The sequence below is a fragment of the Schistocerca americana genome, chromosome 1, assembly GCF_021461395.2.
Source record: "Schistocerca americana isolate TAMUIC-IGC-003095 chromosome 1, iqSchAmer2.1, whole genome shotgun sequence".
NCBI classification, from domain to species: Eukaryota; Metazoa; Arthropoda; class Insecta; order Orthoptera; family Acrididae; genus Schistocerca; species Schistocerca americana.
In genome coordinates, this window is record NC_060119.1 from 592,409,364 (window position 1) to 592,674,140 (window position 264,777).

Below are 264,777 nucleotides of genomic sequence, written 5' to 3' on the forward strand. Positions count from 1 at the left end.
TTCCAACTGTGCCTCCTTGATATTATAGCCATAGGATACTACATTTTTTCATTTTGTGAAGTGCACTATTTTACAGTTCTGAACACTTTAAGCAAGATGCCAATCTTTGTACCACTTTGGAATCTTATCAAGATTGGACTGAATATTTATACAACTTCTTTCAGACAGTACTTCACTGTAGATAACTGCGTCATCTGCAAAAAGTTTGAGGTTACAATTACTTTTGGCCGCAAGGTCATTAATATGCAATACGAATAGCAAGGGTCCCAACGCCCTTCCCTGGGGCACGCCCAAAGTTACTTATACATCTGACTCACCATCCAAGATAACATGCTGCGCCCAACTAAGAAGTCCTCAATTCCATGACAAATTTCAATAGATTTGACATATGATTGCACTTTTGACAATAAGTGTAGGTGTGATACTGAGTCAAATGCTTTTCAGAAATCAAGAAATACTGCATCTACCTGACTACCACGATCCAGAGCTTTCAGTACGTCATGTGACAAATGTGCAATTTGAGTTTCACATGATCGATGTTTTCGGAATCCATGCTGGTTGGCATGGAGGTCATTCTGTTCAAGACACTTCATTATGGTTGAGCTCAGAATGTGTTCTAAGATTCTGCAACAAATTATTGTCCAGGATATTAGATGGTAGTTTTGTGGATCACTTCTATTACCCTTCTTGTAGACTGGTGTGATCTCTGCTTTCTTTCAATTACTAGGTATGGCTTTTTGTTCCAGGGATCTATAATAAATTATAGTTAGAAGGTGCAAATTCAGTAAAGAATCTGACAAGGCTTTCATGGGCCCTGCAGCTTTGTTTTTAACAATTTCAACTGTTTCTCAACACAACTCCCATATACTGATTTCAATCATCTTCTCAGTGGTACAAGGATTAAACTGGGGCAATTCTCCTGGGTTTTCCTTTGTAAAGGAACATTGGAAAACTGAGTTAAGCATTTCAGCTTTTGCTTTGCTACCCTCAATTTCAGTTCCTGTGTCACTTGCAAGGGACTGGACACTAACTTTGCTCTTTTACTCTTGTGCATTTACCTGTTTGTACTGTCAGTTTGTAAGTATGCAGCAAGTCCAGAAGTGTATTAAAGTTCTCTGTATTTTTCTTTGTGTCTATGTTCAAATCCATAACAATCGTCAACTTTAAGTTGAACTGAGTTTCTCTTGAGTATTTCCAATCCTTTTCCAGAAAAATTTGGATAATATTTTGTATGCTAATTGCCAGAAGTGACATTCATTTGTAATTCTTGCCTTTTGAGTGTAGCTACTTTCGAATGCACAAGGTGATGGCATCCTATAATGCATTCTTCCAGAATCTTTTGTGTCTTCAAAATGTGTAAAACTTTTGGATAACAGGCTACAATTGAGTCAACACAGATAAACTAACCAAGAAACTCAATCCAACATTTTTTGTGATTAAAAATATCTTGCAGTGTATTGACTTGATTTGTTCAATGTTCATTCACTTTCTCAGTGGTACCTGTGGAACACGACAAATAAATTAATGAATCTGAATGTTTACATCATTAAAATGTACATACATGTTTTCTACTTAATAGTTTTAGTGTTGTATACAAGCACAGTCAATCAAAGACAATTATAATGAAAATAACAGTTCCACAAAGACACACAAAGAGTCAGCTGTTATCTACAAAGTAACAAATCACTGAAAAGATTGTTTTATGCTCTTTGTGTTAGAAATTATGTTCCATTCCTGATATGAATATGTTATAGGTATAAAAAACTCACATTTACAACAGGGATCACAGTAAATAAGATGTACAAAACATAATTTAAACATTTCTGCATTTCATACTGAATGTTACACAGACCTACCATACTCTCAATAAGTGATACAACCAACAATACTGGAACACTTCACATATGATCTCCTCGTACACAGTCACGGCAGAAAAATCTCTTATAAATTACATCACAGACAAATACTGATTTTAAACTGCAATAAAAATAAATATTTTACATGTTTGTACACAATGTGTATGTTTTTGAACAATTCAATCATTTTAATCTACAAGTCATTTAGGAAGAGGTTTATGAAATTCAGGATTGTCAAAAATCAATGTCCTCTTCTGTGGTGTCGTATCATGATCAGCTGTACACTCTGTTAAGGAAATAAAAATGAACTATTTTCACTTACATTAAAGTTGTAAATGATATAACGTATGCAGATGTGTAAGCGTGCGTGTGTGTGTGTGTGTGCCCACCCCCTCCAGCCCCTCCCCGCCTCATACTCATACACACATGCGCATATATATATATATATATATATATATATATATATATATACAAAGATGAGGTGACTTACCGAACAAAAGCGCTGGCAGGTCGATAGACACACATTATATATATATATATATATATATATATATATATATATATATATATATATATATAATGGAAGGAAACATTCCACGTGGGAAAAATTATATATAAAAACAAAGATGAGGTGACTTACCGAACAAAAGCGCTGGCAGGTCGATAGACCTGTTTGTGTGTCTATCGACCTGCCAGCGCTTTTGTTCGGTAAGTCACCTCATCTTTGCTTTTTTTTATATATATATATATATATATATATATATATATATATATGATGTAACTTACCAAACGAAAGTGTTGGTATGTTGATAGAGACACTAACAAACACAAACACACACAAAATTCAAGCTTTCGCAACCCACGGATGCTTCATCAGGAAAGAGGGAAGGAGAGGGAAAGATGAAAGGATGTGGGTTTTAAGGGAGAGGGTAAGGAGTCATTCCAATCCCGGGATTGGAAAGGCTTACCTTAGGGGGGAAAAAGGGACAGGTATACACTCGCACGCTCACACACACACACACACACACACACACACACACACACACACACACACACACACATATGGTTCAAATGGCTCTGAGCACTATGGGACTCAACTGCTGTGGTCATAAGTCCCCTAGAACTTAGAACTACTTAAACCTAACTAACCTAAGGACAACACACACATCCATGCCAAAGGCAGGATTCGAACCTGCGACCGTAGCGGTCGTGCGGTTCCAGACTGTAGCGCCTTTAACCGCTCGGCCACTCCGGCCGACACACACACACACACACACACACACACACACACATCCATCCGCACGTATACAGACACAAGCAGACATATGTAAAGGCAAAGAGTTTGGGCCTGATAAGAAGAAGCAGCAGCAGCTCAGGTAAGGTAATGTAAGGTAATGGATACTGGTTGGTTTAAAAGATGGGGGGGGAAGGACCAAACTATGAGGTCATTGGTCCCGTGTTCTGAAGGAAATAATGCCACAAGGGTGAGAATAAGACAATGAGACAACAAAAAACAAAATGAAAGGAAGAAGCACTGAATGGCAAGAAACACTTGAATGGACAAAAGGGGACAAGAAAACCACAAAGACACAAGAAACATGTAGAAGAGGTTAAAACAAGAAAACAGTTTACATGGCTGGCCGACCATGAGCATAAAAAGGAAAAGCCAGCTACTCTGCAACACATTAAAACCCCCACCCTGAATGCACCAGGGTGGAGGACACACAGGGACAAAGGACATGTGCTAAAACTTAGAGCAAATAATAAAATTCACCCTCATGAATAAAACGTAAAATTGAAGCTGCTGTTGAGGCATTGTCGTCCAACACCAAAGATAGGGTGCTGAGAAGGTTGAAAGTACGCCGCAGAGCAGCTAAAAGTGGGCATCCAGCAAGAGACAGATGACCGTCATTCGTGAGCCACAGTGACACCGAGGTAGGTCCTCACGAGGGAGGAGGTAACCAAGAATCAGACACGGATGGCCAATGCGGAGCCGACAGAGAACCAGAGAGTCCCTGTGAGAGGCGCACATGGAGGTCATCCCCACATTTGTAGTTTCCTTTAATGGCACACAGCTTCTTGTGCGTACTGAGGTTATGCCATTCTGTCTCCCAAAGCCGCAAAACCTTCTGGCATAATACTGAATTCAGGTCAGTTTCAGAGATGCCGACCCCCACAAGTGTTTTCTGCGTAGCCTGTTTGGCCAGCCTGCTGGCAAGTTCGTTGCCTGGGATTCCAACATAACCTGGGGTCCAGACTAATACCACTGAACGACTGGACCATTCCAGAGCAGAAGATGGACTTCTGGATGGTAGCTACCAAAGGATGACAAGGGTAGCACTGGTCGATAGCTTGTAGGCTGCACAAGGAGTCAGTACACAGCAGAAATGACTCGCCTGGGCACGAGCAGATGTGCTCAAGAGCATGAGATATGGCCGTCAGCTCTGCAATGAAAACACTGCAGCCATCTGGCAAGGAGTGCTGTTCTATATGCCCTCCATAAACTTAGGCAAAGCTAAAGTGACCATCAGCCATCGAGCCATCGGTGTAAACCACTTCATGGGCCAGGTACATGTCGAGAATCAAGAGGAAGTGACAGCGGAGAGTCACAGGGTTAACTGAGTCCTTATGGCCATGTGAAATGTCCAGGCGAAGTCGCGGCCTAGGTGTACACCATGGAGGTGTATGTGAATGAACCTCAAGAATAGGTGGTAAAGACAAGGACTCCAGTTCGGAGAGAAGGGATCGCACACGAACTGCAATTGTAAGTCCTGACCTGGGCCGACGATGTGGGAGATGAACTGCCGTGGGAGGGAAAGGGAGATGGTAATTCGGATGCGCAGGAGAACTACAAACGCGTGCAATGTAACTGGAGAGCAATTGCGCACGCCTAACCTGCAATGGAGGGACTTCGACCTCCACCAGGATGCTGGTCACCAGACTTGTCCTAAAAGTTCCTGTTGCTAGGCAAATGCCACATTGGTGCACTGGGTTGACTAAATGCAACGCTGAGGGTGCCGCCGAACCATAAATCAGACTCCCATAGACAAGGTGGGATTGAACAAGGGCTCTGTAGAGCTGCAGCAGCATAGAGCGATCTGTACTCCAGTTGGTGTTGCTCAGGCAGCGGAGGGCATTGAGGTGCTGCCAGCACTTCCGCTTAAGCTGACAAAGGTGAGCAAGCCAAGTCAATTGGGCATCTAAATCCAGTCCCAAGAATCAGTATGTCTCCACTACAGTGAGTGGATCGTTACTACGGTAAAGTTCTGGTTCCGGATGAACAGTACAACACAGACAGAAGTGCACAACACACAGCTTTGCAGCTGAAAACTGGAAACCGTGGACTAGAGCCCACGACTGCAGCTTTTGGATGGCTCCCCGTAGGTGCCGCTCAGCAACACCTGTACTGGTGGAGCAGTACGAAATGCAGAAGTCATCTGCATCAGAGACGGAGAGACAGACGGCACTACAGCTGCTGCTAGATCACTAATGGCCACTAAAAATATAGATACACTCAATACGGAGTCCTGCAGGATCCCATTCTCCTGGATATGGGGCGAACTATGGGAGGCACTATCTTGGACAGGAAATTTTGGATAAAAATTCGGAGTGGCCCCAAACACCCCACTCGTATAATGGGACAAGGATATGATGTCGCCAGGTCGTGTCATATGCTTTTCGTACATCGAAAAAGACAGCAACAAGGTGTTAGCATCTGCAAAAGGCTGTTCGGATGGCAGACTCGAGGGATACAAGGTTATCAGTGGTAGAGCGATCCTGGTAGAAGCCGCCCTGACCTGGAGCCAGTAGGCCACATGACTCCAAAACCCAGCCCAACTGGTAACACACCATATATGCCAGCAGCTTACAAAGAATGCTGGTGAGGCTGACAGGCCAATAACTATCCACATCAAGCGGGGTTTTACTGGGTTTAAGCGCCGGAATGATGGTGCTCTCCTGCCACTGCATTGGAAATATGCCATCACACCAGATCTGGTTGAAGAAGACGAGGAGATGTCACTTGCAGTCAGATGAGAGATGTTTAATCATCTGACCATTGATGTTAATGCCAGGGACACCTGTTGGGGTTTGGTACCCAAAAACTCGTTTAATCTTTGCCCAGACTTGGGAAGGTGACGTATGGCACCCAACGGTCGACACGTACCTCTCCCAACACTGCTGTTTCCGCCTTTTGATAAGCTGGTGAATGCGGGCAAAGAGCCGTTTAAAGGCTATGAGGTGCTCCAGGGAAGGATGCCGCTTATGCCGTTGTAGAGCTCGCCTACGCTCCTTAGTTGCCTCAGCGATTTCCAGCGACCGCCAAGGGTCTGTCTTCACCGGGGGCACCCAAAAGAACGAGGGATCGTGTTTTCCACCACAGAAATGATCGTTGTAGTTACCTGCTCAACCACCACATCGATGTTACCATGTGGGGAAGATTCAATGGTGACAGCAGAGGTGAAGGCTTCCCAGTCCGCCTTGTTTAAAGCCCATTTGGTCAGGTGTCTGTGGGCCTGACACTGGGACCGTGATAGGAAGATGGGAAAGTGGTCACTATCAAACAGGTCATCATGTTCTCTCTAATGGGTAGTTAGGAGAAGGCCAGAACTGCAGACTGAGAGACCAATGGCCGAATACGTGCCATGTGCCACACTGAAATGTGTCGCGGCCCCAGTATTTAAGAATGGCTCAAATGGCTCCAAGCACTATGGGACTTAACTGCTGTGGTAATCAGTCCGCTAGAACTTAGAACTACTTAAACTTAAGTAACCTAAGGACATTACACACATCCAAGCCCAAAGCAGGATTCGAACCTGCGACCGCAGCAGTCGCGCGGTTCCAGACCATAGCGCCTAGAACCTCTCGGCCACTCCGGCCGGCCCAGTATTTAAGAGGCAGAGGTCGAGTTGTGACAGCAAATTTTCGACATCTCTGCCTTGGCCAGTAAGAACTGTGCCACCCCACAAGGGGTTATGAGCGTCAAAATTTCCCAAAAGTAGGAAAGGTTTAGGGAGTTGATGAATCAGTGCAGCCAATGCATTCAGGGGTACTGCACCATCTGGAGGAAGATATATGTTGCAGACAGTTATTTCCTGTGTCGTCCTTATCCTGACAGCCACAGATTCAAGAGAGGTTTGAAGGGGGCACAGGTTCACTGCATACCGAGTTCAGGATATAGACACAAACTCCAACTGACACTCTATTATATTTGCTTCAGTTCCTGTAATATCCCTTATAGCCATGGAGGGCACGGGTCCGCATTGCTGGGAACCAGGTTTCCTGGAAGGCAATGCAGAAAGCAGATGTAAAGTTTAACTGATGCCGTAGCTCAGACAGATGGTGGAAAATGGGAAGGCATGAAGCGCACAAGAAGGCAGGTAATGCCGCAGGGTCACCTGCTGCCTCCGACTGAGTATTTGGGGCCATTTCTATGGTGGATGAGGCATCAGTGAGATCCAGGTCTGCAGAGGATGCTAAGATCTCCACTGCATCCTCAGATGCAGAACTGATAGGGAGTGATGCTGTTGGGCCACCAGAGTGTCCCGTTTCTTCGCAGACTACTTCTTAGTTTGCTTGCTCTCTCGCTTCTCTTTAGGAGCTTGCTGGGAAGATTTCTCCAAAGCAGCTTCAGACATGGAGGAAAACCGTGAAGCTCTTCATCCAGCAGCTTTTGGCTCCTTGAGCCACTGGTGAGTGTCTGCCGTGGCATTAGTGCAGACCTTGGGAGAGAGGGCCCCTTCCACATGCTGAAAGGAGCCCGAGGAGGCTGTTGCTTCTCAGTCAGGGGAAAGGTGACCAATGTCCCCTGCATTTGGGGGAGGGGGGGGGGGGGGGGCTTGCTCCCGAAGTAGGTGCTTTGGCAGCAACGGAGGAAGATTCGCCCCCTACTACCAAGGGGGTGGATGTATTCTGATAGCCTGGAGGGCCCACTGTTTGTGGCACAGAGTGAGGAACCACTGGCACTTGGGACGGTGATGGTGATGTAGCTGAAGCATCTGTTGAGATCAACCGAATGGAGTGTAATCTTTCGAATTTACGTTTAGCCTCTTTGTAAGTCAACTGGTCCAGGGTCTTGTACTCCATGATTTTCCACTCCTTTTGGAGTACTGGGCAGTCTGATGAGCAGGGGGAGTGGTACTCTCCACAGCTGATGCAAGTGGGAGGGGACACACATGGGTTATCTGGGTGCAGTGGACGTCCGCAGTCTCAACATGTGGCACTGGAAGTGCAGCAGGAAGACATACCCGTATTTCCTACACTTGAAACCCCACATAGGGGGGAGGGACGTATGGTTTAATGCCACAGTGGTAAACCATCACCTTGATCTTTGCAGGCAATGAATCACCCTCAAAGGCCAAGATTAAGGCACCGATAGCAACCCTGTTGTCTTTGGGCCCCCTGTAAATGCACTGTATGAAATGAACACCCTGCCATTCTAAATTGGCGTGTACCTTGTTGTCAGACTGCAAGAGGTCACGAGGGAAAATAATCCCAGCTTGTCACAGGCGAGTAATGCTTGGGATTGGGCTGGGAATGCTGTCTGAATCAAGACTAAGCTGTTTCCCATGTTGGACAGTGCTGTCACTTCTCCAAACTTATCCTCAAGGTGTTCAATGAAAAATTGAGGCTTCGTAGGTAGAAAAGAGTCCCCATCGGTTCTCCTACAGACTAAAAACCAAGGCAAATATGGCTCTCTCTGTTCTGTAGCTCTACGTTCCTCCCATGGTGTAGCAAGGGAGGGAAACGATTTAGGGTTATACTTGTTGGCATTGTATTCTATCTTGCCCTTCTTAGAGACTGCTGGTGCCATATGGTTACCAGCAACAGATGACATAGTCTGCTTCATTGTGGGTTATCCGGACTGATGCCACCCACTCTAATCAGAGGCTCTCCCCGCGGGCGGCACCCAGCCACAGCAAAGACCAACTGGCATGACAGCCGTTGCTGGGAGTCCTGAAGCCCCATGAAGACGGGCATCTATTCCTTGGCATACGTGGGGAGTTTACAGCTCAGGCATCAACAGTGCAATCCCTGTGTTGTCAGGGGGCTAACACCAAATGGGTACATAATGGCTCCATTACAAAGGACTGGCTACCATGCTGGATATTGGGTACAGAGAAATCCAATATTGTCATGGGGGTGGAAGAGGACAGGAGACAATGGAAGAAGATGACATACCCCAGAAAGTGTCCTCGCCCAAATAGTTGAATCGCAGGTGGAGATGCAAAGCCATGACAAGAGATTCAGGAGATCGAATCTAAGGGCACTCATGCACCACGTAAGGCATCCTTCACCATATGGCCCGCACTTCTGTAGAATTTTGAAAGTGGCAGGTCAAACCATAGGTGGTACCTGTAATCATAGGGCCAAAAAGTATGAAACTCCTTTTAGTCGCCTCTTGCAACAGGCAGGAACACCTTGGGCCTATTCTAACTCCCGGACCCGCATGGGGGGAGGCATACTGCAGACATCTTTGAACAATAAATGTTTAACAATTTAACTGTCATAGCAATTCAATGTTAGCAAACATTATGTTCAGTGGCAGTCCCAATGTTTATTAATCCTTTTGCTTCTACATATGTGCGCTTTGTATTACATGCTGTGTGACTTTTGTTATAGCTGAACTGCTCATCAAATCCTGATGCCTGTGCTGACAGATGGCATTTTGGGTGATATGAAATATTTATTATCCAATTTCTTGAATACTATTACGTGAAAAGACTATTTTTACACATCTTACAGTTTGATATCTTCACCTGATAAAGAAATGAATTTCTTTTTGTTTTTAATCATACTTACTGCACTGCACCAAATTAAGTAAAACACTGCACAATATTTTAAACAGTTTGCAGAGGTAAAAACTCATTGCATAAACTTTTAGGTTTGATTTTAGCTCGTACATTGCAGTGAATGAAATGTAAATAAGGTATCGGAATTTTACTCAAAATTGAGGGCAGAACAGTATCTCATTTGATTTTCGAGATATTGGGTTTTATGTCCAACAGATGGTTGGGTGTGATGCGCTCAGTTTCGTTCACACAGACTTTCCAGCTGCTATGAAATACTTATCATCCATTTTGAGAAAACAATTAGGTGAAAAAATTTTATTTTTGCATATCTTACAGTCAGATATCTTCACCTGATAAAGGACTGAATTGTTTTTCATTATAATCCACAGTTACTGTGTTGCATCAAATTAAGTAAAACACTGTCCAAAATTTTAAAAATTTAGCAGAGGTAAAAACACATTGCATAAAATTTGTGTATGGTTGATTTTAGCTTGTACATTGTAGTGAATGAAATGTAGATAAGATAACAAAATTTTATTTAAAACTGAAAGCAGAAGGCTACCTCATTTTGTTCTCGCGGTATTGGGTTTTATATGCGAAGGATGGTTGCACACCATGTGCCCGTTTATGTCCTGGGGAATCGCAAATCATATGGTCATAACAATGGTCATATCTTATAAATGATTCAAGATATTGAAATGAGGTTTTCTACAAATGGTAGCATGCAATGAGGCGTATATTTTGTATTATCAATAGTCAAAACCTTTTTATTTGGTGGGTATGGAAATAACTCGTACACAGCAATGAGAAGTTGGCATGAGGAAGCATTCAGATGTTCACAGCACTGAAGGAAAATCCAAGCAGCAGGAGTATACATGACCACAAAATCCAGGGAATGGTGTAACAAGATGTTTATACATGCCCACAGCAGTGAAAGTGTTAAATGAATACACTCACTTAAAACACAAACACCATAATAATCTTACACCTATCGAATAGCTTTCACCCAAGTCTCCAAGCACGTAAATTCACTGGACAAAAGGTAATCATTTGGTACATTGAAGCCAATAGTATTTTTTCATGCTGATCGTGATGAAACAAGGAGGAATGTGTGGTACCAGTATGGAGAGGGAAAACTAGTGTACTGGGTGATCCTAAGGTTATAATGTGGATTAAAGACATCTTTCATGGTGTATTGTCACATACAGTATTTGTGGTAAAATATTGCAATCTGCATGAAATTCATGTCCAGTTGTGGCTGTACCTTGACCATGACAGACCTTGAATGCAAACAAGAGGATAAAAATTCCATTTCTATGAGAAATTGCTGTGAAACACCAACACTGGTTCTGTCTGACCCATTTCCAATTGCATACTCCAAAAAGAATTACATGACAAAGATATTTGGAGAAAAGATTCACACAACAGGTCCTTGCTGGCTCTTGCTTACAAATTTTCCCCTTTACAATGGTCAAAGAAAGACTAACGGTGGAGGTCTGGAAATATGAAGTCAAGTGAGTGTATTTCAGTCAGTATTGAGGTAATACTTGGCACTGTCTTCCCTATAAACCTCAGCAAACTTCTCAGGAGGACTTTACACAATGGAAGAGACAAGTTGATAAAACAAATCTGAGTGCTGATGGACTAGCTTTTGCTATTACTGCTAGAACCACCTGAAACAAAGCATCAAATGTCAGGAGCAGGAGCCACACAGCCTAGCCAACCTGAATGAATTGTTGCAAGAATCATTATAAACTATCTACTTTCCGAGTAGGGATTTGATTTTGTTTTAGGAGTGCTAGTTACTACATGTAATCCAACTTGACTTTGTTTCAGCTACCATTTTAAAACTTATTTATTCACTACACAGCCACACAAACCAGCAAACATGTATATTACCATCATGCCTAAAGTCTTGCTCAGAACTGACATCAACTTCAACTTGATCACGTCACCGTGATGGTCATGCATGCACTGTGTGCAGCACTTTTGAAATTATCCTTGTATATGCACAATGTAACCTTGCATTTTTTGCTGCAAATGTTGAATGTTTAAACACATGTTCACCATCAGGCACATGCTATAGATGGAGGAGGGCTGTGATGGAAACAAGCCCTGCCTCCTCACTGAAGGGGAAACAATATACTGGAAACAATTTTACATTCACAATACCCACTAGAATGCAACAATACAGCGTATCTTTTCCTAGCTAAGGTTGGCAACAGGCAGAAATAATCCACCCTGGTCCAAAAGCATCTGAAATTCACTGATTCTTCCACTCCCAAATCAATGGCAAGTTATATAGTGTGTATAATATAATTTCCTAGGCAAGAAAGCTTTGGATGTAAACAGTACTACTGCTCCCTTCTGTTGGTAATATTACAACTTTTATTTGTCAATCACAACTTAAATTTTGTTCTTGAATAATTGCATCCTTACAGGCAATATTGTGAAAAAGATAAATTCCTGCTCACCATATACATGAGAAGTTGATTCACAGGCAGACACAACAACAAGATTGCTACACATTAGAGACTTCGGCCAAAAGGCCTTTTCTACAGCAGAAAACACACACATTCACACAAGTGCAAAACAAAACGCGCGCGCGCGCACGCACGCATGCACACACGCACACACGCGCACACACACACACACACACACACACACACACACACACACACACACACACACACACACACACACACAACCACAACCACAACCAGTCTATGGCCACTAGGGCCAAAATAGTGGTCTCGTGTGTGTGTGTGTGTGTGTGTGTGTGTGTGTTTTCTACTTTAGAAGAAGACCTTTTGGCCAGAAGCTCAAATGTATGGCAGTCTTTTTGTTGTGCCTGTCTGTTAGTCATTATTCCATCTTGGTTATTCCATTGTTTGTATCCTTATTGGAGTAGTATGAAAGAAAGAGATGAAACTATAAAAAAAAAGGAAATAATTCTGTACATACATCTTCCCGATATCAAGGAAGCAGTTCTTAACTAGGGGATATGGGGCTATAAGAATTAAGAAATCATAATGCCAGGGAACACATTATGCCTGCGCCAAATGGGGAGTGTGTAAAAGTCATTTACACTGCCAGTGAAATGTTAATGCTACATTAAATTTAAGCAAGACTATTCTTTAATTGAGACCAACATGAACACCACACGTACGTCATGAGGCTCTTACTCAATACCTAGTGATGCACCAGAGGTTAAAATAGCACAAGAATTATAGCAAAAACCAAGTTTTTAATGAATGAACTCTATTCAGAAGAACTGTGGTAAAAATGACAAGAATAAATGCTGTAAAGGACTGAATCAGTTTTATATTCATTGACATAATAGTTTAGAAATTTGTAATCATACTACAAACCTAAATAAGTTTTTTTTTTTACAGCAGTTTCCACCAGTTTTTACCAGAACAAAGTGGTTAATGATAATAATGGCAACAGAGAAGGCTAATGTTTTGTTTGAACTTCAGTTGCATTGGCTTTTACAATGGTGAAATGCCACTTTAGAACAAGGCTTCAGAAAGATGTACTTGGTGCCAACTCCATTTGGCAAGGCATTCACAGTTGAAAACCACCGGATGCCTGAATGCCCCAGTAAATGGGCTGGCAGTGACTGAAGAAACAGTTGAGCATTTGCAAGTGAGGTGTCTAAGTAACCCACATGTCTATGCAGAAAGCATGTAGACAGCTAAACATTCCACAACTGGCTATTTATAAGAACTAATGGTAATGACTGATGCAGAAACCTTACTGGTAGAAAGTCCGACCAAGGATAATGAGTAAAATATTAACGGATGGGTCAAAAATAACTGATTACTCTCTGCTTCTTCAGTCCACCTGGACTGAATGATATCATGATCATATCGGCTTATTGGCTCTTAACACTTCAACAGTATGGAGAGACAACAATATTTATCTTATGAACATAACACAGAAGGTGGCAAGCAACAGGAGTATGAGGTTCAGTGAACTTTCTCTGCTTATCAATGGGCCAAGACATCCAGCAAAATAAGTACATTAACTTCCTTGCAAAGGATTCAGTGCACTATGAGCATTTCCTTATCCATGATTTTAATGCCTCTGACAACAGCCCTGGAATTAAAGTGAGAGCATACAACACTAAGAAGACTGGCAAGAAACACAATGGCACAGAGACTGCCAGTACATTAATCTGCATCCTATTTCCCACAGAGGAGCATGGTTTATGGTTTATATATTGGACACGCAGTAGAGGGCACTTCCGTCATATGGATGCTTTTCCTCATTCCAGTTCCCTTTGAAGACTAGGTGTTAGTATCCACTTGTTCATGCAACTCAAAATTAGAAAATCATTTATTTTTGGGCAGTACTACAACCAGGAAGTCACACTTTCCAAGAGGCCTATCAAACTGAAACACCAGTTCCTCATTACTATCGCCTCCATTCTTGCATCAGAAAATACAAGCGGCAGAAACTACATGGATTTTTTAAAATATTATAGGTGTACATATGATTTTAATCTGCACTAATTCCCACAGAGAGTTTCTGCACTATCCCATGGACCACCAGATGATTATGCTATACCTACATAACACTAAACTTCTACATATGTAAGCTATCATATAACCAGACAGTTATGTAGCAGATTCACTTCAGAACAAATTGAGTGTGTTTGTACTATTTGTTGGTGTTTTTCCTCTGGATAATCTAAAATAGTAATTGTATTTGTTGCCAGTGTTCATGAAACATGATTGTTATCTGTTATCAGCTACTGTATGCTCTGTAAGTCTTCACATAATTATTTTAATCATCCGATGCACCACTTCCTTAAAAAGCTACTGGCTGCATGATATGTGCCCCAAACACCAACAGAAAATAAGTTCAAAAAATCAAGGATCATTTGATGTGGGTATCATGTTTTCTAATGTAAAGTGTTTAAAAAAACTCAATAAAATCTTTAAAAGGATATTTATGTAGGAGTTTGAAGATTCCTGTTCCAATGGACATGGGTATTCCCATAATTATTGATTCGCTGACACCAGTAATAGCATCTTTCTGGCCGTAGTAAGCTGCATCAAATAGATGATCAGCAGTTTTTTCAAACTGTAACAAAAAATATAAAATAACATTTTAGTATTTAAATAATACAGTGTACAAAAACACAGATTGGCTAGCATTGAAAGTGTATCACTTAGTAGCTGCATTAAGATCTGAACTATGCATAACAAAGAAGTGAACTGTACAAAAAGAAAATAACTGTGCTATTAGCCCTTACAGCATACTAACAATGCTGGTTATTGTCTGATAATCATTATTGTCTGATAATAACTTCACTGATTATTTGCATAAACATAAGTAATACTTATTTACTATAGCAGAAGTTACAGATGGCACTGGTTAGCTAAGGGTAATACATAATCTTATAACAGTATTTAACATTTAAGTTCCTCAGGTCCTTGCACCACCTTTCCAGCTTTTCCTCTTACAAAAAAAGATTATTATGGAAATGCTACTGACTGAATACTGCTGAACAAGACTTTATCAGCCACATCATCATGTGCCAAGTTCTAACATTATTAAAGGTCACATCCTGCTGTCAGCTCATTCAGGAACAAATTTAAAAGGGATTCACCTCATATGTGAAAAAGAGGCATAGATACAGGAAAATGCGTGAACGGTTACTACACATCAATCAATGGGCATTCGACATTATTTAGATGATCAATTTTTTGTAAATTTCCTTTCCCCCCCTAAATAACAGGCTCTGTGGTGCAGATTCTTCTCCTCCAACCTGCATGCATCAAACACTCTACTGAAAAATCATAAGAGCTGCTCAAAATAATGATAAAACTATTTTTCATTCAGAAATTATGGGTGATTATTTACTAGATAAATTAATGTACAGGGTGATTATAATTAAAGTTAAACTTTCAAACCACTGTAGAAATAACACTACTCGTCAGAATGACGTCAAATTGCAATGGAATATTATCAGAGAAGAGGGAAAACGTATGACAGAAGAAAAAAAAATAGTGTGAAAATTGATCAGTAGATAGCGCTGTATGTGTCAGAATACGTATACGAAAACACATGTCATGCGCACGACCCATTGAAGTTGGTATAAACACGCCGGTTACACAGCGTTGGTGTTTAAGACTTACACTTAGTAAAAATGGTATCTGGCAAACATCTTTGTTGGCAAAACCACCAGAACAACTATTGCTTTGTGTGTGGGAAATTTACCCCAGAATTTCAGAGAAAGCCAATCAATGATTTAGTTCAGAAGGCATATAAACTGTATTTTGATCATACTGTTGGTAATCCAAGATAATGAGTTTTGCTCCTCATATTGCCTGCATAAGGTGTCCTTCAGTTTAACCAAACGGTTGGGAGGAAAATGTCGAGCCGTGTCATTCGCTGTTCCAGTGGTGTAGTATGAGACTAAAACCATTTTTCAGACTGCTTCACAATTATTGCAGGGCATTCAAGAAAAACTAGACATAAAACAAACTGTCCAAATGTATCTTCAATGCATTTGCCTGTGCCCCGAGATAAAGGGTTGCCTGTTCCTGTCATAATTTCCAAACCACATGTTTACACATTGGGTTCACGAAATGCTGTTGTTTTTTGTGCCTAAGGGATAGCCTTGACACCTAGAAGCACTACACAGTCAAGGAATGGCCTATGGCAAGTAAAATGTGGAAACACTCATTGGCTGAGTCCAACAAAATCATTTTGCCTCCTCCTCACCTCAAGTAGGGCCTTATGTAAAAGCTGTGGGTAAAGGAGGTTGGGGCATCATTCACTTTAAAGAAAAGTTTCGTAACCTGAGTGAAGCAAAGCGAAATAATTTATCTTTCTTGGAATACAAATAAAAAAGATTCATGAAAGATACCAAACTCAAAAATAATTAATTAGCTGCTTCGCCTTCTTTCAAAGCAAGGTGATGGGATTTTGGGGCAAACAGGAAAGATGATAATTATGTTTTAATTTTGAATGATACGCTAAACACTACAAGCACATGCAGTGTAACATGCCGCTAGAATTTACTTTTTATATTTGCATCTTAATTTCTTTCTGGGAAATTTGGGAGCTCTAAGTGATGAGGAGAGTGAATACATTCACTATGTCACCCATATGATTGAACACCATTATCAAAGTTACTGGAACCCTTTGGAGATGGGCAACCACTACTGGAGTCTTGCTAGGGAGCGTGGTGAAATGGCAAACAAAAGAAGAGCATTGTTGACACATTTTATGACTACTATAGAAGATTAAAGTTGAAAATACGTTCTGAACTAATTTTGACCTACTACTGGTGTCATGTCCATATATACACATTAAATAGTATTGGGTTCTCAATGTCTGAATACGAATTTCTTAGTGTTTTCATTCTGTCACTGTTTACCAGTACTGATTTTGCTGTCTATGAAATGTGACCTGACAGAGAAAAACTAATTCTAACAGCGAATTCAGTGTCCCATCAGTAACTAAATCCAGCCATTTACAAGGGATATTCAGAAAGTAGGGAACGTTTCGGCATTTAAAAAAAACTAAGTACAAGAAATAAATTTTATTATATACATCTGAAAGAGCGACTGACATACTACTTTTCCATACAGTCACCAAAAACATTAAGGCACTTATCATAGCAGTGGACAACCTTTGAAAGACCTTCGTCGTAAGATTCTGCCACCTGAGACTTGTGATAGCCTAGCTTTTGAGTGACAATTTCAAACAACAAATTCCATGAAACTTGGGGAAAAGAAAGTGAAAGCTCTGTTGTTAAGCAGTGATGGTTTTCACAAATCGTTTCATCAACTTTAATAAAAAAGGTCATCAGTCACAATGCTCACGCGTCCACTCTTCTCTTCATCATGAATGTTGGTTTGGCCATTTTTCAACTGAATGCGCCATTTCTGGACGGAACATTCACTCATTACGTTGTTACCGTACACTTCACACAGTTCATGATAAATTTCTATAGGTTTTAGGTTTTTTGCCAACAAAAACTGTACCACAGACCGCAGCTCACAACTGGCATGATTTTTGATTGCAGCACACATTTCAAATTCAAATATCGAAAAAACCAGATGCACAGAAACATTCCCGTTGTCACGGATGGATGCCGACCTAGCTGCTGAGCATACACATACCAAAATATACACGATTGGCGCGCGCCTTCTCAGAAGTTATCTTTTTCCTTACTGTAAATTTTCTTCAGTATTCAAAGAAGACTTGTTTCATGCAACAATAGGAAATATAAGGTGTCTTCCTCTTCTTTTTGGGTCACAGGTGAAGTGTGTTTGCATTTTGCCAATTGTTCTACAATGACTTTGGCTCTTGGTTTTGCTACACCCAAAACATGGTGAATGGAAGCACGAAGTTTACAGGTATGTGAGAGTTATACACTTGTTTTTCCGTCTGTGGTGTCACTAACGAGTTTGCACGCTTTTTCAAAAAATAAAACAGCTGACTTAAGCACTGCCTGTGCAGGAATTGTGAAGGATAAATACATTCATCCCACTTACGTCCAACATGCAGAAAAACAATGCCATTGTTAGATATTTTGTGCAGTTGAATACTAGACTCACTTCTCATATAGGGCATCAACAACACTTAAATTATAGTATGACATTATTTATGGTTTTCCTGTATAACCACCTCTACTTTCATCATGGTGCATTGAGAAAATTAGAATCACTACCCTTTTTTGGCACAAATGGAACCAAACTTAGATCATGCATGACTACATACATAGCAGAACCAACTTCCTTGCTTGTCCTTACAGTAAGAATTCTTGTAGAATTTCTCTTTTATTTTTTTCATTATTACCTCATACAGTAGTCCTCTTGCTTAATTAGTTAAGCTAAACCAGCTGTATGCAGTAATGTTGACGTTAGTCTGTTCAATCGGTTTAGCTAGCCTAGAGTTATTTCTTGGGACTACTTCTCTACTGAGTAAACAAATGCATTTAACAGATAACCTGTGCGAGTATCAGTAAGGCACACGACTTTTAAGCCATACTTGCATGTTTCATTCAGAACGTATATTATGAATCTGCATAACACGAAATCGTGCCAGCGTTTCATCTATACACGCACATTCTCCAATACTGTAAAACATTTGACATTTGTTAATAAATTTTGTAGAAATTTCTAATATTCAAGCTACAGGATTGTTTTGCTTGCTTTCAAAACAGGTTGCATGATCATCAAATTTCAAGCATGTTAAAAGTGTGTCAAACCAGCTTTTGGGTGTAACACACACAAATGTGTCTCATCCAGTACGATCTGGGGCATAAAATGATTTGTAAACTTATCTGCTGGATTTGAAAACAGCTGAATAAAATAGTAAATTGAAAAATGGTTCTAGTTCACATAAATCAGATTAACACAAGACATTTACATTAGTTTCAGGCTTTTCTTTGTTCATTTTTATATTAGTCCATTTCAATATCATACTCAAAAAATATCGTCTGTTAAAGCACATTCCAAATGGCAAGAGGATCTGGATTATTATCTACTTGATCAGGTCATCACACTGTTGGCAAATGAATGGTGTTATGCTGCCAAACACAGGATCACTCGAAAAAGAGGCTTTGATAACAAGCAATATTTGTTTTGAACAAATATATTTCTAGCAGGACCTTTAGCTAAAGATTCTGTCTCTACACTTCTGTCTTCATCACTTTATTCACTTCTTTCACTCAACAAATTCACAAGTGGCATAAAAAGTTTGCCTTCAGTTTCACAATGTTCTGACTCTCAATTAAGTTCACTTTCAATTTTCTTGACACTATCTGATCTGACTTCACTTTCTAAACTGTTCTCCAACCATTTTAAAAGAGTATTTTCAAAGTCAGGGTCGGTAACATGAACAGTAGACAAAGACCTGGCTGACGAATCTACAACACTAAGTCCCAGACATCATGTTCAAGTGAGGAAGTAAATTAGTTTCTAAGACTAATATTATTTTTATGCTTTTCAGTAGGGCAGAGACATGAATTTTACTTTAAGATTCTTCTGTGATGCAAGAGTGGAGCACTGAACACTAATGCTCATTGGCACGGCTCATCCATTAGGAATAGCCTGCAGTCATAAAGGTGTTGTACATCCCAATAATCAACACCTCTATTACACAGCCTGTAACAAAGGTCATCTTGAAACTTTGTCTACTGCACTCATCTAACATTATCAGCTCTCATATTTTAATGTACTCTGAGCTTATTGCTGGTTCTATAACAATACTGTTTTGTCTTTTCTAATTTACACAAAGCAACAGTATCAGTTCTATCATCTACAACTCACCACGTCACTACATTACATTGTCTGTGAACTTGGACATAATGAGTCTTCATCAGCTGCACCCAGTTTTAGACATCAATTCTCATTACATTGGCTTTAAAACTTATGCAAGTGCTTAGTCAGGTATAGGGTGTCACTGAATGTCTTTTTTTACTTCGTCTTTTAAATAAGACATTTTCTGTATCTTATTATCGCCAATACTGAGAACTTTATGTGCCTGTTTCTGAAAGACAGAAAAAATACAAAATAATTGAGAGTATGTTATAATCAGTTAATGTATACTTACAGAAGCCAGGTTCAGAATAGATTCCTTCATCTTGGCCAGCCCATATCGAGTGATTCCAAGGACTTCCCCTCTGCTAGTCATGAGATCTGCGACAAGCATTGGATGTCGCCTATCGATACTCATGCCATGATTTTCCATTACCAATTTTATCTCTGTCATTATTGTAGACCTAAAGGAAATAAAAAAAATTTCTCTAATATGCTTTTTCTTCAGTAATGGAAAATGGTGAGAAAGCAAAGAACCGTATGCAAACAATCTATATCTACATCCCTATTATGAATATCAGTGTAAAATGTACAGCAGAGAGTATACTTAATTGTTATTTAATACAGACACTGTAAATTGCACACTAAAAGGATAGCAATGCTCAATGAATTTAAAATGAATGATGACTTACTAAAATACAAATTGTGTCTGGATAGCAGCACTCCTATAGTGATGTGTTGTTTTTTTCCATTTTATGCACAATATTGTGACGACCAACCCAACCATCTTAAGGAAAAACTCGCAGCACCTTAGTAAGACTCCTATTTGTCCCAGTGGGCTCAAAAGCAGCCAGTTTAGGTGGGCGCTAAACTTTTCAGCACCGTTACCTCTGTATGTTCCAAACTTAGGCAGCATCAGGATTATTGTTTTTGTGAACTACTTCATAGTGCACATTTCACAACATGTGATTTGGAGAACACTACAACAATGGTACGAAATCAAGTGTTGTACTAAACTCAACTAAAGTATTGATGAAATCTACCAAATGATTCAGTAAGGCTATGAGGACAATGCTTCATCATATTGTCAACTCTAAAGGTCGGTGGAGTCTTTTAAGGAGGACCAGGAATGGTGGATGGGCGAACAGCAATTAGTAAGAGTGACGAAATGTGTCTTGTGTCTGCAATACTTAGAACACTGACTGCTGAATGAGCATATGGATGATTGCAAAGACTCTCAATATTCTAAAAGCGACCAACCACAACTGAACATATGGAAAATGTGCATCGAGCTGGCCCCCAAACTGATGAATGACAAACACAAGAACAACTGAGTGATGATCATCTTTAAGAAAATGTGCAAATCGAATCCTATTATTTGGAAAATGTTTGTACTGTCAAGAAAATAAGAATGTTTCAATAAGATCCTGAGATGGAATTCCAACATTCTGAATGAAATACCTTGGTGTCCCTTCACCCCAAGAGGGCAAGAGTGAGACAGCTGAAGTGAAAGACCATGCCAACTGTGAATCTTCCTGGCTGATTAAAACTATGTCCCAAAATAGGCTTCAAATCTGGGATCTTTGCCAATTGTGGACAAGTGCTCTACTGACTGGACTACCCAATCACGACTAACAATCTGCCCACACAGCCCCACTTCAGCCAGTAATACTTCTCCTACTTTCCAAACTTCGCTCAAGTTCTCCAGCATACTTCGTGGGACTAGCACTTCTGTATATTGTGTAGAAATGCAGCATAGGAGATTGTTTACAGAATGGATATTTTCACCCTGCAGCAGAATGTGCACTAAACTGAAACTTCCTGGCAGATTAAATCTACGTGCCTGACTGGAACTCAAACCTGGAACCTTTGCCTTTTGTGGAGAAGTGCTCATACTGATTCTTATTCAAAATTAAAGAGTTTAATTTAATTTTTCTATTCTTTTGTCCCAAAACTGGCAATGGCTTCTATTTACATCCCGGCACTTGGTGCTGAGTAAATGTTTCCATCGGTTCCAGTGACACACCTCCAAGTTTTGTCTCACATCAGTTGTCGACAAGAATTTTACTGGCCTCTGTGCCTCTTCTGGCTCCAGTGCTACCTCCAACTTTTGTCACAGAACATTTGATGACATGGTATTTTTTTCTGAACCGTTTCTGATCTATCTCACATAACAGTATTTTCTTTTAGCTCCAGGGCCCAACACTTCTGTCCCGCAACTAGTGACAGTGTCCACATTTTTGTCCAACTACTGGTGATGGCTTCGACATCTTCGTCCCACCACTGGTGACGGCTGTCACATTTCTGTCCCAACAATGGCGATGGCTTCCACATTCTCATTCCACCAATGGCGTCAGCTTCAACCTTTTGTCCCACTATTGATGATGAAACTATGCTTCATCCCACCATTTACAATACACATTTGCATTGCCTGCAGTGTCACTGTTGGCTCCAACACCACCATCCAAAGCTTCATCCCATCGATTGGTCACATGGAAGAAAATTTTTCAGAATCTCCAGCACTGCCATTGGCTTCTGCATCACCTCCCAATGATTTGTCTCATGAATTGGCAATGGGGCCACAGAAATTTTCATAGGTTCCAGCACCGCCTATGGTTCCAGCTCCCTCTCTCAATGTTTCATCCTAGCAGTTGGCAATGAGTATGTTCACCTTTGGCATATAAGTGACTTCCCAAGTCCTATCCATCTTGCATGACATGCAGCAGATGTAGCAAAGAATTTTGGAGAAGCTGGCCAACGTCAACAAGACACTGGAGGCTCCCAGCTGCCATCCCCAATGCGCCTTCTTGATCCACCACCTATGTGCATCACTGCCGCAACTTTCTCCTCCTCACACAGCACTAGAAACTTTGACCAACTCTTTCCTCATGTATCGACGTCACGGTAGCTTCCACCAGCAAACATCAATCCGCAGTCGTGCCTATTCCCTACCCCTGGCCACCCGTGCCTAATCCATGCACACAATTTCTGATCCTTTTTTCTGTGCATAATCTACAAACTGTTTTATGACTATCCTTTCCATGCCTAATGCATGTACTCATTTCCTTACACCCCAAGTGTCCTCACACCAGTCAATGCCCTCATAGTATAATTAGTTTACATCCTTAGTGCATGGGCACCCAACTATGCCCTCCAGGGATATTTTTACATCCCTAGTCGTCCTGCACTCTTGCATGCCCTCCAGGCACAGCCAGTTTACATACTAAGTGCTTCCGCATTCATCTATGCCCTCCAGGCACAATCATTTTATTTCCCTAGTGCTCCCATACCTACCTATCCCACCAACACAACACTTTTACTTCTCAGGTGCTCTTGCACTCCCATCCGCCATCCACGTGCACTTTGCCCATATCCTTCCCATAGTGTTCTTGTACCTGTATTAGCCATCTGCAAGCAGTCTACCTCTTACACAGGTGTTCTCAAAGATTTATGCAACAGGTGGAAGGTTCTAAAATTGTTGTTTTCGATACAAGAAAACTTGAGCAACTCCTGTTGATTATTAATGAAAATAACCAGCAAGATTCCCATTGATTCCTCAAAGTGAAGAAATAGAAAATAAACTTTAAAAATGATCATTGAACTTTAACACTGTTTGCTTACAAAACATTACATCTGATCATATTGGCAGATGTATTGGATTACTTTCATCCATTCTGTTTTTTAAAGCATAGTTAAAATTTAATAACTTGTGTTTTTAAAACTACATTTTTACACTGTTAGAGTAAAGTGTAACACAAGCCAGCATCCAAAGAAATAAATGTGGGAAACCTCCTGAAACAACTTTATTTCTTTGGATGCTGGCCTAGAATTGAACCTAGGTGACAGTATAGTGTGCTTGCTGTGTTCCATCTCACAGAGTTTGATAACATTCAGTTTCTAGAAGTGGAGGTTTTCTCCACATTAATTTTTCACACCTTTTTTCCTCACTTCCAGGACAGAAAAATGTGTTTTCTATTTTCAGTTAATGCATTTGTCCCATACATGAAGTGCAGATGTACACACCAATGGTATTGCAAGACTGCGTTCTTCATAGTCTACTATAAGCATTCTCTGATAGTAAAATTAAATGTTGTTTCAGCAAGCCATGACCAGTCTTCTTCAACTACATACAAATCGTAAACTACCATTATCATTAAGTTGTTCAGCATTAGGAGATGGGTGTGCTCTTGTGCGAACTGGTGACCAATGTTGGGCAGGTGTTCTGCAGCCATATTAATTTGTGCTGGAAATAGATGTCAGAATTTGCATGTGATAGTGTGTTTTATTTATTCATCCATAGATCATTTGGTACAATAGTATCAGACAAGCCAGAAATATACAGACATAATATATACATATAAAGTATTAACAAAATAGGATTGACACAATTAATAAAATGTTCCAAGCTATTGTGTCATGGCTGAATGACGTTCACATTTAAACCAAATGTTTCATTCCCATTCACATCCTTGCTCACAACTGACTCCAGCAAAATTCAGTTTCCACATGTTTCCACAGAGTGGCTCGATATCACATGTTTCGAATGCGTGAGCACGGTAGGCCATTGTCAACTGCCGTCTTCTGCTGTTGCTAACTGATGATGGTCAAAGTAGAGAGGATATAAAATGTAGACTGGCAATGGCAAGGAAAGCGTTTCTGAAGAAGAGAAATTTGTTAACATCGAGTATAGATTTAAGTGTCAGGAAGTCATTTCTGAAAGTATTTGTATGGAGTGTAGCCATGTATGGAAGTGAAACATGGACAATAAATAGTTTAGACAAGAAGAGAATAGAAGCTTTCGAAATGTGGTGCTACAGAAGAATGCTGAAGATTAGATGGGTAGATCACATAACTAATGAGGAGGTGTTGAATAAGATTAGATGGGTAGATCACATAACTAATGGGGAGGTGTTGAATAGGATTGGAGAGAAGAGAAGTTTGTGGCACAACTTGACTAGAAGAAGGGATCGGTTGGTAGGACATGTTCTGAGGCATCAAGGGATCACCAACTTAGTATTGGAGGGCAGCGTGGAGGGTAAAAATCGTTTAGGGAGACCAAGAGATGAATACACCAAGCAGATTCAGAAGGATGTAGGTTGCAGTAGGTACTGGGAGATGAAGAAGCTTGCACAGGATAGGGTAGCATGGAGAGCTGCATCAAACCAGTCTCAGGACTGAAGACCACAACAACAACCTCCTCCATGGTAAACTTAATTTTTGGATTAATCACACTGAGATGTATGTGAAAACTTAGTTGTTCTCTGCCAAGCCTCCACAAAATAAATGTATCATCCATATATTGGAACCTTATTCAGTTTCTTGTTGGCAGTTTCCAGTATGTGCTCCTCGAGTTTTTCTATAAAGAAATTTGCTGTAGCTGGGCTTACAGGCCTCTCCATGGCCACACCATCTGTCTGTTCACAGAACTCATCATTTCATTTGAAGTACGTGGCTCTGAGGGAATATTCAAAAAGTTCTGCAATACCAAGAGGAAAAAATTAGATTCAGCTGTTGGAACACTTCATCATAGTAAACAGTGGTGCCACATCAAAACTAACTACTATCTCCTCCGGCTGGACCACTATGCCGTTTAATTTACTGATAAAGTGAGCCAATTTCTTGATAAATGAATCCAATCAGCCCACAAACAGTAGTAATAATGTTCTCAAGAACGTTTCAACTGAATATGTGGGCAAACCAATATCACACACTTTAGTCCTTAAAGGAAGATGTTCTTCGTGCACCTTTGGCGACCCATAATCTCTTGGTGGTAGCGAGGCTGAGTCAAACACACTTTTTTGAACAGTTTGTTTGCTAGAGGACATTTTTATCAACCATGTAACAGTTCTAAGAATTTTGCCTGTAGGGTGTGACTCAGTTTCCTATAATTGCAGAACTAATACATCATTAATTAACTTTTCATAACTGGGATCCATAGTCTTTTAATTTTTTTTGAAAGACATCAGGTTTATGCCAGTGACTGTTAAATTTTTTATTTCCACTACTGCAATTTCGCTCTTATTCAGGTGCTTATATGGTATTCGAAACAGCTGCTGGACACCTCTAATGTCACTTTCTCAGGCTAGAATGGCTCCTTACCCTGTGTTTTGCGATGGTGTGATCATCTTTTCCCACTTTTTGGTGGAGAGGAAGGTGGCACAACCATCGCAGATGACTTCACCATCTCTCAGACTTTAAAACATGGATAACTTCCCAAGAACTGGAACTCTGTAATTGCCCAGTTATATTAAGGAAATAAAACGACTGAGATTACTTATCATAGTTTCTTTTTGAAAGTCAACACTGTGGTTCTGTAATTCTTCTACATAAAAAATTTCACACAGTGATTTGTATTTTTGACAGATAAATCTGAAGATGAGCCTATACTGATGCGAAACTGGTAGTTGCAAATAAAGCACCTTCAAAAGCTATGCAGCTTTTGGAAACACCTCACCATTCTTAATTGTTGTAATTTTTAATGATAATATGAACATGTGCAATAGTGTAAGAACTTCTGAATCAGACACTACCAACAGTGAAAAAGTATACAGTCTCAGCACATAAGCTCGAGCATTAAATAGCTCATCCTTTCCACTCACAAACCATACCACAAGGGAGGGTAAAGTGATGTTTCATAATACAAGTATGTATGAATGGGCAGGAGGAAACCCTCTCAGTATGAAGATACAAAGTACTCACCTAAGGTTGTTTGATTTATCGAAACGTTAATTCAACATCAAAACTTCTTTAACCACTTAAAATCATAAATGGGAAACAAGCTGGTGCAGAATATTACTCTTACTCTAAGCATGTGATACAAGAATAAAGAAAACTTAAAAGTCTCACAGGCACTGCTGTGTACACAGTGGATGTCATACACGAGGCCAGGCTCCAGTGAGCTGCCATATAGTTACAGTCAGTCATCGCAGAAGGTGCACCTAACAGGGATCATATTACACTTTCAACATAAGCCATACAGTTAGTCCAATTCATCTACTGTAGTTATGCTCTGAAGCCACAAAGGATGCTCAAGACGTGGATCTCATCTTGCTTCTGCCTGATGTCAGAGAAACAACTTGCAAACGAATGTTCATCCACCAACAACAGATAAGAGTGGACACACATATCCAATCAGCGAGTTGCCATTGGTCACCAGCCATTACCAGTCACCATCACTCAAAAGTAGTTGCCAGTTGCTGTCAGTTGTCAGCAGCAGTTATCGAGCAGGCATTGAACAGTGTCAAAGTATCTGCCAAGTGTCGATGTGTATGTGTATTAACAGAGCCAGAAATTTAGAGACTATCATGAATAGCACGTGCATATTGGAAATGCTATTAGATTAGACAGTCACTGTTCACTGGATTTAGGTTTAGACCAGTGATCAGAACTTTAATATCAGTGTCACACCTTCTAATCATCATCACACTGAAGTTAAGTGTTGGTATTAAGCTTTTAATAAATGATTGTTAACTGTCACTCATTGTGTTGTAAACATTATTCTTGCTGTAGTCTAATTTGCCCTGTGGTGAGAGAAGCTGCAGTGGGTAAGCACATCACCTGAATACAGCAACTACTTTCAGTGATAAGGTGTTCTTTGCATACATCTTTTATTTTGGGTGCCGAACTGATTTGGTGAACACAACACAAATAATAACGAATTGTCTAATGATGTTTAACAAGATTCATTTGCCAGTGATCTTAAGTTTTTCATCCATTCCATGATCCCACTGAATGGCTGCTGAAGATACATTTCTTATTGAAATGAAAACAGTTCAATTATTTCAAATGATGGTGCAAACATAATTAGCCACAACAAACTTACAAGAAAAATGATTTTCATCATGAACAAGTCTCAGGAATGATATTATTACAGTAAAACACTGAATATATACACTGAGGTAACAAAAGTCATAGAATAGTGATATGCACATATACAGATGACAGTAGCATCACATACACAGGGTATAAAAGGGTAGTGCATTGGCATAGCTGTCATTTGTACTCATGAGATGCATGTGAAAAGGTTTCTGGCACGATTATGGCTGCTGGGAATTAACAGATTCTCAGCACAGTACGGTAGTTGGAGCTACATGCTTGGGACTTCCATTTTCAGAAATCATTAGGGAATCCAATATTCTGAGCTCCACAGCATCAAGAATGTGCTCAGAATACCAAATTTCAGGCATTCCTCTCACCACAGACAATGCACTGGCAGAGCAGTGGAATTTGCATAGAGTGGTCAGTGCTGACAGACAAGTAACACTACACGAAACTACTGAAATCAATGTGGGACCTATGACAAACATAGCCGTTAGGACACAGTGTGGCAAAATTTTGTGTCAATGAGCCACGGCAGAAGATGACCAACACAAGTGCATTTGCTAACAGCACAACATTACTAGCAGCACCTATCCTGGGCTTATGAAGTACACAATTAGTATCACTTTTAGTGCACTTGTCTAGTGTATGTGCAGTGCAGCAAAAGAGTGACGTTGATTGAATATTACATTTTGTGATGCCTGTGTTGCTACAGAATGGAAAATTCTCTGACAATTCTAGAAGAATGCCTTCACCTCAGATGTAAATATCATCATCAACTTCCTCTCCTTCTTCCTCTTTACTCCTCTGAATTACTGATACCCACAATGCATGCATGTTTTCATGAAATTGCTTTCATTACCAGTTACAGATGCAACAGCTCTTTTCAGGTCTAAACTGAATTTTCTGCGACTTTCATCTGACATCCTGGGTACACTATCATTGGTACAAACTCCATAAAATCTCCGACATGCTAGTATTTTGAGTTGTCTGTTGAGGTTCTCATCAATCCAATGGATGCGACCCCAAAAGATACTCATCTTTGTTCATAAATCAACAATTGTACATACACTGAGATGACAAATGTCATGGGATACCTCCCAATATTGTGTTGGACCTCCTTTTGTCTGGCGTAGTGCAGCAACTCAACATTGCATGGACTCAACAAGTCATCAGAAGTCCCCCTCAGAAGTACTGAGCCATGCAGCCTCTATAGCCATCCATAATTGTGAGAGTGTTGAAGTGCAGGATTTTGTGCACAAACTGACCTCTCGATTATGTCCCATAAATGCTTGATGTTAAACATGTCATGTGATCTGGGTGGCCAAATTATTTGCTCACACTGTCCAGAATGTTCTTCAAATCACTCACGAACAGGTGTGGCCTGATGACATGATGCACTGTCATCCATAAAAATTCTATTGTTGTTTGGGAACATGAAGTCCGTGAATGGCCACAAATGGTCTCCAAGTAGCTGAACATAATCATTTCCTGTCAATGATTGGTTCAGGTCAATCAAAGGACACAGTGGAACCATTGCTGGATTCCACAGTGCGACAGCCAGGTGTAAAAGCAGGTATTATGAACTCTCCATTGCATGCTTGATTACTCTACTGAAAGGGTGCAGAAATTTTGAAACTGCAGAAATTTTAAAATATGTGCATACGTTACCATGCTAAAATTTCTTCTCCCTTGATGTTGAGTAAGAATGACTGAACTCACCAGGCTAAGGCAATGATCTTGTAGTGATTAATTCTACATAAGATGTTGTTTCATAAAGCAATGTTATTATAATAATTATTATTATTATTATTATCATTTATTACTGGACACATTTGTCTTGGCTTGGTTTTGTGCATCTTCTGTTTGAGTTATTCATTGGGCTATTGGGTGGCAGTGGGGTGCAGCAGCCGATGTTCCGGCTTCAGAGCAAGTGCAGAGAGACCCCATCACCACCTGCGGCTATGAAAACTACAGCCGACACAACATAGCAAGCTACTGCCAGTAACAATTGAACCCACACACAGTGATGGCAGCTATGAGAGCTATGGCTGACACAACACAGTGAGCCGCCGCTGGAAGTAGTTCAACCCTCACACAGCAACAAAAGCTATAATTGACAACACTAGTACACAGTGGATGCAAACAAAATTTAATTAACAGAGTGAAGTATTGTGGTTTTGTGGTCATAGGCCTATAGACATTTGTGTATGGTTGGTACACTGCCTACAGGGCAGGTTAAGAATGACATGCTGGTCTAAGCTCATAATTCTTATGATGAACCGAATACATTAACATTATATGCAATGAAGGAAGTACAACCTGTATTGAATGAGATAAAAGAAAAAAAATAAGAAATAGGAACATCAGTACTATTCAATACAGGAGCCCTAGTGTTGCTAAGAAGTCAAAAGCAAAGTTTAAAAAGTGATACACTATCAAAGAAGTTCTGTCCTCTATATGAGGGACCATTCGTTATCAAAAGTACACATCATCCTCAGGCAGCTGTGCTCACCAATAAAAGTTCGCAGGAGGAAAAGGGGTATATGCTAATCAGGATAAGAAGTTGTTCATACCTGAGTAATTCAAAGTTAAGGTTTATTTACAAACTTCAAAATTTGCGAAATAAGAATGTTAACTGAAACTTCTAAAGACATACTGGGTACTTGGAGGGATAATATTTAGGACTTTTGGTAGCTGTAAGATTAATGTATATCTGGCGTTTTTGTAGAGTATGAGACAGGCAGTAACATACACTCAGGCTTAGTGGGAGAGTATTGCACTCATGTTCTAACGATGTTGTGTATGTACCCTGGCTAAGCAGGAAGTAAGAATGACATCACAAGATGTATTTAGGTATTCAGGGTAAATCTTAACAAGCAATTTCAGGATGATCAAGGAATTAATCCATTCTGTTACTCATAAAAAGGTTCAGCAACGACGGACATGTTTTATGTTTTGTGTGTAGGAGATGTAAAGAAATGACAGCTCTAAGAGAGAAACTGTCAGTGTTCTGGGGACCAGTGTACTGGTTAGTACTTGCATAAGGAACTAGGAAGTTTTCCTTATGACAAGGAACTCTGTTTTCACAGATAATCACTTGGATAGCCGATGCTATCAGGTTGGCTATCATGGTTATTAGCAATAAGATTAAAAGGAGCAAAGATCCTTCTCGTCTCTCTCCTATGTAATCCATGGTCAGAGTTAACAATTTCTTTTCCTAAAATGATGTTCAGAATTTATGTCCCCCTTCTGAACTAAAATTTGTGTACAAATTTAAATTTTGTAATTGACAGTAATGGGGGAAAGAAATACAGTAGAAGAAGAATGGGTAGCTTTGAGGGATGAAGTAGTGAAGGCAGCAGAGGATCAAGTAGGTAAAAAGACGAGGGCTAGTAGAAATCCTTGGGTAACAGAAGAAATATTGAATTTAATTGATGAAGGGAGAAAATATAGAAATGCAGTAAATGAAGCAGGCAAAAAGGAATACAAACGTCTCACAAAAATGATATCGACAGGAAGTGCAAAATGGCTAAGCAGGGATGGCTAGAGGACAAATGTAAGGATGTAGAGGCTTATCTCACTAGGGGTAAGATAGATACTGCCTACAGGAAAATTAAAGAGACCTTTGGAGATAAGAGAACCACTTGTATGAATATCAAGAGCTCAGATGGAAACCCAGTTCTAAGCAAACAAGGGAAAGCAGAAAGGTGGAAGGAGTATACAGAGGATCTATACAAGGGCGATGTACTTGAGGACAATATTATGGAAATGGAAGAGGATGTAGATGAAGATGAAATGGGAGATATGATACTGCGTGAAGAGTTTGACAGAGCACAGAAAGACCTGAGTCGAAACAAGGCCCCGGGAGTACACAACATTCCATTCGAACTACTGACGGCCTTGGGAGAGCCAGTCCTGACAAAACTCTACCATCTGGTGAGCAAGATGTATGAAGCAGGAAATACCCTCAGACTTCAAGAAGAATATAATAATTCCAACCCCAAAGAAAGCAGGTGTTGACAGATGTGAGAATTACCGAACAATCAGTTTAATAAACCACAGCTACAAAATACTAACACGAATTCTTTACAGACGAATGGAAAAACTAGTAGAAGCCAACCTCGGGGAAGATCAGTTTGGATTCCGTAGAAACACTGGAACACGTGAGGCAATACTGACCTTACGACTTATCTTAGAAGAAAGATTAAGGAAAGGCAAACCTACGTTTCTAGCATTTGTAGACTTAGAGAAAGCTTTTGACAATGTTGACTGGAATACTCTCTTTCAAATTCTAAAGGTGGTAGGGGTAAAATACAGGGAGCGAAAGGCTATTTACAATTTGTACAGAAACCAGATGGCAGTTATAAGTGTCGAGGGGCATGAAAGGGAAGCAGTGGTTGGGAACGGAGTAAGACGTTATTCAATCTGTATATTGAGCAAGCAATAAAGGAAACAAAAGAAAAATTCGGAGTAGGTATTAAAATCCATGGAGAAGAAATAAAAACTTTGAGGTTCGCCGATGACATTGTAATTCTGTCAGAGACAGCAAAGGACTTGGAAGAGCAGTTGAATGGAATGGACAGTGTCTTGAAAGGAGGATATGAGATGAACATCAACAAAAGCAAAACGGGGATAATGGAATGTAGTCGAATTAAGTCGGATGATGCTGAGGGAATTAGATTAGGAAATGAGACACTTAAAGTAGTAAAGGAGTTTTGCTATTTGGGGAGCAAAATAACTGATGATGGTCGAAGTAGAGAGGATATAAAATGTAGACTGGCAATGGCAAGGAAAGCGTTTCTGAAGAAGAGAAATTTGTTAACATCGAGTATTGATTTAAGTGTCAGGAAGTCATTTCTGAAAGTATTTGTATGGAGTGTAGCCATGTATGGAAGTGAAACATGGACGATAAATAGTTTGGACAAGAAGAGAATAGAAGCTTTTGAAATGTGGTGCTACAGAAGAATGCTGAAGATTGGATGGGTAGATCACATAACTAATGAGGAAGTATTGAATAGGATTGGGGAGAAGAGAAGTTTGTGGCACAACTTGACCAGAAGAAGGGATCGGTTGATAGGACATGTTCTGAGGCATCAAGGGATCACCAATTTAGTACTGGAGGGCAGCGTGGAGGGTAAAAATCGTAGAGGGAGACCAAGAGATGAATACACTAAGCAGATTCAGAAGGATGTAGGTTGCAGTAGGTACTGGGAGATGAAGAGGCTTGCACAGGATAGAGTAGCATGGAGAGCTGCATCAAACCAGTCTCAGGACTGAAGATCACAACAACAACAATATTTTGGAGCCCATGGCTCCTTCTTCTGGCAGAAGAGTTGAAGGAGAAGGAAGCGGGATGAAGGAAAAGGACTGGGAAAGTTTAGAAAGAGTACAGTTCAGGAAAGTCACCCAGAATCCTATGTCAGGCGAGACTTACCTGATGGGATGAATCTTTCCTTCTCATTCCATCTGTCACCTGACCTGGGGTTGTGGGTGAGGTTTCTGAACTGTACCCCTTTTCCTAAACCTCTTCAGCCCTTTTCCTTCACCCCTCTTTCTTCCCCTTAAAATCGTCCGCCAGAAAGCTTGTAAACATTACATCTTTTTGTGTGTTCACCTGCGCCACTTTGAGAGTGGATATTTTTTAACAATGCATTTGCATTATATTGGCAATAATCGATTGTTTTCATTGTTACATGTTTTTTTATGTAATGTACATGACATTCGTTTCAGTTTTGTGCACTTTCTGTTTGAGATATATGTTGGGCTACAGGTGGCATTGCGGTGCAGCACCCAATGTTACAACATTGGAGGAAGTACACAGAAACCTCACTGCCAACGGCAGCTCCAAGGAAGAAGCCAGACAGAAGATTCCATGAACCCAAAATGAACTAAGCTCAAGAAAAAAATATTAAGTTTGGATGTATACTTGAGGCAGTCTCTGGTCTACAGTCCCTGGACAGACAGTGTGTAACTTATTCTGAGAACAAAGTAATTTTTCAGCAAGACCTTCAGTCTACTGATTTAAGCAGATTGGGGAAACACCCTATTTTGTGTAGTGCACTACGGTTCAAGAATTTTACAGGAGCACTGCGTGACCGTCATGGTCACAGTACAAAGCAGTAACATGAAAACAAATTTGTGCGGCATCCCCACACTATGTACAAGGATGCAAACACTGGTCGACAGTCCCGTTAAATATTGCTTCTGACTGAGAAAGTATCCACAGACAATTTTAAGAGTTTTTCCATCTTTCTACACCACAGAGAAAACATGAAAGTATTATTGCAGCACTGTTTTTTCCTGATTTAAAAGCATTGCAGTCCATGATCAAGGAAGGCTTATAAGAAATTTCAGGTACGTATTTGCTGAAGAAATCAGGTGGCGAGTCTGAAAATAATGTTCTAACAGAAGAAGGAAATTCATTTTTTGATTCTAAAATTCGCTTTTCAATTTCTAATCAGAAAATTCCAGTGATGAAACTATGTAGGAACCACAGTGAAATTATTATTCAAAATCTAGCACAAAATTGATGAATTCTCAATTTTTTGCTGAAGAAATTGTGATCTGAAGGTCTCTGATCATTAACCTCAACAAGGATGATTTTTCAGTGGATACAACATTCCACTACTCCCTTTGACATCTGGAAAACGTTTTTTCATATGCCAGAATGGTAAATCTTCAGAAGTCAATAAAATTGTCTGGTGAAATGTCTGAAAGGAGAATTGTTCTGAAAGCTAGTCTAATAGCAAGAAAAAATATATCTGTGTTACAAATGAAAAAGAACTGGATTTGAAAACTATTTTATTTGTATGCCCTTTTATTCACAAACAACAGATAAACCTTTTTATTTGTGTAAATGAGTAATTCTTCAAATAAATATTTTTATTTGTTGTTGTTCACAAATAACGAGTAATAATTTTTACCTGTACAATTACTCATCAATCAAATAATTTTTTTTCCAATTCTGATTTCTATGTGCATTCACACAGTCAAGTTAAGTGGAATGTTCAATATAAATTATATTTAAACTAGAGTTCAAATAAAACAACATTACTGAAAAATGTTACCTGGCTGCTTCAATACCAAGAGTTGTATACACTTCATAAATATTATTAGAAGTAGTACGTGTTCCCTTCACCCCATGTGTTGCCATCACTTCTCGTAGGTTATCACCTTCCACTAAGAGTTTGTATCTTGTTTGACCACCAGAATCATCATTGTGGATCACTGCTCTGCTCACTGATGGAAGACCCTACAAAATGGAGATGAAATAAACTTCAGGTAAGTTTTCAGTAATTTTTCTATACTGCAAAATACAAACATTTCCACTGTCTCTAAGCTCGGTAACAAACACTGAACATTTACAGTATAGGCTGCGATTTTTCTCCAGTTTTCTATACAGAGATAAAGACAAAGACACACATCTGATTTACAGTTTCGAAGTGGTATGAGTGGTGAAAGGTATAATTTATATTAGATGTTAGCAGCTTCCTCTTTTTGGGAAATGTTATCATTTCTCTTGATGGTCTTCTATACCTCAGGCATCATCAGTTATTTTGTTGCCCAAATAATAAAACTTATCTACTACTTTTACTGTCCTATTTCTTAATCTACACTGTGTGAAAGAATTAACGAAACACTCTTTTGAAACCTTGTTATTTTCCCCACTGTGAAGTAGAATTTAGAAACAGGGCTTACGGGTGCTTAAATCCTCCATCACTGAGGCTGCAAAAGTATAGCGCCCTGCGGACTCACCCTCTGGTTCGGGGATGCTTCGTACTAGAAGGTGTACACACAGAAGAAAGAAAAGTCAGAGCTCAGAAGTTCATGTGAGGTGTAAAGTAGTTTAATGATGTTACACTGAAACCAAATTCCACCATAATTCTGCTCAAAGACACTGTGGATGTGTCATACGTTGGGAAGGACATCAAACCACCCACACATCACCCGTCTATCACCCCTTCCTTAGACGCTTCTGCAGTGAAAGTCAGAAGTGCGATGCCCAGCACTGAAATCACCCGATTTTCTTATGATTGGTTGAGGAAAACATTTCATACAACTGCTGCTCAGAATTGACACTAAAATACAGGAGGTGGCACAAAAGGTGTCAATGAAACCACCCCTTTCCTTGAAGCATCCATTTACACATATTCTTGACAACCTTTGACACTGTTGGCACCCCCACATATAAGCCAACCCTTGTCTGAGGACATCGTGGGTCTGTTACACCTCTGTATTACATTTGGAGCGTGGCGCCACTGTAATTTCTGCGCTGTTATACAGTGTGGAACCACTAGGAATCATTCAAAAACACTTGATGAAATTTGAACGTGATCCAAAACAGCAAGGGTATTTACACTTTTTTCAGATCTATTTTGTGCAGTGTAATTTGCTGATCATCAACTGATTTAGTTCGGCTACATTCCATTACCCTCGTTTTGCTTTTGTTGGTGTTCATCTTATAGTCTGTTTCCAAGACACTGGCACTGAGATGGAGTTGACACCAAAGCTGGCCCCTCATATTTTCTACCACAGACAGACATGTAGATCTCACTGGTCATATGTTAAAAGGATCCTGTGTCCTCACACGTTTGAATATTTACTATTTTTTGACATTTTTGTACGATTACTGCTTAGCATTGCCACAAGATGAAAAATGTATTAATGCACTTACTGTTGACTAGGCTGTCTCCCGCAGTTAAAATTAATCTTTACCCCTGATAAGGCATCTTGAATTTTATTGCTGTGTTGTTTCATGCACACATTAGGCGTAATAATTCAGTTAGCAGCCAGAGTTGGGAGCTGTAGTTGGTCGACCGTTATTCACCGGATGCAGGTGCATGGGATGTGTGTGTTCATATGTGATTGACAACATATTCTATCTATTTGTGTCATGTTTTCATTGTCTAAAAAGTTTCAGTGTGAAGTAGATAATTTTGTGTTGTGGCATATGGGATGTTACTAAAGTGAAGTGTAGTTGGAACTGGTTTGGAAGGAGTAACAATTTTTCAATAATAAATAATACTATCAGCAATCAGTGAACCACCATTAACCATTACCAACTCAATCCTTCATAGTCTGCTTCCTCTAATGCGATCAAAGGGATAGGAATTAATTGGATAGTTGGAGGCGAAAAGGAGTAATGTAGCACTGTTGCTATTTATATCCTGCCTACATGTTATATATGGACACTGGTGACAAGGACATTGCATCCTGCAACAATTTTTTGATCTGGAGCCCAATCATCAGGATCCGTGTATGGTGAGTGCATTTGGAATTCTCAGTGGTGCCTCAATCTTTCAACCATTATTGCACAGAAAAAAGCTGTAGACTATTATCTAAATTCCATAAATTGAATGTGAAGTCCGCATATTTTGACTGGAAAAAGTGAGAATTGTTACGTAATTAATTATGAAGACAATTTCAGTCAAGATAGAATTAACATGAATGTTATTAACGAATACGGGCTAGTTGGCAGAAGTCAAACTATAGCAGCTGTAGCGGCAACTTCAAGTAAAAGTTCAAATTTAAACACACACAACGAACCATTAGATGCAGGAATAGACAATAATCATGTCAAAAATGTAGGAAGTAATGATGTGACAATGGAATGGGAGCAGATAATCAAAATTGGATCAAGAGTTGAAGGCAGATATTCAAAAGTTAATGATAAAAAAATCAGGGCAAAGATAATGGAGACCAAACATGAAATTCACAAAAACACTGGACCAAAAAGTGACCGATACCCATAATGACTCACAGGTTATTCACAGATCCAAAGAAAGAGCTTACAGGATCGACAAACACTGAATATTCTGACGATACTCAAGAAAGTAAACAACATGATGAAGAGAAATTCTGTCTCCATCTTACGGGAACAAGAAATCTATCTGACTACTGAACTCAATATAATAATTCATGATGCCACTTGAAATTAATGTTATGAGATAGATCAATTTGCCAAAGCCAAACATAATGGCAATTTTGAAATTAATTTAAGCTTGATAAAAGAGGGTATAGATTTGATAATACAAGAAAACTACAATGATAAATGCTACATCAATAAACGATTGACAATTTTACTACCAATGGATGATTTTAGTTTCATGTTGACAGATTCCTAATGCGGCAGATAAGATTAGGATGTATTTGTGGACAATGGAAAATTTCATATCTCCAGAGTTTGAAACAACATTCCCAACTGAAGAATGTTTGTCAAAGAATTGCTATTGGAACTACACAACACTTTTGGTGAGGAAATTTAGTTGGAACAGTAGACTGTAAAACAGCAGGAGAAGAAGAAGGAGACTGTGCGCTAATTTCTGAAAGAAGAAGAGTATGAAACTTCATGTTTATTGTCAGGCGATAACAACTCATTATAACTTTCAACACTTTGATTTATGTAGAAACTCATTCAATGACTTATTATGATTGACAATGTGTAGTAGACTGGTTGAGAATCCTCCCAGCGATAGTGTGTTATGAAATCGTATCTTTGAACTGCTTCAAGCTATTTTACATGTCACAAGTAGTTACATGTTCAACTGTGTAGGCAACTTGAGTATTGTTTCTATGTTGTGCTTCTTTCTGTTTTCTTTTTTGTTATTTATGAAGTACTGATGCACAACACTACATCACTGCTATGTCATCCAGTGCAAACAAGTGGCTCACAGCAGACACACTCTCCGCTATGTGGTGCTGTTAATCACAACTGTGCTGAATGTGCTGCTTCCTGATCCTTCCACAAGAGGCTCCAAGGGAGTCAGTGTGTTTGTACACACATCCACGTGGGCAATGAGGTGAGATTTCAGCTGCACTGATGAAGTAAGTGTCGGTTATGTTCTTTACAAAACACAGTATCCATGAGAGAACTGAATAATTTGGATTCAAAGTCAACATCAAACATCAACTGAATAATTTGGATTCAAAGTCAACATCAAACATCAATTTTCTAATGTCAAGTCCGACAAAGACACTGTCTTTTAGTTTGGCTTCTAAAAGGTGTGGAAACTTTTGGCAGAGATACTTAAAACATGGTCCATCTTTAGCGAAAGCTTTACAAACTGTCTCATTAGGCCTAACGTTATTTGTAGAGGTGATAGGAGAATGTTTTTTGGATCTACAAAGTTTTTGTGTAGAATGTTCTTCTCACCAGGTTTTAAAGACTCCCTCACATGCCACTTCTTCCTGCACCAGCGTTGATCCCTAGCCCTACAGTCCTATTCACACAAGAAACATGGAAATTTGGTAAAGCCACCTAGCTGACCACGGAGCATGCATGTTACTTTTAGATTGCCACATATCATCCAACCATGAGCAGAGCAGCCTATTTTATTTAGCACTATTTCTAGGTTTTCATAGCTTTGTTTCATATGTACAGAATGTCCAACAGGCATAGATCCATACATGTTACCATTGTGTAATAAAACAGCCTTTAAACTAGTTTTGGATGAATCAATGTACAGTCTCCAGTCTTCCTTTTTGCATTCAATATCAAACTCATTCATCAGACCGGGAATGTCTAAGTAGTACACTAAATCATCATCTTGTTGAAAAACTTGGAAAATTGCTGCTCTCTCTCTTTCTATACATGTATATGCTGGCTCCAAATGCCAATAAGTTCTTTTCTTTTAATCTAGAGCCAAGCAATTCAGCTTTTTGTTTCATTAAGTCCAGATCCCTAACCAAATCGTTAAGCTCGGTCTGATTAAACAATTTGGGCTCTAGACTTTCTGTATTACAATGGAATTCATCATCACCTGGTTCATCTAAATCACTTTGTGCATCAGAAAATACTTCTGTTTGAATAGAATTTAGATGATCTGGTGGTTCAGAAACCGGCAAAGCTACACCATGCCCTACTGGTCTGATGGCGGACTGAAGGTTAGGGTAGCTTATTACCTTCTTGTTTTCCGAATTATGACCAGTAATGTCAACACTGCAAAAGTAGCAATCATTGGAATGATTTCTTGGCTCCCTTCATATCATAGGAACAGCAAATCTAAAGGCTGGTTTCTCCTTTTTGGATCATTTTCTCAGATCTTCAACACACACATAACATACCTTATGCAGTGCCCAATATTTAACTTGATCACTGAGTTTAGATCCAAAGTATGATAGATAAACCTTTTTCACAAAGTCTGTAGTGTTTCTTTGGTGTTTTCTAATCACAAATTCGTCACAAATATAACAAAAACTGTCAGCAGAGTTTTTACAACCATGATTAGACATTGTACTGAGCACATGTACAGGAAACGGGAAAGTGAGGTTAGGTTGACAGTAAACAAAACAACATATGTTAACACAAAAATAGAATTGACATTTTTTGCCAGCAAATGTTTTTCAGCAGTGCTACCAATGTCATCTACATTCATTACACCTCCTCTTTATATTATTTTAACTACATAAAAGCAGTTAAATTCTTTAAGAAATTGCTTAATTTAATAAATTTAACTGTAAAATGTGAAGAAATGGTGGGTGATACAGTTTTTTTAAGTGTCATATTTGGATTCCCACGCTACAATACATAAGAAAACAATAGAAATATTCTGTCAGATCTTGATAAGATTTTAAAGTGGTGCAAATACTGGCATCTTGCAAGTCTCCCCCCACTTTAGCACATAGCAAAGAACATTCATATAACCATGTGATGGTATCAGAAAAGTCCTTCATCGTGATATTGTTCGGCTAGTGCATCACATCGGGTTGAATGTTGGTTATGGCATGAAATTGAATTTCTGCACTTTGTTGTTTTGTGACTGGCTCATATGAACAACTCCAAGTCTTATGACTCATGATGATTTTGTTCAAAAAGTAACTGTCCACATTCTGCATTTCAATGAAGTCATGGCAGGAATGCATGATCATCATTTTAGTTTGGGAGACAAGATATATGCAGACAAACTATGCAAACACTTTCCCTTTCTTCAAAACATTATGGACAATGTCCTGAACACTTTATTTTAGAGATGTTGCTCTTTTGCAATTTGTGACACAATCATGCTGACACCCTGCAGCCAGAAGTCCATTACTTAACACTGCCAGTTCACAACTTACTGGTTGTGAGTACATCAGTTGTTAGTTCAAGCTGCCACCATAGTTACTGCCCACAAGTCGCTTACACACCAGGAAGAAATCAGTCTCGGAACTTTATGGATGGGCAATGCTGAGACAAGTTTAGGTGCAGACAGAGTTGAATTTTGTATCACCATGCCATCTCCCAATTCTCTTGTGTCAACAAGAGAGTTTTCTTAATCTATTATAATACCAACTACCACAGTAAGAAATCCATGAGATTAAAAAGAAATTTGTAGTTCCGAGAGGGGGGAGGGGGTAGGTGGGTGGGGGGATTGGGAAACCCGCAACCCAGAGAAGTTGAAACCCCCCTCGCCTCCTGGTTCGCCAATGGGAACATAAGCAATAATTTCTTTTTGTTGCTTCTCCTAATCTATGATTAGTGAGAACATTACCTTTATGACAATTTTTGGAACATTCTCCTTCAGATGCTGAAGAGCATAATTTAAACTGGATCGTGATTTTCCAGGCTTCACAGTAATGATGGAATCACCGACAACTGTTACTAAACCTGGTTTAAGTTTTAATTTTGAAGTACAAATGCTGAAAGAGAGAAATATAGACAAGTAAGTCACATTCCTTTTACTTCTCTATGATCAGTAAACTAAACAAGAACAGTAAACTAAACAAGCTTCTCTGAAGTTGTCCTTGCAACACGGGATTTACCTGTATCTTATTGATTCTGCATCAACTTCTAATTTCAGAAGTCTTATGCGATCGATATCTAATTTCACAAGAAGGAAACAATCATCAGGAAGATACATTTCTTCTATGTACTCTGAAACTTCCCCCAACATTGTCTTTTCAATGCGACCCTTCACTCTTCGTGCAAATTCTGCATCATTATTTATTTCCAGGCATGCTGTGATGATTGGTGTGCTAATAGTTTTGCTGGCATTAATAATTTCTTTGATCCTAAAAATACATAAACAAATTAACATATTGCACAAATAGATGGTTTCAACATAATGTTCATCATGTGAGTGGAGTTGGAAACAGGAGTATATGTAAAAAATAAAAAGCACTTCCTGCAATATTTAATATTATTGTTTTAGTTGGACCACATTTCCAGGTGTGTGTGTGTGTGTGTGTGTGTGTGTGTGTGCTGTTGTCTATTTTTGACAAAGGCCTTATTGGCTGAAGCTTATTGTGAGACGGTCTTTTTTCATTTTTTTACCTATCCGCAACTCAGCATATCTCCTATATGGTGAGTAGCAACTATCCTTTGGTACTGAACAAATATGGCTGTAAAAAAGGTTTTTATACAAGCTAATATGCATTTTACAGAAGAAAAGTCAGTGCTGAGCATAAATGATTCAAAAGAAGTGGATATACTGACAAGTTTTTATCTTTACAATTATAACATATGTCATAACAGAGTTTATTCTGTCAGAAATATAGATAGGATTTTAATACCACACAGCAGTTGCAATTTCCTTCACAATAAATATACTGGCATCAGTTACAGCTGAGTCATATATTTTTCTGTAACTTCTTAGAAACTTTTCATCTGCCTTGCACTTTCAAATTTATCTTAACTAAAAAATGCAAATTTTAGGGGTATAGAAACAACTCACTAAAGTGTAAGAGATGTTGAGTTATGAAAACGCACACCAATAAGACTGAAAACTTTGCTAGCTCCAACTCTAATGGGGTGACGAGTGGTGTCATGTGAAACGGGCAAGAGGAGGCATGGGGCACGAGAAAGGCAGAAAATGGGTGGAGGGGAGGGAGGGAGAGACTGGGGAAGGTAGGCTGGTGGTTGGGAGTGAGAGTCAACAGGCACAGCTGTAATTTTTGCATGGCATTTTATGTGGATAAGACCAATAACCTGCTGTCCATTCAAATAACTGCTGCAAACTGCAGCCAAGAGCAGAGTGTCCACCCAATGGAGGAACATGCTACTGAGCACAACAGGCTCAAGTTCGATGGCTGCTTCTCAGTCAGTGCCATCTGGATCATTCCCCTCGACACCAGCTTCTCTGAAGTTGTCCTTGCAACACACACTTTGAGCACATAATCATTCTGGATTCATTCTCTGCTAGGCCTCTGCATCACACCACACTCTCTTCCCTGCAGTGTCCCCTTCCTCTGTTCTGTCACCCCTCCCCAATCCACTCCCTATATCACCACATTCAGCACCATCTCACTGGTGCCTGTCCATCACTACAAGGTAGCCGTACTGGTGGCCACAATAACTTGACGATTTCACTAGTGCTGCCAGGAGCAGGGAAAATTGGTACTACTTGAAAGTTACTCATTTGTTTCTGAGTGCTGCCAATGTCAAGGTGCCCCTAGATGCACAATACACACATCAAAAAAAGTTTTGCATCATCTTGGTTCTGAGAGTTCCGGAACCTGTACAGAACATTGTTAGAGAGATCAACATAAACATCATTTCTGCTCTTTTTATTGCTCATGAAAACCACACATTGCATGTTGTACCACCATACAGTGAGACCTTCAGAGTTGGGGGTCCACATTGCTGTACACACCAGTACCTCTAATACCCAGTAGCAAGTCCTCTTGCATTGATGCATTCCTGTATTAGTCGTGGCATACTATCCACAAGTTCATAAAGGCACTGTTGGTTCAGACTGTCCCACTCCTCAATGGTGATTTGGCGTAGATCCCACAGAGTGGCTGGTGGGTAAAGTCATCCATAAACAGCCTTTTTAAATCTATCCCAGGCATGTTCGGTAGGGTTTAAGTCTGGAGAACATGCTGCCCACTCTAGTCGAGAGATGTCGTTATCCTGAAGGAAGCTATTCACAAAATGTGCACGATGGGGGTGCAAATTGTCATCCATGAAGATGAATGCCTCGCCAATATGCTGCCGATATGGTTGCACTATCAGTCGGAGGATGGCATTCACGTATTTTACTGCTGTTATGGCACCTTCAATGACCACCAGTGGCGTACATTGGCCCCACATAATACAACCCTAAAACGGCAAGGAACCTCCACTTTGCTGCACACTCTGGACAGTGTGTCTAAGGTGTTCAGCCTGACTGGGTTGCCTCCAAACATGTCTCCGACGACTGTCTGGCTGAAGGCATATGCAACACTCATCAGTGAAGAGAACGTGATGCCAATCCTGAGCAGTCCATTCGGCATGTTGTTTGGCCCATCTGTACCACACTGCATGGCATCATGGTTGCAAAGTTGGACCTCGCCAAGGATGTCAGCAGTGAAGTTGCGCCCCTCACGCAGCCAATTGCGTACAGTTTGAGATGTAACATGACGTCCTGTGGCTGCACAAAACGCATTATTAAACATGGTGGTGTTGCTATTAGGGTTCCTTCGACCCATGGTCATCCACTGCAGTAGTAGCACTTGGGCGGCCGGAGCGAGGCATGTCATCGACAGTTCCTGTCTCTCTGTATCTCTTCCATGTCCAAACAACATCGCTTTGGTTCACTCCGAGACGCCTGGATACTTTCCTTTTGAGAGCCCTGGCACAAAGTAACAATGTGGACACAATCGAACTGTGGTATTGATTGTCTAGGCATGGTTGAACTACAGACAATATGAGCTGTGTACCTCCTTCCTGGTTAAATGACTGGAAGTGATCGGCTGTCGGACTCCCTCCATCTAATAGGCACTGCTCAAGCATGGTTGTTTACATCTTTGAGCAGGTTTAGTGACATCTCTGAACAGTCAAAAGGACTGTGTCTGTGATACAATATCCACAATCAACATCTATCTTCAGGAGTTCTGGGAACTGGGGTGATGCAAAACTTATGAAAAGCTTGTGCCCACTAGCAAGTAACTTCTTTAAGTACTTCCTGAGGTGTTTGCAGTAGAACGAAAACTTACTCAAGTTTATTTCTTGAAGTCACTGGGGCAAGTTTACTTTAGGAACGTGCTGCAAGTATTGTTGCAGAAGTGCAGTTATCCCTAAAAACCAGAGCAGCTGCCATTGTTGCTGAATTATTATTAAAGAATAAAAATCATGATGAAAAACGAAAATAAAAAAATCAATAAATAAAAAATACCTAGAGGAGTTGTATTGATGTTACCAAGAAACACTATTCAATTTACTAAAATCTGAGGACTTCACTTATTAAAAACCTTGAGGATGTTTGTCGGACGTAAATTTCAAACATCTCTTGTCTACTGTATTATCAAATATTTGCAAACAGGGAACTAAAATGCAGCACAGTATTTCAACATGAGACTGTGTTGTAACTACTCTGATTTTTGCAAGCAGTATTTACTACTATTATGATAAATATTATGTGTTTATGTTTGCACTAACATTAAAAAATCAGCTTAAGTTTAAAGACTTGTGTACTGCCATTCTACTTTCCCTTCTGAAGAAACAAATTGATTGTTAAATTTATTTCACACTTCCTTTACTGGCGGTGCAAATTATTTGTTTTTAAAGATTCCAATGGTATGTTTGTTTCAGTGCATCTGTCTTTGTGACACAACTTCTGTAAGTTTGAGAAAAACTTCCACAAAATGACAAATTCAGCAAGTACTTGCAGCAAGATGCAAGAACCAGAATGAATTTTCACTCTGCTGAGGAGTTCTGAAACCTCCTGACAAATTAAAACTGTTTGCTGGACTGGGAATCAAAACTGGGTATCATGTCTGGCACACAATTTTAATTTGTCAAGTAGTTGCATTCAAGAAAACTATTTCCACTATCTTGGGAACTTCTTGAAGTTGATGAAACTTGTGGATGTGGATGGGAGGAGGAGAGGGTTTGCAGATACGGTGGTTCCATATATTCCAGCCAGTTCTGTGATTGTATGGATACTGCACAATACCACAGCATCATGTTTGACACAATGCTTAAGAAATATGATCTCAGCATTACAATGTTAGAGTTGTTGCAAGACAAGCAAATAAACTGAAACAACTCAATGAAGAAGGCTGAACTGTTATCTAAAATAAAGGAAAACAAGCCGGCTGTGAAAGTGTACATTGGGGATAAATCACTGAAAGCAGAGATCACAAAGTAGTCTGTTTACTGCCCTACAAAGATAGTTTAAATCTGATAAAACTGACATGAGCCAAAATAAATCAATTTTAGGGAAAACAATGTTACTGGCGAAAGCATAAGGAAAGATTGCAGAACTTTGTTAATGCTGCTTTCCTTTCAATTACTGCACTGCAGTGGCAAGGTTACCGCAGGAAAGTGCAACAGCTGGAGCAAGAGTATTGGACACAAAATGGAATTAATAAAGTTACCATCAATACCATGTCCTCAAGCGACGACGACAATGAATCAAACATAGATGACAGTGGCCTTTAGTGAACTTCATTTTGACATTTTTTTCAGACAGTTAATTAAAACATTGTAAACATTACTGCTGCACTGTGTTTAATAAATGCAAAGTGCAAACAGATCCTAAAACTAGTTTTTGATGCTCTATTCATAGTGTCCTAAGTTCTACATTCATCTACTTTAATTTTTCATTATTTTCAATAAATAAATAATAAATAAAACTCCACCACTGCCGGTCCCAAGACCGGGGCCTCATTTCGCAAGTGATGAGGAAGGAGGAGGGGGAGGAGTAACACCTTGTTAAAAAAAACCTGGGTCCATCTGGCTCCGGATGGTAGCACCCTGTAAGGGCCCCTGCCTAGGGTTACTAGGTGAAACCTGGTCAACGGTCTCAAAGGCAGAAGAGGAAGTTCAGATTCCCAACGGCGGAGAGAGCGGAAGAACTACCTCCAGGACTCATAATCTTGGTTGTACATTTTGTGGCCTTTGGGCCACACCCAAAATAACTTTCATCAATCATGGAAGTGTGTGATGTAAACTATTTTACCCCAGGTGGACGATCCACCGTACGCCAGTACGTCAGCAGACATTCGGATTCTGGGGAGTCTGCAACATTGCACAAAGACAAGTCGGAGTGTCTTGGAATCTCATCCAAATTTCAATATAGGCAATCAACGTACCTAGCAACTTTCAATGCAAACTCATTGTTGAAAACCGGAAAACTAAAACATCTAACAGATACGCTAAAGAACCACAACATACTCATAACAGCCATTCAAGATACACGATACATGGATACAGATACCTTCGATTCCGAAGGTTTTAGGATATACAAAGGGAAAGTGGGACCGAGAGTAATGAAAAATGTACCACACATCTTGGGACAGCCTTTATAATCAACAAACAAATCTTGAACTCAATAGTTGGCTTTGATTCCCAATCAGAAAGAATCTCAAGTCTTACATTCACAAGCACAAACAAAATCTACACAATTATCAATGCACATGCCCCTATAAACGAGGATAACAGGAAAAACAAAGAAAAAGTGGAGGCCTTTTGGAATCATCTAGATGACATCATTCAGAAAATTCCAGATAAAAACATCATCATTCTTCTTGGAGATTTTAATGCACAGATTGGTAAAGAAAAAAGATATAAGAAAATAGTTGGAAACTATCCTGCACACAAGAGAACAAACAGAAATGGTGTGAGACTAATAGAACTTTGCCAAGCACACAATTTAATTCTTAAATCCACAGCTTTCAAAAAACTACCACGAAGACAAAAGACATGGGTATCCCCAAATCCTAGCCTTGGGGAATTTCAACTTGATCATGTGGCAATCAAGAAGATTTCTAGCAAAGAAATCATGAACGTTAGGGTACTCAGGGGTGCAAACTTGGATTCAGACCATTACCTTTCTAAAATTAAGTTCAAAGTCATCCCAAACAGGAAACGCAGCATGAAACAAATTAAGGGTCCGAAGTATAGCACAGAAAATATATTAAAATCAGATGAATTCACAAAAGCAACAGAAACCATTCAGACACAAAGCTGGGGGGATATCAAGGAAAACCTCATTACTACAGCAGAAAGGATAGCACCTAACAAAAAATGTAAAAAACATGCCTGGTGGTCGCTGGAATGTGATGCCCTCATTGAAACAAGAAAACAGGCATGGCAAAATTGGCAATCACAGAAAACAGAAGAAAGTAGACTGAATTTCATTACAGTTAGAAAACTGGTAGATAAAAATATAAAAAGGATTAAGAAGACACATGAAAACAAAACTTTCCTCCAAATTGATGAAGAATTCGCTAAAAAAACACAAGGAGCTTTTTCAGAACTTTCAAACAAAGGTTATCAAGATACAAAGTACCCACCCTCCAATTTCGAGATGTAAATGGGACCATCGCTCACAACAACACGGAAAACTGCAAAATACTAGCAGGCTACTTTGAGAAACTCTCGAATTGTGAACCCATCCTTGAAAAATTTGAATCCATTCCAAACAACCGTGAGAAGCCGGATTCAGAACCACTGACGACTGAAGAACTACAGAAGGTCATTTCAGAACTTAAAAACAACAAGGCGTCCGGAGAAAATCAAATAGTGGCCGAACTATGGAAAAAGGCTGAAAAAAAATGCAGTTACATCCCTAAAGTGTGTTTTCGATCAAATCTGGAAAGAAGAAGAGATCCCCGCAGAATGGAGAACAGCTCTCATCCACCCTATCCACAAGAAAGGTTTGAAGACAGACCCCAACAATTACAGAGGAATATCACTGCTGGATATAACGTACAAGATTCTTTCTAAAGTCCTTTTGAACAGGGCAGAGCCGCAATTGGATCCGCAAATCGGGGAATACCAGGGAGGTTTTAGAAAGGGTAGATCATGTTCGGAACAAATACTAAACCTCAAAAACATTATGGCATACCAAAAATCAAGGGCAAAGAAATACGTAATCTCCTTCATTGATTTCAGAAAAGCATATGATTTGATTGATAGAGAATCTCTGTTATCAGTCCTGGAAGAAATGGGTTTGGATAAGAAAACAACTAATATTATAAAAGCGACTCTTACAAATACATTTTCGAAAGTTAAATTTATGGGCGAACTATCGGAACCCTTTGAAATAAAAACGGGAGTCCGGCAGGGCGATGGGCTCTCACCGTTGCTGTTCAATTGTGCGGTTGAGAAAGTAGTCAGAGAATGGAACACAAATATTATGAGTGGTATAAGACTGGGTTGCAAAAAGAAGAACCTTAAAGTAAATTGCATTGCTTTTGCAGATGATATGGCCCTGTTTGCTGAAACAATCGAACAAGCACGGGAGCAAATCCTTTAACTAAAGAAACAAGCAGCTAAAATTGGTCTTCACATCTCCTCTGAAAAAACGAAGATATTGACAAACATCAAGCACTCATGTAAATACCTCAAAGTTCAAGAACAGAAGATTGAAATAGTAAAAGAATTCAAATATCTCGGAGAATGGATTACTTGGAATGCTGGGGAAAGCAAAGCAATGGAATCCAGAAAAAATAAACTTGAATTGGCCTTCCAACTAACAAAAAATACATACAACAAAAAATCCCTTTCATGGGGGTCCAAAATTACACATTACAAGACAGTGATTAAGTCAGAAGCACTGTATGCAGCAGAAACACTTAACATGAATTTCAAAGGCCAAATGGAGAAACTTGAGGTAAAGGAAAGAAAAATTTTAAGAAAAATCATTGGGCCAAAATTTCAAGACAATAAGATTATATACATCAAAAATGAAACTCTCCACAAGAAAATCGAAAAACTTTCAGATTCTATGCGAAAAAGGAGAATAAATTTTTATGGTCATCTTCTCAGAATGAATTCCAACAGATTAACTAAACAAATATTTGACTTCTTCCGTAACCGAAAAACGAAGCCCAACTGGTTTAAAGAAACTGAGAAAGACTTAGTGGAATTAAATATTTCAGAAAATTCACTTATTGATCGAACTGCTAAATTAATTACTAAAGGTGAAAACATAAGGTTCCAAGACAAATCCACACAAAAGTCCAAATCCTTCATCTCGGAAGAAGAGAGGAGAAGAAGATCAGAAAGAATGAAGAAATACTGGGCCCTAAGAAAAGAACAACGCACAAAGAAATGATTGATCCAGCGTACCCCAAAGAGGGTGAAACGAAAGAAGAAGAAATAATAAATAAGCTGTAGATAAAACTCTGGAGCAGGAATATGTCAAGACATTATGTGATTTCTAATCTGACAGCAGTGTCATTTACGCGAGCAATATTTCTGCAAGTGCCACCTCCGATTTCATGTTAGACACAAAACACGGGTAGTGGTGCAAGCACTGCTACAGGCAGCTGACGCTGCCTTCCCCTCGCCACTCCTGTATCCTCGGCAGCCTTAATGAGGGGGCACAGCTGTTCCTGACAGCCACCGCGCTAATTGTCAGCTTAACATGGACAACAGTACAGGTGTGTGTGTGTGTGTGTGTGTGTGTGTGTGTGTGTGTGTGTTTAAACCGCACATGACATAAAAATAGTGCTAGTACATCACCTGTCATCAGAAACATATGACAGAATAATAGAAGAAGCTACTATCTGACACCATTCAGCAACATGTATTTCAGGTCCCTTAAAAATAGAATGAAGAATAGGCTTTAAAGTCTTGTCAATGATGAGAGAAATTAAGAGATGAAACACACTTACTAGACTGAACAATACTGGTCAAGTCCTTTACAAAGGAACTATCCTGATACACATCTTATTAGATTTAAAGAAAACATTGAAAAGCTAAATGTGACTTGATGACAGAAGCATCTTGAATGTAATTGGTTATAGTAGGTGACTGTGATGAGTACATATAAATCTAAATGTTGTTTATGCATTTAAACAGTGCTTTTTATAAAGGCGTGACAGTGTATGTGATGTAGAGATGTATGTTACATCTAGTGTTGAAATGCAAAAGTAATACAAAGCTCCCTGTAAGCCAGTAACACCAACAGGTACCAGGCGAAACAATATATCGGCGCTACACTACATTTAATATTGTCAACATGACCATGAGTAGAGCTCTTTCACTATAACTGTTAAATAAATAATAAACTTGAAAGAGAAGAATAATCTGTAATGCGGAACTGTATTAAATAAGTATTAAGAGTGAAAATTATATCAAGAGTACTTTGAAATGAAATAGAATGTAACAATCACTTACAAATCTTTGTTATGAATTTCTTGGGAAATGGATGAGTTTTTTAGGCTATGAACATTGTATATTGGAGCAGTACAGGGAAGACTGGATGTATTAACTACAGGTGAACAAATTTTCAATTAATAGGAAACAGACTGGAACGAGACTACTCACATGGATAACGCTGAATTAATAGGCAAGATCGCTAGTAATGTTACTAAATATGAAGTTTGTTCACGTTCACTGCATTATGAGAGTAGAGTTGCAAATATTTTAGATTTAGCGCAGTGTTTTTTCTTATGTGTACAAGTTTATTCAAGAAGTGGTTTGTGTTAGTGTTCTGCTATATGGTTTAAAAAAACAGAACATTAAACTCATTACAGAAAACACTATTAAGGTATTAGTACAGATTTTGCTTTAAATGAGAGTGAAAGTTCTGAACAGTTTCTCCAGTAATACTAAAATTTACAGAAATATTGGGGTTTTAGAGACTCACACGAGGTGCATGCTGTAATTTCAATGTATTGTGCTGAAGTAAATTTTTAACCATATCTATTCTGCAAAGTAATTACTGAAATAATCTCTGGTAAGAAAAGTATATGTTATCTAATAAGTGAATTCGTAAATTAGATTATGGTGGAAGCTGAACTACTTCCTGAAAGATATTAGCCAAAGAAATAATTTAAAAATGTTACAGAGACAAAAGATCATAGATGGCTCCCTATTGACAGGATCTTTAGGTTTGTGCCAGAGTCACATATGGGCACTAACAGCCACTGTTATCACAGTGTGGAGGGTTCTACCATTTTTGTGTTACTTATGATGAGTGAGGAGGATGCAACCACAATGCAGTGTGGTTGCAGTTGCCTCAGATTGCAGTCATGTGTGAGAGTTAAGTTTGTGTGTGTGTGTGTGTGTGTGTGTGTGTGTGTGTTTTCTATTGTTCACGAAGACCTTACTGGCTGAAAGCTTTATTTGTGACAGTCTTTTTGTTGTACCTATTGCGACTCAGCACCTCCACTATATGGCAAGAGGCTACGCTCCTTTTCATAATATTGTTTCCTTAACCCATCTTCTATGAGAAGTTGTAGGGTTAATAGTGTCTCGCATGTTTCTACATTTCTCCGGAATCCAAACTGATCTTCCACAAGGTCAGCTTCTACCAGTTTTTCCATTCATATGTACAGAACTGATGTTAGTATTTTGCAGCCGTGACTTGTTAAACTGATAGTCTGGAAATTTTCACACCTGTCAGAACCTGCTTTCTTTGGAATTGGTATTACTATGTTCTCCTTGAAGTCAGAGTATTTCACTTGTCTCAAACATCTTGCTCACCAGATGGAAGAGTTTTGTCATGGCTGGCTCTCCCAAGGCTATCAGTTTCTAACGGAATGTTGTCTATTCCTGGGGACCTTGATTCGACTTACATCTTTCAGTGCTCTGTCAAATTCTCCCCGCAGTATCATATCTCCCATCTCATCTTCATATATGTCCTCTTTCATTTCCATAATACTGCCCTCAAGTACATCTCCCTTGTATAAACACTCTAATACTGCTTCCACCTTTCTGCTTTCTCTTCTTTGCTTAGGACTAGTTTTCCATCTGAGCTCTTGATATTCATACAGGTAGTTCTCTTTTCTCTGAAGGCCTCTTACATTTTCCTGTAAGCAGAATCTATCTTATCCCTAGTAATATATGCTTGTACATCCTTTACACTCTCTGATCATGATGCACAGTTGGTTAGGATAAATAGCCTTGCAGTACAGATTTTCCTCTTGGAAACCAGTTATAATAATTATTGAATTCAGGATAAATGTTTGCAAGAGATGAAATTTATAATTTACCAAACGCTGACATACAATTTCATCTGTTCCATAGTAAATTCATGTCATTATTTGAAAATAGCGTTCCTCATAAACTAAAGACAAAAGACATTAAAAAACCACATAAAAAGACATGAATAACTAAGGGGATTGACGAATCTTCCAGTATTTATTACTTTTCCACTTCTTTGGCACTGTCTTCTTCTCTCTAAGCACAAAAAGTGTGAATACGTCAGCATACCAAAATTTTTAAATGTGCTGAGGATGGTAGAATAAACAAGCTGGCACTCTACTTTTCAGTCAGTTTTTTAAACTGTTTTGTGCTCTGACAGAAGCATTTTTCCATCGGTTCCCTTCTTTTGCCTGCTTCAGCAGGGCACGTAACTCATATGAAAACAAATGTATTAGTAAAATTTAGATAGTTGACTTATGTGAAACAGAAATAAACCTAAACTAATTTTACACTTGATACTGGATTTTATGTACAGTAAAAAATTGCATGTGCTTCAGTACAACAACATGGGATTCTCAGATGATAACAGAGACAGTTAACTGCACATTTCTCTATACTACTTCACTCATATGAACTATATTTCCATCTCACGTCAGATTTTACAATCGTATTTTGTGTGTAAAAGGAGGGTAACTTTGAACCTCTGTATCTTGGAAACAGATACAGACGTCATGAGAATTTTCGAGGTTCTTAAGAATCAGGATCTTAGGAGTATATCATAAAAATTTCAGCCATTTGCTGAGCATACCCTTCTTGGAATCCTCGGCTGGGTTTCGATCCACTGGTGACGGCAAAAATACAGCAAAAAAACATTTTTTGTGAGGTTTTCTGAGGAACCGTCCACAAAACAATGGTGTCTCATAAGTCACATCATGACCACCATAGACCGCATCAAATGGAAAAATAACCAACTCATTCACTCCATTTGCCTAAGCAGGAAGAAGTGCATAAAACTCATACTTTGACCCTGTACTGTAGGATAGTGACAATAAGACAATCCTCCTGAGTATGTAAATGGTCCCTAGTCCAAGGGCTATCAAAAACATTTTTTACCACCAATAGAACTCAAGGTATAAGCACTAGAAAATTCCATTTTTATGTGGGGCATTTTCAAACACATTAGGTACGAATGCTGTCGCATGCACACTGATATGTCACTGTTCAAACCCAGAGAAGGTGAGAGGAGAGAGATCAATAACTATTGAGCCATTTCACTACTGACATCATTTTTAAAATTTCTGCGAAGGTGATGCATTCTGGAATCCCAAGTGAGCATCAATAATGTTCTCAGTAAATCACAGTGTGAATTTCAGAATAGCTGCTCAACTGTTAATGCCACTTACACCGACACTCACCAAATTTTACAAGCATTAAACAACAAAATAGTACAGATTGGAATTTGTGACCTATCTAAGGCCTTTGACTGTGTGAGACACAATATTCTCCTTGATAAACTATTTTTATGAATTGACGGTATTGTCAAACTATGGTTGTCATATATAACCAAAAGAATGAAGAAAGTTCTATTTAATAATGCAAACACTGTAAGATGGAGAGATGCTTCTGAACAGTGAGAAATCACTTATGGGATTCCACAAGGCTCAATCAGAGGTCCACTATTGTTTCTCAGATATTGCTTCTTATCATGCGAGACCTCGTAAGTCACATTTTTACCATTTTGCATTACTGGTATCAAAAATTGGAGAAACACGGTCTGCATCATCCTAGCGATATCTCGTAAAACACAAATGAAAAGATTTGAGATAAATTATGTTTCAAAGTGGTATCTTGTAAAACTGTATGTCATACAGATTCCTATTCAAAAGAAAAATTATTGTAAATTAAAAAACTATCAGTCCTATTGCATTAATTTAGTTTTACAGCTTCATATCTGTTAGTCTGCAACAAATATTGCAAAAGTTGAATTTAGGTCCTCAACAAAAAGTATGTACAAGATTTTTTTTCTCTCCCCTGAGATGATGGATTTCTGTACCTACAAGGTATCACTTGTTAAGGAGTGATATGTAAATGACACATATACAACAATTGGAATTATTTGTTTTTGCAGATGGCACTACCATAATGAATCTAAACATACAAACAGCAACAGAAGAAATGGTAAATAATGTTCTTAAAACTGTCATTGACTCATTTTCTGTCAATAGTCTCACTCTCAATTTTTAAGAGACACCGTGTAAACAGTTCTGCACATTCACAGGTACTACCCCAATGACAAGAGTAACACATGGTGTGGAAATAACAAATAGGTTGGAAACTCCAGAATTTTTAGGGCTCATATTGATGAGAATTTAAATTGGAGAAAGTACGTCTCGGAACTCTTACAACAACGTAGTTCAGCAACCTTGCATTTCAAATCATTGCATATCTTGGGAAGAGACAAATCAGAAGGTTGATATACTTTGCATATTATCATTCAATAACATCATATGGAATAATGGTTTTGGGTAACTCATCTTTAAGAAAGAAAGTCTTCATCACTCATAAACGTGCAGTAATACTAATATGTGATGCTTACTGATGGACATCCCATAGGAAACTATTTAGGAAGTTAGATATTTTGACTACTACTTCACAGATTTATTCCCTCATGAAGTTTGTAGCAATCATCCTCTGCAGCTCAAAACAAATAATGATATGCATAATTACAATGTAAGAAGAAAAAATGACATTCACTACCGCACATTAAGACTCTCCTGAGCATAAAACAGAGTGCTAAATGTTGCAGCTAATATTTTTGATCAATTACCCAGTGATATAAAATGTCTGACAGGGGGGAAAAAAAAGTTTCTACTTTTGTGTAGAAAAATTTATATTACAGTAATGTGTAAGGTGATGGTTTGCAATGTTGCTAACTGAGGGTACACAGGCAGAAGAATTGTGTGAAGCAAGGTCTTTACTGATATACTTACACCACCAGAGTAAATCTTTGACAAGGGCAGTAACTCGTCCTTGTGAAACATCAAAAATAATCTTACAAATACCAGCACATCACATCAAGAAGCAATTACTAAAGACACAATACTTTCATGCAGACAGTCTGCCAGTTGCCCTCTTGTTTTTACAGGAATTTATATCAGAATTTCAATCTAAATTCACCTTGGTACTCCCTGAGTTATGTTCATCGATGCAACTCCTGCAAAATGAAATGTTTTTAGAGTCATCTGAGTACCAGGTTCACCTATACTCTGGGCAGACAATGCACCAACAGCAGTTCCTGCAAAGACATTCCATTTTTAAAAAACATGAAAAACATATGGAACAAAAAATGTAAATTCTATATTTTGGTGTTCTCTAAATGTTGATTATATTTCAGATGCGATTAAAAAAGCTGTAACACATACACTCAACACCTTCAGTGAAATAAAAATTTAATTTTGTTAACTATGACACACAGTCACAAAGTGTCCCAAATGCATGAAAATGTTGCATAGTGATCAACTACACTCTGAACGATCATATTCTCTTAAGCTGAAGATAATAAGCTGCGTGACGAGTTGTCAACAACGGGCGTGTACAAAATGAGAATCAGATCACTTTCAACTGTGGACGGTAAGAAAAATACACAGTAAAACTCATCCATAAATGTAAATTTAGTAGTATCTCCACATCTTTTAATTTAAAATATAACATATCATTAAGACTTAATTTACTACTATGTCAACAGCAATCACTGACATCATAGTACAAGTTCACAGAGGCACAAATCATTCTAAGTCCGTCGCCCTTAATGACATAATTCTGTTTGCATGATGCACAAAAAACCACACCATAATTTATCACTAACATATGACAGTGTGGTTGCTTACATAGCAATGTACAATCAGAATGATGTCATTCGAAGTTACAAACGTAGAATAATTTCAACTGCCACGAACTGCTGCTATCCTCAATGCACGTATAGATAAGTCTAGGTGCACACATTAAGCGGCTGAGTCAGCAATGGCAATGGGCCACACAGAATAGCACTTTGCAAAGACTGATGTAACTGATACGTGCTCTATGGCAAATGTGTAGTGTAGTGTACAACACAAACCACAAACCAGAACTGGGATAGTTTGGGATGCATCACTATCTGTGATGCAATTAAATTGTTTTAAAATACACACACACACACACACACACACTCACACACTCTCTCTCTCTCTCTCTCTCTCTCTCTCTCTCTCTCTCTCTCTCTCTCTCTCTCTCTCTCTCTCTCTTTCTCTCCATCCCCCCCCCCCAACCCCCCCCCCCCCACCCACCCCCTCCACTCTTCTCTTTATTTCTCAAAATGAAGTACACAGTACAGTCAGCCATTAATGCAAATTTAGCAATATCTTCATATTCTTTAATCCAAATACATAGCAAATTATTAAGACCTAATTTACAACTATTCCTCCCTGATATGTTGTTGCTTAAATGGTTTTAAAGTTCTCTGAGACTGGGTGGTCATACTCTACTTCCACAGATGCATCTGTTGCTGTTGATAAACCAATAATGCAGCAGAGAATGATCACACAGTCTCAGACAATGTTAAACTCTTGTAAGCAACATCTCGGGGAGGAAAGTTTGCCAAAGTGGTAAAACTGGAAGTGTTATTCTTATCTACATGAAAAATTGCAACAGTAATCCATCTTTACCACCATCAATATCAACATTCGCTAGCACTATGTCAAATTTCATGACATGATCCACAGCAGGACCATGAACCAGTTGACAATAGAGAGCAACAGTGGTAGCAGCGTTATGCTTAAGTACATCATATAGTTTGTAGATGGTAGGAGGCCATTAATATACACGAAAAACACATCGATGCGGCATCTTAGTGCCTGACTCACATATGACAGTGTGGTTTCTTACATAGCAATGCCAAAACAAGTCATTACAGTGATGCAATTATTTTTTTATATCGATACTGATTTCTCAAATCAAAGTATTCACAGTACAATCAGCATGTAAGGTAAATTTAGTGATGTCTCCTTGTCCTTTAATCCAAATATATGATATATGTATCAATTGTGTGAGCCACTGCAACATACCCTTGTGTCTGGCTCATTGCTTGCCCCAACTCATGCCACTCTGCACACATTTAATTTTACTTGTATATGCTTTGGATAGCTGTAGTTTACAGTGGCAGGAATTATTCTAAGTCCATAAAGTTGAATGATGTTACCCTGTTTGCATGTTGCTATATAAGCAACCACAGTGTCATATATGAGGCAATCATTAAGACACTGCCTCAACATGTTCATCACATGTATAAGTGCGTCGTACCATCTACAAATAACCATATGATGTAATTAAGTACAACATTGCTATCGGTGCTGCAATCACCAACTGTTTTGTGGTCCTGCTGTGTGTTGTGCTGTGAAATATGACTTTCAGAACTGGGTTACCTTCAGATGTTCATACAGATAAGAATAACACTGCTGGCATTACTATTTAGAAAAATTTCCTCCCTGAGATGTTGTAACGTACAAGATTCTAATGTTGTCTGTGACAGTTTGGTCCCACTCTGCTTCCACAAGTGCATCCAGTGCAGTTGATAAATAATTGTGTATTCATACTAGACATTGTAAATTACATCCTGATGATATTTTATGTGTTTGTAATACAGGACAAGGAGATATTGCTAATTTACATTACTGGGTTACTGTACTGTGTATACTTCATTTTGAGAAATAAAGATGAGTACGACAACAACAATGACAACAACAACAATGAAAGAAACTTTTAACTACAATAAAGGTAGTGATGCATTGCAAACTGTCTCAGTTACTGATCTTTGTTGTAAGCTGTTATATTTTACTGAACTTTCTCATGTTGAGAAGTGCAGTCTAAGCTCTTTGATTATTGGTTTATCTCTGGACATCCAACAAACGACTGATATAAAGACATTCTTCACTGACTGGTGGTTATGTGATGTTATTAATCATTGTCTGCTGTCTTGAATACACAATATTTCACACAGCATTTGGTGGTCCTGAGTTACTGAATCATGCACCAGAAAGACTGTATCACACTCCAGAGAAATTGGACCATGTATCTGTAAAATAAGGTGCTTCTTAGGTGAGTTTTTGTGTCAACTGGATCATGCAAAAACACTCATGACAACCACATAGCATAATCAATGACTACTATGACAAACATACAGAATTCTGCAAATAATGGTTAACGGCAAATGTTATCTTAAATCTGATACTTATGAAACATATGACCTTCTGGATGGACAGTCCCATATTATGGCTCTCACAACCTGAGCAGCAATTTGTCTTGGACCACATCATCTAAGACAAAACTAAATATAGTTATGTTGCGACTGATCTTAGCAAGCAAATAACCTACAAAAGTACAAGACATCTCAGCTTCATCACGAAGCACTTAAAAATACACTGATGAGCCAAAACATTATTACCACCTACTTAATAGCTTGTTTGTCCATCTCTGGAACACAATACATCATTGATTCAGTGATCTGATAGTTCGTTGGTAGGTTTTTGGTGATACATGACATTAGATGTCTACACACAGGTCATGTAATTTGTGTAAATAATGGGCCACAGATTTGTGTATTTGGTGACAGCATCTGATAGTAACCCATATGGGTTCCACAATTTAAATCAGGTGAATTTGATTGATGAGACATCAACGTGAGTTCACTATAATGCTTGTCAAACCACTGTAGCATGGTATTGGCATCAGGGAAGGCATCAAGCATGAAGGGGTGCAGGTGGTTCACAGCTGCCAGCGTTTTTGATTACTACTATATGTCCCATGCAAGCACTGGAGAATGCCTCCCACAGCATAACACTGCTCCCACCACCCTGCATCAGTAATGTGCTGCACTTTTCGAGCCACCACATCATTGTCCTTTCAGTTTTACTGAAGGTGAATAGACATAGTTAAAACAATGTATCACTAAAAACATAAAAACATCTACTATTCACGAAGTTGAGTAACTCTGTGTAGTAGCTGGGCGCCAAATCATTGGTGAGACATGTAGAAAAATAATGAACATCACTGCAGATGTCATCAGAGAGGCAGCCAAGAATGAAGACACTGGTAGAATAACTAATTAAACATTTTAGTGGTAGCAATGATAGATAGGGCATCGCAGAAGCAAACAATTTGCAATCAGAAGCTGATGGTGATGTAAGTGGAATCTTTCCATTACCTTAATGAAACATAGAAAGGAATTAAAAAGGAGAAAATTTCATCATAGATTATCATTTTGTAAGAACTTTTGTCAGATTATAGCTTACATGGTGCTGATAAAATTTTCTGTTGTTCATTTGTTGAACATGTGAATAATTTAAAAAATTTAACAATGACATAATTTCAAAGAAATGGGGCAGACCAAAATCGAAGCCTCACTATGAGCAAGATATCTTGAATGCTGGACTTGAGATACTGACATGAGAGATGATAAAAAAACAAATGTATTGAAAAAAGAAAGTCATTATAAACAGACGGTAACATCACGGAAGCTACAAAATAATTGATTGGCGACTCCATGTTGTCTTGTGCACTGCGACCAGGTAACAGGTATACTTGAAAAAAGAGACAGCATTGGTCGTATATTTTTTACTATTGCAAAATCGATTTTCTGTCACTGAGTGACCATCTTCAGTGCTAGAAGTTAAAAATTTTTTCACATTACGATCAGAGAGTACAACATAGAAAATCACAATTACATCTGCATATGAACATTAACACTTGTTAGAAACAAACCTATACAATAACTTAAATTGGGATGCACTGTTGTCACTAAGCTTACGGCAATCACATAGACTGAGGTCGCTGTTTACCTGCACTTGTTCAGCAGACCTCGGTGTGACAGGGCTTGACACGCCCTCTATGTGACATGTGTCACATGAAGACATAGTGTTATTGGTTTTGCGAATTATTAACACTAAATAACTCTTGTACTTTTGTGAATGGTGTAGTAATTCAAATTTAAAATGTGCGTACAACACATAGCAGATGCAGGAGAATATCTAAAATACATTGGCATATTGTTTTTTATAAACTATAAAACATAAAATAGATCGATGATAAGTTGTTAGAGTGCAGAACATATACAAAGCAAAAGATAATGCCAAAGAATAATAAATGAACAACATAAAAAGAGGTGCAACACAGGTCTTTCTTAAAAAACGTAACACCCACCATCTGGCGTGGGAAGTCAAAAGTACAACGCTCGTAATTTATGTAACAAACGTTAATACCAAGGAGTCAATATATAAAAAATAATAACATTAATACCAAGGAGTCAAATATATAAAAAATAATCACAGTACGAAACTGTATACTACTTGTTCGCACCTTACATTTGCACGGCATTTTAATTATTAAGTAACGGCAGTTTCTATTGCTCGACAAATTTGTAGCAGTTCTGAAGCGAATGCCGTAAACTGTTTCCTTCAGTTTATAAATGAAGTTGAACTTACAAGGGCTTAACTCAGGGGAGTGCAGTAGGTGGTATAGCACTTAGCAGCCCCATCAGTCAAACAAATCAGTAACAGCTTGCACTTTATGTGATTGAGCATTGTCCTGCAAAATGATGGTCAGGTCTTGCAGAAAGTGTCATCACTTCTGTCTCTATGCTGTTCATTTTTGGAACACAACCTACGACCAGCTTAGAGACAGACGTGATGACACTTTCTGCAGGACAATGCTCAAGCACGTACAGTGCAAGCTGTTACTGATATGTTTGACTGATGGGGCTGCTAAGTGCTATACCACCTACTGCACTCCCCTGACTTAAGCCCTCGTAAGTTCAACTCTGATAGGAGCCAACTTGTCAGTCTCTCTGCAAACACCTCTATCATGGATATTACCAAACCTAAGACATGTCAACAGAAACCTGAATCGGTTTTCACTTATGCTTAAATAACATGATTCAAGTCTGTTTCCCTTTGAGTTATCCCACAATTTCAATATATATTATTCCTAGAACATCTCAAAGATCCACACAGATATAACAAACTCTGATCTCTATCGCATCTGTTTCTTTAGCATCCCTTTCCCTACAGAAGTTACCATGAACTTCACTGATGGACATATTAGTGCATGTTGTGATAATGCTTATTATGCTTTCATCCAAGAACAAATTCAGAATTTCTATTTCGGTCTTTTTTATACAAGCTTGATTTTTTGGTCCAGGCAAATGCGTAATAATACTACAGGATCTGCTTCTAACAACGGTAGGATATTTATTTTTCCTCTGTTTAGTTATTCCATCTTTCCCTAAAAGAAATGCATCCTCTTGAGTTACTTCTTTCTGTAACTCATATTCATCATTCTCTGGCACTTCTTGTTCTGTTCCTGAATCGTGACCACTTTCATGAACACGGTCCTCAGTCTCTGAGTCAGCACTATCACTGTGAGCAACTTCACCACTCAGCTCACTGAACCATTCCAACCATACATTAGGATCTCTACTAAACTCTGTCCGAGGTATTTTTGCTTTTGACATTTCTTCCATAATCTAAAAATAAAGAGAATACTAGGTAACACGGAAGGTAACTGCAGTCCAAATTTACGCACGTGAAAGATCGATTGACTCTAGTAAAGCAATAAAATAATACAGACTTACTTTGTTTCAGATTGTGGCAGCAGAGCTCGCGCAGATGACTGGTGTCCTCAAGACTATAATAATGTTTCATAAACAATGTATCTTTCATAACTGAAAGCCAACAATGATTGGAGCTAACAGCTGGAGTGTTAACAGAAAGTTACTGAAAATGGTATGATCTCAGTCCTGCCCTGTGAGACAAAATTGAGTGGGAAAGACATGTGGATGATGAGTGTCATCCGTGCAAGCGACTGAGGGTTAATGACAGATCTCCATTCAGTGGAGACGCACAGCACACAGGGACACACAAAAGGCACAATTATCCAGCATAGTTATCAAGTTCTAGTTCTTGACAGTTTTTCTTTGCTACTGTTTATGAGATAGTCTTTGTCCCTGTTAAAGTAGGATATGCCTATGACAGTTCTGGAACAACATGTGTTCAGTGAGTGCATGGGACAGGTCTTGCACTATGGTCTCAAAGACATGATGAATGTGGCAAGAGGTAGGAAGTAGGAGGGCGATATGGATAAACACCGAGGGAAGTGAGTAGGATTTTGGAGATGATATTCCTCATTTCAAGGCACAATGAAAAGTTGTCAAAGCCATGGCACGGGATGTGATTTTGCTAGTCTAGTGTGGCATTTTATTAGGTAAGATATTGTGTACTCCGTGTTTTTATTGGACCAAGGGTTCTCTCTGAGGCTTCTGTATAAAGTCAAAAATGTAATGAAGTGAACAGATTTAAAAAAACCTTTGATTTAAAGTCAGAAATCACTAACAGACCTGAAGACTAACAAAATGTTTGAAAGCTCAGTAGATAAGTTTGTCCATTATGAGTAACAATTGAAAACTGGAAACATTTTTATAATCAATGATCACAGAGTATTTGCCACACGTTTTTCCCAGTGTTATGCTTGGTTTTCTTCATATTATTCTATTCACTGAACTACAGAAATGAGGTTTGTACCTGGTTCAATCTTAGCCCGCATATATTTATCACGACAGGTATGAAAGAATTCCACCAGCTGAGTTAAAGTTAGCCTCTCAAGTTGCATAATGACTGGTGGCACTGCTTGATCTGTTGCGCCAACACCCATTTTGTGCCTCAAGCGTGCTGTGCGCCTGGCAAAGCTTTCCATAAACTTCCTGAAACATACATAAATGCTGAACATTATGTATCCCACAAATTTCAACAAGGCATTTTCTGAATTAATTTACAGCATAATCAGATACATGTAAAATATGATGAAAAAATAGTGAGAGAGATAGAACATATATGAAGTTTTACACAAAAGTTGTTAAAAGAGGGGGATTTAATAGGCAATTGTTTCACAGCTCATGGACGGTTTGTGTTGGGAAGATGCACATTTACTTCTTACTCTAGGTTAATTTTCCTTAATTTCCTCTTAAGATGCTTGATTTAGTATTCGCTGTTTGACTTACAATCACCTATCAATCCCATCAGCTGAGTAAATAAATGTTGAAGCTCCTAAACTAACATTCAGTATAAAGAGGCCTGAGTTTGGCAAAAAATTGATAAAGGTAAATCTGGGCTTAACCAGAAGGTAGGTTTCAAAACCTCATTTCTTTACTAGGTATGGTCCAGATGGATTTAGTTATGCTCTTGACTTCCTCCAGCATTTCAACTGAGTATAGAGAGATCTGCAGTTTAATGTTTCAATTATTCTGCTGTTTCTTCAACCTATCAGGAAACACAAAATTAAATTTTTGATAACAACAGTTGTGTTAGTAGTAGCAGTAGCAGCAATAGTAACCACAGTAGTAGTACAGCAGTATCAAGAAGTTTTCTAAAGTTTTTGGGGGTGGTGTAGCATCTGAACAATTTTCACAGAAATCAAACTGCTGTTATAAGAGTCAAAGGACATGACAGGGAAGTAATATTTGAGCAAGGAATAATACAAAGTTCTAGTTTATCCTCAATGTTGCACAGTTTGTGTATTAGGAAGCCGTAAACAAATTCAAGGAGAAATTAGGAAAAGTAAGTAAAGTTCTGGGAAAAGAAATAAGAACTCTGAGGCCCATACTTCTGTCACAGATGCACAGGGCTTCAAAGATTAGAAGAACAGAATAAATACTGTCTCAAAGAAGTTATAAGATGCTGATCAACAAAAGTAAAAGAAATGGACTGGTGCACAATTGAATCAGGTGATGTTTGGGGAATTAGGTTAGGAAATGAGACACTAAAATAACTAGACACATTTTGCTATATGGGCAGCAAAACAACTGTGGCAGAAGTGAAGAGGTCATAAAATGCAGACAGGTGACAGTAAAAACAGCTTTTCTGTAACAAAAAAAAAGAGATAGGGAGATAGAGAGAGAGAGAGAGAGAGAGAGAGAGAGAGAGAGAGAGAGAGAGAGAGAGATTAATTAAGATCTACACTAAACTGTAGTGCAACCTGATATGGAAGTGAAATGTGGATGATACACAGACAAGAAGAGAATAGAAGCTTCTGAAATGAGGTGATGCAGAAGATTAGATGGGTAGATTTAACAACTACTGAAGAGGTACTCAACTGAACTGGGGGAAAAAAGAGGTTTATGACACACCTTGGCTAAGAGAAGAGATAACTTGATAAGACACACCTTGAGGCATCAAGGAATAGTTAATTTGGTAATGGAGGGAAATGTATGGGGTGAAAACTGTATTGGGAGACAAAAGCTTAAAGTAACACAGTTCAAATGGATGCATATAGCAATAGTTATGGAGAGATGAAGAGACTTACAAAGGACAGACTAGCATGCCGAACAGCACCAAACCAGTCTTCAGACTGAAGACCACAATAATAACATTGTATACTGGGAAGTGGTGGAGGGAGAGGGGGAGTACCACCAATAGAAATGTATGTACAGTGAATTTCTGGTACTACTTAGGAGCACTTATGCATGGCAAAAGAAATGTTATACAGCCACTGTTACTGTCCATAGCATCAATAAACAGGAAACAAAACTGGAATGTAAATCAGATGACATCGAACAAATGAGCTTCCAGGAGAATGCATCGATACAGCCTGCCATGAATCCCTCTCTTGTGCAACCCCTTCATCTAAGAGTAGCAGTTGCATCCTACATCCTCAGTTATTTGTTGGATGTTTTCCAATCTCTGTCTTCCCCTGCAGTTTTTATCCTCTACAGCTCCCTGTAGTTATTACCTACTGTCGTAACAAATCCTATTATCCAGTCCCATCTTCTTCTCAGAATTTTTCAATTGTTCCTCTCTTCACTGATTTTGCACAGAACCTCCTCATTCCTTATCTTATCTGTCCACCTAATTTTCTTTCTATAGTACCACATCTCAAACACTTCAATTCTCTTCTTTTCCAGTTTTTCCACAGTCCACAATTCATTACCATACAATACTGTGCTCCGCTCCGAACGTACATTCTCAGAAATTTCTCCCTCGTACTAAGGTCTGTAGACTTCTTTTAACCAAGAATGCTATTTGCCTGTGCTAATCACCAATTTTTGTGTTAAACTTATCAGTAAACTCATTTATGGTATTATTTATTATTTTTGTCTTTCTTAAGTTTACTCTCAATCCAAATTATGAACCCATCAGACAGCACATTTCATTCAACAGGTCTTGTAATTCTTCTTTCTCTCACTGAGAATAGCAATGTCATCACTGAATCTTATCATCAACACCCTTTCACCTTGAATTATAATTTCTCTCTTGAACCTACCTTTCATTTCCATTATTACTTTTTCACCTTGTAGACTGAACAGTAGGGTCAAAGATTGCATTCCTGTCTTACACCCATTTTAATCTCAACAGTTTCTTTTTTATCTTCCACTTTCATTGCTCTCTCTTGGTTCTTGCCCTTATTGCATATTACCCTTCTTTCCCTAAACCTTGCACCTATTTTTTGCAAATTTCAAATATTTTGGACCATTTTACACTGTTTAATCATTTTTGTAGGTCAGCAAATCCTATAAATGTGTCTTGATTTTTCTTTAAGTCTTGCTTCCATTATCAGACATAATGTAAGAACTGCTTCTCATGCCTTTGCCTTTCCTAAAGCCGAACTGATAACTATCTGACAGATTCTTGATCGTCTTTTGCATTCTTCTATACATTAGTCCTCTCAGCAACCTGGACGCACAAGACATTAAGATGATTGTTTGGTAGTTTTTGTACTTATGTGCCCTTGCTATCTTCAGGACTAGCGATATGTATTCAGTCTCATAGATTCTAAACATTAGCTTGAATAGTTGTTCTATTGCCACTTCCAATCAAATGTTATCTATACTTTCAGCCTTGTTTGAACGCAAGTCTTCCAAAGTTTTGTTTAACTAGACTTAAGACTGTTTATTGTACTGTCTATCAGAATTATTGTGTTAGGATCTTAGGGACGCCCCACGGCAAGATCATCAGTGTCCTTACACTTATCAAAACAAACAAATGTGAGGATAAACTAAAATTGTTGTGCACCCATGAACTCGAAATGAACACACAGTCACTTCATTTTGCATGCACAAAAACCAATTAGGAGGGAAAGTAGCCATACATAAAATTAAAACACAGAGGAAACAAAACAAAGAAGAGCTCAAAGAAAAGCACAGGGAAATGTGACTGGCTGACCACTTACCGAAAAACTTAGGCGAGCCAGTCACCCTCTTGACACATTAAAAACATCTCCCTAAAATTTTGTTACAAATGTTGGACAATTCACAAAATTTTAAAACTTGAACCACATTCGTTTGAGCACTGCTTACAATAGAGGGCTGATGCGTTGGCAAATCCACCGTAGTTCAGTGGTTGGAAAATAAAACACAGTCCAATAAAATGTGGCACACAATGATCTGCATGCCACAGGCACCACACATTGTAGAGTTCCCTCACCGTGGTAAGAAGCCATGTGTCATGGGGCTGTGGCCTATGTGAAGATGAGCAAGGAGAACACTGCCCCATTAAAGTGGCTGGAAGGAAGTGCGCCATGGATGAGTTGTGAGCTTTACTATACAAAGATTGTTGTCGGTCACTTCCAGCCACTCGTTTTCCCAATGGCGCATGACTTTGTACCTCAACAGTGAGGCGATAGAATGCAGGGTGATGGCACACTGAAATACTTGAGGATCACAACATGCCTCCTTGGCTGCTTGATCCACCATTTTGTTCCCTGCAACTCCCATGTGCCCTGGTACCCAACCAAAAAACACCTCCTTCCCCATCATCGTAGTTGGAGGAGGGCATCCTGGCTATTTTGGGTTACTTTATCTGCTGGGTACAAACAGTAGAGAGAGAGTAATGGGCACTCAGAGAATCTGAACAGATGCGAAACTGAACACTGGGAGATCAGCTCATCTGCTCCAGTGCCCATAATATTGCGTATAATTTTGTGTCTAAGATAGTAAATTCTGGAGGTAGTCTGACCTTTACGACATGATCTGGGAAAATGGCAGAGCAACCAATGGAGTCCCCCTGCTTAGACCCATCCGTAAAAACAGCTACAGGGTTGTGGTGCTCATATGCAATGTCTGAAAATATCAAATTAAAAACAGAAGCAGGAGTGCAATCCCTTCTATAAAGCACTAAATGTAAAATGTCACTGGGCCTCTGCAGTAACCGTTGCTGGGCCTCTGCAGTAACCAAAGCGGCAATAGTTAAAACCCTGGATCTGGAGTTGGACTAGCTCCACACCAAGTGGACTCCAGCACATGCTGCACGTGGATTCCAAACAGCAGTGTGGCCCGTGGACAGTTGGAGAAAGGCGTTCCAGAGGTGGATGGCAACAGGATGTGTGTGGGTGAGATCAGAATGCGCAGAACTTGCATGTCTGATGCACCTTGAGGAGCAACTAACCGCTCGCTATTCCAAAACTGGAGGAGGAACAGAAAACAGCAAAATCGTCCACAAATAAGCAGCACAGTACAGGATTCCCTACCATAGATGTGATACTGTTTATGGCTATGGCAAGGAGAGTACTTTTAAAATATTGCCCTAAGGGACACCATTCTCCTGCTCACATCGATCAGAAAGGGTGTCAGCAACTCAGGTCCTAAAAGACTGCTGAGACAGAAAAGACCATATGAAGATTGGAAGGTGGCCACGAAAGCCCCATTGATGTAGTTGTGGGAGAATACAGAGTCTCCAAGCAGTATCATATGCCTTATTTATGTCTAAGAATATGCCAATACAGTGATGCTTATATAGGAAAGCCTGCTGGATAGCCGCCTCTAGCAGGGCCAGGTGGACCGTGGACCGAAATCTTCGGAATCCACACTGAGAGCGACTAAGGAGTTGCCTGGTCTCTAACAACCAGACCAGTTGATGGTTAACCATTTGCTCCATGGTATGTCCTACATAGCTCATTAAGGTGCTACTCCGATAACTATTGGAACATGTGTGGTCCTTTACTGGTTTGAGGACAGGGATCAGAATTGCCTCCCTCCACAAGTTGGGGAAGTTGCCTGCCTGCCATATAAGATTAAAACGTACAACGAGGATTTCCTTTGATGCTGCTGGCAAATGTTGAAACATGTAACAGATTTGTTCGTGTCCAGGTACAGTATCACAAGTCTCAGACAGTGCCGATTTCTGCTCCCACATGGAGAAAGGGTAGTTGAAAGACTCACAATTGTTGGATCCAAAATCCAACTTGCTCCTCTCTACAATCACATGTTGACTACAAAATGCTGGAGCCTAGCTTGCATTGGAAGTAGTTGGTACAAAATGCTCTGCCAATGTCTGAGCAGTATCTCCAGGCGTTGTTTGGAGGCACCCATGTCAGCACTCTGGTTATTGGTAAACAGCTGCGTTTACAGGAAATCCTCCAGATGGCTTCCCATACTTTTGAAGAACACGTGGAATCGTTGCTGGAGTTTGGGAGTGCTTGCTGTGACCCTTTCTTACTCTCCTTAATTACGTGCTGAGTTTTCGCTCTCATGACTCAAAAGGCTCTGAGGTTTTCTGCTGTTGGGCAGCATGTAATATGTTGAAGAGCTGCATGCCTGCCCCAGATCACTGAGTGGCACTCATCTGTCCATGAAGGTACAAGTTGCCTCTTAAGATGACCTGAAGGCTTTAGGGTGGGTAAGTCAGAAGCACGATGTGGTCCACCCATTCCTGGAAGCTGTTGTGATGTTCAAACACAGCCAGCTGGCTCAGCAGCATCCAGTTAGCCCTGCTGACCATCCACATTGGTGACTGCTCTTCAGATAGTGTTCCAACTAGTAGGTGAATGTGAGCGGGAAGTGGTCACTGGAATGAAGTTCATTAGTGATCTCCCATTGAACAGAGTCTGCGAGGGCTGGAGAGCAGAACGAGGTGTCGATGGCTGAGAATGATACAGTAGCAGTGCAGGAATGAGTGTGAGTACCTACGCTGAAAAAATTTTGGAAGCACGAATTCGGGCAAAATTAGGAGGATGGATGAGACAAGAGCAACATGGCTCCAGAACAGGAATGTCCATGGTGGATCTAATTTTTGCTATAAGACAACTGCAGGAACAGCATTATGAATATGGAATAGATCTACTAATGACCTTCCTGGACACTGAAAAAGCATATGATAGTGTACATAGAAGCGAAGTATGGAAAGCCTGGAGAACAGAGGAGTAGCAAAAGATATTATTTGGAGGATAAGGGAAATATACCATAGAATTGTGAGCTGTGTGAAAGTGGGAGGAGAGAAATCAGCCTGGATTGAACAGAAGAATGGCTTGAGGCATCAAGTGCACTTTTACCATTATTCTTCATTGTAGTGATGGATGATATAATGAGTACAGTAGCACAAGTAATTGGTGAAGGAAGGATGAAAACTATGGTGTTTGCAGATGATCTGATGATTTGGGGGAATAAGGAGGAGAAAGTACAGGCCAGTTGGACGTATCAGAATGAACAGTACAATAATATGGGATGAAATTTAGTATAAGTAAGAATGAGATGATTATCCAAACAAGAACAAAGGAGAGAGGAACAACTGGAATAACAACTGATGGAGAACAATTGAGGTGAGTGGAGAGTTTCAAGTACCTAGGAAGCCTGATACAGGAAGGTGGAAAAATGGCAGAGAAATAAACAAGTGGGGAAGAAAAGCAGAAGCATTTCGACTCTTTAAGTGCAGAACAGGGAATCAGTGATCATAAGGCCGTTGCAGCATCCCTGAATATGGAAGTTAATAGGAATATAAGAAAAGGGAGGAAGGTTTATCTGTTTAGCAAGAGTAATAGAAGGCAGATTTCAGACTACCTAACAGATCAAAACGAAAAATTCTGTTCCGACACTGACAATGTTGAGTGTTTATGGAAAAAGTTCAAGGCAATCGTAAAATGCGTTTTAGACAGGTACGTGCCGAGTAAAACTGTGAGGGACGGGAAAAACCCACCGTAGTACAACAACAAAGTTAGGAAACTACTGCGAAAGCAAAGAGAGCTTCACTCTAAGTTTAAACGCAGCCAAAACCTCTCAGACAAACAGAAGCTAAACGATGTCAAAGTTAGCGTAAGGAGGGCTATGCGTGAAGCGTTCAGTGAATTCGAAAGTAAAATTTTATGTACCGACTTGACAGAAAATCCTAGGAAGTTCTGGTCTTACGTTAAATCAGTAAGTGGCTCGAAACAGCATATCCAGACACTCCGGGATGATGATGGCATTGAAACAGAGGATGACATGCGTAAAGCTGAAATATTAAACACCTTTTTCCAAAGCTGTTTCACAGAGGAAGACCGCACTGCAGTTCCTTCTCTAAATCCTCGCACAAACGAAAAAATGGCTGACAGCGAAATAAGTGTCCCAGGAATAGAAAAGCAACTGGAATCACTCAATAGAGGAAAGTCCACTGGACCTGACGGGATACCAATTCGATTGTACACAGAGTACGCGAAAGAACATGCCCCCCTTCTAACAGCCGTGTACCGCAAGTCTCTAGAGGAACGGAGGGTTCCAAATGATTGGAAAAGAGCACAGGTAGTCCCAGTCTTCAAGAAGGGTCGTCGAGCAGATGCGCAAAACTATAGACCTATATCTCTGACGTCGATCTGTTGTAGAATTTTAGAACATGTTTTTTGCTCGAGTATCATGTCATGTTTGGAAACCCAGAATCTACTATGTAGGAATCAACATGGATTCCGGAAACAGCGATCGTGTGAGACCCAACTCGCTTTATTTGTTCATGAGACCCAGAAAATATTAGATACAGGCTCCCAGGTAGATGCTATTTTTCTTGACTTCCGGAAGGCGTTCGATACAGTTCCGCACTGTCGTCTGATAAACAAAGTAAGAGCCTACGGAATATCAGACCAGCTGTGTGGCTGGATTGAAGAGTTTTTAGCAAACAGAACACAGCATGTTGTTATCAATGGAGAGACGTCTACAGACGTTAAAGTAACCTCTGGCGTGCCACAGGGGAGTGTTATGGGACCATTGCTTTTCACAATATATATAAATGACCTAGTAGATAGTGTCGGAAGTTCCATGCGGCTTTTCGCGGATGATGCTGTAGTACACAGAGAAGTTGCAGCATTAGAAAATTGTAGCGAAATGCAGGAAGATCTGCTGCGGATAGGCACTTGGTGCAGGGAGTGCCAACTGTCCCTTAACATAGACAAATGTAATGTATTGCGAATACATAGAAAGAAGGATCCTTTATTGTATGATTATATGATAGCGGAACAAACAGTGGTAGCAGTTACTTCCGTAAAATATCTGGGAGTATGCGTGCGGAACGATTTGAAGTGGAATGATCATATAAAATTAATTGTTGGTAAGGCGGGTACCAGGTTGAGATTCATTGGGAGAGTGCTTAGAAAATGTAGTCCATCAACAAAGGAGGTGGCTCACAAAACACTCGTTCGACCTATACTTGAGTATTGCTCATCAGTGTGGGATCCGTACCAGATCGGTTTGACGGAGGAGATAGAGAAGATCCAAAGAAGAAGGGTTATTTGGTAACCGTGATAGCGTTACGGAGATGTTTAATAAACTCAAGTGGCAGACTCTGCAAGTGAGGCGCTCTGCATCGCGGTGTAGATTGCTCGCCAGGTTTCGAGAGGGTGCGTTTCTGGATTAGGTATCGAATATATTGCTTCCCCCTACTTATACCTCCCGAGGAGATCACGAATGTAAAATTAGAGAGATTAGAGCGCGCACGGAGGCTTTCAGACAGTCGATCTTCCCGCGAACCATACGCGACTGGAACAGGAAAGGGAGGTAATGACAGTGGCACGTAAAGTGCCCTCCGCCACACACCGTTGGGTGGCTTTCGGAGTATAAATGTAGAATGTAGAATGTAGAATGTAACAGAGAAAAGCAAAGTACAAGCCACTGAGAGGAAATTCTTGTGAAACAGCATTGGAGTGACAAAGATAGACAGGTTAAGAAATGAGAGGATTAGAGAGTTAACGCAGGTGGAACCATTACAGGAGGACATATAGAAATCATGGCTGAAATGGTATGGGCATATTACGCAAATAGAGGGGAAGAGGATACCCAGGAGGATACACAAGGTGAAACTGGAAGGAAAGAGACCAAGAGTAAAGACCGAGAGACAGAGGGCTGAAAGGAGAGGAGGAATGCGTCCAGAAGAAAGGAGAAGACTGGACTGAGGTGAAGACAGAGAGATGGTGATAAGACAGAAGATGAAGAGGCTTAGGCTTATGTTCCAAACAGACCTGGCCAGAGGCTGGAAACTGTCCAAGATGAAGATGATCTATGCTGAGTATGCACAACTCATGACACGTCATGAGGCTCTCCAAAAACCCAACTCTGAGGGCAAGTAAGATCAAGTCCCAAAAGACATGATGGGCAGTGGAGCCTCCCAGGAGGAGAAATAGTCAGGGGAGTTGTTCTATAAGACCTGTGAGAGTCTCAGAGTCTTTTGCATCTTGCAGAGATAAATACAGCGAGCAAACAGTGATCCATGATGTGCATTAGTGACAAGCACTACAATCCCTTCCTTGGCCCTTTCCCCCTGACAGATCATCCTTGCAGTATAGCATATGGCCCTGTAGCACAGGGACATCTGTATCTTTAAAACGTGTTTCTTGTATACACAAGCACAAGGAGTGTGCCTGTCTTAGGACTTTCAGTTCCTCCACATGAGCCCTGAAACCAGTCAAGTTCCACTGTAGTATGGAAGCTATGCAATAGGTGTGGTTTTAATTTACTCCCTTCTTTGCACTGGGGAGGTGAAGCACTTGTAGAGCAAGGAGGAGTGGTGGAGCTGCCTGGATTCGAGGCATCTGACTCCATGATGTCCTCCTAATCAGTCAGACATAATGCAATGACATCTGATGGGACCTGGGACAGCTTTTGACCTGAACATTGGGATCCTTTCCCTGCACCCTGTCCCATTAAGGATGATGGGAAAAGGCGGCGTTGAGAGGCATTCTGCTTTTCACGTGCCTTCTGGATGCTCACTGCGGAACTGTTGTTTATCTTTCCTATTGTAGATCACTGGAGATGAACAGGCAGTCCCAGCATTATGAGCAGCTTTTCCACAAATTGCTTCACCTCAGCAACTCACGGTTGTATGACCGAAATGCTGGCATTTATAGCACCACATAGGGTTTGGAATGTAGGGCCAAACATTAAGTCAAAGGAAACCTGCCATAATATGTTCAGGCAGTGTTGGAGAATTGAATATGACAATGAAAGTGGTAGTCTTTTCAGTTTATCCATTATTTGTCTGCGTTCGTTGCCCCACATCCACTATCCCCTGGGATGCCCATTCTTGCTTCAGTTCTGTTATGTCCATGTACATGATATCTCGGTGTGTGACGATGCCCTCACTGGAGTTGAGAGAAGTGTGCATCTCAACAATGTATCATATTCACCCAGTTGCTTTGACTTATTAGTATCGACCAACAATGAGCCACTACACAGTTCTTTGATAGATTTTAAGGTGCCAGCAAGGCCTTCCAAACCCTTATGGATATAGAAGGGGACACTTTTACAAATTTTCCCTTCTTCCTCTTTCTCACCAAAGAAACACATTGTTATTCACAGATCAATGAGCCCCGTTTCTTAAGTCCAAATTAATCAGCTTCACTGGTTGACTTGGGGAAAGGGCCCAAACAGCAAGGTCATTGGTCCCATTGGATTAGGGAAGGAAGTCGGCTGTGCCCTTTCAAAGGAACCATCCAGGCATTTGCATGAAGCGATTTAGGGAAATCACAGAAAACCTAAATCAGGATGGCTCGACGCAGGTTTGAACTGTCATCTTCCCGAATGTGAGTCCAATGTGCTAACCACTGCACCACCTCACTCGGTCCATTATCAGGAGGACTAGCATCTCTCAGTCTTTTGAATGAATGGGCGGAAATACTCCCAGGTGGTACTCTCTTCCTGCTGGGAGGAAAGCTGACGATTTCGAGGGTTCCGTCTCAATCCCACAAGCAGCTAGGGAAATAAGGGTCCACTCAGACAGAACCCTGTGTGCCTGAGTAAGCCTTATGCAACTGAGGTGCGGCAGGTTCCCCACACGTTGCCCGCTAATAACAGTTCCACCCCAACAGCCATGCATCCCATCAGCGCGCAGCATACCTTGAGATGGGGGAGGGTTTTATAGAGGTTTATTCCGTCCTTTCGATCTGGCTGGTCAAGCCAAGATCCCTGTTCTCTGAGACACATAACGTTCCACCGCAATGCCGCACGGTGGTCGCTGAAGCATGCCCAGAGCTTACAGTGACAGGGGACTGGTGGCGCTTACCGGGTCCCCAGCTCAGGAACCCCGTGAGCACCAAGTCCGTACCTAACAAATGAATGCTGAGCCGCTGAGGGCATCTGGCAGAATTGTCTCCACTTTTTACTGCAATACGCTGAACTGCTGGAGTACAAAATGACAGGCTAAATTTACAAGTCATTTCCCATCTGATACAGTATCATATGGGTAGTAGGAGTTTGCGTATTTCACTTTCACCTGGGGTGTGAGTTGTTTTTAAAATTGTGCTCGGACACAATCATTGGGCCAATTCTGTTAGTCATCTCAACTTACATTATTAACATGGGTAAGGGGGGCTGACAGAAATATAAATTGTTAAAAATTAAGATCTACATCTCTACTCTTAACACCATGAAGAGCATTGCATCATACATTAGGGCTTCTCCCCATTCCATGCCTGTACAAAGCACAGGAATACTGACTGCTTCAATGCCCCGTTGATGCTGTTATTAGTGTAACCTTGCCTTCACAGTCCCACAGAGGAGAACTGTATGGGGTTTTAGCACACACCTTCCTTATTCACGTAATACTGGTTCTTCTAAATTTGTAAATAGGTTTTCATGAGATAGTTGTTGGTTATCTTCCTAAGCATCTCCCAATTAGGGTTTTCCAGCATTTTTGTGATGCTCTTCCATGGGTCCAACAAACCTATGACCATTTGTGCTGCCTTTCTTTGTATACATAAAATGTCCCTCATTAATCCTATTTTGCATAAGTTCTGCACACTTAAGTAACATTCTAAGACAAACCAAATGAGTGTTGTTTTAAGTGGTCTCCTATGCACAGTGATCGCATTTTGTCAATATACTACCAATGAATCAGAGTCTTCCACCTGCTTTAACTATAACTAAGCTTATGTGGTCCTTCCTTTTACATCCCTACATCTGTTACACCTCAGTATTTGAATGGGTTAACTGATCCTGTTTGTGACTCACTATTACTGGAGTCATAGATTACCACATTTTTGCATTTGGCGAAAATAAAAATTTACTTTTCTAGATATTTCACGCAAGTTGCCACTCCTTTCACCATTCTGAAGTCTTATCAGGATCGAACATAATATCTGTGCAGGCTTTTGCTTCTTCAGAGAGTACTTCATTACAGACAGCTGTATCATTTGCAAAATGTCTAAGGTCACTATTAGTATTGTCTGCCGGGTTATTAATATAGAACATGAACAGAAAGGGTTCCAATGCTCTTCCCTGGAGTACACCTGAAGTTTTTTTTCTGTATCTGTCAAAGATTCTCCATCTAAGATGATATACCGTGCACTCCCTACCGAGAAATTCTCAGTTCAGTCACAAATTTCATTTGATACCCCACATGGCCACCAATATCAATATCCAGAGGATTCAGGCCTTGCAGACCATGTGCAGCTTCCACAAACTGCTGTCATTCCTTTTTATTTTTTGCTCGGTTCCTTGAGGTGTCTTCAATCCACAGAGCTGTCAGGTCCTTCACCGGGTTGTCCATCCAACATTGGCATGGTTGTTCTATGGGGTGTCATGTGTTTTGTTTCCCCTGAAGTGCTTTCTTCACCTGTCTTTCTTCTAGCACCTCCTCATTTTTCCTCCTCCTTCTGCATTCTCCTTTATCTAAGATCAATCCCCATATTTTCCCCATCATTCTCCTATCAAATATTAATAGTTTTTCCGCAAATGAGCATACAAACATTAATAGGTATTGTCGTGCCACAGAGTCAAATGAAGAAATTCTGCAAAATTTAACAATGGAAAATCCAACATGGAACACAACAATATTATGAAATAAATAGTTGCTACTTCCCATATAGTGGAGATGCTGATAATAGGCACAACAAAAAGACTAAGAAAATGAGCTTTCAGCCAACAAGTCCTTCATCAGAGATAGAAAATACACATAAACACGACCACAGCCTCTGGCTGCTGAAGCCACACTATTCTTTTTCTGACAGTCTTTCTGTTGTGCCTACCTGCACTCCGCATCTTCGTTATATGGTGAGTAGCAACTACCATTTCCATAATTTCTGATCTGTGGTTTTTAGGATGTCTACTGAGAAAAGCTCACATTGGATTTTGCACGACTGATGTTTCTCGCATACATGCTGGCTTGCATCAGGTCATTCTGTTTGAGATACTTGTTATATTCTATTTCTTGAGTACTTGAGCAAAAAGAATCATGATAAATATTCTCTTAGAAGTTCATAAAATACCTCATTAAAACCAGAATACATATATTTTTGATATATTTGTGAGAACACAAAGTTAAGAAAAAGTTTTATAAACAGCAACCTCAAAGAGAATATGGATACAGCATATCACAGGAAGAAGTGGTGACACTAGCTTATAAGTTACTTTTATTCATCAGTAAATAAAAGAGTGATCAGCAGAATAGTAGTACCTTAACTCCTCTTTGAATTCATCACTACAGCCATCAAAATCATCTGATTTCAAAAGTTCCTCAGCAGCTTTTTTAATGCTGGGTCCATCAAGTGATTCCTCATCACGACATGGGCACTTTGCTCGAACATGATCTAACACACGCTTGAAATCCACAGGGCAATCCTTACCTGCAACAGTGAGATATACAATTATGAAAATAATAATGAAAGAATTCACAGACATAAAAATAATAAATGAAAAAAGTGACCTAATAGAAATTAGCTACTACAACAGTTACAAAAATAAACCCTTTCACTATGTTCTGCAACAATTTTAGGGTTCCATACCTCAATCGGTACAAAACAGAACTCTTATGGGGTCACCCTGTTGTCTTTCTGTCAGTATGACTAAATGTTATACACCCTTTTTCTCAGGAACAGGTAACCATATAAAGTTAAAATTTATGTTACTAATATATACGGTCCCTTGACAGTGCAAAAAACTGATCCTCTAAGTCAATACAATCGAAAGTTATGGGCATTTATGTCACACGTTTTGACACGCTCACTCACTCATCAAAACATGTATGATACTTCCTGTTGACCTAGAATTATGACATTTGGCAAGAGACTGCACACTACAACCAAAGGGAAAAAAATCCAAAAATTGTTAATTTGTAATTAGACCACGCAAAAAAAAAAAAAAAATTCATCATGTGTTATCAGAATGGCTGCTCATCCGTTTGTTAAGACCCCTTTCTTCAAAAACGGGCTACATAACAAGTTGAAATTTATTTCACATACTAAGTCAATGGATCCTTGCTGGTATAATAAATGTAAGGGTCTAAGTCAAAGCAACCAAAAGATACACCCATTTCTGTCACATATTTTGATTCTCACAAACCCACTGATCAAAACATACTGGTCTAGAACAATGAAATTTGCAAGAAGCAAGGTTTTACAGAATAACCAAAGGGAAAAATTATAAAAATAATTATATTACTAATTATATCACATGAGGAAGAAAAATTGTCATTTGTTATTGAACTGTCTGTTCCCCCTCCATCTGTTAAGACCCTTTTCTCTCATAAAGGGATGGATGTATCAGCTTGAAACTTATGTCACATTCTGAGGTCTATGGTTCTTCAGTGGTCAAAAAAGTTCAGATTCTAAGTCAATACAGTCAAAAGATATGGCCATTTATTCTACACATTTTGAGAGTTGCACACTCGCACATTAAAACCTACAGGGTACTTCCCATTAATGTAGACTTACGAAACTTTCACAACAAGCGAGGTTTCACAGTACGGCTTCAAACTTGAAATTAAAACATTCTTGAAAGTCTTGGAATTCCTAGGATCAATACCTTGTATCAATGTTAATAAAAGGCAAAAATTGTCATGATTTGTATGAAACCCTCAATGTATGAGTCCTGCTTGCACCATGTCAATTTATTTAATTATCAACTAATATTTACTGGATATGTTCTTATGAGAAAATATCCACATTCTGAACATTGTGACGTTCTTCAAAGCAATAAAGGAAATAAACATATGTTACTGAATGCTACCTTTCTGTATTGAAGATCAACTTCACAATTGTTAGAACTTCAAGTTTAACACATATATTTCTGAACGACACAACAACACATGTAAGTCACTGAGTACGTTGACAAGTAAGACACGTGTTTACGTTAGCAATCGAATGAGCACTGAGCCCCAGTCTAGCGGCCGCTGCTCGGCTGACCGCTTAGGTGGCGCAGCTGCTGCATGGCTGGCAGACAGCGCCGCACGTAGAGGACACGCGTAATTGCGCGGCGGCACTTTGAATGATAGGCGAGTCACAACACTTTTCCCTCCCTTTGAAATTGTTGCACTGGTCTTGATGGAGGTATACTGGAGATGGCTAACGTCCATGGGCATTGTTTGACTCGCCGTAAAGTCTCGAGGAGGAGGCTTCCCGTACGGACGGAAGTGTCCCCGATGATAACGGGTCGAGATGACAGGAGACGTAGGGGTCGAATCGGCTGGGGCCCCATGCACCAATCTGCCCGTTGCGGCAAGTCCAGTTGATATGACAGGAGACATGAGCGATGTGTCGGCGTCCGTTGGAGGAGGAGGGAAGTAAATTTGCTCTGAGAGAGGATGGTCCTCCGGTTCCTGCGTGGGCACGTCTCCTGGTGGCGTCCGTTCTGGCGCTGGCATCGCGATGACGGTGAGAGGGCTGCATTGTGAGTATTGAGAGATGCCAAGATCCCGAGCGTGTGGTAGAGCCAAAGGTAGTGTGGCGGCATTCGGAACAGGCGTCGCTGGCACCCGACGCCGAAGCTGGTCCGAATGACGCACTGCAACACCCGTGTCCGTCTGGATTTCATACAGGCGTCTGCCACGGTGTCTTAAGATGCGGCCCGGGCTCCATTTTGGCCACCTGCCATATCCCCATACCCAGACGAGGTCGTTGGCGGTAAACCGGCCAAGTGAAGGCACCCGCGGCCGTGAGGTGGGAGGCCACAGAAGATGAAGTAGCGTGCGGGGCTGTCGGCCATGTAAGAGCTCAGCCGGGCTGTGGTCGCCCATGGGGGTGAAACGGTAAGACGCCAGAAACTGGAGAAGCGCATCATCAGCAGCAGAAGAAGTCAGAAGTTTCCGCATCTGAGCCTTAAATGTGCGGACCAGCCGTTCAGCCTCACCGTTGGATTGTGGATGGAACGGCGGGGCCGTGACATGCGTAACGCCGTGACGAGCACAAAAATCCGCAAATTCGGAAGAGGCAAATTGTGGACCATTATCAGTAACAAGAGTAGAGGGGAGGCCTTCCAAAGAAAAAATGCGGGCAAGAGCACTGGTGGTTGCCGCGGTGGTAGGTGACGTGCAACGGACAATGAAAGGGAAGTTAGAGTAGGCGTCAATTACGAGGAGCCAATAAGTACCTAAAAAGGGTCCCGCAAAGTCAGCATGAATGCGCTCCCAGGGCTTTTCAGGCGAAGGCCACGGTGACAAAGATGACTTCGGGGCAGTGGCCTGTGACGCACAAGGGCCGCAGGCATCGACCATGTGTGCTATTTCAGAGTCGATGCCAGGCCAGTACACATGACGGCGCGCCAGAGATTTTGTGAGGGACACACCCAGTGCCCTTGGTGAAGGAGGCGCAAGACCGAAGCACGCAAAGACGCAGGTACCACAACACGTGGCGAAGCATTGTCAGTGGAGAGGAGGAAAACACCATCCCTAGCCGTGAGGCGGTAGCGCAAAGTGTGGTGGTTCCGCAACGGATCAGAAGTCTTAGCGGACGGGCGATTTGGCCAACCCTTCTGAATACAGCGTAAAACCCGGGAGAGGGTAGGGTCAGAACCCGTAGCCGCCGCCAGCCTGTCCCCAGTGATGGGGAACCCATCCACAAGCCGCTGCTCGGCAACATCCAGGTGGAAACACAAAAGTTCGTAACTATCTAATGCCTGATCAGGACCCATTGGAAGGCGAGACAGAGCATCAGCATTTGCATGTTGAGCCGTTGGCCGGAAATGAATCTCATAATTGAAACGGGAAGTGACGTTGATAGATGAAACAAGGAAACAAGTGGTTTGTGATCCGTAACAAGATGAAATTTTGAGCCATAGAGAAAAACACCAAACTTATGGAGAGCATAAATGATCGCCAAAGCTTCTGTCTCAATTTGAGAATACTTTTGTTGGGCATCCGTGAGCGTTTTGGAGGCACAAGCAATGGGTTGTTCTGAACTGTCAGAAAAATGGTGCGCAAGGACTGCACCGACCCCGTATTGAAAGGCGTCTGTGGCAAGAACAAAATGTTGGCCAGGTCGATAAGTAGCCAGGCACGGGGCCTGTTTCAGCATAGTCTTCAATTTCTGGAAAGCCTCTTCACATGACGCGGACCATGTGAAAAGGCACGTTTTTATGCAACAGGCGATGCAACGGCTGAGCCACCGAAGCCGCAGACGGTAAAAACTTGTGATAATATGCTATTTTCCCCAAGAAGGCCTGCAGTTCCTTAACAGTGTAGGGTGAGGAAGGGCATCGATCGCAGCGACAGTTTGTTGAAGTGGACGAATACCATCCCGAGAGAGTTGAAATCCCAAGTGTGTGATAGATGCATGAAAAAATTGTGATTTCTGACGCTTAGACTTAAGACCGGCAGTCTGTAAGACATGAAAAAGTGTGCGGAGATTTTGAAGATGTTCTTCAGTGGTGGAGCCAGTGACAACAATGTCGTCCATGTAATTGATACACCCAGCGACAGGGAGCAATAATTGTTCCAAGAATCGCTGAAAGAGAGCAGGGGCACTAGCAACCCCGAACGGCAGAAGCATTGGTATTGATAGAGGCCGAAAGGCGTGTTAAGGACCAGAAACTGCCGGGAGGCAGGGTCGAGAGGAAGTTGATGATAAGCTTCTGACAGGTCAATTTTAGAAAAATACTGGCCTCCAGCAAGTTTAGTGAACAGTTCTTCATGACGGGGCACAGGGTAAGTGTCAATGAGGCATTGTGCATTTACAGTGGCTTTGAAATCGCCACAGAGACGAATATCACCATTTGGCTTAGCAACTACAACGACAGGAGAGGACCACTCACTGGAAGTGACAGGAAGCAAGGCCCCTGAAGTAGTGAGACGATCCAACTCCCGTTTTACCCAATCACGAAGGGCCACAGGAATGGGCCGAGACCGAAAAAACTTAGGCCGAGCAGTGGGTTTGAGCGTGATATGAGCTTCAAAGTCGTTTGCACGGCCTAACCCAGGCGAAAACAGGGACGCAAATGTCGTCAACAAGGAATCCAGTGTATCATAAGGAATAGCATCAGAGACAATATTGACAGAGTCATCTATGGAGAACCCAAAAACGCGAAAGGCATCGAAACCAAAAAGATTTTCTGCGTTGCTCTGGTCGACCACAAATATGGGAACAGTGCGGACGACGGATTTGTAAGAGAGAAATCTTCTGTTTATTGCACATCCGTAATTGCCGAGTGACAGGGGACAGGAGTGGAGAACCCAGCTGAAGATACGTCTGAGAATTAATTATAGTGGCAGCAGAACCGGTATCCACTTGCACGCGAACATCTCGACCAAGGATTTGGACAGTGAGGAAGAACTTCCCTGAAAGGGAAGAAGTGCAATTGACAGACAACACAGAATCAGCGTCATGATCATGAACATCATGTATGCGGTCGGATTTGCAAACGGAAGACACATGAACTTTCTTTTTGCAATGGTGACACACAGCCCAACGTTGGGGACAATCCTCGCGTGAATGTTTCGTAAAACACCGCGGACAAGAAGGAAGTTGCCAAGGGTTTTGCTACAGTTTCTTAGTGGGTTGTTTACGGCTAGGCCGAGGCTGCGCGTGGGAGCGCACTGCGGCCACGTCGGCCGGCGGGGACGCGCCGCACGCGTCGTCAACAGCGCACAGAGATTGTATTTCCCTGACATCACCCCACGCCTCGATTTGCGCCCCAGTGGCGCGAGAAATTTCAAAAGACTGTGCAATGGAGAGAACTTCATCTAGAGTTGGATTCGCCAACTGAAGGGCACGTTGCCGAACTTCTTTGTCGGGCGCCGACCAGATAATAGCATCCCGTACCATGGAATCGGCATAGGATTCTTTGTGAACGTCAGTAACAAATTGACACTTTCGACTGAGGCCGTGAAGTTCAGCAGCCCAAGCGCGATAGGATTGATTTGGTTGTTTTTGACAATGATAAAAGGCAACACGAGAGGCTACCAAATGCGTTTGCTTTTGAAAATAGACAGACAGAAGTGAGCACATTTCAGCAAAGGACAAAGACGCAGGATCCTTCAAAGGAGCCAATTGCGACAACAACCAATACATTTGAGGTGAAATCCAGGAAAGGAACAAAGACTTACATGGTTGTTCATCTTCTGTGACATGAAATGCCAAGAAGTGCTGTCGAAGACGTTTTTCATAATCAGACCAGTCTTCCGCCGTCTCGTCGTAAGGAGGAAAAGGAGGTACAGCCAATGACGAGAAACGCCCCGCATTTGATGCCGCAACGAAATCGCGAATCGCCGCTGTTAGAAGCATTTGCTGTTCAAGGAGATTTTGCAATAGTTGCTCGACAGTAGCCATGGAACCCTGTGAGTCAACGGTGAAAAGAAAAAATCCCATCCTCGTCGCCAATTGTTAGAACTTCAAGTTTAACACATATATTTCTGAACAACACAACAACACATGTAAGTCACTAAGTACGTTGACAAGTAAGACATGTGTTCACGTTAGCATTCGAATGAGCACTGAGCCCCAGTCTAGCGGCCGCTGCTCGGCTGGCCGCTTAGGTGGCGCAGCTGCTGCATGGCTGGCAGACAGCGCCGCACGTAGAGGATGCGCGTAATTGCACGCGGCACTTTGAATGATCGGCGAGTCACAACAACAATATTAAATTTTTTGAAGCACCCAGTACACTGTCTGTTCAATGATTATTTTATCTGCAGTTATCACAGTCAGCTATCAACATACTTCATGTAAAATAAAAACAAAAAAGAACACCAACAGTTTCCACTTGATGATTTTTGAGAATGAAATGTATTCTAGAATCATATCCCACCTGAGCAACAATAATAACCTCAGTATATCACAGTTTGGATTTCAGAAGAATTACTGTACTTAGAATCCAGTTTACACATTCACTCACCAAATTTTACAGGCATTAAATAATAAAACAGCACTGGTTGGTATTTTTAGTCATCTATTTAAGGGATCTGACTGTATGAATCAAAATATTCTCCAAAATATATGGAAGTTTTACCAAATAGATGGTATAACCACTCAATGGATAATGAAATATATAACCAAAAGAATCCACAAAGTTGTACTCCGTAATTCAACTAATGTAATCAGGAGAGATTCCTCAGACTGGGAAGCAATCGTGTTTTTGAGTTCCCCAAGGCTCAATCATAGGTCTGCCATTGTTCCTCATATATGTGAACAATCTTCTGTTTAACATAAAAACAAGCAGAATTAGTTCTTTTGGTGGACAATAGCAGTATTATAATGAATCCAAGCATACATACAGCAACAGAACAAATGGTACACATTGTTCTTAAAAGCCTCATTGACTGGTTTTCTGTGAATGGTCTCACCCTCAATTTCAAAAAGACACAACACAGTGCTACACATTCAGGGGTACAACAACAAAGATAAGGGTAACTCATGGTGAGGAAATAATAGATAGGGTGGGAACTTCAAAAATGTTAGGGAGCTGTACTGATAAGAATTTAAACTGGAAAAAGCACATTTTGGAACTCAAAAACAACTCAGTTCTGCCACATTTGCAATTAGAATCACTGCAAATCTTGGACAGAGACAAATCAATACGTGTACATATTTTGATTGTAATACCACCAACTGTGAGTGTGGTGAACCACAGACCATGGAGCACCTACTGGATTGTCAACTATGCCCTGCATATTGCAGAGAAGATGATCTGCTTGTGACACCAGGCACAGCTGAAGTTGTAAGGTTTTCTTCAAGAGTAGTGTAGCTTGGTAGTTGTTTGTCTCAATTGCTTGTAGTGATAATTAGCATGTACTGTATTTGTTTTCTGATTTGAATAAATAATAAATAAATAATATGCAATAATGCTCTGTGGTACCTCATCTTTAAGAACGAAAGTCTTCATCTCTAAAAAACATGCTGTAGGAATAATATGTGGTGCTCACTAATGATCACTTTGTAGAAATCTATTTAATGAATTAGGTATTTCAACTACTGTTTCTGGATGTATTCTCTTGTGAAGTTTGTTGTAAATAATCACTGCAGTTTATAAGGAACAATATGTACAAAATTGGGAAGAAAAAATGGCATTCATTACTCCACATTAGGGTTGTCTTTAGCACGAAAAGGGGTTGCAATTATGCAACCAAAATTTTTGATCACTTTGCCAATGATATAAAATGTCTCACAGACAGCAGAGTAAAATTTGAAAACAAACTAAAGACGTTCCTTGCTGACAATTACTACTACTACTACTACTACTACTACTCTGTAATAGAATTTAGTACTGTAATGTGTAAAAGGTGGAGGGTAGGAATTACTAACTATAAAAAATTAGTATGTAACCATATTTACAAATTAATTTCTGATGTCAAAGTAAAATGACTCATTCCATATCATATCATTACGATTTGTCATGCAAATGATCCATGGAACATGGAACTAAGGAGAGTAAGTTGCCGAAAACTGTTGGCTAAAAATGAAAAATTTTCATAATATGTCAACAAAGTGTATCTTTCTCTAATTGTTTTCATGTTCTGTCAAGCAAAAAGAGGAAATTCAATTAATGTTACTACCATCTTTTCATCTTTCCTATCAAGTACATTGGATCAAGACCTACAGTTTCTTTCTTTTATTGTTTTCATGTTCTGTCAAGCAAAAAGAAGAAATTCAATTAATGTTACTGCCATCTTGTAATCTTACCTTCCATATATGTTGGATCAAGACCATCTCCTCCATAAAGAAACTGCACAATGTCACCAACTGAATTGCGCACTGTCATATCATAATGCAGACACAGATCTTCCAAGGACTGAAATAAAATCAACTCTTACAGTAATCAATATCAATTAAAATTAAAATTATGTCTGTTATTATAGGTTATCTGTCTTGAGCTGACAAACATATTAATATTATGTATTCTGATGTATAGTAATAGTTTCTCCGCAGAATATTAAGAACAAACTAGACATGTATTTGATGACAAACATCTGTTTCAACATTTAACAGAATTTATAAGCAAAAGGTACTTTTATATAACATAACAAGTTTCATATAAGACAAATGGGAATATTATTGATCAGTATCAGTCAGAGTTTACTAAATGTAAAGGTTAATCAAAGGTTAATGAGCTTATCACAAAGGAAGTAATAACAGCAGTCATAGAAATAAAACGAAAAATAGTTCTTTTTCTACAGTGTAGTGCATTAATAAAAAACTTAAAGAAGAAAATGCTCTCATCATAAAATCACAACGGTAATTCTTCTGTTATCTTAAGTATAAAAATGACTATGTGAATAAAACAGAATTCTTTTCTGATAACATTCATACCATCAGCAAGGACCCCACTACTAACTTCACTACAGAGCTTAATGAGGCTTTTGATTCCAGCAACTCCCTCTTCTCTCCGAAAGACCCTGTTAGATTACTAAGCTTGAATCCTGAGACACCAATTTTACATTCACAAGTTAAGATTCATTAAATTAATTGCCCTATTTGTCCAATCATTAATGGAATTGGAGGTCCTGGACGTTTCCTGTCCAAGAAATTACTAGTTGTTCTCAAGAAATACTATACATAGACGACATCATTCTCCGTAAAAAACGAGAGAGAGATTATCAGTTCTCTAAAAAATGTAATGTTTCCTCCTGGCCATACACTTGCATCTTCTGAAATTACAAGCCTCTACACTAACATTCCTAAAGAGGAGAAGCTCTGTATTATTGAAGACAATTTCAACAAGTACAAGAAACTGCAATCCAATGAAATTAAAGAATTAATAAGATTTTTGGAGAATCTTTCTATAGTACAACTACTTCAGTTTCAATTGTCAGTTATGTCAACACGAAAAAGGCCTTGCTATGGGGAACTGCCTAGCTGGATTTCTAGCTGACATCTTCATTAATTATGTTGAAATACATTTTTTTAATTCCCACTCCACTCTACTCAATATCTTTTCTTTCTACAGAAGATATCACCACTGCATTCAAAGGAGATGTGAAGAACGTCAAATCACTTAGTGAGTCACCAAACTGCTTCCATCCTAAAACTAAATTTACATATGAAATACAAAAAACCAACACAACGAACTGAGTTTCCTGGATCTGAAACTATGTTTAGTACATGTTAAAGTTAACTTTGATATTTACAAGAAAGGCACCACAACATATAACATCATGATGGCTTTTCTTGTCATTTTCATGGCACGAGTGGAGTGATGGAAGTAGAGGGAGTGAAAGCAATTTTTTCCAGATCACAGGAGTGGTATAATGTACGATACACTAACTATCTAGGAGATGATGATTCTAAGGGATATAAAGCTGCAAAGGAACTTAAACCTTATAGCAATGAAATTCACATTAAAAAACTTAAGTGCATTGGACATGTGCAGAAGTGCATGGGGGATCACTTGTGCAAACTAAAGCAGACATTAGGATCCCAGAAGCTTAGTGATGGTAAGACCCTTGGAAGAAGAGGAAGACTGACAGATGAAGCAACTGATAGATTGCACAGGTATTATGGGTGTGCAATTAAGCAAAATACAAGAATCATTGAGCATATGAGGAGAGCAGTATGGCCATTATTTTTTCATACTGCATCAAGCACAAGAAACTGCATTCCAATGAAATTAAAGAATTTATAAGATTTTTGGAGAATCACCTCACAGGTGATGACTCGTGGTGCAAGTACCAATCAGGAAAGGAATATGCCCATAAAAACAGTTTGCCAAATGCTGTAATTTATGTAATTAAGCCCATATTCAGAGATTTATCACAGCCAAGTTTATTGGAAAAGTGTTTACACGGGAAAACACAAAATCCAAATGAAAGTGTAAGTAACTTAATTTGGATTTGGATTCCCAAAAGAGTATTTGTGCAGATAAAAACATTGCATTTTGGAGTGTACAATGCAGTGGCAACATACAATGAAGGAAACATTATCGAATGTGATGTGCTGAAATGTGTAGGTTTCCAACCAGTACACAACACGATTTCCACAATGCGCCTAATTGATGAAGAAAGACTAAGAGATGCAGGAAGAAGAGACAAAAGCCTACAACATGCAGCAAAAGGGAAGAAAAGACCAGTGAAAAGGAAACTAACACTGGAAAAAGAAAAGGATGCTGATAATCCATCATATGGGACAGGATTGTATTAAAAAGACTTTGAAAGCCATTTCCCGTAACATTAAAATTTTGATCTTTGAGGAACATTTTCTCAAAAACTGCTAACAGTATGTCAATGAAATTTATACACAACATTGTTTACTTCTTTTCCTTCATTTTTATAACAAATTGTAAAAAAATATTGTATAATTCAAGAGTCATAGAAGAAAAAATGCAAAATTTTAGAGAAAAAAATAAGCATGTGTTTAAAAATATTGTAAAACAAAAACCAGTAAATATTTCTTAACATGGCATTATAACTTTGTAGAGAAATATTCACTGAACATGTAGTCCAAATTTCAGAGCAATATGTTTAATGGTTTTAGAAAAAATGTTCCTTCTATTTGCTAAAATTAACATGGAGGAGATAGATTGTTCCGGATCCCCTTAAGCACAAATTGGCTCTTTTTCCCACTATACTTGACTGTATCATTAAGGCGCTGCTACACCCTTCTGCTATTGCTATAGAACTTAATAACTTAAAGTATATAACTGACAAAAATGAATATCAAGCAAACCATGTATAAAAACTTTATAATAATAAAACCAATAAGAATTCTCTGCACTCAACAAAAATGGCCTTACTGTTAAGAAATACACTAAAATCCTACTTTTAGGTGACACTGCATATCATATAGCTAATTTATTTAAAAATGTGATTTCACTGTGTCCTCTACCACCAATAATGGTGCCAAGTTGCTCTTAATACATAATGAAAAGCCTCCAACTGACAAACTTCTCAAATCTGGAGTACATAAAATATAATGTAATACACTCCTGGAAATGGAAAAAAGAACACATTGACACCGGTGTGTCAGACCCACCATACTTGCTCCGGACACTGCGAGAGGGCTGTACAAGCAATGATCACACGCACGGCACAGCGGACACACCAGGAACCGCGGTGTTGGCCGTCGAATGGCGCTAGCTACGCAGCATTTGTGCACCGCCGCCGTCAGTGTCAGCCAGTTTGCCGTGGCATACGGAGCTCCATCGCAGTCTTTAACACTGGTAGCATGCCGCGACAGCGTGGACGTGAACCGTACGTGCAGTTGACGGACTTTGAGCGAGGGCGTATAGTGGGCCTGCGGGAGGCCGGGTGGACGTACCGCCGAATTGCTCAACACGTGGGGCGTGAGGTCTCCACAGTACATCGATGTTGTCGCCAGTGGTCGGCGGAAGGTGCACGTGCCCGTCGACCTGGGACCGGACCGCAGCGACGCACGGATGCACGTCAAGACCGTAGGATCATACCCAGTGCCGTAGGGGACCGCACCGCCACTTCCCAGCAAATTAGGGACACTGTTGCTCCTGGGGTATCGGCGAGGACCATTCGCAACCGTCTCCATGAAGCTGGGCTACGGTCCTGCACACCGTTAGGCCGTCTTCCGCTCACGCCCCAACATCGTGCAGCCCGCCTCCAGTGGTGTCGCGACAGGCGTGAATGGAGGGACGAATGGAGACGTGTCGTCTTCAGCGATGAGAGTCGCTTCTGCCTTGGTGCCAATGATGGTCGTATGCGTGTTTGGCGCCGTGCAGGTGAGCGCTGCATACGACCGAGGCACACAGGGCCAACACCCGGCATCATGGTGTGGGGAGCGATCTCCTACACTTGCCGTACACCACTGGTGATCGTCTAGGGGACACTGAATAGTGCACGGTACATCCAAACCGTCATCGAACCCACCGTTCTACCATTCCTAGACCGGCAAGGGAACTTGCTGTTCCAACAGGACAATGCACGTCCGCATGTATCCCGTGCCACCCAACGTGCTCTAGAAGGTGTAAGTCAACTACCCGGGCCAGCAAGATCTCCGGATCTGTCCCCCATTGAGCATGTTTGGGACTGGATGAAGCGTTGTCTCACGCGATCTGCACGTCCAGCACGAACGCTGGTCCAACTGAGGCGCCAGGTGGAAATGGCATGGCAAGCCGTTCCACAGGACTACATCCAGCATCTCTACGATCGTCTCCATGGAAGAATAGCAGACTGCATTGCTGCGAAAGGTGGATATACACTGTACTAGTGCCGACATTGTGCATGCTCTGTTGCCTGTGTCTATGTGCCTGTGGTTCTGTCAGTGTGATCATGTGATGTATCTGACCCCAGGAATGTGTCAATAAAGTTTCCCCTTCCTGGGACAATGAATTCACGGTGTTCTTATTTCAATTTCCAGGAGTGTATATGTCTGAGCTTTCACATAGGGCAAAGAGGGAGGACATTTAAGGCCCACTTGCTCAACAAAAACAGCAAAAATTTATGTAAGTTAACTTTTGCAGAACACCTCAAAACAGAGAAACAGCCTCTTTCTCCTGTGTCCTTGCTTAACATGGAAATTTTGCATATAGTTGACAAGGACTACAAAGTGAACCTTTTAAAAGAATTTGAAATATATAAACACTCCTACCTGAATTCAAAAGATCTGTTGAATGATCAACTAGCATTAAAAAACAGGCACGATTTTGATTGCATATCATCTCCTATAAAATTTAAAATCAGACCATTCCTTTGATACATATTACAACTACGTGCCATGGTTTTCTTTTTTTTTCTCGCGTGTATTGTATATAACTTTCTTATATACCTCATTTATATTTTTATACATGCTTTTGTGTATATTCCTTTGTTGGATGCGAGGTCCGCCAGTTATACAAAACACTGTTTTTTCTCAATACCCAAACATGTTTCAGCACCACTGTGCCATCATCAGTGGGTTTTCGTTTTTATTTATTCTGCAATGTGAATATTTTTGTTAAATGATTATAAAATTATATGCATCTTTAGTTCAAACAACATATCGTTTCTTTTTGTAAATACCTTTATTTTGGTGTGCATGAATTTTCTGGACCACTTGTGTGTCAGTTACTACAGGTAGCTTGTCATCTGCAACCAAACGATGTTGATGAGAAAGTTTTTTGCTGGGAGTTAACGCATCTTCAAGGATGTAATTTAGTTTGTTGCAATGTTTTCGCACCTATATTCGTTTTTACTTACTTTTCGTGTGGCGAGCACTTCCATTCTCCGCATCATGCTGAGGTGTTGTGATGCACACGCAACTATAACAAGTATTTTCCACAAATAATGTAGTACAACACTTTTCACTTCACCAAAACACAGTGTGATTGTGGTTTGTTGTGTGTCCCAGCCCAGCCAGTGTTCATTTTTTCACCAGAGAGTTCGGCGCCAAATTTGAATTTTGTTTGCATTTTATCTTTGTGTGTGTGTGTGTGTGTGTGTGTGTGTGTGTGTGTGTGTGTGTGTGTGCGCGCGCGCGTGTGTGTTTTCTGTGCACTTCTTAGCTGTGTGTGTTGTCTTTTATATGGTATTCCTTTTGTGTGTAAACGATGCATCTTTGCAGATTTTAGTGTATCTATTATTTGCGTGTGTGTGTGTGTGTGTGTGTGTGTGTGTGTGTGTGTGTGTGTGTAGACTTTATCTGTTTGTGCTGTTTTCATTTGTAAAGTTCCTTTAATGTGTTAAATAGTGTGCGCTTGCAGAGTGCAGTGTATTCGTTTAAGACCTGTTTTCTTTCTGCTATTGCCTTCTGTATATGGAAGTTTTCCTCAATGGTCAGTTTGCTGAATAGGCTGTGGCTGGGTTTTAGTATTCTTAAGTCTGTTGTTGGCTACAATGTGGTCAGCAAATGTACTATGGGAGCCAATGCTTTTTAAAGCTCTGATATGTTCTGAATATCTGGTTTTGAAGTTTCTGCATGTTTTTCCTATGTGCACTGACTGGCAAGTGTTGCATGTGAGTTCATATATTCCTGATCTGTTAAATTTATCCATGGGTGTTTCTTGTGTTCTGATCTGTTTCTGTGTTGTGTTCTCCATCCTGTATCCTATTTGGAGTCCCTGTTTCTTTAATATGTCGCCTATTCTGTGAATAATCTTGTTATTGTAGGTGAGTATGTGCCACTTCATTTTGTGTGTGTGTGCTGTTTCTCTGTTGTGTCTTGTGTGTGGTCATTGTTTGTGTTTTGTGTTGTTCTGTGCTGGGTGAGGATTTGTGTGTGTGTGTGTGTGTGTGTGTGTGTGTGTGTGTGTGTGTGGTATGTTCATTTTTGTACTGTTTATATATCTTTTGATTTAACTTGTCTACCATATGGGTAGTATAACCATTTTTTACTGCTAGTTGTTTTATTGTGTTTAGTTCTTGTGTGTAGTTCTGTTTGTTCATGGGTGTTCTGTTTACTCTGAGGAACATGAATCTGAGGTTTGCGTGTTTATGTGTCAATGGGTGGTCTGATAGGTTGTGAATGGTGGTGCTTGTGGTTGTCTGTTTCCTGAATATTGTGAAGTTGTGTGTGTTGTTTATTTTATGTATGGTGAGATCTAGAAATTGTAGTGTGTTGTTAGTTTCTGTTTCTAATGTGAAGTTAATTTTTGGGTGTAAGTTGTTTATTTCATTGTGTAGCTGTTCTATGTGTGTATACGGTTCATCAATCAGGCATATTATGTCATTGACATAACAGTACCAGTTAAGAAGCGCACAACACACACACACACACACACACACACACACACACACACACACACACACACACAGATAAAATGCAAACGAAATTCAAATTAGGTGCCATACTCTCTGGTGAATAAATGAACACTGACTGGGCTAGGGCACACAACAAACCACAATCACACTGTGTTTTGGTGAAGTGAAAGTGTTTTACTACATTATTTGTGGAAAATACTTGTTATAGTTACATGTGCTTCACAACATCTCAGCATGATGCGGAGAATGGAAGTGTTGGCCACACGAAAACATAAGTAAAAATGAATGTAGGTGCGAAAACATCACAACAAACTCAATTACATCCTAGAAGATGGGTTAACTTCCAGCAAAAACCTTTCTCATCAACATCGTTTGGTTGCAGATAGCATGCTACCTGTAGTAACTGACACACAAGTGATCCAGAAAATTCATGCACACCAAAATAAAGAAACGATCTGTTGCTTGAACTAAAGATGCACATAATTTATTATGTTATTTAACAAAAATATTCACATTGCAGAATAAATAAAAACGAAAACCCACTGATGATGGCACAGTGGTGCCGAAAAATGTTCGGATACTGAGAAAAAATAGTGTTTTACATAACTAGCGGACCTCACACCCAACAATTTTAACTGCAAACACGGCCTACACAAGGAGCCACAAACCAAAATGATGAATGTGTGTTCCTTGTTGCTAGCACACCAGATACATACATGGGATTCAGTTACTGTAAATGGTCGATCTGTGTTCACAGTAATCACACACACACACACTGATAAGCCAAAACATTATGACCACTGCCCACCATGGCAGCATTGGTCACTGCCTGGTTTCTTTGCAAGCATTGATTGATTTATTGAGAGGGGTTATGGGACCAAAAGGTGAGGTCATCAGTCCCGCAATTCCGAAGTGAGTCACAGAAGAAAGAGGACTGCTAAAAGTGGATGGACCCAGTCAGGGAAGTCAAATTATAAAATAATGATTATTAAAACACACACAGTAAAGGCATAAAAGGTGAGACCAAATCATTTCTTTATAAAAAAAAGGGGGGGGGGGCAGGGGGGCGGCAGTGGGGGTGGGGGGGGTGGGAGGGGGTGGGGGGGGGGGGAGGTGTGGGGGAAGGGGGGGACGCTCATAGTGATACAGACCGAGAAGACTGTGAAAGAAGTCCCAACCACAACCAGCCTGGCTCTGCTCAAGACTAAAAGAGAACCTTATATCTGGAAATAAAAACCACTTTCACAAAGGAAACTGAGGGCCAGTTCAACCATCCGTGGATTGTCTGCTAATATTAAATGTAAGGAATCAGGAAGGCTATACTTAACACGAAGGGCCGAAAGAAGGGACATTCCACCAATATGTGAGACATCGTCAATCTGGCTCCACAACCATATTGCGGTGGTGGGCGTTACGTAGGAGGAAACAATGGGTTAGCCGGGTATGACCAATGTGTAAATGGCATAAAACAAATGCTTCAGAGCACACTGTTCATTGTACATTGCTGAAAGTGGAGCTCCACAGCAGACCCCCCCCCCCCCCCTCCCATGTTCACATGTTGACCCAACAACATCATATCAGTGACTATTGAGATTCGAACATCAGTCAATGGAAACATGTTGGTTCTTCAGGTGAACCACAGGTTTGCTACACTAGGTCACTGCTCATCTCCACAAATACCGTTATCAAGGTGAATGGCAGCTCAAAATGTGCAGTGCGCCATTGACACAGGTTGGCGAGAACAGTATTATGCTATAGAGAGATTCTCCTGCGCTTGCAGGGGAGGGACCTGTGGCAGTAATGGAAAGTGTGCTGACAGCTGCAAACCACCTACATCCCTTCGTGATTGAGATCTTCCCAAACGGTGATACCATTTTTCAGAAATGGATTTTTCCATGTCTCAGAGACTAAAACATGCTACAGTGGTTTTATGAGCATTACAGTGAACTCATGTTGACGTCTCAGTGATCAAATACACCTGGCATAAATCAAATGGAACCCATCTGGATTGCTACTGGATGCCGTCACTGCATACACAAATCAGAGGCTGATTATTTACATGAATTATGTGACATCTAACGGCACATACCTCCGCAGAACTACCAACAAACTGTCGGATCCCTGATATGAAAATCAGTTATGTATTTCATTCCAAACACAGACAAACAAGCTATTAAACAGGTGGTCATAATGTTTTGACTCATCAGTGTACAATATGCACAATTGTGGACATATCATGGCATCATGCATCTATGAAGAAGTCACAGACATCTGCTGAACCAATACTAAGTAAGTTTCTGTAATATACTTCTTATACTTCGCATACATTTAGAGCCAAGGTCTAAAGATTTATGATATCCCTAATTTTGTAGTCTTCTTAAGAAAACTAATTAATTTGTAGAAACTGGTAAAGCATAATAAAAAATATATTTGCAACTTATGACTGAATTTCGTTCTGAAAAAAATTTAAAAAATACTTGACGAAACTGATCTCTCCATTCCTATTTCCAAATATTACTTATGAAGGGCACTGCAACTAATTTCAACCTTAATGGTTCCATAAAGATGAAGGATCATATACAAAGGGCAAGGTGTAAGATTTCTAATAGAAGTGGTGTAGAACTAAGAGAGAAAACATGTAATACATATACATAGAATAAAGTCAGAGAATAGGATGCTACAGAAATGAATTTCTAAAACTTTGTACAAAAATACTGGCCATATCATTGCGATGAGGATTTTAAAATGTCATTTAAGGAAACAATAACCAAAAAATACCTTTTTTCACTAAAATGTTTTACAGAAGTTGATCTTCACTTGTGTTGGTCACATTGATGCACCTGAACATTTACGTATTGTAAGACAAGGCTCACAAAATATGAAGCAATTCTGTACCATCTTTGCCATAGCCAACAATGGAGGCTTCTTTGTAACTACCAGTTTCAATTTTTGACTTAAGGTTTTTAGTGGTACAACAGTTATTCACAACATTAGAAAACCAAATAGCATGGGACTTACGAAGACTGAGCACAACTTGTGATAACAGCCCAATTCTAACCACTGATCAAACAAGGCACAAAATAAATCAATGAAACCAGTTCTCTTTAAAGCATAATCAACTGGCGACGCACTACAGTGTAATCAATTATGGATAAATACAGAATTGCCAGCCTGCGTCTATTATTGAAAACATGGAACCTGCACTGCATTTTTGTCATGCTATACCGATGCCTCTCCTTTAGTCTTTTTCTTCTTCTTGTTTATCCTGGCTTCTTGAGATCTCTTGTGAAGAGGCACAATACAACATATTCCGTAGTGGTGTAGGACAATCAATGAAATTACACAACAGTTAATAATTTAACTTTTGAAACTGCCAGTTTACTGGCATTTATGGAAAGAAAAACACTCACATACTCTCATGTGGTCAGCACACTTCGTGTAACATTGTGTGTGTGTAATAGGCCTTACTACGTCACAAATCGTTCTAATGAATTAATTAAGCTGCTTTACAGTGTTCTAGGCAACATAATCAACAAGGTGATAAGAGTCTCAATTGAAACTGGACTTCAATATTTTGAATAAACTTTCAGTCTCCCCCCCCCCCCCCCCCCCTCAAAATCAGCACTTGTCTCAAAATTAATTTCCAGCTTCGTGCATTAAGTACAAACGCATTTGCAACTATTGTACTTCATTTACTGGACAGCTCGATCACGCACTGGCATGTAACATATTTCAAATCAAGCACACAGATTTTAGTTTTCCCTAATGGGAATTGTAATAACATGATATGTCTATCTCACATAAAGTTTAAATGAAACTGGATTTACTCTCCATTCGGCTTAAGAGCACAAAATAAAATTCACCACATAGGTCAGCGAACTGTACATGCACACTTTTAGCACTCTAAGTGATAACTCGTCTCAGAGTAAAAGCCGACCATAAATTCACACTTTTTATTATGAATACAAAATTCAAAACACCTTTATATTAAACAAATAAATTATGGCATGTAATTACTAACTAAACATTTCCGATTCTGAATAAACTTCAAGAACTTGTATTTCATAATCAATAAAATTTTATCGCCTGAGAGAAATTATTAGTTTGCTAAAACGGATTCAGATTATAGTCAATTCGTGTCTGGACGATGACGTCACAAATTGACACTTGCTTGGAATGAATGAAAAATACCTGTACTGAAAAATACTGTCTCTTGGGTAACTTAATGACTTTTATACCAAATTTGGTGCCCCTTCTATCACTACAGTGCCTTCTTATCAGCAGAAGAAAAGCAGCAGCAGCAGTAATTCAGTTAAGGAACTATTTATCAAATAAGATTTAATTATACATTATATTCAGTTATTGGGCACCTTGTGGGTAAATGAAAGACTACAAAATGCAATATTTCGAATCAAGACTTTTTGACATTTAACAAGATTAACTAACAGTGCAACTAATCACATCTTGTTCTGATGAAAAATAGTACATCCATACAATGTTATTCTTGCAAGAGTTAGAATATTTACCAAAATCATAAATGTACACAAAAACTACTCACATAATTTACAACCATTGAACTTCGACAGTTTGTAACTGTTGATGTTCAGTGGAAATTAGTTATGCAAGTAGTCTCTGAATGCCACTTACCTTTACTAGCCTTCGTTGCATGTAACCAGTTTCAGCTGTTTTCACAGCTGTGTCAACTAAGCCTTCACGGCCACCCATAGTATGGAAGAAAAACTCTGTTGGAGTTAAACCAGAATAGAAGCTGTTTTGCACAAAGCCTTTTGCAGCTGGAATTTTTGCTATTAAAAACAGAGAAAAACCAAATCTTATGATCACTTAATGCAAAGCAAAGGGTTATTAATAAAAATATTGCCTTTTTACTACTAAATGTTGTTCTTACAATGTCGTTCAAAATGAGGTAAGGCTCTGTCCTCAAAGCCATTCGGGACACGATGTCCACTAATGGCCTGCTGTCCGACACAGGCAATCATCTGAGATATGTTAATAAATGACCCTGTGCAAAGAAAGTGAATATCAAAATTTGTAACAAAAGGAAACACATTTACAATGTTACATATCAGATTATGTAAGTTCACTTACATGCTTAGTGTATACTTCGCCATTTTCTTGAAGACACATGCACCATATATTATGAATAAACAATGTTAACCAAATAACATGTAAAACTGTGTAGTTTCTTTTCTGACATCTGTATACACACCATAATGTAATCAATTAAAACACTTCAGTTGATTAACAGCATATGAATTTCATTAATGGAACAAAGGAGTCTATCTCCACAAGCAGTATTATACAATGTGAGGCACAAAGCAGCTGAAGCATCCATTCCAAGACTGTCCAGATGGCTTAGAAAACAGATTGTCCCATGATGCAGTACCAGATTCTGCTTTGACAACTGGGTACTGGTGTACAGTTTAAATGTAGCCCATGGCAGTATATTTGCAGCTTTTTGAAATGCAAGAACTAAATCCCCAATATGCCAAAAGGAGAGCAAGGAAATATTTTGTAAGAAATTCATGAATTCCATTAACTGCTGCACAACTTTAAGAGTCAGTAACATGGGCTTCAGGAAGTACACCCTCTCTTATGGCACTAGTAAAAAAAAATGATATTTTGAGACATACTCCTATAATTATGGTTCAGGCAACAATGGAGCAATTTTTGAATAACAATGCCTCAATCATTCAATCACACAAACTACAGCATTATAAACTGTCTGCAGAACCAAGAAGTGGGAATGTTATGTTTCTTCTTCAATTACAAAAAATCACACAAGCATTGGTTGGCTTTCTGTGGGGATGGACTTGCAAGAAACTATTCTAGATCCTGATGAAATTCATTAAGCTATACTCAAGCATTTATACTAAAGATGCAAACCTCCATTCTTTTAGTAGCATCTGCCCCCATTGGACAGAAAGGCAATGCCATAAGGTAGCTCCCAGTTCTGACAGCAATAGAAGATGTGTTGGAATTGGAGGTATTGAAATGGTGTGTTCTACCTGTAATTTTGACCAGGAAGAACAATCTTCCTCACCCTTCTAAGTGTTGACATTGCCAGATGTTCCCAAAATCTGCTGATAGGTGACGATTGTTCCATTTGTTAATTATTTGAATTGTTGTTCTCCTTTGTCATTCATCCCTCAACAACTGTGAGTGGAAAGTGGTGTGGAATGTCCTCAAGCTGAGACAGCATGAGGACAGGTGATGACATTTGCAATAGTTGAGGGTGTGGGTCTCCCTGCAGTTCTAGCCCATATCGGTGGTTCTGCTCAAGGCTAGTGCACATTAAATCCATGGAACGTACTCGTGCTACCTCATTGTTCAAACACAGATGGCTAGCAGTTCACTCTGATGAATATCTGTTCACATGGTTTCCTTTCAGGAACTGATCATTCAGGAAGACACATCCATACTGGATCGCAAGGAACAAGAGTGGCAGGATGTGTATAGTGCCGATAACATGATAAATATAATGCTTTCCTTAACACACTTCTCATGCTCTTTGAGAGTTGCTTTCCAATAGAACGTTCTAAACAGGGTACTAACAGTAATAAGCAGCCTGGGTGGCTGACTACATCTACATCTACATTTATACTCCGAAAGCCACCCAACGGTGTGTGGTGGAGGGCACTTTACGTGCCACTGTCATTACCTCCCTTTCCTGTTCCAGTCGCGTATGGTTCGCGGGAAGAACGACTGTCTGAAAGCCTCCGTGGGCGCTCTAATCTCTCTAATTTTACATTCGTGATCTCCTTGGGAGGTATAAGTAGGGGGAAGCAATATATTCGATACCTCATCCAGAAACGCACCCTCTCGAAACCTGGCGAGCAAGCTACACCGCGATGCAGAGCGCCTCTCTTGCAGAGTCTGCCACTTGAGTTTATTAAACATCTCCGTAACGCTATCACGGTTACCAAAAAACCCTGTGATGAAACGCACCGCTCTTCTTTGGATCTTCTCTATCTCCTCCGTCAAACCGATCTGGTACGGATCCCACACTGATGAGCAATACTCAAGTATAGGTCAAACGAGTGTTTTGTAAGCCACCTCCTTTGTTGATGGACTACATTTTCTAAGCACTCTCCCAATGAATCTCAACCTGGTACCCGCCTTACCAACAATTAATTTTAAATGATCATTCCACTTCAAATCGTTCCGCACGCATACTCCCAGATATTTTACAGAAGTAACTGCTACCAGTGTCTGTTCCGCTATCATATAATCATACAATAAAGGATCCTTCTTTCTATGTATTCGCAATACATTACATTTGTCTATGTTAAGGGGCAGTTGCCACTCCCTGCACCAAGTGCCTATCCGCTGCAGATCTTCCTGCATTTCGCTACAATTTTCTAATGCTGCAACTTCTCTGTATACTACAGCATCATCCGCGAAAAGCCGCATGGAACGTCCGACACTATCTACTAGGTTGGTTGGTTGTTTTGGGGAAGGAGACCAGACAGCGAGGTCATCGGTCTCATCGGAGTAGGGAAGGACGGGGAAGGAAGTCGGCCGTGCCCTTTGAAAGGAACCATCCCGGCATTTGCCTGGAGCGATTTAGGGAAATCACGGAAAACCTAAATCAGGATGGCCGGACGCGGGATTGAACCGTCGTCCTCCCGAATGCGAGTCCAGTGTCTAACCACTGCGCCACCTCGCTCGGTATCTACTAGGTCATTTATATATATTGTGAAAAGCAATGGTCCCATAACACTCCCCTGTGGCACGCCAGAGGTTACTTTAACGTCTGTAGACGTCTCTCCATTGATAACAACATGCTGTGTTCTGTTTGCTAAGTGGGATAAGGATATCATATAGAACAAAGCAGGAATTATATCAAAATGTTATAAGTAGTCACAGTCAAGTTGCAGTAAGCCCACTGCAAACAGTATTGTAAGGTGCTTAAAAATGTTATTGGGAAGGCAAAGAGTGTGTGGAATGCAAATAGAATAGCTAATTCACAGGATAAAATTAAAACCATATGGTCAGTTGTGAAGGAAGTGTCTGGTCAGCAGCACAAGGTCGACGATATAAAGTCAGTTTGCAGTAAAAATATTTCTGTTACTGACAAATCAGATATATATACAATATTTAACAATCATTTTTGGAGCATTGCTGGTGAATTAAATAAATATTTAGTTTCTACAGGGAATCGTATAACTCTTGGCAAATGCCTTTCTGCGACTGATGTCTGAAATACTCCTCTGTGATACAGACAAGGGATGGACTGCCTAGCAGAATACTGAAGTACTAAGCTGCAGATGTTAGCCCTGTATTTAGCCATATTTGTAATTTTTCCTTTAGGAATGGTCAGTTTCCTGAACAATTAAAGTACTCAATAGTAAAGCCGCTTTTTAAAAAGGGAGAAAGGGACAACATATACAATTTTTAGACCTATTTCTATGACATCAGTGTTTGCTAAAATTATTGACAAGGCTGTGTACGTAAGGATAATTGATTATTTTATATAACACGTTTTTCTATGTTGTTCAGATAGATAGTAAAGTGTCGTGGAAAGCCCATGTTCAGGATCTTGTTCAAAGACTTAATGCTGCCATTTTTACTATTCGAATGGTATCTGAAGTGAGTGATCGTTTGACACGAAAATTAGTCTACTTTGTTTATTTTCATTCGCTTATGTCATATGGTATTACATTCTGGAGTAACTCTTCCCATTCTGAAAGGATGTTTTTGGCTCAGAAACAGGCGTTTCAGGAAATATGTGGTTTAAGTCCACGAACCCCTTGTCGACCCCTGTTCATGAGTCTGGGTATTTTGATATTGGCCCCTCAGTATATATATTCCTTACTGTCATTTCTTGTTAACAATATTAGCTTATTCCCAAGAATAAGCAGCTTTCACTTGGTGAATACATGATAGAAAACAAACCTGCATTTGAATCTGACTTCCGTAACTCTTCTGCAGAAAGGTGTGCAGTATACTGCTGCATCCACTTTCAATAAGCTACCACTCGAATTCAAAAATCTTAGCAGTAATCCACACACTTTCAAATCGAAACTGAAGAGTTTCCTCATGGGTCACTCGTTCTATTCTGTTGACGAGTTCCTTGAAAAAGTAAGCTGATTCTTGTTGTATTGTTGATTGCGCTTACTTAAACTTATGGACTTTTTTGGGGGTTCATAAACATTTTATTTTCATCTGTCATTACTTTCATGTTGTACTTTTCATGTACTGACACATTTCATGACCTTGGAGATTTGCTCCTCAATTTGGTCCTATGGAACTTGACATGTAAGTAAATAAATAAATGTAAGCCAATGCAGCTACATACTGGACAGTAACCACACAAGCACAGTTGGGCAAAATGTATCTGAATGACAAATAATGAACACAGATAAAAATTATTATACATTACGCATGAAAAACTAATAGAGCTACTCATACGAATCACCATTAATTTTTGTGAATAATAATATTTATTCTTCTACTGTGAACAATGGATTTCCAAATAAGGGACAAATTTGAAACCTAAAGGCATTAATTGCTCCAATTCTATGTCATATGTCAAACAAATGTTTCTTTGTGGCTTTGTTTTCAGGACAACTTTTTCTTTTTTCAACAAACTCCTCATCATAAAGTTTGCTTGGTTTTGGATTATTTTCCACTGCAATATATTAAAAGAAATATGTTCTATACATGCAAAAAAGCATAATGCTGCATTATATCTCCTTAAAATTGACTTTATTTCAGGATAATGATGAAAGAATTTCAAATCACGATCTTCTAGAGAAAAAATTGAGAAATCCTCAATTCTGCTCTAGATTTTGGTTGTGATTTCACATCAGCTTCATCTCCTTGGTCCCATTCAGAATAGTAAAATAAATTTTCTTATTATGTCACATAGCTTCATTCAGTCACCTGATTGCTTCAGCATTTCTTTGGCTATAATAGGTCTGTAATTCGCTGTAAGTCTCCCTTGGTCATGGGCAGCAATACAGGCAAATTAGTGGTTTTTAAATCATTATTAAGGCAGTGCTCCAATAGTTGCTGGTTCTTTATTTGCTGCACGAAGGGAGAAAAATGTCTTCAAGTCATCTCTTGATGCATTTGCAACATGGCGTTGCCAGTGTGCTGTAATATTGTGCGTTCTTATATGTAATAACTCAGTGTCACTTATGAAATTTTACAATCCCAAAGCTCTATGTAACTGCACAGTCATATGTGAGATATAAAAGCTATTCCATTCTGTAATGTAAAGATCACTCAGACTTTGTCCTAGAATGATTTCAATTATGTCTAATGGCTTTGGACACCCATCAGCATTCAGCAAAGTGTTATAATTTTGTGATTCATTTTGGCTAATGCCATTTCAGGACGCTCCAAATTTAAAGTTTATTGACATTAGTCTTACCAACCACACAGCTCCTACTTTGTTCACTATATCCTAGTGTTAGCAATTTTTGTATAACTGAGGAAGGAATTGCAGATTTGGGTCTCTGCTGGCTGCATTCTCATCTTTGTCTAACTATGCAGAATCAGTCCACATGTTGTTAGGGCAAAGGAGGGGAAGAAGTACTAACACGTGCAGAGTCAGTTGAACTAGGTCATATTGGAAATGTAACTGCTACAGTCATTTGCCTACAACACATGACGGTTGGCTGAACACTGCTGTACACTGGTTTATTGGAGGCCTTCCTCAGACCTTTGAATCATCTTATGAGTCTGTTATATGAGGACCTATAGTTCAAGATGTACTCCATAACATGTTTCAACTTGACTTGTCAATTTATCTCCCCCCCCCCCCCCCCCCTCAATTGTTAGAGGTGAAAGAACTGATAAGGGAGAGAAAAAACTCTGGGACCAATGTGTGCTTGTACCCCAAATGTTTAGCTTTACAGCCTGGAATGAACCCACTGAGCCACACTTATATATAAATGTTAATGAACTACTTATCAAAGAGAAACTATGCTGAGCGAGAGGAACAAACACTGGTGCTATATGACACAGTTCTGTTCCAGAAGCAAACAAATAAAATGCATTTGTATTCCATGTTATTCATTATTTAAATTACAAATAACAAGCAATAAATAATTACTTGTATCCATAGAATGTGATAATACCTTTATCTATGAACAATTTGTATGTGAAAAGTTTTTTTCAATCATTTATTTATTCAAACAATTATCCAGATAGAGATTTACTTGACTAATGGCCATCTCTGCACACAAACAGGCAATCAGAAGTAGAGATCAATGTCTGATACTGACTATGGTACAGAGCTGTGGTCCAACCTTGCCATCTGTGAGGATGAGACTTTCAACAATGCAGTGCTGGTTAGTTGCTAGTAGTGCCCTATTGAATGTTACATGCACTGAAGTCCCCAAGGAGGAGGAAGGGAAGGGGTAACTGCTTGAGAAGGTCTCTGAGAAACTACACCTATAGGGTGATACAGTGTGTGGTATACAATTGTTATTTTCAGTGACCCCCCCCCCCTCCCACACACACACACACACACACACACACACACACACACACACACACACACATTTTAAAGATAACTGCTTGTAATTCAGTGGTAAATGTGACTGGTGAGAGTGCATGTGATTCACAAACACAGTCAGTCCTCTTTTGGCATCCTCATCACCAAGGATGTCCCTTTTCTGCACCCTACAACCATTTAGTGTAGCAGTATTATTAGCTTTATAATATGCCACCCGCAGAGACAAATCTAGTGATCATCCCTACGCCAAGAGCTTCAGTTCTTTTTCACGAGTCCTGAATCTATACATACTGACAGCCATTTTAGCAGATATGTTTATTTTGCTCATTGGTCTTAGTGGGGAGTTCAGGACATTGGCAGGAGATTTTCTTGATCTCTAGCATGTATTCTGAGTTCTATGAGTTCTATTCCTAAAGCTAGCGCTCTCTCTCTCTCTCTCTCTCTCTCTCTATCTCTCTATCTATCTATCTATCTATCTATCCATCCATCCATCCATCTCCCCCCCAACCCCATATAAGAGATTTCTGATTTTTAAATTTATTTCCTGAGAGCTTATGTTCCTTTTTATTGGAGAAGGTGGTGCATGTTGAGATGGGGATATATGGCTACCATTTGATGGAGGTATGTTATCAGATACATCTATCATTGAGACTGTCTTCTGTTTTATAGGTAGTGGTGGTCTCAAATTTCCTACTAGAAACTGTGGGCAGCTTCAAAGGTATGTTTATAGGTGCAGATAGTACTTACAACAGTAAAACCTTGTGTCAGTGTAGCACTGTGTAACCCTTTGGCAGCTTGCTTGAGGGTAAATGTGAACAACATAGCAAACACCATGTGAGTGCACTGCTTCAGTGTGAGATATTCATTTGTGGTCACCGGTTCTTAAATTTTTTCCCTCAGTAAACACAGCACAGTATTTTGCAACTTACAAAAAATGGAGGTAAATAAAATAATGTTCCTGGCTAGTGTGTAGTTGATTCACTGAAAAGATGCCCCCATGCCCCAGACCATCATAGTCCTATGTTGCCAACTGTAGTCCCCACAGGGCGACCTATGAAATGCGCTTATATTTCAAGATTTGAATTCTTCAGTTAAATTAAAATTCTTTCAGAGAGAGGGGAGGTATGAACAAACTGCCCCCAGACCAAAGATACAAGAAATTTTTATTGTCTGAATTTCACAAAGAGGCCATCTTTTCGTCCACTGCCTTTCCATTGATATGATAACAATGAACTGCTTCACACCGAAATAGGCTGAATCATCATCTGCTAAACTGCCCTGCCAATTAAATGATGCCACAGGATCTTCTGTTCTGAGCTGCCACCAGAGCAGACATTAAATTGTTTAGTCTTCATTCCCCTTCTCCTCCAAGATGGGTCTGGGGCTAGTAGAGTTACCTTCTCTCATCCCCCTGGCAATCCTCCTCATGTAATCCTCATGAGCAAATAAACCAATATACTCTCTTTTCTGGACATGAGTGTCATATATTAATTCCAGTCTTGACTACACCGCAAAGTACATGTACATCACATTATTCAAAGCTCTGCTCAGCCTGCACCACAAATCCTCATATATCAGAACTTCTGATGCTTGTAGCATCACTAAGGGGTTCAGTATGTAGGGTCATATCTTCAGGCAAATGAATCCTGTTTTATTGTATTGTGAAATGTTGGAATGTCAAATACAAGTGTGAAATCCATTGCCTCTTCCAACTTCCTCTTTACTGATTTCATGATGATGCAGACATTCCTCTCCTCCTAGAGGTCTGATTGTAAGGATGTCTTTAAGAACTCTGCATGTTACAACACCTTGCTAAAACTGAAGATCTTCTGCAATTCTACTAAAATGGGAATATTCTCAGAGCAGAGCATTAGCCTGATGACATGTTGTTGTTTTAGTTAAATCAGTTGACATGAGATCATTTTGTCTGTTCAAATATTTCAGCTACCCTCTAGATATAAAATGGGTGCACTTTTTCAAATGACACATCCTCACTTTATAGCCAGAAATATATCCCAAGACATATCATCTATGAAGATGATTGTTTTGGAGAACAGTCTTCTCTAGTTCTATTAACTTGTGTGTGCTTCACACCAATTTTTGTTCAGAGGAAGGAAAATAAAAGAGCTCCAGATATGTGAGCAGACTTGGCACAACTGATGTGCAGCAGGTGACACAGAGACTTCTCAATAATGACTGTTTTGTCTCAACAGTCATCCAACTCACCAATGCGCAGCTAACCTTCATGTGTTTGAGATGTTCACATCATCCTTACGATTTGATAATTAAGCATAGGCCCTGCTGCTGTCTCACAAACATACCAACATCACAAAGCTTTAGGTGTCAGTGTTCACCTTGCGCATTCATAGCTATTTAAAGGAAAAATCTACAGGGACTCATTGAACCAGTAGAAGTTTCACAGTTATGAACCATTGCAAGCAACATAACCACAGTACCGCACAAAATATTTATGATGATGGATGAACTAGAGGAGGGATGAGCCAAATGTAGAGGATACTAATAATGCATAAGAAGTTAGTGGTGAAATACATTTTTGTATGTAACACCTTAAAGGTAACAGTGTTGTGAAGTGTGACTATGTAGTCACATGAAAGGGAGAATAAAAGACAAGAATATAACAACAAAACCAGAATTGATTTTATCAGGTCGTTGATGCTGTTGGAGTAAAAACATATAAAACTTTAGAGTATCATGTCATTTACTGTTCATGACTTTCTCTCTGCCACATTCTGTATGGAGAAACAGTGGCTGCTCCTGGGAACACACACTTACTGGATGCAGTAAAGGTAAACTGAACATATCATGCATTTGCTGCCCATAGATATGAGATCACTGTTCTATGTTTAATATTGAACACCCTAAAGGGTGACTCTTTTATGAGATGGACTGCTTCATGAGGAACAAATATGATTGGGTTCTTAACTCCCCTGCAGCGCAGACAGCATACTGAGTCAAACTCTGCAACTCTCTTAACTAAATGTATTACAGGTCACACAAAACTTAGAGACTGATAAATGACAATACTGGCATTAGACCTCTGTAGACAGGATATCAGTATGTGAACTGGTCATGCTGATCTCAGACACTGAGATTTAGAAGAACTCAGGTCTGGGCTATGAAGATATCTCTGCCTAGATTTCATGTATCTCATCAAACTCTTTGGCACTGGTGCATTGAGATATCATGGGTTGGATTGTCAAGAGGACTGATGGAACTCATGCAGTGACTTCTGGTCTTGGAGTATACCCGGTACTTCTGCACCTGCATCTTGATACATGAAGTTGCACTAAATAGAAAATATTCTAATCATCAGAATTATGGAAAAAAATTGACCAGGGAGGAAATACGGATGTAAACTTTACTGTAAAGAAAAACTGAAACAGTATGACAGATAAAGGACTGGGCATAATAGCAGGACTTGTTTTAAAAATAAAAAAATAAAAATAAGAAAAGCTTTTAATACACGGAAATCATTCAAGTTTATGCACTAATATGCTGTCATAAGGAGGAAGAATACAGCAAATTCCATGACAAGGTAATAATATAATTTTAATGTAAAAGTAGAACAAAATCTAAAGAGCAATTTTTCTGCAGGAAAGAATTTTGTGAGAAGAAGAAGAAGAAGAAGAAGAAGAAGATGTTTCTCTTGAACATATTTTTCCAGCAAAAAACTATCAGTAACTGGACTTCTCCAGGAATAAATGTAACTACAAATGAATCAGACAATGTTTCATCAAACAATAAAGATACCCCAATTATCATCCATTTGGAATTGGGAGTCTATAGTGTGTTTCAAATAACATTTCTGTTTTAATTTAGAACAGTGCACTGGCTACCCAGAGCTGTGCTTAAATGAACAGGAAAATTACTGCTGACTTCTTCAATGGATTACTTCCTTCTGTGAGAAACTTACAGGACCGTGCATGTATTTTAGTAGAGCACTAACTCAATATTGCAACCACAGAAGATTTTTCCAGATTTTAGTGCTTCAGGAATGTTGCACTAATGACACTAACTATTCACCTTTACATCAGTCACTGTAAAAAAGACATAATAATAATAATAATATACTGGAACAGAACCATTATAACAGATAAAACAACACCACATAACAAACCTGACATCATACTCACCAGTAAAAAGAAGAAATTAACACAACTAATCGAAATATCCACACCCAATACAACAAATATTCAGAAGAAAACAGGAGAAAAAATTGAAAAATACATCCAACTGGCTGAGGAAGTCAAGGACATGTGGCCTCAGGATAAAGTTGATACTTTCAACTACAGGAGTCATACCACGCAACATCCACCAGTACATCAACGCAATACAGCTACATCCAAACGTATATATACAACTACAGAAATGTGTAATTATTGATACATGTTCAACCACCCGAAAGTTCCTAAATGCAATGTAACATATACCGTACAGTTAAAAGGAAGTCACGCTTGATCAAGGTCCGTGTCACTTTCCATTTTTAACCAGACATAACGTCTGAGAAAGTAAGTAATAATAATAATAATAATAATAATAATAATAATAATAATAATAGTGTGCCCCACTCATGGTTGCTACAAATATTGGAAATATACAAAGTAGATCCTAAATTGATACATTTCCTAAACATAGTAATGAAAAATTGGAAAACCACACTTAATATACAAACAAATTCAAATAATATGACATCACAGCCAAAACAGATTAAGCGTGGAATATACCAAGGAGACTCGTTAAGTCCTTTCTGGTTCTGCCTTGCTCTGAACCCACTATCCAACATGCTAAATAATACAAATTATGGATACAATATCACTGGAACATACCAACACAAAATCACACATTTGCTATACATGTATGATCTAAAACTACTGGCAGCAACAAATCAACAACTCAACCAATTACTAAAGATAACAGAAGTATTCAGCAATGATATAAATATGGCTTTTGGAACAGACAAACGTAAGAAAAATAGCATAGTCAAGGGAAAACACACTAAACAAGAAGATTACATAATGGATAACCACAGCGACTGCATAGAAGCGATGGAAAAAACAGATGCCTATAAATATCTAGGATACAGACAAAAAATAGGAATAGATAATACAAATATTAAAGAAGAACTAAAAGAAAAATATAGACAAAGACTAACAAAAATACTGAAAACAGAATTGACAGCAAGAAACAAGACAAAAGCTATAAACACTTATGCTATACCAATATTGACCTTCTCATTTGGAGTAGTGAAATGGAGTAACACAGACCTAGAAGCACTCAATACACTTACACGATCACAATGCCACAAATATAGAATACATCACATACATTCAGCAACAGAAAGATTCACATTAAGCAGAAAGGAAGGAGGAAGGGGATTTATCGACATAAAGAACCTACATTATGGACAGGTAGACAATTTAAGAAAATTCTTTCTAGAACGAGCAGAAACTAGCAAAATACACAAAGCAATCACTCATATAAATACATCGGCTACACCACTGCAATTTCATAACCACTTCTACAACCCTCTAGATCACATAACATCAACAGATACGAAGAAAGTAAATTGGAAAAAGAAAACACTACATGGCAAGCACCCGTATCATCTAACACAGCCACACATCGATCAAGACGCATCCAACACATGGCTAAGAAAAGGCAATATATACAGTGAGACGGAAGGATTCATGATTGCAATACAGGATCAAACAATAAACACCAGATATTACAGCAAGCATATTATTAAAGATCCCAAAACCACAACAGATAAATGCAGACTTTGCAAACAACAAATAGAAACAGTAGATCACATCACAAGCAGATGTACAATACTAGCAAATACAGAATACCCCAGAAGACATGACAATGTAGCAAAAATAATACATCAACAGCTTGCCTTACAACATAAACTTATAAAACAACACGTTCCCACATACAAATATGCACCACAAAATCTACTGGAGAATGATGAATACAAATTATACTGGAACAGAACCATTATAACAGATAAAACAACAACACATAACAAACCTGACATCATACTCACAAATAAAAAGAAGAAATTAACACAACTAATCGAAATATCCATACCCAATACAACAAATATACAAAAGAAAACAGGAGAAAAAATTGAAAAATACATCCAACTGGCTGAGGAAGTCAAGGACATGTGGCATCAGGATAAAGTTGACATTATACCAATTATACTATCAACTACAGGAGTCATACCACACAATATCCACCAGTACATCAATGCAATACAGCTACATCCAAACTTATATATACAACTACAGAAATCCGTAATTATTGATACATGTTCAATCACCCGAAAGTTCCTAAATGCAATATAACATATACCGTACAGTTAAAAGGAAGTCACGCTTGATCAAGGTCCGCGTCACTTTCCATTTTTGACCAGACATAACGTCTGAGAAAAAGAAAGAATAATAATAATAATAATAATAATAATATCATCATCATCATCATCATCATCATTGTTATTATTATTCTCTATGTGGAGACAACATTCCATTAGAACTACTGACAGCCTTGGGAGAGCCAGTCATGACAAAACTCTACCATCTGGTGAGCAAGATGTATGAGACAGGTGAAATACCCTCAGACTTCAAGAAGAATATAATAATTCCAATCCCAAAGAAAGCAGGTGTTGACAGATGTGAAAATTACCAAACTATCAGTTTAATAAGTCACAGCTGCAAAATACTAACGCGAATTCTTTACAGACGAATGGAAAAACTGGTAGAAGTCGACCTCGGGAAAGATCAGTTTGGATTCCATAGAAATGTTGGAACGCGTGAGGCAATACTGACCTTACGCCTTATCTTAGAAGAAAGATTAAGGAAAGGCAAACCTATGTTTCCAGCAGTTGTAGACTTAGAGAAAGCTTTTGACAATGTTGACTGGAATACTCTCTTTCAAATTCTAAAGGTGGCAGGGGTAAAATACAGGGAGCAAAAGGCTATTTACAATTTGTACAGGAACCAGATGGCAGTTATAAGAGTCGAGGGGCATGAAAGGGAAGCAGTGGTTGGGAAGGGAGTGAGACAGGGTTGTAGCCTCTCCCTGATGTTATTCAATCTGTATATTGAGCAGGCAGTAAAAGAAAAATTCGGAGTAGGTATTAAAATCCATGGAGAAGAAATAAAAACTTTGAGGTTCGCCAATGACATTGTAATTCTGTCAGAGACAGCAAAGGACTTGGAAGAGCAGTTGAACGGAATGGACAGTGTCTTGAAAGGAGAATATAAGATGAACATCAACAAAAGCAAAACAAGGATCATAGAATGCAGTCGAATTAAGTCGGGTGATGCTGAAGGAATTCGATTAGGAACTGAGACACTTAAAGTAGTAAATGAGTTTTGCTACTTGGGGAGCAAAATAACTGATGATGGTCGAAGCAGAGAGGATATAAAATGTAGACTGGCAATGGCAAGGAAAGCTTTTCTGAAGAAGAGGAATTTGTTAACATTGAGTATAGGTTTAAGTGTCAAGAAGTTGTTTCTGAAAGTATTTGCATGGAGTGTAGCCATGTATGGAAGTGAAACATGGACGATAAATAGTTTGGACAGGAAGAGAATAGAAGCTTTCGAAATGTGGTGCTACAGAAGAATGCTGAAGATTAGATGGGTATTGAATAGAATAGGGGAGACGAGTAGTTTGTGGCACAACTTGACAAGAAGAAGGGACCGGTTGGTAGGGCATGTTCTGAGGCATCAAGGGATCACAAATTTAGCATTGGAGGGCAGTGTGGAGGGTAAAAATCGTATAGGGAGTCCAAGAGATGAATACATTAAGCAGATTCAGAAGGATGTAGGTTGCAGTAAGTACTGGGAGATGAAAAAGCTTGCACAGGATATATTAGCATGGAGAGCTGCATCAAACCAGTCTCAGGACTGAAGACCACAACAACAACAACAACATGTGGAGAGGAGAGAAGGGGAGAAGAGGAAAGGACTATGCAAATGTATTGATGGGATAGGAAGTACATTCATACCACCTACCTATTGCAGCAGGTAGGTGGTAAGTAAGTGGAGACCAGGAAGGGTTATGGGAACATATGACATGCCACAGGGAGAGTTCCCAACTGTGCAATTCAGAAAAGGCAGTGTTGGTAGGAACAATCCAGACACTAGAGTCAAGCACATGTTGAGCAGCATCATCATCCCTGGAGTCTTTTGTGGTGGCAGGCTTCAATAAAATCTTCTCAGTTTACAAGCTGTGACACTTCAAATAAAATACTTGAGCTTTCAATAGCTCTCTCCACTACCATCCTCAGAAGTTAAAATCACCAATTCCCAGGGCTGGCAGAGTGTTCCACTTTTATGGGTGTGATAGCAGTATTCGGAAGGTACCAGAGAAGGCCAAAGTGACACACATGCAGAAAGCGAGTTGGGCCGCTAACAACAGCTCTGGCCCACTGTGGGACTGAGTTATGTCACATGGTATGAGGGGCCTGCATCACATTTGAAATGGTCACTCCTGCCTCCCTACAAGCATCAAGCAACTGTTGTTGCTTTTGCTCAACCACAGTAATGGTGTCCATCACAAAATTAAATTTACTGCTGTGATGGCAAGGAATGGCAAGCTTCATTTTGGTAGCAGGAACACACGGATAGGAAAAGTTAATGGTTCGGATGTACCAGTACTGCATTATCTCATGTTTGGTTCTTTATTATGGCATAACGCCATATGTCCTAGAAGATGAAAACGTGCAGGACACCGGCTTAGTCATTCAGTGTACAGGAAGCATATGTCACTGATTGGTGCTTGAACAATAAGTATAACTTTGAATTCCACCAAACACTGCATGTTACTTTCTGAAACATTGAATTCAAGACTGTGATGCGCTTTTGTAAGTCAGTCATAGCTTATGTCACATGATCTCGGCAGCTGATGACAGCAGATATTCTGAGCATAAGATACATGATGTAGTCAGCCAATAGCAACATCACTGTTATGTAGCATGAACACACGGATAGGAAAAGTTAATGGTTTGGATGTAGAAGTACTGCATTATCTCATGTTTGGTTCTTTATTATGGCATAACGCCATATGTCCTAGAAGATGAAAAAGTACACCTGAGATGCTGCAAACAGTTGAAATTAGACAATAGTGTGGAATTAAACATTTCGTTTTAAATAAATTGACTGCCTCAGCAGAAAAGATTAAGAAAAGCCAAATTTCTTTAGCAAACCGACAAAAATAACTTAATTGTTCCGCAAGGCGATTAAAGGTTGACTTTCAAAAGGGTGGAAATAAAATCAAATCTGAATCTAATAACATATTTGAATGTATTTCAAATCACTTGATAGTTCCCGACCACAGAAATCTGTTTTGTTTTCATTTGACATGAGAACAATAAACGAAAATCACTAAACGTAAACACGGATCACATGAAGACTACCCACCTCCCAACTACAACTCAGGCTGCTCTGTGCATCAGCCCCAGATCTACGATCTTCCTGAACCGGGGCAATACTAGGCAATGGCACCCCCCCACCCCCTCATGCAATTTGGGGCAGGATGCCAAAAATTTATAAAATCGACTTTGCAAAACTATGTTCATTTTGTAGCGCACATCTTTGTGAAGATGTCTGATAAATAAAACATATGTGTTCGAGAAAATGTAAGACATGTTATTTGGTCTTGAGTGTGTCAAAGTGCAGTGCCACACCTCTGCACAAAGCATTCTTCTATCACATGTCACTGTATTTCACTCTGTGGAATTCAAACGTGTAATATTCTGTAATGGATGCCATCAAACTATATTCAGGACAGTGGAAATTAAAATGTCTTGTGGTGCCTCTCCTGCTCCCAGTCAGCCGGTTTTACATCTTGCTGCTGCTCCTCCTCCTCCTCCTCCTCCTCTCTCTCTCTCTCTCTTTTAAAAAAAAAGATAGAACCTTGCAATTAATATTGAATGGGATTATTTGTAACTGGGAAACTGGGAGAACAAGAACTCTTCAGAAAATTTTTCACTCTTTATTGCCTATTAGATAACAACTTGCTGTTTTGTGTGACATAAAATTAAATATAGAATACATAAAACCAGTAAAGACAAGAGCCAAGCAAGACAGTAAACATTTCTTCAATCTGTTAGCCCTAGCATTTTTTTTCTCTCATCTTGCAACAGCTTTACCTGATGTTTTTCCTTTCCTCATCAAAGTGCGTCAAGCATTTCACTATACGAAAAAAAAAAAAAAAAGAAAAAATAAATGTCATAGTCTAATACTGAAAAGTTATTAATGCAAATAATACCAAAGACTGGTGTGGTTTCTCGGTTTGATTACTTGTATTTTGTCACTGTCTGCTAGATAAAATTAAATAGGCCTGCCTAATATTGCAGCAATTGTAACACACACCAAATAAACAAGACTGTTTTGGCACAAATGGTCATTTTTATAACATGACAGAATTTAATTCATAAAGTACCAATATCAAATGCCTATTAGGCCTACTACAAGCAAAAAACTTTATGTTCGGAAACAGTTTCACATTTCATCCACATGCTCCAGATTCTCAAGCATGAGATCAAAAAGAAGTAGTACGAAATTTTTGTATAAATTAGGAATCATCATATTCTTCCGTAATTTGTGTGATGTCCCCATTTCTTCTCCTTCCTCATTCTAACAAACAATCTCGTCATCACTAATTCTGTAACTATTCCTGCCAGTGTCAAAACTTATTCTCTGGTTAACTTCACTAACACTGCCACAATCACCGGTTTACCGTATTTACTCGAATTTAAGCCGCACTCGAATCTAAGCCACACCTGAAAAATGAGACTCGAAATCGAGGGGAAAAAAATTTCCCGAATCTAAGCCGCACCTGAAATCTGAGACTCGAAATTCAAGGGGAGATAAAAGTTTTAGGCTGCACTTTCAAATCGAAACAAAGTTGGTCCATTGTAATATGAGACACAATTTAGGTTGAATGAATGACGATACAGCTGTAGTAGTTTGGTTCGAGTCGTAAGCTTAGTAGTTAAGCTTTACCAGGTAGCCGTTGTTATGCGTCAGGCGCTCCTTCCGTATTTATACGGGTACCCTTCCTTTTTCACGTGCTTCGTCTGGTTTGAATTGATTGCTTATTTTTCTTTGATCTGACAAGTGCAGTTCTCTTTGTTATAGGTGTTTCTGTCACTCAAAGCTGAAAATGTATTACTGTGCTGTGTCACGCATTGTTTGTCGCATTCTGAAAATGAGAGTTTACGGCCTGTCGCCGCTCGCGGCATGGCTTGCTTTTGTGCACGCTACCGCCGCTTACAATTAAAAAAAAACAAAGAGAGGAATCGTCTCATTAGCGAAACAATGGCAAAAGACTGCTATTCGTTGCTCTTACACTGCTGCTTTCTTTGATAACGATCAACAAGAACCAAATAATAGACTGCGTATGATAGAAGATGTTCTGAACGAGAATTTAGTGAAAATTTTTTCCGTTTGAAAATCTTTGCAGACGCCTCTTTAGTACATTACATTATGCAAAGAAATTAGAGTCACCTTAGATTTAAAAATCTAGTCAATTGCCGTGCTTCATTTCTGACTGTATCACTATTAGGCGTAAGAATAATACGAATATAAACATGACATGGTATGTATATTCTTCCGCGTCTGCTGCTGTCTCACTCTAGTTTCGTACTTTATTAGGCGGACAGGATTTAAATGAGATAGCAGCAAACACGAAAGAATACATGGCAAAATGTTTATATTCGTATTATTCTTATGGTGAAGAGAATACTGCATGTGATTCACAATTCATAAAAGTTCCTATTAGCAACCATTTCTTCTCACAGTTAGGAAAAAATTCAGAAAGTAGAGTTGGCCTTATTGACAAATATCCCAAACAGTCTTGCCAGTCGGATTTTCGTAGTACATTGAAATGCTGCTACGTTCGAAGAGCAACAATACGGAATTTGTATTTACTTCGTTGGATAATGTATGAAAATGCAGTGGTCGAAACTCGGGGCGGAGAAAAAAAAAAGCTCGTCTTCCACCTTTTTTTTTTATTTATTTACCGACGCAGAGGTTTTGGTGCCAGTATTTGGCTTTGTGCCTGCGAAGCATGCCTGCATAGCGCTACATATATTCGATGACAGAAGTTAGTTGTGGCGGCACCTACCAACATTTTTCAGAACTTCCGCTTACTTTGCATTCGATTCTAAGCCGCAGGCGGTTTTTTGGATTACAAAAACCGGAAAAAAAGTGCAGCTTAGATTCGAGTAAATACGGTAGTTATGCTGCATTTATTCTCTGGTTAGACCTTATTACGTGTTCGTACAGTGCGTTTTCTACACTACTCCCAGAATAGAACTTAAGCAGCTGCTAGCTGGGGACTGTACACTGGCTCTTACTACTATAATGGTCTGGCCAAAAATTTTCGGTCAAAATTTCTTTTTCTTGGATACACTAAGAAGAGAAACTTAATCTTTCTTACCTGTTACTCCTGTTAGTCATTTATTTCCACTCTGGTAGTCTGAATATATGGATTTCGATAGTAATTATAACAATGCTGATCATTCGCAAAACCAGTCAACAACATAAACAGTGATTGGAATTCACCCATTCAGCTTTGTTCCGCTCAGCTCATATAGCCCTGTCCCCTCCTGTCTGCAGGGAAGTTTATTTCCAGATGTGTCAGGGATTATCCTGGCACAGACATCACGTATGCCATGCACGCATTCAAAAACCAACTTATGATTCATTCAGAAATCAACATAGAATGTGTTCAAGAACCAACATGATGCGTTTCAAAATCATACGAATAATAGATAGACCAACGTGCGCTGGATGCTAGGCACTTTGTGAAGTGAGATTTTTTTCCTCAAGAATATGAATTTGGCTCCCCCCACCCCCCTCCAAAATTGCCACCTGGGGCAGATACCCCAGTTTTCCCCCCCATCCTCTAGATCCAGGCTTGTCGATGTATTACTCTGACAGCTTGGGCATGCCAGTAGAATTTTTCCGGGTAGCATTTGGCTGCTTGCTGCAACTGCTTATACAGCTTACAGCCTCACTTCTGTAGCCAGAATTGGGAGAAGGTACTACTCATAGCGACTCAACTGCAGATTCACATGAGCTTGCTCGCAACTGCTCAAACAAATCTAATGTAAACAGTTGTGACATCACGCTCATTGGAGGCAATTTGTTGTTATGAAGCACTGCATGGTCTTCCTAAAGCCTTTGATGCATTTTGACGTTGGTAGACGCTTGTATGAGCACTACATTTGGTTGTTGTATATGGCGCATTTCCTTTGCAACTTAAATTTTATTTTATTTTATTTTATTTTTTTCCTCTCTCATTCATGTTTCATTGCTACAGTTTTATCCTGCAGTAGAGAGATACAGTAAAATCCTTTGAAACTTTCTAGCAGATTAAAGCTGTGTGCCGGACTGAGACTCAAACTTGGGATCTTTGCCTTTCGCACGCAAGTGCTCTACCATCTGAGCTACCCAAGCATGACTCATGACCCGTCCTCACAGCTTCAATTCTGCCAGTACCTCGTCTCTTCACAGAAGAGCTTCTGTGGAGTTTGGAAGGTAGGAGACAAGGTACTGGCAGAATTGAAGCTGTGAGAACGGGTCGTGAGTCATGCTTGGGTAGCTCAGGTGGTAGAGCACTTGCCCACAAAAGGGAAAGGTTCCAAGTTTGAGTCTCAGTCCAGCACACAGTTTTAATCTGCTACGAAGTTTCATATCAGCGCACACTCCACTGCAGAGTGAAAATCTCATTCTAGTAACATCCTTTGTTAGAGTATCGGTTCTCACCAGTAAAAATTACAAAAATGTAACTGAAAACTAAAACAATTCTAAAAAATTCCCAGGTTTTTCCCAGTTTTCTCCTGGATGAAAAAATTGCCAGGTTTTTTCCCGGATCTCCCAGTTGTCACGGGTCGTATACAACCAGTTAGTAAATAAGCAAATGGGTAAAGCAGGTACACAGTCTAAAAAAACTAGAACTAAATCTCAGTTGTTTGTGTGTGCCAACCAACTCTGTTCTCAAATTCCTATTTTGACAGCCAGTAAACAGGTTAAATGGGTGTCCATTCATTTCCAACTTCTATTGATAATCAAATACCTATCTGAAAATAATACTTCTGATGTTTTCACTCTATACATATCATTCACATTGGCAATCCACTCAAAATATATCCAAATGAATGAGGTATGGAGGAGATTGATAGAAGGGGTGAGGAGACAGGGAAGTGTCGGGGGGTGGGGGGGGGGGGGGAATAGGAGATACATAGGGGGCCGCGGGCAGGGGTTGATTTATAAAATCAAATCCTGTGTTTAGCAATTAAAGCAAGAGTGCCTCAGACAAACTCAACAGCATCCACTGTATTAGACAGAATACCAATTAAATGCATGCTGCCCCCTTGTGATTCAATTACACTGAGCCTCTACAAATACTACAGCTTTGCTGCTTGTGAACTTCTACAATTTCTATACTGTAATTTTTATAGCAGCAAATAATACTACAATGTTGTCAATACAATTAAAACTGTTCACAGAATAAAAAGCTTACCTTTAGAACCACTAAGTGCCATTACAAGAGGACTGTTACTTCTATGCAATTCCTTCAAACAAGCCTTTCCTGCATGATCTCGAATAACGGACAATTCCTTTAGAATGACAGCTTCAAGTGTCTCTTCTTCTGTACATCCTGGTTGGCACGTAAGTAGACCTTCATGCATTTGTCGAATGTATGCATCACATTTGCTGTACCTAGTCATTATAACACAACAAAATATTTCAGACTCAATTACAACAAAGAATAGCTTTCTATATATTTTTTAAAATGTCCAAATCAGGAGCAGGAGGGAGGGGGAGAGAGGAAGTAGGGGGGAGGGGGAGAGGGAGGGGGAGGGGGGAGGGGGGAGGGAGAGGGGGAGGGGCAGGGGGAGGGGGAGGGAGGGAGGGGGGAGGGGGAGGAAGAGGGTGAGAGGGAGGGGGGAGAGAGGGGGAGGGGAGGGGGAGGGGGAGAGGGGAGAGGGAGGGAGGGGGAGGGGAGGGAGAGAGGGGGGAGAGAGAAGGGGGGTACGAGGGTGCATAAGGCAAGTCTTGCAGCAGGGATGGTCACAGGGGTACGAGCCATAGGGTAGGGAGAACTTGCCCTATGCACCCTCCTACCACCACCTATACCAGCCCTGTAACAGGCAAAACATATACTATCAAAGGGAGAGCCACCTGTGAAACAACACATCATATACCAGCTGTACGTAAACACTTTTCAGCCTTTTACATTGGTATGACTACCATCAAATTATCAGTTAGGATAAATGAGTACTAGCAGCATGAGTATACTGTAAATATACAATATCCTGTTGTCCTGTTGCACAGCATGCTTTACAACATGGCAGTTGCAACCTTGGTGCCTGTTTCACCACACGCGCCATCTGGGTTCTTCCCCCAGACACAAGTTTCTCAGGACTCTGCAGGTGGGAACTAGCACTACATGTCCTGGGTTCTTGTCGGCCACCTGCACTTAATTTATGTTATTTTCTTCCATCTCAGCATTTCTTCACAGTAATTACTCCTTTTGTCACTCCACTTTAGCTTTCTACATCTTTCATTTTCTTACCTGTCTATTTTTCGCTGTCCCCCTCCTGCTCTGTTACAGTAATGCACAAAGCTTTTCACTTTTATTAACTCGTACACAATGGTTGGTTGGTTGGTTTGGGGAAGGAGACCAGACAGCGTGGTCATCGGTCTCATCGGATTAGGGAAGGATGGGGAGGGACGTCGGCCGTGCCCTTTCAGAGGAACCATTCCAGCATTTGCCTGGAGTGATTTAGGGAAATCACAGAAAACCTAAATCAGGATGGCCGGACGCAGGATTGAACCGTCGTCCTCCCGAATGCAAGTCCAGTGTCTAACCACTCGTACACAATGTTTTAGCAATAATCTCTGCCTTGCATATTACCTGTCTTCCACCTTTAAGCTCTCAGGTCTTCAAATCTCGTCCGGTGCAGTCCCCAACAATCAGTCTTCCTTTCTCACCCCGTCCAGTAAGTCCACTCTGATTTTGTAAGTCCACATTAAGTTGTTTCTCACTGTTAAATAAACTATCTAACAACTGTACTACATTGTCAGCACTTATTTCTGCAACAATTGTATCTTCTTCTAAGTCCTGAGAAGGTCGAAATACAGTGCGTACTTCAATGCAAGATGCTTTCAATAATTTCCACAATGAAACTCTGTCTCGAAATCTGGCAGAAACCCAAAGAGATTCTGGCACACCAGTGGCAAGACGCAATCAATACCTTCATTGCACGATAACATCGCTGAAGTCACTGATGACAGTGCCAGTAAAGCAGAGTTATTAAACACAATTTCCCAAAACTCCTTCACCAAAGAAGACCAAGTAAAAATTTCTGAATTCCAACCAAGAACAACTGCCAAGATGAGAAACATAGAAATAGATATCCTCGGTGTCACAAAGCAACTTAAATCACTTAATAAAAGCAGGGCTTCTGGTCCAGATTGTATACCAGTCAGGTTCCTCTCAGAGTATGCTGATACAACAGTTCCATATTTAGCAATTATATACAATCACTCACTCACAGAAAGATCCGTACCTAAATACTGGAAAATTGCTCAAGTCACACCAATACCCGAAAAAGGAAGTAGGAGTAATTACAGACCCATATCACTAATGTTGATTTGCAGTAGGGTTTTGGAACATATACTGTATTCGAACATTATGAAGTACCTTAAAGAAAACAATTTATTGGCACATACTCAGCATGGATTCAGAAAATATCGTTCTTGTGAAACACAACTAGCTCTTTATCCTCGTGAAGTAATGAGTGCTATCAAAAGGGGATGTCAAATTGATTCCATATCTTTAGATTTCCAGAAGGCTTTTGACACCGTTCCTCACAAGCATCTTCTAATCTAACTGTGTGCCTATGGAATATTGCCTCGGTTGTGCTACTGGATTTGTGATTTCCTGTCAGAAAGGCCACAGTTCATAATAATAGACGGAAAGTCATCAAGTAAAACAGAAATAATATCCAGCATTCCCCAAGGAAGTCTTATAAGCCCTCTATTGTTCCTGATCTATATTAACGACATAAGAGACAATCTCAGTAGCCGTCTTAGATTGTTTGCAGATGATGCTATCATTTACTGTCTTGTGAAGTCATCAGATGACCAAAACGAATTGCAAAATGATTTAGATAAGATATATGTGTGGTGCGAAACATGGCAATTGACCCTGAATAAAGCAATGTGTGAAGTTATTCACACGAGTACTAAAAGAAATACACTAAATTTCGATTACGCGATAAGTTACACAAATCTGAAGGCTGTACATTCAACTAAATACTTAGGGATTACAATTACAAATACCCTAAATTGGAACAATCATGTAGATAATGTTGTGGGTAGAGCCAACCAAAGACTGCGATTCATTGGTAGAACACTTAAAAGGTGCAACAGGTCTACTAAAGATAATGCTTACACCACACTTGTCTGCCCTATTCTGGAGTATTGCTGTGTGGTGTGGGATCCGCATCAGATGGGACTGACAGATGACATCGAAAAAGTACAAAAAAGGCAGCTCATTTTGTATTATTGTGAAGTAGGGGAGATAGTGCTAAAGACATCATATGTGAATTGGAGTGGCAATCATTAAAACAAAGGCATTTTTTGTTGCGATGGGATCTTCTCATGAAATTTCCATCAGCAGTTTTCTCCTCTGATTGTGAAAACGTTCTGTTGGCACCCACCTACATAGGGAGAAATGATCATCATGATAAAATATGAGAAACCAGGCCTCACACAAAAAAAATTTAAGTGCTTGTTTTCCCCGCACACCGTTCGAGAGTGGAATGGTAGAGAGACAGCTTGAAGGTGGTTCACTGAACCCTCTGACAAGCACTTTATTGTGAATAGCAGAGTAATCATTTAGATGCAGATGTAACAAGGAACCCCATGACAGTGAGATTGCAAAAGGCCAATGATGTTTATGTCATTTGATGCTTCACATGTTGCTAAGAGCGACAGGGGGCAGGACTGGAGGTTTCCAATCGTGAACACATCATGAGGCTATGGAATGTAGTTGAACTGTTTAGTTGACGAGTAACTCAAAACAGCACTACAGCCCTAGTGTTGTTGATGCACAGCAGAGAAACGGCAATGATAAACAGGGAAAACATTGCATTATATTTACACCACAAGTTGCTGAAATTGACACTTCATTTAAAAACACACCAAGGAATTTCACAGAGTGAGAAAGAATGAGAAAGAAGTGGCAGATGAAACATTAAGGTTTCTGCAAAACGAGTTGGTCAAATGTGTGGTGTATTATACGCTCAATGTGTGGGAAACATACATGAGGAGTACAATTATGATGATACGTGCTTAACAAGGGAAAATAATGCAAAAACAGGTGTCGACCCATGTAGTTCATCATCCTTGTCAAATAGGGAGACAGAAATTTTGTCTCCAGTGAAACATAGTAAAGGACAATCACTATCAAAGTAGTGGGTACTGAACAAATTACATACATGGAAGATCGTCCGCAGAATAGTAAAAATCCAATTATGAACAAATTTCAAGTCCACAGCAATATGACTGTGCAGTGCATAAGAAAAACTATGGATATTCAAGGGATGACAAAGCACACTTGTAACAGAAATTGGTGTTTGTACGTTTCAAGGATGTTTGACACAATTTACAGGATGCGTATGATAGTGACATACTATGTTTTGCACATCAAAATGTGTGACAGGATATAATGATTTCAAGGAAAGCAGTGGATGGTTGCATTACTTCAAGTACTGCTATAGTATTGGAAGATGTAAGATAACAAAATTTCAAACACAGTGTCAACTTTACGGTGCACAACAAACTGCAGAAGCTCCCTGAAAATTTGTAGATGAGATAAATAAAATTATCCTATTGTCCAGCAACTTTGACCAATAAGGATTTGAAGAGGAAATGCATATGAAATGAACCCTGGAAACTAGAGGTACCAAGAGAGTTGTATCAAGATCAACTAAAATCAGTGCCTGAACACTTTCAAATACAATTATGTCGACTTTTAATCTGGATTTTAAATTGTCTGGAAAGTTATTTATTGTGACATGAGAAATTGGAGGTGCTCTTCCCACTACAACTTCTGCTTGCATGCATGATCTTGCAGGGGCAGGGAATAGCTATGTCACAGCAAGCAAAAGTTGTAAAACGGGCATAAGAGAATTACAACTATGGAATGAGTACTGCTTTTGGCCAAAAGCTCATCAAAATAGCTAGCTTTTGCTATATTCCTGGTTCCTGGTTTGCATATATAAATACAGTCCTTTAGAGAAAACTATCCTTCCTGAAAAGTCTGCTACATTACAATTCATACCAACTGGAACCATACGACAAATTCAGCCACTGTATGCTTGTTCTTTCAATGTCTATAAATCATATTGTCACACTATCTGCAGCTACATCTCAAAGAATAGCCACTTTCACAATAAACTCCAAGACAGACAGACAGCTTCGCATTTGGTTGTATGCCATCACATTCCATCAGTTCTCATTGGCCTGTTACATCAATATGGTTCAATGTGCATTCTTTAAGAGTGGATATCTAGCTGAATGTCCTGCATGCTCTGTACCTCCAAAGGAATTCGCCTTCGATCTCAATGGTGCAAACCTTTGTGATCACTGCAGCAATTCGGTTTTTATGGTGCAAGTTAATGGTTTCTTTTGAACATTTCTTGAATGTCAACAATGCCCATTTAGTGAACTATAACACATACATCCCATAGAAGACTGATCTCTGCATCTTCCAGACACTCACTTCCTGCTGCCCTCCTGATGCACATGGTGAGTCATTAGCATCTAATTTTTTCCTGTCAAAGTTGTTAGACGAAAACTTCTTTGTTAACAGAAGAGCTTCTTTCAATGACAGCATTTCCATGAAACATGCTTAACAGCTTCTGCACGAACTTGATGAAATCATAGTTCGCACTTCGCAGTAAATTCATCTGAAAGTGATCAAATTTGCCCTTCTTAGGATTTATTTGTTTCAGCTATTTTTCAGAATATTAAGTATTCTTTCTTCACTATGTCAGCTGTTGATGGAGTCATATGTTGCTTTGCCATAAATTCTTCCAATGTAATTGTCACTCAAGAATTTCTCAAAACTGAGCTCTCCATAAAGTTCGTTAGATAAACAAGAGCCATTTTCGACTATCTTCACTTTCAAAGGGCTCTTCTCAGAAATTTTTAGATATATACTTTGCAAAATACCTGTGCACGCATTCCTGAAAATAACCACATACGGCCCAATGATAACACAACTCCAAATTTCTCAATCCACACCCGCCCTTCTCAATGCTGCAAACCACAGTAGCAGAGACTTCCCTTACAAGATTTGCACAGACAAACAAGTCCCCTATAGATAACAAAGACTTTTTATGATTTCTGCTGAATTATTATTATACATTTACACTGATAAGCCAAAACATTATGATCACTGCCCACTGCAACGCTGGATGTCGCCTGGTGGCATTGCAGGCATGTGACTTGGTGACAAAAGTATGTAAGTAGAGCAGACATGGACGGGGGATCACCCTAACAACGATTTGAGCTGCAAATGGGGAAATCCACTGACATAAGCAACTTCGACAAAGGGCAGATTATTATTATGAAGAGCCTGTGAATAAGTATCTCAAAAATGGCAAAGCTTGTCGAATGTTCATATGTTACTGTTTTGAGCACCTACAGATAGAGAGAGAGGGACAGTGAAACTATCACTAGGCACTAAATGGTTGTACATTCATAACTCTTTACAGAAATTTATTGAAAAGGCTGTGTATGTAATGATAACTGGTCATTTTATTTCACATAATTTGCTATCAAATGTACAGTTGGATTTTAGAAGTGGTTTAACAACTGAAAATACTATATTCACTTTTCTCTATGAGGTACTGGATGGATTAGACATAAGATTTCAAATGCTAGGCACCTTTTTTATTTAACTAAGGGGTTTATTTGTGCTGATCACAAAATATTGCTCCAGTAGTTGGACCATTACGGAATATGGGGAGTAGCTCACAGTTGGCTCACCTCTTACTTTAACAACAGACAGCAAAAGGTGTTATTCATAGTGTTGAGAATGGCTATTATGTGGGGTCTGAGTGTGGTACAGTCAAATGGGGGGTGCCCGAGAGGTCAGTGCTGGGACCACTCCTGTTCTTCATTTTTACAAATGATATGCCCTCTAGCATTACAGGTGATTCTAAAATACTTCTCTTTGCTGATGACACTAGCTTCGTAGTAAAGGATGTGTGCAACATAGACACTGTTGTAATTAGTGCAATTCATGACATAAGTTAATGACTTGTAGAAAATAAACTGGTGCTATATAATAGTAAGACCCAGTTTTTACAGTTTCTAACACACCATTCAACAAAACCCAACGTTTTAATTTCACAGAATGGGCATATGATTAGTTAAACTGAATACTTCATATTTCTAGGTGTTCAGATAGCTAGTAAATAGTCATGGAAAGCCCATGTTCAGGATCTTGTTCAAGGATTTAATGCTGCCATTTTTACTATTCGAACAGTATCTGAAGTAAGTGATAGTTCGACATGAAAAGTAGTCTACTTTGCTTCATTCACTTACGATGTATGGTATTACATTTTGGCGTAACTCTTCCCATTCTCAAAGGACACTTCTGGCTCAGAAGTGGGAGGTTCGGGGAGTAAGCGTAGTAAGTTCACGAACTTCTTGTCGACTCCTGTTCTTTAGTCTGTGTATTCTGACAATGGCCTCTCCATATATATATTCCTTACTGTCATTTCTTGTTAACAATATCAGCTTATTCCTAAGAATTAGCAGCTTTCACTCAGTTAATACTAGGTAGAAATCCGACCTACATTTGGATTGCACTTCCTTGACTCTTGTGCAGAAAGGTGACCAGTATAATACTGCATCCATTTTCAATAACCTACGACAAGAATTCAAAGATCTTAGTAGTAATCCTTGTGCTTTAAAACTGAAACTGAAGAGTTTCCTCATGGGTCACTCCTTCTAGTCTGTCAAGGAGTTCCTTGAAAAATTAACATGATTCCTGTGTTATAATGTTGATTGCATTTACATAAATCAGCTTGTCGTTTTTGGGTTCATAGACATTTTACTTTATCTGTTACTACTTTCATGTTGAAATTTCATGATCTTGGAGATTAACTCCTCAATTTGGTCCTACAGAACTCGATGTGTAAAAAAACATGGGGTTCAGAGGCTTCTCTACTCTGTAAAACAGGACACATGGCGATCTGTGGCATCTCTGCCAAAAAGAGCACAGTTGCAGTGGGCACGAGACCATCAGGATTTGACTGTAGATCAATGGAAATGTGTCGGCTCTTCTTGTGAATCACACTTTTGCTACACTAGGTCGATGGTTGTCTCTGTAAACACTGTCATTGAGGTGAACACCAGCTCAAAACGTGCAGTGCACTATGGACACAGGCTGGTGGAAGCAGTATTATGCTATGGGAGACATTCTCCTGCACTTGCATGGGACCTGTGACAGTAATGAAAAACACACTGACAGCTGTGAAACACTTGCATCCTTTCATGTTTGATGTCTTCTCCAACAGCGAAGTCACCTTTCACTAGTATGAATTTCCATGTCTCAGAGCTAGAACCATGCTACAGTACGTTGAGGAGCATTACACTGAACCCACACAGAACCCACACTGATGTCTCGGCGAGCACATTCACCTGATGTAAATCCTGTGAAACCAATCACTGTTTCTACTAAACACACCCGACTAACACACAAAATGAAATGCATGACCAGTCACTCAACTTCATTACTTTCATGACCACCTGTTCATTTTCATTGCTGTTTGATGTATTTCATGAACTGCAGACACCCAGGTAAGGCATCTGTCTTGAAAAGTGCTTTGACACTGGAAAATTTGAAGCTTTTTCAGGGCGAATTCTTGGAATATCAATCCTACTCATTAGATTGTAATAATATTATGAGAAGGACAGTTGCTACTCACCATATAGCGGAGATGCTGAGTCGCAGATAGGTACAACAAAAAGAGTCTCACAATAAAAGCTTTTGGCCATGGACCTTCATTAACAATAGACACAGACACCCACGCCACACGCGCGCGCGCGCGCACACACACACACACACACACACACACACACACACACACACACACACAGGGGCGCGCGCAAACGCAACTCACGACTGCAGTCTCAGGCAATTGAGTGTGGTTTCAGTTGCCTGAGACTCTAGTCGTGTGTGTGTGTGTGTGTGTGTGTGTGTGTGTGTGTGTGTGTGTGTGTGAGTGCGCGCGCGCGTGCGTGTGTGTTTGTGTGCGTGTGTGTGCATGCACTTACGTGAGTCTATTGTTGACGAAGCTTTAACTGTGAGAGTCTTTTTGTTGTGCCTGTCTGTGACTCAGTATCTCCGCTATACAGTGAGTAGCAACTTTTATCTCATGAAATTGTTACGTTCCATCCTGTACTACCCATTAGATTTTGTGTCCTATGACTTTCAGTTACTCTCACATACAAAAGGTGGCTGATAAACATTTTGAGTCAAGTGCAAGCTTGTAACGCGACATCCTCCCCTAGCATTACTTTTCCTCAACAGTAGTTGTCGAATTTTCGACAGGACAATGCTATCTCAGTTGCTCTTTTGAAAAGTTTCAAATAACTTTATATACAGTATGTTGATTTTCAAGCTAAAATTTATGAAATGGAATTACTTTATAAAATATTTTAGTTTTGACATTATAATAGATAAGTACTAGTTCTGAATGTACAGTAAAAATAATTTTTTTAGACACATTTGAAATTACAAATTATCTGACACTTAAAATTTCTATTATTAATTATGCAATCCTCTACTGTTTTCTATGTTTATTTCTGGATTCATTTATGAAATAACAATCAAAATCAATAATGTAACAAAAACTTGTAGAAATTCATTTGTTAAGAAAAAATTTAAACCCCTTTGGAATATTGTTATTTCAGCAGAGTGTGAGAGCAGTAAGCTTGTGTCTTATGTGATCAGGTGTATTTTTGTATAATAGGTGTGAACAATGTAATTTTAGCTTTGTTAATGTGAAAAATCAAAACACTGTATGATATAATAAAATGTGAGAAAATCTGTGGAAAATATATTTACATAAAAAATTCTGCAACAACAATCTTCAAATTTATTTAGTTCAACCAACCATGAGGACCAGATGTTAGATTTTCAGCTACAAGAATCAGACCCGTAGACAAGAAGACCTGGAGCCATCTCAACGTGACAAGCTAAGTAAACTTGAAAGTTTATTGTAATCTTCACTACTCTCAAATCTTCATAAAAGGCTTTGCTTATTAATTATTTGGACCGGGCATTGTTTAATGTGGACAATAGAAGGAAGAAGGAAAAAGGAGGGGGAGGGGGAGGGGGAGGGGGGGGGGAGTTACAAGCTGCAGATGGGTATTGTGCCAAACTTCCAAAACAGTACTTTAAGGATGAAATCTACTCATCAGAAAAATTTTGGACTATGTGTCCAGGGTATTTCCACATGTTAGTCTGAAATATTTTCTCCTAGCCCTTGTATATCAACATCATAGGATACAGCAGTTAATTGCCAAAGTGTTTTATTTGATGATTTTACTAGTATAACTGTTAACAGAACCAGGTCAGAAACTGTACAATGAAGCAAATCATTTCTGATTCATAGATATGAGGACAACATTTGGATGGATTAAAACACATACAGTTATTAAATGGTGACATTCCATCCATTTACAATGGTGGTGGCATGAGTCACATGGAAGGTGTCGAATTTCTAGGGGATGAAGATAGACAGAAAGCTATCGCATAAAGCATATATTCATGCCCTTTTGCAGAAGCTGCACTTATGAAGGAAACTACACTCTTACACTGTCATCACAGTTCACACGCTCTCACATAACATTATTATGTTTACACACAGTTGTTTACAAGTAACTGCAGTTTCCATTCTGCAAAGATAAGAAAAAATGGTTCAAATGGCTCTGAGCACTATGGGACTTAACATCTCAGGTCATCAGTCCCCTAGAACTTAGAACTACTTAAACCTAACTAACCTAAGGGCATCACACACATCCATGCCCAAGGCAGGATTCGAACCTGCGACTGTGGTGGTCGCGCAGTTCCAGATTGAAGCACCTAGAACTGCTCGGCCACTCTGGCCAGCTGTAAAGATAAGAAAAAGAATGTCTACAGGGGAAGTGAACTTGCCTATTATTTATAAAAAGAGGGTGTTAAAAAAATGGCTCTGAGGACTATAGGACTTAACTTCTGAGGTCATCAGTCCCCTAGAACTTAGAACTACTTAAACCTAACTAACCTAAGGGCATCACACACATCCATGCCCGAGGCAGGATTCGAACCTGCGACCGTAGCAGTTGCACAGTTCCAGACTGTAGCGCCTAGAACCGCTCAGCTACCCCGGCTAGAAAAGAGGGTGTTATTTTGCAGCATAATTTTTAAAAGCTTTATTAATAAGTAATAAAGTTCATACACCTCAGCCTCAATAGCAAATAATACTTTATGGCTTCACATTATTATTATTATTATTATTATTATTATTATTATGCAACAGAAGAGGAAGGGCTGCATTGGTTGTAAATTTTTAATCTGTTTAACACAGATTGTTTTCAGTGCTATTATATTCAAATCATGACAACTCATCTAATTAAAACCCCATATTACCACACTGCCATTACAGATTATTTAAACCGTTTTGTTATCTGTAATTGCACTGAGATACCATGTGTGATTTTATTTACTGTGAGTCATCAAGCCTTGGATGTCACTGCAGCTACACAGTAGCTGAAATCAACCTGCAATAAAGATTAAAAATATACAACTGATGACGCCCTTCCTCCCATCTTGGACCTCATTAATAAGGTCGCGGAGCACACAGTCCTTGATGGAAATAAACCTGAAGATTATTATTATTATTATTATTATTATTATTATTATTATTATTATTAGAATAACTTATGTTCTGTGACAAAAATACAAAATTAGTGAAATCCCGTGGAATAAAAATAAAACAGCATAAACTAAACAATGTACATACACAGCTTACCCTGCTTGTAACAGTTCATGTTTTGCACGCAGTAAACCTTGCCCAGGAGTAACATCACCAATACCTATTGAAAAGCCCCTATTCATAAGAAAACTAGACGCAATGCGTGCAAGTCGCCACATGGCCTTGGCTGCTGTATCCTCACCCCAGTCACATAGGAGTACATAAAAAATATTGCTTTTTGAACCAGATCCAAGAGTAGATTTGTCCATAGAGCCAGCAAGGAGCTCCGAATTCCGTATCACAACATCTGCGGACATAAATGTTTGATTAGTTAATTGATAATGATACTTAAACTTCTATACATTGATTAAAATAACAGTTTTAAATTTGAGTTTTCACTGTATTAAAGTAATGCAAAAAACTGCCCTTTCAAAATAACAGCATAGTAGATAAAACAGCGACAAGGAAAATTCCACAGCAATTTTAGTTTCAAAAAGCAGAACATTCTTCCCTAGAAGTCAAGGAGAAAGGGAATGGTATGTAAATCACTAAAAAGTTGCTGAGGATCATAAAGAACTTTTATGCTGAAAAGGAAACACCAGACATTTGCTGTAAGTGATTTAGGGAAATCAAGCAACAAAATCTACTAAGGAGATTTAAATTTACGAGGATTTTAGATACAAGGTACAGTCAATAACAGCCATGATGAGTTAGTCAGAGATAAATTGAAACATTTTTTTAGAAGAAGAAAAGTAAAATACATTGAAAGAAAGTCAAATAATGGTAACAGGTAAAATGAAAATAAGATTGAAGTGAAATTGTCATTGCAGGAAATGGAGAGAGGAAAAAAGATGAAATGTTCATTTTGAAGCATATCATGATACTGTGAGCTTGCGCAGTTTGATTTCCACATGTAAATAGGGCTCCATTCCATATAGTGTGCCTAAACTTTGTAACTGCACTGCTAAAACTGGATGTTGCAATGAAAACAGATGGAGTTTCATATTTTGTGCTTCTTGGAAACGTAAGATTTCAGTGACAGTATGGTCAGAAAAATATGCTGTAATTCATATCGCTTTAACATACTGCAGCCATTTGATAACGAATATTTTGTTTGAAATCAGTAATGGCAGCAAGGAATAATAAAATAATTTAAATATGTAAACAGTTTAGTGATTAGTAGCTTTTCCTCAACTTACTCGAGATTGGTGTGTCTACGAGTTTCAGGTGGCAGAAGACAAAAATGTTTGAGACAGCAGCAGGTTTCTATCATAAGGCAAATCCTGAGGCTTTCATTTATATTACTTGCATCTTCATTCAGAATTATGTATGACTTAAAAAACTTTAGGTATGTTAATGTCTCTGTTATTTTCGTAAGTATGCCCATCCTCAACACAATTTCTAGTTTTGTAATGATGGGGATGATGATAGCTACTTAATTTGTCATCTGAATGTTCCATGCAAAGCAAGAAGGAAGGTTAGAGTTTAGCATCATTTCAAGAACATTCTCATTAGGGAATAATGGGGAAGAAAATTGAGTATGCCCTCTCAAAGGAGCCGCCCAGAATTTGCCTTAAGTGATTTAGGGAAATCAGAGAAAATGTAAATCTTGATGGTCTGAACGAGCCATGGATCATAACTGTGATCTCTTGCTATGACGTGAAGCAAGTCAGTTTTAATGTAATACACCTTCTCCATGAAAAATACAGCAACATTTTGACCATTTACATGATTGTCTTCTTCCTGTCCTATTTTTTATCCATTAATTTATGTTTAATAGCTAGCTATGTTCCTTCTCTCTCTCTCTCTCTCTCTCTCTCACACACACACACACACACACACACACACTGCATTGTGAAACACACAATTTCAGTTTGTATTTAAATTTTATTATATTATCTATTAAATTCTTTCCCACACTGGGTAAATGGTCTATCTTTTTATGTCTGGATACTTAACTGCTTTTTGTGTCCATTAACACAAAGCAAATGTTTAACTTCATAATGAAGTAAATGTACTGTGAGGCTGTTGGCAGTCAGTGTGCTCAGTTGTTTAAACAGGTTCCTAAGAGAGGTTCTGGAGTGTTCCCACACATCTTCATTCTGCACTTCTGCACAAGATACACTTACTTTCTCAATCACAAGTTACCAGAGAATATGATGCAATAACAAATTAGTGAGTGAAAATATGAAAAATAAGTAAACTTCTCAACATTTTTATTTCCAAAAACCAATACTGTCTCTAACACAAAAGTTACAGAGCTTAGACATTTGAGAAGATGTGAACTTCCAGTTCAGGTTCTTATCAAGACAAACATCGAAGAATTTGGAATATTCTGTTTTATTCACTGATTTACTCTCCTGTATTATTTCTAATGGTGCAGTCAGGTCTAGTGAGTACCAAAATGTGTGTACTATTTTATCTCAATTCAAGGACAGTCCATTTCCAGAAAACCAGTTATTAATTTGCAAGAAAATTATAACTGCACATTGAAGTGTCCTAAGTTTCTCCATTAAGTTGAATTATAAAACTTGCATTGTCACCAAAACCATGTGAGAAAATCAGATATCAGATCGAAATGCTCCATTCAATCACACAATGACCATACTGGCATTGAAGCAGAAGATAAGAGAGAGAGAGAGAGAGAGAGAGAGAGAGAGAGAGAGAGAGAGAGAGAGCCAAAACACAAAATTCGATTTTCCGAAATTGTTTCGTTGCAGAAGATCAGAATAACGGCCCTCCACTCAATATCACATGAGCACTGAAATGGCAGATGTTGAGATAAATGATCACAGAACTAAAAGCAACTACAATCACTTAGTAGTGAAAATGTCTGAACCAAATGAGAGAATTGGAACATTCTACAGAGATTAAACAAAAGAACTTGTTCCCCCTTCTAGCAACAGTAGTTTATCGTAGGTCCCTGGAGCAATCAAAAGTAGCTAGTGACCAGAAAAAAGTGCAGTACATTCCTGTTTTCAAGAAGGGTTGTAGAGCAGATGCACACAATTATAAGTCTACATGACTGATGTCAATCTGTTGCAGACTTATGGAGCATGTTTTATGCCACATATTACGCCATTTTTGGAGAACAAAAATCAGTACAGATTCTACCCACAGAGATCTTTTGAAACACAGCTCATTCTGTTACTTTGTGAGACTCACAGTACTGTAGAGATCAGTGCTCAGGTTGATGTGATGTTCCTTGGCTTCAGGAAGGCATTTGACACAGTCCCACACTGCCAGTTAGTGAAGAAATTACAAGCTTATAAAATATCGGAACAGCTTTTCAATTGGATTCAAGGCTTCCTTGCAGTAGAACTCAACATGCCACTCTTGACAGTAATTTCAGGAGTACCCCAAGGAAGTGTGATAGGACAATTGCTGTTTACTATATAGTCTACTAGATAACATCAGAATCCTTATAAGCCTGTTTGCAGACACTGCAATTGTCTACACGAAGGCAGTGGTGCCACAAGACAGTAGCAGTTAGCAGGAAGAGCTGCAAAGGATTGATGAATGATGCAGGGACTGACAACTGAACCTGAATGTGCATACATAGGAGAAAATATCCACTACTGTACAATTAAGCTGTTGATAACAAACTGCTGGAAACTGTATATTTAGTATCTAGGAGTAACCATATGGAGTGGAATGACCACATAAAAAAATTACATGAAAAGCAGATGCCAGACAGAGTTTCATAAGATGACCCCTAAGGAAATGTAGTTCATCCATGAAAGAAGTAGCCTACAAAACACTCTGTTGACCAATTCTTGAGAAATGCTCATCAGTCTGGGATCCTTACCACATCGGATTAATAGAAGATATGGGCAAGGTCTAACAAAGACAGCATGTTTTGTCATGGGATTGATATGTCAGCACGAGATCATTATGGAGTTGTTCAAAAAAGCTCCAGGAGCAGACATTACATGAGAGGCACTGTGCATCACAAAGAGGTTTACTGCTTAAATTCTGAGAGAGTATATTCCAGGAAGAATCAGACAACATATTACTTCCTCCCACATATATTTTGTAAAATGAGTACAACAAGAAAATTAGAGAATCTAGACCTAAAACAGAAGTTTACTGATAATTATTCTTACCATGCAGCATTCACGAATGGAATGGGGAACGGAAATCAGTTAGTGGTGCTAGAAGTACCCTCTATTACAAACTGTCAGGTGACTTGCAGAGTAATGATGTAGTTGTAGATGCTTCTTGGATACGTGATGGGAGATTTTTTAAATGTAACACAAAAAAGATCGATCCACTACTGATTGCTTTTGTTCAGTTTTATTCATTATTCCCCAAGGTGAAGGTATTATTTCAATGCTTAACACACTATGAGTTTCCTGATGCAACACTCCACATCCTTTTAGTTAGATTTCTGATATGAACACATTAGAAAATCTTAATCTCAATACTATGAGCTGCTGATTCAAATGCTTTTTACATGTCATAGAACATACCAGTTCGCAGTATTTTGTCATTTAAATCTTGTGAATCAGTCATCAAATCAAAAATAGCGTGTGCTATGGTGAGAGACTTTTGCAATCCAAACTGAAACTGACAAAGTATCTTAGTTTGAGAAAGGTATGTTAATGTTCTTGTGTACATAATCTTTTCCACTTCCTTGGAGGAGCTGATAATAGTGAAACTGGTTGGTAATTAATAATATCTATGCCACTACCTTTCTTGTAAGGGGGTCTGACATTACCGTATTTCAGTCTGTCTGGAAAAATCCCCTTCAATTGTGATTTATTGCATATGTGACTAAAAACATTACATATCTGTGAAGCACAACACAATTTTAGTACTTCACTTGAAATATTATGTTTTGTGGAGTTTTTGGTGCTGATAAAGTTAATTACACTAGGCCTATTAGTTTCTTTGGCAGCACCTGAAGTAAATATGATTTGTGTGTACATATTTTGGTACTGCTTCTTAGATATACTCTATTGCTTTATCCCATGGACTGTCCAACACAATCTTCTGATCTACTTACAGGAAGTTATTATTCAATACATGTACTACCTGACTGTTGCTATTTATTATTTGCTTTATTTTCAATAACAAACTCTTCACTCTCCTTAACTGATATCAGAGTTTCTCTTTTTACTGTTACCAACATAGATTTAATTTCTTATCCGAATTATTAACTTTGGACATTATAAGCTAAATGGTGCACAACTGGCCATGTATTCCCGTACTGCAGACATAAATGATGGCAGTGAAGTGCCATGCAGTTGCATGTAATCAATATAGTAAGATTTTCAACATTTCTGATGACAAAATGTTGCCTTTTCATCTACAATTTCATGAGAGTGTGCAACCAACACTCCAACCTTCCAAGATGATGACATTCATGTTCACAGCCTGTGTACATTTCTGGTTTAATGAACATTCACAAACCTTACTGCACCTTGGCTGGAGCACTAAACCATCTGATTTTAATCCTATAGAAAATGTTTGATATTATCTGAATGGTGGGGGAAGGGGCAGAGGTGAAAGATAGCAATCAAATTCCCACAATCACCTATGGGTTCTAATCATCGATGAGGCTCCAGATGGACATGGCATATCTGTAGAACCTTGTGTACACTCTTCTTCACTGGTTTCAAGGTGTTTTTGAGGCTAGGTGGTGGTGGTGAGTGTTTAACGTCCCGTCGACAACGAGGTCATTAGAGACGGAGCGCAAGCTCGGGTTAGGGAAGGATTGGGAAGGAAATCGGTCGTGCCCTTTCAAAGGAACCATCCCGGCATTTGCCTGAAACGATTTAGGAAAATCACAGAAAACCTAAATCAGGATGGCTGGAGACGGGATTGAACCGTCGTCCTCCCGAATGCGTTGAGGCTAGAGATAGTGTTATACGGTATAAGCATGATTTCTCCTGAGGGTGACTAATTTTTCGTAATGCAGGCTTACAAAGATTTATTTTTGCATTTTTAATTACTTCCTCAAGATAGCACAATAATTTCTGCAATATGCAGTCAGGGCTACTTCTCTGTTTATCCTAATGAGTTCATAAGACTTTTTCCCCTTGCACGTTGTATTTGGGATCCTTTTTTAAGCCAATGTTATTTCAACATCTCATTAGTTCCATATTTTATTGTGTTTCAGGCAAAGCAGCTTTAGACTGAAAGAAATATATCTACGAACATACCAAATTTAGAATTGACATCTGTCACATTACACACATCCCTCCAGTCAGAATCCTGTAATGCTGCCTTGAAGTTTTAAGCTGTCTGTTCATTAATTGCACTAACTGTTTTGCATGTTACCACTTCACTGTAATCAGGTAAGTTATTAAGAATGGACAGTTTTGCGTCATGGTCAGGGGGCCTATTCACTATCAGATAAGCATTTCTGTCACTGATTAAGTTTACACATAGAAAAATATTGTCTATTATAGTTGGAGTCACAAACGATGGTGGTCGAGGTTAGGCTTATTCTGTGCACCTACGTCACACATTTTCCAACACCCAATGAGCATTCAGGAGCAGTCTCAGCACTCTGCTGCTAATGTCATAGCAAATGCGAGCATTAAACTTGATTGTAGCAAGCCATTTAGAGAATTTTTATTCAATTTGTTGAGAGTTGTCAACGGCTGATGTTAGTAGTAAGCGACAAATTCTACACAACCAAGTCAGAGACAAAATTTGCAGGATTGAAGCTTTCTTCAAGCGCAAAGAGTGTACTGGAACTGTCACTTGGAACTGGTAACAATGTAATTCCCACCTGTTTCTCGACCTGCATGAACCACCATTATTCATGGATCGAACTACAGTGTACTGCTATCTTGTGTAATTCTGATGGCACAGTTCACAACAGAAGTCAGGCTGCAAGAGTCAAGTAACATTTTGAAACTGTTTTTAATATACATGACTTATCTCCTTCAGTGATTGTGTTGATTATTATTACTATTATTATTATTATTATTATTATTATTATTATTATGTGGACTATGGAACTCACCAGACCTGTTTATTTACAATACATCCAACTGGATAATTGGAAGCCACTTTCAATAAACACAAACACAAAACATTGGAAGATTACTTACATGAATCATTAATGCACAGCTCTTCATTGCTAGTGTATGCCCTTCCCTTGGTTCGTAAATTTGCTTTCACAGCACATTTTTTGTTTGGTCGTAAAATCAGTCCAAAGATCTGTTTTCCAGTCCATAAGGCCATTGGCTGTACATTATCAATAGAGATGAAAGAATTAAATGTCATTTGCAGTTTATGTTACTGACAAAATCTTAAATTAACACTCATGGTACAAGTTTAACACTACCAAAAATAAGATACTGCTGAATTTTGAATAATCAAAAAAAGTTTCATTTCTCTGCATCCCAAACAAAACACACAAAACTTAAGAATTTATAACAGTAAGACACACAGAGAAAAGAGAAGGATGACTCTGGACTATGAAATGGAAAGTTTGCCAGAGGAAACAAGTTTCATTTGTACTGTCACCATTTCTTGTATACAGTACTTAACTTCAGGAAATGTAATCACAGTATTGTTGATAAGACCTTTTAAAAGTTGAAAACACTATTCCTAGCTTTTGAAACTGTTAGTTCCTTCTTCAGCGAAAAAATTATGATAAATTTGGGGTAAGTTGGAAAGGAACTACTATAGATCTTAACAACAGATAGATCGGCTGCAGTGTAGTGAATTACTCACGAAATCAATGTTGAACAACAAACGTCAGTGAGAAGCCACATCACCCAGATTCTCCACCTCTTATGAAGTACAGAAACTGCTGCCTCAAATGTGCAACTCTGCTCACTATGTCATGGTATGCAAAGAGTGGCATCACAGCAGCAACACAGTCATTGGAACACTTGAAGTACAAAACCAGGTTGCTTGGAGTGACAATAGCAGAATTTCAGTATATTAGAAATACACAAGACAACACATTCCACTTACCCACTGGGCACTGTTCAATTAGGTGGTGAAAGTATTCTCATGCATGCAACATTTACACAGACTGAGGGGGGGCCTCTGATAGGGCTTGCTTCATCTCTCATCAGCAAACAATACTGAACCTACTATTCAACTGCGTGCATCTGCTTGTCCACCTACAGCACAGTGCAGCTAACCCATACATTCAGCAAGACAGTAGATCACATAACAATACTCAGAATGTGTCAGAATAGTTCAAGGAGCACTGCACAGAAATTAAAGTTCTTGGGTGGCTACTGCAGGTCAAATTACCTCAGTCCCATCAAGCACCTTTAGGCCAACCAGATATGCATATTTCTGACATAGTTCCAACCAGTTAATATTTTTTATTGGGGGTGGCTGAGAGGTCCTGCAGCTTTTGTGTCTTGTAGAGTCCACACCATAATGTGTCACAACCATCATTTGAATGGAAGAGGTTGATATATATTACTAGGTATGTTTAATTCAATTGCATATTTCACTCATCACTGGGAGTCACAGACACACAAAGACATACTGCCTTAAGTTATGATTGCGTGGTCTGAAGTGCCTCGCCACGGTTCACGTGCGGCTCTCCCCATCAGAGGTTCGAGTCCTCCCTCGAGCATGGGTGTGTGTGTTGTCATTAGCGTAAGTTAGTTTAAGTTAGATTACATAGTGCATAAGCCTAGGGACTGATGACCTCAGTGGTTTGGTCCCATAGGAATCTACCACAAATTTCCAAAAATTTCCTTATGTTATGCAATATGCCATAAGAAAAAGAAAATGCACATCTTTGAAAAGCTTCGTCATTAGACGTGAGGTGGAAATACAATGTGTTGTACTGATCCAGTTCAGTTGAGTTAATCTGATGGTTCTAAAGTTGCAGTCATTATTGTACCAAGTGTTGTGGTCTATGCAGTTATTTGTACTGAACCATAATTCCAGTCTAAATGGAAATCAAGAACTGTTTATGGAATTTTGATATAAAATGCTAGCAGAGATTAATGATTACATTACAATTATTACCTACAGGAAGATAAACATATGGAAAAATGAAACAACGTATTATTTACATGTGAAGAAATGAGAGATTTTCAAAGTGACAAAAAGACATCTGTGTCTAATTCCCTCAGTATTTCCCTACATCCTATTGAGAATATGTTCATTACCAAAATGATAACATCGATGCACACCTTTGGGGAAGGATAAGTTTTGCCTCTTAGGATATATCAGTTGGGTTGCTGTTCTTAAGATAAAGGCACTGACTCAATATATAGTAAATGTAAGTGATTATGAAACATCCATTTGCATTATAAGTAATGCCATTAACACGCTGCTTTCTCGAATATGGCCAAACACAAGGTGTGACTTCAGATAACTCAAACTTTTTAAATCAGGTCTCTCTTCATATACATAAACTCAGAAGACATTTGCATCATTATGACTTGCTCAATGAAAACAGTATAACTTTTTGCCCTTCAGTGGAGAATACATTGTTATGAAACTTCCAGATATGTTAAAACTGCTTGCAAGACTTGCATTTAAACCTAGACACTTGCACTCATAGGCAATTATTTTACTGGTTATTACTGAAACTTGGCAGGTTGGAACAGACACACAGATACACATAAGGTATCTACAAAAATACCATATGAGATGCAAAAGGCCAGTAATCTTTGTGAATGCTAAAAACACAATAAAGTCCTTTCGAAGATTTTCTCAGTGCAACTGATTAAAATGGTATGTTTTTGGGCTTTTAACTGAGATAAAAATCTTATTTTTGCACAAAAAATTTTCAATGCATATTCACTAGAAAGTAATTAAACAACTTTTTCAAGACCATACATTATGACAAACTCAGTACTAGAAGTATTTTACTTACAAAATATACTGTACATCATTTATCAAAATCAACATTAAATGCATGTACATTCAATTGTTACTCAATATTTTGACAGTTGGTGTTAATTACAATCATTTTAGCCCAGTTTTAGGAGAACAAAACAGAAATCTGATTCAGAGAGGGAAGAATGCATGTGGACTTTCGTAGTCATTCAGCATAAAGTTATAGTTGAAGGTATGGTTCCACTGTAGCAGCTGTGGCATCACAAGCTGTGCAGCAGTAGCTATTTGCCTGTCAGGTAATATTCTCTTAATGTAACTAAATGCAACTTTTCCAAAAGCACTTTTGTAGTCACGCAACAGCAGAGACAACAAATCAGTGTGTGACTTGGCTGTCTGGCAGAGCAGAGAATGGAATATTCATAGCCTAAGCTCACACTGAAAATCACATTTTTCCAGTAGGGCTACTGGCATATCAAACTATCGTCACTGATATCCATTTCTATTTTGATTTTCACATGTTGTTTCTGTATTAAGTGTTTCAGGTCACAGGAACACTTAATTACTGTCATTTTCCTATTTATCTGATTGCAGTGTAACACCCTAAAAAGTTTGTGCTTCTATTATAAAAGCAATTTTTGTATGTAGAGTACTAGAATGCAAGTGGGAACCAACCCTCATAGAAAAGGATGGGTTGTTTTGGGGGAGGAGACCAGACAGCGAGGTCATCGGTCTCATCAGATTAGCAAAGGAAGTCAGCCGTGCCCTTTTGAAGGAACCATCCTGGAATTTGTCTGGAGCGATTTAAGGAAATCACAGAAAACCTAAATCAGGATAGCCGGACACGGGATTGAACTGTTGTCCTCTCCACTGCAGCACCTTGCTCGGTCATAGAAAAGGAAGTGAGATATTTTGAGTTTTATTGTGATTCAAAGCTATTCCAAAATTTTTCATTGCACTGTGAAGGAGTAAAGATTTATACATCAAATAATGGAAAATCCAAGATGGAATGTAACAATATTATGAAAAGAGAAAGTTGCTACTCACCATATGGTGGAGATGCTGAGTCGCAGTTAAGCACAACAAAAAGCCTGTCACAAATAGGCTTTCAGCCAGCAAAGTCTTCATCCATCAAACACACACACACACACACACACACACACACACACACACACACACAAAACTGCAGTCTCTGGCAACTGAAGCCACAGTGTGTGGCTTCAGTTGCCAGAGACTGCAGTCGTGTGTGTGTCTTTCTGTTGGGCCTCGATGCAACTCATAATTTCTGTTATATGATGGGTAGAACTTTCTTTTTCATAATATCGTTACAAATTATTTATATATAGTGGAATAAGAAATTATTGCGGTAGTATCTACATATGTCAATAACTTACTTTTAACAATTTGTAGGTTAGCATCCTCCTGCATTTTAGCACACAATTTTTTGCATGAAATGCACTTTCAGAAATGTAATCTTTACAGATGACCTCAGCTTACATGCACCAGTGAAGCAGAATTTTTTAAATGGTTGAAACAATTAACTCAAAAATAAAGTACAAATAAATATAAATACTGATAATGAAATCTGATCATAAATAACACTCAGTGTTGCAGGTTTGCACAAAGAAAGTAACTTTAGCATTTATTACTCATTGTAAACTCTTCAACAAATAAGAATTTCTCTCTGTCTCTTCCAGTCATTTGAATACATTACTGTTCTCAGTGATACATACTTTCAATATTGCTGGTGGTGGTAAATCAATATGCATGTTTGTATCACTTCCAGCCAAGAGAGTTGCTGCTAACTGACAAGCCTGGCCTCTGTCTAGAAAATTATCTTTCTGTGTAAGTAGATAGGCTCCAGTGATGAAATCTTGTGTGGCAGCTATGAGTAGTTCTCCATTGCGAGGTGTCACGAGATTTGATTTGTTCTGAAAGAAATATTTCAAACAAATGAAATTTTAAAATTTACTACATAGAACTGAAATTGTTTTCGCTGACAAATGTACTGTAGATTGTGAAAATGCATTTCAATTCAAAGCTTTATCTGTAAGAATCCCATGTTAGATTTTATCTTTTCCATGGCAGATTAATACGAATTAGGGTGGCACGTAATTCTACATTTACTAGTCAGTATGCCTAATCAAAAGCCAAAACAACAACATTTGAGTTTAAGTATGATCATACTGTGACTTCTTTTAGACTGCATTAACTCACATTTACTGTTATGTAGAAGCCAAGTGACAACATGCAGTCATAGTTCACTGCATACTATATTTAAAAAGTACAAATGTGTATGGAAACAAACCATCTGCTGAACTAAATTGTATTTTCAGCACACAGGACACAAATTGGCTTGTTTACATAATGATCTAGTGTTTTTTTAAATATCGTGAAACTTTTGGTTCACAATGCTACTTTGCTTCTGCCTAATATTGATTGTGGTCTAACATAAATCACAGCACAATACATAAAATTGAAAAGCTATTGGCCTAGTTGTCTTCTCAGCTTCTGATTGCAATTTCTAGATATGTTACTACTATCGGCAGATTGTAATAGTATCACTAATGGATCTTCAGCTGGCCAATTTTAAAATAAATGTGTCAGATAATTATTTAGTAAAATAGAGCCTGCTTCACTGGTCAGAGTTAGGTGACAAAAACAGTTTATACAATAAGTTTATAACTGAAAGCTACGATGAAGCCAAGTATAGAGTAAGTCTACATCTGGCAAATCAGCATAAGTATATAATCTTTGAAGATGAGGAACAGTATACAAACACATAAAAGCAGGATGATCAACAACCCAAATGAAGAAAAGGCACTACATCTAGTAAAAAGATCACCAAATGTAATATGTAACAATATTATGAGAAGGAAAGTTGCTATTCACCATACAGTGGAGATGCTGAGTCACAGACAGGCACAACAAAATGACTCTCACAATTCAAGCTTTCGGCCATTAAGGCCTTTGTCAACAATAGCCGCGTGTGCACGCACACGCCGCCCCCCCCCCCCCCCCCCGCCCCCCCACACACACACACACACGACTGCAGTCTCAGGCAACTGAAATCACACTAAGAGCAGCAGCACCAGTGCATGATGGGAGTGGTGCCTGGGTATGGGTAATGAGGTGGTCGGGGGGGGGGGGGGGGGGGGGGGGATAGTACAGTAGCAGTGGCGGACAGGGAAGCTCTGTAGGATACACATAGGGCAGAGGAAAGATGGGAAGGGAAGGGGTGGGGGAGGTCAGTAGCAGAAAAGAAGAAAAATAAAAAAATCTGTGTTTTGGTTGAATGACGGCTGTGTAGGGCTGGGATGGGAACAGGGAAGGGGCTGGATGGGTGAGGACAGTGACTAACAAAGACTGAATCCAAAAGGGTTATGGGAACATAGGATGTATAGCAGGAAAATTTCCCACACGCAATTAAGAAAAGTTGGTTTTGATGGGAAAGACCCATATGGCACAGGCTTTGAAGCAGTCATTAAAATTACGGATACCATGTTTGGCAGTGTGTTCAGCAACAGGGTGGTCCACCCATTTCTTGGCCACAGTTTGTCGATGGCCATTCATGTGGACAGACAGCTTGTTGGTTGTCATGTCTATATAGAATGCATCACAGTGATTGCAGCTTCACTTGTAGACCACATGACTGGTTTCACAGGTAGTCCTGTCTTTGATGGAATAAGTGATGTTAGTGACTGGACTGGAGTAGGTGGTGGTGGGAGGATGTATGGGACAGGTCTTGCATCAAGGTCTATTGCAAGGGTATGAGCCATGAGGTAAGGGATTGGGAGCAGGGGTTGTATACGGATGGACGAGTATATTGCGAAGGTTCAGGGGACGGCAGAATACCACGGCGGGATGGGTGGGAAGAACAGTGTGCAGCCCATTTCTCATTTGAGGGCACGACAAGAGGTAACTGAAAACCTGGCGGAGAATGTAAGTGAGTTGCTCCAGTCCTGGGTAGTACAAAGTTATGAGGCGAATGCTCCTCTGTGGCCGGACGTTGAGAGTTTGGGAGGTGGTGGGAGACTGGAAAGATAAGGCATATGAGTTTGTTTTTATACAAGGTTGGGAGGATAATTATGGTAAGTGAAGGCTTCAGTCAGCCCCTCAGTATATTTAGAGGGGGACTGCTCATCACTGCTGATGCAATAACCATGGGTGGCTAGGCTGTACGGTATGGACTTCTTGGTATGAAACGGGTGGCACTTATTGAAGTGGAGGTATTGTTGGTGGGTAGTAGGTCTGATGTAGCAGAGGTACTGATGTAGCCATCTTTGAGGTGGAGGTCAACATCCAGTAAGGTGGCTTGTTGGGTTGAGTAGGACCAGATGAAGCAAATAGGGGAGAAGTTAATAAATGAAAAGCACCAGTTTGCTTTTGTTCTACAATATTACTTTTATTGTTAACTGGTTTTCGGCTTACATGGCCAAGGGATAAGTTGTTGAGGTTCTGGAGGAATGTGGATAGGGTGTCCTCATCTTTGATCCAGATAACAAAGATGTCATCAATGAATCTGAACCAGTTGAGGGATTTATGATTCTGGGTTTTTAGGAAGGACTCCCCTAGATGGCCCATGAATAGGGTGGCATAGGATGGTGCTATGTGGGTGCCCGTAGCCATACCCCAGATTTGTTCGTAGGTAATGCCTTCTAAGGAGAAGTAATTGTGAGCGAGGATACAAGATACAGTTGGTCATGGCGACTAGGAAGGAGGTTGTTACTTTGGAATCCAAAGGGCATTGGGAAAGATAGTGTTCAATAGCGGTAAGGCCATGGGCATTAGAAATGTTAGTGTATAGGGGGGTGGCATCAATAGTGGCGAGCAGGGCACCATGTAGTATGGGGACAGAAACTGTTGAGAGTCATTGGAGGAAATAGTTGGTATCTTTTGTATAGGAGGTTAGGTTCCGGGTAACAGATAGAAGGTGTTGTTCTATGAGAGCAGAGATTCTCTCAGTGGGCGCACAGTAACTGGCCAAAATGAGGCATTCTGGCTGGTTGGTTTTATGGACTTTATGAAGCATGTAGAAGGCAGGAGAGCAGGGAGTGGTAGGATTAAGTAGAGAGATGGACTCTGGAGAGAGGTTCTGGAATGGACTTAAGGATTTGAGTAGTGACTGGGGATCCTGCTGGGTTACTGGAATGGAGTCACTGTGGCCAGATTTGTAGTTGGAAGTATCTGACAGCTGGCGGAGTCCTTCCTTGTGGGTCAAAACAAAAGGTGGAGCCTTTGTCTGCAGGTACTATTATACGGTTGGGATCAGTTTTTAGATGGTGGAATGCGGTTCTTTCTGTGGATGTAAGGGTAGTTTGCATGTTGAGGGATTTGGGGAATGACGGTGAGGCAAGGTTTGATGTTAAGAAATTCTGGAAAGTTAACAGGGGGTGGTTTAGTGGCAACTGGGTGGATCACAGTTGGATGGAGGAGTGAACTGAGTTAGGAAAGGTTCAATATTGGTCTTTGGTTGAGTCTGATTGGTAAGGTTGGTGGCAAAGAAGTGTTTCCACTGTAGGGACCAGGAGAAGGACAGAAGGTCTTTAACAAGTCCTGCATGATTGAATTTGGGAGTGGGGCAAAAAGTGAGGCCTTTGGAAAGGACTAATATTTCCATGGGGCTAAGGCTTCTGGAGGAAAGATTCATGACTGTGTTGCGGGTTCTGTGTGGCAGAGGGGGGCGGGGATTTGGAGGATTGGGTAAGTGTAGTGCGTCTGCAAGACAGGTTTTGTCAGCTATGAGGGAGCGTGGGGGAGATTTGAAGGTTGTTGTAGGGGTCATGGACAGTGGTACTCCAAGGCAGGAGTAGGAAGTGAGCAGGGTGGAGAGCTTTTTGAGGTATCATTGTGCATGGCGCTCAAGTTTCTGTAGAGGAAGAGTTTCAGTGTGTGTTATGGGTTCCAGGGATTTGGGATTGCATAGCAGGAGAATTTTGCAAATGGAGAGAAGGTACTGCAAGGAGGGTTGGGCTTGGTTGATACCGTTTTGCAGGACTACATTGATGAGGGCTAAGGACTGGCAGAATCTGAACAGGTGGAGGTCATTGTGGAAGGGGAGGTGGCAGCCAGAGATGGGCAATTCATTAGGGGGGATTCCGTAAGCCAAGCAACAAGGCAGGAACAGTATGTGGGACTGGAATCTGGCTAGGGATGTGGAAACTTTTCTGTACTGATGCAGATGGAAAGGGCAAGGATCCATGGTGGTGGTAACAATGTGGAAAATTACACAAATAATGTTGAATTACATTCGAAAAATTTTGCAAAAATACAATCAAATATGTGTGAAAATTCACAAAAAGGAGCAAGATAAAATCTAAGTGAGTCGATGATAGGAAAGACAAAAACTCACTAAAATTGGCACAAAATCATAAGGATCAAAGAAAAGAATAACTAATAAAAAACATATTATTGTGGGTAGTGGGTCTGATGGTGGATAAGTGTGAAGAAGGGGGACGGCAGATGTGACTGGATGGTGGAATTAGTGGGTGCGAACTGGGATAGAACAGAGAAAGTGTGGGAGTGGGGAGGGGTTTGTAGGATGAGATACAAGATCATGTGGCACCAGAAAGGTGCAGGAGTTAACATACAAAAATACGGGAAGTGACGCTGGGAGAGTGATCAATTTGAAAGTATATGATTAATTATATTGGCAGGAGTAATGTGGGGCATAAGATGCTGCACCAACAGCGTAGTCTTGTAGCTGTCTAACCTGCAGCACTTCACTGTCCACCACCCGCACCACATTATTACTCCCCCTCACCCCCCACCCCCCTGCCCAAGCCTCCTCCTTACTCCCACCCAGTCGCCATTCTCATCATGCATTGGTGCTGCAACTCGCAGTGTGGTTTCAGATGCCTGAGACTGCAGTCGTGTGTGAGTTGTGTTTGCACGTGCACGCGTGCTTTTGTGTGTGGGTGTGTGTGTGTGTGTGTGTGTGTGTGTGTGTGTGTGTGTGTGTGTGTGTGTATTGCTGGAGGCCTTAATGGCCAAAAGCTTTAATTGTGAGAGTCTTTTTGTTGTGCCTATCTGCAACTCAGCATCGCTATATGGTGAGCAGCAACTTACCTACTCAAAATATTGTTACATTCCATCCTGGATTTTCCAAATGTCATATGTATTTAGTTTAGAATTGCTGTAATGTATAAAGGGAAGAAAACTGGTAATTTTTAGCAAATTCAATATGTAACAATGTAAGGATCTCGTAGAGCTGAAGAGCATTAATCAACAAAGGGAACACAGTGAAGAAAGTACCATGTACATAACAGAACTGATAGAATAAATGCCATGAGATACTTGCAAATCTAGGAAAGGCAACAATAATGAATGAGTACACATGTATAGAAAACACACAAGGGCTGCAGCAGGAGGTAGCGAATATGTCTAAGAAAATTACAGAAGGTAAAAGAGTAAGCAATGCCACGAAGGGCCAAGTTTCCAGGAAATGTTTGATACTGTAAAAACCCTTGCCTTAATGCTATAATTACTTTCACATTCACAAAATTCTTCCTAATTCTTGTGTTGATGAACTATATGACTTTAAAAATGCAGTATACAAATTTAAGTCAGTTTGTGATAGAAAAATTTGAAAGCTACAAAGTGGAACATGGCTGGTGCACAGTCTTTTTTTTCGATTTGCTATTTCTGCTGAACAACTTATGGAGTAAGCATGATATATGGAACAGAGCGTGCAGCTGACAACAGTTACAGTCAAATGATACAATGCAGTGTGCAACATGTGCAGATTGAGACTTTTAAGCAACAAGGGCTGTTCAGCACAACCAGACACAGTTGATCCAATGAAGCAATGACAGGTTGGCTGAAGAGCAATGCATAGGAATATGGCACTAGTGAGCTCATCTGACAGCAGGCAGCAGGAGTTGTGTGTAAAATGCAATGAAATGAAAGAGTGGTTTGGGAGGGGCACATAGAATAGAGGAAGAGAGAGACTGCAGAACGAAGGCTGTGAGTATCAGATGAGTAAAGCTGTTATCACAGTGTAGGAGGGGTGTTGGAGGTAGATGTGCAGCAAAGGCTAGCAGGCATGGAGACTAGATGGATTATAGGATCAAAGGACCTGTTACAAACACAGCAGCTTTCTTACCATGGTATCATCTCTGAATATCACTGTACCTTTAATACAATGATCTTTAAATCTTCCATTCTGCTATTCCCAATCCCTCACCATTCTAATACTAGAGAAACAGATAACTTTGGCACAGGCATCTATGAATCCCCATCTGCTCCCTCTGTAAGATACTATTTCTATGCATTCACAACTATCTATAATTTATCTGCCAAATCAAAACCTTTGCCCTCCAACATTTGTAGCAGCACTCCTGACACCAGTATATTTCCAATTTACTGGCATTCTATTCTGTCTTGGACTACCACTGCCCAACAATACCTATCTACCCTTAGTGGACCCCATCAATCCCTCATAGATGGAAAAGTCAGCAAGCAAGGTATTGCCTTGCTGGTGTTTTCCATTTGCCACAACCCCCAAAACCCTGTAATAGTAGCAAACAAACAAACCCAAAATGCTGTTGTCAATGTCTCTATCAAATAACTCAATCCTACAGGAGTTTCAGACCTAGCCAAATGCTTCACACTCAGCCCTACACCAGCATTCAGTCGCACAGAACTCATCAAATATCTACTCTCCTCCTCCCAATCCCTTCAGAGGACACCATTTTTTGCCACTTACCCCTCAAATCAAAGCCAACCAAAATGAAATCTAAATCCTCTCCCAGGTTTGTCTCTTCAACTAATCAACTGACTCAAATGACCAATTGGCCAACTGACACATTTCCCCTCTCCCCACTCCCATATAACGACCTCCTGGTTACCTCCAATGATTCCTTATCACTAACTTGGACTCCCCCTCATTCTTCCATCCCTTCCCAATAACACATTCTTCTTTCAAGATGAAATGCAGTGAGTGCATGACAAAATGTATCCAACTTTCTGACACTTCCACCTAAAAGCTTTGACACAGTGATACTATTCAAGAAGCCTTGCTGAACCTCCAAATCCTACTCAAATCCTTAGGCCCATCGCAGAATCTCTAACCTGAATCAATCTCCCTCCTTCCCCAACTAACCCTCTACAAACTCAGTTTCTACATGTTTGCCATAATCCACATATCTAATCAACCTAATCATTCTGGAGCCACACTGTAGCTTGTAATGTTATGTGTGCCTCACTGCTTTTTTTTTTTTTTTTTTTAAATTAATTTGTGTCTGATTTTATTCTGAGAAGCTCAGTAATGTATGTAAGTACTGTAAATGTAAATGTGATTCAAAAAGTACTTGAAGTGAAGTGAAACACAGCTGGACAGCAAGAAACTCTTTAGCACGTAATCCCCGCAACAATAGTATTATAGTATTGAGTATGGACTGTTAATCTGTATCTCGTGGAAAGAGGACGTGTTGCTGGGCCGTCGCTCAGAATATATTGTTACATTTAATGAAAATTGATATTTCTGTGATAAAACTGAGTAAAGTATGTGTAAGAGTTGCCAAACATTTACGTATACAAATTTTCTGGAAGTGAAGAATAGAAATATCTTGTTTTTGGAAAAGTAGGTGAACTTCATTGTCGTCGCCGTCTATCAATCAACAGAATTGTAAGTGTACAAAGTTCACTAAAATACAGGAAAAGAAATGCATTCTCTATAGTTTTCATTCAATAAGTAACAAACTCTCATAATTTCTTAATTACAGTAATTGAATTATGTTCTTGAACAACAGTATGGTGCTAAACTCCACCGACCAATTTTGATGTAGCAGGACGTGTAGTTTGAAGGAAGTTTGTGTGCTAAGCAATCTCCTTTTCTCACGAAAAGCAGATTGCTGTTTGATCTTATTTACTTACAACAGTGGTCCCTTAGGTATGAAAAGCTACAAAAACTTGGGGTCAAAGCTATCCGCAATAGGGCCATGTAACTAACAGAGTTGTATTTTAAACCTTAAAGAACAATAACTTCCTCCAAATTGTGATACGTCACCAACTGGTGCAGAAGCTGATCATTCAAGGAGACAGCAACCAAAATTCAGGTACCAGTTATGACAAAAATCTCTCTCTTCAAACACACATATAAATATTCATATTATTATATATAAAAACAAAGATGAGGTGACTTACCGAACGAAAGCGCTGGCAGGTCGATAGACACACAAACAAACACAAACATACACACAAAATTCAAGCTTTCGCAACAAACTGTTGCCTCATCAGGAAAGAGGGAAGGAGAGGGGAAGACGAAAGGAAGTGTGTTTTAAGGGAGAGGGTAAGGAGTCATTCCAATCCCGGGAGCGGAAAGACTTACCTTAGGGGGAAAAAAGGACAGGTATGCACTTGCACACACGCACATATCCATCCATTATTATTATTATTATTATTATTATTATTAAAAGAAAGTTATTTTATAAGCTGATTAATGTATTCCTACATAAAGAATCTGAGCACTTGCTGATGCACACCTTCAAATCATTGTCTACAGCCTAGCTTCCCACAGCAAAGACATCTCTTAACAATCCCAACCCCTTTACCCTCTGAATCCCAACTTAACACTGTTGATGTCACCTCCCAACACACCAACATCCCTCATGGCTTGGTTCAACCCAACTAGTACACCACCTTCCCAGACACTGATCTCCTCCTCTCCAATGGTTCCATATAAAACTCAGTCCATATGAAGCTCACTAACCAACAACAGCACCCGCGTGTTGAAAGCTCCGTCCCTTCCAAAGTAAAAAGTCCTTTCTGTATAGCCTGAACACCTGTGGAGAGCACATTTGTAGCAACAACGAGTTGCTTGCCCAATATGCTGAAAATCTTACTAAGTAGTCTAACAATGACAGTAATCAATTACTGATAATATACAGTAAATGAATAGATAAAAAATCTACTCCCCAAGTGGTGGCAGGGAACCATACACACAAAAGGATTTAACTTTTACAAGCTGTTGGAGCCAGCGGCTCCTTCTTCTGGCAGAAGAGTAGAAGGGGAAGGAAGAGGGGTGAAGGAAAAGGACTGGAGAGATTTAGGGAAAGGGGCATAGTTCAGAAAAATCACCCAGAACCCCGGGTCGGGGGAGACTTACCGGTTGGGATGAGAAGGAAAGACTGAATCTGTCTTCTAGATTTTTTATCTATCCTTTTACTAAGTAGTCTGTAGTTTCATTAAGACATATGATCTTACATATAACTCAGCAAAATGTTCAGAATGTGTCATACCATTATACATTTAATAAACTGGAATGACACAAGATGCCAAAATCATGAAAAGTATAAGGTAGGGCCACTCACTGTCGCCATTAACATTTAATCTGTATATTGAAAAGGTAATGAAGGAAATAAAGAAAATCTTGAAGTGGGAGTTGTTTGTCACTGGCAAAAAGCCAGCATGATATGGCTGACTGATGACACAGAAATGGTTGCTAAAACTGTAATAAACAAGAATTGAGCTGGGTGCTTAATGAAACATAACTTGTGTTGGTTGGTGTCTAAAATATGTACAAAAAAAACATAACATCATAAGGTGCAGAGCATGTGGACACGATAGATAGTAAAGTGGTAGAACTGATAAAGAAAGAAGATTCAAAAAGAGACATTATAGTAAGTGTTGTACATAGCAAAAGAGCTTTTGTATATTTGAAGCAAAACATAATTTTTTTTGCAAATAAATTTTTATTATGTTTACCGGTTTACTGGTATAGGTAATAAAAAGTTTATTTGCAACAGATGACTGAAATTTATTTTAAAAAAATAATACTACAGTTGCTGAAAATTACATCCGTGAATAAAATAAAAAATATAAACTGTAAACCCAGAAGAGATTCATGAATGTTATTTTTGGAATTCAGCTCTGTATTCATGCAAAACATGGGCAACGAGGAAGACAGAAATGAAACAATTCGAAGCCGTTGCAGTATGGTGTTACAGGAGACTGTTTCAGCTCAGTTGGAAAAAGAATGAAGACATCCTACAATGAGTAACAAGAAGAAAAGTCTAGTAAAAACACAATGAACTGAAGAGAGAGACTGGATGGGCACACATCGCACCACGAGTCACTGCTGAGAATTGTAGCTTAAGGGTTGGTGGAAGTAGAAAATCACAGGGGCAGGCATAAATATGAACATAAACAGATTGTTGATGATGCAGGATGCTCAGTATTTATACTGAAATGAAGAGGATAGCCAGCACATAGTAGATCTGGGCTACTGCATCAAACCCATTCTGGGCTCACGTCCGGAACAAGAAGAAGTAAATAGTTACTGTTTCAGCTAGTGCTCCTGTGATGCGTAAAACCAATTAACAGAACTATCTAACTGTATATAATACAAGTAAATTAGGGTAGAAGTAGTTCATAGCATGTGTAACCTTTAATGTGACATTGCGTATTTTCAAATTTAATTTTGCTTTTAATACTTTCTACTCCTTTTTGTTTACTTTTCCCTCTTTGAAACTATTCTAATGTATACCAACCCCCATAAGAATCAAGGCCTCAGCACGAGCCTCTTCTGTCTGCGGCAAATGGAGATTCATTTCATCACCATCAAAATCAGCATTGTATGGTGTACAGACACATTCATTAAACCTGTAAAAAACAAAGTTAGTAATTTTTCTTAAAGGAGCTGAACAAGTACTTGCACTTCTTAAAAAAAGAAAACACACCTGAATGTCCTGTGTTCAAGAACTTTGGCTCTGTGTGACATGATACTTAATTTGTGAAGACTAGGTTGCCGATTAAAGAGTACAATGTCTCCATCAACAAGATGCCGCTCCACTATATCACCAGGCTGTAACAAAAGAGAATACTACTGCAGCGTCTCACATGTATATGTGTATCAGGACTATTTTACTCATCTAGCTTAAAAGACACATATATACAGAAGACACATAAGATATTGAAATGATGAGTATTAGAAAATCATAACTAAACTGCTTCAAAGTCAAGAGTACTAAAATCAGAAGTGGTCAGGAACTGGGAAAGAGGGGGAGGTTATTGTGTGGCGGACAGACTGCACAGGAAACATGAAGCATGCATAATGAAGATGGAAAGGAAGGAGAGGGGAAGGAGAGCACAAATGGAAGTACCACAGACTTCTATCAATCCTGTCACATACTCACAATAAGTAACCTATTACAAAACATCTACAAACAATTATCTGTAGAACAAGGAACACTATTAACATGCTAATCATAGGTTCACAGGGGAATGCAAGTGGTTTGATGTTAGTTTTAGAAAACCTCCAACCATTCAAAGTATCTCAGTAAAAGCTAATGTTCCACCAACTTTTCTCCTCCAGTTTAGTCCAATGCTCAATAACTGGCACTAAAGGTACACTTGTTATATTTACATCATTATAAATACCAGAATGAGATTTTCACTCTCCAGCGGAGTGTGCGCTGATATGAAACTTCCTGGCAGATTAAAACTGTGTGCCCGACCGAGACTTGAACTCGGGACCTGTGCCTTTCGCGGACAAGTGCTCTACCATCTGAGCTACCGAAGCACGACTCACGCCTGGTACTCACAGCTTTACATTCTGCTGTGAGTACCGGGCGTGAGTCGTGCTTCGGTAGCTCAGATGGTAGAACACTTGCCCGCGAAAGGCAAAGGTCCCGAGTTCGAGTCTCGGTCGGGCACACAGTTTTAATCTGCCAGGAAGTTTCATTATAAATACCAATTTCATCAAAACCAGATAAAGCAAATGCAGGGTGCATTCTATGCACAGAAGGAGAGGGGGGGAGGGAAGGGGACAGGGGGGGGGGGGGAGAGAGAGAGAGAGAGAGAGAGAGAGAGAGAGAGAACTTTGCAGCTTTACAGTGTATAATATTTCTATATTTCTTTGTCCAAGACTAGATATGCTACCCACTCTCTTCCTGGGGATAAAGGTAGAAGGCCACTCTCTTTCCTTCAAGCCTCGTTTGAAAAATCTATATGTACATGGGCAAAAAAAAGAACCACATCCACACTACCAAGAAAATCACTATTAAATGTTCAACATGCACTTAATAGTGCTTACAACAGCTGCAGTATAAAACTACTATTAACTTCTGTATCACAAGCCACAGCATGCTTCCAGCTGCAATTGTGCACAACCCCACCACCTGCCTTCTTACACACACCTCTGCAAACAAGGGGACGCTAGCAACTGTGGGTCTCAGATTCAATATTAGCTTCAAATTCCTTTTCATCTATTTAGAAAAATGAACACAGAAGTTACCTACAGAATGGGGTAATCAGGGGGGTTGGAGAGGGGGGAAGCTATTGTGTGGATACATTGTATTTGCCCAATTTTTCAAAAGTATTGCTCTAATATATGAACTGTAACAAAATTCACACTTTTCCTTTCATTAATGGTAAACACTGATTTTATTTTGCCGTTGCACATTATTATTCTATAAAGTTCATTTTCACCTTATACGTTGTGTTCTTTACAAGAATTCAGACAAAACTTGGCATGAAAGAACACTGTGCATTCAGGTCAAACTTGCTTTAAAAAAATTACAAACACTTACAAAACAGATACACAAAATTAAACATAGTGAGAATTTTTCTACCATACTACATATGGTGGGAATTTAAGGAGATGAGATCTGGATAATCTGACAGAACCAGAGGTTGTACAGAGTTTCAGGGAGAGCATTAGGGAACGATTGAGAGGAATTGGGGAAAGAAATACAGTAGAAGAAGAATGGGTAGCTTTGAGGGATGAAATAGTGAAGGCAGAAGAGGATCAAGTAGGTAAAAAGACAAGGGCTAGTAGAAATCCTTGGGTAACAGAAGATATACTGAATTTAACTGATGAAAGGAGAAAATATAAAAATGCAGTAAATGAAACGGGCAAAAAGGAATACAAACGGCTCAAAAATGAGATCAACAGGAAGTGCAAAATAAGAGACCTTTGGAGAAAAGAGAACCACTTGTATGAATATCAAGAGCTCAGATGGAAACCCAGTTCTAAGCAAAGAAGAGAAAGCAGAAAAGTGGAAGGAGTACATGGAGGGTCTGTACAAGGGTGATGTACAAGGTGCATTCAAGTTCTAAGGCCTCCGATTTTTTTTTCTCCGGACTGGAAAGAGATAGAAACATGCGCATTGTTTTAAAATGAGGCCGCGTTCATTGTCAATACGTCCCAGAGATGGCAGCACCGTACAGCAGATGGAATTTTACCGCCAGCGGCGTGAATGAGAACTGTTTTAAATACTTAAAATTTGCGTGGTGTGAAACCAACTGAAATTCATCGACAGTTGAAGGAGACATGTGGTGATGGAGTTATGGATGTGTCGAAAGTGCGTTCGTGGGTGTGACAGTTTAATGAAGGCAGAACATCGTGTGACAACAAACCGAAACAACCTCGAGCTCGCACAAGCCGGTCTCACGACATGATCGAGAAAGTGGAGAGAATTGTTGTGGGGGATCCCCGAATGACTGTTGAACAGATCGCCTCCAGAGTTGGCATTTCTGTGGGTTCTGCGCACACAATCCTGCTTGACGACCTAAAAATGCGAAAAGTGTCATCCAGGTGGGTGCCATGAATGCTAACGGATGACCACATGGCTGCCCGTGTGGCATGTTGCCAAGCAATGTTGACGCGCAACGACAGCATGAATGGGACTTTCTTTTCGTCGGTTGTGACAATGGATGAGACGTGGATGCCATTTTTCAATCCAGAAACAAAGCGCCAGTCAGCTCAATGGAAGCACACAGATTCACCGCCACCAAAAAAATTTCGGGTAACCGCCAGTGATGAAAAAATGGTGTCCATGTTCTGGGACAGCGAGGGCATAATCCTTACCCATTGCGCTCCAAAGGGCACTACGGTAACAGGTGCATCCTACGAAAATGTTTTGAAGAACAAATTCCTTCCTGCACTGCAACAAAAACGTCCGGGAAGGGCTGCACGTGTGCTGTTTCACCAAGACAACGCACCCGCACATCGAGCTAACATTACGCAACAGTTTCTTCGTGATAACAACTTTGAAGTGATTCCTCATGCTCCCTACTCACCTGACCTGGCTCCTAGTGACTTTTGGCTTTTTCCAACAATGAAAGACACTTTCCGTGGCCGCACATTCACCAGCCGTGCTGTTATTGCCTCAGCGATTTTCCAGTGGTCAAAACAGACTCCTAAAGAAGCCTTCGCCGCTGCCATGGAATCATGGCGTCAGCGTTGTGAAAAATGTGTATGTCTGCAGGGCGATTACGTCGAGAAGTAACGCCAGTTTCATCGATTTTGGGTGAGTAGTTAATCAGAAAAAAAAATCGGAGGCCTTAGAACTTGAATGCACCTTGTACTTGAGGACAATATTATGGAAAGGGAAAAGGATGTAGATGAAGACGAAATGGGAGATATAGATACTGTGTGAAGAGTTTGACAGAGCACTGAAAGACCTAAGAAGAAAAAAGGCCCTGGGAATAGACAACTTTCCATTAGAACTACTGATAGCCCTGACAAAGCTCAACCATCTGGTGAGCAAGGTGTATGAGACAGGCGAAATACCCTCAGACTTCAGGAAGAATATAATGATTCCAATCCCAAAGAAAGCAGGTGTTGACAGAGGTGAAAATTACCGAACTATCAGTTTCGTAAGTCACGGCTGCAAAATACTAATGCGAATTCTTCACAGACGAATGGAAAAACTGGTTGAAGCCGACCTCACGGAAGATCAGTTTGGATTCCATAGTAATGTTGGAATACGTGAGGCAATACTGACCCTATGACTTATCTTAGAAGATAGATTAAGGGAAGGCAAACCTATGTTTCTAGCATTTGTAGACTTGGGGAAAGTTTTTGACAATTTTGGCTGGAATACTCTCTTTCAAATTCTGAAGGTGGCAGGGGTAAAATACAGAGAGCGAAAGGCTATTTACAATTTGTACAGAAACCAGATGGCAGTTATAAGAGTCAAGGGGCATGAAAGGGAAGCAGTGGTTGGGAAGGGAGAGAGACAGGGTTGTAGCCATCCTCAATGTTATTCAATCTGTATATTGAGCAAGCAGTAAAGGAAACAAAAGAAAAATTTGGAGTAGGAATTAAAATTCATGGAGAAAAAATAAAAACTTTTATGTTTGCCGATGACATTGTAATTCTGTCAGAGACAGCATAGGACCTGGAAGGGCACCTGAACAGAATGGACATTGTCTTAAAAGGAGGATATAAGACGAATATCAACAAAAGCATAAACGAGGATAATGGAATGTAGTCGAATTAAATCAGGTGATGCTGAGGGTATTAGATTAGGAAATGAGACGCTTAAAGTAGTAAAGGAGTTTTGCTATTTAGGGAGCAAAGTAACTGATAATGGTCGAAGTAGAGAGGATATAAAATGTAGACTGGCAATGGCAAGGAAAGCATTTCTAAAGAAGAGAAATTTGTTAACAACAAATATAGATTTAAGTGTCAGGAAGTCGTTTCTGAAAGTATTTGTATGGAGTGTAGCCACGTATGGAATTGGAACATGGACGATAAATAGTTTAGACAAGAAGAGAATAGAAGCTTTCGAAATGTGGTGCTACAGAAGAATGCTGAAGATTAGATGGGTAGATCACATAACTAATGAGGAGGTATTGAATAGAATTAGGGAGAAGAGAAATTTGTGGCACACCTTGACTAGAAGAAGGGATCAGTTGGTAGGACATGTTCTGAGGCATCAAGGGATCACCGATTTAGTACTGGAGGGCAGCGTGGAGAGTAAAACTCGAAGAGGGAGACCAAGAGATGAATACACTAAGCAGGTTCAGAATGATGTAGGTTGCAGTAGGTACTGGGAGATGAAGAAGCTTGCACAGGATAGAGTAGCATGGAGAGCTGCATCAAACCAGTCTCTGGACTGAAGATCACAACAACAACTTCGTAGGACCACGTCCACAACACAACAACATATGAAAATTAGGTCTGACTGATGTTATTGAAAACTGGCGTTTCAATTATGAAATTTTACATAAACCACATGCAAAATATGTCATTAAAATTTGGCGCAGACAGCCGGTTATAAATCTGCATTTGGATTCTTAGTGAGTCAGTCCTGTCATGCAATATTTCATTTATTAAGTTATCTGGAAACCAAATTACACTCATGCTCATAAATTAAGGATAATGCTGAACATGGTGAAACAATGCTCTGGTGTGCAGTTTACGGGTTTAAATCACCTCAAGGTATGACCATGCAGTGCATCTGACCTGCCGTCGTCGCACGGTGGCGCTGGCAGCAGTCCACACACGCAGAGGTGTGTTGGTGCATGTCAGAGTACGGTGCAGCGAGTAAGTGTGCAGACATTTTCAGATGTGCTAATGGTGACTGTGTGTTGAAAATAGCTCAAAGAACACATATTGATGACGTTATGAGGGGTAGAATACTAGGGCGACTGTAGGCTGGTCAAATACAGCAGGTTGTGGAACGGGCCCTCTGTGTGCCACAAAGTGTGATCTCAAGATTATGGCAACGATTCCAGCAAACAGGAAACGTGTCCAGACGCTACAGTACGGGACGTCCACAGTGTACAACACCACAAGAAGACTGGTATCTCACCATCAGTAACTGCAGACGGTCACAGAGTACTGCAGGTAGCCTTGCTGAGGACATTACCGCAGCCACTGGAACAGTTGTCTCCAGACACACAGTCTACAGACAACTGAACAGACATGGTTTATTCGCCTGGAGACCTGCAAGGTGCATTCCACTGACCCCTGGTCACAGAAGAGCCTGTAAAGCCTGGTGTCAAGAACATAGTACATGGTCATTGGAACTGTGGTCCCAGGTTATGTTCACAGACGAGTCCAGGTATAGTCTGAACAGTGATTCTCGCCGGGTTTTCATCTGGTGTGAACCAGGAACCAGATATCAACCCCTTAATGTCCTTGAAAGGGACCTGTATGGAGGTCATGGTTTGATGCTGTGGGGTGGGATTATGATTGGTGCACGTACACTCCTGGATGGCTTTGGCAGAGGAACTGTAATAGGTCAGGTGTATCGGGGTGTCATTTTGCACCAGTATGTCCACCTTTTCAGGGGTGCAGTGAGTCCCACCTTCCTCCTGATGGATGGTAATGCATGGCTCCACTGAGCTGCCACTGTGGAGGAGTACCTTGAAACAGAAGATATCAGGTGAATGGAGTGGCCTGCCTGTTCTACAGATCTAAACCCCAACGAGCACATCTGGGATGCTCTCGGTCAACGTATCGCTGCACGTCTTCAAACCCCTAGGACACTTCATGAGCTCAGACAGGTACTGGTGGAAGAATGAGAGGCTATACCCCAGCAACTGCTCGAACACCTGATCCAGAATATGCCAACACGTTGTGCGGCCTGTGTACATGTGCATGGTGGTCATATCCCATACTGATGTCGGGGTACATGCACAGTACAGTGGCATTTTGCAGCACATGAGTTTCAGGACGGTTTTCTCAACTTATCACCAATACCATGGAGTTACAATCTGTGTCGTGCGTGTTCCCTATGTGCCTATGCTATTAGTGCCAGTTTTGTGTAGTGCCACGTTGTGTGGCACCTATGAGCATGAGTGTATGTGTTACATAACTGGCAAACAGTTATAGTAATGGTTTGTGCACCTTTCACAGTTCTAGATGAGTGACTATTTGTCAATATAGTTATTTTGTAGTCAATAACGTGCATTTAGCCACTCCACAAATCTGCTGTCAAAAAGAAATTGTTTTTCTGAATTTAAGGCATCAGAACATAGCTCAAATATGGCTGATAAAGTTAAGAGGTTAGCTTTCCTTGTTGCTGTTGTTGTTGTTGTTGTCAGTCCAGGGACTGGTTTGATGCAGCTCTCCATGCTACTCTATCCTGTGCAAGCTCCTTCATCTCCCAGTACCTACTGCAACCTACATCATTCTGAATCTGCTTAGTGTATTCATCTCTTGGTCTCCCTCTATGATTTTTACCCTCCACGCTGCCCTCTAATACTAAATTGGTGACCCCTTGATGCCTCAGAACACATCCTACCAACCGGTCCCTTCTTCTAGTCAAGTTGGGCCACAAATTTCTCTTCTCCCCAATTCTATACAGTATCTCCTCATTAGTTATGTGATCTACCCATCTAATCTTCAGCTTTCTTCTGTAGCACCACATTTCAAAAGTTTCTATTCTCTTCTTGTCTAAACTATTTATCGTTCACATTTCACTTCCATACATGGCTACACTCCATACAAATACTTTCAGGAACGACCTCCTGACACTTAAATCTATACTCGATGTTAACAAATTTCTCTTCTTTAGAAATGCTTTCCTTGCCATTGCCAGTCTACATTTTATATCCTCTCTACTTCAACCATCATCAGTTATTTTGCTCCCCAAATAGCAAAACTCATCTACTACTTTAAGAGTCTCATTTCCTAATCTAATTCTCTCAGCATCACCCAACCGAATTCGATTACATTCCATTATCCTCATTTTTGCTTTTGTTGATATTCATCTTATACCCTCCTTTCAAGACGATGTCCATTCCGTTCAACTGTTCCTCCAGGTTCCTTGGTGTCTCTGACAGAATTAAAAAGTCATCACAAACCTCAAACTTTTTATTTCTTCTCCATGGATTTCAATTCCTACTCCAAATTTTTATTTTGTTTCCTTTACTGCTTGCTCAATATACAGATTGAATAACATCGGGGAGAGGCTACAACCCCGTCTCACTCCCTTCCTAACCACTGTTTCCCTTTCATGCCTTTCAACTCTTTTAACTGCCATCTGGTTTCTGTACAAATTGCAAATAGACTTTTGTTCCCTGTAGTTGAGCCCTGCCACCTTCAGAATTTGAATGACAGTATTCCAGTCAACATCGTCAAAAGCTTTCTCTAAGTCTACAAATGCTACGATCGTCGGTTTGCCTTTGCTTAATCTAGCTTCTAAGATAAGTCATAGCGTCAGTATTGCCTCACATGTTCCAACATTTCTATGGAATTCATGCTTATCTTCCCCGAGGTCGGCTTCTACCAGTTTTTCCATACGTCTGTGAAGAATTAGTGTTAGTATTTAGCAGCCATGACTTATTAAACTGATAGTTTGGTAATTTTCACACCTGCTTTCTTTGGGATTGGAATTATTATATTCTACTTGAAGTCTGAAGGTATTTTGCCTGTCTCTTAATCTTGCTCACCAGATGGAATGTTTTTCCATGGCTTGCTCTCGCAAGGCTATCAGTAGTTCCAATAGAATGTTGACTACTCCCGGACCCTTGTTTCGACTCAGGTCTTTCCGTGCTCTGTCAAAGTCTTCACGCAGTATCTTATCTCCCATTTCATCTTCATCTACATCCTCTTCCATTTCCATAATATTGTCCTCAAGTACATTGCTTTTGTATAGACCCTCTATATACTCCTTCCACGTTTCTGCTTACCTTTCTTTGCTTAGAACTGAGTTTCCATCTGAGCTCTTGATATTCATACAAGTGGTTCTCTTTTCTCCAAAGGTCTCTCTAATTTTCCAGTAGGCAGTATCTATCTTAGCCCTAGTGATATATGCCTTTACATTTGTCCTCTAGACATCCCGGCTTAGACATTTTGCACTTCCTGTCAATCTCATTTTCGAGACGTTTGTATTCCTTTTCGTCTGCTTCATTTAAGGCATTTTTATATTTTCTTCTTTCATAAATTAAATTCAGTATCTCTTATATCCTCCTTTCAAGACCTAAGGATTTCTGTTGGCACACATCATCTTACCTAGCTGATCCTCCTCTGCCATCACTATTACATCTCTCAAAGCTACCCATTATTCTTCTATTGTATTTCTTTCCCCTGTTCTTGTCAATCGTTCCCTAATGCTCTCTCTGAAACCCTCTACAACCTCTGGTTCTTTCAGTTTATCCAGATCCCATCTCCTTAAATTCCTAACTTTTTGCAGTTTCTTTAGTTTTAATCTTCAGTTCATAACAAATAGATTGTGGTCAGTGTCCACATCTGCCCCTGGACATGTCTTGCAATTTAAAACTTGGTTTAAATCTCTGTGTTACCTTTATATAATCTATTTGAAACCTTCCAGTGCCTCCAGGCCTCTTCCATGTATACAGCCTTCTTTCATGGTTCTTGAACCAAGTGTTAGCTATGATTAAGTTATGCTCTGTGCAAAATTCTACCAGGCAGCTTCCTCTTTCATTCCTTACCCCCATTCCATATTCACCTACCACTTTTCCTTCTCTTCCTCTCCCTACAATCGAATCCCAGTCACCCATGACTATTAAATTTTGTCTCCCTTCACTATCTGAATAATTTCTTTTATCTCATTATACATTTCATCAATCTCTTCGTTGTTTGCAGAGCTAGTTGGCATATAAACTTGTACTACTGTGGTAGGTGTGGGCTTCATGTCTAACTTGGTTTTCCTTACTTAAAAATATTATAAAATATCCTTGAATGACATCTAGTGTGCTACAACTTCCTGAGAAATTCAAAGGCCAAATTTCCCCTTAGGTTCCACAAAAGGCTACAATACTAATGTTAAACATTTTCAAATGATGGAATATTAGGCAGAGAATGAATGAATGGGTACTCCTCTTTAATGGAATATCGTAATCTGAATTAACATGATATACTTTCTTTGGTCAGTATTAATAACACGGCTAAGTTCAAAGCAAATATTTGGCAGTTTCCATGGTTTACTTAAATCACATAATATCCTTGTGGGAAGCTCATATATCACAGACTTCAATGAGTCTTGAATCTGTTTTAGAGAGACTTGTTCTGAGTATCTAGATAATACCTGGCTTGCAATGGTCCCTAGTTTCCGAGAAAATCAATACTGAAATTTTATGCATACTTCCTACACACCAGCAATGTTAGTTGTGTCAAGTAAGCGAACATAGCAAAGAAGCTAAATTTTACTGCCATCATGCAGGCGGTACAGGTTCAAATCCCAACAGTGTGCACACAGAGTTTTCAGAAGCTATTCTGAGGTACACCGTTCATTCAAACTCAGAAAGAGTGTTCTTTCTACAATCAACTTTGATGTGAACCATGCATATTTGATCATTCCTGTGAAAGCATGTGCACTAAACTGATGCAGAATTAAAGTATGTATTTTTATGGAATCTTCCCGAGAAGCAATTTTGTATTAATGTTTAGTAATTCAGAAGCATCTGAATGTTTTTTGTGAAAATTTTAGTCTGACTGTAGAAGTAAACATCACAAGATTGGCAAAGTCGAGTACATTTGGGCAGGATGATTTATTATGGTGCTTGTCTTTCACCTAATAGGATTTGATCATAAAATATCTTATCAGTCTGCCCTCCCCATGAATTCATAACATAAATAAATTTTTGCTATCCCATATATGGAAACAGATACTCAGGACATGTCCCTCTACAACATATCTAAGATGCATTGAGATCCGTGATTACTGGGTCTGATGGTCCCCTTGTCAGTTCAGGACATGGAGTCAACATATTCAGTGCTATGTTTGAAATTCTTCGCCCAGGTCAATAAAGCAGTAAAATGAAAATAGTCATCATTCAATACTTGCAGTAACTTCGTCAACTGAAGGAATAACTATTTACTAAGCAAATGAACATTTCTGAAACACATGCACATGCACGTGCATGCGTGTGCCACGCGCGCGCCACACACACACACACACACACACACATAGTCCGTATAAGAACATATTTTTGTGGCATAATGCTTCACAAGATGTGCATGGCCTCAATAAGTTCTTCAATATTCTCAATTACAGTTTCCTTCAAGATCTGTAAAAATAGTTTCATACAAATAAGCTCACTGAAGATAATTGATTTTCAGGCATTTCATAGATTCAGTAGCATATCTGTTCAAATTAATAACATTGATGGTTGAACATACACAAAGGTATAGTTAGCCTGAAACATACAAGTCATATTTTCTTACCGGAGTTAAACACAGGATACAATCTGTCTGGACATTATATCAGCAGCACCAACTGTACAATGAATTGTCCTTTGTTTACAAAAAGATAAATTAATTACATACTGCAATGATGCAAAATTTCATGTGTTGACTTTTGAAATACAAGATAAATATTTACAATAACAGAATTCTGATTATTTTCTGACAAATATATATTGTACCTAACAGAAAAGAGCTTCATCCAAATAATTATTGAAATTTGTACACAATTCTGAAAATTCTGAATTTGACACCTTCACCACATGCCCACCAGCCTAGCATATCAGCCACCTATATTTATTAGGACTTTATGCAACAAAGAAAACTCAATTTTCTCAAAAACTAAGGAGTGTTTAGCTTTTTTTTTAAAAAAAAAGGAGGGGAGGAAAAACGATATCAAGCCCTCCTCCCTTCACCTCTACCAATGATAAACATCTACGTCAAATTTCACCCACACAAGTAACTCTCAACTGCTGGCCACCCTTTGGAAGAATTATTTATTTAAAAGATATTCTCACAGGGTGAAAACTCAATTGTTCAATTACCATCTGCTCCTTTGCTACAGTATTGCACTGATGCACCATATCAGTAATACCACTGAGGAAAAAAAAAAAAAAAGAAAGAAAGAAAGAAAAAGAAAGAATACTTACCCTAAGTTCCTGAGCAATTTTCTGACGGTTCCCAAATCTTAAGAATTTCTTAAATTTCAGGTTCTTTTGTTCAACAAAATTTGCACCTGGATGCTTGTCAGGTCCATTTATTACCATCTGTTTCATCAGTTTGAGATTGGCACTAGTTACTCTTTCTGGATATGTGAGAATTTTTGCAACATGGACAGGTACACCAACCTACAATAGAACGATATAATATAAATTATATGAATCATTAGCTCATGCACTTTATGCATCTAAATTTGTAGTATATATGTAATAACTATTCTTAATAGTGATGCAAAATAAAAAAAGTATGAATTAGCATTTATTAATGGGCATACCTGTTCAATGAGAAGATTTGGATCTGGAGAAATAACAGTTCTGCTGGAAAAGTCAACACGTTTACCTGACAGATTTCCTCTAAAACGGCCCTGTTTTCCTTTCAGTCTTTGCACAAGTCCTCTACTTGATTTTTTGGGCTGTTTTCATACAAAAACGAGAAAATAAAACACAATTTTTCTCACATAAATCTTAGCAATGGAATAAGCCTACCACATACAAAACAGAAAACACAACAAATTGAAACTCACCACATACAAAACAGAAAACACAACAAATTGAAACTCACAAAATTATCTCCTGACTCTTTTTTTACCTGCATATTCAGTGGTATTCCTGAAGTTTCACTGTTGATGTAAAGTGCACAATGCAGCTGAAGAAAATCCCAATCTTCATTTATCATCTGAACTTTCGCACCAGTCTGACGATGCTTCGTAATAACGTCATTAATAAATATAATTTCTGAAAGCTTCATAGTCAGATCATCTTCATTCCTGAAACAACAATGGCAGTACATATTAACAGTCAAATATTGTATCATGCATGAAAATATACGTTCACCGTGTGTAATAAGGTCCAGGAACTATCTACATTTACCATCAGTTGTAGATAGGTTTGAGGAGTAAAAAGTAGTAGTATTTAGGGTGTAAAAGAAAGTGATCTGCACCCCGTTAGATCTCAATCCACAACAGTTCAGAAATGGAAAGTGTTTTTTTAATATTTATAGAAAGTATTCACCAGTTCGCATTTTACAAACAATTTTTCGCCTTTTTTCACACCAGATCTCCAGTTACTTTCTAGTTCACCTTTATCTCTCCCCATATATTTTTATTTTCATTTTCATTTCAGCCTAATGTTACACTTTCCACCTTCTAATACCATGTCACCCTCACAACACCCCCACAACGACCCCATTAAGTTTTATTTACATTCCCTCCGCAAACATGCCTTCGCCCTAGCCAGATTACGCTACCATATTTTATTTTCTCAGGCTTGTCTGACATTTGGCATTACCCCCAAAGGCCTCACACTTAAAGTTCCCATCTCTGGCTGCAACCCTTCTTTCCATCAGTCCCTATACCAGTTCCAAACTGAACAATCCATTGCCCTCACCCACCTAATCCTTCACCTACACATCAACTCAGCCAATGAACACACCCGTCAACTCCTATCCTTAATAAAAGTCCTCAATCTTTCCTCTCCCACATCCACACCGGCTGTTCAGAGCATCCTCTTACAGGCCAACCACAAATTAGAACAGCATGCCACCCTCCACCTCAAAAAACTATCCAATCTCCTGGTTTCCCACCTCCGGAAAGGCAACTCACTCACCCTTCACAACCTTTCCAGCAAACCTCAACTTCCTCTCATTGCACACAAACCCAGTCTCTCCCATCTACTCAATCTCCGACTTCCAGCTCCACTCCCTCCAAAACCTCAAAATTCCAATCAACACAATCTGGAACCACAACACCCTAATTCAGCAGTTAACCTTTCCTCCAAACCTCTCTCCCAATCCGAAACCTCAGTCCTATCCAAAGGCCTCACCTTCAGCCCCACTCCCAGATTCAACCAAACAGCCCTCGTCAAAGATTTACTGTCCTACACTCGTACTCTCTGCTGGAAGTATCACTTTGCCACGAAGAAAAATGATCCTAATCCTACTCCTAATGATCCAACTTCCCAAGACACTATCCAAATTGAACCCTGCCTGGAACAGTTCCGTCCTCCGTCACAGCGGGACCCACCTCCTCTTCGTCAAAATCACCCTCTCCAAACCTTCCAGGAATTTCTGACTTCCAGCCTTGCCTCTCAATCCTTCTTAAAAAACCTTAATCCTACTCCCAACATCACCACTGCTGAAGCCCAGGCTATCCATGATCAGAAGGCTGACCGATCCATCGTCATTCTTCCGGCGGACAGGGGTTCCACGACTGTGGTACTTGATCGTCGGGAGTATGTGGCTGAGGGACTGCGTCAGCTTTCAGACAACACCACATACAAAGTTTGCCAAGGTAATCCCATTCCTGATGTCCAGGCGGAGCTTCAGGGAATCCTCAGAACCTTAGGCCCCCTACAAAACCTTTCACCTGACTCCATCAACCTCCTGACCCCACCGACACCCCGCACCCCTACCTTCTACCTTCTTCCTAAAATTCACAAACCCAATCATCCCGGCCGCCCCATTGTAGCTGGTTACCAAGCCCCCACAGAACGTATCTCTGCCTACGTAGATCAACACCTTCAACCCATTACATACAGTCTCCCATCCTCCATCAAAGACACCAACCACTTTCTCCAACGCCTGGAATCCTTACCCAATCTGTTACCCCCGGAAACCATCCTTGTAACCATTGATGCCACTTCCTTATACACAAATATTCCGCACATCCAGGGCCTCGCTGCAATGGAGCACTTCCTTTCATGCCAATCACCTGCCACCCTACCTAAAACCTCTTTCCTCATTACCTTAGCCAGCTTCATCCTGACCCACAACTTCTCCACTTTTGAAGGCCAGACATACCAACAATTAAAGGGTACAGCCATGGGTACCAGGATGGCCCCCTCGTACGCCAACCTATTCATGGGTCGCTTAGAGGAAGCCTTCTTGGTTACCCAGGCCTGCCAACCCAAAGTTTGGTACAGATTTATTGATGACATCTTCATGATCTGGACTCACAGTGAAGAAGAACTCCAGAATTTCCTCTCCAACCTCAACTCCTTTGGTTCCATCAGATTCACCTGGTCCTACTCCAAATCCCATGCCACTTTCCTTGACGTGACTTCCACCTGTCCAATGGCCAGCTTCACACGGCCGTCCACATCAAACCCACCAACAAGCAACAGCACCTCCATTACGAAAGCTGCCACCCATTCCACATCAAACGGTCCCTTCCCTACAGCCTAGGTCTTCGTGGCAAACAAATCTGCTCCAGTCCAGAATCCCTGAACCATTACACCAACAACCTGAAAACAGCTTTCGCATCCCGCAACTACCCTCCCAACCTGGTACAGAAGCAAATAACCAGAGCCACTTCCTCACCCCCTCAAACCCAGAACCTCCCACAGAAGAACCACAAAAGTGCCCCACTTGTGACAGGATACTTTCCGGAACTGGATCAGACTCTGAATGTGGCTCTCCAGCAAGGATACGACTTCCTCAAATCCTGCCCTGAAATGAGATCCATCCTTCATTAAATCCTCCCCACTCCACCAAGAGTGTCCTTCCGCCGTCCACCTAACCTTCGTAGCCTCTTAGTTCATCCCTATGAAATCCCCAAACCACCTTCCCTACCCTCTGGCTCCTACCCTTGTAACCGCCCCCGGTGTAAAACCTGTCCCATGCACCCTCCCACCACCACCTACTCCAGTCCTGTAACCCGGAAGGTGTACACGATCAAAGGCAGAGCCACGTGTGAAAGCACCCACGTGATTTACCAACTGACCTGCCTACACTGTGACGCATTCTATGTGGGAATGACCAGCAACAAACTGTCCATTCGCATGAATGGACACAGGCAGACAGTGTTTGTTGGTCATGAGGATCACCCTGTGGCTAAACATGCCTTGGTGCACGGCCAGCACATCTTGGCACAGTGTTACGCCATTCGGGTTATCTGGATACTTCCCACTAACACCAACCTATCCGAACTCCGGAGATGGGAACTTGCCCTTCAATATATCCTCTCTTCCCGTTATCCACCAGGCCTAAATCTCCGCTAATTTCAAGTTGCCGCCACTCATACCTCACCTGTCATTCAACAACATCTTTGCCTCTGCACTTCCGCCTCGACTGACATCTCTGCCCTAACTCTTTGCCTTTGAATATGTCTGCTTGTGTCTGTATATGTGTGGATGGATATGTGTGTGTGTGCGAGTGTATACCCGTCCTTTTTTCCCCCTAAGGTAAGTCTCTCCGCTCCCGGGATTGGAATGACTCCTTACCCTCTCCCTTAAAACCCACATCCTTTTGTCTTTCCCTCTCCTTCCCTCTTTCCTGACGAAGCAGCCGCTGGTTGCGAAAGCTAGAATTTTGTGTGTATGTTTGTGTGTCTATCGACCTGCCAGCGCTTTCTTTGGTAAGTCACATCACCTTTGTTTTTAGATATATTTTTCCCACGTGGAATGTTTCCCTCTATTATATTCAACTATACATACTTTCAGATACACTCCCCAATATTTATAAGCACATGAGCCTTCTCCTAACAATTTATGTAATTAATTAAAAATCCACCTTCAATGTATTCTATTTACACTGCTGGGCTTTAAAATTGCAAAACCAGGATGGACACCAAAAAATCTTAAGAAGAATAAATGATTAAATTCATAGACGATTTTGGAACATATGGGAGGGGTGGGGTGGCGGGGAAGGGGAAGAGGGTGGGAGACGGGGGAGGGCATTGCGGACAGAGACCAAGGCTTGACTACAGCAAATCAGTTGAAATGGATGTAAGTCACAATAGTTGTGCATGGACAAAGAGGCTTGTACAGGATAGACTATTATGGACAACTGTACCAAACCCATCCTTGGACTGAAGTCGACAATGATAAAAACATGGAGTTGTTCATGAGATGTTCACAGAAAGCTGTCATAATGTTTTACTATTTGGTACCATGTGTGCTAACAGTCACACTGATACCACACTATGCCAAGGTATATGAAAAGAACCTGGAAAGCAGAATCCTAACAAGGGTCAAGTACAAATTGCAAGAGGAGCAGCAAAGCTTCAAACCTAGGAAGTCATCTTCTGGCCTCATATTAGCAATGAGGCAGCTCCAGGAGTACCACCCTGAATTTGGGGAATTGCTTGTGATGGCCTCTCTTGATAGCATCTGTAGAAGAAAGGTCTGGGGAGCAATAGAAAAAAAGGGAGTGGAAAAAGAGACAACAAGCAGAGTGGAGGAGATGTACTTTGGAAGTCTGAGTTGTGTGAAAGTGGGAAATGGAAGAACAGATTGGTCCAGCAAACAAATGGTGTGAAATGGGGCAGTGCATTGTCACCTCTCCTCTTCATTTTTGTCTTGGATGAGATAATGACTAAGGTAGCAGCAAAAACTGGAGAAGACAAGATGAAAATAATGATGTTTGCAGATGATTTGATGATCTGTGAAAACAGTGAGGAGGAGATTCAGGAACAGCTGGATTCTTGGGAAGAAACTGTGACACAGTAAAGAATGAAATTTAATGTAAACAAATGTGAGGTCCCGGTTACAACTAGAAAGAAAGATACAACAACTAGTGGAATGAAGATTGGAGGAGAAAAATTGAAGTACGTGGAAAGTGTTCAGTACTTGGGAAATGTGATGAAGGAAAGTGGAAGAAGTGAGAAACATATCAGCAAACGTGGCCAACAGAAGCATTCCTGCGATATTTTAGGAGCCTGATTTTGATTTAAAAAAATAAAAAAAGCAAAGTAATATAAAAAGTTACTACATCCCAACGCTGACCTATGCATTTGAAACATGGGTAATCAAGAAACAAGATGTAAGCAAATTACAGGCATACGAAAAGAACTTCCTCAGAAGTAGGATAGTAGCAACAAGGAGAGAGAGAATGAGGAATGAAAAGATAAGAGAAACGATGAAAGAGGAATCCTTGCAGAGCAAGACAGAAACATCAAGGCTAAGACGATATTGGTACTTTAAAAAAAGAGAAAACAATAGGATTCCCATGAAGATAATTGAAAGGGAGATGCAAAGAAAACATCTAAGAGGAAGTCCAAGGGATAGATGGCTGAAATGTGTGGAAAACTGTGTTCAAAATGGAGGCGCAAACTAGACCAAAAGGAATATACGGGGGTTGACACAAAAGTAATGCCTCCATTTTTGTAACTCTTCAACAGTTGACAGCATTGATGTGTGGCAGGTACTGGCTTGTTCCGTAGCCTTTTCTCAACAGCTAAAGTTGGGGGGAAGCCTTAGCATTGAATGGTTGTGTTGTTACAGTGTAAAGTATGGAACCCTGCATAGACGGTCGGTCAATGCAATTTAAGCAACGTGCAGTCATTGAATTCTTGACAGCAGAAGGTGTCACCCCAAAGGAGATTCATCAGAGAATGAAAGCAGTTTATGGTGATTGTGTTGATGTGAGTACTGTGCGTCATCGGGCAAGTAAGTTTAAAGATGTTGAGGCAGGAACATCTGACCTGTGTGACAAAGAAAGAGTTGGACGTCCTGTGCCAGCAACCACCGAGTTTCACAAGCAAAATGTTAACAGATTGATTCAGGATGATTGTCGTATCACTCAGAGAGAAACTGCAAGTACAATCAGCATTTCACAAAAACGTGTGGATCACATTTTGCTTTGCTTGGGTATCGGAAGATCTGTGCATGATGGGTACCCCGGATGCTGACTCCTGAAATGAAAGTGCACAGACTTGAAATTCGCCATGAACTCCTCTCACATTATGAGAATGAAGGTGACGCCTTTCTCCTTTGCCATGAACTCCTCTCACGTTATGAAAATGAAGGTGACGCCTTTCTCCATTCAATTGTGACAGGATACAAATCGTGGGTACACCATTATGACTCGGAGAACTGAGAGACAGTGGTTGCAGAAACAGAGTGTCAACTTTTTCTATGACGGCTTCAGAAAACTTGTTCATCGTTGGCAGAAATGTATCCAATTGCTGGTGATTATGTGGAAAAGTGAATATTGGTAATTAAAGATCACATTCTAAAGATTATTTCTGCATTTGACTTATAAAAATATTTATATCCAAACCCAATTAACGAAGGTGGAGGCATTACTTTTCATTGAACCCTCATAGAAAGATAGAGGGAGAACCAAACTACATGGCAAGGCTTATGTCCCAAACATACCCACCCTGATGCTGGAAACCATTCAAGATGATGATGATGATGATGATGATGATGTGCTAACAGTTTGACAAAGCAGTAAGTGTCTACGTGAAATCACAGTACATTCACCCTGTACTTCAAATTTGTCTCATTATTGCTTATAAGCTTCCTCTGTCAGGAAGCATACGAGAAGTCAGCAGTGTTGTAGCAGTCTTAGATACACTGGATCCTTCTAGTGATGTGTATTTCACAACTGAAATTTCATACTCAGATGAAATGAAAACTTTAATGAAAGCCAGGAATGAAATATACTAACAGAAAACACAATTTTTGTTTCAAATGTGAATATTCTTTTGGAATGTATATAATTTAGGAGTAATGAGCACTCACAAAATAGCTGAAAGGTTGAGTTGCAGACGGGCACACATAAAAGATGTGATTAGTGCAAATTTTCTTCAAAATTGCCATGAACATTGAAACATAAGTGATGGAATTCCATATTTTAACTTGGCACTGCCTCAAATCAAACCTAGTTCCTTAATATTGCAGACAAACAGCAGCATGTCTTCACTTATCATGCTAGAGCATTTATACCACCTACCTAATAGCAGATAACAGAGGTGATGCATCATACCATGGAAGCAATGAGGCCTTGGTAGGTTGCTGGAGGGCATTGGCACCACATCTACACACGCACGTCACCTATTTCCCATAAATTCCAAGGAAGGGGGCGATGAGCTCTAACACCATGTTCAATCACATCACAGATGTGTTCAATTGGGTTCAGATCTGGTGAGCTGGGGGGACAGCACATCAACTGGAACTCATCACTGTGTCCGTCACACCACTCTATCAGACTCCTGGCCTTGTGACACGGCAAATTAACTTGTTGAAAAGTGTCACTGCCATCACGAAACATGATCGTCATGAAGTGGTGTACATGGTCTGCAACCAGTGTACAATACTCCTTGGCTGCCATAGTGCCTTGCACAGAGATCCAATGGACCCATGGATGCTGATGTGAATGTTCTCCAGAGCATAATGGAGCCGCCGCCAGCTCGAGTTCATCCCACAGTATAGATGTCAAGAGAGCTGTTCCCTTGGAAGACAATGGGTTCACAACCTACCATTAGGATAATAAAGAAGGTGTAAGGGTTCATTACACCATGCAATGCTCTCCCACTGTGCCAATGTCCAGCGTCAATAGTCACATGCCCATTCCAGTGATGTCATGGTGTTAACATTGGCACATGCATGGGTCGTTGGCTGCGGAGACCAATTGTTAGGAGTGTTTGGTGCCCTGTGTGTTCATACACAATTGTACTCTGCCCAGCATTATAGTCTGATGTTAGTTTCACATCCTGTTTTACCAGTCTTCCCAGCCTATGACACCAGACATCTGTAATGAAGGGTGGCCACTCAACCCCATGACGTCTGGGTGTGGCTTCAGCTTAGTTTCGGCATGTGGTGAAGACACCACAGCACTTCTCTAACACCTGACAAATTGTGCAGTTTCCAAAATGCTCATGCTGAATCTCTGGGCCATCACAATTTGCCCTCAATCAAACTCAGATAGATCACACACCTTCCCGTTCCTACACACAGACAGCACACTGACTGATACTATATGCACAGTCCATGGGTCTGACTAGCAGTCATTTCTCATCAGACGACGTTGCTATCGCCTGGATGGGTTTATATCAATAGTAGGTCGGTGTCATAATGTTCTGGCTGATCAGTTATGTACATACAATAAATTACATCTTCAGGGATGTCTGAAATAATTACTGACTAACCTTCAATGACTTACAATTGGTGTTATGTTTCGGGCACTTAAAATCAATCAAAACTTCACCCAATGCTTTCCGACAAAAATTCTATTAGTTCTTCTACGATTTACTGTACAGTTCAGTGACACTCAGCAATGCACAAACAGTTCCACAAGGGGAAGAAAAGTCTGAAGGGAGGCAGGAAGCTATGGATGTTAAGTTTGTGCCAATGATGTGCTTTTCATTTTATACAAAGTAGTATTTGAATGTTTTATCAAAGAAAGGCAGATCAGAGTTTAAAGTCCTGTCGACAACAGGGCCATTAGAGACAGAGTACAAGCTTGGATTAGGGAAGAATAGAGAAAGAAATAAGCTGTGCCCTTTCAATGAGATCATCCCAGCATTTGCCTTATGCAATTTAAGAAAAACCACAGAAAACCTAAATCTTGATGGTCAGATGGGAATTTTAATTGTTGTCCACCTGAGGTAACAACCCACTCATAGTTCAGGCAATGAGTGATCAATAAGCACATGAAAATGAGGGGGAGGCAGTAAGAGGATGAGATATGAAGGTGGCACAGTTGAGCTCATGCTGGCCGCATGCAGGGGGAGCTGAATGTGGCACACTATGACATGGAGGAATGGATTGGGAGGGACAGATAAAGCAGAAGGAGAGAGAATGTGGAGAAGAGGATGTGAGTGTACAGTGAGTGAAGTGGGATGCTTAGAGGTAGGGGTTGAGGTGGGAGAGGTGCTAATGGAGACTGAGGCCCAGAGGGTTAAGGGTTTGAAGAATGTGTTATAAAACCAATCCTCATCTACATAGTTCAGAAAAGACAATATTGAAGAAGGAGGATGAGGTGGGGGGAGGGGAGGGAGGAGGTACCAAATGGCAATTTAAAGTCAAGCATATCATGCTCTGCAAGGTGTTGCGCTAGTGGGTGGTTAAATCAAAGTTTGGTGGTGGCCATTCATTCATGCTCACAAATAGTTGATAGTATCCCTACATAAAAGGTTGCACAAAAGTTGACAACGGAGCTTTTATATGATGTGAGTGCTTTTATTGGTGGCCCTTCCTCTAATAGGATAGGATATGTTGTGAAGGAACTAGCTTGGATGTACTAAGTGGGTGCGAAAAACAGTTCTTGCACCTGGGTCTCTCACAGGGGTAGGACATGTGGGGCAACGCACTGGAGTGGGTGTGGCACACAGACTGACATGATGTTTTTATAGATGATGATGATGATTTTAGGTGAGGTGTGCTCAACATCATCGTCATCAGCGCCCTGACAAAAAGTCAGTTTACAATGCATTAAAGTCTGCCACCCTTCGCCACCAATTTAGGGATGATGCCTGACAGTTCACAAAATTTCACCACTCTTGTAACACTGGAATCAATATCAGCAAGGGTGGAGAGCAGATCTCCACCAAGACTGAGGGCTGCCATGATATTAGTAATAAGAAACACATTGTCAAAATACGCTGAACTGAAAATGGCACACCACAAGCCTCACAGAGTGGTGGATCCTCCTGCCACTGAGGAGGAAGTCATGTGTTAAAAAGCAACATCTGATGCACATCCAGGTAAGCAGGACCTTCTTCCAGCAGAGAGGCTGACATTAAGAACAACATGCTTGTTTGGTCGATTTAAGCAACCACAGTTTGTTTACTGTCACCTTCAATCATTCAGTCCCCCACTGATGCACAATACGCCTGTCAGAAAATGAGATGGTGGCACACTACAGGACGAGACAGTGACGGACAGCACCATCCTGCCAAGTTCCTTGGCTGCCTTATCGACCATGTCATTTCCCTATATCCAGGCACCCAGCAAAAGATCACCTCCTGGTAAAGGTGTTGGAGCCACTGTAAGGAGTCATGGATGAGCTGAATCAACTGGTCTACTGGATACATTTTGTGAAGTGCTTGTAGTGCACTAAGCAAGTCAGAACAGACAAAAAACCTTGTACAGTGGTGTCCATCATAATGCCACATAACTCAGCATCATATTATGTAAATTGTTCTGGAAGACACACTTTGAAAGCCGTATCATGGAAAACAGTGGAACAACTGAGGACATTCTCCTGCTGGTATCCATCTGAACAAACAATGATAAAACTGTGGTACATACTTAAAACGGAAGAAAACAAAGCTGTAAAAATGTAATCTAAAGTGCGAGTTTTTTTGTACCATGTCAAGCTTAAAATCACTTTGTATCTCTGAAGACACCAAGGTGTCCATCCATATCCTTGAGACAGTCAGTAGCACATATCCCAAATGGCTTGGTTTCATGGAGCCAATTCCTGAACACCTGTTCTAGGTTGGGTTGGACCACTGCTCTAAATGCCTGTCAAGCCAAAAGGATGCATAGCTGAATCCAGAGTGGTGGTTCATCAGCCTCTGCACAAAGACCGTGAACTGGGCTGGTACAAAAGGCTCCAGTCGATATCTGAATGCCCTCATGGTGTACAGCGTACAACATCTTGAGGTAGGAAATAGGGGCTGACCCACAGACCACACTGCCACAATCTAAATGTGGTCAAACAAATGCCCTATAAAACTGCAGGAGGTAGGACCTGTCAGCACCCCATGCTTTCCCGCTAAGTCATTTCAAAATATTTAATGACTGGAAGTCCTTAGTTCATAGGTCTTTCGGCTGTGGGAGACGATCTAATTTTGAGTCAAATAATAAACCCAAAAAGCACACAGTTTTGGTTGGTTAAAATTTCAACAAGCATGGTTAAAACTGACACACATAGTCTTCTCTGGTGAGAACCAAAAACTAGTTGTCTTGTCCCAGTTTCCAGTCTCATGGCGGTCAGCTGTAACTGCCACGTCATCAATGTATGACTGGAAGGAGAGTAGAAGATTGCGAAGTCATCCACAAACAAAAATCATTTGACAGGGCTCCTGACTGCGAAGGAAATGCCACTGATAGCAATGGCAAACAATGTGACACCTAGTATACTGCCTTGGGGGATCCCATTCTCTTGAATATAGCAGTAAGACAAGGCATTACCAATATCAAAAGCATCAGTTGTTAAGGAAATATTGGATAACAAGGGGTACATGTCCACGTAGTTCCCATTCATGAAGTTGGTGAAGGATGTTGTACCTACAAGTAGTATTGTACGCTTATTTGATGTCAAGAAACACACAAACCACATGGTTTCAGCCTAAGGAGGACTCCTATATTGCTGTTTCCAACAGAATTAAGTTGTCCAGCGTGGAATGGTAGTGCCTGAAACCACATTGGGAGCAGCTCACATGACCTCAGGATTTAGACAGCAAGACAAGGAGGCGGTTGACCAGGCGTTCATGAGTCTTACCCATACAACTAGTAAGGGCTACACACTGGTAACTGTTAGGGGCACTACAGCCCTTGATTGGTTTCCATAATGGAATTAATATTGCCGCCTTCCAAGTCATGGAGTACTGTCAATCACACCAGATCTAACTGAAACATGAGAGGAGCTGTTCTTTTGCTTCAGGGCACAAATGACGGAGCATGGCTTATTCAATCTCATCAGGCCCTGGAGCAGTGCCTCTGGCCATGGACAGAACTGATTCCAGTTCCCACGGGGAGAATCAAAGATTGTAAACTTCCTCACTATGCTACAAAAATGGAGCTTGCTCATATCTGCATTTGTACAGAACACCTGAAATGCAGGAGCTTGTCTGGATGACACAGTAACTGTAAAAACGTGTTCAGCTAAAAACTGAGCCATGTCTTTAGGTGTGTCCACCAAGACAACATTTCTCAACAAGGCCGTAAAGGGTCATGTATTGCCCCTGCCTGAAATCCACCTTATTGATTCCCAAACTCGTGCAGTAGAAATGAACCGACTAATGGAAGTCATGAATACCTTCCAGGAATCCCTCTTCCAGTCTTTTATCACTCACTCATGTGTGCTCTTGCAGATCTGAATGCATGAATGTTTTCTATAGTTGGATGGTGTTTGAAGTTCCACAAAGCTGTTCGTCTGGCTATGATTACCAAGCAACACTCATCATTCCACAAAGGTACAGGCCATCATCTGAGGTGGTTGCTAGACTGTGGGATGGACTCTGCGGCAGCCCATGGGATCTCACAAGTGGTATGGGCCACCGTCTCCTGTACACAATCCTTTTGTTCAAAAATAGCCTGTCGACTGTACTTTAACCAATTTGCCCTTCAAATCATCCATCTCCATGTTCATCTGTTGACCACCGTCTTAGTCGGCAGATGGATCCACATTGGGGAGTGGTCACTAGAATGAAAACCTGTAGCCACTTCCCACTGAACCTATTCTGCAATAGCTGCAGAACAAAAACAAAGGTCAATGGCTGAAAAACACTCTGTAACTGTGGAAAAGTGTTTCATCTGGGGTGAGTTCAAATGGCAGGCATTCTCCGAATGGATGAGTTGCTCAATAATTCGACTCCTGGAGCAAGTGGTAGCTGTGCCCCACAGTACATTGTCTGCACTGAAGTCCCCAACAAGGAGGAATGGACATGGGAATGCCCAAAAGAGTCTGTCAGTGTGTCTGCATCCAAAGGATCATGAGGTGGAAGATATAAAGAACACACTGCGATGTTAAAGGGTGCTAGAACTTTCACGGCAATTGCTTGAATGGCTGTGGTAAGAGAGACAGGAGAGGAGTGGCATCTGTCATCAATAAAACAGCCACTCCACCTTTAGCCCTGTCTTCAGTAACCCCTTAATGCAGGTGTGTTAGTGACTGCTTTCTTATAAACAGATGCAGAATCACCAGATGCTAGACCAGGAGTTGTAATTCTTCGAAATATCATCACAATCCCTTTATATTCAAATGCAACACAGAACTCCCTGCCTAGACTAGGTAGTCACCTAAGAGCTTACATCCCAAAAGCTTAGATACTTGATTTGAAATCAACAGTTTCAACTACAAGTGTTCCATTACAAAGTCATTTAACACTTTTTAGGGACCCAGCAACACCCGCCAATGCTTCTGAATATAGAAAGGGGAGAACTTCTGAAAGGCTCCCCCTCTTTTCTTGATTACACTGAAAGTGTTATGGGACACCAGTGATCTGTTACTATGATTCTGAGACTACTTCTCAGGAGGAGTGAGCAAACAAGCTCCCTTTGATGAGTGGGTGTAGGTACTACCTGACGGTACATCCATCCCATCAGTAGTAGTAGTAGTTTCATGAGATCCTTTCATAGGGATCTCATGATATGCTAAGGAAACAAACATCGACCCAGGCAGAATCCTGCATGCCTGAGCAAGCCTTATACAACTGGAGGGGGTGGCAACAGGTTCCCCAGAGGTTGTCCACTAGACTGTTTTACCTGAACAGCTATTCACCTCATCAGCACATAGCACACTTTGAGGCTGAGGTGTTTTTTTATAGAGGTGTGTACCCTCCTTGCCGTCCAGACGGTGATGCCAAGGCCCATGTTCTCCGAAACACAGAACGTTCCACCACTGCCTGGAGCCTACAGTAACAGAGGACTGGTGGTACTTACCAATCCCCAGTTCAGGAACCTGGGGGTCACCAAGCCCAGACACAGCAAACAAATGCTGAGCCCATGGAGTGGGTGGATGGCAGAACACCATTTCGGGAGAGGTGGGGAGTATTGCAGGTGGATGTTTCTCTTTTCTGTGCACAATTATAGGTATTCGAAGCCTGTATGAAGGATCTGATAAAGTTGTTCCACATCAGGGTGATTTTTGGTGGGCACTAATTAAGGGGTGATAAGAGGATTCTAAGTATGTGTGGATATGGCAAGAGAGATCTGTTTTCACAAACTAGATTTGGAAGGTAATGTCTGTCAGTGAAGGTCTTAGTAAAACTTTCAGCATACTGGACAATGGCTTACTCTTCATTTCAGATGCACCATCCACAAGTGGGCAGACAGTATGGAAGGGACATTTTAGCATAAAACGGATGTCAAATGGAGGTATTGTTGATGGTTAGTAGGGATGATATTGGCAGAAGCTTTTATGGAGCATCGAAGAGGTAGAGGCCAACATCAAGAAAGGTGGCAAGCTGGGCTGCATAGGACCAAGTGAAGCAGATAAGTGAAATGATGTTGAAGTTGTGGAAGAATGAGGCTATGGTGTCTTGGCCCTAAGTCCACATTACTAGGGTATATCAATGGGGCTGAACCAGACGAGGTGTACAGGATCATAGGTGGCTAGGAAGAGGAACTAGATGGTTCATATCCAACTTGGCGTTGGAGGATTCAATGTGCAATGTGTAACAAATGAGGTGGCAGGCTGGAGTCAGTAGTAGGACAATGGGTGAGGTGATATTCAAAAGCTGCAAGACCTTGGGCATGGGGGATGTTGGCGTATAGGGAGGCAGCATCAGCAGCAACCAGTAGGGTTCCTTCCAGCTTTTATTGGAGTGGGGATGATTGAGAGGTGATGAGGGAAATAGTTTGCATCTTTGATACAGAAACTACACTGTGGGGAAGATTTATTCTATGAGGGCAGTGTAACCAGATTTAAAGTGGTGTTTTGCATGTAGAAGGGTTCTGTGTGTGTGTGTGGGGGAGGGGGGGGGGGGGTTTGTAGGTGGGGGGAGGTGTAGTTGAGATGAAGAGGAAGAGGGATTCAGGAAAGAGGTTCTGGGATAGGACTAAGGATCTGAGTAGGAACTGGTGTTATGCTGGACATTTGAGACAAGATCACAGTGGTGGGGCTTGGAGGTGTAACAGTAAGGCAGTTGACACACTTTCTTACAGGTAGTCATGACAGTTCATCTACATCTACATCTACATCTACATCCATACTCCGCAAGCCACCTGACGGTGTGTGGCGGAGGGTACCTTGAGTACCTCTATCGGTTCTCCCTTCTATTCCAGTTTCGTATTGTTCGTGAAAAGAAGGACTGTCGGTATGCCTCTGTGTGGGCTCTAATCTCTCTGATTTTATCCTCATGGTCTCTTCGCGAGATATACGCAGGAGGGAGCAATATACTGCTTGACTCATCGGTGAAGGTATTTTCTCGAAACTTCAACAAAAGCCCATACCGAGCAACTGAGCGTCTGTCCTGCAGAGTCTTCCACTGGAATTTATCTATCATCTCCGTAACGCTTTCGCGATTACTAAATGATCCTGTAACGAAGTGCGCTGCTCTCCGTTGGATCTTCTCTATCTCTTCTATCAACCCTATCTGGTACGGATCCCACACTGCTGAGCAGTATTCAAGCAGTGGGCGAACAAGCATACTGTAATCTACTTCCTTTGTTTTCGGATTGCATTTCCTTCAGATTCTTCCAATGAATCAACTTTATATGATCATTCCATTTTGAATCGCTCCTAATGCGTACTCCCAGATAATTTATGGAATTAACTGCTTCCTGTTGCTGACCTGCTATATTGTAGCTAAATGATGAAGGCAATATGGGAGTCTTCAGCCACATGGATGATGATCTAAGGTAGTGGACTGATATCCTTTTCACCAATAGGTTTGTGTTTTATGGGTAGGGACTTGGAACTGGAGGTAAGGAATTCCTGGAAGATAACTAACTGAGTATGAGTAGGGGATTCTCATGATTGGATAGAAGTATGAACTGTGAGAAGCAACTATGATCCCACAATGCTCCTGCCACCAGTCTCTCTCAGCTGATCTTCACCCCCCAACCCCCCACTCATTCTACACTCACACCCTGTTATCCATATGTCTCCCTCTTCAAGTGGTCAATCTCCCCTCCCAATTCACTCCTTCATGAAACTGTGCACCATATGCAGTTCCCCTGCCTGCACCATGGCAAATTCATGGGTGCCACATTCCTGTCCCATCCGCTTGCTGCCTCTCCCTCTCAGCTGTCAACCAACCTTCCCTCCAAACCTCCAAGACTCCTTTCTATCTTCACCACTCCACCCAACACAACCCCTTACTCCTATCTAGTTGCAGCACCAGTAAAATGAAGCTGGCCGTGACAACGTAACCATTCATAATTTGAGTGTATGTGTATTCTGTATTAGTCAGCTCTGAAGGGCATTATCCCAAAGCTTATTAATATTCCCAGTCTTATTCATGTTCCTATCGACCACTCAGTTCCTCAACTACATGCTGAGGTTTTACCTTTTGCCCCCTCCACTTCTAATATTGAAAAAGTAACAAAGCCACCATTACACAGAAAAAAAAAATCGAATTTTTTGTTATTAATGTCATGATTAGTGCTTTCTTTAGGAGCACAAAAACTCATTCATTCTCATATGGGGAGAAAAGCTCAGCGCAGGTCAAGCATACTGAAATATCTCTATTCTCTATAACATTCTGAAGATCTTACATTGTCTTCATACTACAACTATGTGAAAGTCAGTGCACTTTTATAAGGTTACAAGGCAAGCGGCAGTTACATCTGTGCTATATCGATAACATCTGCTGTCACTGTCTTCTTACTTTCTGCTTATAACTATAGCAGAGCTACAGGTAAGTAGACATTAAGACGTATGGTTATAATGTGCCTTGCAAGAGAACAATTGATACTAGAGAGACAGGTGTGCGGGAAGAATCCTAATATGGGAGAGAGAAAAAAATTTGAGAGAGAAAAGAGCAGAAATGATGGGAAACAGGAGGATATGGTTACAAATGAGAAACAACATAGTGATAAAATGAAATAACACAAAAAGGGTTTAATGAGACCATTCTTCAGTAAAATCTTTCTTGCTAAAAATCTGTTGTATTCTTAACATGCAAATTTAAGAGAATATGGTAATACTGTCACTGTGAAGAACTTACGTTCCTGATTTTAAATCAGACACTACAGATGGTCTTATACATAGTGGTGGCACAGGTATCCTTGTCAAAATAAGGTCCTTTGGACTACCACAAGATGGGTTCATAAGCAGTAAAGGAATATCCTCTTCTGGTATCCTCTCCAGAATGTGCAGAACCTCAAGAGGATTGAATATATGAGCCAATCCATTGACAACTGCAGATTCCAGTTCACGATTATATTCGACAACTTTTGCGTAAGCAGCTGAAAATGAAGGTATCTTTCATTAGTTCTCACATAATTCACACTGTAATTTGAAGTTACACAGTCTGATTCTTTAAAATTACTAGCCCTTACCCTTGCTTGAGGAAGTCGCATTCAATAAATTTTATTAGCGTACTACTGCAATAGAAAATTTAGCTCTCAGTACTCAACATTGCTATACAGTAACAAGTAACTTGGTATCCTTAATCTATGGAGAATACATAGCATTTTTGTTACCCAGGTTACAACTTTTTTGGAGGTGAAAATGAATCTTAAGACCCACACCACAATTCTACCATAATGTCCTGAAATACAGTGCAGCTCAACAGTTAACTAGCCTCTACAGCATAAAACACATCCATTTAAAATGTGGCCAACAGTTATCTGTATGCCACAAACAATACACAATGGTGGTTTCTCCTGCTCCATATGCATCATAGAGCAGTCCACTACTCCAAGACGCATTAGAATTACTTTCTCTCAGGTCAGACATCAGGAAAAGGACTGGCACAGTCAGAGTCTTCTTGATTATTTCCAAATTGTGGCATGAAAGGGTACGCCACAATGTGCCACAGTATGTATCATACAGGCATACTCTGCTGCTTTGTTTGTACCACTATTTTCTTCAATTTCCATACATGTTGTTACTAAGAAAAATGAAATCTCCTTCCTCTGCCTCTGTAGATGGAGAAGGAAGTCCTGGATAGTTTGTATTCATTTGTCTCAAAGGTCCAATCACTATACAGGGTGTCCAAAGAGGAATGGTCAGTATTCAGTGATATGACAGTAATGGCCACTCAAAGCAAAAAGTCTAGTACATATGGATTCATTCATACCTTACGAGCTGTGAATACTTCATCTTTAGCACTGTGACATCAATCTCTTCTTACTGCAACCTCTTTGCTTTCCATATTTTGGGAGGAGGTAGTATGGGCCAAAAATGAGAGAAATGTCTAGTAAACATGGGCTCTAAAATGCATACCAAGGGTTAAGGGCATTTGTTCAGTAGAAGAGATGCTTCACAGCAGCAAAGATGAATAAGTGCTCATAGATCTTAAGGTATGTACAGGGTTATTACAAATGACTGAAGCGATTTCACAGCTCTACAATAACTTTATTATTTGAGATATTTTCAAAATGCTTTGCACACACATACAAAAACTCAAAAAGTTTTTTTAGGCATTCACAAATGTTCAATATGTGCCCCTTTAGTGATTCGGCAGACATCAAGCCGATAATCAAGTTCCTCCCACACTCGGCGCAGCATGTCCCCATCAATGAGTTCGAAAGCATCGTTGATGCGAGCTCGCAGTTCTGGCACGTTTCTTGGTAGAGGAGGTTTAAACACTGAATCTTTCACATAAACCCACAGAAAGAAATCGCATGGGGTTAAGTCGGAAGACCGTGGAGGCCATGACATGAATTGCTGATCATGATCTCCACCATGACCGATCCATCGGTTTTCCAATCTCCTGTTTAAGAAATGCCGAACATCATGATGGAAGTGCAGTGGAGCACCATCCTGTTGAAAGATGAAGTCGGCGCTGTCGGTCTCCAGTTGTAGCATGAGCCAATTTTCCGGCATATACAGATACACGTGTCCTGTAACGCTTTTTTCGCAGAAGAAAAAGGGGCCGTAAACTTTAAACCGTGAGAGTGCACAAAACACGTTAACTTTTGGTGAATTCCGAATTTGCTGCACGAATGCGTGAGGATTCTCTACTGCCCAGATTCGCACATTGTGTCTGTTCACTTCACCATTAAGAAAAAATGTTGCTTCACTGAAAACAAGTTTCGCACTGAACGCATCCTCTTCCATGAGCTGTTGAAACCGCGCCGAAAATTCAAAGCGTTTGACTTTGTCATCGGGTGTCAGGGCTTGTAGCAATTGTTAACGGTAAGGCTTCTGCTTTAGCCTTTTCCGTAAGATTTTCCAAACCATCGGCTGTGGTACGTTTAGCTCCCTGCTTGCTTTATTTGTCGACTTCCGCGGGCTACGCATGAAACTTGCCCGCACGCGTTCAACCGTTTCTTCACTCACTGCAGGCCGACCCGTTGATTTCCCCTTACAGAGGCATCCAGAAGCTTTAAACTGCTCATACCATCGCCGAATGGAGTTAGCAGTTGGTGGATCTTTGTTGAACTTCGTCCTGAAGTGTCGTTGCACTGTTATGACTGACTGATGTGAGTGCATTTCAAGCACGACATACGCTTTCTTGGCTCCTGTCGCCATTTTGTCTCACTGCACTCTCGAGCGCTCTGGCGGCAGAAACCTGAAGTGCAGCTTCAGCCGAACAAAACTTTATGAGTTTTTCTACGTATCTGTAGTGTGTCGTGACCATATGTCAATGAATGGAACTACAGAGAATTTATGAAATCGCTTCAATCATTTGTAATAGCCCTGTACTTTAAGCCATAGTTTACTAGATTATTTTTGCTTTGAATGGCCATTTCTTTCATTTCCCTGAATACTAACCACTCCTCCTGGGATATACCGTAAACATGAATGTGCACCTAGGAAGTGAAATCAAATGAGGAATTTCATCTGCTCCAATGCCCTACAGATTTCATACATCTCTGAATCATTAACTGTGAATTCATCTGGTAATCAAATCTTGACAGAAGACTCAGGTAATTTTACAAAAGTCGGTTACATCAAGCCAATTCAGAACCATCCACATATATTATGAAATACTTCCAGCATTCACCTAAAATGTTGTAAAACAACAGCTTCAAAAGTAGTATAGGACACAACAGCTTCTTTGATGTAATAATTTTAAAATTACTCTGGGCCTCTTCAGTAACCAGGGAAGCAATTTGTTCCACCAATGGTTCAGAATAGTAATTTCAGCCACACAAGTGCCACTAGGTCCTGCTTTCAACAAACCCCAAGTGATCCCACTGGTCAGGCCAGTTGTAAAGGTAGGCCATGAAATGGTGGGGACTATGGAGTGGCTACTAATTGTCATGTCTAGTGAACCACAAGAAGGTGCTGCTGAACGGTATGTGGCATTTGCCAGCTTCAGCACAGGGGCCGAGTATATGATTGGTTTTAAATACAACTGTTGCCAGCCTAATGTCCAAATGGTGAATAATGTCAGTGATACTGACCTTTGAAGACCTTGGTGAGGCATGAACTGTGTACTATAATGAGACTATGTAGGTGTTCATTCTTTAGTTTTCCAAGCTGCGGCTAGAATATAAAATACCACTACTCACTATTGTGGTATCATCCACAGATTGTGGTGCCACACCAAGGTTGCTAATATGCATTGATATCACAGACACTGTTGATGTATTGCTGCAATCCGGGATGATGAATGGGAGGGGCTTCTGAATGCCATGCCTCTGTCTCGGCACCACAGTGCCCTCACGCAGAGGTCAATGTCAAGCTGAGCATGGAAGTGCTTTGCCCCAATTTGTGAGCCCAGCTGATGCAGTCAACATCATCAAGTAGGATTAAGGAATTATTCAAGTCTCAGACAAAAATGTACTTTTGCAAATTTTGAACATTGTACTTCAAGTGAAGAGTATTTTAATTAGTGCATCAAGTGATGCTTTAAAAGTGAATGACAGCTCTAAATTATCAAGCACTCCAGTGGCAAAGGATTGTTTCATGTTAAGTAAATATTTTTATCAACTGTTTAATAAATTGAACTTCTATTTCATTTGTTGTTGTTCCAATGAGCCATTTCGCAGAACAATCAAAGACCCAACAGTTATGGCTTGACGATTGTAGTTTCATATGGTCATAATAACTAAGACTCACAGACACTAGTAATTGCTCATGACTTCCTAAGCCAGGACTACCAAGTTCTGGACTGGTAGAAGTCATTCAAATCCAGGTTGCAGGATTTTGTGTTCTGCCTTTGCCAACATTTAACAATCCAAAAGTACAGTACCTATGCTTACAACAACCATTATGAAGTGATGATAGATTTGTGTTAAGGTATATTATGTTGTGTTATAAAAACTCAACATGAGTTATGATGTGGTTCCTACGTTGGTCTTTACTTCATTGGGAGAGCAACAAAAACACGATGAAAATGCATGGGGCCACCACTGCCCAAAGAAAATGCAGCTTGTTTCCCCTCCACCACCACCACCACCACCACCACCACCACCATACCCATGGCTGTCAATGTGTTAGGTAACAACAGACCTGCTTCCTGCAGACAACTCAAGCCAGGTCATAGTGAACAAATTCTAGATGTGTTACAGGACTGAACAACTTCTTTGCCCCTTTACACAAAGACAACTTTTAAACATTATAATGCAAACAGATACAATGAATGTGCTGAAGAGCACAAGATGGATGAATTACATTTAAATTTCTTTTTTTTATTTTATGCAGAAAACTGTTAAATTCACATAGAGTTAAGTCAGTAGTCATTTAAAATTACAAAGAGACAGACACACTGTCCAGTACTCGCATTTGTAATGCCTAACTTACAGTAGATAAGAGAGACATTGCTCTTAAGAACGGAAGTGCTCTTTATCTTTCCTGTCCTTTCAAACCACAGATTCCTTCTTGAGAGATGAAAGCAGAAATAGTTGGGAAATGTCAGAGAGGGCAGGTGGGTAGGGGTAGGATACGCAATGCAAATGCTAAGATACACCCAACTTGTATGAGAAGAAAGTAAACCCTCAAATATACCTCACAGGTGGTTGTTGGTTTGAATGAAGTTGGTAAGAAATGCCTTACATTATTTCAGCCTTAAATAACAGTTTTTAAAAAATACTAAATGTAATGTAAAAACACAGGGACAAGAGTACACTGAGGTACACAATCCCCCTATGCATTGCTCCTGTAGGTATCATGAAGACAAGATTACAATCATTCTTCCTGCACTTCATATGTGAATGGAACAGGAAGAAGTCCTAATAACTGGTGCAATAGGAAGTACCCTCTGCAATGCACTTCACAGTGGTTTGAAGGGTGCAGGTACAGATAAATAAAGTAAAAATACAGGAACTATATTACACTGAAACTGTATTTAAAACTTGCCTAATTTATGTTGCACCAGAGGATCGGTCTTCTTCTTCGAACGGTACTGTTCGTGGACGATTTTTAACAAACCACATTTCTTCACGACACCATTTAGCTCATTGCAGTGAGGACAAATTGTAATCTTCTTGCATTTGTCCAATATCTGCTTTCTTAAAGCTTTCCGAGTCAAGTATGGTATTGCAGGGTTCATTACTTTATTTCTAAATGGTTTTTTATCTTTGTCTGGCAGTAAGACTCTGGAACAACTCTGAAGAAAATTAAAATACATAATTGTTTGCATAAAACCATAACAATACAAAAAATAGACCCAAAACTGTCTACAAACAGGATAAAAAATACTAATACTCAAAATTCATCTCATGTGGAATTCACAAAAAAAGCAAGAAAACATACGTATACATCACTAAGAGAGAGAAAATTTTCTTTTAACATGTAACCTTAAGTGAATAGCTAAGAAACGCATGGCACTTCCTAGCCTGTGAGAGACAAATTATACATAAAAATTGAGCCACCTACTGCATATGAGAAAGTTAATAATGTTCAACACAGAAGACATTATCTTGATCAGACATGATTGTAATCTTTAAGAAGCCACATGTACCTCGTGGCCAGGTGCAATAAGGTGAAAAGCCAGTATTATACATACAGAGATCAAACTTTTCCGAGTCACTTTTCAGGTGAAAGTGGTATGTAAATGTTATACCCACAGTGAGTTTCTCCTGAACTCATTTCCCTGAAGTTTGCTTCCATCAGTCATTTTGTAGTCCACCTCTTGCTACCTTTCCTGTTACTTCTATTTCAATGCAAGTCCTTAGTGTTGTCACTTAAACCATTCTTAACATATCACCACATAGTTGCAGTGGCCTTCTTCTAAGTCTACTATCAAACAACTGAAGACAGTAACTACTGTTTGAAAACTGAAATGTTTCGTAACTTATGCAGTTACAAACAAAATACACACTTTGCCAACTCCTACCATCCTAATCACAACATGAGGCAGAAAGTTATCTTGTGTCGCTTTTCATTCCACCTTTGCAACTGATTTTATTTTCTTCTGTTGATAGTGGTGGTGGTGGTGGTGGTGGTGGTGTAATCAGTACAAAGGCTGGTTTGTGCTGTGCACCACATTGGTCATTCTTCTGCAAATATTTTCTTATTTGCATAACTATTGCATCGTATATAATTTGAATCTGCTTGTCACAGTCAAGTCTGGGTACCCCTTTACAGTTTTACTATCCCACATTCCCATTTCCTTCCATTACCAAATTAATTATTTCAGTACATGTTTCAGGATGTGTCCTATCAACATAGCTCTTCTTTTATTGGCGTTGGGCAACAAAGCTGTTTTCTGTGCAATTTTATTCAGTACCTTTCTACTCAGTTTACCCATCTAACCTTCAAGCATTCTTCTGTGCTATACCTCAAAACCTTCTACTCTGTTCTTGTTTGAAATTTTTATCAGTCACACTTCACTTCTATAGGAGGTTACATTCCAAACATATACTTACAGAAATGACTTCTAATAATTAAATTTATATTCAGTATTAGCATATTTTACTTGTTTAGAAAATCTTGTCTTGCATTTTACATGCATTTTAATTCTGCCATTGCCAGTGGTTTTGATGCCCAAATAGCAAAATTTGTCTCCCACTCTGAGCATCTCATTTTTTTAATGATTCATTTCGACCAATCTAATATAATTCAACAACACTCTCTTATCACTGGTATATTTTTGTGGATGTACATCTTCTAACCCCTTTTCAAGTCACTATCCACTCGATTCAACTGATTTTCTAACTTCTTTGGCAGTGCCGAAAGCTATTATTTCTTCTCGATGAACTTAAAATCTCCATTTTGGTTCTCTGCTTAGTCTCCTGTATTGTTTGCCAACGTGCAGAGAAAATACACAGATATTAAACATTAAAGTTGTCATTCATATCTCAATTACTGTCTCCTCTTCATGATTGTTTTAAATTTAATTTGCCAATTATCAATGGAATGGTGGTCATAAACTTTGCATATCTGTGGTGGCTCACTAACATTAAAATTTTACTACAGCAGATATACAGTCTCTTCTGCACCAGTTTGAGGCCTCTTTCAAAACAGACTGTATAGTAGCCTATATTCTTCTGTGAACAGTCTTCTTCTATCATAGTTAATAGATTTAATCTACCTGAGGATATCCATCACCAGTTTTCAGTATTGCCTATAGCAAAATTCTGCAACTGGGGTGTAACTGCCCTGTGTATTATGACACAGGTCAAATTACCTTTTGAATGATACTCTGCTTAGCCATACTACAAGACTCCTTTTTTAAATGGAGAACACTCAAGGGAAGCAACTGAGGTTTTTAGGAAAGCATTATATTTATCTTTCAAAATATGTTAGAATTTAAAATCCTGTTGATGTCAGTGTCACTGAATATGGAGCCTTAGTACAGTTGGAAGAGGGTTTGGAATTAATTTAGCTGTGACTTATTTGAAGGACTGTTGGAAACTTGCCTGAAATGATTTGTGGACACACGACACATACTTCACAACTGAGGTGGATTTTTGACATATTAATTTATCACAGTTGCTGACAGGGCTGCAACGTGTTAAAAATTCTTATATACGAGATCTATGGACAAGCATTTGCCCACGTTTTCCAAATGTGAGGCCAACATCTTAATCACTGCACTACTTAACATTCAATTTTGTCATTCAAGTTACCCTTATCATAGATTTCTTGCCAAGTGTGCCTTTTCACATTATCTATCAATATCTGTGTTGGAAGTAAAGCTCTGTCATTATATTTTATGTTTCATTATTGGGATAAGGTTGCCCTAATTGTTTGCTATGTTGGTATTTGTGCACTATGATCTGACAGACCATTATTAATTGTTGTCATCGTGTATCTCTCAACTAAAGAAAGGTACGATTATGTAATCTAATACAGTAATACAACTTCCTCACTAATAAAGGGGATGGAGGAACAGAGTCAGTGGGTCATACTATATGCTACATTTCTTAAAGATGAGGATGGTACAATAATGTGAACTGACATACCTTGCAAACAGTCTGAAGTACAGTAATGACAGATCGAAAATATCCTACATGAAAAACTGGAAGCTCCAAATCAATGTATCCGTAGTGCCCCACACAGTCATTTAATCCTTTTCCACAAGTCAGACATACTGCGTCTTTCTGGTTGACTCCCTATACAGAAAATAAATATCATACTGATCATTTGTAGTTTTCCTCTGACCATACTAAAAAGTAAATGACCATATTGTATTAATTAAACAATTAGATTAAAAAAGTAACTGTAATGTAAATGAAATACAGAAACCATATATAATCCTAGTGTAGAATTAAATGAGAACTGAAACAAACACTTACACCAATGATGAGTACAGCAATCTAAATTTTGAATTTGTATCAGTCTTTGACCAAAGGATTTTTTACTATTTTAATGGATTACTAGTTCTGAACAATAATGATTGTCCACTGATCAGTCTTTGTTAATAAAATGGAATAAAAAACAATAAAATTTATAACAAATAATAGCAGCACCCAAAAATATAAAACATAATTAAACTGAAAGAAAAGTAATTGTACATGACCTGTAGGGTCGGCTCAGTGGCAGTGTGCCAACACTAGCCCTGTCATATGGGTCATATACAATTATTTCTCTGTCAGTTTCATCATTTCTTATGTTTGTGATGTTCATCTTCTCGGCTAAATATCATCTGAGGATTATTTATCAAAACCAGTAAACAAATAAAATATAACAGTCCTTTCAGCCAAAGAGTGGAATAAATAAATAAAAAGACAACTACTTACATAAAAAACAATGGAAAATCAAGAATGGAATGTAAAATATTATGAAAACGATAGTTGCTACTAACCGTAAAGCAGAGATGTTGAGTTGCAAAAAAGCACAACAAAAAGGTTGTCAAAAAGTTAGCTTTCGACCAACACATACACACACACGCAAACGCAACTCACACATTAAGAATAAGTGTATGAACAAGAGTAGGGCACATAAACGCAACTCACACACACAGGACCACAGTCTCTGGCAGCTGGAGCCAGACTATGAGCAGCAGCGTATTATGGGCGAGGCAACCAGGTTGGGGTAAGGAGGTGTCTGTGGCAGGGAGGGGGACAGTTAGCAGGGTAGGGGTGGGGGATGGTAAAGTACTGCTGGGAGTGTGCAGGGATGAAATGGAGAGTAGGACAGCTAGGTGCAGTCTGGAGGTTAGATGGAATGTGAGGGAGAGGGGGGTAATGGAAAAGGAGAGAAGTAAAAAGACTGGGAAGGGGCTAGATGGGTAAGGACAATGACTAACGAAGGTTGTGGCCAGGAGGGTTACGGGAACATAGGATATATTGCAGAGTTCCCACCCACACAATTCAGAAAAGCTGGTGTTTGTGGGAAGGATCCAGATGGCACAGGCTGTGAAGCCGTCATTGAAATGAGGAATGTCATGTTGGGTGGCCTGCTCACCAACAGGTGGTCCAGTTATTTCTTGACCACATTTTGTTGGTGGACATTCATGCAGATATACCTCTACCCCCCCCCCCCCCCCCCCCACTCTCTCCTTCCATCCACCATCCATCTAATCTCCAGACTGCCCTACTCTCCATCTCGTCCCTGCATGCTCCCACCAGCACTTTACTGTTCCCCACCCCTACCCTGCCTCCCCCTCCTTACCCGCACCACCCGACTGCATCTCCCATTATGCACAGCTGCTTGCAGTGTAGCCTCAGCAACCAGACACTGCAGTCATGTGTGTGTGTGTGAGTTGTGTCTGCATGAGCATGTGTGTATGTGCTATCTCCGATGAAGGCTTTGTTTGCCAAATGCTCATAATCTGACAGTATTTTTGTCATGCCTATCTGTGACTCGGCATCTCCGCTACATGGTGAGTAGCAACTATCCTTTTCAATATATTGTTGAGAGGTTCAATCATATTCAGATTAGAGGACTAAGGTGTGTTATGTCATAATTCTGTTCATTAAATCAATCTCAGACAAATCCTAATGAACGAATGGAAGCATTATCATACTTACTTACAAGCTGTTTAGCACAAAGCACAGTTAGCAGCATTGGCTGATAATGGTCAATCAGGCTACTGGAACAATTCCACCCTGTAACCCACCCATGTAAGACAATATGATGGTAAAACATTATTCTTAACATCATCATTGAAACGCACTGTACTTCTTCTCGAAGCATCCATAGTGCAATCAAAGCTTCTGAAATGGCCAATTTATAGGGAATGTCTGCCATAAGTACTTCAGTTAGGGCACTTTTTTTGACAGAAGCTTCCTGTAAACGTGGGTCCATCTCAGATGACATGTGGGGTTATGTTGTCTTCTGCTTTTGGTCACATTCTGCTTCGAAGTTCTTTTGTCTTTATCAGTCATCTTTGACAGCTGTGCTGGGCAGATGATGTTTTACCGCTGTTTCATGCAACCTGTCACTAGTGACAATGTGGTAACTCTCCCAGCACCTAAAAGGTCGATATCCAGCTCCAGTAAGATGGATTCTTAACAATCATTACTGTTTTGAAATCTAAGAGGCCAACCATAGTGAAGTTTGCAATACCACAATATATTTTACATCTAACCTCAGTCAATGTTAGTAATCCATTGATGCACGTACATTCTCGCACACTAAATGGTATGCTTAAACACTGGAGAGAAAACAGCAATATACAACAATGATAATATCTCTTGTTGACAGGTCTGGGTAATCTACTTTTTTAGACTAAAGGACCAATAAAAAATGCAAACTAAATATAACTACAATAGCCTGTTAATAATTTTAGTCTCTTAAATGGTTTGTCATGAGCTTTTTAAGAGAGTATACTTGTAGATGTAGTTCCTGATACATTATCACACTTACCACTGGGCTGAATGATTTGGTAAGAATGGAAGGACCTGGAGCTACCTTCAACATTAATTTTTTATCAAGTTATACCTAAGTATAAAGAAGGACATCTGACAAACCATATTTTGGGGATAAGTGGAACACCTTAGACCAAGAAAGGACAACTGATAACAGTGTAGTAAAATGGATTATGATAAATTATGTTTTGTTTTGGAGAGTAAAGAAAATTAGACTCAAATATGTATACCGAAATCTGTAGAACAAGATTTAATTATGTTTATTTATCAAGGGTATGGATACTTGGGGGGATAAGAAAATTTGTTCAACATATTGTAAAATTTTACTATTTTAAGGACTTAAGTCAAGACGTACTGTCTGTACTACGTACATGTGAAACTTGCCAAAAGACGAAAGACAACAATCAATCGATAAAGTACAAATTATACCTGATAATACCTAAAGGCTTCCAAGACATCACAGCTGCTGATTTCCTTGACCAATTACCAACGAGTAGGGGGCGCGAGTTAACATATATATTTGTACTAGGTGAGTGTTGGTCTAAATATGTTAAACTCTATCCTGTTAAGCATGCCAACACAGAGATCGTGACTAGATGTCTACAAGAATATTTCTCAGAGGTAAGAAAGTCACGTGTATTGTTGACAGACAATGGCACACAGTTTGTGAGTAAAGCCTTTTTTTAGCATGGGAAAATGTTAGACAAACTGCTATCTCGAAATACCACCTGCGAAGTAACTCTTGTGAACGTATCACAAAAGAAATCATTAGGTTACGTAGGGCATACTGTTCCATCAGGCATACAACTTGGGCATGGAAAACACCAGAATTCCAAGTAATACTTAATGAACTTCCACGGTTATCTGCTGGTTTATCTTCCATTGAAATAATGAAAGGTAAATTTATAGCAAGTCACTGTTGAAATTATTTAAATGGCCAGATGACAATGATGATAACGTACAGGGAGACAACTTAGATGATACTGAAAAGACAATTTACAATAAGCAGCAGATAAACACCTGCGTAAATATAATGAAAAAGCTATGACACCTATCTTTGATGTGGATGACTTGGTACTAATTAAGGAAGTACATCACAGCTCAAATTTGAGGAAAGAAACACACAAGTTTTGCCCTCGATATAGCGGTCCTTACAAAGTTTTAAATGTACCACATCCCACTGCAGTTTTCTAGATCTACCCAGAAAGGGGATTATATAATACTGAAATGTTAAAGCAGTATATGACACCATTAAATTAAACTTAGGAAAGAAACACAGTAACAACAAAGATTGTTCTTAATGGTGAAAGTATGTAAACAAATACTGTCAACTGTTATTTAATCAATTGTTAAGCATTCCTTTACTGTAAAATTGCTCACGAAAGAGGCAGATTACTTACCACCATATGGTAAAAACTAGGGTTGGGTTTGTACGTGTTTTTTTTTTTTTATTATTAAGGGAGATTAATCATCGGTAGTGGTATCACCTCATTCGATAATTGACCAACTATACTTTTTGTTAACTTTTGTACTAATTTGAATTGTTCCGGGTAGGTTTGTGTTCCACTTTTATAGAGGTGGTGTGGGATTTGTGCGTACTACATATCTCTCTCTCTCTCTCTCTCTCTCTCTCTCTCTCTCTCTCTCTCTCTCTCTCTCTCTCTCTCTCTCTCACACACACACACACACACACACACACACAAATATATTCACCTACAGACTATGTATAAACTAATATGATTTGGGATTGGGAGTATTCTTTCGCTATGCATGTCATTGTTTCATCAGGAGGGAGGAATAGGACAAGGTGACATACTAATATGCTTCACATGGAAATGACAAGCCAGCACTAAGACGGAAAAGGAGTTTTGGAGGAGAGAAAATGGACAGGAGAACTCGTGGCAGAAAAGCAGGAGATAGCTGGAGTTTCATAGAGGATGCAGCTTTAAGATGAGGTGAAGTGAAAGGGAGAAGTACTGAAGTACTCAACAAAGTAGTGGAAAAGGAAGGTCACATACTTCAAATGGAAAGTTATGGGTAAGTGATCTCCAAAGACAGGAGCTCATTCCAGGTTCGGGAGGACCCATGCAAGGGAAGAACTCCACCCACTTCAGAAGAAAGAAGAGGTACATCACACTGACCAGGCCTACCAAATATGAGGTAAAGAGTACTGAATCCCCGGAATAGTAGCCTAGAAGAAGGGAGAAATACTTATGGGCAATATTCGCAAAGAAAAGGAATAAGAAACCTGCTTAAGGGAGCATCTCCTCCAAACTGGATAATAAACTGAGAAAGTAAATATTAGTTACTCTGTTGATTAGCACAAGTTTTTGAATCTTGGCATAATTTGATGTTTGATAATGATGTACAAGTGCTTCCTCCAAAAGCGAGAACACAAATTAATGGAACTAATAATTGAAGAGCTGAAAGTACTCTGAAAGAAAGCAATGTAATTATGGTTCACTCTGTGTCACCATGCTAACTAAAATAAGGGAGCTATTAAGTATAAAACAATCGAGTTTATGAAAATTCTCATTAGAGGATATGCATGTTTGTAATGATTAATTGTTGAGTGTATCATCATAACATCTTTTCTCTTAGGGGAGGAATATGTAGCTACCCATGCCATTCATGGAAAGGCATGTATCACGCACATCAAATATAGAGTTCAGAATAAAGATGTGCATGATCACAGTTAGTCTGTAAACATTGGGCCACATACTGTGGGAAAGTATTACTCAACAGGTGCAGGGTCTAGCTGCTAGAGAGAATCTGTACTCTCTGTGGAGCAAGGAGGAATGAAGGAGTTCTGGTACCATGGAAGATATCCAGAACCAAGGAAGACAAATAAGATTTATATAAGCGATTGTTGTTGTATACTATTCACATAATGTTAACAAGTGGTCTTTGAGAAAGTTCCCATATAATGTGCAACCATTCATCAAAGTTTGTGACAATATACAGAGTTGATTGGAACCAATCTACATTTTATTTAAGTACAGAGCAATGTTTTGTTTTATAGCCACTTCACTTACTGAAATCTGCAGAGAAGAAAGAAGTTTGATGCCAAAGAAGAACAGGGCACGGCATAGCTGGACACTGAGGTAAATCACAAGAGGTGCACGGCTGAATATCTACCCCAGTCTAATAACCGAGTGTTAAGGTAGCAGTGTCAGATGAAGCGGCATGTAGTAATAGGTCAGAACAGACAAGTAATAGGTCCAGAACAGACATTGCTCAAGTAGTCAAAACACTTGTCATACTATCTAAATCAGCAGTCATCAGCCCCTAACAAACACTCCAGGCTCTTAATGAAATGAAAGATGTGAATGCAAGTTCAGTGGATGAACTGCCAGCAGAAGTATTTAAGAGCCTATACTTCAATTAAAACAACTCTGTAATTGACATATTGGTGAGCTGAGTAGTAGGGACTGGGCATCAGCCAATCACAGCTGATACCTGGGCTCCATGTGCTCACTGTATTGCCTGACCTGCACGCACAAGCAGCAGAGCCTTGCTACGTGGCAGGGGCTGCACATGGAGGAAGGATGTGTGGATGTTGTGTGCAAGCCATCGTCTCCACACCCCATCACTAACATTTCTCAAACACAAAGTTGTTTTAATCTAAGTAGAGTAAGTATGGGAACAAAATAAATTACATGCTTGTGTAACAAAGGGTATCGACAAGGGAGTTGCCAGAGAACTTCTTATTGACATTAATAAGAAAATGCCATTTCAAGTGAAGAATTCAGGGCTATCGGCCTAACACTACAGTGAAAGAATTACTGAGTGTCTTCAACAGGAGAATATATGTGGGAAAAGGCAGCTTTATAGATGAAGAACCACAGAGATTTATAAGAGGAAGAGGAACAAAAGATAAAACTGACTTATTACGAGCAATAGAAGAGAGGTACCTCTAGAAGAAATTAGAAGTTTATAGTACCTACATCAGCTCGAAAAAGCATGTGACAGAGTAAAATTGGATAAGACCCTACAAATTTTGAGCGACAAGGGAATAGACTGGAAGGGAAAAGGGTTAGTTTAAAGCCTATATATGGAGCAGAATGTTAAGGTAAAAATTGGAGACGACAACAAATGACAAATAAATAGGCACATCGGTCAGAAAAAAAAGCTGTAATGTGTCAAATGTGCTGCTGGCGTAGTGCTATCAGCTAAAGATGAATTGATAATAAACAAAGCTCTGAGTGCAGAAAAAACAAGAGACTGGTCATTTGCTTGGAGGAAAAGAAGTTGACCATAAGAGTATGAAAGGACACAACTTACCACGATAATACTTTCAAATACTTGGGCACCTTCATACAGGAGAATATGGCATGCACACAAGAAATTAAAACTAGAATGCAATGGCTAAGCAGCATTTAACAGAAAGAAGTTTATGAGGGGAACTGAACAAAAAAAAGCAAAGGAGGTTAGAATTTGTCTCACGACAGCACGGTCATTACAGATGGAGCATGAGCACGGGTTACAAAAGGATGGAAACAAAGTTGGTCATGCCCTTTTCAATGGAACCATCCCAGAATTTGTCTGAAACAATTTTGGAATATCAAGGAAAACCTAAGTCTGGCTGGCAGGATGGGGACTGAACCATTGTCCTCCCAAATTTGAGTACAATGTGTTAACCGATGCACCACCCCGGTATGTGAAAACTGAACGGATCAGAGAAAATGACTGGTTCACTCTTTTGTGTGGAGAGTGGATTTATACGATGTGGAAATAGGGACATTAAGGAAGTGGAAAAGAGATTTGAGGACTTTGAGATCTGAGTACTGAGTAGGACAGAGAAAATAAGTTGCACAGAATGAGTTAAGAATGAAGAATTATTACGAAGGGCTGTTAAAAGAAATATTGCAGACGATTTTAAAGTTAAAAAAAAGAAATGGTCAAAGAAGACAATGCTTACCAAAATACCCTTTAGAAGGGGTGGTGAATAGCAAATGGGATAGAAAAATGGGGGAGGAAAATATGTCAGTTGACAGATAAGGCCAAAGTGCAAAACAGTTATGTAATGACAAAGACAATGGCAGGAGATAAGGAAGATGGAGACTCAATGTTATGTAAAAACTTGCCTAAGGGGGGGGAGACTAAATAATAATAATAATAATAATAAATAATAGTGAAATTTGGTCTCTAAATACTCTAATAAGGCATAAGGATTGTAAATAAAATTACCTAATACCTGTTAGTAAATTCACTAACACAAAAAATTGTGTTTCGGTACTTACAGGTTTGTGTTTCATTGTTTCAAAAATGTGTTCAGATAAAAGGAAAAATATTATCTTCAAAATGTTCTGTTTTATTAAAAATAATCTTTAAAATATGGGCCATGACATGGTGAAATGAAATCAGTAAATTGTTCATTCCTATTAGGTATTTTTCCTGTTATAATGCAAATTTTTCATTTTTTTAAATTTGGTCACTAATTAAAATTTGTTATTATTAAAATATTACTCAGATTTTAAGTTTTCACTTTCATTGCCCTTCTTACTAACATGATTTTGTTCAAATAGGAAGGAAAAATTGGTAACAAGTTATAGTCCAAGCAAAAAACAGCAACTATCTGTATGTTGGTGGCCACATTTTCTGGCCTACAAACTCTAGAAATGTTGCTTCATGGCAATAGGGTGCTCACTCTTGAAATTTCATGTATTTAATGAGGGCTGCAAAAAGGGGTATACAATAGTTAAACTCTAAAAATTAAGGGAAAAAGTAAAAAGGAAAATAAAAGTTTCCCTACATGTTGATGTACAAAGAAATGATACTATACTAGCAAATACTGTAGAAAAAAAGCTGTCCATGTAGTCTTGCTGGTTGATAACATAAGGAATAATTTACACCACTTTGTAAAGACAAAACAAATTCCACCACAGTCTACCCCTACACCCCTGAACTTGCCTCAGCAAAGAATTCAAAGTACTTTTGAAGTTTCTAATCGATCGTTTTGGCAAGCATTGAATATTTTAAACAAAAGTTTCTTGGTCACTGGAAATTACATATTAGAATCCATACCTGTGCTACAAAATTAATCTTTGGCCCACTGCTACAGTTGTTGCCTTGGACTCTTTTTGTAGTTGTCCTGTGCTTTTATGTTGTGTAATGGTTCACATTACATTTGTTCTGTGTGAAAATAAACCTTTTTTTTTTTAAAAAAAAAAAAAGTTTTAAGTTTCAAACCTTAACCACTTTTATTGGAGGGAGAAAAGGCAGGTAATGGGACCAGTACACACAGTTTGCCAGAATAACACAAACAGTAGCTTATTTGAAACAAAAAAAATTACTTATGTCTGTCTCATCACGAAATCCCATTTCAAGGTACAAATGCGGAACACCAACATTATGAATGCATTCAGTTTCAACTTCAAGTCATTCATCAAGAAACTAAAAGGAAGAGAAAACTGCAACATATGACAATTCGCTATAAAAAATTATATACAACACTAACAATTCATTCATTCATCATGTTCTGTAGATCCCATCGAGGATAACCTTCGGGACGCGGAACAAGTCACTATACTGATTAATGCTTTTCATGCTCATGCTGCCAAAACTTAATTGAGTTAATTAGTTACATTTCCATGCACCATTTTGCATGATAGATTGTAATGAGGTAGAATCAGTCATTTTACATCACATCGCAAATTAATTTGTACATATGCTTATATTCTGAACATTTCTAAGGTGTTTTTTTAATATAAGAAAAAAATGTGTACAGGCGTGAGTTAATAATTCCTATCAACCACCTTTTACACATTACAAGAATAGAAATTCTTCTGCAGAATAGGAGTTCTCAAGCAGAAACTTTCTCAGTTTATTTTCAAATTTTACTTTGCTGTTTGGCAGCTAAATAGATGATGATGGTTGAAGTAGAGAGGATATAAAATGCAGAGTGGCAATGGCAAGAAAAGTGTTTCTTAAGAAGAGAAATTTCTTAACACTGAGTACAGATTTAAGTGTCAGGAAGTCATTTCTGAAAGTATTTGTGTCGAGTGTAGCCATGGTTTGAAGTGAAACATAGACCATAAAAAGTTTAGACAAGAAGAGAATAGAAGCTTTCGAAATGTGGTGCTACAGAAGAATGTTGAAGATTAAATGAGTAGATCATGTAACCAATGAGGAGGAGGCACTGAACAGAATTGGGGAGGAGATATATTTGTGGCACAACCTGAAAAGAAAGGATCAGTTGGTAGGACGCATTCCGAGACATCAAGGGATCACCAGCTAAGTACTGGAGGGAAGTATGGAGGGTTAAAATCATAGAGGGAAACCAAGAGATGAATACAGTATGCAGATTCAAAAGGATGTAGGTTCCAGTAGTTACTCGGAGATGAAGAGGCTTACACAGGATAGCACGGAGAGCTGCATCAAATCAGTCTTTGGACTGAGGACCACAGCAACAACTTTGCTATCTGTCAGATATTTTACATCACTTGGTAAGTGATCAAAAATTTTTGTTCCAGCATTGTGCACCCCTTTTTGTGCTAAAGACAACCTTAATGTGGAGTAATAAATGTCATTTTTCCTTCTGGTATTGTAGTTATATACATCATTATTCCTTGTAAACTGTAGTGGATTATTTACAACAAACTTCATGAGGGAATAAATATACTGTGAAGCAGTACTCATAATGCTCAACTCCTTAAACAGGTGCCTGCCAAATGATTGTGGGTGAGTAACAAACATTATTCTTACTGCACATTTTTGTGCAATGAAGAATTACTTTCTTAAAAATGAGTGACCTCAGAACATTTTTCCATATGACAATATTGAATGAAAATATGCACAATATGTCACCTTACTGATTTCTCTCTCCCCTAGATTAGCAATGATTGTAAGTGCAAATGTGGTTGAACTAAGTTGTTTTAGTAGTTAAAAATAGTACTTTTTTGAATTCAATTTCTCATCAATATGGACACCTAAAAATTTTGAAGTTTCCATCTTATTTCATCAACATGTGTTGTGCTTATCAGCACTGTAGCATCCCTAAATGTGGAGAACTGAGGGTGCAACCATCCGCAGAAAACTAGTCAATGATACTTTTAAGAATTTTATTTACCATTTATTCTGTTTCTGTATGTAAGCTCGGACTGATCACAATACTAGGGTCATCTGCAGAAAGAACTGACTGCTTGTTGTATATTAGACGGAATATCATTCACATGTATGAGAAACAATATTGGATGTAAGACTGAGCCTTCGGGAACCAGATACATTACTCCTCCCCGCTCAGGTTTATGCCCCCAGACGATATAGGTTGAATACTATTACAATTTTCTGTATTCTTTTCATTAGATATGACATTATCCATTGGCTATACCATCAATCCAATACAACTTCAATTTATTTAGGAGAATATTGTGATTCACACATTCAAATACAAATCAGTGTTATATTATTATTTAATGCTTGTAAAATCTGGTGAATGAACATTGAAAGAGCATTCTCAGTAGGACAACCTTTCTAAAACCCAAACTGTGATTTGCTGAGGATATTATTGTCACTAAGATGAAATACTACTCTAGAATACACCATCTTCTCAAAAATGTTGGAAAATGGCATCAGCAGTGAAACAGGATGGTAGTTATTAACATCTCTATTGGTTGGTTGATTTGGCGGAAAAGACCAAACAGCAAGGTCAGCGGTCTCATTGGTTTAGGGAAGGATGGAGAAGGAAGTCGGCCATGCCCTTTCAAAGGAACCATCCCGGCATTTGCCTGAGGTGATTTAAAGAAATCACAGAAAACCTAAATCAGGACGGCTGGACGTGGAATTGAACTGTCATCCTCCCGAATGCGAGTCCAGTGTGCTAATCAATGCGCCACTTCACTCGGTCAACATCTCTATTATCACCTTTCTTAAAGAGGGGTTTAACATTGGCATATTTCAGAGTCTCTGGAAAAATGCCTTGAGTTAATGATGCATTCCATATTTCAGGTACAACTAGGCTTATTATATGGGAACAAATCTTTAGTACTCTGTTCAATACACCATCAACACCAGATAAGTTTTTATTTTTGAGAGAACATATAAGTTTTTATTTCTGAGAGAACATATAATTTTCTTAATTTCAGAATGAGAAGTTAGTGGTACACTCATAGAACTGAATTTTATGAGAGTTACTTTTTCAACATACTGCTGCAACTTTTCTCTTGAACTGTTTGTCCCTATGTTCTCTACTATATTTCAGAAATGATTATTAAACATATCTGCTATCTGTGACTCATCATTTACTGAGCTATTAGTAGCTTACTATTTACTTGATTACCGTAGTATTTTTCCAAGAAAATATTTTTACGTCTATTAATACTGAGTTCTATTTATAATCCATAATCATTTGTCATACAGGTTTATATGAAACACTGCTACTTCCCGTGTAGCTAATGGAGATTTTCAGTCTATGAATCTAGGTATTCAGATAATTTGTAGAAAGAGCTGATAACAAGGTATGTTTTTTATTTTCATTTGAACTGGAAGGGTTTCCTGTGTCAACGCCAACAGAAGTAGGTTTTTAGAGATGAAAAAAATTTAAATTTTATGGTTGTAAAACAATGAGTTAAACAGGACAATAAAAGTTTTGCATAAATGGAGACGTGTGAGGATAAGTCAGAAATTCAAATCATCAATGAAATCTAGCATCTTACTGGAAATTATCAACATACTGCGAAACATTTGACAAATCAAGCACTGGAATTGGTCAATTTGGGTATGTCTTTCAAAGTAGCAAAGCTTGCTTGTGGTGTGTTGCCACCTCAATTTCCACCATGTCTCTACACAACACTTGCCAGCTTGAAAGCACCTAAAAGAAGCAAAAAAAATTATAATATGTAAATAAAGATAAATGTCAGAATATGAACGGCCTAACAGTTCCTATACATCAACTTTAGACACCTATAGCAGTACTACTGAGAAAAACACTTTGTAACAAATAAATAACACGTAAAATTTGCAATGCGCGTCATGTTCCATAGTCTTCTAAATCCACGCATTGTGAATACGTAGCGTTTACACATGGAAAGATGAATGGCATCATTCCCCTACCACTCCCACTCATTTGGATCTGTCATGAACACTATTTGCATTTCTTTTCTCCTGGCCATGTTCCTCTAAATTAACTTTTTCTGTTTTTTCTGTAGCTTCATTTAAGTTTTCACTCATTTTCCTTTTCTTTCTCTGTGTAGAAGTCACAATCAACAGAATGATGTTGAAAAGACAAAGGAATACATGGTTTCACTCTTTTGTTTAGCAAGAAGAATTCATGATTTCTTCCATGTGTCCATGTGACTTTGGGCAGTCTTCAAAGGTCATATATCTGCCCTCAAGTTGAAATACAGAGTGCAACAGGATGGGAAAATAATATTGGAGCAGTGGCCTCTCTTAAGTATAACAGAGGAGAGGTCTATAGTGCCCGGATTTTAATAAGCAAAGATGAAAACACAGACAGAATGGTTACGCATGAGGCTGACAGTAAGCCAAAGCTTATTCATGAATACACACTACTATGTTCAGTGGTGATATGGTATGAAACATCGCTACACATTAATGTTCTCGGCAAAAACACACAGCTTCAGCAAACAGACTCTCTACCGGGCTAAAATAAAAAGCGCAAGTGACCAAATGGATGCCACAATGGTGGATTGTATTGAGACAGCATAACATGGATGGACGTGCAGATGAGTAAACAAAACATGGATAATCTAGTTTCAAGCGGGCAAGGGACTGGCACAAATGAAGGAGGGCTGTCTGATCTGCTCACCACAAAGTACTGCTGACAACACATAGGAAACTTAGGGACCATGTACACTGGGTGACCAGGTAAGACACATGGGAGGTCCAAGAAAGTTTTCTATTGAGTATGATCCCCAGGAATTTCAATGTTTCAATTAATGGAAGAGCAACACGCCCAGGATGTAACGATGGTGGAGGAAACCAATTGCACTGCCAGAAATTCACACAAAAGTTCTGTCAGTGGAAAAGCAAAAGTCATCATCAATGCTCCATGAGTAAAGACGATCGAGGCAATGCTGAAGACGCCGCTCTAGGAGACAATTACATGGGAGACTGCAATAGATGGCAGAATCATCAACAAAAATGGAACCGGAAATGCCCAGCGGGAGACAGGCCATAATAGGGTTAACAGTGATAGCAAAGATGAAGACACTGTCTACAGAACCCTGAGGCACACTGTTTTCCTGGATAAAGTTGTCTGACAACCCACAAATACCTAGAAAACTCAGTCTTTTAAAAATTCCTGAAAGAAACAAAACATCTGGCCACAGAAGACCCATGTGTAGAGACTAGGGTGGTACCAGTCCTCCAGCAGATATCGTTGGCTTTCTCCAAATCGAAAAACACTATCACAGTCTGGTATTTCTGCAGAAAACCATTCATGACATGGCTTGACAAAGTGACGAGTAGGTCAACTGCAGAAAGGTGCCCTCGAAACCCATATTGTGCAGTGGTTAGTGAACTGTGAGACTCGGGCCACAATACCAACCGGGCATGAATCATATGTTCCATCACCTTGCAAAGACAGCTGGTGAGAGAACTGAGGTGATAACTAGAAAGAAGATGTTTGTCCTTTTACCAGGCTTAGGGATGGGTATGACACTGACTTCAGACCAGCATCTAGGAAACATGACCTCTGCCCAGATGTGATTATATGTACGAAGGAGAAAGTGTTTACCCACAAGAGAAAGGTTCTTCAATATCTGAATGTGGACATTGTCCAGCCCTGGTGTGGAGGATCGGAATGGAGTGAGAGCATGGTGTAGCACTCACCACTCACAATTCTGAGAAGAGATCGATATCGCCCAGCCTCCCCCACTCATTTCTGATGGGAGGAAGGCAGGGTGATAGTGAGTCAAGCTCGAAATCTCCGCAAAACAGTGGCCAAAGCTGTACGAGATAGCAATAGGGTCCATTAAGATACAATCTGCTAGTCAGGCTGGAAATTGCAGGATGACCTTAGTTCCAGAGATTCATCGAACATTGGCCCACGTGACTGTTGAAAGAAGTAGTAAAGAATATCCAGCTACCTTTTTTGCCATCCAGAAGAAAACGACTGTGCACATAACCATTTATAACAAATGCAGTTTGCCATCATAGGACAATGGACCACATCTCCACGTGCGAACTGCATTGTGGCATACCTCAGTCCACCAAGGGAGCAGGACACCGTGCAGCAAAGAGAAAGTGAGAAAAATGAAATCTTCTGCAGTGGTAGGGATACAGTTTGTAAGATATTCTACCTGGTCATCACAAATGGGGAAATGTTGTTCATCGAAGGCTGCCAGGGAGGAGTAAAGCCTCCAGTTGGCCTTAGAAAGCTGCCACTTAGGTTTGCATACATGTGTGGTCAGCAGACAGATAGCACATGGGAAATGGTTGCTCAAGTACATATAAGAGAAAATGGACCACTCAAGACAATGGGCAAGCTGGGCAGTGCAGAATGAGAGATCCCAAGGGGAACTGGTGTTCGCGGAGTCTGAAAGGAACATGGGTGCTCCAGTGTTGAGGCATATGAATTTGAGTTAATTGAGAAGGTTAGCCATGAGGGCAGCTCTCTGAGAGGCTCTGGGAGGTCAAAACAGACTGGAAAGAAATGCAACAGGTCAAAGTGGTCATGAGGAAGCAATTTTGTTTCCTGGAGGCAGAGAACAAGTGGACACTGTGATTCCAAAAGCAGCCATAATTTTTCTTCATTGGATCTAAGGCTGCAAAAGTTCCACTGGATAAGAGTGTTGATGAGGAAAGGTAGGAGGGGAAAAAACGAAGTGGTGTCACCTCGCCTGAGTGCCAGCCTTCGAGGACACTCTGCTATAGGGTGCAGAGACTGGAGGACCCTGCTGCATGATATCTACAGAGGTGTTGCCATTCTCCCGTGGTCAGTCTGCAGAGCCCAGGCAGAAAAATGGTTGACGGTGCACGTAGCGACCCAGAGGTCAGCCAGATGAGGGCATCACATGGCAACACTGTTGAAGAGGATCTCCGAGTCGGCGATGGAGAAGACTCTTTGCCTTTATTTGATTTCTTGGAGCCTTTGCGGTTGGCAGATGATTATTCGGATATTTGTTGGCTGGAGGGATGCAAATTTGCGGTAGTATTCCTTCTGTCCTTTCCAGCCCAGTGATTTTGTAGCAGGTGATTTCGCTGCATGAGGCGAAAATTTAGTGGCTTCTTACACAGGAGGAGGAGGAGGAGGAGGAGGAGGAGACAGGGATGCTACCATGATACTGGGCCATTTTACAACTGCAGTGCTGAAATTGATGTTGCATGTCTGCGTGACCATGTCCTTCGTGGACCGAGATGTAGCATGAATGGTAGTGTAAGTGCCGGATGGTGGAACGCATGGTATCCAGCTAGCCAACAACTTGCAAGCAACAGGGTAAGGTACTTTTTCCTTCATCCAGATCTCCTGGATGGCCTGCTCATTGAGACACACAGGACAATCTCTAAAGGAGGCTGCATTGTTGCCATTACAAATGATACAGTGAGGTGAAGGAGAAATACAATTGCCCCTGTGAGCATCCCTACCACAGGTTAAACATTTGGCCGGGTGTTGACAGGACATTCGAGTGTGGTTGTAACAACGAGACTGGTAGCAGTGCATCAGGTTCGAAATGTATGGTCGGACTGTGATAACTTCATAGCCCACTTTGATCTTGAATGGAAGCACTACTCTATCAAATATGAGAAATAGAGTGCATGTGGACACTAAGGACGCATCTACCTTTTTCATCACCCGATGGACTGCAATGACACCCTGATCAGGGAGGCAAGTTTGGATTTCTGCCTCAGTCAGATCATCAAGCAGCCTAGTATAAATAACACCATGTGAAGAATTCAGTGATCAATGGGCCTTGACACGAACAGGATAACCATGAAGGAATGAAGCTGCAAGCAGATGTGCTTGAGAATCCCAATCAGTCTCCAAAAGCAAAGTGCCATCGCATAAGCAAGAGCAGGATTTCACAGGGTCGGCAATTGTGCTGATACCTTTCTGAATAATAAATGGATTAACTGTAGCAAAGACTGACTGTCTTCAGTACGCGAAACCATGAGAAAACGAGGTGCAGCTGGGACAGTCTTTGTTTTTTAGCCTCAATCCTCTTATGTTTAGTAGATGTAGACTGAGAAGACGATGATTGGCTCATTGCAAGAAAATCCCCCATGACTGCCAACATCTCTGATGGCGCACTCCTTCCAACTGAGGGCCCCCGTCAGAGAGGGCTCACCTGCCTTAGATGATTGTTCACACATCCTAAACATCTGACAGAGGGACTAATCGGCAATTTGGGAAGGTAGCAGCTAAGGCAATCATCCCTCCCTGGGCCTGGCTTGTACCAGAGGGTACTTGCGAACCCTACCTGTTGATCCAGGGCTGGGAATTACACATTACCCAGTCACCTGTTATGCATCAGACACATGGGCCGGTCTTCAAGAGCACACAAGGAGGAAGAAGAAAAAGAGGAACCTCAAATGCCAAAGTGGTGGAAGGACAGGAGAAGGGAAACAAAGAAAGAAAAAAAAGAACAAAAATACAGTGTAGAGGCTGTTCTGATATCCAGCTACTGAAAAAGCAGAACACATTCCCAGAAATGTACCAGACATGTTTCACAAGGGAGAGGGAAAGGAATATCAAGAGGATAGACATGCAGCGCATAAAGGAAGAGATGTTGCAAAGGCCAGGTACCTGTGGTAACCAATCATGAACTCACCAGAGTGGTGAGCCCCCTCAGAGGCCCAAATTCCAGTGTTACCTACAACAGGCTATGGAGCTTGGAACCCAACTTGATGCTGAGAACCCAACCGTAGGTGGTACAAAATAGATGGAAGAAGGAACAGTTCCAATATGACTGACAAGATGAGAAATTTATTCGGAAATGCAGTACAAAATAGAATTTTAATCTAAAGTACTGGATGTGACAATATGTGCTCTCAGTGAGAGACTTCGACAGCTTAAAAGTCACACTGGGCTTTTCGATTTTTTGTACAACAGACATGCCACCTGATGGTTTAAGTAACAAGTGTTCCAAACCATGGGCCAGTTTTAGTCATGGACATGCAAAGGATATCAGTCTTGTAAATTTTAAAGATGAACTTAACTTGGCCTCTCCTTTGGTAAAGCCCGACACCACACTAAGTGAAACCTTGAAACTAATACAAAAGAGCATGGCTTTTGGTGCAACATAAAATATAGTCTTATGAATTTTGTGAACACAACTACTGACAGTGGCAAGTGGAGAAAGAAATTTTTCGAAGTTTAAACTGATTAAAACACTGCCGATTGAACACGAGACAGCTGAATATTTGGATTTTGTGAAGTCATACAGAATTTCACTGATTTCAAAGCAATACCAATAACTTAATATAAAGCAAGTGTTTATCATTAATTTCAGTTATAAGTTATTTATAAATGTTGTGCATTTTCATTCATTTACATTGTACAGCGGGACTATATTTGTTTTTTCTAGCAGTGAAATAGATTGCCAAATGTCACCCGCCAGGGCAAATCTAGTTTGGAGGTATTATTTCACGTACTACCATGTGTAGAAGTATGAAATTGGAATTTGACTGCAATTAATTACATATCTGTTGTTTGAAAATGATAAACAATATTTTATTCAAAATAATCTCCATTGCTATTTACATATTTCTCCCACCTCTCCAGCTGGCTATGAATGCCATGCAAAAAAAAGTTGTTCTTTTGAAGCAAACCAGTCAGCGAGCCATTTTCGTACATTTTCATGCAAATTGAAGCATTGTCCAGCAAGAGCATGTCCCAGTGATGCAAATAGGTGATAATCGAACAGAGCCAAGTCTGGAGAATAAGCAGCATGCCCTTGTAATTCCCAACTGAACGCTTTGATCGTTTCCCTGACCCATTTTGCTGTGTGTGATGGGACATTATCGTGGAGCAATACAACTTTGTGTCGCCTCTTTCCATATTCCAATCATTTTTCATGTAATACTTAATTTAAATCAATCATTTGCTGTTGGTAGCAATCAGTGTTAATGGTTTCACCAGGTTTTAGCAGCTCACAATAGGTGGCACCCTTCTGATCCCACCAACCACAGAGCATTATCTTCTTTCCAAAGTGATTTGAGCTTGCAGTGGATGTCGATGGTTTGCCTGGATTCACCCAGGATTTACAACACTTAGGATTCTCAAATTATATCCACCATTTTTCATCACCTGTCGCTATTCGATGGGGAAAAAACTTTCTCTTGTATCTGGTGAGCAGCATTTCACAAGTGGTCTTTCAATCTGCTTGCTGTCTTTCATTCAATTCATGCAGAACCCATTTTCCCACTTTTTGCACCTTTCCCATAACTTTCTGTGTCACATTCAATTGTTCTGCAAGTTCCTGTTGAGTATCAACTTCATCCAATAAGGTCTGCAAATCGTTGTCTTCGAAGATTTTTGGTAGTTTCCCACGCTCATCGTTTCCCACGCCAAAATCACCACTTTTGAATTTTTTGAACCACTTGAAACACTGTGTTTTCCCAACAGCATGTTCATCAAAAGCTTCGACAAGCATTCAATGTGATTCTGCAGCAGTTTTCTTCAAATGAAAACAGAAAACAAATTCTGTGCACAAACATAGTTCGTATGCACAAAACTCGACATGTTTACGGGTTTGAAATAGATACTGATGTATGGAACTTTGGTTACTGTGTGTTGACATTCGTCGTCAGCCATTACAGGAAGCAGATGACACTCCAGATGCGGTTTCACAGATCCTACACTAACAGCTAGCACCATGTATATGGAAACTCCGGTCTCATACTTCTACATCTGGTGTACTCAGCTTACTTTTCCTTGTTCACTGAGACTCAAATTTCGGGGCATTTCATGCCCTTTGCAACTTCTGCCAATGTATGTGATCTACCACTATTTGGTGTTGCAGTGAACAGTCATCCAGTGCACAGTGAAAAAGAGTGCATCTGTTTCTACTCCCCGTTTGATACTCTTCCCGCAGTGGTCATGGTGCTCCTCCATCCGCACCACGTGCTCTCCTCTGTTTAGGAAATGAGAGAAAGGGAGCAGATTTTATAGTTATACTCTGCGAGTGATGTAACTTTATTTTGGTTGACACAGTTAATTTTGGAGCTATAACTCAAAACATATTATACTGTGAACATTTCACTTCTGCTTCACTGACTGGTACCTCATACCTGGCTCTGGTCTTAAAGATGTGTTTTCATCAAAAAGACTTATGAGTAAGTGTGATATGTGAAAAGAAGACATCATGGATGAACGACACTGGAAAAAGGTTGACTATGTGCAAAATGCATGGAAAGGGTTTGGGATAGAGGGGGTGTGGCACTTGAAATTTTTGCACATGCTGGCAAGTTGGCAAAATCCCTGGAGCTGGCCATGGCCCAGACACTCTGTGACCAAAATGGCATTGAAACAGGGGATGATAATATGGAAAGCCAAAACATTAAACTCCTCTTTCTAAAACTGTTTCACTGAGGAGGATCATATTGTAATTCCTCCTTTAAATTGTTGCATATTGTTAAGATAACAGAAATCAAAACGAGTGATCGAGGGATAGGAGATCAACTAAAATTGCTCAAACTGGTGGAATACCCATACAATTCTACAAAGAGTGTGTGAAAGAAGTTCCTCCCCTTCTAGCAGCATCGTATCATAGGTTACTAGAAGAGTGAAGTATCTCTAGTGATTGAAAAAGTGTCCAGGTCGTACCCATTTCCAAGAACGGTCTTCGAACAGATGCACAAAACTATAGATCTATATCGCTGACATTAGTACGTTGTATAAATTTGACACATGTTTTATGCTTGCATAGTATGATATTTATGGAGATAGAAAAACTCCTCTGTAGGAACTGACATGGATTCTGCAACCAACAAATGTGTGAAACCCAACTCACCCTGTTTGTTTAGAAGGCAGAGAATGCAATAGATCCTTATATTGAGCACTGTTTCTTGCCTTCCAGAAGGCTTTCGATACAATTCCACATTGCTACCTAATGAACAAAATACAAGAATGTGGAATATCAGACCAGTTGTGTGATTGGATTGAACAGTTTCTAGCAAACAGCACAGCAAGTCATTCTCAATTAAGAGACTTCTTCAAATGTAAAAGTAGCTTTGAATCTACCATAACAGAGTGTTATAGGAGCATTACTTTTCACAATAACTGCAAAATGACCTAGAGAAGTCGCAGCACTGGAAAATTGTAGTGAAATAAAAGAAGAGCTACTGAGGATCAATGGTTGGTGCAGGGATTGGAAACTGATCCTCAATGTTACCAAATGTAATGTATTGCACATAAATAAGAAGACCCATTATTGTATTAACATCTGGAAGTATGTATACAATAAGAAGGGGGCAGAGCATGAAAAGGGTGGTGACATGTGGTGACGCAAGCAAGTCCACACCAGAGCTGCTGAGCAATGGTGTACACAGACAAGTCATGCGAGGGCAAAACACGCAAATACCCAACACTTTAAAATGAGGATCCAATACCCACTAGCTAAGGGAATCAATCCCAATATAAAACACTGGCATTCATGATCACTGAGTGCTGGCACTGAGCTGACAACCCAACCTGTAAAAATCAAATGTTAGGAAATCTAACGAAGAAATAGCTGGCCCGACCCATTTACAATGAACTGGCAGACATCTAAAGAATTTAAATTGAGATCATGGAGTGTGCTAACTCTCTATTAAGCTGGAGTTCTAAGCAAAATTACTTGATCATCTGGATGAATACTGATTGGATGATACAGCTGTTCAGGAAGTGAGATGGTTAGGTGAAGGAGTTATAAAGTACAAGGATCACACGATAATTTACAGCTGCCAAAAGAAAGTCACATGTTAGGTAATGGTTTTATTGTAAATAAGAGAAAGAAAGCTTATCACGGACTTCCAGTTGAAGTGACACAGCTTGTGCAGATTCAAAAACAGAGGGAAATTCTTCAACTATAGTCTCACATGTGCTCATGCACCAACTGAAGAGGAGGCAGCTTTTTAAGATAAGTTATATGAATTAAAAAACAAATGTCTCACAGGCGACAGTAAGATAATTTATTAGAAAATGGAACTTTTGAGGTAACGCAAATGACAATGAGAGCAGACTTCTACATTTTGCTTTCTCAAGAAATATGGTAGTGGACAGTACAAATTTTGACCACAAATATATACATAAAACAGCGTAGAAATCTCCATACAAAAATATATTTAACCAAGTCAACCATCTCCTAATGGGTGCATGACATCTGTCCAACCTAATGGATATTAGTAGCATTAGTAGCTATAGGAGAGAGAATTTCGACTATAACAATTACTATGTAATAGCACCCCCCCATGAACCATGGACCTTGCCGATGGTGGGGAGGCTTGCGTGCCTCAGCGATACAGATAGCCGTACCGTAGGTGCAACCACAACGGAGGGGTATCTGTTGAGAGGCCAGACAAACGTGTGGTTCCTGAAGAGGGGCAGCAGCCTTTTCAGTAGTTGCAAGGGCAACAGTCTGGATGATTGACTGATCTGGCCTTGTAACAATAACCAAAACGGCCTTGCTGTGCTGGTACTGCGAACGGCTGAAAGCAAGGGGAAACTACAGCCGTAATTTTTCCCGAGGGCATGCAGCTTTACTGTATGATTACATGATGATGGCGTCCTCTTGGGTAAAATATTCCGGAGGTAAAATAGTCCCCCATTCGGATCTCCGGGCGGGGACTACTCAAGAGGATGTCGTTATCAGGAGAAAGAAAACTGGCGTTCTACGGATCGGAGCGTGGAATGTCAGATCCCTTAATCGGGCAGGTAGGTTAGAAAATTTAAAAAGGGAAATGGATAGGTTGAAGTTAGATATAGTGGGAATTAGTGAAGTTCGGTGGCAGGAGGAACAAGACTTCTGGTCAGGTGACTACAGGGTTATAAACACAAAATCAAATAGGGGTAATGCAGGAGTAGGTTTAATAATGAATAGGAAAATAGGAATGCGGGTAAGCTACTACAAACAGCATAGTGAACGCATTATTGTGGCCAAGATAGATACGAAGCCCACACCTACTACAGTAGTACAAGTTTATATGCCAACTAGCTCTGCAGATGACGAAGAAATTGAAGAAATGTATGATGAAATAAAAGAAATTATTCAGATTGTGAAGGGAGACGAAAATTTAATAGTCATGGGTGACTGGAATTCGAGTGTAGGAAAAGGGAGAGAAGGAAACATAGTAGGTGAATATGGATTGGGGGACAGAAATGAAAGAGGAAGCCGCCTGGTAGAATTTTGCACAGAGCACAACATAATCATAACTAACACTTGGTTTAAGAATCATGAAAGAAGGTTGTATACATGGAAGAACCCTGGAGATACTAAAAGGTATCAGATAGATTATATAATGGTAAGACAGAGATTTAGGAACCAGGTTTTAAATTGTAAGACATTTCCAGGGGCAGATGTGGACTCTGACCACAATCTATTGGTTATGACCTGTAGATTAAAACTGAAGAAACTGCAAAAAGGTGGGAATTTAAGGAGATGGGACCTGGATAAACTGAAAGAACCAGAGGTTGTACAGAGATTCAGGGAGAGCATAAGGGAGCAATTGACAGGAATAGGGGAAATAAATACAGTAGAAGAAGAATGGGTAGCTTTGAGGGATGAAGTAGTGAAGGCAGCAGAGGATCAAGTAGGTAAAAAGACGAGGGCTAGTAGAAATCCTTGGGTAACAGAAGAAATATTGAATTTAATTGATGAAAGGAGAAAATATAAAAATGCGGTAAGTGAAACAGGCAAAAAGGAATACAAACGTCTCAAAAACGAGATCGACAGGAAGTGCAAAATGGCTAAACAGGGATGGCTAGAGGACAAATGTAAGGATGTAGAGGCCTATCTCACTAGGGGTAAGATAGATACCGCCTACAGGAAAATTAAAGAGACCTTTGGAGATAAGAGAACGACTTGTATGAATATCAAGAGCTCAGATGGAAACCCAGTTCTGAGCAAAGAAGGGAAAGCAGAAAGGTGGAAGGAGTATATAGAGGGTCTATACAAGGGCGATGTACTTGAGGACAATATTATGGAAATGGAAGAGGATGTAGATGAAGATGAAATGGGAGATACGATACTGCGTGAAGAGTTTGACAGAGCACTGAAAGACCTGAGTCGAAACAAGGCCCCCGGAGTAGACAATATTCCATTGGAACTACTGACGGCCGTGGGAGAGCCAGTCCTGACAAAACTCTACCATCTGGTGAGCAAGATGTATGAAACAGGCGAAATACCCTCAGACTTCAAGAAGAATATAATAATTCCAATCCCAAAGAAAGCAGGTGTTGACAGATGTGAAAATTACCGAACAATCAGTTTAATAAGCCACAGCTGCAAAATACTAACACGAATTCTTTACAGACGAATGGAAAAACTAGTAGAAGCCAACCTCGGGGAAGATCAGTTTGGATTCCGTAGAAACACTGGAACACGTGAGGCAATACTGACCTTACGACTTATCTTAGAAGAAAGATTAAGGAAAGGCAAACCTACGTTTCTAGCATTTGTAGACTTAGAGAAAGCTTTTGACAATGTTGACTGGAATACTCTCTTTCAAATTCTGAAGGTGGCAGGGGTAAAATACAGGGAGCGAAAGGCTATTTACAATTTGTACAGAAACCAGATGGCAGTTATAAGAGTCGAGGGACATGAAAGGGAAGCAGTGGTTGGGAAGGGAGTAAGACAGGGTTGTAGCCTCTCCCCGATGTTGTTCAATCTGTATATTGAGCAAGCAGTAAAGGAAACAAAAGAAAAATTCGGGGTAGGTATTAAAATTCATGGAGAAGAAATAAAAACTTTGAGGTTCGCCGATGACATTGTAATTCTGTCAGAGACAGCAAAGGACTTGGAAGAGCAGTTGAATGGAATGGACAGTGTCTTGAAAGGAGGATATAAGATGAACATCAACAAAAGCAAAACAAGGATAATGGAATGTAGTCTAATTAAGTCGGGTGATGCTGAGGGAATTAGATTAGGAAATGAGGCACTTAAAGTAGTGAAGGAGTTTTGCTATTTGGGGAGCAAAATAACTGATGATGGTCGAAGTAGAGAGGATATAAAATGTAGGCTGGCAATGGCAAGGAAGGCGTTTCTGAAGAAGAGAAATTTGTTAACATCCAGTATTGATTTAAGTGTCAGGAAGTCATTTCTGAAAGTATTTGTATGGAGTGTAGCCATGTATGGAAGTGAAACATGGACGATAAATAGTTTGGACAAGAAGAGAATAGAAGCTTTCGAAATGTGGTGCTACAGAAGAATGCTGAAGATTAGATGGGTAGATCACATAACTAATGAGGAAGTATTGAATAGGATTGGGGAGAAGAGAAATTTGTGGCACAACTTGACCAGAAGAAGGGATCGGTTGGTAGGACATGTTCTGAGGCATCAAGGGATCACCAATTTAGTGTTGGAGGGCAGCGTGGAGGGTAAAAATCGTAGAGGGAGACCAAGAGATGAATACACAAAGCAGATTCAGAAGGATGTAGGTTGCAATAGGTACTGGGAAATGAAAAAGCTTGCACAGGATAGAGTAGCATGGAGAGCTGCATCAAACCAGTCTCCGGACTGAAGACCACAACAACAACATGTAATAGCAACAATCAGAAGCCCAATATCTAATGCAAGGAAGGTACATGGATCTTATGCAAGAAAATTCCATATTGAGAAGCTCAAGGAGCCCCAGCTTGCTAAAAGAATTTCTGACCTATTCAAGGAATACCTGGCACACTTGCCAGACTGTAAGAGAATCGAAGAAATACAACAGATATCTGGTTGGATGAAGAGTGTACACAAGTCATGGCAATTACAAAAAAAGATCTACAGGAGACTGCAATGGGTAAATCATGCCCAAAGATTTATACAAGCTTAAAGAAAAGCATGAAGAGAAGAAAAGAGGCTGCTCAAAAAGAAAAAGAGAGAACATGAAAGGGTAGAACTGGAAGAAATGGACAGCTGAATGGGATGAATGAGGTGAGAGGTTTTTATCAAAAATTAAATACAATCCAACAGGATTTTCAGCCTATGATGAATATATATAAAAATACTATGACTCAATTTTGAGCAGTGATGAAGCAATATGTGAAAGACGGGCTCTACACTTTGACAAACAACTGAATAAGGGTTTAGGTGAGAATCAAGGAATCATACCCTCTTTAAACACAAGGAACTCGGAAATATAAGAAGCAGCACCAACTGCTGAGGCAGAGGAGGCAGCCATCAAGAAGAAATTCTGGTCATACGCAAAGGCTGTTAGTGGCACCAAAGTTAGTGTCCAGTCCATGGTCAATGAGACAGAAACTGGAATTGAGGCTAACAAAGCAAAAGCTGAAATGCTTAACTCTGTTTTCAAATGTTCCTTTACAAAGGAAAACCCAGGATAATTTTCTCAATTAAATCCTCGCACCACTGAAAAGATGACTAACATAGGTATTAGTGTCAGAGGTGTTGGGAAATAGCTGAAAACATTAAAATCGAACAAGGCTCCACGGCCTGATGGAATCCCTATCAGATTCTACATTTAATTTGTGGCTGAGTTGTCCCCTCTTCTAACTATAATCTATCATAGGTCTCCCGAACAAAAAACCATGCTCAGTAGTTGGAAGAAAGCACCTGTCTACAAGAAGGGTGGTAGAAGTGAGTCACAAAACTATCATCCAATATCTTTGACATTGATTTTTCATAGAATCTTAGAACATATTCTGAGCTCAAACATAATGACCTCCTCCATGCCAACCAGCATGGATTCCAAAGCCATCAATCATGGGAAACCCAACTCGCACTTTTCTCACGTGACACACTGGAAGCTTTGGATCAAGATAGTCCAGTAGATACTGTATTTCTTGATTTCTGAAAAGCATTTGACTCAGTACCACACATATGCTTATTGTCAAAAGTTCAATCATACGGGGTGTAATTTATGACTGGATTGAGGACATTTTGGTACGGAGGACACAGCGTGTTATCTTGGACGGAGAACCATTGTCAGATGTAGAAGTAATGATGGGTTTGCCACAGGAAAGTGTGTTGGCAACCTTCATCAGATTTTTTGCAGATGATGCAGTTATCTGTAATGAAGTACTGTCTGAAAGACAAGATTTTGTCACATCTTCATAAGATTTCAAAGTGATGCACAGACTGGCAACTTCCTTTAAATGTTCAGTATGTAAAATTGTGCACTTTACAAAATGAAAAAACATAGTATCCTATGAAAATAATGTCAATGAGTCATGTTGGAATTGGCAAACTCATACAGATACCCGGGTTTAGCACTGAAGGGACAAGAAACAGAATGATCACATAGGCTCCATTGTGGGTAAAGCAGATGGCAGATTTGATTTATCAGTAGAAGTAGAATACTGGGGAAGTGCAATCAGTCTACAAAGGAGATAGCTTACAAACCACTCATGCAACCCATTCTAGAATATTGCTCAAGTGTGTGGGACTCGTACCAAATAGGAGTAACAGGGGGTACTGTACATATGCAGAGAAGGGCAGCCTGAATAGTCACAGGTTTGTTTGACCCATGGGAGAGTGTTACAGCAATGCTGAACAAAATTAACTGGCAGGCTCTTGAAGATAGATGTAAACTATTCCAACAAAGTCTAGTAACAAAGTTCCAAGAAGTGGCTTTAAATGACGACTATGAATATATACAACCCCCCTTGTATCGCTCACATACGGGTCATGGGGAAAGATTAGAATAATTACAGGACACACAGAAGCATTCAAACAGTCATTCTTCCCATGCTCCATACGAGAATGGAACAGGAAGAAAACCCTAATAACCAGTACAATAGGACGTACCCTCTGTCATGCACTTCACAGTTATTTGCAGAATATGTAGATGAAGAATAATAACCACAAGAATAATCTAATGCAAGCAGAACTGGTACAAAAATGTTGGGAACTAACTTATCAAACATTTCCACACAATTGTAATTAATAGATTGCGGATTTTAGGTAAAAACCTATTTTGTACCTGAGTTCCTAACATTAGCAAAATTTGATAAAAAGTGACTTAGCATATTTGAAACAAAGATTTTAAGAAAATTCTTGGGCTATTGAAAGAATATGATGTCTGAAGAAGAAGATTCAACTATGAATTATATAATCTATATAATGGACAATACATTGTCAGCTGCATTAAAATTAAAAGGTTTGTTAGTGAGAACTATCAACAGAATTATTCATAAGATATTCAATACAGTTCCTGAAGGAACTGGGACAGTTGGAGGACCAAAGCCGAGATGAGACAAAGTGTCATAGAGTATATAAGGAAAACTTGAATTCAGAACTCGAGGAGTTTGGCACTAAACAGGAAAGAATGGAATAATCTTTTAGAGAAGGACACGGCTCACAAAGAGATGCTGTGCCAGTGTTGATGAGGATAATAATAATGACGACGATTATGCGTAAGGAGCAACCACATGAAACTAACTGCAGATTAGGCAAATGCCACACTGAGATTCATTGGAAGAATCCTCAGAAAATGCAATCCACCTACGAAGGAGGCAGCTTACAAAAAACTCATTAGACTAATATCATCATATTGCTAATCAGTCAATCTGTACCTGATAGGACTACTAGAGGACATAGAGAAGATCCAAAGAAGAGCAGCATGCTTCATTACCCAGACATTTAGTAAGCGTGAAAGCTAATTTTGTGGATATTGAAATTAGCAAGCTAACATACTTTGCGTACTTTCAATCTCTGATGCCATACAGAATAATATTCTCGGGGTAACTCAACACTTAGGCAAAAATTATTCACTGCACAAAAGAAAGTGGTTAGAACAATGTGTGGGGCTAACAGTCGCACATCTTGTAGGCATCTGTTTAAAAGGTTAGAAATTCTTACAACAGCCTCACTGTACATTTACTAGGTAATAAAAAATGTTCTCAACACTATGGGCCAGTTTAAAAACAACTGTGACATTCATGATTATAATACCAGAAGAAAGAAGCTCAACACTACCCTCTACTTCACCTATCTTTGGCACAGAAAGGGGTAAAATATGCTGCTGTAAAACTTTTTGATAAATTAGCAGATGAAATAAAATGTCTGACAGACAGCAGTAATAGTTTCAAAAACAAACTCAAATCATATCTTCTTCACAACTCCTTCTATACCATGCATGAATTCTTGAACAGGAATACATAAATCTATAGATATAATACACTCCTGGAAGTGGAAAAAAGAACACATTGACACCGCTGTGTCAGACCCACCATACTTGCTCCGGGCACTGCGAGAGGGCTGTACAAGCAATGATCACACGCACGGCACAGCGGACACACCAGGAACCGCGGTGTTGGCCGTCGAATGGCGCTAGCTGCGCAGCATTTGTGCACCGCCGCCGTCAGTGTCAGCCAGTTTGCCGTGGCATACGGAGCTCCATCGCAGTCTTTAACACTGGTAGCATGCCGCGACAGCGTGGACGTGAACCGTATGTGCAGTTGACGGACTTTGAGCGAGGGCGTATAGTGGGCATGCGGGAGGCCGGGTGGACGTACCGCCGAATTGCTCAACACGTGGGGCGTGAGGTCTCCACAGTACATCGATGTTGTCGCCAGTGGTCGGCGGAAGGTGCACGTGCCCGTCGACCTGGGACCGGACCGCAGCGACGCACGGATGCACGCCAAGACCGTAGGATCCTACGCAGTGCCGTAGGGGACCGCACCGCCACTTCCCAGCAAATTAGGGACACTGTTGCTCCTGGGGTATCGGCGAGGACCATTCGCAACCGTCTCCATGAAGCTGGGCTACGGTCCCGCACACCGTTAGGCCGTCATCCACTCACGCCCCAACATCGTGCAGCCCGCCTCCAGTGGTGTCGCGACAGGCGTGAATGGAGGGACGAATGGAGACGTGTCGTCTTCAGCGATGAGAGTCGCTTCTGCCTTGGTGCCAATGATGGTCTTATGCGTGTTTGGCGCCGTGCAGGTGAGCGCCACAATCAGGACTGCATACGACCGAGGCACACAGGGCCAACACCCGGCATCATGGTGTGGGGAGCGATCTCCTACACTGGCCGTACACCACTGGTGATCGTCGAGGGGACACTGAATAGTGCACGGTACATCCAAACCGTCATCGAACCCATCGTTCTACCATTCCTAGACCGGCAAGGGAACTTGCTGTTCCAACAGGACAATGCACGTCCGCATGTATCCCGTGCCACCCAACGTGCTCTAGAAGGTGTAAGTCAACTACCCTGGCCAGCAAGATCTCCGGATCTGTCCCCCATTGAGCACGTTTGGGACTGGATGAAGCGTCGTCTCACGCGGTCTTCACGTCCAGCACGAACGCTGGTCCAACTGAGGCGCCAGGTGGAAATGGCATGGCAAGCCGTTCCACAGGGCTACATCCAGCATCTCTACGATCGTCTCCATGGGAGAATAGCAGCCTGCATTGCTGCGAAAGGTGGATATACACTGTACTAGTGCCGACATTGTGCATGCTCTGTTGCCTGTGTCTATGTGCCTGTGGTTCTGTCAGTGTGATCATGTGATGTATCTGACCCCAGGAATGTGTCAATAAAGTTTCCCCTTCCTGAGACAATGAATTCACGGTGTTCTTATTTCAATTTCCAGGAGTGTATATGCATTATGTGCCATTTAAAGGGTTCCACATCGTAACGGTTACAGTGAGATCATGGGGTGCTTTTCTACGACAATTATGAGTGCCGCCCCCCCCCCCCCTTAAGAGTCAACAAATATATTGCTTCCATTTAGGTAAACTTCAAGAAAAGACCACGGAGGTAAAATTAGGGAGATATGAGTTCGCATGGATGCTTACGAACAAGATATCTTCTCGAGGGTCACTTGCAACAGGAACAGGAAAAGCAAGAAGTAACAGGGTTACACAAATTACACTGTGCCACATACCATAAGGCAGCTCATGAAGTATAGACGCAGCAATCTGTGACTGAATGCTGAGGACACTATAGGGTACAGGAAAGTGTCAAGTGACTGTAGGAGGAAATAGGATGACTTGGATAGAATTTCTATTTGTACAATGAATTGCAGCTTGTTCTAAATGTAGAAAAATATATGTTAATGAATAAGAGTAGGAAAACAATCCTCTAATGTTTGAATACAGCATTAAGTTTTGTTAGTATTGGTATTAGTTGTGGTTTAGTAGTATTAATAGACGTAGTTGCTTTCTTAATAGAGAGAGAATCTTGAGACCACTATTGTTCATTTTATAAATAGTCCTACTGGTGTAACTGAACTTAGGTAATGTGGACGTATAGTTTTTTTCAGTATGTAAAATTTTACCCCAGTGAGAAGTGTGGGCTCCGTCGTAAGTTTGTGAGTAGTGGGGGGGAATGCAGTGGGGAAGCCAGTGGGAATTCTAACAAGGTCCTCTCCTGGGAATGCAGAATATGTAGTAGAAATAAGTTGATAGAGGAGCAGGAGCATAATATCTGTGCCCTTCAGGTGCAGTTACAACACACAAAAGAGAAACTAGATAGGTTGAGGAGGGTAAAGATTGCTGGAGAATGGGAACTGGCAATTGGCAAGAAGGCAGCTAGGAGGAGGAGGTATTCAGACAGTTATACTTTGAGTATATGCAATAGATTTGACCAACTTTCAGAGTTAAGTGGAGAGGAGCCTCTTGTAGCTGTAGGTGTAGGGAACATGCAGCAGTCCTCAGCAGTTAGGAGGCCTAGATCAATTGAAAAGTCTAACAGAAAGAAGAAGGTTCTACTGCTAGGTAGTTCTCACGGTATAGGTGCGGGCCAGCAGCTGCAGGAAGTTTTAGGGAGTGAGTACCAGGTCAACAGCATTGTGAAGCCTACTGCATGGTCATCTCAGGTGACAGACAGGATAGGGGAGTTATGTAGGAATTTTACGAAGGAGGATCAGGTGGTGATAGTGGGTGGAACAGGGAACAGTCTTGATAGGGATAGAGAATATGATGTAGGTGGTGACCTGGTAAAGATAGCTACTCAAACTGCTGACACTAATGTGCATTTCATGCAACTGTTTCAGCATCATGATCAGCCTCATCTTAATGCGGCTGTTAGGCGCTTTAACATGGGGCTGGAGAAAGCACTGATGGCAGAGGGCATGGGTCACATTTCAGTGGTCCCAGTTGAGTCTATCAGTAGATTGGGTTTCGCTAAGCATGGCCTACACCTCAGTAGGTATGGGAAGGGGAGGCTGGCAAAGCTTATAGGTGGCAGTGTAGTGGGAGTACTCATGGAAAAATTCCTGTAGTAGTTGGTGTTAGAGCTGCACCTTTTTTACATTGAAGTCAGATGATAGATACACATGCTTACAGGAAGTCCCTCTAAGGGCTCACCTTCAGAGGACATCATGTTTCCAAGTAGAGAAGAAACTAGCATATTTCATCAAAATATAAGAGGTATTAGAGATGAAGTTAGTGAACCGCTTATAGATGTTGACTTTGAAATTACTGGTATATTGGAGCACCACTTAAATAATTTGACAGTTCAGATCCTTCCTTTACCAGGATACGGATTAGCTGACTGTTTTTCAAGGAGTTCCTTGCAGGGTGGGGGAGTTGTCATGTACGTAAAAAATAGTGTTCCATTTGAGTCCATAGACGTATCACGGCACTGCACTGAACTGAACAGATATCTGATTGTTGTGCAGGGACAGTTGAATTTAGTGAAACTAAACTTCTAATTGTTGTTGTTTATTGGTCCCTTAACTCTGACTTCAGAGCTTTTCAGCTCAAGCTAGAAATGTTTCTTGATTCACTATGTAGGAAATACCAGAAATTAGATATATGTGGTGACTTCAATATAAATTTTGTATACGATGGTGCAAGAAAGCGGATGTTGGTAGGTCTACTAAATTCATATGATCTGATGCAGATTGTGTGCTTTCTAACTAGGGTGCAGGGGAACAGTAGCACAGCCATACACAATATTTTTATTCATTCTTCGTTTCTAGATGGACATTCTGTTAGCAAAAGGGTGAATGGCCTTCTAGCCCATGATGCACAAATTTTAACACCAAAAGGCTTTTATAATCAAACAAATGTCACATATAATTACAAACTAAGTAGGAAAGTTAATCCAACAGCAATAGAGAGTTTTTAAATCTCATCAAGGAATAAGAGTGGCAGAATGTTTATAGTGCCAATAACATAGATGACAAATTTAATGCTTTTCTTCACACATTTCTCATGCTCTTTGAGAGTTGTTTCCATTCTAAATTAAGTACTAGCAGTAAAAGGCAGCCCAGATGGCTGACTAGTGGGATAAGGAAATCATGTAGAACAAACCTGGGATTATATCAAAATGTTAGAAGTAGTCACAATCAAGCTGCAGTAAGCCCATTACATTGTAAGGTGCTTAAAAATATTCTTAGGAAGGCAAAGAGTATGTGGTATGCAAATAGAATAGCTAATTTACAGGATAAAATTAAAACCATATGGTCAGTTGTGAAAGAAGTGTTTGGTCAGCAGCACAAGGTCAATGATATAAAGTCAGTTTGCAGTAAAAATATTTCTGTTACTGATAAATCAGATATATGTACAGTATTTAACAACCATTTTCTGAGCATTGCTGGTGAATTAAATAAAAATTTAGTTTCTACAGGGAATCATATAACTCTCTTGGCAAATGCCTTTCTGAGACTGATGTCTGAAATACTCCTCTGTGATACAGACAAGGTGGAGATTGAGTCAATAATTAAATCACTGAAGACTAAGGACTCTCATGGTTATGATGGAGTGCCTAGCAGAATATTGAAGTACTGTGCTGCACATGTTAGCCCTGTATTTAGCCACATTTGTAATTTTTCCTTTAGGAATGGTTAGTTTCCTGAACAATTAAAGTTCTCAGTAGTAAAGCCACTTCATAAAAAGGGAGAAAGTGATAACGTAGACAATTTTAGACCTATTTCTACGTCACCAGTGTTTGCTAAAGTTATTGAAAATGCTATGTACGTAAGGATCATTGATCACTGTATATCACAGCATTTGCTATCAAATGTACAGTTTGCCTTTATAAGTCGCTTAACAACTGAAAGCGCTCTATTCTCTTTTTCTCTGTGAGGTACTGGATGGTTTAAACAAAAGGTTTCGAACACTAGGCACATTTTTTGATTTAACAAAGGTGTTTGATTATGTTGATCACAAAATATTGCTCCAGAAGCTGGATCATTATGGAATATGTGGAGTAGCTCACAATTGGTTCACCTATTAATTCAGCAACAGGTAGCAAAAGGTCATTATGTACAGTCTTGAGAATGGCTGTGATGTGGGGTCTGAGTGGGGTATAGGTGCCCCAGGGATCAGTGTTGGGGCCACTCCCGTTCCTTATTTATATGGAAGATATGCCTTCTAGTATTATGTGTAACTCTAAAATATTTCTGTTTGCTGAGGACACTAGCTTGGTAGTAAAGGATGCTGTGTGCAACACTAGCTCGGTTTCAAATAGTGCAGTTCATGACATAAGTTCATGGCCTGTAGAAAATAAACTAACACTAAAACACAGTAACACTCCGTTTTTACAGTTTCTAACACACAATTCAACAAAATCTGACATTTTAATTTCACAGAACGGGCATGTGATTAGTGAAACTGAATAGTTCAAATTCCTAGGTGTTCAGATAGATAGTAAGCTGTCGTGGAAAGCCCACATTCAGGATCTTGTTCAAAGACTTAATGCTGCCATTTTTACTATTCGAATTGTATCAGAAGTGAGTGATCGTTCGACATGAAAATTAGTCTACTTTGTTTATTTTCATTTGCTTACGTCATATGGCCCCCCCATGAACCACAGACCTTGCCGTTGGTGGGGAGGCTTGCGTGCCTCAACAATACAGATAGCCACACCGTAGGTGCAACCACAACGGAGGGGTATCTGTTGAGGGCCAGACAAACGTGTGGTTCCTGAAGAGGGGCAGCAGCCTTTTCAGCAGTTGCAGGGGCAACAGTCTGGATGATTGACTGATCTGGCCTTGTAACATTTACCAAAATGGCCTTGCTGTTCTGGTACTACAAACGGCTGAAAGCAAGGGGAAACTACAGCCGTAATTTTTCCCGAGGGCATGCAGCTTTACTGTATGATTAAATGATGATGATGTCCTCTTGGGTAAAATATTTCGGAGGTAAAATAGTCCCCCATTCGGATCTCCAGGCGAGGACTACTCCAGAGGACGTCGTTATCAGGAGAAAGAAATCTGGCGTTCTACCGATCGGAGCGTGGAATGTCAGATCCCTTAATCGGGCAGGTAGGTTAGAAAGTTTAAAAACGGAAATGGATAGGTTAAAGTTAGATATAGTGGGAATTAGTGAAGTTCGGTGGCAGGAGGAACATGACTTTTGGTCAGGGGAATACGAGGTTATAAATGCAAAATCAAATAGGGGTAATGCAGGAGTCGGTTTAATAACGAATAAAAAAAATAGGAGTGCGGGTAAGCTACTACAAACAGCATAGTGAACGCATTATTGTGGCCAAGATAGACACGAAGTCCACGCCTACTACAGTAGTACAAGTTTATATGTCAACTAGCTCTGCAGACGACGAAGGAATTGATGAAGTGTATGATGAGATAAAAGAAATTATTCAGGTAGTGAAGGGAGATGAAAATTTAATAGTCTTGGGCGACTGGAATTCAAGAGTAGGAAAAGGGAGAGAAGGAAACATAGTAGATGAATATGGATTGGGGCTAAGAAATGAAAGAGGAAGCCACCTGGTAGAATTTTGCGCAGAGCATAACTTAATCATAGCTAACACTTGGTTTAAGAAGCATGAAAGAAGGTTGTATACATGGAAGAACCCTGGAGATACTAAAAGGTATCAGATAGATTATATAATGGTAAGACAGAGATTTAGGAACCAGGTTTTAAATTGTAAGACATTTCCAGGGGCAGATGTGGAGTCTGACCACAATCTATTGGTTATGAACTGTAGATTAAAACTGGAGAAACTGCAAAAAGGTGGGAAATTAAGGCGATGGGACCTGGATAAACTGAAAGAACCAGGGGTTGTACAGAGTTTCAGGGAGAGCATAAGGGAACACTTGACAGGAATGGGGGAAAGAAATACAGTAGAAGAAGAATGGGTAGCTTTGAGGGATGAAATAGTGAAGGCAGCAGAGGATCAAATAGGTAAAAAGACGAGGGCTAGTAGAAACCCTTGGGTAACAGAAGAAATAATGAATTTGATTGATGAAAGGAGAAAATATAAAAATGCAGTAAATGAAGCAGGCAAAAAGGAATACAAACGTCTCAAAAATGATATCGACAGGAAGTGCAAAATGGCTAAGCAGGGATGGCTAGAGGATAAATGTAAGGATGTAGAGGGTTATCTCACTAGGGGTAAGATAGATACTGCCTACAGGAAAATTAAAGAGACCTTTGGAGAAAGGAGAACCACTTGCATGAATATCAAGAGCTTTGATGGAAACCCAGTTCTAAGCAAAGAAGGGAAAGCGGAAAGGTTGAAGGAGTGTATAGAGGGTCTATACAAGGGTGATGTACTTGAGGACAATATTATGGAAATGGAAGAGGATGTAGATGAAGATGAAATGGGAGATACGATTTTGCCTGAAGAGTTTGACAGAGCACTGAAAGACCTAAGTCAAAACAAGGCCCCCGGAGTAGACAACATTCCATTAGAATTACTGAGAGTCTTGGGACAGCCAGTCCTGACAAAACTCTACCATCTGGTGAACAAGAGGTATGAGACAGGCGAAATACCCTTAGACTTCAAGAAGAATATAATAATCCCATTCCCAAAGAAAGCAGGTGTTGACAGATGTGAAAATTACCGAACTATCAGTTTAATAAGTCACAGCTGCAAAATACTAACGCAAATTCTTTACAGACGAATACAAAAACTGGTAGAAGCCGACCTCGGGGAAGATCAGTTTGGGTTCCGTAGAAATGTTGGAACACGTGAGGCAATACTGACCTTATGACTTATCTTAGAAAAAAGATTAAGGAAAGGCAAACCTACGTTTCTAGCATTTGTAGACTTAGAGAAAGCTTTTGACAATGTTGATTGGAATACTCTCTTTCAAATTCTGAAGATGGCAGGGGTAAAATACAGGGAGCGAAAGGCTATTTACAATTTGTACAGAAAGCAGATGGCAGTCATAAGAGTCGAGGGGTATGAAAGGGAAGCAGTGGTTGGGAAGAGAGTGAGACAGGGTTGTAGCCTATCCCTGGTGTTATTCAATCTGTATATTGAGCAAGCAGTAAAAGAAAAATTCAGAGTGGGTATTAAAATCCATGGAGAAGAAATAAAAACTTTGAGGTTCAGCAGTGACATTGTAATTCTGTCAGAGACAGCAAAGTACTTGGAAGAGCAGTTGAAAGGAATGGACAGTGTCTTGAAAGGAGGGTATAAGATGAACATCAACAAAAGCAAAACAAGGATCATGGAATGTAGTCGAATTCAGTCGGGTGATGCTGAGGGAATTAGATTAGGAAATGAGACACTTAAAGTAGTAAAGGAGTTTTGCTATTTGGGGAGCAAAATAACTGATGATGGTCGAAGTAGAGAGGATATAAAATGTAGACTGGCAATGGCAAGAAAAGCGTTTCTGAAGAAGAAAAATTTGTTAACATCGAGTATAGATTTAAATGCCAGGAAGTCGTTTCTGAAAGTATTTGCATGGAGTGTAGCCATGTATGGAAGGGAAACGTGGATGATAAATAGCTTAGACAAGAAGAGAATAGAAGCTTTCGAAATGTGGTGCTACAGAAGAATGCTGAAGATTAGATGGGTTGATCACATAACTAATGAGGAGGTATTGAATAGAATTGGGGAGAAGAGAAGCTTGTGGCACAACTTGACTAGAAGAAGGGATCGGTTGGTAGGACATGTTCTGAGACATCGACGGATCACCAATTTAGTATTGGAGGGCAGCGTGGAGGGTAAAAATCATAGAGGGAGACCAAGAGATGAATACACTAAGCAGATTCAGAAGGATGTAGGTTGCAGTAAGTACTGGGAGATGAAGAAGCTTGCACAGGATAGAGTAGCATGGAGAGCTGCATCAAACCAGTCTCAGGACTGAAGACCACAACAACAACAACATGCCATATGGTATTATATTTTGGGGTAACTCTTTCCATTCTAAAAGGATATTTATGGAACAGAAACGGGCAGTAAGTGGTTTAAATTCGCGAACCTCTTGTCGACCCCTGTTCACAAGTCTGGGTGTTTTGACATTGGCCTCTCAATGTATATATTCCTTACTGTTGTTTCTTGTTAACAATATTAGCTTATTACCAAGAATAAGCAGCTTTCACTCAGTGAATACTCGGCAGAAATCAAACCTGCATTTGGATTGGACTTCCTTGTGCAGAAAGGTGTACAGTGTACTGCTGCATCCATTTTCAATAAGCTACCACTAGAATTCAAAAATCTTAGCAGTAACACACTTTCAAATCAAAACTCAAGAGTTTCCTTATGGGTCACTCCTTCTATTCTGTCAAGCAGTTCCTTGAAAAATGAAGCTCATTCTTGTTGTATTGTCGATTGTGTTTACTTAAACTTATTGCCTGATTTTTTTCTCGGGTCCACAAACATTTTATTTTTATCTGTTATTGCTTTTATGTTGCAATTTCATGTACTGACTCGTTCCATAACCTCGGAGATTTGATTTTCAATTTGGTCCTACGTAATTTTGACGTGTAAATACAAGGTGTACAACTTTGCTTCTGCAGTTTGCCAATAGATGGCAACAATGGTAAGTAGTGGCCGAAAGAAACAGATCGCAGACATCAGGCAGTTAGCTTGGACCTCGGTCAACATAACATCATTCAAACATTAGTCGATTTGTGTCTGCATCATAAAGTTATTCTTGATTGAAAATGTCAGGTTACGAACCTAACTCTTGTCATTTGCGGGAGGTGTTACTGCTTTGTTTCAATGTGAAGAAAACAGCAGCTGAGTCTCATAGAATGCTCGAGGACACTATTGATGAGAGAATGTGTCATGAGTGTTTCAACACTTCAAGAATGGTGATTTTAATATCATAGACTGGCATAGTGGTGGAAGAGAGAATGTTTTTGAAGATGCAGAATTGGAGACACTGCCGAGTGAAGACTCGTGTCAAACTCAAGAAGAATTGCCACAATTAGTGGGAGTGACACAGCATGCCATTCCAAACATCTCAAGGCTATGGGCATGATTCAGAAAGAAGGAACTTGGGTCCCGTGTATGCTGAAACCAAAAGACGTTGAACGGCATTTGTGTGTTTGTGAACAGTTGCTTCAGAGGCAAAAACGGAAGGGATTTCTGCATTGCATTGTGACCAGGGACAAAAAATGGGTTCATTACAATAACCCTAAATGAAAAAAATCACGGGGATGTCCTAGCCATGCTTCCACATTGACAGCCAAACCAAATATTAACAGCTCCAATATCATGCTCTGCATTTGTTGGGACCAGCTCGGCGTTGTGTACTATGAGGTATTAAAACCAAGTGAAACAATTACAGGTGCTCGATATTGAATACAATTAATGCATTTGAACAGAGCATTAAAAGACAAATGGCCACAATACAATGAGACGCACGATAAAGTGATTTTGCAGCATGACAATGCTCGAGCCCATGTTGCAAAAGAGGTCAAAATGTACTTTGAAACGTTAAAATGGTAAGTCCTACCCACCCGTCTGTATTCTCCAGACATTGCTCGCTCCGACTGTCACCTGTTTAGATCAATGGCGCATGGCCTGGCTGACCAACACTTCTGATCTCATTACGAAGTCACAACTTGGATCGATTTGTGGATCACTTCGAAAGATGAACAATTTTTTCGACGCGGGATTCATGCACTGCTCGAAAGACGGGAGAAAGTAGTGGCCAGCAATGAAAAATACTTTGAATGATACACATTAAACCAATTTGTTTCATTAAAGCCTCAAATATTGGGGAAAAATCAGTGGAAGCAAAGTTGTATACCTTACAAATAAATAAAAAACACAGTCATGTTGATAACATTTTTATGTGTAACACTGCAAAGTGATATGAAATTGAATGAACACCTAAGGTTGGTAATAGGGATGGCAAATGGTCAACTTCAGTTTACTGGGAAAAATCAAGGAACAGAAACAACAAAGAACACTTATGCCACACATTCTTATGCACTCCTCGAGTGTCTGGGATCTCCATCAGGTTCGATTAAAGGAAAACATCGAAGCAATTCAGAGATGTCCTATTACTGACAGGTCTGTTCAACAAGCGAGTACTACAGGAATGCTTCATATAGGCCTACTCAAACAGAATCCCCAACAGAGAAGACAACATTCTTTTTACAAAAACACTATTGAATGAGCCTAGAAATCTGCCATTTACAACAGACTGCAAAGAATGACACTACTGCCAACACAGTACATCTAGTGTTTGAACTGCAAAAACAAGATACGAGAAATTAGTAGCCATATGAAGGTACTGGGTGGTTATAGTTGAACTTTCCCTATTTAACATGTCATAAAATGGAAATTAATTACCATACGAAGACCAAACTTGGTAGCACTAATGAAACAGACATGGGGAAGAGCAATAATGCAGCATCAATTCAACTGACACACTTTTAATGTGCTGACACGGTACATCACATCATTACATACTGGTACCATTACTGCTACAAACGGGGCTCATTATGGTGCCCATCAGTGTCCAGAAGAGACTGAAAGCACAGGACTGCATTATGCACAGCTGAATGAAGCATTTCTGTTAGTGTGCTGGCTATCTCTCTTAATATACTGCACTTCAAATCAGTACATGTGTAATGACACCCTAGTAAACCCTGTCCTTCAGGTAGCCCCACAACCAGTAATCACAACGAGTGAGGGAGATGGTTGATACTTTGATCATTCCCAAATGTGGTTCGGAATAGCAGATGAACTTCACAAGTGATACTCGATGGGGGCCCATCTTGCACGATAACTGTTGAGTTCAATGCACCTATCTCCTGTAGGGTGGGTATGACATGCTGGTGAAGCATATCGCAGTAATGTTGACCAGACACACTGCGCGGCTTTGGTCCTTGAGGCACCAACCTGCTCAAAAAAGAATGAGCCAATGATGAATGTAGCCAAGAAGCCACGCCACACGGTGACACATTCATCACATGCAGTGATTGGAAGTGAAGATATCCACACTCGGCAATTTTGTGTGATTACCTCACCCATCAGATAAAAATGAGCTTTGTCCGTCCATAGGACGGTCAAGGACCAGCCCTCGTCAACTTCAATCCTCACGAGAAAGTGCAGCGCAAAGTCAACACGTCATGCATCCTGTGGTGCATGCTGCTGTACGATATGGATCTTGTATGCATAGAGTTTAAGAACAGTTCAAAGCACCTTCTGTGCAGTGGATCGCAGGATGTTCAACTCTCATGACACTGCTCACGCACTGCCTGTCGATCAGGAATTGCGCGAAGCACTGTCTGCCTTAGCAACAGCGATTTCATCACCACCTGTGGTGCAACCGGTCAATGGCCTCTCCCCCATAGCGATGCCCAGTTCTCCAGTTTATTTGAACTACTTCATCATGCTCCGCACCACAGGTGGAGAAAGGGGACGATATTTTGTATAGAGGAGAAAGAATACAACAGAAATCATTTCGTTATATCTATATTTTTGATGTCATTTTTCAAACAAAAGCCCATCAGACACTAAACAATTACTTCTAATATATTACACGCTCTTAAAGGCAAGGAATTTAAATATTAGTCCTGTCGTATCGAAATTTCTCCGTCGATAGCTTTCGGAAATGTTGAAAGTATTTAGAAGTATTATCACTGAACTGTTTTACAACGTGCGGCTTACTTGGTTCCACCTTTCACTGTTGTTTGTTCAATAAAAATGTCACAACGAATGTAAAATGACACGACTTACCATTCGTCTATCAAGAACTCCATACTGGACGGGTGTCCTCTGGGGATCCTGGCTGTATAGGTTCTTCGCCACAACATGCAAATGAGCTTGTTGCTCAATCTGATGACAACTGTCTACACCGAAGGAGACATGAGATCTGCAGAGTTCATTATATCACAAATTACTAGTGGTACTCACGCAGTGAGTCAATCATTATCTCATCCACACACACAGGGAAGTAATAATTACAGTTGAGAGGCAGAACTTAAGTAACAAAACATTTCTTGCATATTTCAAAACATGAACTTTAAATAACCAAATACCGTATAGCAAACAAGAATACTTGAAATTTCTCACATTTTTCGTGCCAAATTTGTCTCGCGGTATTGTTCTTTAACCATGTTGTGACAAAATGTAAAACACAGGTACCACGCTACATTAACTCCGTTCTCTCAAACGTTGTTGACATTGACAGCACACGTGCAACAACAAATCAAAGAACATCGTCCGTGAAGACAGTACACAATTCAGTTAGTGACCACTAGTAGAAATAATATCTTTTAAATTGGAACAAGCCAACAACCGACGGTCAAGAGCATTGTTCAGTTACCTCGTTCGTGATCTTTAAACTCGCTGTTTTAGTTAGGAAGAACGGAAATAACAAGGGGTCTAGCAACATCTCCACCACTCAGTCTGAGCTGTAACCAAGTGATCAATGATAGTCAGAAATTGAAACCCAATCGAAAAGCTCTGTATTTCATCCTCGTGCAGGATTAATGTTGTTTTTGGCGCGTTGAGGATTTATCACAAACAAGTCACGCTTAGTAAGATTCCTTATAATTACATGTCAATTAACGACGTATCGGCGGTAATCAGGAGATACGAATAAAAACTGTAGTTACATTAACTCGCTATTCTGCGTGGCCGTCCAGTTAGAGGCGCTAAAAGTTACAGAGGAGAGGTGATGGGTTAGCGCCCTGCTGTATTCTAATCTTTTTCCTTTTTCGAGTTTTTAACAGATTTTGGGACCATCAATGGTATTTGCATTTTCTTATCACACATATTTGGCAGTTTTTTCCGAATGTGTCCTGAATTCTGTAGATACGTGCCTTAATTAAAGTACTTTTACATGGGCCACAAAAAATGCATATTGCCAACAACATATCCAACAATGTCGTACGGCAATTTTGCAGAAACACGTACAACATTATGGCCACTATTGTATGGTACTCTTTGTGGCAATACTTGCTCAACCAGAAGTGTTTTCAAGTGTTCACGCTATTACCACAAAATAGACGAGCAAGAGCTAGTAGAAGTCAGTGTGGCTCTATTACTTCCACATTACACAAGGAATCAAGTTAGAAAGAATAAGAAAATTCGGACATAGTGGATGCTGCATTCTTTTTTAAGTAAGCGAAATGATTCAGAAAATTTAACTAGGGAACTGCCTGTTCCAGAATTTTACCTTAATGTTAGAACATGGTTTCGAGCATCTCATACAAGCAATTGTTCGAGAACAGCTAAAACCGATACAAATATAAGAGGTGTAAACCAGCAACATCTCGAATGGCAATTACCTTTCAGTTTTTAGCTACTGGCGATTTGCACAGACGTTATATGTACCTCTTCAAGGAAAGATGTAATGAATTTTGGTCCAAACAAACGATTTTTCAAAAATATTATTTTATTGATCTGCACAGTTTGATCTATGTTGTGTTAGAATTTTATCTAGATAGCAGCTTTAGAAATGCCTTTAAATCGTTAAAGTGATTAAATCTGCACTGGCGGCCACTCCCACCTTTCCCAACATTTGCAAAAGTTCTTGCTTCAGCGGAATTTTCGTCAGTGTGAAGGGTATTTTCTTTCGATATCTATGGCTGACACCTATATAATTGGCTGACATCTACATCTTTGCCTAAAAACTTTATGCATGTGGTTTATTTACAGTATTTTGACAATACTAACACATATTAGTAGGTGGTAGGTTGAATTCGCAAACCTTTACATGGAAGTCAAGATTTATGTATAATGGGTGGTGGAAAAACTCTATTTAGGTAACGGGGCTTTGATGGAAAGCGGCTTACCAACAAAAAAGAGGAAACAGCTCGAAATCAAGAACAGTAGCTCTCAGCTTCAGCATCGAAACTTTGGACAGGAGAATTGTACAGGTGCGTGAATGATGTTGATATGGATTCCACTGGACTCAGACTTACTGATTTAGAGCTTCTCTGCAGGCTATAAACTTTTCATCTTCATGTGTTAGCTGTAAAAATACGGACTGCGTGCTTGTGGTTGAAAAAAGAAGATTGGCAATAGCTTCTGATTTTAAATTAATCTGTAACTATGTGGCTATGAATTTTCATTTTCCTCCTCCAAAAGAACTGACACTGGTATCTATGAAACCAATTTTGGGATGGCATATACTCTGAGATGCTTGGACAGGGCAGGGAAGGAGGTAATTTACTGAGTCATTTTCTGAACACACCTCCACAATGTGCAAGGTTTGAAAAAATAAATAAAGGATTGCCGTTTGCTGTATGCGATACTGTCAAAGTTTCTATGAAGAAAGTAGTGGAGGAATTGGTGGAAATAAACCAAAAAGAAATAGATCCCGGGGTTGATATTCATGACAGTGAATCTCCTACAAATGCTGCTGACCTGTGTGTGTCTGTAGATGGGACCTGGAGAATAAGGGTCACACATCTCCATATGGAGTTGCATCTGTTATTGGTATTGACTCAGCTAAAGTTTTAGATGTAGAAATTATGTCTAAATACTGCCACGAGTGTGCTACAAGGCAAATGTCCAATAATAAAGACAGTGAGAAACTGGGAAGAAAAGCAAAAGAAAATTGTAGTGGCTCAAGTGGGGGCATGGAGGCTACTGTAGTTGTGAGGACGTGGTCCAGATCTGAGGACCAGTATAGTGTTAGATATGCTAAATACCTAGGTGATGGGCACTTCTTTTCCTTCAAAGCTGTAACAGATCAAAATCCGAATAATACAACAATAAGTTGGAATGTTTTGGCCACATTCTAAAGAGGCTTGGTGGTATGCTTCGTCGCATGCTGCAACAGAAGAAAGGTGAAGTACTTGAGGATGGAAAACCACTAGGAGGAAAATGCAGGCTTACTCTGAAAGAAATTTATTCTCTTCATTTATTTTATGGGGGAGCTATTAGGAAAACACACATAATTTAGAGGCAATGAGGCGTGCTGTGTGAGCTATTTTTTTCCACAATCTACCCACTGACCAAACACCAATGAACAATCTGTGTCCAAAAGATGATTGGTGTAAGTTCAACAACAGAAATTAGATGTATTCACTTAAACACTCATTACCAGAACCTGTTACGAATGCATTTAAGCCCACATTCAGGTTTCTTACAAACCCTGATTTATTGAGGAAGTGTCTTCAAGGAAGACGCAAAATGCAAATGAAAGCCTCAATAATTTGATTTGGATTAGATGCAGTGCTCAAAAAGGACATTCTGTAGACTTGAAGAGCTCAAAATAGGTGTCTACGACGCAGTTTTATGTTACAATAACGGAAATAATTGCAGAATTGAAGTGCTGAAGAAAGTTGGTATAGATCCTGGTGTGTTTACAACAAAATCATTTTACACCATCGACGAGAGCAGGGTGACGAAAACTAACAGATCAGTCTCTTACTTGCAAATACAGGCCAGCCAGTTTTGAAGAAGAGAGAAGAGAAAACTGGAGAATGAGGAGTAACAGTATGGAGGATTTTAAAAATTGAGGTAAGTTTATTTCATGTAGAAGCAAGGGAAGAAAATCTTTGAACCTCATTTTCTCTGTTTTACATTTTTTACCTTATTGGAAGCCTTTTCTCACAAAATTATATGCGCTAATGCTATGAAATTTTCAGGAATTGTTCGGAACATGCTGCTGTCTCCCTGGAACTAAAAAATTCGAGATCCTGCAATTATATTCTGATTTTTAGATGATTGCATGTAGAAAAAAGTTAATTTTGGATGTGCAAAATTAAAAACTCTGTTGATGATACAATTTGTACAATAAATTAGTAACTGTAGTTCAGTGGTCTTATACCTTCTCAGAACACTACAATAAATTTTTCAGATTAATTGCATGATTAGAATTTGTGAGTTTTGGCTTTTTATAAAGAAGACAATAAGAAAATTAAAAGTTCACATTTCTGGTTAAAATATTGATTCTGCATATTTTATTATATTTTACCGTTAAAACACAACTCTTTTGCTTTGCACATGCAAAATTTTAGATTTGGACATGAATAAATATGGCTATAATGATTTTTTAAATAAATGTTTACATTTTCCGTTACATTCCCCTTAAAGTTCGTTATTCATCAACAATCTCATGGTACCAGAAGTAAGCCAGCCTCAGTGGCCGAGAGGTTCTAGGTGCTTCAGTCTGGAACCGCACGAACACTAAGGCCACAGGCTTGAATCCTGCCTTAGGCATGGATGTGTGTGATGTTCTTAGGTTAGTTAGGTTTAAGGGGACTGATGACCTCAGATGTTAAGTCCCATAGTGCTCAGAGGTGTTTGAATCATTTAACAAAAGTAAACAATGCTTTGACTGAAAGATTTCATTGTGGTTGTGGTTGTTGTTGTGGTCTTCAGCCCAGAGATTGGTTTGATGCATCTCTCCATGCTACTCTATCCTGTGCAAGATTCTTCATCTCCCAGTACCTACTGCAACCTACATCCTACTGAATCTGCTTAGTGTATTCACGCCTTGATCTCCCTCTACAATTATTACCCTCTACGCTACCCTCCAGTACTAAATTGGTGATCCCTTGATGCCTCAGAACATGTCCTACCAAGCGATCCTGTCTTCTAGTCAAGTTTGCCACAGATTTCTCTTCTCTCCAGTTCTGTTCAATACCTCCTCATTAGTTATGTTATCTACCCATCATACATCATTAAAGGAGGTTTGAAAAAGAATATAATTTTTATTATTATTTTATTTTTGTTAATCGACACACAACAGTTTATATGCCTAATTCCTACTTCATGTATCAGTACGTCCAGAGACAGTATGAAATTCATTCCATCAAATGCAAACCATGTCAATGAAAAATCACCTGCGCTTTCGAGCTTCCTATGCCACTTTTTTGCCTCGCATTTAGCATAAGTTTGAAGACTTCGGATTTTTTTTGTACGCTTCATCAAGTGTGATTATGAGATCATTGGCAACAGTTTGCCAAATGTTTTTACAGACTACGTTCTTTGTATACATTAATTTCAGCTTAGTATAGCTCTGACTCTCGATGAATTGCATTTATAAAATTCATAGTTCTCTTGTTTGTCCACTTCTTTATTACTGCACACAACAATCTATATCCATATCTGTACATAGATGTGTATTGTTTTCTCTCATACACTTCACTCTAACGTTATTCGTGACAGAAGCAGGAAACAAGAACAGGAGAGAACCATTTACAGACAAGGAGAGATATACATACTGCCCCACAATACGAAATATTTTCCGCCTTTGGTGGACAGCATCGGCAAATCCTTAGCATTACATCGGCAACTATTGACAACATTCCACATCAGCAATATTGTCCAGCCATACCGCAAAACTGCCATCAACTGTAGTCACATTGCAGCAAAATTGATGTCAACGCTATTGTGGCCAAATATAGCCGTAAAATATTCCCACCTAAACGAAAAAACAGTTAAAATTTCGTGGAGTGAAACGAGCAGCCATAATGTTTATATTCCTCACCTGACACAAATACCTGAGTGTTTGTTCCTGAATATAACGCGGTATCAGGGAGTGTTACTAGGCAGGAACCTAAGACTACTGCTTAAATTGAACTTGCTACGAGCTTCAATCCAGCAAAAACAAAGCGAGCATACAAAACACATGTAACTCAGTTTACAAAATTAATCCTGTATACCAGTGAAACAGCGCTTTTTGACTGGTATTCCAAAACTCATATTTCTTTGGAGCCCGTTTTATTTATTCATTTATTGGACATATGCATTGCCAAGCAATATTTTAATACTTTTTTTCGAAATGAAGAAGCTGTGCAGCGCCAACGGTTTCTGGGACTCGATCTTCAAAAACGCAGTGGAGATACGTCTGCACAACAATTTACTAAATAGAGACAGCGGTTTTCAGATCACTGCAGCGTGGAATCCCGCGATTGACAAAATACGTCAGGAACTCTTCGATCTGAAGGCAGTGGGGTCCCCAGACAGATTGGATAGCCAACGGGTCTCGACTCCGGGCGCGCCGCGGCCCCCCATCACCACCAACGCGGTACCCTCTTCCAGAGGAACGTGATTGACTGGCCTACAGAAGCGGAAGACAACCAAGCAGCTATATAGATATGCAGAACACAGCATCCCGAGGCAAACTTGTAATAGGGGGAGACTTCAATGCCAAATACCCAGATTGGAATTCTAGAGTAACCTCCAGAGCAGGTGCCAAACTGCAACAACTAGCGCGCACCCACCACTTCGAAACATGGGGTCCAGTCGAGCCCACACATTTTCCGAACAACGGAAGCAGGCCCGATGTGTTAGACATAGCTCTCACTAGGAGGATCGCAGGGTTTGTGTCCGCAAGGACAATCAACAGAATGTCCTCCGACCACAACCCAGCGATTCTAGAGGTCGACATGGGCGAATGGGTGGCACTCCCACGGTACCAGACGTCTTACAAACGTACAGACTGAGAGCGATACCGAGAAACTGTCGCCTCTGATATCGCTCGCGTTCTGCCACCTACTGCCGAAACAGTAGAACAAGCGCTACAAGACCTAACGGGTACCATCTTGCAGGCAGCGGAAAAAGCCACCCTCCCCACCTCCTCCCCCCCCCCCCCCCGCAGAGGTACGGGCCACCCCCGCAAATACACCTCCCAGAACACTTGCTAGCTCAAATTCGACATAAGAACAGAGTGGCAAAAGAGTGATCACCAGAAATCAGGCCACCAGGAGGCTACTCAATAGTCTACAGAGAGAGCTGAAGGCAGCGCTCAATGAGCACAGAAACCAGGAATGGCAAAACCGCCTCACAGCTCTCAAAGTAGACGATCACACACTATGGCAAGCAAACAAGCAATTCACAAAAAGACGAGCTAGGATGTCGCCACTGCACAGCGAGTGGGGTCTGGCCTACAGCCATGCTGAAAAGGCCAACGCCCTTGACTACTCCTTCCAGAAGCAGTTTCAGCCTGTAGAACCCCAGAATGAAGAACATGAAGAGGTAGTCCGTCGTCAACTGGCTGTCTTCCTCAATACTGAGGAGGACCCTGAGGACGACAAACTTTTCACCCCCGAATACGTGGCAAAAGTAATTAGATCCCTCCCCACAAAAAGGCACCAGGACATGACAGTGTCACCAATCATCTAGTTAAAAGCCTCCCACCCTTGGCGATCACACACCTCGCTAACGTCTTCAACGAGATCACTCGTTCCCGCGAGGTCCCAGCTTGCTGGAAACACACGGAGGTGGTTGCGATACACAAACCAGAGAAAGACCCTCTATATCCGCAGCACTACAGGGGGATTAGCCTCTTTCCAGCTCTCAGCAAGATCTCTGGGCGCCTCCTCCTAGTACCCATACAGGAACATATCACCAGAGAGGAACTTCTGCCGGATTTCCAATTCGGATTCCAGCAAAACCACTCTGCCCCACAACAGATCATGAGAGTGATTAAAGCAGTCGCAGAGGGCTTCAACCACAGAGGCTACTGTGGGATAGTGCTATTAGACATAGCCAAAGCCTTTGACTCAATATGGCATGGAGGACTACTCTACACACACAGGGGTTCCGTGGGACCATAGTTAAGCAGATCAAAAGCTATCTCACGGATGTAACTTTCTCTATCAAAGGAGAAACTGCCACTTCCACCAAAAGGCGTATTTGTGCTGGGGCGCCACAGGGATCGGTCCTGGGTCCGTTTTGTATAGTCTGTTCACTGCGGACACACCAACGCCCCCCATGGTGCACACTGCACAGTACACAGATGACACAGTCTTTTACACAAGAAATGCGAACAAGGACCTGGTCATCCGTAAGCTACAAAGGGTTTTAGATGACAGAGAAACTTGGGCCTATCACAGGCACATCACTATCAACTCAGATAAGACGCAGGCTATGCTGATCACCCGGGGGCTTGGAAGGCATAGACCTCCTGAAGCCCCCCCCCCCCCCTTCACCTTCACCTAAATGGAACTCAACTCCCCTGGCGCAGAGCCACCTTGGCGTAACCTTGGACTCTCGTCTTACGTGGAAACCCCACATAGACAAGGTCCACAGGATGGTCTGTGCCAGGATGTCCATCCTATACATTGTCCTCAACCCAACCAGCTCCCTTCCCTGCTCTGTAGGAGTGAATGTTTATCAGGCCAATAATGGAATATGCATGCCCTGTCTGGGGATACGTGGCGAAGCAGCACCTGGAAAAACTCCAGAGGCTGCAGAACCACGCCCTCAGGAGAGCATTGCATCTACCCCTCAGATTCCCTACCGATGATCTGCACACCACGGCTGAAATCCCACTCCTGAGAGAGCGTTTCCAAGATCTGGCAAGGGCCTTCTATGAAATCTCTTCCAGATCAGGAAATGTCCTCATCCACTCCTCAGGTCGGTATGACATGTCCCGTGACAAGCACAAACGCCCAATAACGATCTTTGACGACTAAGTCGAAGAGAAAATCCCTATATCCAATTCCTGATCCTCGTCCCTCCCCCATAATATAAATCATTTCGCCAACCTCAGGCATGTACCAAACACACACAGAACAATCATCACATCTCACAGACACCCAAAAATTACAGAAATAACCACACACGCAAGTACACAGTGGAGTAAAAGCAGAAAGGCTACAAACTCCCCTACACACTTCCTCAAAGAGGGGAAAGTATTAATTTAGAGTGACAGCATCCCGACACTTTGCCAGAAGATGATGGGTATGAAACTCATCGAAATGTTGCGACAAGACGACATCACCACTCGGCTGATAACCCGAGAAGAATTCATCATTGGAATAGGCCAAGAAAGACAGCAATCACATAAAGCTGCCATGTGTTCCTTGGAGTTGAGGAATTGAACATCCAGACATCCTTCATTGCACAATGGTCATATAAAATTCTATTCAATATCCATATGTTTCAGTTGTTTATGTTCACATTTTTGTAATAGGTGTAGGTATGAATTTTGGAATTTTCGTAAACACTTTAAATTCTTCAGGAAGTTTCTTCAGCTGCATAGTTTCTGCTATAGATGTAATCAAAGTAACGTATTCTGCTTTTGTTGAAGACAGTCCCACCAGGTCCAGCTTGGAATGTCCTTTCAGTGTAGTACATTGTCTGAGTGATGGTTGTGCATGGGGTCCCCCTTTGCGTTTTTGACAAATTACCCATGTTCCTGTCCGTTCCTTTCAATCTGTCTTGACATTTGGCCCTATGAAACGATCTCTAACGAGACTTGTCGTTAGTCAAACGTCAGGATGCGGTTGGACAGCTGGTTGAAGATGATCTTCCAAAATACTTGAGGTATGAAGGGACAGGTAAAGTCCTGTGACACGAACACGAGATCTGTCTTGTTGTGGCTGGTATAGGAAAATGTTCGAGTTTAAAGAACAGCAGTTGTATCACTGAGGAGGTCTTGAAGCTGTCTGTCCTGCTGCTGAGCCTCCGTGACTTAATCATAGTCGATCTGAACAGGGAAGACATGGATCCATGAGAGGTAATCAGTGATGACACTGTCTATGCCTTTCAAGTGACGTACAGCAGTTGTGAAATGTGTGATGTCATTTACATTGTGGAAACGTCGGGGCACTAGTCGTTCAATGGGTTACAGACTGAGTCTGCTAGTGGTTAGTGATCTATATAGATGATTAATGGCCTGCCTTCAACTTGAACTGAAGTATTGCCTCATAGATCGTGAGCAGTTCATGGCCACAGAAAGACCATTTGATTTGAGAAGAAGTGAATGTGCCAGGTTTGTTGTCTGAGTGAGACAGTAGAAGGCGTTCATGTCAGATGCCCACATCAGCTTCCGTTTGTCATTAGTATTTTTTCCTTTGAGGGCCTCTGTGAGTGTCTTCTGAATAGTGGCTGCCTGCAGGAGGTGCCACTGCTAGAACTTGATAATCCCTAGACATCCATGTCATTCCTGCTAGTCTTGTGGAAGTGGTGATGTTGTGTACTTGCTAATTGGCAGATGGTTCCCATTCATTGTAGTGTTTGGCAGAGGCCTATGACAACATAAGCTAGAAAAGTAACCTCATGTTATATATTCCAAACATGATCAGTCTAGGGCGATCTGTATTATATGGCAACAGAAGAAACTTCACAGACCAAGATCACTAAAAAAGAATTTTATTGGATGCCCAGTTTTGACAAGCTATGCTGTCATCACCGGGTTCTTATGCTTTTGAATTTTTACAACATGTTATCCATCAGTGTTACAACTCACTTCACATTGCATGTTTACACCCCACTACCATGAAGATCACCATGCTTCAGCATGTCTACTGTGAAAGTATTAGGTACAAACATAAGCATATTTATATTGAGCTGATTGCAAATGTTCATGTTCACTACCAGCAGACAATCATTCATTATGACGCCATTTGCAGTAAGTGCATCTAAACTTTTTTAAGGTGAGGGTATTGTGTGTTATTATCCTGGGTAAAAATGAGGTTCTCATCAGGATAAGCATAGCAGATGGATAGTTTAAATGGGATAACATTCGAAAGCCACTCCATTGTTAGGGGTGGATTATGGCATAAGAAGGTACTTGAGTAGGTCAAAAGGTGTGATGTTTTCTGTTTTTTGCATATCTTCCATTTTCATTGGCATCTGGTGATACACTTGTTTGCGTTTCAGGATGCTGATGGCATATGCACCTGCAAGGTACTGGTGAAGTCTTGGATATTCAGTATTGGGGTACTGTGCATTAAGAGTTCTGGCGTCGCCACATAAAAATAAAATACTGTTTGTCTTGGGGCTGGTTTAATGGGTGAAGAGCATTAACTGTCCAAATGTCTGGCTATTATGGCTTTTAAAAGTTCATCAATCACCACCTTGCCTGCAACAAAGTTTATCTGCTGGGACCCAACATGGTCTATGTCAGACTTGGGAGCACAGCGTGGTTGGGATCACGTGTACCATTCCATTTGTGATGGTGCACTGAGGGAAATGATACTTAGGCAGAATTGGCGGGTGGATGGGTGTGTGGGGTAAGAACAAGGAGTGCTTGAGAAGGCACATACCAACATTGCTGGTAAGTGAAGGATGTGATATGTAGACTACAACACTTCCTCCGAGGCTCCTGTAGGAACATTGGAAGTGTGTTGTGCCTGCACGATGGAATCGTCATTAACAGGTGAGGTCAGTCGAAGTTCTTGTAGATGATATTGTGCTGCAGTGAGCTCTGCAGACATTTTTGGATTGCCAGTCCTATTGTTCCAGTTGGAGGCATAGAGACCATAGGTGGCAGTGTGCTTTTGAATAAATCCAATAACAGAGCCATTATAGGCAGACTGTTGTCTTGGCACAGCCTGCTGCAGGCCAGATGTCTGCCATGCACGGTTCTGCTATTGGATTTGTCCAAAAGCAGGTGGGCTGCCTGCCCACTGGCCTGCCACCCTGCCTCGGCTCCACTGAGCCTGTGCTAACACACAAGTTGTAGTTGCCCTGTCCAGCTTGGCCAGCGCACCCACCTGTTGCTCATGAGCTGTGGCCTATTGGATTTGTCCAAAAGCAGGTGGGCTGCCTGCCCACTGGCCTGCCACCCTGCCTCGGCTCCACTGAGCCTGTGCTAACACACAAGTTGTAGTTGCCCTGTCCAGCTTGGCCAGCGCACCCACCTGTTGCTCATGAGCTGTGGCCTATTGGATTTGTCCAAAAGCAGGTGGGCTGCCTGCCCACTGGCCTGCCACCCTGCCTCGGCTCCACTGAGCCTGTGCTAACACACAAGTTGTAGTTGCCCTGTCCAGCTTGGCCAGCGCACCCACCTGTTGCTCATGAGCTGTGGCCATACCCAGATGGCAACACACACAATGTAAGTTATGTCTGCAGCGCTCATCACTTTCTCGTCCTTATAGATCATAAAGTTTCATGTAATCTTCCTAGATGTGTAGAGTAAGCCAAGGCTGAAAGAGCTATTCTACTAAAGCATAAAAAGTCATGAGTACTTTAACAGTTCCCTACAAGGGCTTTAATGAAATTTAACTAACACAAAATATCATACCTGTATAACATTCCCAAGAAGTAAGAAGAAAGGAGTAGGAAACAGGAAGCTCATTTTTTAGGGTTCTGTACCTCAGTCAGTAAAATTGGAATCCTTATATGATGATTTGTTGTCCATCTGTCTGTCTGCTGCCCATCTGTTAAGAACCATTTTTTCAAGTTGAAATTTATGCCACATACTAAGGTCTATGCTTCCTAGGCGATTTAAAAAATTGAACATTCTACGTGAGTGCAATCCAAAGTTATGGCCATTAATGTCTCATATTTTGTTATCTTGCCAGTATCGATAACAGGCAAAAATCATCGAAATGCTCGACTCCTGGGATGGATGAACTATCTATATAGATAAGTAAGTTTGTTCGGAATCCTTGATGCAAGAGAACTACTCGTACTTGCCTCGATTTTTGTGTAGGAATATAAAGCCAGTAGTCGGTTTGCTGACACTCTACATGAGCAAACATCTAAGAGTCTGCACAGGAAGAAAGCGGGCTACCTGTGCCGGGGGGTCCAGTGGGACGCGGCTTCTTCCAGTACTGAAAGTATCCCCTTGTTACCAGACAAGACAGCGCACAATGACAGCTGGATGAAGGCGCATTGTTGGTAGCATGGGCAGACCATGCATCTTTCTCGAGGGATGTGTCAGCACCAGGTCGAAAATTAGTTCGCATGGTGTGTAAGAGTCATCATTCACAGTGGGCAACTGCACATACGATCTGACAGATGTTGTTGTTTTGGACTGCATTGCTTCCGAAACAGGGTGACAGCGAATTCACAAAAGAAATCAGTTATAGGGCACCATTGTTTGGCATTATTGGCAACTGTCGATGCACTGTACTGGCTATTGTTTCTGAAGAATATACTACAGTGGAGAGACGGTTACTGAGGACTGTATACTCCACCACTGCACTCATTTGCGTGATTCTCGAATTACAATGCACTGTGCATTGTCGGTGCGTAGTATACAGTTCAGTGAGTACTTGCAATAATTTGCATTTGTTGTGGGTCACGAAAATAGATCTATACTGTGAGATATTCAGTGGCTGACATACAACACGACAATGCATGAAGTAATATCATTTTATTGCTCAGGTGATATATGACAAGAAAGCACGTCTGGTAGGTCTGAAACCATAGAACTTACTAACTAAAAACGGTCAAACCAGAGGTAGTCTTTTGTGGAACAAGATTGATTGTTAGTGGGATTACACAAATCGGCATTCCCACAGACGTATATATAGTGAAAGCTCTGTGAGCGATAGCGAAATTAAGATGTAAAAACGTATGTTACGATAACTAGCATCTCCTCTGTGACGCCAAGGAGAAAAATGAAGACTGAAGCAAACACGACGAAATAAGAGACATAAACCGTGATCCAGGTGAAGGTACGTTTCTACAAACATTTTGTGTGAGTGCTGAAGCAATAGACAGTTTGTCATTATAAGAAAACAGTTGTTAAAGAAATGACGTGCACTAAATACAGAGTGAAATTTCATTACAGTTGGACGAAAGTTCTACCAAAAACTAAATGCTGGATTCGAGGAAAATGTGCTGAAACGAATATTTAGGGTATAGAAAAGAAAGACGAAATTATTATATTTCTTATTAAACAAAACGATGACCTGCAGAAGAAATACGACACTTCTGGTATACCACTAAACATTGCAATTAAGACACAGTGTAGGCGTAGCAATGTCCATCTCAATAGCTGAGTGTTCAGCATAAATGGCTGCCATATAAAGGACCTGAATTCCATTCCTGGCACTGCCAAGGATTTCCCTTTGTTGGGAAGACTGGTACTAGATGCACTCAGCCTCATGTTACCAACTGGGTAGCTACTTACCCGAGAACTAGCAACTCTACATCCTGCAAGGTCTGTAGAACGGCAACGACAGCTGTGTGCTGAGCATATGTCCCTCCACTGCACATTGCCCAGGCAAGAAGCTCATAGCTGTAGCTATACTTTTAAGCCAGAACATACTGAAAAAGTGAGCTGCAATTTAACAGTAGTGGAATAAAACGAGTGGAAAGATCCACGGAAAGTATACAAGAAACTGCCTACATCAGGAAAAAACAGAAGCACTGTATTGGTTATCATGACTAACAGATTAGAAATATTGGTAGAGCTCAGTGATGACAGTAAGTCGAAAAAACCAAGTGAAGAAATGTCCAAACGACGATGTATAAAAACAGTAAGTAACAGCAACAAAATCACAATATTCTGTGACAGTCATGGACAAGAACTAGCTCAACTACTAACCCAGTCACCAACGTTAAAAGCAACCAGACTGTCTAGCCAAGTACTCCTCTATCAGAAATAGGGAAATTAGCACTATACGCCGAATGTACTAATTTAAACAAAAATAATTACATAACCCTAATTGGCAGGTCAAACAACATATGCAGAAATGACACATAAGTGGCAAAAGTAACTTAAAAATTGCCTTAGATGACTTGCTTATACAAATTTTATAGTCTGTCAATGAAAACAATCAATTTTTTAAAAATGAAGCGGTAGCAGGAGAAGACAAAATGTAAAAGAACTTAAATTTGCGAGCTTTGGGAACCACTGGCTCTTTCTTCTGGTAGAAGAGTTTAAGGGGAAGGAAGATGGGTGAAGGAAAAGGACTTGTGAGGTTTAGAAAATGTGAAGAGTTCAGAAAAGTTGCCCAGAACCCTGGGTCAGACGATGAGAAGGAAAGACTGATTGTTGGTGACTGCACCAGCCGAGATTTGAAAACCTGAGGGCATAAAGGTGGAAGCTAGGGTAATACACAAGACAAAGATCACTGCCAAAACATTGCACATGAGTTAATAAGAGCCAAAATAAAGTGCATTGTTTGTGATAGAGGTGGGAAGGGGAGGAGAGTATGGTGAGGAAAAATAGACAGGTTGGAAAATGAAGGATATAGAAAACTAAAAGGGAGTGAAGAAACGAATGGTTACTCTGAATAAATGATGAGACCGAAGAAATTAATGTAAATTAGGGCGAGGTGTATGGCGAGAACCAAGGACATATTGTAACAGCAGTTCCACCTGTGGGGTTCTGAGAAACCGGTGTTGAGAGAAGAGTCCAGAGACATTTACCTTTTCCGGCATGTAATGAGATTTGTTTAGTCCTTTTGTAATGTTCATCGTTTTTTAACAATTGCAATGCATTTTGGCTGTTCCGTGTTGACACCATGATCCAGCAAGTATATTCCAAGCCATATTATTTCAGCAGCTGTGACATATGTTGCAATGTACTCAGGTTTCATTGTAGATCTGACAATACAATTTTGCCTGCAAGATGACCAAGAAACACGTACACTGGTTAATATACTGGCACAATCCATAGTTGAATGACGAACAACAAATTCTCCAGCGTCTGGAAACGAGCGACCGCTATGGTCGCAGGTTCGAATTCTGCCTCGGGCATGGATGTGTGTGATGCCCTTAGGTTTGTTAGGCTTAATTAGTTCTAAGTTCTAGGCGACTGATGACCTCAGAAGTTAAGTCGCATAGTACTCAGAGCCATTTGAACCATGTAAAAATTCTCCAGCAAAATCTGAATCTGAGTATATGAGTTTTAATATTTCTCCCTCTGTATTTAACACCTTTGTCTCTTGTACATTGAAGGTATTTTAGGATATATTTAACAAGAGTTCAACGATCAGGTGCACAGTTGTTGAGAAACCGACTTACTTCACTGACAGAAAAGCTACATCAGGTCTCATCATGGTGGTAGCAAATGTCAACCCACCAACAATCTTGCAAAATGAAATGTTCCATGGATTTCTTGTCTTAATTAGCTGTGCACTGTCCCATGTGCAACTGTAAATATAATCAGTAGGCTTACAGTGGTTTGTGTTGAATTGTTCCAAAAGGGGTCTAATCTAGCTCTCTAGAATGATGAACAGTTCTTTAGTTTCATGGTATTGCTGATTTCCGATCCAACAAAATTTCAAAATGAGTCTTGAATTCTTCAAATATTTTGTTTATAACTGAATTTAATTTATTCAGAAGGAGTTCATCATCAACAAAAATAGCTAAAAACACTTCATGACCATCATCTTGCGCACAAAGTACACCATTCTCTGAAGAAATCTGTTTGAAATCAAAAAACGTTGTAACTTAACAAATTTTTAATTCTGTCATCTTGGAGTCCAGTCTATAAAGGCTTTTCTTTTATTTCCAGACTAAAGCTGCATTATATTTAGCAAAACCTTCAATCTGTTCCATAGAAATATCTTTTTCACATTAAATTGTTTTATGTCCATTCCGTACACTGCAACCAAAGCTAAAAGAACACAAATTGATTCACACATAACAACAGGTGGAAACGTTAATCCATAATTAAGCACAGACTTCTGGATTGTCCTTTTGTGCATAATCTTATTTTATACGACATTATACTACCATATGGTTTACATTTAGTTTTGTAAACCTACTTACAACCGAGAGCTTGACGATCTGGAGATAGATCCAATAAATCCTAGTTATTTTATAGCCAAGAAGGACATTTCATCTATTACAACTTTGCACCACTTCTCCAAGTCTCTAAACACCATCGCTGCCTTGAACGTTTGTGGTTCCTCAATGACTGTTGTGCAATTTGGAAAAAAACTGGATGCTAAGTCTATCATGGTTTGTAAAATCTATCTTAGGCTGAGTATCCTCAGTATCATTTTTTCTCAGTGTTGCGCTACTGTACCTCCATTTCCTGCGCGTACTTGAATTTCTTTTCTTTCTGGTTGTGTTGGGAAGCTGCATTCATATGAAACATTGTTGATCCTGAGTTCTTAGAGAGATGCTATAGTATTTTAGTTAAAAACCACATTACAGAAATCAATTATTTTTGTTGTTGTAGGATTGTACAGACAATAATTGTTATTGTAACCAATAACCATCTTCTTTTATTTGATTTGAAATTTGCATCCAAACTGTTTGGGAGTATGCATGAAACATTCGACTCCAAATCTCCTCAAATGATTTAATGACGTTTTCTTCCCAAACCATTTCCCATAAGCTATCATTTCACAATTACAATATCAGGATATAGTTGTTAGGGAGAGAGACAATGTCAGTTGTTCAGAGCTGACATATTTGTGCTACTGCACATTTAACCACATCGGAAATTGTACATGCATGCAGGTATGGATCCATGTGGCTTAAGAAATGTTGTGGCAGTACTGCAACATTGATTGAAGATTAATTCCTTTGTGTTTTGGTGTACAGCTTGATATTCAGCTTGTCTCCCCAATGATGTACATTTAAAGATGCAAGTCCTCACTGCATTGGGATATGAAGATTAGGATGCAGCTCAGTAGGAGACTGAAAACTTGCGACTTCTGCATATTATAACTTTTAATTAACTCAGTACTGAGGGAGTGCAAGTACATAAGTCTTTATCACATCAGGTCAAAAGACTGACAGACAGCGAAATCGTGAAAAAAACATTGAGGTAAATAAAAAATTGATAGTATAGCTTTCAGTTTTCCGTCAGCTTACATATAATTATACCTCCTTACAATAACTTTGTCACACAGAGAAGGCGCGAATAAGAATCATTACAAATGTTTATTTATATGTGTAGGCAATTTAAAGAACCTACACAACTGCCCACCCACTGTATACTGGCTTGATCAATATCACTGGAAGATATGATGGTGCTTTACACTAAATGCGCCTTTTTGGTGTTTTAAACTCTTAGACTGTCAGGGTACTGAGACCTTTATTCATGTGCATGTTTACATCGTTTACTCCCAGAGCATGTCATTACATAACATATACATCTAATTTTGTTTAATGTACACTTTAAAAATTATTACTACTACTAGTTAAAAAAATTTTTAAGGGTTGCATCTATAGCTGCATTTGAATTTGTAGTCTGTACTTTAACTCAGCATGTGGTCCAATGGGCCTGATAGCGTAAATCATAAATTAATCAATAGTACTTTGATTATTGGAATCTAACCGCTGCTATTGTCCAACGTGTGAACCTCATGTGAGTTATCCTAGGTGCTCACTTGGGTTTGTTAACGCTGTAGTTATGTGAGTTGCCCATGAGTGTGCTACAATTTCACTTAGTTTCCCAAAGTTAATGAAACTGTTCATCCCATTGCTGCAACTTGGTGTGCTGAGGCTTGTGCATAGTGGAACCCTCGATGCTGTGGCGAGGAGGTTCTCCATTTACAGTCCAGGCATTTGTTCGTGTCATAATCCATATGTTACAGTGGTTGAACCGAGCTCACGCTATCAGGATCCTAAAGACCCTTGAATGACTTCAAGGGAAGTCTCCAATGCCTTTATTCATTTCCATAGCCTCTCTATGGTAGAATGTCTCATCAATACCTGAGTCCACCAAAGGTATAAATGTTCATTACTGCCCTGCACTGGCACCCTTTTCTTATGGGAACACAAATGGAATTAGGGTTTTAAATTTCACAAAATATTCATAGCATGTTTGCAGTTATTAGTTCCCATATGCAGTCCTGGAAAACATTTTCAGCTATACAGTGCATCATGGTATTTACATTTCAGCTTCGTTATGATAACCTAAGGGCCTACATTTTAAAATATATTGACAAGCTGGGTTTGCGTATTTCTTACTCCATATGTGTACATTTTCATATGGCATTTACTTTTCTTTACATAAATATTGTATAAAAATTTACATAAACACTGTAGAGAAATTTTACATACAAGATAATTAATATTATGTACAATTCTTATGATTTTATGTCACATAACTTCTTTTAGTTTTTACATTATCATGTTTAGAACATTTTCTCTCGAGTATTACCCTCTTGAATGTTCATTCTTGAACAACCTGTATTCATAGTCTCATCTTACTTTAACATTTGTTAAAGTTGTCATTTTTTCAATCTCATTTTCCAATATTGGCAAAATAGTTGCTCACAACACTATCATACTACGTTCATGAGTCAGGTGTGCATACATCCCACCTGATGCAAGTATCCATCGTTATAGATGCCGAGAAAAGAAAGCTTCACAACATGAAATTGCAATAAGCCCACAAAACAAAGTTTAACTGCGATTCTGACAAGTGTGGTAGAATATGTTTACTGGCCCACAGGAAATGTTATGGACAGGAAGGAACATTCACTTTTACTGCATTACTGCAATCCTTTGTTCCTTACGAGAGAGTCATTGAGTTCTATTTATTGGTGTTAATCTATTTACTTTGTGCATACTATCTACTGATACATTCTGACAGTACAGTATTGCGTCATACAAGTGTCATCATCGACTGTAAACAGTGTCCTTCAGTGTCGGTGACTTATACTTCCTTTTGCTACATGATATCACTCTTGCAGATTCTGTTGTGCATGAATATGTCTCTACAAGAATTGTGCCAATGAACAACCGTAAAACTAAGTTGAGACAACTCGTGTTCATGTGTAAATATACTGAAACAACTAATGCTTGGCGCTGTTCTCATTCATGTGGACTTGTACTGCTTGTTCTGACCTCTTTGCATTTGAAAGCACAAGACCTAAAGTCAACCTTTTTATACATCTGGCGTACTGTTACTTTTTCATACACACGTTCACACCATCACACTGACACAAATTTTTATACATATAATTCTTTAATTTAGGCGTCTGCAGCCTCAGAGATCTGAAACCACCTGTGAACAGCAGCACCAGTGCATGACGGGAGTGGTGAATGGGTGGGGGTAAAGAGGAGACTGTAGAAGAAAGGGGGAGGAATAGTATGGTGGGAGTGGCGGACAGTGAAGTGTTGCAGTTTAGACCTATCCCATCAAAGCAGGGCTACCTGTGAAACCAGTCATGTGATTTACAAGCTAAGTTGCAACCACTGTGCTGCATTCTATGTAGTCATGACAACCAACAAGCTGTCTGTCCACATGAACTGCCACCGACAAACTGTGGCCAAAAAACAAGTGGACCACCCTGTTGCTGAACATGCTGCCAAACATGATATCCCTCATCTCAATGACTGCTTCACAGCCTGTGCCATATGGATCCTTCCCACCAACACCAGCTTTTCTGAATTGCACAGTTAGGAACTTTCCCTGCAATACATCCTACGTTCCCATAACCCTCCTGGCCTCAATCTTCGTTAGTCACTGTCCTCACTCATCCAGCCCCCTCCCTGTTCCCATTCCAGCACTACACAGCTGTCATTTCAACGCCATACGCAGTCTTTTAATTTCTTATTATTTCTCTCCTTCCGCTACTTACCCCATCCCCCCTCTGCACCTTCTCTCCTGCCCTCCGTCTAAACTACGACACTTCACTGTCCTCCACTCCCACCATACTATTCCTCCCCCTCTCTGCCCCAACCTCCTCCTTACCCCCACCCAGTCGCCACTCCCATCATGCACTGGTGCTGCTGTTCACAGTGTGGTTTCAGCTCTCTGAGGCTGCAGGCGTGTGTGCAAGTTGCATTTACGTGAGTGTGTGAGTGCATGTGTGTATGTGTGTCTACTGCTGACAAAGGCCTTAAAGGCCGAAAGTTTTAATTGTGTGAATCTTTTTCTTGTGCCTATCGCGACTCAGCATCTCCGCTATATGGTGAGTAGCTGCTTTCCTTCTCTGGTATTGTAACTATTGTGTTTCATATTTTACCCCGCATGTGACTCTGCATTGTTTGCTGAAAGGACATTTAAGGACTAACTTAAAATGAAGTGCATAGTTGCTCGCTGGCTACTAATGCATCACACTTTCAGTGTTCATATATTGAATTTCTATTAGTGCGCAATTCACTCTTTATTAATTTTTTATGAGTTGTGAAAGTGCACATGTTCGTAGTGCGGTTATCGTTTTGACTTTCCCTTTTGCACCTGAAAAGAAAAGTGTTGTCGTAGGTGAGGCGCAATCCTAACTCCGGTAGTATTTTCAAGACTTAGTTTATATTCATTCATTCCTCATATGGATATCACCTTTCATGTAGCATGTAAATAGCCACTTGAACAAATGTAGATAGCTTGTACGTAGTATCATAATGTGTAGCTGGTTTTGTGCAGATAGTAATTTCTTCGTCCTCTGTATGCATAGTCCCTAGCTTAATTCTTCCTAATTTCGTAATCTTCGTTTATTTCTGTAGTGTAGACAGGTTATTTCCTAAGTAGTCAACCCATATCATAAAGTTTTCTCCAAGGGTAGACTCCTTGTTTCTTTGCTAAGCTACGATCGTTGTCTGGAGGCTTGTGCTGTGGCATGTGCATGCGAGGAGGTTTACAACCTTAATGCTAGCTAATAGACGTGTGCAGTCTGCCCTCATTCTACTTCATCACTTCCATAGACTACATCTCAGTCACACACATGCTTTGTGTTTAAACAGGAAAACGTCAAATTAAATAATTTCTCATCATCCGTGAGGGTAATGTTGCCTGAGCTTCTCTGGCTCGCAAACATACAATTAAAATCTTACACTCTAATAAGGCAACATACGCGAAATAGACAAAATGAAATCTTTCCTTAGTACTAAACACCAATTGTAATAAGTGTATTTAAGTGGACAGCATGTTATCTCTTATATACAGTTATATACAGTGCACTAAGCCATGCTTGATCAGCGTCTAATAATTTTAAGTACACAAATTCACGTAAATCTTAGTGTGGGTAAAGGCCCTTATCGTTACCACTGTGTAAGTATACTACCTTATAGGATCCAGGGTGAGAGTTTAGGTTATAACAATGGCCCTGTGTACAGCAGTTGCCACTTCTGATTCAACTTACCGTACTTTATCGATTTTGAATGAGTCCTGAGAAGTAATTGTTGTCCTACATGGTACTATACAGTGTGTCCAAATTTCCTATCATAATCTGTTTTCTGTACTCAGCCTTTTCCTAATGCTGAACAGTGTCCGCTGTATTTCTTCCTTGTGTGAACTTTCTTTCCTAGGGACCTTGGTTAGAGGTTTTTCCCACTTGTCTTTTGTTAAACAGTAATTCTGTAAGTATAAAGCCAGATCAGCTATGTGGGAGATTGTTAACAACTAGCTGAAATAGAGTAACGTATTCGATCCACATTATCTGATTGTGGAGATGTAAGTCTGGATAAATCTCTTAAATTCCTTAAATATCCGCCCTATGGGCGTTCCTTCCGAGTGAAACGTGGGTACAAGTATTTGTTAATGTTGTGAGTGTTCATGAACTGTTTCCAACACTTGCCTGTAAAGTATGATGAGTTGTCTGTCAACAATATTTCCAGCTTGACTGCTCTGTGTAGTTAATCCATTGTAATTCTGCTGATGATGGTGCTCTCAGTAACTGAGCGCACAGCATACAATTTGACATAGTTAAAGGAAACATGTTATGGATCAACAACCTATCTTACACCTCATTTCCCTCGTGGATACAGTCAAGCTGCATCCAAGGAAACTATCTCCAAGGATCTTTTAGGCAATATTGGGTGTAGTTCAATTAGTTTTACACTTGTTTATATTTTGAAACTTCTGACAAACAACACATTTCCCTATTACCTGCAGAAATTGTAGTATTAAACCTGGATAGTAACAATAAATATTTATCTTACTGAGACAAGTGGAGACACGGATAGTGTCTCAAAACATTGTGAGTGTGTAGTATAAAGTCATTAAAGTGATCCTCCGGTAAACAATCAAACCATGGGCTCTGCTTTGGGTGGTGTCAGAGAAACAATACAACTTGGTAAATCCTAAAGGGTCATCATTGTTCTGCAGCAGTTTTAGCCTTACGATACGAAACCTTCTGCTTTTCATCTTACCCTATTCCATGAGCCAAGAAGGAGGCAGTGAGGAAAGAGATCAATAGAACGCTAAACTGGGAAATAATACAACCATCCTTATGTCTGTTCTGTACTCCACAACCACCCTTATCTTCTTGCTGTAGCCCCAATTTGGCCGTTAGCAAATCAGACAGTAGTGTCTGCCTCGTGCTCGACGCACGAGGAATAAATAAAATTATTATGCTTGTCGGGACACAACCTTTCAACCTGGAAGAACAACTTCTAAAATTACGTAACGATAAGTAACTCACCATTATAGATCTCCTCATACTGGCAAATGCGCTACACGAAGGTAGCCATAACTACACTGCCTTTGTATGTGGGGGCAGAAGCTATAGGTTGTGTGTTCTCCCTTCTTGTTTAAATGCTAGTTCAGGCGTATTTATTTCTGCTTTAGATCGATTCTTACAACTTGAATTGTTATAGTAGAGTCACTGCATACGTTGATGATTTACTGATTGCTACCCCCACATGGTCAAAACATTGAAGTTGCTTGGCTCAAGTATTGTGTAGGTTTTCAGAATACGGAGTCACAGCCAGTGTAATGAAGTCACATTTCGGTGTGGAAAGGGCTAATTTTCTTGGACACATATCACCTCAAGGTATACTTCCAGGCCATAAAAAGCTCGATGAAGGGATATCTTGGATTAGTGTCTAAACGAATTCTTGGTATTCGTGGAGAATAATTCAGAACTCAGGATTTTGTTGATGAAACATAAAACACAACAGCCATACTATGTTAGGGTGTTTGAAAGCATGGAGCAACTACAGCAGTCTGGACTAGAAAACTTCCGATTATTAAGTGATTTAAGTTGCTTCAATACTCCAAGGATATAAACTTCTAAGTTACTGATGTAGGCAGCTGGTTTTGATTCGAATTCTGGAATATTTACTTCGTCTTCTGTAGTGAAGAAATTTCGAAAGGTTGTGTTTAATAACTCTGCTTTCACAGCACTGTTATCAATAATATTTCCAATGCTATCGTGCCAAGAAGGTATTGACCACGTCTTGGTGCTAACATACTTTACATACCACCAAAATCTCTTAGGAGTTTCTGCCAGGCTTCGAGATAAGGTTTCACAGTAGAAACTTTTATAAGCATCTTGCATTGATATCCGAACTAAGTGTACCTCCTATAGTTGTTTGGATTTTACACTTTTGGACTGAAAGTGTCGGTTTGCGTCATTTTTGTAATTGATCAAATAGACCCTGGGAAATTTTATTCATGGTAGCTCCAGTGTCCAGTACTATGGGTGCCCTTAAACCAAGTATTTATGCATTGATTACTACTGTACTGTGTCTTCATTTTCATCTACACAACTGGTAAAATTTCCCTGACACAGGCCATCTTTGATATCACCTGAGTTGTCGCACCTAAGAAAACAGCTTTTTACTAGTTCCATGTCCACATCCCTATTACTGTACATCTATGGGGGGCCTATCGAGACCGGTTGGAATTTTCTAAATTACCCTGGGTACTGACCTGCTTGTTAGGGGTGACCTCAACTACGTGAACATTATGCGTCTGGTTTTGCCAGTTAGTATCTTGTGTGACTCCTGCTTTGAAATTTCGTTGTCCCTGGTGACTATTCGAAACGTAATTTTGATTGTACTGATTATAGTCAGTCAGCGGCGGATTACTTTGTCGCCCTGTTGCCTTCTGCCCTAGCCAGTTGCCATTCAGTACATTTCCCCCAATCGGAAGCGCATTGTACGGCTGCTGATTATAACCTCTCTGGCCATTAAATCCTGACCAACTGAAATTCTGTCCTGTTTTATTTTTATATCCTCGTTTGAATTATTGTCCCTTTTCGTTACCAAACTGGTTCCAGTTCGTATTGCAGCAATGGGGATGTGGCTGCCAACCATGTTGGTTGGTACTGCCATTCCCGCCGTGTTGCTCGTTTGTTTGTGTGGGGACTGCCTGTGTGCTGCACTTTGTGGTTGGACAGAACTCCCTTCGTAGATAAGATCGGTAGAATCGTGAAGCGAGAGGTAGTCGACTTTTCAAAATTTTTAGGGCCTCTGCATGTGATATCAGGTTTGTCCAAAAACGGGCTTTATTGAGATACTTCTCGAAATATCTTCTAAGCCCTTGTGTTTATTGCTAAATGGCGCTGGGCTAAACACTTCACTCCTCAATCTCTCTTCTACTGTGAGGGAATTGAACTTGTCTAGGAAGACCCTTTCAAACTATTCTTAGGTGTGACATTTTTCCGCTATGTCAGCGGCCCACAGCAAGACATCGCCCTGTATATAAGATACCACAGACTGCATCTTCTGCACTTCAGTCCAGTTCCTTGGCAAAACGTTCTGGAAAGCTCTTGTGAACATGACTCTGTTTGTTCGCTTACGCTCGGAAGACAAAATCGGAAACTGCCTGAGTCGTAGTAAGCCTTCATCTGCGGGTACTGGTGTGTCATTTTTTGATGTATCGGATCGTAATCCGTATTCTCTGCACGGCAGGGACAGAAGTCGGCAGCTCCTGCTGAGTTTTATGGTTGTTATCTATTCCACCCGACAGTCTAGGATTCAAGTGCAGAAAGATGTTCAGATTATCTATCCTCTCTGTTGACAACTGATAGCATGAGGTTGAATGTTTCCTTTCCTGTTCAGTGTTACCAAGGATGTTTGGCCGCAATTTTTCCCCCACTGCTTTCGACCTCTGATCTATTTCTGCTCTTAGTTCTGTCTCCTATACCTTCATCTCTTCCTCAACCCCATCTACATAACCCATCTTTTCTTAGACTACCTTCCTCACCACTGTACTGTCTTGTTGTACGATACCAGCCTCGGCTCCTATCCATTATTTCTTTAATATCTTTATCCATCCTTTCTTCCTACATTCTCAGAACTTAGTATTTAAACTTTTTTTTTTTACAGTGATAGACCTTGCACCTGACCAGGTAGACCTTTGTACGCTGTCTGCAGCCCATCAATAGTACCTGCCATTTTATTTATATACTGGCACAATTTTAACTGCTGCTCCTGCATTTTTGTCCGAACCTCAGACACCTCCTTCATCTTTTTCGCGAACTGCTCTTGTGTCTCGCCTACTGATGACACTTTTTGGTTTAAACTATTTATATCTTGTGACATGTCAGTGAGAAATTGTATTTTTAGATCTTTCTGCACACTTACAAGTTTATCCAATAACTCTTTTGAAAGATCAGAACGCAGATCTTTTGCCAAGTCATTGAACTGTTGTGTAATGTCCGTTTTGAAAGCATCAAGAGTTTGCGTTTTCTGTTCAAGTAATCCATCTGTGTATCTGTCTGCTGTTTTGTAAAATCATTAAATTTTTCATCGATGCTTTGCCTAAGTGTTTGATTTTGCACTTCCTTAAACTTGTTCTTAAAACTGAAAGCTTTGTTTAAATGACTGTTGTCAGATTTGAATTGTGATTGGGGTTTCTGACGTGTGCAATGCAACTTGTCCAATCACGATTGCATTGTGGGAAAGTGACGCTGACAAAGAATGGTTTAATAAGTCTGTGCAGTCACATGTTACATGTTCACCAAGGAAAAAAAATACTCTTTGGAGAAAAATGTGACACAGTCTCATCTACTATCATCATCATATAATTGAGACGATAATGTTACTATCATCAGTATCCATATTAATTGAAAAATGTAACTGGTCGCCTTCACTGTGGGCAACATTTTCAGTTTCGATTTCATTTGTTGCCACAACCATCTTGACGACATCTTGTACCTGGCTAACTGGAATGGACTGGCAACAATATGCCTTTCTTGTGTGCTCATTTTTTTATAATTTTATGAAATGAAAAAATAAAGGAACACTTTTGAAAACGAAATCTTCTTTTTATAATAGCGAAGATACCACTACGAAACAGCTGAACGTGCTGATGGCCATGGTCAGCCGTCTTCGGGCTACTGCCTCGGAGTGTAACAGCAGTGGGGAGTCTGGTGCGTCACATGGTACACCCCAGGTGTTACATGCTTCACCCATGGTCCCTGCTGTCGAGACATCTTCGCAGGTACCGGGTGCAGTTGCACCACCCTCTCCCCAAGGGGAGTGGCGGATTCAACGGCGTTCACATCGCATGAGGCAGAGGGTCAATGTGGAGGCTGGCCATGTAACATAGCTCGCTCTGCCTGTGAGTGGACATGTGGCTGCTCCTTCAGCAAGGTCTGAGCAGACACACGGGTTGAGGGGTTTATTAGTGATTGGGGGCTCCAATGTTAAGGTGGGTGATGGAGCCCCTTAGGGAAATAGCGGAAAGGTCAGGGAAGAAGGCCAGTGTACACTCGGTCTGCTTGCTGGAGGGTCTCATCCGAGATGTGGAGGAGGCCCTGCTGGTGGCGATAGAGAGCACTGGGTGCACCCAACTGCAAATTGTTGCTCGTGTCAGCACCAATGACTCCTGCCATCTGGGTTCAGAGGTCATCCTCAGTTCATACAGGCGGTTGGTGGAGTTGGTGAAGGCGGAAAGCCTCGCTTGCGGGGTGGAATCTGAGCTAACTATTTGTAGTGTCGTTCCCAGAACCGCTCGCGGTCCTCTGGTTTGGCTCAGACGATTCTCCAGAGATCTGGGGTGCAAATTTCTCGACCTCCGCTATCGGGTGGAGAAATGTAGCGTCCCCCTGAATAGGTCAGGCGTGCACTACACGCAGGAAGCGGCTACAAGGGTAATGGAGAACATGTGGAGTGCACATGTGGGTTTTTTAGGCTAGAGAATTCCCTCCATACGCCCGACAAGACGCCTCCTAAGATGCGACAAGGTAGCAGTAGGCAAAACGCAACAGAGAATGACAATATTAATGTGGTAATAGTAAACTGCAGGAGCCTCTATAGAAAGATCCCAGAACTGTTCTCATTAATAAACGGTCACAATGCCCACATAGTACTAGGAATGGAAAGTTGGCTGAAACCAGATGTAAACAGTAATGAAATTCTAAACTCAGATTGTAATGTATACCGCAGAGACAGGCTGGACAGTGAAGGGGGAGGCGTGTTTATAGCGATAGAAAGTGCAATAGTACCGAATGACATTGATGGAGATCCGAAATGTGAAATAAATTGGGTGAAGGTCACGGTTAAAGCAGGCTCAAACATGGTAATTGAATGTCTCTATAGGAACCCTGGCTCAGCAGCTGTTGTGGCAGAACAACTGAAGGAAAATTTGGAAAATATTTCGAGTAGATTTCCCGACCATGTTATAGTTTTGGATGGAGATTTTAATTTACCAGATATAGACTGGGAGACTCAAATGTTTATAACGGGTGGCACAGACAAAGAATCCAGTGAAATTATTTTAAGTGCATTATCTGAAAACTACCTTGAGCAGTTAAACAGAGAACCAACGTGTGATGATTACATATTAGGTCTTCTGGTGACAAACAGATACAAACTATTTGAAGCAGTTAACGCAGAACAGGGACTCACCGATCATAAAGCGGTTACAGCATTGGTGATTTCAGCTGTAAACAGAAATATTAAAAAAGGTAGGAAGATATTTCCGTTTAGCAAAAGTGACAAAAAGCAGATTTCAGAGTACTTGACGGCTCGACACAAAAGTTTTATCTCAAGTACAGATAGTGTTGAGGATCAGTGGACAAAGTTCAAAACCATCGTACAATATTCATTAGATGAGTAAATGCCAAGCAAGATCGTAAGAGATGGAAAAGAGCCACTGAGGTACAACAACCGAGTTAGAAACTGCTATGGAAGTGAAGGGACTTCACAGCAAACATAAACATAGCAAAAGCCTTGCAGACAAACAAAAATTACACGAAGTGAAATGTAGTTTGAGCAGGGCTAGGCGAGAGGCGTTCAACGAATTCGAAAGTAAAGCTCTATGTATTGACTTGGCAGAAAATCCTAAGAAATTTTGATCTTAAGTCAAAGCAGTAGGTGGATCAAAACAAATGTCCAGACCGCAGCGGTCGCGAGGTTCCAGACTGAAGCTCCTAGAACCGCTCCGCCACAGCAGGCGTCAGCAATATGTTGGGGGTTGTAGTATATCCCTAGCGAAATCAGTTAAAGCCAGTTCTTGAATCTTTTTTGATAAACTTTGAGAGGTGGCATGAGCCCCTTCTCATATTTCTATCTTACGATTTTCCTCTCCAATTGCATGCGGTGTAAAGTTGCTATTCCTTCACATGCGGACTTCCCACGCAGCGTCTCTCGTCACCCGGGTGGTCCGGTGACAGGCAGGCTCTGCTAATCTTGAAAGAGTAAGCCGGCGGATGTGAGGGAGTCGAGTGAATGCTTTCCAGACGCCGACATGGTAGAATAGCGGAGGAGACACGCTCGGAGGGGCCTGAAGTAGCGGCTGGGCTAGAGGTCCCGATACTTCTCAGAAACTTAGCGAAAACACTTTCTGGCGGGCTACCAGCGAGGCGTGGGAATGACTTGTGTACCCAGGCAGTTTTGGCGGGCAAATTCCCGCGCTTTCTGCAAAATTGTAACTGTGATTGGCTTGGTCAGGGCATAGCTCCGTGAAGTAGCAAAATCGGCGCAGAAATTGGCGCCAAGAATCTCCATTGGTAGAATGGTAGTGCTCCGGCAGTAGAGTGGAATTTTCCGCCGGTTTTCGAGTTGCTGATTGGAACGGTTAACCACGGCCACTGTCGTGGGGGCGGGAATGTTCTGTGTTCGGTTTGTACGGGTGCTCTTGTGGGTAGTCGGCTCTCGCCTTTCGGTCGAAGTAGGTTACAAGACTGAGCTCTCGCTGCGCGGGTCAGCCTGCCTTCCGTTGGCTGTCTAATATACTTTTATTTAATTGTAGCTGTTTGACGAAGTTGCTGAGGTTTAGACTTCAACGTAACTTTCCGAGTACAGTTGGCAATTGAGCGTTCTGTGTACAAGAGGCCTATGTTGTCTGTCTTGAGGAGTTTTGGCTAATTTTGACTGTATCAGAGTTACTGGGTGACTTCGCTTGTTAAAATCAATCACTGTACCGTCAGTGATTGTGTGGCGAGCCTTCTTCGTCTCCCTCAGAGGCGCATTTGTATTGCTAGGAAGTCTTTAGACTGGAACAACCAGGCCAGGATAATTTGTTTCGGGCTATACTCGCGACATTATCATCACCACGACAGGACGTCGAAGCAACCAGCCATCGCCTCTGGTACGCCAGATCGTGTTCTGGCAGCTAAGAAGACAGTTTGGTAATGTACGTCCGCAGCACCGGCAAAGCAGGCATTTTTGCTAGGCGATAATTAGAGCTCAGCAGAGCGCGCCTGTTCGCCTTTTCTAACTTTGTTCTATGTTGGGTGTTCATTGTCTGAGTTCTCACTAATGTAGCAGCAATTAATGTTGGGTTAGCGGTGTGTCTCTCTTAAGATTTGAGTGGCAAGGAATTGGCTCCACATACCACTTCGTCATAAACGTCACGATCTAGTTTAGGGACAACTTCACCTTCACAGCGTTTGTTTGAGTATCCAATTTGAGCCAATTTGATGTATTACAAATGTTTCATGTGTTTTTGTTTATTATTTTGTGTTTAGTCTTAATAAATAATATTGTTATTTTGGACAGAACTTTCATTCTGTTAATCGGTAGAGTAACCCTATCATTTCTCACTACGTTAATGAAACCTTCCTTTATTTAACTTATTTATCAAATTAAATTATTGCAGGTGCCAAACTCTTTTCTACTCCACTTGCAGGGTTGATTACAGTCAGTTCACGTATCTTTTTAATCCATGTGCAGCAGCAAAAGTCGGAGTTAGAATAGGGGGGGGGGGCTTAGAGCATCATTTACATATGTAGATTCTAGAAGAATTTAGTGTTAAATACACTGCTAGCCCTGGCACATCGCAACTTTTGTCAGGATAATTTACATATGTCTTCAAGAGCTTGTCATTTCATGTCCTTTGATACCTCTGTGACACTCGCCCATGGATTAAACAAACTCGTTACCAATGGTGCTGCCCTTCTCTGTATACATTCAATATCTCCAGTTGGTCCTATCTGTTATGGGTCCCACGCACTTGGGCAATAGTCTAGGATGGGTCATATGAGTGCTCTGTGAGCGGTCTCTTTTGTAGACTGATTGCACTTCCCCAGTATTCTATCAATAAACCAAGGTCTACCACTTACTTTACTCATACTGAACGTATGTCAGCATTCCATTTCATACCCCTACAAAGTGTTGTGTCCAGGTATTTGTATGAGTTGACCGATTCCAACAGTGAGTCATTGATATTAAAGTCATAGGATACTACATTTCTTTGTTGTGTGAAGTGCAATATTTTACATTTCTGAACATTTAGAGCAACTTCACAATCTCTGCACCACTTTGACATCTTATCAAGATGTAACTGAATATTTATGCTACTTCTTTCAGACAGTACTTCAGTATAGGTAAGTGCATCATTTGCAAAATGTCTGATGATACTATTAATAAGGTCTGCAAAGTCATTAAATATACAACATAAGGTTGCCTGCACACTTTCCTGTGGCAAACTCTTAGTTACTTCTACATCTGACGATGGTTCTCCATCCAAGATAACATGCTGTGTCCTCTCTACCAAAACGTCCTCAATCCAGTCACAGATTTCACTTGGTACCCGATATGATTGAACTTTTGGTAAAAAGCGTATTTGTGGTACTGAGTCAAATGCTCTTTGGAAATCAAGAAATACTGTATCTACCTGACAACCTTGATCCATAGCTTCCAGTATGTCATGTGAGAAAAGTGCGAGTTGGGTTTCACTGGCTGATTGGCATGGAGGAGGTCATTCTGTTCAAGATATCTCATTATGCTTAACCTCAGAATATGTTCTAATATTCTACAACAAATCGATGTCAAGGATATCGGATGGTAGTTTTATGGATTACTTCTACAATACTTCTTATAGTTGGATGTCACCTGTTGTGTCGGGTATGATGTTTTGTTCAAAGGGTATGCATTAAGTTATAGTGAGAACAGGGGCTAACTCAGCTGCAACTTCAGTATAGGGTCTGAAAGGGATCCCATCAGGCCTGGAGCTTTGTTCAGTTTGTTAACGATTTCAGCTGTTTCTCAATTCCACTGGTACTAATAACTTATTTCATTCATGCTTTCAGTGGTACGAGGATTAAATTGGGTCAATTCTTCCGGGTTTTACTTTTTAAAGGAACATTTCAAAACAGAGTTAAGCATTTCAGCTTTTGCTTTGCTACCCTTAATTTCAATTCCTGTCTCATTCGCTAGAGACAGAACACTAACTTTGGAGCTACTATTAACAGCCTCTCTCTTTGTGTTGACTCCTTCTCCAAAAAGTACGAGTCCTCATAGAATTGAGATGTGCAGATTAGGACGTAGCTCGGTAAGAAAATGAAAACTTGCAACTTCTGCATGTTATAACTTTTAATTAACACAATACTGGGAGAGTGCAAACACATATGTCTTTATCGTACCAGCTAAAAAAGCCAACAGACACCAAGATCGGTGAAAAAAGCATTGGGGTTCATAAAAAATTGATAGTATAGGTTTCAATTTGCTGTCAGCTTACTCAGATGTAATCATTCCTCCATATGATACCATCGTCACGTGGGGATGGTGCGAATAAGAATCATTACAAATGTTTATTTATATATGTAGGTGATTTAAAGAACTACACCGTGGACAATAGCTTAATGTATACAATTTCTTTTTGGCAGCTTATGTCCGAGTGTCTCTGAAAGGCCAGAATCGAGATACTTTG

General features: G+C 40.1%; 1 protein-coding gene across 1 annotated transcript; it reads right to left on the bottom strand.

Moving 5' to 3' along the window:
- Window positions 1-1,809: 1,809 nt before the first annotated feature.
- Window positions 1,810-232,653, bottom strand: LOC124606789 (DNA-directed RNA polymerase III subunit RPC1). Its single transcript, XM_047138858.1, has 26 exons — window positions 232,521-232,653; window positions 232,185-232,320; window positions 190,440-190,589; window positions 187,390-187,639; window positions 182,141-182,381; window positions 165,166-165,343; window positions 164,852-164,989; window positions 164,508-164,705; window positions 152,651-152,775; window positions 152,462-152,573; window positions 141,704-141,901; window positions 137,258-137,393; window positions 130,248-130,497; window positions 118,664-118,863; window positions 97,520-97,633; window positions 97,261-97,418; window positions 85,658-85,766; window positions 77,230-77,398; window positions 63,139-63,317; window positions 55,712-55,829; window positions 41,494-41,742; window positions 41,223-41,370; window positions 34,821-35,005; window positions 20,228-20,396; window positions 14,604-14,737; window positions 1,810-2,135 (listed from the first exon to the last, which is right to left on the bottom strand). Exons 1-26 carry the CDS (start codon window positions 232,562-232,564, stop codon window positions 2,057-2,059), a joined length of 4,167 nt encoding a protein of 1,388 aa, XP_046994814.1. The 5' UTR covers window positions 232,565-232,653; the 3' UTR covers window positions 1,810-2,056.
- Window positions 232,654-264,777: the final 32,124 nt, after the last annotated feature.

Coding starts and splice junctions, on each gene's coding strand:
- LOC124606789 (XM_047138858.1), bottom strand. CDS start 232,564: ATGGTTAAAGAACAATACCGCGAGACAAATTTGGCACGAAAAAT. Junction 182,382..187,389: donor TCTGGTGCAACATAAATTAG/GCAAGTTTTAAA, acceptor CTTCATTTTCAG/CTGCTTACGCAAAAGTTGTC. Junction 130,498..137,257: donor GCTGTGCATTAATGATTCAT/GTAAGTAATCTT, acceptor TTATGTCCGCAG/ATGTTGTGATACGGAATTCG.